The sequence below is a fragment of the Eleutherodactylus coqui genome, chromosome 5, assembly GCF_035609145.1.
Source record: "Eleutherodactylus coqui strain aEleCoq1 chromosome 5, aEleCoq1.hap1, whole genome shotgun sequence".
Classification (NCBI taxonomy): domain Eukaryota; kingdom Metazoa; phylum Chordata; class Amphibia; order Anura; family Eleutherodactylidae; genus Eleutherodactylus; species Eleutherodactylus coqui.
In genome coordinates, this window is record NC_089841.1 from 271,266,794 (window position 1) to 271,555,151 (window position 288,358).

At 46.5% G+C, this 288,358-nt stretch overlaps 4 protein-coding genes across 6 annotated transcripts; 3 read left to right on the forward strand and 1 right to left on the reverse strand.

Annotated features, from left to right (window-relative positions):
* Positions 1-3,069: 3,069 nt before the first annotated feature.
* HSD11B1L (hydroxysteroid 11-beta dehydrogenase 1 like) lies at positions 3,070-117,656 on the reverse strand. Its single transcript, XM_066604680.1, has 7 exons — positions 117,530-117,656; positions 91,816-91,946; positions 82,196-82,307; positions 41,853-41,944; positions 40,932-41,025; positions 8,870-9,035; positions 3,070-3,293 (listed from the first exon to the last, which is right to left on the reverse strand). The coding sequence occupies exons 2-7, from the start codon at positions 91,885-91,887 to the stop codon at positions 3,089-3,091; spliced, it is 741 nt and encodes a 246-aa protein (XP_066460777.1). The 5' UTR covers positions 91,888-91,946; positions 117,530-117,656; the 3' UTR covers positions 3,070-3,088.
* A 24-nt stretch (positions 117,657-117,680) lies between these two features.
* MICOS13 (mitochondrial contact site and cristae organizing system subunit 13) lies at positions 117,681-122,795 on the forward strand. Its single transcript, XM_066604681.1, has 4 exons — positions 117,681-117,797; positions 118,060-118,216; positions 120,189-120,240; positions 122,662-122,795. Exons 1-4 carry the CDS (start codon positions 117,769-117,771, stop codon positions 122,757-122,759), a joined length of 336 nt encoding a protein of 111 aa, XP_066460778.1. The 5' UTR covers positions 117,681-117,768; the 3' UTR covers positions 122,760-122,795.
* Positions 122,796-130,019: 7,224 nt separating this feature from the next.
* LOC136627134 (survival motor neuron protein-like) lies at positions 130,020-197,742 on the forward strand. Of its 3 annotated transcripts, none has more exons than XM_066602070.1 (9): positions 130,020-130,203; positions 139,181-139,252; positions 142,159-142,392; positions 154,059-154,253; positions 158,214-158,402; positions 162,014-162,082; positions 162,170-162,319; positions 190,428-190,526; positions 197,582-197,742. In XM_066602070.1, the coding sequence occupies exons 1-8, from the start codon at positions 130,156-130,158 to the stop codon at positions 190,491-190,493; spliced, it is 1,023 nt and encodes a 340-aa protein (XP_066458167.1). In that variant the 5' UTR covers positions 130,020-130,155; the 3' UTR covers positions 190,494-190,526; positions 197,582-197,742. The 3 variants fall into 3 exon arrangements, with proteins under 3 accessions (XP_066458167.1, XP_066458168.1, XP_066458169.1); XM_066602071.1 differs by having other exon boundaries at positions 190,428-190,502; XM_066602072.1 differs by lacking the exon at positions 139,181-139,252.
* A 53,286-nt stretch (positions 197,743-251,028) lies between these two features.
* Positions 251,029-261,826, forward strand: LOC136627135 (cocaine- and amphetamine-regulated transcript protein-like). The gene is made up of 3 exons (XM_066602073.1): positions 251,029-251,160; positions 259,601-259,684; positions 261,719-261,826. The coding sequence occupies exons 1-3, from the start codon at positions 251,029-251,031 to the stop codon at positions 261,824-261,826; spliced, it is 324 nt and encodes a 107-aa protein (XP_066458170.1).
* Positions 261,827-288,358: the final 26,532 nt, after the last annotated feature.

Genomic DNA, 288,358 nt, shown 5'->3' on the forward strand with positions numbered 1-288,358 from the left:
ATCACTCAAACCCAGTACTGCAGCTACGGTTACAGCAAGGTCTTTAGCAATTTGAGTTGACTAATTAGAATTTCAAGTTAAAAATAAGACTTCCATTAGGATCCTTGGTAAGTAGTAAGAAACAGGCTGTTTACTTACATTACACTTCTGCTGATGTTGTCCTCCCATGTGCCCAGACCTCAGCTCGAAGTCTGCCAGTGTCAGGGCGTTGTGTGCAGTGGCCCCCAGAGCCAAAGAATGGTCTGACCTAGCATAGAGGAACCGGGAGTTGGGAGACATGAATAACTGAAAGGGTCTGATTTGGGGTCTGGTCTGAAATCTGAACATTGGGGTCTGATATGAAGTCTGTATTATTGGATCTGAGTATTACTATTGCCATTAATTTCACACGGGTGAGTGCAATATTGAGTCGTGAAACTTGGCATAATATCGGGCGCTTGCCAACGTGCAATGTTCCTGCAGGAGCACGGTGTTTTTGTGCTAAAAACGCCTTGCATCAATTCAGGCAAGTAGCGATCCTCCACCATGGCTAAAAGGAGGATAACGGAGTATTTCCTATTGTTTTCAATGGTAAACCTCACATTGCATTGCACTCATGTGTACCTCGCACGCTGTGTGATGCTGTGCCAGTCCCATTGAAAACAATTGGCGATAGAACATGTTGCGATTTTTTCCCGCACCATGATATGGGAAAAAAATTTCTCTTGTGTATGACCCAATTCAAAAGCCTGAGGTTCATATTTGTGCGAGATTTGTGTATCTCGCAACGTACAAATCTGGTACGCGTTTTTTGCCTGTGCAAAAGTGCCTTCGCCTCTGGTCTAGAGTCCGTATTGTGGAATTTGATCGGGGCTCTGAATTTTGCCGTCAATTAAAGGGGTTGTCCCGCGAAAGCAAGTGGGGGTATACACTTCTGTATGGCCATATTAATGCACTTTGTAATGTACATTGTGCATTAATTATGAGCCATACAGAAGTTATTCACTTACCTGTTCCGTTGCTAGCGTCCCCGTCTCCATGGTGCCGTCTAATTTTCAGCGTCTAATCACCCGATTAGACGCGCTTGCGCAGTCCGGTCTTCTTCTTTTCTGAATGGGGCCGCTCGTGCCTGAGAACGGCTCCTCGTAGCTCCGCCCCGTCACGTGCCGATTCCAGCCAATCAGGAGGCTGGAATCGGCAATGGACCGCACAGAAGCTCTGCGGTCCACCGAGGGTGAAGATCCCGGCGGCCATCTTCACCAGGTAAGTAAGAAGTCACCGGAGCGCGGGGATTCAGGTAAGCACTGTCCGTTTTCTTTTTAAGTCCCTGCATCGGGTTTGTCTCGCGCCGAATGGGGGGGGCTATTGAAAAAAAAAAAAACCCCGTTTCGGCGCGGGACAACCCCTTTAATTTTGTGATCTTGTCTGGATAAAAGGAGTCCTTCGAATCCGAAAAGTTTCTAGAAAACAATGTTCTAATGTTGGCAATTATGCGGGCCGGGAGTCCTGATCAGTGGCTGGGGGTGATTAGATGTGCATCTGCTTATTTCCTCACGTCTTTAAATACCCCTCTCCGTATGCGTAACAGTCAGAGGGCAAATATTGCTCTCTGATTGGTAAGAATGATAATATCATGAACCCCCCCCCCCCCCACCTGTAACCTCTCCTGAGTTCACTGGAGCCGGTATAGGGGGAAACATGACCGGCTGAGATATTCCTCTGATGTCACTTGCAACTTTCCCCTCCTTTACAGATACAGATCCAAAAAGCTAAACTTTTCATCTTTTTCCTTGACTTCCAATGAGTGCTGCGTCCTGAATGTTGGGACTAGAAGTATGATTACTGGTATCATTTGAGAGCTAAGATTCTGCGATTTAATTTGAAACCTTAATAGATACCTTAAGAAATCTAAGCTCTAACTCTTAATTTTCTCGTTGCAGCAAGCATTTAAAGTTATGATATAATGCATATGTCCTTGGCAGTGAAAGGGTTAATCATTAATACTGCAATATTAAAGGGGTTGTCCCGCGAAACAAAGTGGGGTTATACACTTCTGTATGGCCATATTAATGCACTTTGTAATATACATTGTGCATTAATTATGAGCCATACAGAAGTTATTCACTTACCTGCTCCGTTGCTGGCGTCCTCGTCTCCATGGTGCCGTCTAATTTTCAGCGTCTAATCGCCCGATTAGACGCGCTTGCGCAGTCCGGTCTTCTTCTTTTCTGAATGGGGCCGCTCGTGCCGGAGAGCGGCTCCTCGTAGCTCCGCCCCGTCACGTGCCGATTCCAGCCAATCAGGAGGCTGGAATCGGCAATGGACCGCACAGAAGACCTGCGGTCCACCGAGGGTGAAGATCCCGGCGGCCATCTTCACAAGGTAAGTCAGAAGTCGCCGGAGCGCGGGGATTCGGGTAAGTACTGGACGGTTTGTTTTTTTTATGCCTGCATCGGGTTTGTCTCGCGCCGAACGGGGGGGCTATTGAAAAAAAAAAAACCCGTTTCGGCGCGGGACAACCCCTTTAAGTTATGTATTTAATGACAAATGTGCCAAAGTCAATATTGTTTTTCCTACTTGCTCATCTGCTTTCTTTACTGCTAATTGAGACAGTTTTGCAGAAGAGTCTACGAGGCATCTTCAGAGACGAGGTCCCCCCCCCCCCCGCACACGCCTGCTGGTGATTGTACATGCATGAAGATACATTTGCTTTTCTTTACAGGCAAAAAGCATAATGGATTTTCATCATGTCAAATGCAGGAGTGAAGACATCTGTACAAAGTCACATCAGACACAGAAGTTGTATTATGCCGTAGGCGGAAAGCAGCAGTTGCCATGGTAACATCGGTTCCTCAATTGGAGCAGGGATGGGAGTGTTGGGTCATTTTAGTACAAGCGCTGGCAACTCTCAGTACAACTCATGAGAAGGAAGCGTTTTGAAATGACTGTCATTATTTCAGCAGGACTCCAATTATTCCAAACCCTACTAATCTATCAAAGCTGCACATATCTTGCAAATGTCTGTGTAATGCACTGCAGAAAAATGCACATACAGTAACTAAATAGACAACAGTTACAGATCTGTTTGTGGTTTATTGACGTGTTGCTATCAAGGTGATACCACTGTCTCTTCTGCTTTATACTGGTAAGACTTCTGTATCAACCAGGCTCTGCTTTGTGGAAACCAATCTCTGATGAAGCAGAGTGGCCTTACGTACCAGGGATAGTACATCTCTTCTACACGGCTCGCTCCTGCTGCCACCACGGCCAGGCCGGCATCATGGGCAGGATAGGCGTGCATGGCAATCTTATCTCTGTTAAAGTAACAAAACAAGAATAAGTAAGGAAATACAAAGAATCTGTCAATGAAGCCTCCAACAATCATGGTCATTTGCGTATTTCACCATTACAACCCAGCCAAAGTAGTGGTTCAAGATCCAAGGTAGTGGTTTAAGAAGGGTCATAAGACCGTTTTTTTAATGTTTAGTAGGCCCAGTGGAGCCATTGGTTGCTAATCTTTAGTATGGCAACGTCTTCAGACACTGTAGGGCGCAATGAACTAAAGAATGGATCCAAAAGGGGGGCAGGAAAGACAATATAAAGCTGCTGGAGACCTTCATGGCACTTTGGTAGTAAAAGTGTAGCACAGAGTGAAGTTTTCTGGGCACTGTATAGTGACATATGTGTGACACTACATCGGCATTCTATGACATTACTTGTTTGGATGCTATGTGGTACTACATCAGCACTGTCTGGCATTATTTTGGCATAATATGTACTATTTTCTTGTTACCATGTGGCAGTTGCTGGTCCTCCCGGGGCGGCGGTGTTCAGGGTCCCGCAGTTGGGGCGCGTCCCCCCAGCTTGATGTCCAGCTGCCGGGGGCGTGGGCGGCGTGGTGCTGGTGGCGCGCGCACCTGTGAGTACAGCTGCCATGCACGAGCTCCCTTTTATTATGTTCTGTTGGGAGTTGGCTGTCTCCCTCTCTCCGCCCCTGGGCATAGGCTTTTGTTTAAAGGTCGGGCAGAGACTTGCAATCACTGCCAGTTATTGGTTTCCCTCAGTGTGCTAGCTAGTCTGCCTCTGTTGGTCTCCTGCCTCTATCATCTTGTCTGACATACTTTGCTATTATCCGCCAGGTTTTTCCATCTGCCTCAGTTCTGCTTAGTATTGTTCGTGTTGGTTATTTACATCTGCCTTTTCTCTCTGTATTCTACCCTTTCCATCCAGGTACGCCAGCGTCTTTTTTTCGTTCTCTAGGGAGAGTAAGGATCGCCGCCCAGTTGCCTGCCTGGGGTTAGCCAGGAGTGGAGGCAAGCAGGCAGGAACAGGGGTTGTGGGTGAGATCCAGGGCACCCGGGCTGGCGTATCAAGGGTAGTATACTGTAACATTTCCACTGTAGAGCTCAGTTTATCAGGGCATTGTGCAGAGTAGTCTGCCACTATATGGTATTATTAGACACCACCATAATTTACCTAGCAGTAACTAAATGCATTAGAGCATTGGCAAACAGAGGATTCGCTTGTAGTGGTGACTGCAGCTGTGCATTTTATAAGCAAACAGGAAGGGCAAGTGTGGGACCTCGTTTGTGTTATGGCCTACATCTGGCCATAGATATTTTGGGGAAATAGTTATTATAAGACGCTGTCTTATTTTCGGGGAAACAGGGTAGATGCAGTTTTGAACAACTACTGAATGAGGGATGGCCTGGTGAGCGCTCATTACACAGACGCAGCCGTACACATTTTAATCCATGTTGGCTGTTACAGTTGTTGAAACTTGCCATGCATGTTCGCCAACACTAGTTGACGGATGAAAGATGTTTCTGGGAATGTTCTTTCATCGATCGTCCGTGCACAAACGATTTTTCTTTGAATGAATAATAATCTTTGGTCTAGTGGGCAAAAAATGTCAAACATTCCTGACTTGTTTTCAGATGATGATGATATGTCATTGGTTAGTTAAAACGATCGTAAATCGCTAAACTGATTATTGTTTTGGTTGAAATTGTCCATTTTCAGGAACTTTAGTCTAAAAGGTACCTTCACATGGGGCAATTATCACCCGAATTATAACTGAAAACAGTGAATTACATAATGATGTAAAGGGGCAATAAACAATCAAAGTAAATAATTAAGACTACTAAAACAGGAAGGCAATGAAGAATCACTAATAAGCCATAAGTAAAAATATAAATTATGTAAAAAACAAATAAAAACAGCAAAAGTGGAGACAAAGAGACTTATTGTAAAATGAGTAAGGGCTCATGTCCACGGGCAAAATAAGAATTAAAATCCGCAGCGGATTTTAACTCTTCTCCTGCCCACGGATCCGCACCCCATAGGGATGCATTGACCACCCGCGGGGTAGATAAATACCCGCGGATGTTCAATAAAAGGGATTTTAAAAAAATGGAGCATGAAAAAATCTGGACCATGCTCCATTTTCATGCGGGTCTCCCGCGGGGACGGCTCCCGCGGGCTTCTATTGAAGCCTATGGAAGCCGTCCGGATCCGCGGGAGACAAAATTCGGAATTAACTCACACGCTCCGTTTCTTCTCTTCGCCTCGGCGCCATCTTCTCTCCGTCGCGGCCGGATCTTTTTTCTTCGGGACGGTGCATGCGCGGGGCCCGTCACCGACGTCATCATGCGCATCCGCCGAGCCGAAGAAAGTAGATCCGGCCGCGACGCAGAGAAGATGACGCCGCGGCAAAGAGAAGAAACGGAGCGGATGGGAGGTGAGTTTATTCTCATTTATTCTTATTTTCAGCCCTCATGTCCGCGGGGCAGGAGGGACCCGCTGCAGATTCTACATGGAGAATCCGGAGCGGGCCTGATTTTCCCTGTGGACATGAGGCCTAAAACTAACCTTAAACTGCTCATCAACTATATAAATAGTAAAAAGATTAAAACTGAAAGTGTTGGTTCTTTAAAAAGTAATGAGGGAAGGTCTGTAGAAGATGAGGAGGAGAAAATAAATCTATTCTTTTTCTCTAGTACTGAATATTCACAGAACAAAATTAAATGTCAGGTGAAATGCAGAGTGATAAAGTAAACTTCCATTTAGGCCTCATGTCCACGGGGTTAAAATCCGCAGCATTTCTCCCGCACGCTGATCCGCGCCCCATAGGGATGCATTGGACACCCACAGGTAGTTAAATACCTGCGAATGTAATTTTTCCCGTCAGGCTCGGATCCGCGTGCGGGAAAAAATCCAGACATGCTCCATTTTAGTGCGGGTCTCCCGCGGGAACGGCTCCCGCAGGCTTCTATTGAAGCCTATGGAAGCCATCCGGATCCGCGGGAGACCCGTACCAGAATTAAACTCACCTGCTCCGGATGATGTGGTTCTTTCCTTCTTCGCGGCCTGATCTTCTTTCTTCGGCCCAGCGGATGTGCCCGGCGCATGCTCGTGGCACGCTGCCGGCGTGCCGAGCACATCCACCGGGCCGAAGAAAGAAGATCCGGCCGCGAAGAAGGGAAGAACTGCATCGTCCAGAGCAGGTGAGTTTATTCTTCTTTTTAGGCCTCATGTCCGCGGGGCAGGAGGGACCCACTATGGATTCTACATGAAGAATCCGTGGCGGGACTGATTGTCCCCGTGGACATGAGGCCTTAATGTTGCTGTCATAACCCAGGAGGAAGTACAATGCTGCATTAAAAAGACCAAAATAAATCATCAGGTTCGCATAGAATTCAAAGGGAACTATGTAATTTGATAGATAGACCATAATTTCTCATATTTAAGGACTATATAGTGACTAAGTCTATTCCACGGATTGGCGCATAACAAATGAGGTGGCAATATTGTAAAAAAGGCTTCACTTCTATTGTGGCTAAAATGTTTAAAGTGTTTCTAAGAGATGCTATCCTGGAGGACCTCAAGGAAAATAGCTGTATAACTCCATATTAGCATGAATTTATTAAGGGATCGGTCCAGTCAAACCAATCTCACCAAGGAGGTAAGTTCTAGACTGGACCGAGAAGAGTCATTTGATGTCATATATTTCAGTTTCTCCAAAATGTTTGACACTTTGTATAAAACAGGGGATTGGACCCGATGACTCTGGAGGTTCCTTCCAACTCTACCATTCTATGATTCTATGGTCATCAATTGAGGTGAGATGGTCGCTCTGATTTAAAAATGTCCGTTTAAGAAGGTACAGATGTTCCTTTATGTCTGTTGGGTTGTAAGAGATCGAGTTATATTTGATGGCCCAGCTGTAGACGATGGACTTTTTGATGTGCGTAGGATGGTAACTGTCCCATCTGAGGTATGTGGGCCGATCAATTGGTTTTCAGTACGGGGATGTCTGTATTGAGTTGTTTCAAATTTTTATGGAGGAGTCCAAAAAGTTGATTTCAGTATACGAGTAGCTTAATGTCAGGTTTATGGTGGGGTGAAATGCATTGAATCTCTCATGGAATTTTATTAGTTCTTGTTCGGTGTTGGTACAGATGATTATGATGTCATCAATATAGGGGAAGTAGGCCCACGGTTTGCTGAGGCAGGAGGCCAGAAAGTCAGTCTCAAGTTTTGCCATTAAAAGGTTGGCATATTGCGGTGCCAATTTACTGCCCATGGCGGTTCCAGTGAGTTGCTGGAACCGCCATGGAGAATTAATTATGTGAATCTTGTCCGTTGTAACACCAATTCAGAGGCAACCCCAGAGCAGAAGTAACACACTGGCCTGCTGACCCACTATCAATTTAGAGACCATAAAACTTTCACATCCCTTGTCACTGGACTAATTATTTACTGTTATCCCTTTCTGGTATTTATCTAAGTGCTATTAATCACAACATCTCTGTGCCCTCATTTCTTGGACTGGAATTCGTTTCAAATGCAAATTATGATTGTTCACAGCAAGAGAAAACAAGTAATGTTGTAGATATGATACCTTTTAATGGCTAACAAAAATATATGATGTTACAGCGAGCTTCCAAACCAACACTGGGTTCTTCTTCAGGCTTAAATGAAATAGATCCAAAGAGGCATGCATATTTATACACACTTATGACACACATACTCATGACAAGGCACAGACATCGATGTGATTGGTTTGCACTTAAAGGAATACAGAAACATAAACATTTTTAACTAGACACTAATAAGGAAGGGAGACTTTAATGGTCCCTGAATTACTGTTGGGCGGTTGCCAGGCCAGGAATACTGCAGCAGAAACACATGCATTTTTAAATAGACACTGCAAATTAAATGCAAATTAAGCACACCATGTTTGTGTCCTGCCATGTAATCATGTGTATATGTTTTTATATAAATAAATCTTAGATCTGTTCCATTAGGCCTGAAGAAGAACCCTGCGTAGGTTTAAAAGCTCGCTATAACATCTTGTATTTTTGTTAGCCATTAAAAGGTCTCATATCTACAGGATGACTTGGTTTCTCTTACTGAGAACAATCACACTTTGCTCTACTGGCGACACCGGACGAAATGTTTAGAATAATTGGCTGAACTGGATCGAAGTGATATGTAATTTTTCAGCCACACAAGCTATATTACTGTGTTAGGGCAAAAACACATAAGTGTGGCCTTCTCCCGTTGTACAGTAGTAATAATCACGGCCGTATAAGGGGACAAGCGAAACCACTGATTTCAATAGGAGTTCAGTGGCTTCGTTTTCACTATCGGAATTTCTTGGCTGTGCTCTATCTTCCCCATACATAGTAAATACATTGCGCAGGGATGATCAGGTAGCACATATCTTCCCATATGTAAAGGTACCTTTAAGAGATACTTGCCTAAAGAGTAAGAGATGAATTCCTATTACAGTAGCAGTACTGTGTATATCATTAAATACTTACAATCATTCAGACCAGAACCTAGATTTAATCATGCAAATTGAACCATGTAGACGCCATCTTACCTTATTTTCTCCATGGCTGACTGAGTATCAATTAGTCCCAAGATACACAGTGTGATGGAGACAGGAATCCTTCTCATGGCTAGCTCATGTCGCAATGAACTAAAGAAACCATCGAGGGCAAACTTTGATGCACCATACGATGTGGTGAATGGGGTTGCAATTTTACCTAGAGAGACACATAAGTTTAAACAATTGGCAAAAATAATTTGATCAATTAGAGCACAAAAAAAAACTGACTAGCAGACTAAGGCTAACGTCACAAGGGCGAGGGTGATATCGGGCCATGAGCCCCGCTCCCATATCGCGCTCCCACCATGTGAATTCCCCAGAGATGTGAGGCCTTCTCAGGGCAAAACAACCTCACATCATTATGGGGAAGAAGCAATCCTCTGCCACAGCCACGGCAGAGGAATGCGGGGTTTCCCTCACTGTTGTCCATGAGGCCGGCGCTGCTGCCACCAGCCCCACTGAAAGCAATGGGTGCTGCAATGCAAGGACATGCAGTAAGATAGAACATGATGCGTTTTGTTTCTCGCACAGCATCGCATCTTCGTTAAGCACGTCTACTAATAATCATATTGCAATATCTTCTCATAGTTTGATCGATTTGAATATATTTTACCTAAAGTTGTGTATTAGGCGTCAACCTCTCTTCATACACTATATGGACAAAAGTATTTGGACACTGCATGTTTTTCAGAAAAAGTGCTTTATTCTTCTATTTAGTAACGTGTTGGCCCTCCTTTGATTGTATTACAGTGGCAACGCGTTGCTCCAGTTCGCCCCACAAGGGCTCAGTCAGATGAATGAATAGTTATTGAGCTGGAATAGGGTTTTCTCCAGCAGGCTTCAGGGTATTCTGCAGCTTCCTAATTGTGTAGCAGTATGCGCACACTGACCAAGTCAAACATGAGGTATCAATCTCATGCTCAAAATGGCTCTTCTGGGAGGAACATCCAGACAGGGCCTTTTATTAAAAAGTATAACACCTGCCCTTTATGGGCGTTTAACAGATTACATCAGTAACATATATATATTCTTATTCGCTGGGTTATATAGAATTCCCCGCCTCCCCCTCTCCCCACCTGTCTCAAGTAGGAGCCTTTGTCTCAATAACATGTGTCCGAATCTGAAACTGAAAGTAGATATCTCTTTGTTGTAGAAGGTCCTGTGTGGGGGATGGGGAGGGACTGGGAAAAACACTCAATATTAAATACAGGTATATATATGTATATAACACTAGGACCTTTAACTCTTAGAGGCTGCTTGTGCAACTTATATATATATTCAACTAACATTATACCACATATCTTTCACCATGTCATTGTCCGGCAAATTCCATGATGAGATTGTGTGGCCATCAACCCCCCCCCCCCCCCACAGAGCTAAGGGTCATTACAATAGCATAATACATTTGGTTTATCCAAATCGATAGACATTTTATACTAACTAATTATCATGTCTACTACATTATTACAAAATGAGCAGCTTTTTGTTTTCCCCATGCCCTTCCCAGCATACCGTTCGGCAAACTCAGGATTTGCATATTTGCTCATTTAAGCGCTGCGGAATAAGTTGGCGCTATACAAGTAAAGATTATTATTATTTTCTGCAAATATGTCTAAATACTTTTGTCCATATAGTGTATATAGGTTTTAAATTTTGTTCTATCTATGTTCTGCCTTTATGTTTCAGTAACTATTAAAAGGAACCTGTCAGCACAATCTCACTCTTCAAATGGACTTTATTGGCCAGCAGGGGATGAAATGTCAATCATTCCTGACTTCTCTTTTCCTAAAGAGCCCATGTACCTCTGCAATTATGTTCCAAAGTGATCCTTTTTATAAATTATCACATTATTAATCCCACATGGTAAATGATGTAAAAAAAAAATCAATGCCAGAATTGTCCTTATTTTGGTCCCCCGTCTGACCGATCTCCGAGAATAAATTAAATAAATAGTAATCAAAAAGTCATATGTTCCCCAACATGGTACCAATAAAGTCTACTGTTCCCCTCACAAAAAACAGCAAGCCCGTACACAGCTGTATTGATAGAAAGAAAAAAAGTTCAAACAAGGCAACAGAAAACATTTTATTTAAAAGGTATTTTAGTAGAACTATATAGAAAAAAAACCGATATGAATTTGGTATCGCCGTTATCGTATTGACCCATTTTGCTCCACTTCACATACATTTTCTGATACGTTAAATGATACCACTGAAAAATACAACCTTTCCCACAAAAAAAACAAGTCTTCATGTAGCTTTGTCACCGGAAAAATAAAAACATTTAAAAAGTTTATTTACCTTAAATTTTAATCTCCTGGTGTCTACAGGCACTACAAAATAGGGTTAATTCATTTCCCTGGATACAAGCAGAAGAGACAATTCATGGGCAATCAAGTAATTAATTAAGAGTTTTTAGCACCAACAAGAAAGTGATAGAGCAATTAGAAAAATCTTTTGGGTGGGATATATAAGTTTTGCCTATGGATGCCAGGAAATGAAAATTTCAGGTAAATAAATGTTAAACTTACCTGAACATCCTATGGCAGCACAGAATGGGGATTAAAGGGGTTGTCCCGCGCCGAAACGGGGTTTTTTTTTTTTCAACAGCCCCCACGTTCGGCGCGAGACAAACCCGATGCAGGGACCTAAAAAAAATCCACACAGCGCTTACCTGAATCCCCGCGCTCCGGTGACTTCTTACTTACCGGTTGAAGATGGCCGCCGGGATCTTCTCCCTCCGTGGACCGCAGCTCTTCTGTGCGGTCCATTGCCAATTCCAGCCTCCTGATTGGCTGGAATCGGCACGTGACGGGGCGGAGCTACACGGAGCCGCTCTCCTGCACGAGCGGCCCCATTCAGAAAAGAAGAAGACCCGGACTGCGCAAGAGCATCTAATCTGGAGATTAGACGCCGAAAATTAGACGGCACCATGGAGACGAGGACGCTAGCAACGGAACAGGTAAGTGAATAACTTTTTATAACTTCTGTATGGCTCATAATTAATGCACAATGTACATTACAAAGTGCATTAATATGGCCATACAGAAGTGTATAGACCCACTTGCTTTCGCGGGACAACCCCTTTAAGCAGCGGTACAAAAATGGAGGAATTGCCATAAAGCAGCTTTTCGTAGCACCAGTCTGTCAAAGGCTGCACACTCTGTCACGTCCAGCCCATAGGGTCTCACAAAAGTAGAAGGAGTTGACTAAAACGCTGCCCTATAGATCTCTTCCAAGGGGACATAACTTGAATCTCCCAAGAGGCTGAGGTAGAGCATGTTGGATGTGCCCTAATGCCTAATGGAGTCTCAGGGCCCTCCTATTGATAACAGAATCTGATGGTATTTTTCAGCTAACTAGAAGATGAAGCTTTGCTGGCCTTCTGGACGCTATTTTTTCCCTGGAACTGAATAAGGAGTTGTTCAGCTAATCGGAATTTTGAAGTTCTCTGTAGATATGTAGGCATTGATCTTTTGACATCTAAGGGGTGAAAGCTCCAAGAACCATCATTTTGCCCAACTGAAGTGAGGCAGAAAGAATACATTTTTTGAGTAAGTGTCATAGCGGAGGTGACCTTAAATAGAAACCCTGGCACAGTCTGAAAAATAAGACAGTCGCCCCAAATTCTTAAATAAAGTTCTCAACAGGAGAGAGCTTGAAGTTCACTTATCCTTCTTGTAGAAGATATGGCTACAAGAAATAAAAGTTTTTCAAGAGAGGAACTTCAATTCAATTTCCTGAATAGGCTCAAAGGGAGGTTCAGAAAGAATTCTGAACACAAGGGAAAGAAAAAGTCCCATGAGGGAACCGATTTATATAAACTGTAAGTCTGATATTTTTACTGCTTTAAGATTCTTTTGACCAGATTATTTGAGGAAAAGATGCCTTCAAGATTAAAATTGATAGCTGAAAGATGTACTTTTAACGTATTTAGCTTTAAGCCTTCTTGTAAGAACTGGAGAAGAAATTGAGACTGGTTTATTCTCTAACTACTGATGGAAAAGCCTCTAAATTCTAGCATAAACAGTCTAAAAGCTGCTAAGGTCCTAACAACGCCCTCAAGAAATCCCCTGTCCAGGAAAGACCTTCGTTCATCTTCCAGGAAGTCAGATGTAACCTGTCGGAATCCAGGTGCCAGCTTCTGCTTTGAGTCAAGAGACCTAGTCTCCTCGGTAAATGGCAATAGTTGTTGGAAAGCTGGAGGGATAGAAGAAATTATGCCTGAGGAGGGCAGAAGGGAAGGATGGCTATAGAGGTTACTTTCTCCTTTCTGACTTTCTATAGCCTAATCTAAATCAGAGGAATTGGAGGAAAGGTATAGATGTAAATCCTGTCCCATACAGCTCAAGAACTGTCAGGAAACTCAGGATGAGCCTGGCGATTAAAAGACGGACGTAAAACTCTGAAACTTGGCATTTCTTTTGGAGGCAAAAGTATCTGAGGAAAGATAAATGTCCATTGAATCAGAGCAAAGACAGACTGGTTTAGGCTCCACTCCCCTGGACGGATTGTACTGCAGCTCAACCAGTCTACTGAGAGACCCCATAATATGGATTGCTGAGATAATGAGAACATTGAGCTCAGACCACTGCATCAATCTCCTGCATTTTGTCATCAATGAAAAATTCCGGGTTCTACCTTGCTTGTTCAGATAAAACACCACTGACAGATTGACTGATTGAAACTTAGGCCGGTCTCACATGACCGGATAGGAATTGCGGTTTGATCTGCGGTAATATGAGGATCAATCAAATGCACTGGATTCCACAATTTCACTCACATTAGCGAGTCAGAATTAGGTAATCCATTCACAGAAAATACAATGCAGCAGGTTCTATTTTACCAGGGATATACGCAACATATAGCTCACTGTTCTCTATGGTCATGGATATACCTGCAGCCCATATGCCATAATATAGCATATGGGCTGCAGGTACCCGCGTCATGGCCAAGCTATGGCGCGGGAAATATAAACAAACCAAAGGTGTATTGCACATGACCACGTGTGTGAGTACACAATTATGTACGTGGCCGTATGCAGTGCCACGGCCGGGCTCACAGCTGGGATCCGCTGCAGGCCTCCACAAGCGGATTCCACATCCGGCCGTGTGAGCCCGGAGTTACTCAGACCGCTACCTGTAATACGTAATTTATAAGAAGCCCCGGGAACGCTCGCCTTCCTGCAGTTCCAGGAGCAGCTTGTTGAGCGCCTTCTGTGTGAGACCACCGCACCTCATCAAGATTATGAGACTGAGGAGATGCAAAGGTTCACAGAGCGCCACTTTTTACACCCCACCCCTGCCACTGAGGGCAAGAAATGCCCCCCAAAAAGTGTCAGGTTTGCAGCAAGCATGGGAGGAAGAGGGATACCTGGTTTTATTGCCCCATGTGCCCACCCCAACCAGCCCCTTGTAATTACCCCTGTTTTCAGACATACCACACCGTTTTAAATCATTACTTTTATCTAAGATTTAGGGAGCGCCAAAAGGAAGAGGGGATTCTTTTTAGGGAGTCAGTTTTTTTCTGCACAAGTGAGCAATGGGGCCTGGAATTTATTCAGTTGTGCTCTGGAAGCCGAAGGGTATTCCCTCCATTACAGCCCTAGCCATGCGATCACGTGTCCAGTAAGCAGATTGTGGGTACAATGGGTATGTTTCTGAACACGGGACAAACAGGTGGGATCCATTTTGGGGTGAAAGCTTTTATCCAACCTGTTTTTTTAAATTGCACAATTTCCAAAAAAATGAAAAACGTTATTTTTTCTTTCTGCTTTGCTTAGATTCATTCATAGAATTATAGAATGGTAGAGTTGGAAGGGACCTCTAGGGTCATCAAGTCCAACCCCCTGCTCAGTGCAGGATTTAAATACGCAGTAGACCCCTAGATGCATTTGTTAAGGGGTCTAGTTTTGAAAATGGGATCATTTATGGGGGTTCCCCATCGTTTTGGCCGCTCAAGGGCTCCACAAGTGGGCAATTGGACCTGAAAACACCTTCAAGCAAAATATCTGTTCTGAAAGCCACCGGTTGCTCCTTTCGATTTGGACCCTGTTGTGCATACGGACATATTAGGGCCACAATGGGTATGTTTCTGAACACAGGACAAACAGGGGGATCCATTTTGGGGTTCAAATCCCCATTTTCATGTGCAGTATAGAAAAAAAAATCTTTAAAATGACATATTTGCAAAAATATCAGTGACCCCCCCCCCCCCCTCAGTGAATACATTAAGGGGTGTAGTTTTTAAAAAGGGGTCATTTGTGGGGGGATTTATCATTCTGACACCTAGGAGCCTTTGCAATCTTGGCTTGGTGCAGGAAAACAAAGTGTTCTTCAAAATTTTAATAAGCAATGTTAAATGGTTAAAAAGAAGCTAAAATTTTCCAGAATAAAGTAGGATGGAAATATATATCTTATCAAAAATTTGTACAGTAGTTTGCACATATTTAACATATTGAAGTTGAAAATGTGGAAAAAAATGACAATTTGTATAAAATTTTTCCTAATCTGGGCGCTTTTAATAAATATACACAAATTCTATCGGTCTACTTTTACCACCTAAATGAAGTACAATATAGGGCAAAAACAATGTCAGAATTGCTTGAATACACAAAACCTTTACGGAGTTATTCTATGTTAAAGTGACAGATGTCAGATTACCAAACTTTGGCCTGGTCATTAAGGCACAAACAGACTTGGTCACTAAGGGGTTAAAATAGACAAATTGCCAGGTCTTGATGGCATAAACCCCTCAGTTCCAAGAAAATTAAGTAATGTGATAGACAGACCATCATTTCTTATATTCATAGACTATATAGTGATGGCGTCTATGCCACTGGATTGACACATAGCAAATGTGGTTCTGATATTCAAAAAGGGGTCAAAAAGCAAATCTTGAAACCATAGGCCAATAAGTGAAACTATGGAACTCTCCACCTGAGGATGTGGTGATAGCAAATTCACTAAAAGAGTTCAAGATGGGCTGGACACCTGTCTTGAGTGTAGGAATATTACATATTATAGTCACTGAACACTTCAGGGGGGTCGGTGATCCGGGAATTATTCTGATTGCCAGACTTGGAGTCAGGCAATTTTTCCTAAAATGAGAAAATTGGAAAATTGGCTTCTAGAGCAATGTTTTTCTTTTTGCCTTCATCTGTATCAACTTTGGGGTGTAATAGGCGGAACTGGAGGGACACAAATCTATGTAAATAAGATTACATGAAAAAAGTTTGGTACCGTGTCAGCCAGTAGAGCGTGTGATTGTTCTCAGCAAGAGAAACCAAGTAATTTTGTAGATATGAGACCTTTTAATGGCTAAGACCCCATTTACACTGAAAGATGATCGCTGAAAAATCGCTTAAATGACAGTTTGAATGACAGTTTTGAGCGATCATCTTTGCATAGTCTATAGTAGCTAATTAGCTACTAAAAAGCTATGCAGGCTGAGTGGGACACCGCCGCTATTGATCGGCGAACAATACAGCTGTTTTGCATAAGCACACAGCTGCATTGTTCTCCGTGCTTACAGCTCGCGCCCCGCTGTGAATTGCCAGTGGGAAATGAGCTGAAAGAATCTTATCAGCGCTGCCGACTGTGATAACAGCCTGCACCATTGAAAAGAGTTCATCGCTCAATTCTAGAAAAGTAGAATTGAGTGAGAAACGAATCGTGCATGAAAACTGCACCATGTCCGTGCATTTAGACCCAACGGTTATCGCTCAAAAGATGGCTTTGAGCGAGAATCATTGAGTCTAAATGGGCCTTAACAATAATGCATGTTATAGTGAGGTTTCACATCTACTCACAAGATTCATCCTTAAACACAATTATACAAACCAGTAGGAGTAGGTTGGGAAGCTCGCTATAACATTATGTATTTTTGTTAGCAATTAGCCCCTTGAGTGGCGGGTTTCCTACCACCCTGTCGTGCCCACCAGGGCACGTTTTTTAAAATGGTCTTGTGGTGGAAGTCCAGTATTTCTATATTTTGGATCGGTGGGCCTTGGCAGTAGACAGTTATCAATTTAACATTCTGTATACATATTCTGCTTTCTGTCTTGCTACAAATATAGTTCATGACAGTTGTGCAATAAGTACTTCCTACATATGAAAGTATCTGTTTTATAACTCTGCTGACATGAAACTTCTGTACTCAAAACGCTGACAAGATAATATATAGGATAAACACGTTACATTTTCCATCTGTTTGCAATTTTGGAGGACAGTTAACTCAGACATGGACAACCGCAGCTACCGCAGAAATTACCCAAGCAATTTTACTGGAAACGTATGCAAATAACATGGGAGGTTTGTGCAATTTATAGTTCATGATGTAACATCCAATCATATCGAAGGAACCCCACGTGGCTCCAAGACAACCCACTCATTTCATCCACCACCTGATGGCCAATCACAGATGACCGGAGGATGGAAGAATTGCAAGATGCTTATCCAATAATTAAACAATACGTTGTATGCATGTAATCTTTGACCTGCCCAGATGGGCGGATTTGTTAAACTCTTAAAATAGGCTACACGCCGAGCATTAAAGTTAGAATTGAGGAAGCTATGCATGCTGAACTTCGTGTCAGTGTGGAAACTTCTTATGCGCATTATCAATTCAGAAATAATATGGAAGGGTGTAAACATTCCAAATTGAGTAAGCCGTGATTCCGCAAAGGAATTCTACGACAGGTGGACCAGGCAGTCATCAGGGTCGGAATACACTGTATGCAACAACAAACAGAAATTAGAATGACTATAAAGGTGACAAACATAATTAGGTTAGGAGAGGTGCGACTTTTACTATCTCAGGTAAACACTGCATAACTTGTATAGAACCCCGCCTTCTTGACGTTAACTCGATTCATCAACAAGAGTGCAAAATCAGGGCTATCTAATTACTGATCAATATGACTAAACCCCTGTCTCATTAGTAAGTGCATGATCATATATATTAGTCTGGAGGGAAAGAGCTACAAGCTGATTATTCCCACTTCCCTTTTCCAGAGGCGGCAAGGTAACAGGACCAGGGGCGTTGTAACACCGGCATGTTGCGTGGACATAAGCAGATGGGCTAAAATACGGGAGCGACAGCACAGGACGGCGTATGGCGAACAATCAACAGAACTTGCCTACAGAGGTCCCTGTTCCCCATGATGGCCCAGCTGGTACCCAGAATCAAAAGCAGCGATGACGGCGACACTGAACAAGAATGGGTGACACCTGGGTTCTCTGTAGCTGCTGCATCATTTGTCCAGTTAGCATGATCTTTGCCATATGCGAGTCCGGACAGAAGTAAGGTGGCCATATAACACTTGCCTCTCTGGAGGTGAGGTAGGGATCCCCCCCCTCCTAGGAGTAGGGACTTACGGGCAGTGGGAAAACCCTGACGCAAGGGTGAGGCGAACTGGACGTGTTCACCATTAGGACTATCTCCAGGAGGGACATTGGTGTGGGTGAGGATTAAGGAGTCCCACGCCGTGCGTACCTGTGCACACTACTAGTATGTACTTCTAGTACAGCACATTAGAGTGAGAGGAGAGGCTCCTGGTGATAGTTTTGACCCACACATGTACGTTGACATCATAGAATAGCCAAGGGGGGTACCTGGCAAGTTTAAAAAAAATTAGAGACCAAGTTAAAACTAGATTCGAGTCCATTTTCCCGATCATTAGGGTAAATAAATGTTGCCCAGATTAATTATGTTTATTATAATTAACAGCGGTTTATAAGCGCCTTATAGGGACTAGTCGACCAATAGGACCTACCTCGACTATGACTTTTCAAAATAGAATGGCACTAGGTACGATTTTAGCCAATAAAAGGGAGTGCCTGTAAGATGATAGGGGAGACTTGTACCTACATTCCAGACAAAACGTGACCCGCAGGTAAAAACGCAGTTGCCATTAAGAAGCTGACCGCACTAACTAAAAAGAGCTAACCTTAGTCTGTTTTCCTCAGTTAGGTACCTAACAGGAGAAGGGAAAAATATATATAAAATAAGTTTTGAAACATTGTGTATTTAGAACACTGTGATAGGTTTTTGCTAAGATTTTGCTTTATTTTATCTGCAGTGCACTCTGCTTATGTCCACGCAACATGCCGGTGTTACAACGCCCCTGGTCCTGTTACCTTGCCGCCTCTGGAAAAGGGAAGTGGGAATAATCAGCTTGTAGCTCTTTCCCTCCAGACTAATATATATGATCATGCACTTACTAATGAGACAGGGGTTTAGTCATATTGATCAGTAATTAGATAGCCCTGATTTTGCACTCTTGTTGATGAATCGAGTTAACGTCAAGAAGGCGGGGTTCTATACAAGTTATGCAGTGTTTACCTGAGATAGTAAAAGTCGCACCTCTCCTAACCTAATTATGTTTGTCACCTTTATAGTAATTCTAATTTCTGTTTGTTGTTGCATACAGTGTATTCCGACCCTGATGACTGCCTGGTCCACCTGTCCCACTACGACGTCCAACAAAAAGCCCACTGTCAGCGCAACCGTCGTCATCATGGATCCAGAATGTGATGATGTCGAACCATCCTATACCCCCATGGCAGTAATAGGCCCAGTCGTCTACAACACAATGCGAGTCTAGGGTCAGCGGTGGGGGATTGGGGTGGGACGGAGCAGGGCGAGTTTAGTGAAACAGATAGTTTCAAGGGGGGTCTGTGGTGGAAGTCCAGTATTTCTATATTACAGACAAACCAACAGACTATTTCTATACAACAACTCAGCAGGATTAGCTCTACCCAACAGACAAGCACACTAACTTTATATAACGGACAGGTAGGACACACAGAAAGATTGCTTGATTAATCAATGATAACTTGACTCTCCAACCCCCGACCCTGAGATTAAGAGTCTCATGCTCTACCGACTGAGCTAGCCGGGCCTGTACTGCTGCCGCCTATACGACAGTATTGACACAAAAGCACGGAGGACAACCACAGCCATGAGGGTGGATCCAGTGACTTGAGGAGCTCCCTCATCTGCTTTTGCGGTGGCAGCAGTACAGGCAATGGTTGACAAATCTTCTAAGTTGGTATTGGACTACCCCCTAGTGGTCCACACCCCAAATGACACCCAGAACATACTCATGCAAGTGCAACCCAAGCACTTATCTCTGGCCTATTAGATCCGGCTACAATGTGCTCTTTCCATGCCTCCCCCAATATTGCTCTGAGCTTCCCAATGTTGTAATACCTTGAATCCGGCTACTCTTCTTTTAATCAGGTATTCCTGGGGGGAGGGGAGGCATAGGTGATTTGAGTATGGCGGATCAGCTATTTTTTAAATAGCATTATTGTAGTGATGTACACACTGTTAATGATGCATATTTTGAGTTTTCTTTTGTAGATGGTATCAGGGTGAGGATTGATGATTCCGAACCAGATATGCAGAGGTCACACAACAAGATGTCCTAAACGCAGAAGCTCTGCCTCCGCATGTCTCAGGGCAAGAAGCGGAACCGGAGGCCCTCACTGAGGCGTGTGGAGTGGTAGAAGGTAAGTCGGCAACTCTTTACACTGACTCCTGGAATGCATTTGGCATAGCTCATGATTATGGCCCAATATGGAAGGCCAGACAGCTTATTATCTCAGTAGGACAGCCAATTAAGAATGGTGCAGCGGTGCAGAGTCTCATGGAAACCCTACTACTACTACCTGGCAATGGAGAATCCACACCGATTTCTACAACGGAGAAGCGAGAGATGACACCCTCGCCGACAACACAGCAAAGGCAGCGGCCCTCAAGCCGTTGAAGAAAGAAGAATAGATACTGACAGCATGAGTCAGTGATAAGACTTTGGACTTTGATAAAACCTTTGGACTTTGATAAGACTTTGGACTTTGATATGTCAAGGACTTTACAGTTACAAGTCAACGAGGAAAGAAAGCAGATGGGCTAAAATACGGGAGCGACAGCACAGGGCGGCGTATGGCGAACAATCAACAGAACTTGCCTACAGAGGTCCCTGTTCCCCATGATGGCCCAGCTGGTACCCAGAATCAAAAGCAGCGATGACGGCGACACTGAACAAGAATGGGTGACACCTGGGTTCTCTGTAGCTGCTGCATCATTTGTCCAGTTAGCATGATCTTTGCCATATGCGAGTCCGGACAGAAGTAAGGTGGCCATATAACACTTGCCTTGACCACTCTACCCATTTCAGAGATTGCCAATTTGACCACATTCAGCTCACACCTGTTGGGGAGTATGAATATGTGCTTGTTGTTGCTCGAGTCTTTTTCAGGTTGGAGGCCCACCCTGATACTAAGGTAAATGAGCAGATAACCACACAGAAATTCATGAATGAGGTAATCTGCAGATAGGGGGGTACCTTCACAGGTGAAATAATGCAACACATCATGTCTGTTTTGGGTATATTTCAGGCTTTTCACACACCCTACCATCCACGGAGTAGTGGGAAAGTAGATACAAAAGGCAATAGAGAAAATGGGTAAATTTTGAATTGAGTGTCTTTCATTAGTTTTTCTTTCTCCCAGGAGGGTACATGCCACAGTAGCTGAATTTGGGGAATGATTTTCTTGTTAATTTTGTCATAGGCCTCTCCAAGGAATTGTTAGTAATGCATTCTGCAGTCTCTGCTTTTCCCCAGATCCTACAGATGAGTGCCACAATCTAAAACCAGGTGACAGGGTCTATGTGGAAAAGTTTAAGAGAGAAACCCTGTTTGAATGTCCCTACCAGATGTTGTTCACCACCCCAACTGCAGTCAAGCTCAAAGGAAAGCCCACTTGGATCCACACTTCGCACTGAAAAAAACTAATGATCCTGCATATCCTTTACATGCTATAGTGTGGTACAATTCCTCTAACACACACCTTTGACTACTGTACACTAGCCCCCTGTTTCAGAACAAATTAATACAATCAAATGTGCAATATAAGACTACACTGAGGGTGAGAATCCAACACCGCATCCTGCTAAAAGAGAAGTTGGCGCTCCAGGTGGTAACTTTGATCCACATGTACACATAGATGTAATAGGAGTGCCAAGGGGGGAGCGAGATTAATTTAATTCTAGAGATCAGGTTAAAGCAGGTTTTGATTCCTCATTTGCTTTTGTCACTGTTAATAATAATGTAGATTGGATGAATTATATCTCTTACAATCAGCAGAGGTTTGTAAACTACACAAGAGATGCTTTACAAGGGTTAGCTAACCAGTTAGGGCCCGCTGCATCCATGGCGTTCTAAAATAGAGTGGCCCTGGATATGATTTTCGCAGAAAGAGGTGGGGTATGTAATTTCCTGTACGTGTATTCTCCCTTTAATGTGACTAATGTTTCCCTTGTTTGAAAAAGATGAAGAGCCAGTTCCGATAATGCCAACCAGGTACGTTACCAGAAGAATGGAGAAATGTACCAGTACTGCGCCTGCCTCAGTCTCATAAGATGGACTGTCAGTGGACTTCCCATTTGCCTAGGGAAAGTGCAGAAGACCTTAGGTTCCGGCGAGGGCACACCCTGTGGGGTGTTAACTCGTACAGATAGAGGGTATGGATACCCGGAAATGGGCCCAGGGAATCCATGGCCTCCCTCTGAGGTGAGGTAGGGATCCCCCCCCTCCTAGGAGTAGGGACTTACGGGCAGTGGGAAAACCCTGACGCAAGGGTGAGGCGAACTGGACGTGTTCACCATTAGGACTATTTCCAGGAGGGACATTGGTGTGGGTGAGGATTAAGGAGTCCCACGCCGTGCGTACCTGTGCACACTACTAGTATGTACTTCTAGTACAGCACATTAGAGTGAGAGGAGAGGCTCCTGGTGATAGTTTTGACCCACACATGTACGTTGACATCATAGAATAGCCAAGGGGGGTACCTGGCAAGTTTTAAAAAAATTAGAGACCAAGTTAAAACTAGATTCGAGTCCATTTTTCCGATCATTAGGGTAAATAAATGTTGCCCAGATTAATTATGTTTATTATAATTAACAGCGGTTTATAAGCGCCTTATAGGGACTAGTCGACCAATAGGACCTACCTCGACTATGACTTTTCAAAATAGAATGGCACTAGGTACGATTTTAGCCAATAAAAGGGAGTGTCTGTAAGATGATAGGGGAGACTTGTACCTACATTCCAGACAAAACGTGACCCGCAGGTAAAAACGCAGTTGCCATTAAGAAGCTGACCGCACTAACTAAAAAGAGCTAACCTTAGTCTGTTTTCCTCAGTAAGGTACCTAACAGGAGAAGGGAAAAATATATATAAAATAAGTTTTGAAACATTGTGTATTTAGAACACTGTGATAGGTTTTTGCTAAGATTTTACTTTATTTTATCTGCAGTGCACTCTGCTTATGTCCACGCAACATGCCGGTGTTACAACGCCCCTGGTCCTGTTACCTTGCCGCCTCTGGAAAAGGGAAGTGGGAATAATCAGCTTGTAGCTCTTTCCTTCCAGACTAATATATATGATCATGCACTTACTAATGAGACAGGGGTTTAGTCATATTGATCAGTAATTAGATAGCCCTGATTTTGCACTCTTGTTGATGAATCGAGTTAACGTCAAGAAGGCGGGGTTCTATACAAGTTATGCAGTGTTTACCTGAGATAGTAAAAGTCGCACCTCTCCTAACCTAATTATGTTTGTCACCTTTATAGTCATTCTAATTTCTGTTTGTTGTTGCATACAGTGTATTCGGACCCTGATGACTGCCTGGTCCACCTGTCCCACTACGACGTCCAACAAAAAGCCCACTGTCAGCGCAACCGTCGTCATCATGGATCCAGAATGTGATGATGTCGAACCATCCTATACCCCCATGGCAGTAATAGGCCCAGTCGTCTACAACACAATGCGAGTCTAGGGTCAGCGGTGGGGGATTGGGGTGGGACGGAGCAGGGCGAGTTTAGTGAAACAGATAGTTTCAAGGGGGGTCTGTGGTGGAAGTCCAGTATTTCTATATTTTGGATCGGTGGGCCTTGGCAGTAGACCGTTATCAATTTAACATTCTGTATACATATTCTGCTTTCTGTCTTGCTACAAATATAGTTCATGACAGTTGTGCAATAAGTACTTCCTACATATGAAAGTATCTGTTTTATAACTCTGCTGACATGAAACTTCTGTACTCAAAACGCTGACAAGATAATATATAGGATAAACACGTTACATTTTCCATCTGTTTGCAATTTTGGAGGACAGTTAACTCAGACATGGACAACCGCAGCTACCGCAGAAATTACCCAAGCAATTTTACTGGAAACGTATGCAAATAACATGGGAGGTTTGTGCAATTTATAGTTCATGATGTAACATCCAATCATATCGAAGGAACCCCACGTGGCTCCAAGACAACCCACTCATTTCATCCACCACCTGATGGCCAATCACAGATGACCGGAGGATGGAAGAATTGCAAGATGCTTATCCAATAATTAAACAATACGTTGTATGCATGTAATCTTTGACCTGCCCAGATGGGCGGATTTGTTAAACTCTTAAAATAGGCTACACGCCGAGCATTAAAGTTAGAATTGAGGAAGCTATGCATGCTGAACTTCGTGTCAGTGTGGAAACTTCTTATGCGCATTATCAATTCAGAAATAATATGGAAGGGTGTAAACATTCCAAATTGAGTAAGCCGTGATTCCGCAAAGGAATTCTACGACAGTCTAATCATTGAATTTCAACTAATTTTGCAGTTGCGTCTCAAGAGCCATAACTTTTTCATTTTTCCATTGACATGGCCATATAAGGGCTTGCTTTTTGCGGGACAAGTTGTGATTTTTTTAAACAGGGGGGAGGAAAAAAAGAAATGGGGAAAAAAGAAAAAAAGGGGCCATGTCATTAAGGGGTTAAATAATGTATTAACTTCCTTCTCTGGGTCATTACGACGCATGGATACCACATGTGTGATTGTATTTTTGATTTTTTACAAAGTAAAGGGAGACAAGTGTTTTTATTATTTTTTTAATAATTTTTTACCTTTTTTTTTTGTCCCTTTAGGGGACTTCCACAGGGACCCATCAGGACCCCTGATCACATTCCGGGGGTCCGATGGTGACAGCCCTTTACATGCTGCAGTGACAGCCCTTTACATGCTGCAGTCACATAGACTGCAGCATGTAAAGGGTTTACACAGCAGAGATCGGAGGTTTTCTCTGATCTCTGCTGTAAGAGCTGGTACCTATCTGTCCTCTGACAGCCAAGCACCAGCTCTGCCTGCCACAGAGACCATCGGCTTGCTTCTGACAAGTCGATGGTCTCTATGGCAACCTGTAAACAAAGCAGGAGATTGCCGACATATCGGCAATATCTTCTGCTGGTTTTTCAAAGCCCTTCCTTTGTTCTCTGTGGGTCTGTGCAGTCAGAGCACACTGTCACAGCTTGTGGCATTGTGCTCTGCAGCTCCCATAGTGATACATAGCCCGGAAATCTTCCGGGCTATGTCACTATGAGCAGTGGAGCTCGTCCCGGAAAATTTCCGGGCGTGCCACTCAAGGGGTTAAATCTACATATCTATCTACATAGTATCATATCTACAGGATTACTTGGTTTCTCTTGCTGAGAACAATCGCAATAAGATTACAGGCACGGGTAACACGTTTCACCACTGGGACTGGCGACACACATTTTTATATATGCAGAGAAAAATCCAGCTCCTCCAATGCTTGGAAAAAATTCTATAAATCCAAAAGCCTTTATTTGAAGATTATTAAAAATATTTTGATATGAGACCACAACATGTCATGGTGTTGTCATTCCCTTTGACGCGTTTCCAATGCCATCTGGCACCCTTTGTCATGGCCTGATTTCATACTATTTTTCTGAAGCATTGGAGGAGCTGGATTTTTCTCTGCATGCATCCACATAGCTTTTGGCTAAGTGTGAGCTGGATTTGTTTTATCCTATATAATATGCTTTTATACACAGTGGGCCGACGCTACCCGAGGCGGGTTAGAGGGCACAGATACCGCCAATACATTCTAAGTGAAGTGTGCGAGATTCTGAAGTGGAAGGATCTATTTAATTTAGGGATTTAAATCTAGATTCTGCATCAACCTTCATTTCAGGCTTTTTCCAATCTGCCTCAAACCAATTCTTTAGGAGGAGATAGCTGGGATAAACCTTGCCCTCTGTGGCTGGAAAATAATATAATGCTTCCTTTTTAGACTTGCCCTTAATGTCCTTATGCGATTCATCCATTTAACTGCTTTCATAACCTTGCGCGCATTGTCTCTACTAGAGATGAGCGAACACCAAAATGTTCGGGTGTTCGTTATTCGTAACGAACTTCCCGTGATGCTCGAGGGTTCGTTTCGAACAACGAACCCCATTGAAGTCAATGGGCGACCAGAACATTTTTGTATATCGCCGATGCTCGCTAAGGTTTTCATGTGTGAAAATCTGGGCAATTCAGGAAAGTGATGGGAATGACACAGTGACGGATAGGGCAGGCGAGGGGCTACATGTTGGGCTGCATCTCAAGTTCACAGGTCCCACTATTAAGCCACAATAGCGGCAAGAGTGGGCCCCCCCCCCCCAACAACTTTTACTTCTGAAAAGCCCTCATTAGCATGGCATACCTTTGCTAAGCACCACACTACCTCCAACAAAGCACAATCACTGCCTGCATGACACTCCACTGACACTTCTCCTGGGTTACATGCTGACCAACCGCCCCCCCTCCCCCCCACAGCGCACACCAAAGTGTCCCTGCGCAGCCTTCAGCTGCCCTCATGCCACACCACCCTCATGTCTATTTAGAAGTGCGTCTGCCACGACGAGGGACCGCAGGCACACACTGCACAGGGTTGGCACGGCTAGGTAGCGACCCTCTTTAATAGGGGCGGGGCGATAGCCCACAATGCTGTACAGAAGCAATGAGAAATATAATCCTGTGCCACCGCCATCAGGAGCTGCACACGTGGGCATAGCAATGGGGAACCTATGTGCCACACACTATTCATTCTGTCAAGGTGTCTCTGCATGCCCCAGTCAGACCGGGCTTTTTAAGTCATAGACACAGGCAGGTACAACTCCCTATTGTGAAGTCCCTGTCGACCCACAGCATGGGTGGCTCCCTGGAACCCACCGGCGGTACATAGAAATATCCCATTGCATTGCCCAACACAGCTGAGGTAGTAATGTCGTGCTTAATGCAGGTGGGCTTCGGCCCACACTGCATGCCCCAGTCTGACTGGGGTTCTTTATAAGTGTACAGATGTAGTAAAAACTCCGTGTGCACCTACAGCATGGGTGGGTGCCAGGAAGCCACCGGCGGTACATAGAAATATCCCATTGCATTGCCCAACACAGCTGAGGTAGTAATGTTGTGCTTAACCCTTTTCAATCCAATTTGTATATGGTTTTCCTAGGGGGCTTACTCTTTTTCTGCCGTTATACAACGGCGCTATATGCTGGCTAAAGCCAGTACTGCATGAGCTGACACGTAGGATAGGCTCCGACAGCAGAGAGGCTGGCAATATACAGTAAGAGAACCCCGACGGACGTCTACCAACAACGGAGCTGTACAGCCTTAAACCCTAATGTCTTCACAGGTCACACAGTGGACTGGAAAGGGTTAATGCAGGTGGGTTTCGGCCCACACTGCATGCCCCAGTCAGACTGGGTTTCTTTATAAGTGGAAACAGATGCATTTATAATTCCCTGTGGACCCACTGCCTGGGTGGGTGCCAGGAAGCCACCGGCGGTACATAGAAATATCCCATTGCATTGCCCAACACAGCTGAGGTAGTAATGTTGTGCGTAATACAGGTGGGCTTCGGCCCACACTGCATGCCCCAGTCAGACTGGGGTTCTTTAGAAGTGTACAGATGTATTAAAAACTCCGTGTGCACCTACAGCATGGGTGGCTCCCTGGAACCCACCGGCGGTACACAAAAATATCCCATTGCATTGCCCAACACAGCTGAGGTAGTAATGTCGTGCTTAATGCAGGTGGGCTTCGGCCCACACTGCATGCCCCAGTCAGACTGGGGTTCTTTACAAGTGGACACATGTAGGTTAAACTCCCTGTGGACCCACTGCCTGGGTGGGTGCCAGGAAGCCACCGGCGGTACATAGAAATATCCCATTGCATTGCCCAACACAGCTGAGGTTACGTCAGCTGTAATGCAGGTGGGCTAAAAATTAATTTGATTACACTGTAGGCGAGGGCCCACAAAAATTGCTGTATCAACAGTACTAATGTACATCCCAAAAATTGGCCATGGCCAGCCAAGAGGGCAGGTGAAACACATTAATCGCTTTGGTTAATGTGGCTTAAGTGGTAACTAACTAGGCCTGGAGGCAGCCCAGTGTAACGAAAAATTGGTTCAAGTTAAAGTTCCAATGCTTTTAAGCGCATTGAAACTTTTAAAAATTGTTCTGAAAAATTATTTGACTGAGCCTTGTGGCCCTAAGAAAAATTGCCCGTTCAGCGTGATTACGTGAGGTTTCAGGAGGAGGAGCAGGAGGAGGAGGAGGAGGAATATTAGACACAGATTGATGAAGCAGAAATGTCCCCGTTTTGGATGGTGAGAGAGAACGTAGCTTCCATCCGCGGGTGCAGCCTACGTATTGCTTACGTATCGCTGCTGTCCGCTGGTGGAGAACAGAAGTCTGGGGAAATCCAGGCTTTGTTCATCTTGATGAGTGTTAGCCTGTCGGCACTGTCGGTTGACAAGCGGCTACGCTTATCTGTGATGATTCCCCCAGCCGCACTAAACACCCTCTCCGACAAGACGCTAGCCGCAGGACAAGCAAGCACCTCCAGGGCATACAGCGCGAGTTCAGGCCACATGTCCAGCTTCGACACCCAGTAGTTGTAGGGGGCAGAGGCGTCACCAAGGATGGTCGTGCGATCCGCTACGTACTCCCTCACCATCCTTTTACAGTGCTCCCGCCGACTCAGCCGTGACTGGGGAGCGGTGACACAGTCTTGGTGGGGAGCCATAAAGCTGGCCAGGCCCTTAAAGACTGTTGCACTGCCTGGGCTGTACATGCTGCTCGATCTACGCACATCCCCTGCTACCTTGCCCTCGGTACTGCGCCTTCTGCCACTAGCGCTGTCGGCTGGGAATTTTACCATCAGCTTGTCCGCAAGGGTCCTGTGGTATAGCAACACTCTCGAACCCCTTTCCTCTTCGGCAATCAGAGTGGGCAGGTTCTCCTTATACCGTGGATCGAGCAGTGTGTACACCCAGTAATCCGTCGTGGCCAGAATGCGTGCAACGCGAGGGTCACGAGAAAGGCATCCTAACATGAAGTCAGCCATGTGTGCCAGGGTACCAGTACGCAACACATGGCTGTCCTCACTAGGAAGATCACTTTCAGGATCCTCCTCCTCCTCCTCCTCCTCCTCCTCCTCCTCAGGCCATACACGCTGAAAGGATGACAGGCAATCAGCCGGTGTACCGTCAGCAGCGGCCCAAGCTGTCTCTTCCCCCTCCTCCTCATCCTCCTCATGCTCCTCCTCCTCCTCCTGTACGCGCTGAGAAATAGACAGGAGGGTGCCCTGACTATCCAGCGGCATACTGTCTTCCCCCGCCCCCGTTTCCGAGCGCAAAGCAGCTGCCTTTATGGTTTGCAGGGAATTTCTCAAGATGCATAGCAGAGGAATGGTGACGCTAATGATTGTAGCATCGCCGCTCACCACCTGGGTAGACTCCTCAAAATTACCAAGGACATGGCAGATGTCTGCCAACCAGGCCCACTCTTCTGAAAGGAATTGAGGAGGCTGACTCCCACTGCGCCGCCCATGTTGGAGTTGGTATTCGACTATAGCTCTCCGTTGTTCATAGAGCCTGGCCAACATGTGGAGCGTAGAGTTCCACCGTGTGGGCACGTCGCACAGCAGTCGGTGCACTGGCAGCTTAAAGTGATGTTGCAGGGTGCGCAGGGTGGCAGCGTCCGTGTGGGACTTGCGGAAATGTGCGCAGAGCCGGCGCGCCTTTACGAGCAGGTCTGACAAGCGTGGGTAGCTTTTCAGAAAGCGCTGAACCACCAAATTAAAGACGTGGGCCAGGCATGGCACGTGCGTGAGGCTGCCGAGCTGCAGAGCCGCCACCAGGTTACGGCCGTTGTCACACACGACCATGCCCGGTTGGAGGCTCAGCGGCGCAAGCCAGCGGTCGGTCTGCTGTGTCAGACCCTGCAGCAGTTCGTGGGCCGTGTGCCTCTTATCGCCTAAGCTGAGTAGTTTCAGCACGGCCTGCTGACGCTTGCCCACCGCTGTGCTGCCACACCGCGCGACACCGACTGCTGGCGACATGCTGCTGCTAACACATCTTGATTGCGAGACAGAGGAGGAGGAGGAGGAGGAGGAGGGTGCTTTAGTGGAGGAAGCATACACCTCCGCAGATACCAGCACCGAGCTGGGGCCCGCAATTCTGGGGGTGGGTAGGACGTGAGCGGTCCCAGGCTCTGACTCTGTCCCAGCCTCCACTAAATTCACCCAATGTGCCGTCAGGGAGATGTAGTGGCCCTGCCCGCCTGTGCTTGTCCACGTGTCCGTAGTTAAGTGGACCGTGGCAGTAACCGCGTTGGTGAGGGCGCGTACAATGTTGCGGGAGACGTGGTCGTGCAGGGCTGGGACGGCACATCGGGAAAAGTAGTGGCGACTGGGAACTGAGTAGCGCGGGGCCGCCGCCTCCATGATACTTTTGAAGGACTCCGTTTCCACAACCCTATACGGCAGCATCTCAAGGCTGATGAATTTTGCGATGCGGACGGTTAACGTTTGAGCGTGCGGGTGCGTGGCGGCGTACTTGCGCTTGCGCTCGAACACTTGCGCAAGCGACGGCTGGACGGTGCGCTGAACTACACTGCTGGATGGGGCCGAGGACAGCGGAGATGAGGGTGTGGGTGCAGGCCATGAGGCGGTAGTGCCTGTGTCCTGAGAGGGGGGTTGCATCTCAGTGGCAGGTTGGGGCACAGGGGGAGAGGCAGGGGTGCAAACCGGAGGCGCTGAACGGCCTTCGTCCCACCTTGTGGGGTGCTTGGCCATCATATGTCTGCGCATGCTGGTGGTGGTGAGGCTGTTGGTGTTGGCTCCCCGGCTGAGCTTTGCGCAACAAAGGTTGCACACCACTGTTCGTCGGTCGTCAGGCGTCTCTGTGAAAAACTGCCAGACCTTAGAGCACCTCGGCCTCTGCAGGGTGGTATGGCGCGAGGGGGCGCTTTGGGAAACACTTGGTGGATTATTCGGTCTGGCCCTGCCTCTACCCCTGGCCACCGCACTGCCTCTTGCAACCTGCCCTGCTGATGCCCTTGACTCCCCCTCTGAAGACCTGTCCTCCTGAGTAAGCGTTGCACACCAGGTGGGGTCAGTCACCTCATCGTCCTGCTGCTCTTCCTCCGAATCCTCTGTGCGCTGCTCCCTCGGACTTACTGCCCTTACTACTACCTCACTGCAAGACAACTGTGTATGATCGTCATCGTCCTCCTCACCCACAGAAAGTTGTTGAGACAGTTGGCGGAAGTCCCCAGCCTCATCCCCCGGACCCCGGGAACTTTCGAATGGTTGGGCATCAGTGACTATAAACTCCTCTGGTGGGAGAGGAACCGCTGCTGCCCAATCTGAGCAGGGGCCCGAGAACAGTTCCTGGGAGTGTTCCCGCTCCTGAGCAGGTGTCATTGTAGTGGAGTGAGGAGGCTGGGAGGAAGGAGGAGCAGCAGACAGAGGATTCGGATTTGCAGCAGTGGACGGCGCAGAACTGCGTGTTGACGATAGGTTGCTCGAAGCACTTTCTGCCATCCAGGACAGGACCTGCTCACACTGCTCATTTTCTAATAACCGTCTCCCGCGTGGACCCATTAATTGGGCGATGAATGTGGGGACGCCAGAAACGTGCCTCTCTCCTAATCGCGCAGCAGTCGGCTGCGACACACCGGGATCAGGAGCTCGGCCTGTGCCCACACCCTGACTTGGCCCTCCGCGTCCTCGGCCGCGTCCACGTCCTCTAGGCCTACCCCTACCCCTCAGCATGCTGTATTACCAGTGATTTGATTTCACAGGCAGGAAATAAATTGGCGCAAGACTGCAGGCCAAATATAATTTTTGCCCTTTTTGGAAAACGAAAGGCCCCACTGCCTCTAGTGAATGAATAATCTAAGTTTAATAACTGTGCTGTGTCCCTGCTTATGTGTCACAGAACGTGAGGGTAGCAGAGTTATTATAACTCTGGCAGAGCAGGAATTTTTTTTCCCAATTAAGGAAAGCAAATGGCGAAGCCAGCAGTAAAGCGTAGCTGGGTGCGTATGATTTAGCAATGTTTTTCACGCAGCTCACACGTGTCCACAGCCCTTAGGACGGACAGAGACTGGACAAATAGATTTGTTTTCAGTTTTTTCCCACCAAAAGGCAGCACTGCGTATATTCAATGAACATGAGAAGTTTAATAACTGTGCTGTGTCCCTGCTTATGTGTCACAGAACGTGAGGGTAGCAGAGTTATTATAACTCTGGCAGAGCAGGTATTTTTTTTCCCAATTAAGGAAAGCAAATGGCGAAGCCAGCAGTAAAGCGTAGCTGGGTGCGTATGATTTAGCACTGTTCTTCACGCAGCTCACACGTCTCCACCGCCCGTAAGGACGGACAGAGGCTGGACAAATAGATTTGTTTTCAGTTTTTTCCCACCAACAGGCAGCACTGCGTATATTCAATGAACCTGAGAAGTTTAATAACTGTGCTGTGTCCCTGCTTATGTGTCACAGAACGTGAGGGTAGCAGAGTTATTATAACTCTGGCAGAGCAGGTATTTTTTTTCCCAATTAAGGAAAGCAAATGGCGAAGCCAGCAGTAAAGCGTAGCAGGGTGCGTATGATTTAGCACTGTTCTTCACGCAGCTCACACGTCTCCACCGCCCGTAAGGACGGACAGAGGCTGGACAAATAGATTTGTTTTCAGTTTTTTCCCACCAAAAGGCAGCACTGCGTATATTCTATGAACATGAGAAGTTTAATAACTGTGCTGTGTCCCTGCTTATGTGTCACAGAACGTGAGGGTAGCAGAGTTATTATAACTCTGGCAGAGCAGGTATTTTTTTTCCCAATTAAGGAAAGCAAATGGCGAAGCCAGCAGTAAAGCGTAGCTGGGTGCGTATGATTTAGCAATGTTCTTCACGCAGCTCACACGTCTCCACCGCCCGTAAGGACGGACAGAGGCTGGACAAATAGATTTGTTTTCAGTTTTTTCCCACCAAAAGGCAGCACTGCGTATATTCTATGAATAATAACTGTGTTGTGGCCCTGCCTATACAATTCTTTCCCTGCAGTATCAATGGAGGGTGGAATGCTCTGCAGAGGCGATTTTGAGAAGCCCAAAAAAAATGCAGCACAGCCAACAGCAGCCTGGACAGTACTGCACACGGATAAATATGGCCCTAGAAAGGACCGTTGAGGTTCTTGAAGGCTACACTCACTCCTAACACTCTCCCTGCCTATGCAGCACTTCTGTCCCTAATGCCAGGTGCAACGGTCTGCAGAGGCGATTTTGAGAAAAAAAAAAATCCCACTGCTAACAGCAGCCAACACACAGCTATCAGTGGCCCTAATAAGGACCTTTGGGGGGTCTTGAAGCCTACACTAACTACCAATTCTTTCCCTACAGCAGCTCCGGTATAAACAGCACTGTCCCTCATCTAACTCACACCGCATCTGAGGCGAGCCGCGGGAGGGGCCGACTTTTATATTAGGCGAACACCTGATCTCGCCAGCCACTCACAGCAGGGGGGTGGTATAGGGCTTAAACGTTGCAGGGGGAAGTTGTAATGCCTTCCCTGTCTTTCAATTGGCCAGAAAAGCGCGCTAACGTCTCAGGGAAGGAAGTGAAAGTAACCAGAACACCGCATGGTGTTCGTTACGAATAACGAACATCCCGAACACCCTAATATTCGCACGAATATCAAGCTCGGACGAACGCGTTCGCTCATCTCTAGTCTCTACGCATTAAGTAATAATCCTCGGAGGTGCCTAAATCTAAATTTTCTGACTCAGAACTTGAATCAGAGTAATCCTAATCAGAGGCGTTACAGGAGAAGCCTTTAGTTTTCTTTTGCTTGATTGTTTTGCTGACATAAACATATCCAAGCATTGTGCCTAGAACCAAGAGAAAAGCTGCTTGGCCTCTGACTCGAAATCTTCCTCAGCAATAGCAGAAGAGCAAACGGTAGAGCTATTATAGGGATTATCGTCAGGCAATAGTTGTTGGCAAGAAGAACACGATCCATGCCTTGACTTTCTAGACTTTTTAAATATAGATTCAGAATGCTGAGAAATCTAAAATAGAACAACGTCTCCATTAATAAAGTATTTAATACATTAAACCTAGTATATTTAAAGTATTAGACTAGCTGATATACCCAGCTTCGCCCGAGTTAATTTGGTACAGGTTTTTCCCCTTTGTTTGCACAGAAAACTTTATGAAGTGGCAGTTACTTCAGAGGAACCAAGGAATAAAATATGTTCACCATTTTGCACGGTTCTTCGTGTTACCCAGGAAACACCATGTGGAGGTGACCATACTTTTTTTCGCCTCTAATTGAATAATCAAGTTGCGCCCCTTTACTTTTTCAATTTAGGAACTATAGAATGTTTGTGGCAAATTTCAAGTTTGTACGACACTGGGAGGTTAGAGAATTAGTGGCAGGTCAGTGCTTCTTCACATGGCCGTATGCGCAACTACGCTCACCACTATGAAGCGTGGTTGTGCATGAACAGGCTTTTTTTTCTCTGAGTATTCAAACTCCACTCTATAGCGTGTGACTTTGAATAAAACAGCAGTAAGATAAGTCCTGCCCTATCTTTCCCGCTTGTAGAATTAACTACTGTACGTGTGTAAGGCTAACTACCTGGGGCAGCTGCTCTCTTGCTATTTCGGGCAGACGCTGGTGTAGTTCTGCTCCTTCTGTATGACTAGTAGTTTACCTACCATCAGCACTGCAAGAGTTAATGCTCCCGAGTGCTGTGTACTTTCCATCAGCACTGCAGGAATTAATCCTCTCTAGTGCTCTAAGCCCAGCTGCAGGGTAATTGGCTATTACCCTCCTATTTAGCTACGCTGGTGATCCTCCTCCTTGCCCAAGTATTGGTGTGTGTTTGTCTGTCAGGCGTCCTGCTCCTGACTTCAGCGTCCGCCTTGATTCCTGATCTCTCACCTGGTTTCCATTTGCACTCTGCCTGTCCGGACACCAGACCAGATACTGTTCAGAGCTCAGACTGTTCACAGTAGGTCAGCTGCCATCCACACCGGGACTACTACAGGAGGTAGTGGCCTGCTCGGTTTCCTGCGGTGAAGTCCAGATCCCTGTGTTAAAGGGTGAATACTGGGGAACCGTCAGGACAACGCCCTTAGGTTTAGTCCAAAGCCAAAACAGTTGGTTGGCATACTGGGTCGACACTCGTTGTTCATCACAACGTGCGAGAAAGATAGGGCAAGTTCTATCTTTTCTCACTCGTACTATTAATGTGTGAGAATACCGCTAATGAAAACCAAATCATTGAAATCACGCCCATGTGAAGGTGAGTTAGATTTTCATCAGTATATACACAAAGAGTTGGGAGATAGATAACCAAGTTGCGATCCCTTTACTTTTCCCAATTTACATACCAAATTTCCAAGATTCGCATTTTGATCGTGAATTATCGTGGTTGGACAATGAATTTCTCAAAAATGCCTGCTTAGTATGCCTCCACGATCTGAAGGTAGCATGTGTGCAAAAAATAATTTTACTAAGCTTTATGGTTTTAGAGAAAACAACTATCTCATGTATTACGATTTTTCACAGATTTTCATGCTTAGAATAGAATAATCAAGTTGCGACCCTTTTACTTTTTCTATTAAGGACCTAAAGAAAGGTCGCGCCAAATTTCAAGTTTCTACAACTCCGGGAAGTTAGGGAATTAGTGGCGAGTCAGTTTGTCAGTCAATCAGTGAGTGAGGGCTTTCGCATTAATATATAGAGATATATGTGCCTAAATGATAAAACAAAAACATATTTCCAGGAAGCAAGTATTGACAAATGTCATCCAACAAGACACTGCACATCAGAAGGAAAAGCAAGCTCGTACGACATTAACAACAGAGGCAAAGAGACCATGCAGAGGTACTTACATTGTGTGACAGTAAGCCTGGCTACCTGGCGGAGACACTGCTTATTCAAGGCTTTATATAGAAAAAGGTGCACTGGGACTCATCTGTGCGCTGACACTTCCAGAATTAAAAGTTAGGCCTAAAACACATGGTGCCCGGCACACATGCAGAACATGCCTTGCTACATCTGGTGGAAGTGGGGCAGATATTTTCTTACATTCTGTAGATAGTAGTTGGAGTATTTTCCACCACTGAGTATGAAAAAGTACAAGCAGTGCCGAGTACCACAAGTCTCAAAAGTGGTATGTGGGGCCGATATTAAAGGGGTTGTCCTGCGCCGAAACGGGTTTTTTTTTTTCAATAGCCCCCCCGTTCGGCGCGAGACAAACCCGATGCAGGGGTTAAAAAAGAAAACCGGACAGTGCTTACCTGAATCCCCGCGCTCTGGTGACTTCTTACTTACCTGGTGAAGATGGCCGCCAGGATCTTCACCCTTGGTGGACCGCAGGGCTTCTGTGCGGTCCATTGCCGATTCCAGCCTCATGATTGGCTGGAATCGGCACGTGACGGGGCGGAGCTACGAGGAGCCGCTCTCCTGCACGAGCGGCCCCATTGAGAAAAGAAGAAGACCGGACTGCGCAAGCGCGTCTAATCCGGCGATTAGACGCCGAAAATTAGACGGCACCATGGAGACGAGGACGCCAGCAACGGAACAGGTAAGTGAATAACTTCTGTATGGCTCATAATTAATGCACAATGTACATTACAAAGTGCATTAATATGGCCATACAGAAGTGTATACCCCCACTTTGTTTCGCGGGACAACCCCTTTAAGGCTCACTCTCTGTAACAACAGGACAACTCATAAAATCAGCTATTATTTTTAACCCCAACACAGGATGCTTCATGTTGGGGGAGAGCTGCTATTTGGGATAGTTGGAGGAAAAAAAAAACATCTTTTTTAACCGCATGCAATAGAAAAAAAAATCTCCTGGGTGCCACGCTTCTATGGACTTATATTAGGTCCTAATTACGCTTAATTAATTGCTTGATTGCTAGTTAATTCACTCTTCTGATTGTATCCAGGGAAATGAATTTAACTCCATTCTTCATGCTGTCGTAGGATGTTCAGGATGTTATGAGTTTTTGAAAGTGGGTTTAGGGATGGCATACTAGAAATGCAAAATGCGGCCTGGACACAGAAGTATCAATGACTCTTAGCCATGAAAGGGTTAATATTATGGCAAATTTGTGTAATCACCACTTAAAAAGAATCTTTTTTATGAAGTCGATCAAAAGGTCTCAACAAGTCGTACACTATCCAGTGATTGAAACAAATTCCCAAGGGCACAGCTGGGGTTCAGTCGGGGAATACGCCCCTCAGAACTGAGGGGAGGAGGGTGATACTGCAGTCGGTCAGCACTTGTACAGTAAATCAGTCACCTGTATCTGTGCTCTGTGGCTGCAGCATCAGCTGATATCTTAAACTAGGAACTGCACTGATAATTGCAGCTTCTTATCAGTGCAGCTCTGTTTGCAGAAGAGGGGTAAAGGACCTGTGATGACATCACATGACTGCAGTCCACAGGTCCTTCACTCAGCAGTTCATCACAGTCTGCAGATTAGACTTTTAGCACACACGCTGTAATCTATCTACCATGTGCATATATACTGCATGAACGTCTCCTGGAGTGCAGCCCGTACTCTATTACAGTATTGAGGGTCTATACTGATGCCGCTGCTTTTTTTATTGCTCATTTATTAGGATTAGGAGGGCTGGATTGCAACACTGTTTGTCTAAGCGCCTTTTCATATCTGCACCAGGACTCTGGCTGTTTTTTGTTGTTCTTTTCTGTCCTCTGAGTCAAACAATGAAAATATCGGAACTGCCGTATCCAGCACTATGCCAGAGTCGAACTCTGTCAAACAGACCCCATTAACTATAATGGTTTTTTTTGGCTTCTGACAATCTGACCAGCACTTTATCACACAAAATCACGAAGCATGTGCAGCTTCTGAGGAGCGGGCCCACAGCCAAGGAGATAGCTGGGTAGATTGAGAACTTGTCACAGGGCTCTACCGTCTTCTCCCCTGGGGGTAGCACGCGACCCGACCAAGTTACTGCTGGGGAAGTTTCACAGGGTAACCCAGGCTGTGGTTTACCTTAAGTCCTTTGTCACTCGTGACGCCACCGTTCCGTCCTCTGCGGTGAATCCAGAAGTTGGCACATAAACAGCCCACACAAGGATAACATTATGAGCAAAACCATGAATGGTAGGTAAAGCTCTTTTACTCCAATAAAAGGTTACAGTCCAAACTTTACACACACCAGCAGGACACCAGTGTAGACACAATAGTGGTGTGACAGGGAGGATACACAGGTGGACAGACGAGTCCACAGTCCTCGTTATCTGTGGGGTTCTGTTCCTGGCCACTCACTCTCTCTCTCCAGCTCCCTAACGGTCAACACTGACATTCTGAGAGTAGCACTAAGCTCTGCATGGCGGTTCCTCTCACTCACTCTCTCTCTGTCCTCCATATTAACAGCAAGGAGGCCTGGGTGAACAGGGCTCAGGGCATGCATCAGGCCATCGCTCAGCCGCTTCCATCCTGGGGAATCCTCGTAGGATGAGGTGCAGCTTCTCCTACTCACTAGAAGTCTCTCGCTTCCCCAGACTCCAAACTTTCTTCAGCAAGAGGTTTCCAGACGCAAACTCATTAACTCTCTCTTAAACTCCCTTAGTCTCTCTTGCAAACACATACATTAAAAACATGATCACATGGCATACAACAAGATACATTTTCCAGACAGAGACAGCTCATTTGCAGACATTAAGCCATTCAGTGCTGCAAACTTCAATACACATTTTGCTGATTCATTCTTCATTCAAAGACAACATATAGCAGACATTATGGAAGGGCTCTGTTGTTATGGGCCACTACACATGCTGCACAATTTTGTCCGGTATTCTCTGCCGCATCTGCATCCCCAAACGGAACCTCCATCATAAATATGAATGGTTGTCTGCAGCCAATGATTACAGGAGGCGTCACCACCCTGTTAGTCTTGTCTCCACCTGGAGTTCCTGGTGGCATCAAGATACAATAATACCGTCGCACTGTGGTCCCAGCGTTTGTTGTGACAGCTGACTTCCCCGGAAGTCAGGTAACCACTGCGTATTTCCGCCTTTCTGTGTTTTTTTTGTATGGGGAATTTGCAGCACATTTACATGCGCAAGAACGTGCATTCATTTCTTGCGCAAATATGCAGTGGATACATAGGTTTTGTGCAAATTTACGCAGCACCATTGTCTTCAATTGGCTAAGACACACAAAGATAGAACATGCTGCAGTTTTCTTTTGGATTACTATTTTTCCACAACAATAATTTTTTTCATTTGCATCGCTGCATTCCAAAACCCGTAACATTTTTGTTTTTCCACCAGTGTGAGATCTTGTTTTTTGCAAGATGAGTTTGCGACGTCTTCTTGCGTTTTTTTGGGAGATGGATAAATGAACAATAGCAAATGTAGCATTGTTTTTGTTTTATTTTGTTCCTATGTCGCTGACCATGCATATTACACATATTAGTACAAGTCATAACGAATACAGTGATACCAAATATCTTATTTTTTCATAATAAAGGGGGGGGGGGAGTTGTAGGGAAAAACATATTTTGTTTTATTTTATCTGCCTATCACAATTTTTTCAGGACCCTCAAGGGTACTTGAAGGTGCTTGCTAGTATACTACACTGCACAACTTATGTAGTATATTTTGAGAGCTCTCCTATCCAATCTTGCCGGAGGTAGGGTATGATATGCTGGCTTGCATAGCAGATCCAAAGTCATTGATCAGGCCTCTTGCTTCGATAGAAACCCATTGGCATCTCACAATTGCATTATGTGGTGTCGACAGGTAACGGGGAGCCCTCACCCCCTCTTAGCCATTTACATGGTATGATGACTGTAGTGTCCCAGCGGGCACTACTACACACACAGCACACAGTCCTGTCTTAGTTGTCTGTATGCCATTCTTCGATACAGAAGGTGCTGTTTGTGCGAGAGACCCTGTTGTCTCCCCTTCTGCTCTACCTATGAGCTCGTCCCTGGTGTCAGCTGGCTCCTGATTGGCTGACAGCCAGGTTTAATCTGACTGGTGCAGAGCTCAAGGGCAAGGAATCAGCTCTATTAGTCCCTATGCAGGAAGAGGAGTTGAGAAAGTGCAGGAAGGAAAGAGAGAGGTGATAAATAGAAGAAGACAGAGCAGTTAGTTGTTGTCAGAGTCAGGAAGGAGGAGGACATCAGACAGTGAGAGTGAGGAGAGCAGCATGTTTTGCCCCAAGGTCGAACGTGGTTAACACCCGTCCCCTTGGCATCCCACTGCAGAAGAAGAGAAGCATCTCTCCGAGATCCACTTCTACAGAAATAGTGAGTCATAACTTTCCGGTGAAGTCAAACCGTGATCAGGCTGCTAGCAACTTATCCTTCTGCTTCAGTTATTCTTCAGTTATCTAAATCACTTCTTCAGTCAAATCTACTAGAGGGGAAATTGTCTAAGTTATCTATCTACAGTAAATATTATAGAGAGAGCATTGAAGTTCAAGTGTCATCATTACATGTACTTTGCCTACTTGCTGCACCTGTATTCTTGTTCAACTGCATTTTCACCGAGTACTGTAATCCACCATGTTCATTGCAAATTACCCAAATAAGTAAATCTGCTCACTCTTGGATTACTAATTTACTGGACTCGTCTCCGTTATTCCTGCGACATATCACCCCGAGAGTCCGATTAGAGTGTGGCGTCAGTGTGAGAAGGACTAGGCCTCCAGCCATACGCACAGTAAGTGTATTGGGGTGTTACAATCACCATTGATCATGGGTTAAATGGTCAGGATTGGAGCATGTCCAATTTTAGTGGAGGTTGCTTTGTAACTTATCTGTCGAATCACAAAAGATCTATCTATCTATTACCTGTGAGAGAAGACAGCACAATAATAGAACCTCTTGACTTTGCAAGGTGGGAAAGAGCCTTAGTCGCAAGATGGATGTAGCTAAGAAAGTTCACCTGGAAGATATTGAAATAGTTTCTGAGTAAAGACATTAATAATAGGAATAAATGATGCTGTTAATAAAAAAGCAAGTTATTGTAGCAATCAGCTGATTGTCTGTTATTGCTGGCGAAAGATGCATTTGGATGCCCATTTCCCGTAAGAGTTTGCCATAAGGAAAAAAAAGCTAATGTGGATAGGGGCCTTTTGTGCTTAAAGGGGTTGTCCCGCGGCAGCAAGTGGGTCTATACACTTCTGTATGGCCATATTAATGCACTTTGTAATATACATTGTGCATTAATTATGAGCCATACAGAAGTTATCAAAAGTTTTATACTTACCTGCTCCGTTGCTGGCGTCCTCGTCTCCATGGTGCCGACTCATTTTCGGCCTCCGATGGCCAAATTAGCCGCGCTTGCGCAGTCCGGGTCTTCTGCTGTCTTCAATGGGGCCGCTCGTGCAGAATGCCGGCTCCGTGTAGCTCCGCCCCGTCACGTGCCGATTCCAGCCAATCAGGAGGCTGGAATCGGCAATGGACCGCACAGAAGAGCTGCGGTCCACGGAGGGAGCAGACCCCGGCGGCCATCTTCAGCAGGTGAGTATGAAGACGCCGGACCGCCGGGATTCAGGTAAGCCCTCTCCGGTTTGTTTTTTTAACCCCTGCATCGGGGTTGTCTCGCGCCGAACGGGGGGGGGGGTTAAAAAAAAACAAAAAAACGTTTCGGCGCGGGACAACCCCTTTAAGACATACTGTATGTCGCAAATGTATATTTTAGCTAAGAATTGTGCTTCTTACATAGATGGATTAAACAAAGAATATGTTTTCAGATATGTAAAGACAAACCTCCATTAGCCATCTTGTATGATTTACATCTCCATTCCACATCTGAAACGGTGTAGAGCCAATGTGGTTCAACACTAGGTAATCCAAACCTCCTGCAGGGTTACACAAAATAAGTAGTTAGTATTTGCCAGGCTGTTAATTCTTTTTGCTAAAAAAGAAAAAAATCTAAGTATTGAAATACAGTGGGTTAAACGAATCACATTGGGTCAGGTTTACTAATCCTGTATAATAGACAGTGCAAATTCAGATGAGGCAAAATTTACTAGGCATGCAGGCACTTTTGTCTAACTATAGACCATCGATTGGTTGGATTATGTTGGGACTCGTACTCCCCTGCATGACCTTGTTCTTGGTTCCTGCTCTTGATCCAGTTTCCTGTTTGGCTCCACCCTGTTCTCCAAGATGGGACGTCCTATAAGAAGCCTGGCCCTTCCACTTCCTTCTTGCGTGATTATTGTGCTGCAGGCCTATAGTCAAGCTCCCCCACCTGCCTGCTCCTTTGTACTGCGACCGATACTATCTGTGTACTGAACTTTTGCTTCCCCTGAGCACACTCTGCCTGCATTGATTACAAAACTATTTTCAGTGTTTGCTTACAGTGGATGGACACACAGGTACACGGCTTGTTACAAGACTGATAACTGGAATCAGTCGGACACCTATGTATTCATCACATGACCAAAATACATTTTTATCCACATTATTATTGGAAAGGATATCGGAAAGCTACAATGTCTCATTCTACAAACAGTAACTTTTATTTGCTAAAACCAAGATGCTGCTTTAAACCTATCAAGCTCTTATGGGTCGTTTCATATAAACAGTATACGCATAACTGATACTATTCATATGAGATAGGATGTACAATAGTTATTGCTGTATTTGGCAATTCATAGTGATTAAGTGGGGGAGGGTGGTGGGGTGAGTTATAAATCTTCCTCCCAGTGCAAAGAGCATTTGAAACATCATAGGGGACATGTCGAATGTTTTGAGCACTGGGAGTCCAAGTTCTGAGACCCCCAACGATCACTAGAATGTTGGTCCTGCCAATAGCTAAAGATGAGGTCAGGGAGTCGGATGGGGTATTTGTTATACTCCCTGTGAACTTCAGAAGGGGACATTGCTGGATCCAGGGAGCAGGAGAGTTTAAAAAAATACTCCATGTCACGACCCCTAACTTAATTTATAGAGATGTGGGGGATGTCAGAGTTTCCCATTAAATCATAAATACTGAGGCTAAAATGTGAGGTTTTATTGAATCATTTTAAACCTAAACAATTGACTAATACTGTGTTAGGTTATGCATCTGGGACCTGTGGTTCTACAGGTTTCCATGAGCACAGCTTCACAAGTGAGGGTTAATTGAGCTGGCTGGGTGTGGTATTCTCCACCAGCCAATCCCCTCTGGTCTGCTGCATATAATTACCAGCATCTCTTGGTAGTAGATGCTGGTCATTTTAGTGCTTTACTCTGTGAATACCTCTCAGAGCTAATGATATGCATACTGGTCTGAAGTGTCTCTCTCCTTCCCTGAGGGCGGTCTGGACACCTGCTGTCCCTCCTTGCGTTCTGGGGTGCATGCATCGAGTAGTGTATGTGGTACGGTGACCGCACAGTTGCATGGACCTGCAGGTTTCCCTCTATCCCTTTGCAGGTGTGGCCTCCAGACGCCTGATGTCTTATGTGTGTGTCAGGTGGATTATGTCTGACACTGTTCCCTGTATGTCAGCGCGGTGGCTGACTCTCTATCCCCTTAGTGTAAAGACACTGGGACTAGCTATAGTTTGCTATCTGTATGCATGTGAGTTCTTGGTGGGGCTCCTGTTCTATGTGATGTGCATTACCATGTGTGTAGGTGTGAACAGTGACTTGTCTTGTACGCCTGTGCAAGTGGCCAGACATGTGCTGCATGTGCAGTCCTGTTCTATGTGGTTTGCATAACCTTGCGTGTTGGTATGAACAGCGACGTGTTCAGCATGTTTGTGCAGGTGGCCAGACATGAGGTGTGAATTGTCCTGTACTGTGTTCAGTGTGTGTGAACAGTTATGTGTCCTGTGTTTGGTACATATCTCCAGGTTCATAATCCGGGATAGCTAGGTCCCAGATAAAGACAGTGGGGCTTTTCTTCTTGGGACAATCACCCTGCTTTTAGGCAGGGGTTTTGCACCTTCCATGATTAGTAAGGGACATGTGTCCTTCCATCTTTACCTGGAGGGGTGTAATTGGTCTATGCAACATGATGAGAGTTGTTGTGGTTTGATTAGGACACTATATTGCGTCCGCGCTTATGGATGTAACATAATGGCCAGCCTTACTGTTGGCCAGGTACTGTTACATTGTGCATCATGGACCTGTGGTTCTACAGGTTTTCATGAGCACAGCTTCACAAGTGAGGGTTAATTGAGCTGGCTGGGTGTGGTTTTCTCCATCAGCCAATCCCTTCTGGTTTGCTGCACATAAATACCAGCATCTCTTAGTAGTAGATGTTGATCATTTTAGTGCTTTACTCTGTGTAAATCCCACTCAGAGCTGGTTTTCTGCATGCTTGTCTGAAGTGTCTCTCTCTCCTTCCCTGAGGATGATCTGGACACCTGTTGTCCCTTCTATTCCTTGTGTTCTGGGGTGCGTGCATTGTGTAGTGTGTGTGGTACGGTGACCGCACAGATGCATACACCCACAGGTTTCTCCCTATCCCTGGGCAGGTACGGCCTCCGGACGTCTAATGTCTTATGTGTGTGTCAGATGGGTGATGCCTGACACTGTTCCCTGTATCTCAGCGCGATGGCTGACTCTCTATCCCCTTGGGTAGATAACTGTACTACCACACATTAGCTAATGCCACTTTATAGCCACAAAAATAAAACAACTACTAATGCAGACTTGTTCATTGTTTATTGGTTATTCCGTGTTTGAAGATTGGAAAATGTTCTACAGTTATTACAATGGTATATGAGAAACATGAACAGAAAATGGAAATTGTAAATGATAGGCCGTCTACAGACGGCTGGGTCGGATCCCGCTGGGAGAATTCTCGCTGCGGGACCCGACCTGTGCATCTGCAGAGACCAGCGCCGCTCTCACCTTCTCCCGCGGCTCCGGCTCTGTAATGTGCCGGCTGCTGCCCAGCTGGCACATGCGCAGAGCGGAGCCGGGGCGCTAGGAGTGACATTTCTGTGCGGGCCTCTGCGAAACCCGCACAGAAATAGAACATGCCACGATTTGTTTTCCGTGTGTGATTTCATGTGGACAAATCATGGCCATCTGCATAGGATTGCGTTTTCTAATGCAATCCTATGGCAGTGGCCACGGGTGGAAATTCTGCGGGAAATTCCGCTGTGGAATTTCTGCCCGTGTGCAGGGGGCCATACTGAAAAATCAGTAAGAACTGTGTAATGACGTTTACTGTCATAATACCAACAATGATATATAGAATATACTTGTGTACCTAATTCATTAAGTGATCAATAAAACAAAGTTAAAAAAAAACACTGCAGTTATAATACTGTAATTACTATAACACTTTCATGCTGGGGGTTTCTGAACATGTTTTACTTTTGGTAGCACAGATAGTTTACACACTTCTGATATGCACAGCTAAAACCTGGGTTATAGAATGAAAACACTGGCATATTGTCAACTTGATGCGTACTGTACGAGGGGCCGCTGATAAGTCTTTGGCTTTACCCAGAAAGAAACGAGATAGGAAGATGAAAAGTTACATTTATTCCGCATCCTCCCCACTGATGCCAACACACTTCTTACATCGGTATTCTAAGTTCTGTAAGCCTTGCAAAAAGAAGTATTTCGGTTGTGCTTCAAACCAGTCATCCGTAGCAGCCATGGCATCAGAAATGGGGTGACATGTGGTCCCCTTGAGGTGTTTCTTCAGGTTTGGAAACAGATGATAGTCGGAGAGAGCTAGATCTGGTGAATAAGGTGGGTGGTCAACCAGCTGGAAGCCTAGCTCCACCAGTTTTGCCGTGGTCGCTTGTGCAGTGTGAGCGGAGGCGTTGTCTTGCAGGAACAAGATTCCTTTGGACAGCTTGCCGCGCCTTTTGGCCTTCAGAGCTGCCTTCAATTGGTCCAAAAGTTCAATATAATACCTTGTATTGATGGTGGAACCATTGTGAAGGTCATCCACTAACAGCACGGCCTCCTTATCCCAGAACACAGACGCCATCACCTTAGTGGCTGAACTTCTTTGGGCGAGGAGAACTACTGTGCCTCCACTCTTTTGGCTGCTCCTTGGTTTCAGAGTCATACACATAAATCCAGGTCTCATCCATAGTGACCAGTCGATCCAGAAAGTTCTTATCAGTCCGGAAACGCTGACAAATGGACTGGGAAGTTTTCACTCCCATGCTTTTCTGATCTGTTGTCAAACATTTGGGGACCCACTGTGCAGATAGCTTCTTCATGGATAATGACACAAACACGTTCACCAGAAATCCCCTTGATGTCTGCTATTCCTGTAGCTGGCCGATTCTCCAGTATGAGGTTGCGCGCAGCATCGACGATCTCCGGAACAACAACCTCTCTCGGTCGTCCAGGACGTTCCTCATCGTTGGTGCTGAAGTGGCCACCCAGTTCTTAGCTGTAGAGTATGAATGGCATTGACCCCCCAGTGTCTGCCACATATCACCAGGAATATCCTTCGCCGACTTTCCTTGCAGAAACAAGAATTTTATCACTCCTCTGCTCTCATTGGCTGTGAATATCGCCTTGGACTCATTTTGGTTTCCCGCATGCCGAGATCACTGTTGCCATAAGCTACAAACACAACATTTTGAAAACATGTATTAGACACCTAAAGCTTTCACCATAGAAACAAAAAAAGTACACAAAGACTTATCAGCACCCCCTCGTATCATAGCTTCATATGATTTTGCACTAGTCTATTAAATAAACACTAAAATTCATGTTTGTGAACCAAACTTTAACCCCAGCACAGCCTTAAATGCATACTGGCTCACAAAAAACACCAACATTTACAAGACATGAAATCTGGTTTTAAAATGAATAAATCATCAGATAATTAATGGCCTATTGTGTAAATCAAGTTTTTCTGTTAAACATGTTTTTTTTTATTTCTAACTAGCGTACCCGTCGCGCGTTGCTGCGAAGACAGACAGACATACATACATACATTCGTTTTTATATATCTAGATGACGGCAGCAGCGACCACTGAGGTTTTGTAGGCCGCTGCTTCCCCCTTGCAGGCTGAATAAAATAGCCGTTGTGTGAAACATCCAATTTATCCGGCTTCTGTGGCTTCTTGGGAAGATAGTCTAGTACATGTTTGCCCACTTCCAACTCCAATGGAGACTGACTGTAAATGGCTGGCGTGCTCTAGTATTTATGGTTCCAAGCTGTACGTGTCATTGCATACAGTCTATCTATCTATCTATCTATCTATCTATCTATCTATCTATCTATCTGGGTTATTGCATACAGTCTATCTATCTATCTATCTATCAGGGTTATTGCATACAGTCTATCTATCTATCTGGGTTATTGCATACAGTCTATCTATCTATCTATCTATCTATCTATCTGGGTTATTGCATACAGTCTATCTATCTATCTATCTATCTATTTATCTATCTATCTATGACATCAGGAAATGAGAGAATTAGATTCCGTACGTAAAATTTGAACGCTAATTCTTTGGCGCTTTGAATTGAATAATCGAGTTGGGACCCATTAACTTTTCCTATTTATGACATAATCAATGCTCGTGCAAATTTCAAGTTTCTATGACATTGGGAAGTGAGAGAATTAAATTCAGTACGTAAAATTTGGACGCTAATTCTTTTGCGCTTAGAATTGAATAATCGAGTTGGGATGAGACATAAGGCCTTGCCCATAAGCATTCCCCAACCTCCAAGAACTGAACCTACCTACCTGAATGAGATTTTGTAGGCCGCTGCTTCCCCCTTGCGGGCTGAATAAAATAGCCGTTGGGTGGAACATACAATTTATCCGGCTGCTGTGGCTTCTTAGGAAGATATCCTAGTACTTGTTTACCCACTTCCAACTCCAATGGTAATTGGCTGGCGTGCTCTAGTGGTTCCAAGCTGTACGTGTCATAATACAGCCTTAATGACATCACAATGCAGCTTTATAGAACATGTTGGGGCATGTTCAAGGGCGTCCGATGTTGATGACATCAGTGATGACATCACAATAGCAGGTGGCTTACTTATTCGATCTACGTGGGGGGGCGTAACTTTCGACGACGCTCGCGCGCCATTTATCGTAGGATATTTGTACTATGCCTATAATCTTCCGAAGAGTGTACTTAACAACTTCCCAAAGTTTCATGGCGATCGGATGAATGGTGTAGTAGCGCATAAAGGACAAACACACACGCAGACACGCACGCACGCACGCAGACAGACATACATTCAATTTTATATATATAGATGATTTTTTTTTAAATTCCATGTCACTGTGTATATTTCAAAAAACAAAAACCCAACACTATTTGGCAGTTTTTTTGTACTCTGGTCACTAATTGTAATGATAGGCTGAGACTGCTTGTTCTATACTACTGCCTCATAGACCATAGAAATAATATCCTGGAAGGGACTCATTCACTTCTATGGGATAGTGTTTCACTCATGTTCTTCCCAGGGCGGGGGAAGAGCTGAGTTGTGACAAGCTCCTATTTTATCTGTACAGACTAGAGATGAGCGAACGTACTCGTTTCGAGTACTTACGCACCCGAGTACCGCCATTTTCGAGTACTTCAGTACTCGGGTGCAAAGATTCGGGGGGCGCCGGGGGGCGGGGAGAGGTGTGGCGGTGCGGGGGGTAGCAGCGGGGGAACAGGGGGGAGCCCTCTCTCTCTCCCTCTCCCCCCCACTCCCCACTGCTACCCCCCGTGCCGCCACGGCGCCCCCCGAATTTTTTTCGGAAATCGCGGTATTCGGGGCAAAAAAGGGGCGTGGCCGAGCACGTTCGCTCATCTCTAGTACAGACCTGTTTTCTTTCATTGTAATCAAGCTTGTGATTAATGAAATGAGTCCTGAAAGTGATCTCTACTGAACAGAAAGTGTAAGACTATTATAAGGCTTACTGACCACAGTGAAAACTGCAAGATTTCATGATGTTTTTAATACATACATCGCAATATGGAAAATTAATTTTAAAAAATTTAAAAATTAGAACAAAATGTTTAACATAAAAACCTCATTGCAGACCATGTGAAAGAAGGCTTTTTATTTCAGGTGCTTAATTGAATTCTACATTGCTATTATTTTGTTATGTTATCCGTTATTTAATTGCATCAACTGTTTCTGCAATAATCACCTGAATGGAAAGTGCCTCGCTGCATTCACATATTACATTCAAATCATGCTTTTTACGGCAATTACCATGAATTATCTCGCAGTATAAACATGTGAAGTTTTTTGTAAGTCACAGGAAAACCAGGGCATTTTGCAAAAATTTTCACTATAATCGTGGCAAGAAAACACAATTTCAGCTAAAGATGTCAATGGACCTTGACAGTTATGGCTAATGCGATTGGTGTCAAGTGTGGGGTTAAGTTCTGTCCTGGTTACAAAGATAAAGTAATGGAGACTACCATGGAGGAGAACAAAGAGAAAGGTCTCAGGTGTATATAAATATATAGAGTATATGGAATGGCGACACATTATCTACTTTGAATGCCTCAGATTGATTGCTGAATACAAGGCGATGTGATAAATCAAAGCAAAAAACAGTGTTCTTAAATCTGCCTGCATAGATGCCCTCTACCCCAATAATGACCAAGTTGGAAAGGAAATCAGTTGCTAACTCGGTGTGAACCCAGCCTACGATGGTACCTCTTCCCAGGCAAAAACTTCAGGGAAGTTGTTGTGTTGTCAGAGGTAAGGGACAAGAGGTAGTTGTCACCAGAATTCAGCTGAGAAGAAACTCTGTTTTGGGTGCCATGAAGAGGTGGCAACAAATAAGTGTATGTACATCAGATTGTCTTGAGATTAATCAGTGTCCGTTCAGTAGAGGCCACCAATCACACTGCATTAGATAGGAGCACGTGCGTAATGTGGTGTGCAGCGTTATTCAATGGAGGTGATGAAGGGATGATCAGGCCACGTGCCCCTCCATTAGCAGACATGCCACAGATGGGAGCTCCATGCTTGCAGTGAGTCAGCCGCTGCTTAAAGGGGTTGTCCCGCGCCGAAACGGGTTTTTTTTTTTTTCAATAGCCCCCCCCGTTCGGCGCGAGACAAACCCGATGCAGGGGTTTAAAAAAAAAACAACGGATAGTACTTACCCGAATCCCCGCGCTCCTGTGACTTCTTACTTACCTTACGAAGATGGCCGCCGGGATCTTCACCCACGGTGGACCGCAGGTCTTCTCCCATGGTGCACCGTGGGCTCTGTGCGTTCCATTGCCGATTCCAGCCTCCTGATTGGCTGGAATCGGCACACGTGACGGGGCGGAGCTACGAGGAGCAGCTCTCCAGCACGAGCGGCCCCATTCACCAGGGAGAAGACCGGACTGCGCAAGCGCGTCTAATCGGGCGATTAGACGCTGAAATTAGACGGCACCATGGAGACGAGGACGCTAGCAACGGAACAGGTAAGTGAATAACTTCTGTATGGCTCATCATTAATGCACAATGTACATTACAAAGTGCATTAATATGGCCATACAGAAGTGTATACCCCCACTTGCTTTCGCGGGACAACCCCTTTAAAGACGGAGTGGAGCTCTACAAATTAGAACGTCTTGGCTGTGCTAGTAAAACCTATTTACTCTAATTATCAATATATTTTGTTTACATTATTAGAAAGTGGCCAACCCTTTTAAAAGACATTTGCTTCAGGCAGTGGAAGTGCATAGGAATTGCTTATAAAGGTAGCCGGCATACACAATAGCTAGGAGTGGATGAAAATGGACTATTTCAACTAAAACAATCTTTGTTGGGTGGAATTTAATGATACAGACTGTCATCGGCTGAAAATTAGTTGGCCACACTTGAATTTATCGCTGGATGGTCCGTCAAAAGATCTTTTGTTTTCACAAACAATCTTTCATCCATAAATGATCTTCACTTTAAAGAACGTTCCCAGAAAGATTGTTTGTCCATTGCCTGATATCATTGCACATGTATGACCAGTGTGAAGAACTTGGACTAAAATATCTATGGCTGAGTCTGAGAAACCAAATGGTTGTTAGTCAAAACGGTTGACCAACCATCAACCTACTTCGATCCAATGCGTATAGCCAGTTTAATGTCGGCCTGGATATTTGCAACATAGAGCCGATTGTGCTCTATGATCGCGGTTATATGCAACTACATTGTGTACGGGCTGCGGGTACCCGCGTCATCGCGGCGCGGGAAATATAAACAAAGAACGATGTACTGCACATGACTGCCTGTGTGAGTACGCAGTTATGCGCAGTACATTATGCAGCCGTACGCAGGGTCATGGCCGGGCTCACAGATGAGATCCACTGCGGACCTCCACAAGCAGATTCTACATACAGCCGTGTGAGCCCGGCGTTATTCAGACCGCTACCTGTAATACGTAATTTACAAGAAGCCCCCGGGAACGCTCGCCTTCCTGCAGTTCCAGGAGCAGCTTGTTGAGCGCCTTCTGTGTGAGACCGCTGCACCGTGGCAAGCTTACGAAGCTGCAAAGAGCGCCACTTTTTACACCCCAACCCTGCCGCTGAGGTCAAGAAGTATTCCCCCAAAAAGCGTGGGAGGAGGAGGGATACCCAGTTTTATTGCCCATGTGCCCATCCCAACCAGGCCTCTGTAATTACCCCTGTCTTCAGACATACCACACAGTTTACATTATTACCTTTATCTAAGATTTGGGGAGCGCCAAAAAGGGCGCGGAGGGAGGGATTATTTTTAGGGAGTCAATTTTTTTTCCGCACAAGTGAGTAATAGGATCTGGAATTTATTCAGTTGTGGCCTGAAATCCAACGGGTGTTCCTCCATTATAGGCCTAGCAATGTGTCCAGTAAATAGATTAGGTCCACAATGGGTATGTGTCTGAACAAGGAACAAACAGGGGGATCCATTTTGGGGTGAAAGCCTTCATTTATTTGTGTGCTCTACAAAAGAAACTGTTTTTAAATTGACAAAATTGCCAAAAAATGAAAATCATAATTTTTTCCTTCTGCTTTGCTTAGATTCATTCAAAAATGGTGGGATCAAAATATGAAGTACACCACTAGCTAAATTCGTTAGGGGGTCTAGTTTTCACAATGGGCCATTTGTGGGGGTTCTCTATCATTTTGGCCGCTCAAGGGCTCTACAAGTGGGCAATGGGGCCTAAAATGTCTTCATACTTTTCGGTTTGGGTCCCAGTTGTGCATACAGACATAATATTAGGGCCAAAACGGGTATGTTTCTGAACATGGGACAAGCAGCGGTATCCATTTTGGGGTGTAAATCTTCATTTTCATGTGCACTGTAGAAAAAAACTGCCTTTAGAATGACGTATTTGCAAAAATCTGAAATTTTATTTTTTCTCCTCTAAATTGCATTAATTCATAAAACAAAACTGTGGGGTAAAAAGCCTCCTGACCCCCCTCAGTGTAGTTTTTGAAATGGGGTCATTTGTGGGGTTACCTATCATTTTGACACCTAGGAGACTTTGCAATCTTGGCTTGGTGCAGGAAAACAAAGTGTTTCTCAAAATGTTGAAAATCAATGTTAAATTAGTACGTCTCCTAAATCATTTTAACAAATTAAAATTTTTCCAATGTGCGTCCAAAATAAAGTAAACTGATGGAGATATAAATCTTATCAAAAATTTGTACAATATGCTTGTATATATTTGAGATATTGCTATTGAAAATGTGGAAAAATGATACTTTTCTCAAAATATTCCCAATTTTGGCACTTTTAATAAATATACACAAATTCTATTGGTCTATTTTACCACCTAAATGAAGTACAATATGTGGTGAAAAAACATTGTCAGAATCACTTGGATATGCAAAAGCTTTACGGAGTTATTCTATGTTAAAGTGACACATGGCAGATTCCCAAAATTTGGCTCCGTCACTAAGGCGCAAACAGGCTTAGTCACTAAAGGGTTAAAAGTCTATTTCAAATCCCAACCTCACAGAAGAATTTGGGAGTACAAGTAGAGATGAGCGAGCACACTTGTTCGAGCTTGATGCTCGTTCAAGCATTAGGGTGCTCGAGATGCTCGTTACTCAAGATGAACACCACGCGGTACTCAAGTCAATTGCATTTCCTTCCCTGCATGTTTAGCGCGATTTTCTAGCCAATAGACATGCAGGGAAAGCATTACTACTTCCTGCTGTGATGTGCCAGCCCCCCCCCCCCCCCCCCCCCCCACACACACACACACAGTAGTGAGTGGCTGGCGAGATCAGGTGACCGCCGAGTACTTAAGTGGTCCCGCCCGCGGCTCGCTTCAGACACACGCTGGCAGAGGTTAGGGACAGTGCTGATGCTTATACAGGGATAGTGTTAGCGTAGGATCCTGTCTTCAAGAACCCCAACGGTCCTTCTTAGGGCTACATCTGACCGTGTGCATTACTGTTGTGGCTGGCTGGGAGCAGTAGTGCACCAATTTTTTTTAAGCATCTAGGCCTTTGCAGGCCATTACACCTATACTGTTTTGTGTGTGCGGTGCCGTAGGCAGAGTTCAGGGAAAGAGCTGCTTATATAGGGATAGTGTTAGAGTAGGATCCTGTCTTCAAGAACCCCAACGGTCCTTCTTAGGGCTACCCCTCATTGTGTGCATTACAGTTGTGGCTGGCTGGGAGCAGTAGTGCTCCAGTTTTTTTTTTTTTTTAAATCTATCCCTCTGCAGAGCATAACAGCTATAGCAGCTCACTCTCATCGCTAAATAGTACGCAAATATTTCCTGGCCCACTGCAGAACAGCATTTCATAGATACCATTCTATGTGTTGGGTGAAGTAGCCGCAGTTATCAGCACAATCCACTGGCTGTATAGCTTTCTGCCCCTTGGGCAGACCGTCGCACAATACCCTTTCCTTGGGTGCGGTGAAGTTGCCGCAGTTATTAGCACTGTTCACTGGCTGTATAGCTTTCTGTCCCTGGGCAGAGTGTTGCACAATACTCTTTCCTTGGGTGTGGTGAAGTTGCCACTGTTATCAGCGCTATCCATTGGCTGCATAGCTTTCTGCCCCTGGGCAGAGCGTCGCACAATACCCTTTCGTTGGGTACGGTCAAGTTGCCCCTGTTATCAGCACTATCCACTGGCTGTATAGCTTTCTGTCCCTGGGCAGAGCGTTGCACAATACCCTCTCCTTGGGTGCGGTGAAGTTGCCCCTGTTATCAGTGCTATACACTGGCTGCATAGCTTTCTGCTCCGGGGCAGAGCGTCGCACAATACCCTTTTCTTAGGTGCGGTGAAGTTAACATAGTAACATAGTAACATAGTATGTAAGGCTGAATTAAGACAATGTCCATCTAGTCCAGCCTGTCTATCCTACTGAGTTGATCCAGAGGAAGGCAAAAAAACCCCCAAGGCCAGAAGCCAATTAGCCCTTTTGGGGAAAAAATTCCTTCCCGACTCCCTAATGGCAATCAGATTGTTCCCTGGATCAACCCCTAATAGTTCCTACCTGCCTATATACCCAGATTGACACTTAACCTGAGATTTATATCCTGTAATATCCTTCCTCTCCAGAAAGACATCAAGTCCCCTTTTAAACTCCTCTATGGATCCTGCCATCACCACTTCCTCCGGCAGAGAGTTCCACAGTCTAACTGCTCTTACAGTAAAGAATCCCCTTCTATGTTGGTGATGAAACCTACTTTCCTCTAATCGTAGCGGATGTCCTCTTGTTACCGTCATGGTCCTGGGTGTAAACAGATCTTGGGAGAGATCCTTGTATTGTCCCCTCATATACTTATACATGGTTATTTGGTCGCCCCTTAACCTTCTTTTTTCTAGAGTAAATAGTTCCAATTTGGATAGCCTCTCAGGGTATTCCAGTCCCGTCATTCCATGTATTAGTTTAGTTGCCCTTCTTTGAGTCTCCTCAAGCACTGTGACATCTTTCCTGAGCACCAGTGACCAGAACTGTACGCAGTATTCCATGTGAGGCCTGACAAGTGCCTTATATAATGGAAGGATAATGTTCTCGTCCTTCGCCCCTATACCTCTTTTAATGCACCCCAAGACTTTATTTGCCTTTGCAGCAGCTGACTGACATTGGTTACTCCAGTTTAGTCTATTATCCACTAATACCCCCAGATCCTTTTCCATATCACTTTTCCCCAGCGGTACCACATTAAGTGAATATTGGTGACATCCGTTTCTCCTGCCCATGTGCATAGTCTTGCATTTTTCCACATTGAACTTCATTTGCCATTTTTCTGCCCAAGCCACCAGCTTATCCAGGTCCGTTTGTAGCCGCACGTTGTCCTCCGTTGCATTAATTATATTGTATAATTTAGTGTCATCTGCAAATATTGATATTTTACTGTGCAGCCCCTCTATCAGGTCATTGATAAATATGTTGAACAGAGTGGGGCCTAGTACTGGACCCTGTGGCACCCCACTAGCGACTGTGGTCCAATCAGAGTACGAACCATTTATTACCACCCTCTGCTTTCTATCATTGAGCCAATTTTTTACCCACTTACACACGTTTTCACCCAGTCCGAGCTGCCTCATTTTGTATATTAGCCTATTATGTGGCACGGTGTCAAAGGCTTTAGAGAAGTCCAGATATACGAGATCAATAGATTCTCCCTGGTCCAGCTTAGAGCTTACTTCATCGTAGAAACTGATCAGATTTGTCTGACATGAGCGACCCTTCATTAATCCATGCTGGTGAGAAGTTATTCCCTTATTCTCCTTGAGGTACTCATCGATGGCGTCTCTCAGAATCCCCTCGAAAATGTTTCCCGTTACTGAAGTGAGACTTACTGGCCTGTAGTTACCAGGCTCACTTTTGCTCCCTTTTTTGTAAATTGGAACCACGTTGGCAATGCGCCAATCCAATGGTACAACAAGTTGCCCCTGTTATCAGTGCTATCCACTGGCCTGTATAGCTTTCTGCCCCTGGGCAGAGCGTTGCACAATACCCTTTGCTTGGGTGCGGTGAAGTTGCCACAGTTATTAGCACTGTTCACTGGCTGTATAGCTTTCTGCCCCTGGGCAGAGCGTTGCATAATACCCTTTCCTTGGGTGCGGTGAAGTTGCCACAGTTATCAGCACTCTCCACTGGCTGTATAGCTTTCTGCCCCTGGGCAAAGCGTAGCACAATACCCTTTCCTTGGGTGCGGTGAAGTTGCCACTGTTATCAGCGCTATCCGCTGGCTGCATAGCTTTCTGCCCCTGGGCAGAGCATTGCACAATACCCTTTCCTTGGGTGCGGTAAAGTTGCCCCTGTTATCATCGCTATCCACTGGCTGTTTAGCTTTCTGCCTCTGGGCAGAGCATCGCACAATACCCTTTCCTTGGGTGTGCTGAAGTTGCCACAGTTACCAGCAGTATCCACTGGCTTTCTATTTTTTCCCCACTCCATACAGCCTCTCTATTATATACAAGTCTCTGTGAGCGTTAAATGACCCCTCCGTATCAGCGCAAGACAGCGGTTTAATTTTTTTCGTGTCACAGCATAGAGCCTCCGGTATCTACACGTCTCTGTGTGTGGTGAATTAGCCACAGTTCTCAGTGCTATACGGTGGGGTAATTTATTTTGGCCCTGCTCTATCCTTAATCCGACATGATAAGGAGTAGGGGTAAGGGTTGAGGATGTGGATACAGCCGCGGGTGGCCAAGTGAGGGTGTGGGCGCAGGCCGAGGTCCTGGGTGGGGTGCATCACAGCCGGCTGCTGAGGGATTAGGAGAGCGCCAAGTCCCTACACTCCCCAGCTTTCCTATCACGATTTGCGGGTCCGCGTGGTAGACCTTTATGACAAGAACAGCAGTGCAAGCAGGTCCTGTCGTGGATGGCAAATAATGCGTCCAGCAATGTATCAAACCCCCAGTCTTCTACGCAGTCCACTACTCCTGTCCTAGGGAATGCACCTCGGAATCCTCTGGCTGCTCCTCCTTCCTCCCAGCCTCCTCACTCCATGAAAATGACATACTCTGAGCAGGCAGACTCACAGAAACTGTTCTCAGGTCCCTGCCCAGAGTGGGAAAAAATGGTTCCTCTCTCACCTGAGGAGTTTGTCGATGCCTAACCTTTGGAAAGTTCCCGGAGTCCGGGTGATGAGGCTGGGGACTTCCGGCAACTGTCTCAAGAGCTTTTTGTGGATGAGGATGATGAGACACAGTTGTCTGTCAGTGAAGTAGTAGTAAGGGCAGTAAGTCCAAGGGAGGAGCGCACAGAGGATTCGGAGGAAGAGCAGCTGGACGATGAGGTGACTGACCCCACCTGGTTTGCTAAGCCTACTGAGGACAGGGCTTCAGAGGGGGAGACAAGTGCAGCAGCAGGACCGGTTGGAAGAGGCAGTGGAGTGGCCAGGGGCAGAGGCAGGGCCAGAGCGAAGAATCCCCCAACTGTTTCCCAAAGCACCCCCTCGGAGCAAGCCTCTGTGCAGAGGGCTAGGTGTTCAAAGGTGTGGATGTTTTTTAGTGAGAGCGCGGACGACCGATGAACTGTGGTGTGCAACCTGTGTCACACCAAGATCAGTCGGGGAGCCAACACTACCAGCCTGACCACCACCAGCATGCGCAGACATATGATGGCCCAGCACCCCACGAAGGACATTCACTCTCCACTGGCTGTATAGCTTTCTGCCCCTGGGCAAAGCGTAGCACAATACCCTTTCCTTGGGTGCGGTGAAGTTGCCACTGTTATCAGCGCTATCCGCTGGCTGCATAGCTTTCTGCCCCTGGGCAGAGCATCGCACAATACCCTTTCCTTGGGTGCGGTAAAGTTGCCCCTGTTATCAGCGCTATCCACTGGCTGTTTAGCTTTCTGCCTCTGGGCAGAGCATCGCACAATACCCTTTCCTTGGGTGTGGTGAAGTTGCCACAGTTACCAGCACTATCCACTGGCTTTCTATTTTTTTCCCACTCCATACAGCCTCTCTATTATATACAAGTCTAGTATATAACCGCCTCCGGGTCACACCACTGCCTCTTTCCCTGTGCCACAACCTGTCACACAGATCCAATCCCCCCCAGGACGCACGAGCACCTTCCGGCCTGCACCCACACCCTCACCTCCACGGTCCTCCACTCCATCCAGCAATGTCTCTCAGCGCAGCATTCAGTTGCCGCTAACACTAGTGTTGGAGCGAAAGCGGAAATACGCCGCCATCCACCCGCATGCACAAGCTTTAAACGTGCACATTGCCCAATTAGCCTGGAGATGCTGCCGTACAGGCTTGTGGAAACAGAGGCTTTCAAAAACATGATGGCGGCGGTCCTGCGCAACTTGGTCCCCAGTTGCCACTATTTTTCCCGTGTGCCATCCCCCGCCCTACATCAGCACGTCTCCCGCAACATAAATCGTGCCCTCACCAACACTGTTACTGGGAAGGTCCACTTAACCACGGACATGTGGACAAGTACTGGCGGGCAGGGCCACTATATCTCCCTGACGGCACATTGGGTAAACTTGGTGGAGGCTGGGACCAAGTCAGAGCCTGGGACCGCTCACGTCCTACCCACACCCAGAATAGCGGGTCCTACCTTGGTGCTGGTATCTGCGGCGTTTTATGCCACCTCCTCCAAACCATCCCCCTCCTCCGCCACCTCTACCTCGCAATCAAGACGTGTCAGCAGCAGTACGTCGCCAGAAGTCGGTGTCGCGCAGCGCGGCAGCACAGCGGTGGGCAAGCGTCAGCAGGCCGTGCTGAAACTAATCAGCTTAGGTGACAAGAGGCACACGGCCCACGAACTGCTGCAGGGTCTGACAGAGCAGACGACCTCTGGCTTTCGCCGCTGAGCCTCCAACCGGGCATGGTCGTGTGTGATAACGACCGTAACCTGGTGGCAGCTCTGCAGCTCAGCAGCCTCACACGCGTGCCATGCCTGGCCAACGTCTTCAATCTGGTGGTTCAGCGGTTTCTGAAAAACTACCCCCACTTGTCTGACCTGCTTGGCAAGGTGCACCACGTCTGCGCACATTTCCACAAGTCCACCACAGATGCTGCCACGCTGAGGACCCTGCAATGTCGGTTTCAGCTGCGAGAGCACCGACTGTTGTTGGACGTGTCCACACGCTGAAATTCTACACTGCACATGTTGGCCAGGCTGTACGAGTGGCATAGAGCAATAGTGGAATACCAGCTGCAACATGGGCGGCGGAGTGGTAGTCAGCCTCCACAATTCTTTACTGAGGAGCGGGCATGGATGGCAGACATCTGCCAGGTCTTCGGAAACTTTGAGGAGTCTACCCAAATGGTGAGCAGCGATGCGGCCATCATTAGCGTTACCATCCCGCTGCTTTGCTTGCTGAGAAGTTCGCTGCTAAGCATAAAGACCGACGCTTTGGGATTGGAACAGGAGACAGGGGATGACAGTATGTCGGTGGTTGGCCAGACTACCCTCATGTCTATATAATGCATTTTGGAGCAGGAGGGGGGGAGGGGGAAGAGACAGCTGGCCACACTGCAGAGGGTACCATGCTGCTTGCCTCTCATCTGTTCAGCGTGTATGAGCTGAAAGTCATCCTCCTCGTGAGGCACAGCGATGTGTTGCGTACTGGGACCCTGGCACACATGGCTGACTTCATGTTAGGCTGCCTTTCCCATGACCCTCACGTTACACGCACTTTCCACTCTCATTCCTGAAGAGGAAAGGGGTACGAGAGTGATGCAATACCACAGGGCCCTGGTGGAAAAAGTGATACTAAAGTTCCCATCTGACAGTGCTAGTGGCAGAAGAAGCAGTTCTGAGGGCCAGGTAGCAGGGGAGGCGCCGGGATCAGGCAGCATGTCCAGCGCAGGCAGGGGAACACTCTCCTAGGCCTTTGCCAGTTTTATGGCTCCCCAGCAAGACTGTGTCACCACTCCCCAGTCAAGGCTGAGTCGGAGGGAGCACTGTAAAAAGATAGTGAGGGAGTACGTAGCCGGTAGTACTACCGTCCTCCATGATGCCTCTGCTCCATACAATTATTGGGTGTCTAAGCTGGACACGTGGCACGAACGTGCGCTGTATGCTTTTGGTTTTCACCTGCCCTCGCGGTTGAGCAATTTTTCAGGGGTACACTTGTACTCTTGGTACACCAATTTTTCTGGCACTTGCCTATACTGTTATCTAACTAATTTTTCCAGCCTTCGCCTACACTCTTGGTAACCACATTTTTTCAGGTGTTCGCCTATACTCTTGGTACAGAAATGTTACTGGGGTTCGCCTATACTCTTGCTACAGAAATGTTACAGGGGTCCGCCTATACTCTTGCTACAGAAATCTTACTGGGGTCCGCCTATACTCTTGCTACAGAAATCTTACTGGGGTCTGCCTATACTTTTGCTACAAAAATGTTACTGGGGTCCGCCTATACTCTTACTACAGAAATGTTACTGGGGTCCGTCTATACTCTTACTACAGAAATGTTACTGGGGTCCTCCTATACTCTTACTACAGAAATGTTACCGGGGTCCGCCTATTCTTTTGCTACAGAAATGTTACTGGGGTCCGTCTATACTCTTACTACAGAAATGTTACTGGGGTCCTCCTATACTCTTGCTACCGAAATGTTACTGGAGTCCGCCTATACTCTTGCTACAGAAATGTTACTGGGTCCGCCTATACACTTGCTACTGAAAGGTTTGAAGGGTTCGCCCATACTCTTGCTACAGAAATGTTACTGGGGTCCGCCTATACTCTTGCTACAGAAATGTTACAGGGGTCCGCAACTACTCTTGCTACAAAAATGTTACTGGGGTCCGCCTATACTCTTGCTACAGAAATCTTACTGGGGTCCGCCTATACTCCTACTATAGAAATGTTACTGGGGTCCTCCTATACTCTTGCTACCGAAATGTTACTGGAGTCCGCCTATACTCTTGCTACAGAAATGTTACTGGGGTCCGCCTATACTCTTGCTACAGAAATGTTACTGGGGTCCGCCTATACTCTTGCTACAGAAATGTTACTAGGGTCCGCATATACTCTTGCTACAAAAATGTTACTGGGGTCTGCCTATACTCTTGCTACAAAAATGTTACTGGGGTCCGCTTATGCTCTTGCTACAGAAGCGAGTGAGCGGTTGCGCAGAGGCGGCAGCGTGTGAGCGGTTGCGCAGAGGCAGCAGCGTGTGAGCGGTTGCGCAGAGGCGGCAGCGTGTGAGTGGTTGCGCAGAGGCAGCAGCGAGTGAGACGTTGCGCAGAGGCGGCAGCGAGTGAGCGGTTGCGCAGAGGCGGCAGTGAGTGAGCGGTTGCGCAGAGGCGGCCGCATGTGAGCGGTTGCGCAGAGGTGGCAGCATGTGAGCAGAGTGTGAGCAAGTCTATCTTCACTACTTCCACAAGTAAATTGTAGATCCCCATTAGGATGAGCTCCGTGCCTGGCAATGTCGTCCAGTGTGCTACTTGTGCAATGTATATGAACCTTGATCAGCCGATCGAGGGTGCATACTGTTGCGCAAGATGCGTGCACGTCCAACATTTAGAAGCCCCAATCCTGGATCTAAATGAGCGACTGGCAACACTTAGAGCCATTGACATCATGGAAAGGAGTTTGGTGCTCACTAAGCAGGCATTCGCTGGGGTAGAGGCAGGGGCGGACGGCAGTACGGAAGAGCAGGGGAAGCAGGCAGCCAGCTGGGTGACAGATAGAAGGAGGCGTAGAGGGAAGAGAACCAGGGAGGCTAGTCCTGAACTGGCACAACCCAACACGTCTGCAACGTTGGCAGATGAGGGGGGTGCCATTACAGAGCCAGCACTGCTGCAGCACGACATGCCCTGTGAACGCCAGGGAGATGACTGCTCCAGTGAGACGGGGACAGGAAGCGCAGGGCAGGCTAGACAGTTCCTAGTGGTGGGGGACTCAATTATAAGGGGGACAGATAGGGCAATCTGTCATAAAGACCGGGATCGTCGAACGGTGTGTTGTCTTCCTGGCGCTCGAGTTTGACACATCGTGGATCGGATTGACAGATTACTGGGAGGGGCTGGAGAGCATTCAGTGGTCATGGTGCATGTTGGCACCAATAAACAAATTAGAGGTCAATGGAGGGCCCTCAAAAATGATTTTAGGGACTTAGGGGCCAAGCTTAGGGCAAGGACCTCCAGGGTAGTTTTCTCGGAAATACTACCTGCACCTAAAGCCCCACCTAAAGCCCCACAAGAGAAGATGGCTAGAAGGCTGGAGGAGTGTTTAAACTAGGGACTGGGGGGAGGGCAAAAAGAGAAAGAGTGGGGTAGTTAGTGTAGCTAACAACCCGGGTCTAAGCAAGGGGAGTGGGGGTCGAGCAGGGGGTGGGGTTAGTACAGTTAGAACTGTTAGATCAGCCAATAGTACGAATAGCAACAAAACAAAGTTAAAGAACAAAAAAAAAATGGTATAAATTGTATGACCACAAATGCAAGAAGTCTGATCGGTAAAGTGGGTGACCTTGAAGGGAGAATGGACAATGAAAACTAGGATATAGTCGGAATAACGGAAACATGGCTTCATGAAAAGTGCGATTGGGCAGCGAATTTACAGGGTTACAATCTCTTCAGAAAAGACCGTGGGAACCAGAAAGGGGGAGGGGTATGTCTGTACGTTAAATCGTACTTAAAGCCGAGACTACGGGAAGATATAGGGGTAGGAGATGAACATGTGGAATCTCTGTGGGTAGAAATACAGGGAGAGAAAAAATAACAAAATCCTGATAGGGGTCTGCTATAGACCACCAAAAGCAACAGAAGAAACTGAAACCTTACTATTAAGGCAGATAGAAGAGGTGTCAAACCGCAGCGAAGTAATTATCATGGGGGACTTTAATTATCCAGATATAATATGGGAAAATGAAACCTGCAAATCTCACAGGGGTGATAAATTCTTGAGAATAATTAAGACAACTACCTTACCCAATTTGTGCAGGAACCAATGAGCGGGAGGGCCATTCTGTACTTGGTACTAACTAACAAACCGGACCTAATAACTGGGGGTACAGGTTGAGGGGCACTTGGGGAACAGTGACCACAATATAATCAACTTCCAGCTGTCATTCAATAAGAAGCCTTATCAGGGAGCGACAAACAAACTAAACTTTAGTAAAGCAAAATTTGATCAGCTTAGAACTACTATCAGTAACATTAATTGGGACAACATCCTCAAAAATATCAGTACGGAGGAAAAATGGGAAAAGTTCAAAAGGATCCTAATCCCCTCATGTGAGCAGTTCATTCCCTTTAAAAATAAAAGAACTTCAAGTAAAAGGAAACCATTGTGGCTCGACAAGACGGTACGAGGGGCAATAAACGAAAAAAAGAAAGTGTTCAAACTACTAAAGCAAGAAGACAGCAAAGAAGCGCTAAAATCGTACAGTGAAAAAAACTACATATGCAAAGATAAGATCAAAATTGCTAAGGAGGAGGCAGAAAGACTGATCGCCAAAGAGAGCAAAAACAACCCGAAACTATTTTTCAGCTATATTAACAGCAAAAGGATTTGCACTGTCCCTTTAACAAATAATGCAGGAGAAATCATTGAAGATGATGGAGGGAAGGGAAATCTTTTGAATCGATTCTTTTCAAGCGTATTCACAGACGAAAAGGAAATGCCACACGAGATGCAGGGGAATAAAATGAACCCCTCACAAAATATCTCATACCTAACGCAGGAAGAAGTGCGGAACCGGTTAAAGAAGATTAAAATCCATAAATCGCCAGGCCCAGATGGAATACACCCAAGGATACTAAGGGAACTAAGTGATGAGTTAGCTAGGCCGCTATATCTAATATTTCTAGACACTACCAAGACCGGGGTTGTACCATTGGAATGGCGCATTGCCAACGTGGTTCCAATTTACAAAAAGGGGACCAAAAGCGAGCCTGGAAACTACTGACCGGTAAGTCTCACTTCAGTAACGGGAAAAATATTTGAGGGGTTTCTAAGAGACGCCATCGAAGAGCAACTCAAGGAGAACAAGGGAATAACTCCTCACCAGCATGGATTCATGAAGGGTCGCTCATGTCAGACAAATCTGATCAGCTTCTATGATGAAGTAAGTACTAGGCTGGACCTGGGAGAGTCTATTGATCTCGTATATCTGGACTTCTCTAAAGCATTTGACACCGTGCCGCATAATAGGCTAATATACAAAATGAGACAGCTCGGACTGGGCGAAAACGTGTGTAAGTGGGTAAAGAATTGGCTCAATGATAGAAAGCAGAGGGTGGTAATAAATGGTTCGTACTCTGATAGCGGGGTGCCACAAGGTTCAGTATTGGGTCCCATTCTGTTCAATATATTTATCAACGACCTGATAGGGGGGCTGCACAGTAAAATATCAATATTTGCAGATGACACAAAATTATACAATATAATTAATGCAATGGAGGACAATGTGCAGCTACAAACGGACCGAGATAAGCTGGGGGCTTGGGCAGAAAAATGACAAATGAAGTTCAATGTGGATAAATGTAAGGTTATGCACATAGGCAGGAGAAACTGATGTCATCAATATACACTAAATGGGGTGCTGATAGGGAAAAGTGATATGGAAAAAGACCTGCGGGTACTAGTGGATTGTAGACTAAACTGGAGTAACCAATGCCAGTCAGCTGCTGCAAAAGCTAATAAAGTCTTGGGATGCATTAAAAGAGGTATAGGGGCGAGGGACGAGAACATTATCCTTCCACTTTATCAGGCACTTCTCAGGTCCCATATGGAATACTGCGCACAGTTCTGGTCACCGGTGCTCAGGAACTGAGCTGTACAGTACTGGAGGGGGTTCAAAGACAGGCAACTAAACTAATACATGGAATGACGGGTCTATAATACCCAGAGAGGCATCAAAACTGGGATTATTTACTCTAGAAAAAAGAAGGTTAAGGGACAACCAAATAACTATGTATAAATACATGCGGGGACAATACAAGGATCTCTCCCATGATCTGTTTATACCCAGGACTGCGATGGTAACAAGAGGGCATCCGCTACATTTAGAGGAAAGCAGGTTTCATCACCAACACAGAAAGGGGTTCTTTACTGTAAGAGCAGTTAGACTGTGGAACTCTCTGCCTGAGGACGTGGTGATGGCAAAATCCATAGAGGAGTTTAAAATGGGACTCGATGTCTTTCTGCAGCGGAAGGATATTACAGGATATAAATCTCAGGTTAATTGTTAATCCGGGTATACAAGCAGGTAGGAACTATTAGGGGTTGATCCAGGGATTAGTCTGATTGCCATTAGGGAGTCAGGAAGGAATTTTTTCCCCAAAAGAGCTAATTGGCTTCTGCTCTTGGGGTTTTTGCCTTCCTCTGGATCAACAACACAGGAGGATAAATAGGCTGGACTAGATGGACATTGTCTTCATTCAGCCTTACAAACTATGTTACTATACACTTGCTACTGAAAGGTTTGAGTGGTTCGCCTATACTCTTGCTACAGAAATGTTACAGGGGTCTGCCTATGCTGTGGGTGCACAAAGACTTTCCATTGCGGTGTTTTACCTGTCTGGCACAAATACACTGACTGACTTGGGTAGAAATGTGGGCCGAGGCCAAGGTCCTTGGCGGGGTGAGACTCTGCCATGTTTGGGCACTCTGATTTCTTCCTGTGTAATACCATGTTTGTGCACCCGCAGCATAGGCGAGCCCAAAGAACTCAAAAACTTCCCATTGCGGTGTTCAGCTATCTGACACCTACACAGAATGAATTGCGTGGGGACACATGGATTTCCCATTGCTATGTAACTCTCGGCACCTTGGGTCGCACAAGGTGGAGGCTGGGACCAAGCCTGACCCTGGGCCCGCTCACGTGCTTATCACAGAGTATTGCTGCATTGTGGAGATGTGTAGAAGTGCTGGCACCTGAGTCCCCTTTATGCCCACGTTTGCGGCTCCTGACAATTTTGTGACGAAGGTGGCACAGGATTGGAATGATGATCATACATCAATTTATCATCAATCCTCAACAGCATTGTGGGCTATCGCCCACACTTTCAAAGAGGGCCGCTGCCTGGCCCTGCCAACCCTCTGCAGTGTGTGCCTCTGGTTCCTCCTCATCCAGTATGCACTTATAAATAGACATGAGGGTGGTGTGGCTATGAAGCGAGTGTGTGGCATGAGGCGAGCTGAACACTGCGCAGGGAAAATTTTGTGTGCGCTGTGGACGCAGGGCCGTGCGGGGGGTTGGACAGCAATGCCAGCATGTAACCCAGGAGAAGAGGCAGCGGTGTCACCCGCAGGCAGTGATTGTCCTTGGTTGCAGGTAGTGTGGTGCTTAGCTAAGATGTGCCAGCGCGTGTGCCTTGCTAATGAGGGTTTCTCCCAGGTAAATTGTTAGGGGGGTGACTGCCAGGCCTGGGAGCCTCAGATGCAGCCATGCATGCTGTCCCTGCCGTTCCCTATCTGTTTCTGTGGTGTTTTCATGACTTTCTGATGTTTTCAGGCGTTTCACAAGTCATCACCTATGCGGAGCATCAGTCCCATACAAAAATGCTCGAGTCCCCTATTGACTTCAATGGGGTTCGTTAATCGAAAGTTTCGACTCGAGCAACGAGCACCCCAGCATTTTGATGCTCGGTCATCTCTAAGTACACGTTTATACCAATCCTTGACACTGTCAAGAATAGAATAAACCTCGGAGGGGACTTCTTGCATCAGTGGAGAATATGAGAAATCTATAGCAGAGATAACATGCTGGTATGGTGACCCCCTAACACCAATTTAGAGATCATAAAACTTTGACATCCCTTATCAGTGTGTACACACACTTACACATATGCATGGAAACCAAGCACACCGTGTTCTGCAAACCCAAGAGGAGAGGCACCATCCAGTTTGCTATCAAAAGCCTGCATCTCTGATGGTATGGGGTTGCATTAGTGCCTATGACATTGGGACAACATTCCTGTCCCAAAACTCCAGCAATTAGTCTCCTCACTTCCCAGATGTAAATAGAATGTTGTAAAATGAAGACGGAATACTACACAATGGTAGACATGGCCCTCTATCAATTTTTATGAGATGTGTTGCTGCTATCAATTTCTAAATGAGTTCATTTTTTTAATGAATGTCTCATTTTCACCTTCTGATATGTATTCTATGTTCTATTGTGAAAAAAATATGGTTAGATAAGATTGTCTCTAAAATCCCCCAATTGTACACCATTGAGGTAGCAGACAAATTTGAACTGTTTGACATATGAGAAAAGCATCCAGAGGAACTATGACACGATAGTGGATATTGAAACAGCCAGTGAGCATCTCACTTATAAGAAGCAGGAAATACGACGTCATTGGTTGTCTGAGCAAACCCTCAAAATAGCTAATAAAGGAAGAGCAGCAAAGGCGGCCGGCAACAAAGATGAAGTTCGGCAACTAAATGCTAATTTTCAGTGAGTGGCAAGGAAAGATGAGGAAATGTACTGGAATGAGCGTTGCAAATAACTCGAAGCAAATGACATAAAAGGCATATCTGAGGCCTATTCTCAGAGGTCAAGATGGCCCGAAAACCTTTCATGGCACGCAATGGCACAATCAAAGGCAAAAATGGGAAGGAATCGAATGACGAACAGAGTATCAAGGATAGGTGGGGGGAATACATAGAGGAACTATATGCATGCAACCACATGCCTGGACCATTGGACTTGGAGACTCCATTATGGAGTCAGAAGTGGTTATGGCAATGAAACAACTAGCCAAAAATAAAGCACCAGGCATAGATAATATACCGGCAGAGTTAATGCTGCCAGTACCAGTGAAAGCCATCACAGCGCTGTGCCAGGCAGTATGGGCATCCACACAATGGCCACAGGACTGGAAAAGATCTGTCTTTATCCCTCTAACAAAGAAAGGAGACCCCAGGAATTGCTTTAACTACAAAACAATAGCCCACGTTCCGCATGCAAGCAAGATCCTTCTCAAGATTATACAGGAAAGACTGAGATCAGTAGTTAAAGCGGCGCCCCGTGATGCGCAGGCAGGACTCCAGTGAGGACGCGGCACCCGTGACCATACTGCAAACCTGCGATGGACCATGGAAAAAGCTTCAGAATATCAAAAGAATATCTCTATATGCGCTTCATCGACTACTTCAAGACCTTTGACTGCGTGCACCATGACAAGTTATGGCGCCCCCTACAAAAGCTGGGTGCAGTCAAGCTGATAAAATCACTTTATACCAATCAAGGAGCCACTGTAAAAACACAGTATGGGGACACAGATTGGTTTGGGATCGGAAAAGGCGTCCGACCTGGGCTGCATCCTCTCACCGTTCTTGTTTAACCCATAAGCAGAAGTGATCGTGCCGAAAATGGACCTAGATGAATTGGAAACTGTGTGAAAATAGGTGGCAAAAACATCATCATTCTCCATTACGCGAATAACATAACTCTGCTTGCAGAAACAGAAGCCGGTCTAAAGCGGCTGATGTGTAAGATTAAAACTGAAAGTAAAAACACGGGCCTCTAATTTCTAAACATGCACAAAATCTGGAAAAGTAGGAATATCGGCGTCGCAACTAAATGCAGGATAGTGCACACCATAGTGTTCCCCATAGCCATGTATGGATGTGAAAGCTGGACTGCAAAAAAAGCTGATAGGAGGATTGATCTGTTGAAGCTGTGGTGTTGGTGAAAGCGGCTGGGTATACCCTGGACGACGAGAGTAACAAACAGAGAAGTCGTGAATCGTGTAAGACCCGATATATCACTGGAGGAGAAGATAACCGGGCTCAGGCTCGCGGAGGACAAGATAACCGGACTCAGGCTCGTGGAGGACAAGATAACCAGGCTCAGGCTCGCGGAGGACAATATAACCGGGCTCAGGCTCACGGAGGACAAGATAACTGGGCTCAGGCTTACGAAGGACAAGGTGACCGGGCTCAGGCTCATGAAGGACAAGGTGACCGGGGTTTAGGCGCACAGAGGACAACGTAACCAGGTTCAGGTTCACGGAGGACAAGATGGCTAAGCTCAGGCTCCCAGAGGACAAGATGACTGGGCTCAGGCTCACAGAGGACAAGATGATCAGACTCAAACTCATGAATTTTGGCTATATAATGCAAGCAGAGTCGCTCGAAAAATCTATAATGCTTGGACAGATCAGCGTCAAAAGAAGACCTGGCTGCCAAAGAACATGATGGCTGATACTGTCGGATTTGATACTGCCATGGATATCACACAACTGAAAGAAACCGTGCAAAACCAAAAAGCATGGAGGGAGATCACCTTTAGCGTTGCCGAGGGTCGTGAGCGACTAAATGGCTAACAACAACATTTACCATCATCATTGCCTCTTTCAGATAATTTCATCAAGTCCTGTTAAATGCGGTCCTGGAAAACATCCAGAACAGATGGTCTAGAATGAGTGGGATAAAAATCACTATTTCTTATATAAAAACAAATTGATTCCAATTAAGAATGAAGTATTATCACCTTGCAGTGATCGCAAATTTACCACGGCACATATATCCGGAAAATGAAAAATTGTTATTGTACATCAACAAATTCTCAAACATGTCACCCTTAGTATTTTGGCGATTTCCTCTAACTGCTCGGTACTGCCCCCCTTGCTTGTTCTCTGCATCTGGCATACTCCTGGTCCACACTCTTCCTTCCTGCTTGGTGGTCACTCTGTGGATGTAGCCACCTTGCAGCCAAATCCAAGGGAGCAGGCCAGAAGCCCCAAAGACTCTACTAAGCAGAGAGACTAGTCAGACCACTATGACCTATTTAGACGGACTTATACCGCTGCAGCTTATGGTTGTCGAAAATAGTACTGTAAACAAGTAGAGTCTGAAATGGGACAAGTAATCTTTAAAAAATGTAAGAAAACTAAGAATACAGTATAAATACAGCACAATAAAACAAAAAGGGTAACACTTTAACAACGCTCACACACGGGCGCACTGGCATTGTTGTGTGCTTGCAATTTTCCTGCATGCGACACACAATGCCAATAGCTCATTGACCTCTATTGGACCACTCACACAATCATGCCCTATGTTGGTGAGTATTACAAGTGCATGGAGATTGGCGGCACGCAGCAAGTATGCATGTCATTATGTACTCGCTGCGTCCGTTAATAGATTAATAAGGATTTTTTTCCTTAATTTTGCAGAATATATCCATAATTATTATTAAATAAGTCTTAAAATTAAATTTAAAAAGAAACAGAAAACATAAAAACCAGCTGTATACGTCATAAGAAAAAAAAGAAGACACGCACGGCGAATAAGTCGTAAGAGATGTCTGGTCATTAGCGGCAGCACGGAAACATTCTGGTCATTAAAGGGTTAATGATGTTTCTTTCTATATGCTAATGTGACACAATTTTCTATAAACACAGATCTTTGAAGATGTTCATAGAATGATTTCTTATTCTAACAAAGCAACAGCTGCGAAACTGGGCCAAAAACAGATGTGGCTGGTGCAGCAGAATATTAGAGCCCGCTACATCGTAGGGAAGGCTGAAAGGCCGCCTGCAGCCGTCTGCAGAGAGCAGCGCGTCACTCACCTGCTCCCACGGCCCCGGCTCTTTCATGTGCCGGCTACCGGGCAGCCGGCGCATGCGCAGAGCGGAGCCGGCGGCCGGGGAGTGACGTTTCTGTGCGGGGCTCTGTGAGCCCTGTACAGAAATAGAGCATGCCGCGATTTGTTTGCCGCGCGAGATTTCCAAATCGCGGCCGTCTGCATAGGATTGCGTTTGTTAACGCAATCCTATGGCAGCTTCCAAGGGCAGAAATTCCGACCGTCTGCAGGCGGCCAAAGGGTTACACAACAATGGGGGTGTGACGGTAAGTGGCACCAATGTAAGGGTGACTACCCACTAGCCTTTGCGAATTTGCTGCTTTTTCTTTTCCAGGTGTCTATGGGACCTTCTAATGTTAAAAACGCATGGCAGCAAACTCGCAATTTACAGCGAAATCACGATTTTGCGCAATGCGATTTTAACATTAACAAGTCCCATAGACCCCTGGAGAAAAAAAAATGCTGCGAATTTCGCAGTAAAAAAGCACTGTAATGGGTAGTCACCCTAAGGGGGTGGTGCGAACACATGGGCAACTATTTATGCCGCCAAGCAAATACTTTTATCACTCATGCTAAAGCACTGCCCATCGCGAGACTTACTGGTGGCCACATTGGATATAAGAGCTTTTAGAGCTGTGCCATCAAGAAGTGCAGTGGACGCAGCTAGAGGTGCCAGCAGTGTGTGTGTATGCTGCTTGGCACAGCAGAGAGCCCCAGGACAAAAACAGGACCGCATGGGAAGTGGCGGATGCTGTCGCCTATCGGAGTCCCTGTGATGAAGACGGGGGGCGCCTACTGGTGAGACTGTGTAGTAGGGCACTGTGAGAGAGAAAGGTGTTGGCCCTTGTAGGGGATGAGAGACTTGTTTCGGCTGCCACAGAGAGACAGAGACCAGTGGGCACCACTGACCGGCACCAGGAGGATGGCAGCCGTTGTTCTCTGGCCCCAAATTGGGGGGACAGCTGGGTGGAACCACAACTAAGAGCACCGAACACGGTGGAGATGTCCTAATGTGATGTTTGTAAGCAATGTTTGTGTAGTCATAATGAAACGGGAACCGGGTTCTAGATATAGGTGAGCGTTGGATGCAACAGGACAGCCAGGCACATGACCACGGCATTACACGCTTGTGATGATTACGGCAAACATTGTAACGCTCTGTATAATGTGCAGATGTTTGCACCTACAGTGCTGTAGGAAGAAGGAGTGATGCGGACCTGAGAAGAATGCAAGAATGCTGACGCCGATGAGTAATAATGAGATTCGAAGAGCCTTGCCATCCTGATAGAACACCTATGTAGCCCATGATAATTTCCAAAAAATAGCTGCATGCCTCCACTTCATCCGTTTTTTCATCCAAGAATAGGACATGCATCGTACACTGTCCGTGCAGATTGCACAGCACACGGATTGGTGTCCATTAGAGATGAGCGAGCACCAAAATGCTCAGGTGCTCGGTACTCGAGTCGAACTTTTCGTAATGCTCGAGAGTTCGTTTCGAGTAATGAACCCCATTAAAGTCAATGGGCGACTCGAGCATTTTTGTACGGGACCGATGCTTTGCATAGGGGTTGATTTATGAAACACCTGAAAACATCAGAAAGTGATGGAAACAACACAGAAACGGATAGGGAACAACAGGGGCAGTATGCATGGCTGCATCTGAGGCTCCCAGGTCCCACTCTTAAGCCAAAATGGGGGCAAGAACCTGGCGGTCACCCCCCTAACAATTTACTTGGGACAGACCATAAGCAGCAAGGCACACGCGCTGGCACATCTTAGCTAAGCACCACACTACCTGCAACCAAGGACAATCACCGCCTGCGGGTGACACCGCTGCCTCTTCTCCTGGGTTACATGCTGGCATTGCTGTCCAACCCCCCACACGAGCCTGTGTCCACAACGCACACGAAATGTTCCCTGCGCAGCGTTCAGCTGCCCTCATGCCACACTCTCGCTTCATAGCCACACCACCCTCATGTCAATTTACAAGTGCGTCTGCGATGAGGAGGAGCGGAAGACACACACTGCAGAGGGTTGGCAGGACCAGGCAGCGACCCTCTTTGAAAGTGTGGGCGATAGCCCACAATGCTGATGACGATTGATGATAAATTGAGGTAGATCATCATTCCAATCCCGTGCAACCTCCGTCACAAAATTGTCAGGAGCCGCAAACGTGGGCATAAAGGGGACTCAGGTGCCAGCACTTCTACACATCTCCACAATGCAGCAGCGCATACTAACACCAAAGATTGGTTTGAAGCCGGAGGTGTTGCAAAAGTAGCCACCACAGGTATACAGTGACCCTGTGAAAGCCTCATGAAATCAGTTACGTTTCCTGTGAACGCTCCAATCCAGTATCTCGGATAACTGTGGTAATTTGTAGCACGAGCGATAATACAGGCTGAGCAACGCAGATCCCCAGACCCCAAGCAGGAGGAGGAGGTGGCATAATAAGCCCGAGAAACCATGACTGAGGTAGGACCCGCAATCCTCTGTGTGGGAAGCACGTGAGCGGGCCCAGGGTCAGACTCGGTCCCAGCCTCCACCTTGTGTGACCCAAGGTGCCGTGAGTTACATAGCAATGGGAAGTCCATGTGTCCCCACACAATTCATTCTGTGTATGTGTCAGGAAGCTGAACACCGCTATGGGAAACCTTTGCGCACACACAGTATAGGCGGACCCCTGAAACTTTTCTGTTGCAAGAGTATAGGTGAACCCAAGTCAGCCCTACCCAAGTCAGTCAGTGTATTTGTGCCAGATAGGTAAAACACCGCAATGGGAAATCTTTGTGCACCCACAGCATAGGTGAGCCCATGAAACTCAAAAACGGTATTACACATAAAGAAATCACAGTGCCCAAACAGGGCAGAGTTTCACCCCTCCAAGGACGTCGGCCTCGGGCCACATTTGTGCCCAATTATTTGTATGTGCCAGATAGCTGAACAACGCAATAGGGAAGCCTTTGTGCACCCACAGTATAGGCGAGCCCCTGGAACCCAAGGACAGTATTAAACAGGAAGAAAAGAGAATGCCCAAACATGGCAGAGTTTCACCTCGCTCAGGACCTCAGCCCACACCTCTGCCCTAGTAAGTCAGTGTATTTGTGCCAGACAGGTAAAACAACGCAATGAGAAGCCTTTATGCACCCACAGCATAGGCGAGCCCATGAAACTGAAAGACGATATTACACATAAAGAAATCAGAGTGCCCAAACATGGCAGAGTTTCAACCCGCCCAGGACCTCAGCCTCGACTCACACTCTCAGTAATTGTGGGCATAAAGCGGACTCGGACGCTAGTACAGCTATGAATGTCTGATTAAATCAGTTACAGTTGCTTTCATCACTCCAAAGACTGGATGAACCACAAAGAAGTTCCACAGGCCAAACCTGGCGTAGTTGCACCCCGCCCCCCCCCCCCCCCCGGACTTCGTCCTATGCCCACACCCTCAGTAATCGTGGGCGTAAAGCAAACTCGGATGCTAGTACAGCTGTGAATGTCTCATTTAATCAGTTACGGTTGCTTTAATCGCTCCAAAGACTTCCACCAAGAAGTTCCACAGGCCAAACCTTGCACAGTTGATTCTTCCCCCCAGGACCTCGGCCTCTGCCCAGTCCACACCCTCAGTAATCGTGGGCCTAAAGCGGACTCGGATACTAGTGCAGCTGTGAATGTCACATAAATTCAGTAACGCACCTTTTGTGTGGCCCAAACCACTGTTTCAGATAACTGTGGTAACACGAGAGCAAGTACATGTTGCCAAGCGCTGATCCCAAGACCCCAAGCAGGAGGAGGAGGTGGCATAATAAGGTAGAGAAACCATGACCGAGGTAGGACCCGCAATACTCTATGTGGGAAGTACGTGAGCGGTCCCAGCCTCCACCTTGTGTGACCCAAGGTGCTGTGAGTTACATAGCTATGGGAAATCCATGTATCCCCCCCCACACACTTCATTCTGTGTATGTGTCAGGAAGCTGAACACCGCTATGGGAAACCTTGGCGCACACACAGTATAGGCGGACCCCTGAAACTTTTCTGTTGCAAGAGTATAGGTGAACCCCTCAAACCTTTTAGTAGCAAGTGTATAGGCGGACCCCAGTAAGATTTCTGTAGCAAGTGTATAAGTGGACCCCTGTAACATTTCTGTAGAAAGAGTATAGGCGAACCCCTCAAACCTTTTAGTAGCAAGTGTATAGGTGGACCCCAGTAACATTTATGTAGCAAGAGTATATGCAGACCCCTGTAACATTTTGGTAGCAAGAGTATAGGCGGACGCCTGCAACATTTCTGTAGCAAGTGTATAGGCGGACCCCAGTAACATTTCTGTAGCAAGTGTATAGGCGGACCCCTGTGACATTTCTGTAGCAAGAGTATAGGGGGACCCCAGTAAAATTTCTGTAGCAAGAGTATAGGTGGACCCTAGTAACATTTTTGTAGCAAGAGTATATGCAGACCCCAGTAACATTTCTGTAGCAAGAGTATAGGTGAACCCCTCAAACCTTTCATTAGCAAGTGTATGGGTGGTCCCCAGTAACATTTATGTAGCAAGAGTATATGCGGACCCCTGTAACATTTCTGTAGCAAGAGTATAGGCGAACCCCTCAAACCTTTCAGTAGCAAGTGTATAGGCGGACCCCAGTAACATTTATGTAGCAAGAGTATATGCAAACCCCTGTAACATTTCTGTAGCAAGAGTATAGGCGAACCCCTGAAACATTGGTGTACCAAGAATATAGGCGAACACCTGAAAAAATTTGGTTACCAAGAGTGTAGGCAAAGGATGGAAAAGTTAGATAACAGTATAGGCAAGGGCCTGAAAAATTGGTGTACCAAGAGTACAAGTGTACCCCTGAAAAATTGCTCAACCGCGAGGGCAGGAGAAACCCATAAACATTTTTTAAAGATACAGCTCGCTATTGCTTAATCTGTAACAGAGCCTGGAGGCAGCCCTGCGAAAAAATTGGTTGCAGTTAAAGAATAAAAACATTTGAAATTTTTTAAAATTGTAAAAAACTTTTAAATAGAGCCTTTCGGGCCACAGAAAAATTGGCAGTTCAGCGTGATGACATGCTGTTTTAGGAGGAGGAGGAGGGGGAAGAGGAGTAATACTATCCGAGAGGGATAGACAAAGCTATTTCGCCCTTTTTTGTGGTGATAGAGGATGCATTTTTCTCCTGTTGCAGCAAAAAGAATCATTAGGTTCCACTGCTTTCCGCCGGTGGAGAAGAGAAGTCTGGGGAAATCCAGCCTTTGTTCATCTTTATGAGTGTAAGCATATCAGCGCTGGCAGTTGACAGACGGGTACGCTTATCCGTGATGATTCCCTCAGCTGCACTAAACACCCTCTCTGACAAGACGCTAGCAGCAGGGCAGGCCAGCACCTCCAGGGCGTACAGCGCAAGTTCATGCCACGTGTCCAGCTTTGACACCCAATAATTGTATGGAGCAGAGGCATCATGGAGGACAGTAGTATGACCAGCTACGTACTCCCTCACCATCTTTTTACAGTGCTTCCTCCGACTTAGCCTTGACTGGGGAGTGGTGACACAGTCTTGCTGGGGAGCTATAAAACTGGCAAAAACCTTGGAGAGTGTTCCCCTGCCTGCGCTGGACATGCTGCCTGTTTCCCGTGCCTCCCCTGCTACTTGGATAGGAACTGCGTCTTCTGTCACTAGCACTGTCAGATGGGAACTTTAGCATCACTTTTTCCACCAGGGCCCTGTGATATTGCATCACTCTCGTACCCCTTTCCTCTTCGGGAATGAGGCTTGAAAGCTTCTCCTTATACCGTGGGTCGAGAGGAGTGTACACCCAGTAATCCGTAGTGGCCAGAATACGTCTAACATGCGGGTCACGGGAAAGGCAGCCTAACATGAAGTCAGCCATGTGTGCCAGGGTCCCAGTATGCAACACATCGCTGTCCTCACTAGGAAGATGACTTTCAGGATCCTCCTCCTCTTCAGCCCATACACGCTGAACAGATGAAAGGCAAGAAGCATGGGTATCCTTTGCAGTGTGGCCAGCAGTCTCTTCCCCATCCTCCTCCTCCCCCTCCTCCTCCAAAACACGCTGAGATATAGACATGAGGGTGGTCTGGCTATCAAGCGACATACTGTCATCCCCCGTCTCCTGTTCGTTGGGAGTTCCTGGGAGTCTGCCTGCTCAGAATATGTCATTTTCATAGAGTGAGGAGGCTGGGAGGAAGGAGGAACAGCCAGAGGATTAAGAGGTGCAGTCCCTAGGCCGGGAGTAGTGGACTGCGTAGAAGACTTGGTGGTTGATACATTGCTGGACGCGTTTTCTGCCATCCACGATAGGACCTATTCGCACTGCTCTGTTTGTAATAAGGTCTACCACGCGGACCCACAAATTGTGATATGAAGCTGGGGACCCCAGAAACTTGCCTCTCTCCTAATCCCTCAGCAGCCGGCTGTGATTCACCTGGACCAGGAACTCGGCCTGTGCCCACACCCTCACGTGGCCCCCCACGTCCACGTCCTTGACCCTTACCCCTACTCCTCATCATGGCAGATTAAGGATAGAGCAGGGCCCAAATAAATTACCCCACTGTACAGCGCTGACAACTGTGGCTAATTCACCGCACACAGAGACTTGTAGATAGCGGAGGCTCTATGCTGTGAATTGAAAAAATTAACCCGCTGTCTTGTGTTGATACCTAGGGGTAATTTACCGCTCACAGAGACTTGTAGATAAGAGAGGCTGTATGGAGTGGGAGAAGACTCTAAAGCCAGTGGATAGTGCTGGTAACTGCGGCTATCTCAACCCCACTAAGGAAAGGGTATTGTGAGACGCTCTGCACAGGGGCAGAGCTGAAATAGTTTGCAGTGGCCCAGGAAATATTACAGTACTGTTTTGTGGTGAGACCACGGTCTAATTCACTGCAGACTGAGAACGGTATAACTGAAAGGCTCTGCACAGGGCTAGATGAGTAATAAAAAAATTGGTGCACTACTGCTACCAGCCAGCCACAACTATAATGCACACGGTGAGAAGTAGCCCTAAAAAGGACTGTTGGGGTTCTTGTAGAGAGGATTATGACTATAAAACTTTCCCTATATAAGCAGCTCTGTCCCTAAACTCTGCCTAATGCACTGCACACACAGAACACTATAGCTGAAATGGCCTGCACAGCCCTAGATACTTAAAAAAAAAATTGGTGCACTACTGCTCCCAGACAGCCACAACAGTAATGCACACTATGAGGAGTAGCCCTTAGAAGGACCATTGGGGTTCTTGAAGACAGGATCCTACTCTAACACTTTCCCTATATCAGCAGCAGCACTTTCCCTAACCACTATCAGCATGCGTCTGAGGCGAGCCGCGGGCGGGACCAGTTTAAGTACTCAGCAGTCACCTGATCTCGCCAGCCACTCACTGCTGTTGGCGGGCAGAGGGCTGGCACGTCACAGCAGGAAGTGGTAATGCCTTGACCGCATGTTTATTGGCTAGAAAATGGCGCTAAACATGCGGGAAAGGAAATGCAATTGACTCGAGTACCGCGTGGTGTTCGTCTCGAGTAATGAGCATCTCGAGCACCCTAATGCTCGAACGAGCATCAAGCTCAGACGAGTGTGCTCGCTCATCTCTAGTGTCCATGAACCATCCAACGATTGTTGCACTGAAGTCTCTTGGCCACAACATGTATAAGACTGTTGAATAAGACCTTAAAAGGTGTAATCAAATCCAATGTGCTTTAAAATTGTTACACAGTGAAGCATGAAGTGGCCCAAGGGGGAAAAAGAAAAAAAGAATGTGTCAATGGGATTTAGTTATTGGAGCAGATACAAAGGGAATTGAGGAGAAACTGATCAAATTTGCTGATGACACAAAGCTAGGAGGGATAACTAACACTAGGGAAGACACAGAGTATTCAAAAAGATCTAGAAAAGCTTGAACAGTGGGCGGCCACTAACAGAATGGGATTTAACAAGGAAAAATGCGAAGTCCTCCATCTGTGCAAGAACAATGAAGAAAGCACATACAGAATGGGAGGAATTGGGCTAAGCAGCAGCACAGGTGAAAAAGACTTGGGTATAGTAAGGCTGGTCTCACACGACCAGATAGGAAGTTTCTGTGAGCATTTGATCCACGGTAATACGCAGATCAATCAAACGCAGCGTGTTGTATTTTACCGTGGATATCTGCAACATGGAGCCCATTGTTTTCTATGGTTGCGGATATACCCAAAGCCCATACGCAATTATATTGCATATGAGATGTGATATTCATGTCATCGTTAAGGAAATGTGTTAAGGTGCAAGGAAATACAAACAAACAACAACAAAGTAAAAGGTGTACTGCGCATGACTGCCTACATGAGTACGCGGTCATGCGCAATAGATTACATTGGCTGTACGCAGGGTCACCGCCGGGCTCACAGCTGGAAGTAGTAGCAGAAAAGGCAAACACAATTCTGGGATGTATTAAGAGAAGCATAGAGTCTGGATCACGTGAGGTCATTATCCCCTCTACTCTTCCTTAGTCAGACCCCATCTGGCATACTGGGTCCAGTTCTGGGCACCCCACTTTATGCAAGACATAGACAAACTGGAGCAAGTTCAGAAAAGAATTACCAAGATGGTGAGGGGTCTGCAAATCATGTCCTATGAGGAACGGGTAAAGGATCTGGGAATGTTTAGCTTGCAGAAGAGAAGGCTGAGAGGAGTCTTAATAGCGGTCTACAAATATCTGAAGGGCTGTCACTGTGCAGAGGGATCAGCCCTATTCTCATCTGTACAAGGAAAGACTAGAAGCAATGGGATGAAACTGCAAGGGAGGAGACACAGATTAGATATTAGACAGGGAGGGGGATCAATGAATGGAACAGGTTGCCACAGGAGGTGGTGAGTTCTCCTTCAATGGAAGTCTTCAGAGTCTGGAAAGACATCTGTCTGGGATGATTTAGTGAATCCTGCACTGAGCAGGGGTTGGACCAGATGACTCTGGAGGTCCCTTCCAACTCTACCACTCTATGATTTACCCTGTCATGTAAATTTTAGAGGTGAAGTTCACATTGAACGTGATATTTTGTCATCTCAAGTACTAATGCCGCCAACATCAGTCCAGCCTTCATCTAATGGTGAACCGTTGTCCAGTTTTGAAACAAACTGTTGCTGTCCTGCAAACATGTCACCACAGAGGGTTCACCTCAACCGTCAGCTGAAGTTTGCAAATCTCGTGCAGCTGATATGTGAAAGCAACAAGCCAACGTGTCTCCTCAGCGAGTAGCTGAAGTTCGTAAATCACATGCAGCTTATAAGCAAAAGCAATGAGCCAACATGTCTCCCTACTGGCTGCTGAAGTTCATAAATCATGTGCAGCACACGGAAATATTTTGACCAACTCCAATCCCTTTCACTATATTATATGAGTAAGTGGTGCATTGCGCCACCAGAAACACTGGTACTAGTATGTCTCTATTAGGTGCTTTTATACCATGTTTTTACAAATAAGGTGTGGCTTTTGTGGAGGTTTTTAATGCCGTGTTTTGAGTTAAAGGGGTTGTCCCGCGGCAGCAAGTGGGGTTATACACTTCTGTATGGCCATATTAATGCACTTTGTAATATACATCGTGCATTAATTATGAGCCATACAGAAGTTATTCACTTACCTGCTCCGTTGCTGGCGTCCTCGTCTCCATGGTTGCCGTCTAATTTTCACCGTCTAATGGCCAAATTAGCCGCGCTTGCGCAGTCCGGGTCTTCTTCTTTCCTCAATGGGGCTCCGTGTAGCTCCGTGTAGCTCCGCCCCGTCACGTGCCGATTCCAGCCAATCAGGAGGCTGGAATCGGCAATGGACCGCACAGAAGCCCTGCGGTCCACCGAGGGAGAAGATGCCGGCGGCCATCTTCAGCAGGTAAGTAAGAAGTCACCGGAGCGCGGGGATTCAGGTAAGCACTGTCCGGTGTTCTTTTTTAACCCCTGCATCGGGATTGTCTCGCGCCGAACAGGGAGGGGGGGTTGAAAAAAAAAAAAAAACCCGTTTCGGCGCGGGACAACCCCTTTAAAGCTAGTGGTGGATTAAAAAGAAATGGGAAATATAAAGAAGGTACTTCTACTTCCTCTTGCTGCTGGATCTACTTCTGACTTTGGCTCAAAAAGTGAGAACTAAAAACGGCAGTGGTGTTTTTTTTCTTAAAAAAACTACTACGTATGAAACCTATCTTATGGGGATTGAAATCCCATGCAACTTTCTACCCAACATTCTATTTAAAGGAAACCTGTCACTGGGTTCGTGCTGCCAGAACCCCAAGCAGCCTGAACCCAGGAAAGAAATGCACAGTGTTCCCAAGGAAGTGTTATTCTTGAATGTTGCAGTGTTTCAGAATAAACACACCTTGAAATTTGCCTGTTTGACTTGAGCTCTCCAGGCAAAGAGACGGGCCGCGCTGGACTGTCCCCACCCACAGCATAAAGGAGGACAGCTCTCTTCCTGCTTGTGTAAAGAGAGAAATCTGTCAGTCAGCATACAGCCGGCAGGGAAAACCTTGTACAATCTACCTCTTCCACTGGAGAGCTCCGTTCCCGTGTCAAACAGGCAAACTTCAGGGGACTTCAGAATACAACTTACATGGGGGCACTGTGCATATTTGTTGCCGTTTTTTTGCTACCTGTTATTTTGGCAGCATGAACCTTGTGACCACTGGCGTAACTTAAGGGGATGCGGTTGCCACCAGGCCCAGGAGCCTTAGGGGGCCCATAAGGGCTCCTACCCACTTGCGTTTATTTAACGCTGCGATATTGCTGCGTTTTTTTTAACGCGAGTGTCAATGGGACTTTCTAATGTTAAAAACGCATCGCACAAAAATGGCAAACCACCAACTTGCGATGCATTTTTAATATTTAAAAGTCCCATTGACAATCGCGTAAAAAAAACGCAAGTGTGTAGGAGCCCTAAGGCGTCTCCTAAGCCGTCTCTTCTCCATATAGGGAGCCAGTACTATGAGTAGAGCATTATAGTTGGGGGCCCTGTTACAGGTTTTGCATTGGGGCCCAAGAACTTCAAGTTAAGCCTCTGTGTTAAGGGCTTAAAGGGGTTGTCCCGCGGCAGCAAGTGGGGTTATACACTTCTGTATGGCCATATTAATGCACTTTGTAATGTACATTGTGCATTAATTATGAGCCATACAGAAGTTATAAGAAGTTTTTCACTTACCTGCTCCGTTGCTAGCGTCCTCGTTCCCATGGAGCCAACTAATTTTCGCCGTCTAATGGCCAAATTAGCCGCGCTTGCGCAGTCCGGGTCTTCTTCTGTTCTGAATGGGGCTCCGTGTAGCTCCGCCCCGTCACGTGCCGATTCCAGCCAATCAGGAGGCTGGAATCGGCAATGGACCGCACAGAAGCCCTGCAGTCCACGGAGGGAGAAGATGCCGGCGGCCATCTTCAGCCGGTAAGTAAGAAGTCACCGGAGCGCGGGGATTAAGGTAAGCGCTGTGCGGATTTTTCTTTAGGTCCCTGCATCGGGGTTGTCTCGCGCCGAACGGGGGGGGGGGGGGGGGTTGAAAAAAAAAAAAACCTGTTTCGGCGCGGGACAACCCCTTTAAGAGAAGTTGGGGGGACCCAAGATAAACTTTCGCACCTGGGCCCATGAGCCTTTAGCTACGCCCCTGCTTGTGACAGTTTCCTTTTAAAGTTACAAACACTAGACATTATTAGTATGATAACATCCAGTGCAACATGGAACAAATCGAACTTCTGTCATGACTGCCTTTACATTTTGCTTGCCCTCCTTTGTCTTACCCATCTCAGCAATAGCTTTTTCTACAACTGGCTCACGAGCCGCTGATGATCCCATGTCAGCAACAAGCAGGGACACGCTCTTTGCCCCCAGCTCCAGGCACTTACTTCTCACCTGTAATCAAGCAGAGGTTAACATCAGATAAGTTCATGCTGGAAGCCGCTGTGAACATCGGAGGCGACCGTCGTTTCTATTTTATTTTGCTAATGAAAGATGGAAGTCAAACTTCAGGGGCGATTTATCATGTTACAAGTGGGATGAATAAACTGCACAAGACTAGCCTGCGCACAACATTGTGACTCTTTAACCCTACAGGGTATAACTGTATGTCCTGGCAGGGAGGTACTCAACGTAACAGGACGTACAGTAACGCACTGGAAAAAGCGCAAGATCAGAAGAGGTTCCGCGCTATCCGGCAGCGGGAGCCGGCTGTCACCGATAGCTGGCCTCCCGCTGCCACAGCCGGGGTGCATCGGGACAGCAACCCCTGCTGCTAACCTCTTCCCTGCCACAATCTATGTAGATCACGGCATGCATAGGGTTCACAGAGGGAGTGCACGTCCTGCATTGCCAGTGCCAATGATCACTAATACAAGTGGTAAGGTATTGCAAGACAGAAGCGATCATAGGTGCTATTGTACAAGTCCTCTACAGGGGACATAAAAAGTGTAAAAAAAATGATAAAAATAATGCAAAAAAAAATATTAGCATAACATTTTTTTTTTCATTATAATCCCACATATTTGGTATTGTCGTATATGTAACAACGCATACAATAAATGGAACATGCTTTTTATCCTGCACGGCAGAAAGCGTAAAAAAAAACCTGAAAAACTGAGGCAAAATGCTCATTTTTTTTCATTTTGCCTCCCAGAAAACACAATAAGGCCTTAGTCAGACGGGCGTTTTTTCGCGAGATTTGCGCATGCGCATGCGTCCGGTGATTTTTTAAAACCATTGCTTTGCAATGGTATCGGACACATGAGCGCTTTTTATGCGCTCGTCCGATAAATTATAGAACAGAAATCGCAGATCGCACCTATCTGCGATCTGCGATTCCTGTTCTCTTCTCTATATGCGCTCAATGGGGCCGGCGGCAGCAGCGCCGACCCCATTGAGAACATACAGAAGACAAATCATTCTTCTCTGCCACAGCTGTAACAGCTGTGGCAGAGAAGAACGATGTTTGCCCATTGAATTCAATGGAGCCGGCAATACAGCCGGCTCCATTGAAAGCAATGGGCTGCCGGCGATCGCGGGATGAATTGTCGGGAAGGGCTTAAATATATAAGCCCTTCCCTGCAATTCATCCAGAAATGTGTAAAAAAAAAAATATATATATATATACTCACCTTGTCCCGGCAGACGGAGTGGGTGTGAAGGGGGTGTGAGTCAGACCTGCCCCTGATTGGCTCAGCGCTGAGCCAATCAGAGGCAGGTCTCACTCACACCCATTCATTCATGAGTGGATGTGAGTGAGACCTGCCTCTGATTGGCTCAGCGCTGAGCCAATCAGGGGCAGGTCTGACTCACACCCCCTTCACACCCACTGCAGGCCGGCCGCGCTGAACTCCGTCTGCCGGGACAAGGTGAGTATATATATATATTTTTTTTTTTTTTTTACACATTTCTGGATGAATTGCAGGGAAGGGCTTATATATTTAAGCCCTTCCCAACAATTCATCCCGCGCTCGCCCACAGCGATTGCTTTCAATGGAGCCGGCTGTATTGCCGGCTCCATTGAATTCAATGCGCTGGACAGCTCCGGCCCGTTTCTAATGAAACGCGGCTAGGAGCAGATTTTTCAGGCGATTTTTGGGCCCCGGTCACGCGATTTGCGGATGCGCATCCGTCATGCAATCCACAAATCGCGCGAAAAAACGCCTGTGTGACTAAGGCCCAAGGGCGCATTCAGACAACCGTATGTCAACTGGGTTTTCACACCCAGCCGATATACGGTTTCCCTCTCTGCAGGGAGAGGAGGCTGGAAGAGCTGGGAGCAGTGCACTGAGCTAGCGCCTCCTCTCCACCCTCTCTCTGCCCCTCGCCACTATTTGCAATTGGAGGGGCGGAGCTAAGTTCCACAGCATAGCTCTACCCCCGCCCGGCCCCTCCGATTGCAAATAGTGCCGAGGGGCGGAGAGGGGGTGGAGAGGAGGCGGGAGCTCAGTGCATTGCTCCCGACTCTTCCAGCCTCCTCCCCCTGCAGAGAGGGACACCGTATATCGGCTGGGCGTGAAAACCCAGCCGATATACGGTCATCTGAATGCGCCCCAAAAGTGTATGTACCCCAAAATGGTACTAATAAAATGACATCTTGTCTCGCAAAAAAAAAGGCCTTACAGAGCTCCGTCCATGGAAAAATAAAAAAGTTATAGGACTTTGAATGTAGCAACTTAGAAAAAAACAATAATTTCCAAAAAAGGGTTTTCATTGCGGAAAAGTGGAAAAAACAAAAAATAATAATAATTCTGGTATCGTTGTAATCGCACCGTCCCGCAGAAAAAATGTAGTGGGTCATTTATTCTGCATGAGTAACGCTGTAAAAAAAATAAAATAAATCTATAGCAGAATTGATGCGTTTTCTCTCCCTACTATCATAAAAAATAATAAAAGTTTTACAATATAGTCTATGTACCCAAAAGTGGCACCGATAAAAACTACAGTTCGCCACGCAAAAAACAAGCCCTTATACGGCCGCAGCGACGGAAAAATAAAAAAGTTATGGCTTTTGAAAAATGGAGATAAAAATCCGCCAAAAATCGTTGCGTCCTTAGGGCTTATTCTGACATGTGTATATCGGCTGGGTTTTCACGCCCGGCCGATATACGCTGTCCCTCTCTGCAGGGGGAGGAGGCGGGCTGGGAGCAATGTACTGAGCCCCCGCCCCCTCTCCGCTTCTCGACACTGTTTGCAATGGGAGGGGTGGGACGGGGGTGAAATTAAGTTCTGCCCCCGTCCCGCCCCCTCCCATTGCAAAGAGTGTCGAGGGACGGAGAGGGGGCAGGAGCTCAGTACATTGCTCCCGGCCCGCCTCCTCCCCCTGCAGAGAGGGACAGCGTATATCAGCCGGGCGTGAAAACCTGGCCGATATACACACTTCGGAATAAGCCCTTAAAGGGGTTGTCCCGCGCCGAAACGGGTTTTTTTTTTTTCAACCCCCCGCCCGTTCGGCACGAGACAACCCCAATGCAGGGACTTAAAAAAAAAGCGCACAGCGCTTACCTGAATCCCCGCGCTCCGGTTACTTCTTACTTACCGGTTGAAGATGGCCGCCGGTATCTTCTCCCTCGGTGGACCGCAGGGCTTCTGTGCGGTCCATTGCCGATTCCAGCCTCCTGATTGGCTGGAATCGGCACGTGATGGGGCGGAGCTACACGGAGCCCCATTGAGAAAAGAAGAAGACCCGGACTGCGCAAGCGCGGCTAATTTGGCCATTAGACGGCGAAAATTAGTCGGCTCCATGGAAACGAGGACGCTAGCAACGGAGCAGGTAAGTGAAAAACTTCTTATAACTTCTGTATGGCTCATAATTAATGCACAATGTACATTACAAAGTGCATTAATATGGCCATACAGAAGTGTATAGACCCACTTGCTGCCGCGGGACAACCCCTTTAACCAGAATCTGGCATGCTTTAGACAAGACATCTACTCCAGCATTGTTTTATTAGGCCATCGGACGACCGCAGATGCACCCAATATATGAAGAGGCGCATCTTACTCCAGCGGGGGTCATATCAGACCGGAATAAGAAACGCTTGTGTTAATAAATCTCCCCCTTAGGGCTCATTCACCCCGTATAACCATAATTTCACCAGGTAATGTGCGCAGCTAATATGTGGTAATATGTGGTACATTTATTTCCATTGATCCACTCCCACCAGCGTGTTTAATTGCGTATAATCTGCACGTAAAAAAAGAACGCAGCATGTTCTAATTTACCGTGTATTATGCGCAAACAGCCCTATTGTTGTCCATGGGTTGCGTATTGAACGTTGAGCATACACAATACATTGCGTATGTGTGGCGTTTATTACGTAACGACGCTAAGAGACGGAGCGGGGAATCTACAAAAACAACCCCCGCCATAGTCGGCCTCCACAGCAGTAATCTGCGTAATACACGGCGGTGGGGATGAGCGCTGAGCGTTAACCTCACCTATGCATTGAAATACTTCCTTCCCAATTAATGTGTTGGTAACGACGGAGCAGTCCAAGTCTGTGCTGTGTTATCGGGATGAAGGATGGTTGCTATGGGCAGCAAGGATGCTTTAATACATGAATGCCAGGAAAATAAAATCTTGAGGGAAAACACTGTTTTGCCTAAATATATGTGTTTGTATTAGACACGGGGCGTATAAAGCCAAACACAGCGGGCGCGGAATCCTCCAAGGGCCATGCGTCATTAAATTCCCGTAAGATAATAACATTGACATCAATGACTTCCTGTTTGTAATCACTTTTAAACTTCTTTGTTGTTAATAGGCAAATAATGCTCGATTGGTTGTGGGTGCTACAAACGGTATGAACCCGCCTCGTTGGCTATTTTGGGCACTAAGACTTCTGGTTCTATAGGTACTATTATGAGGTGGCACTATGCAGGCTAACCTGCATTGCAAGTACTATTATGAGGGTATTGTTTTGAGGGTACGACCAAGAGCAGTTCAAAAGGGGTGGTCATACTATTTAAGGGTAAAGGGGGGGGGGGGGGGTAGATCATATACAGAACACTTGTCCTTGCACATTACTCACCCTACAAATACCTGGCTCTCTATCCTATAACATGATTGGTGATTGGAGGAAGGGTGCCATTTTTGGGCTCAAATAGGCATCAGAAGTATTGAACACGTTACCTTATACCGGTTGCTTAAAAATATAATATTCTCATAGTTTATTCCCTCTCATAGCAGTTAATAATTAAAGTTATATAGTGATGCAAGACACAAGCATTCGCATTACGTAACAAATGAGCTGCTAGGTCAAGTAGGTTGGTTGCCATTGGGTCATGTAGATTGGTTGCCTTTGGGTCAGGTACATTGGTTGCCTTTGGGTTAAGTAAATTGGTTGCCTTTGGGTCAGGTACATTGGATGCCTTTGAGTAACGTAGATTGGTTGCCTTTGGGTCAGGTACATTGGTTGCCTTTGGGTTAAGTAGATTGTTTGCCCTTGGGTCATGTAGATTGGTTGCCTTTGGGTCAAGTAGGTTGGTTGCTTTGGGGTCAAATAGGTTGGTTGCCTTTGGGTCAGGTACATTGGTTGCCTTTGGGTCATGTAGATTGGTTGCCTTTGGGTCACGTGGATTGGTTGCCTTTGGATTAAGTAGATTGTTTGCCTTTGGGTCATGTAGATTGGTTGCCTTTGGGTCAAGTAGGTTGGTTGCCTTTGGGTCAAGTAGGTTGGTTGCCTTTGGGTCAAGTAGGTTGGTTGCCTTTGGGTCAAGTAGGTTGGTTGTCTTTGGCTCACGTAGAGTGGTTGTCTTTGGGTCAAGTAGGTTGGATGTCTTTGGGTCAAGTAGGTTGGTTGCCTTTGGCTCACGTAGAGTGGATGCCTTTGGGTCAAGTAGGTTGGTTGTGTCATCATATCTTTTTTTACATAGACAGGTGACCAGATAAACAGGATGCACTGGATCAAGAAGGTACGCTGCACTAACATTTCATTCATGGACATTGCCAGATGACATTACATAACAATAGGCATGGGGTCAGAAAAAATGTATTAAAAAGCGATCAAAAAGTCGATTGTAAGCAACAATTAAAAAAGCAAAAACATATTTGGTATCGCTGGGTCCATCAAAGTCTAATCTATCAAAATAACACATCATTTATCCTGCAAGCTGAACGTCATAAGAAAAAAACAACACAATGTCAGAATTGCGCTCTTTTAGTCAATCCATCTCCAAGAAAAAGATCAAAAAGTCATATATACTCCAAAACGGTATCAATAGAAACTACAGGACGTCTTGCAAATGAGCCCTCAAACAACTAAGTTCAGGGGGGAAAAAAAAGTTATGGTGATCAGAAGTATTTTTCCAAAGATATTTAATTTTTTTTAAAGTAGTACAGCCAAAAAAAAGAAGGAAAAAAAAATGTTATATCATTGCAATCGTATCGACCCACAGAATAAAGTTATCAGGTCATTTCTGCTGCAGTGTGTATGCCGTAGAAAGAAGACCCCCCAAAGATGATGGAATTGCGTTCTTTCTTCCATTTTACTCTACTTTTTTAAAGTTTCCGGTACATTATATGGTTTATTAAATAGTACCAATAAAAAGTACAACTTGAAAAAAAAACATGCACTTAGATACCGAGTTAATGGATAAATAAAAAAAGTTATGGTTTTTTGAAGGTGCGGAGGGAAAATGCAAAAAGGGCCGCATCCTTAAACTATAAGCCAAAGAAGCATTTATTTACTTGAGTTCTCTGTCCCAACTCTTCAAAGCGAAATGACAAATTTAGATATTTATAGGACACTTAAAATATACTATAAGTGGTTTACAAAAAGGTTAATAAACATAATTTAAAAAGGGAATGTCCCATGCAAGAACGCCTTAAGTATTTATAGTGCCATCTGCTGGCCAGTGACTGCGACATCGCAGCGAAGTGACAGCTGGTATCGGCATGCAACTGAGGGGCATTCAAAAAGAATATCCATTGATAAAAGAAGGGTCCTTGTCCATAAGAGCTTACAATCTAGATGGAATGGTACGTTGTAACACAAGACTGGTAGAAATAACAAGATGAACATAAAAGTTTTATGAAATCCAACAAAAAAAATCTCCTTTTTTCCCAGATATCAGAGCCAGTGCTTGAGAACCAATCAGAGCAATCAAGTCTTCATATAAAATGGGTTTCTATTATTAAAGGGGTTTTCCTGTTAAGGACATTTCATATGCAAATGGTGAAATCTGCACCATTTATGTATTGAAGTGTGGCAAAAACACATTCTGTTTCTGCAAATAAGCTGGGTTCCTGACCTCTCGCTAGCCAAGCCAGAATCTTGCTGCACACTGATAAGGGGCAAACACCCCGAAACAGCTGTCTGTGGATGGAGTCTGGCTTTGCTTTCAAATCCTGGGAATTGTTACAAGGCTTGTATAAAGAGTCTAACACTGACTTGCAGGAATGCTGCCTTCCAATAGGTGGCGCCATGGAGGTATTGTTCCATCTCCCTTATGTGAAAATAAGATAGCATGGCAGTCAGCTGATCGCTGCAGGTTTCTGGCAATCAGCCGACATCACCATCACCAATTTCTGTGGCAAATCTGTCCCATGTGAACCCAGCCTAGCATGCAGATTTTGATGTGGAATTGAAAATGGACATTCTGGGTCAGAATCTGCATAAATGTATTTTGGTGTGGACTTTGACAGCGGAATATTCCACAGCGTCCTATGTTATATTCCATCCTGCACTCTAGCAGGGCATATGAGTAGGAGATATTGAAAAAAACCCGGGAACTGTGGCACGGTCCACCCCAAAAATGTCATGACAGCATTCTGAAAAACTGAAAACCAGCGCTGTGAGGCGAAAAGACGTTCTCCAAAGCAACTGCGAAAATGAACAGAGAACGTGACAAAGAACAACATGAAGAATGGCAGCAGAAGCCCCCATGGAAAACTGATGAGTGACGGACTTAATCTCCCAGAATACAGCAAGACAAGAGGCACGAAAGAATAAATCATGTTGAAATGTGCATTAACCACGTATTTGTTGGATCTGTTAATACAACAAGCTCCATCCGTATTAGATATCAAAAAAGAACAAGTCATGCTCGCTAGTCCAGCAGATACAACGTGGATTTAAAGGGAATCGGTCCTACTGAACATGCAGTCCAACATCCAGGCAGCATTTTAGAGAGCAGGAGGAACTGAGTAAATAAAATACAGTGATGTGAAAATAGGTCCAGCGTGCCTTGGACTTTATGGACCGGCATTCCTGCTTGTGACGGGTTTAGTAGTCCAGTGGGTGGTGCTAATCTGTGATTGATTGCTATGTCTGTATGCAGATTTATACAAAGTGTGATTGTTCTCAGTAAGAGACCTTTTAATGGTTGACAAAAATACATGATGTTACAGCAAGCTTTCCAACCTCTCAGGGGTCTTCTTCAGGCTTAAAGGGGTTGTCCCGCGCCGAAACGGGTTTTTTTTTTTTTCAACCCCCCCCGTTCGGCGCGAGACAACCCCGATGCAGGGACGTAAAAAAAAAACCGCTCAGCGCTTACCTTAATCCCCGCGCTCCGGTGACTTCTATACTTACCGGTGAAGATGGCCACCGGGATCCTCTTCCTCCGTGGACCGCAGCTCTTCTGTGCGGTCCATTGCCGATTCCAGCCTCCTGATTGGCTGGAATCGGCACGTGACGGGGCGGAGCTACACGGAGCCGGCATTCTGCACGAGCGGCCCCATTGAAGACAGGAGAAGACCCGGACTGCGCAAGCGCGGCTAATTTGGCCATCGGAGGCCGAAAATTAGTCGGCACCATGGAGACGAGGACGCCAGCAACGGAGCAGGTAAGTATAAAACTTTTGATAACTTCTGTATGGCTCATAATTAATGCACAATGTACATTACAAAGTGCATTAATATGGCCATACAGAAGTGTATAGACCCACTTGCTGCCGCGGGACAACCCCTTTAATGGAACAAATCTACAGACGTATTTATATTAAAACATATACACATGATCACTTGGGAGGGAACAGACATGGTAAAAGACCGACTAACGTGGCGGAGCTTTTTTCTAGTCACGGACACAACATACATCATATGAAAGTTATTATACTTAAAGGCAATTTTAGGTCCCAACGTCACAGAAGAATTTGGGAATATAAGTTTTTTTAACCATCTTTAATCAGAAACGATATGATTATCAGTGGGAGGTTTCTACATGAATGGAGATTATAAGATTTGAGAAACCCACAGCGGAGCTGACAGGTTGGCCTGGTGGTGACCCCCTAACAGCAATGTAGAGACTATAAATTTTCACATTCCTTGTCACTGGACTAATTATTTACTGTTTTGCTAATCCCTTCCTGATAGTTATCTAAGTGCTATTAATCACGCCCTCCCAAATGATCATGTGTATATGTTTTAATATAAATACATCTGTAGATTTGTCCCAATATGCCTGAAGAAGAACCCTGAGTAGGTTGGAAAGCTCGCTGTAACAACATGTATTTTTGTTGGCCATTCAAAGGTCTCCTATCTACAAGATCACTTGGTTTCTCTTTCTGAGAACAATCACAATTTGCTCTACAGGCGACACCGGACCGAACTCTTCCAGATTTATACCGTTACAAGACTAGATTTACTGGGAGAGATTTGTAGTCTTAGGCCGTTCTAAACACAAGCGTTTGTAAAATGCAGCATTTTTTAATGCAGCGTTTTACAGCATTGACACACATTTTAAGTGTTGCGCTAAAACGCTCAGTGGAGAAGCCCCATTGAAATGAATGGAGGCTTAGTGCAGTGTGTTTAGCGGGCATTAAAAACGCTGGTGTGAGAGACGCCTAAGGTAATTCACAGCAAAAAAACTGAAGAAACCCTCCGCAGCAGGTGTAACGTTAGCTCTCATCCCATATAGTTAGCAGTTTCTATATTATTCTAAGCATCTCTGCTGCTTACCCCGCTAAGAACATTCTCCCTCCTCGCAGTCAGCACAAGATGTGCTCCGGCCTTGGCGTAGTGATATGCCATCTCTGCCCCAATACCAGTGCTGGCACCAGTAACGAGAACCCGGGCATTCGCAAGGCTTGCTGTGAAAAAGAAGGAGGCAGAAATATACGGAAATGAAACATTTTGCTTTAATAAATGTTTTAAATTATATCCTTAGAAAAGGGAAAATGCAATCTGATTGATGACAGATAAAGATGACTATCACAACGGTAAAGTTTGGGCTCACTGACAAACATCAATACGTGGGTACTATGGCCCCCTGCACACGGGCGGAATTTCTGTTGCGGGAGTTCTCGTAGAAGTTCCGCCCGTGCCCACCTGCATACGATATGTCCACGTGAAAACACATGCAAAAAACAAATCGCGGCATGTTCTATTTCTATGTGGGTCTCACACAGAAATCTCAGTTGTGACGGGCCGGCTCCGCTCTGCGCATGTGACGGCTGGCCGGCAGCTGGCGCATAGCAAAAACGGGAGACAGCGGAGAGCGGGTGAACCGCAGGTTTCTGCAGGGGCACAGGTTCGCATCCCGCAGAGAGATCCGACCCGGCCGTCTGCAGGTGGCCTATGGCTGATATTATATATGCACTATGCTGTTTACTGTGACTGCCACTAACTTTTCGCTACTGCAAGTGGTATTATTATATATGCATTAGAGCTTATGTCCCATCTACAGTAATACTAATATATATGCACTACAGTTAGCACAATGGTATATGCACTATGGATCATACAGTAGGTGTGGTCTAAATGATTCGGAGGTGTGACTTACAGGTCTGAAAAATTGCCAGGATGCAAAAGCTTCCTCCTTACTTAGATTCAGCTTCTGAATTTGTGCTTGGTATGAGCTTGTCTTCACTCATTTTATAGTCTGGCACTTTATTACTACTACTACTTTGGGTGGTTTCTAGAGATGAGCGAACGTGCTCGGCCACGCCCCTTTTTCGCCCGAATACCGCGATTTTCGAGTACTTCACTACTCGGGTGAAAAGTACTCGGGTGCGCCGGGGGGCGGGGAGAGGCGTGGCGGCGTGGGGGGTAGCAGTGGGGAACAGGGGGGAGCCCTCTCTCTCTCCCTCTCCCCCCCACTCCCCGCTGCAACCCCCCGCGCCGCCACGGCGACCCCCGAATTTTTTCACCCGAGTACGGAAGTACTCGAAAATCGCGGTATTCGGGCGAAAAAGGGGCGTGGCAGAGCACGTTCGCTCATCTCTAGTTTCACATCTGCGCTGGGGATTCTGCTTTTCTGCTTCTTTCGGGGAGCAGAAAAGGTGGATCCCTGAGGCCGAATGGTTCCGTCTCTGGATGGAACTGAACAATGCCGGGCGAACCCTATTGCCAGCTGCCTGGCTTTTGAATAGAAGAAAAAACACTGCATGCAGCACTTTTTCTTCCAGTGTTTTCCCGCGCAAATGTGAGACCGGCCGTAGACTCCTTTTCCTGTTGGGATTTTTACAAAGAAACTAATTGGCACAGAGTGGCAACAATCAGAGCATTTACGATTGGTTGATTCTTCAAAAATGTGGTTGTTTGAGCAATAATACAATCCCAGTGTTTACTCACCTGGAAAGAAGATAATGTTGGCTGATGCAAGGGACAGGATTTACCACCACAAAAATGTATGAATAACTGGTCAATATATTCTTTACACTTCATGATGCATTTGGAAAAGTGTCATGGCAGACATCCTTTTGCTTGCTAGGTTATTGCACAATATAAACATAATGTATGCATCGCCTATGGAAAAGTAAAGAATCATCCATTCATTTCATTTACCTGGATCAAAAGTGTCCCTATACAGAAATCCCATTACAGCCACAAATACGACCAGTCCTTTTATTTTTAAGCCCATATTGGAAGTTGCGATTGTTTGATAGACCTTCTGCGGTGAACGAAGTGCTTTCTGTGTGCACGCTTCTCCTTATATCGCTCAGATGCGGGATAGTACTTAAAGGATCACATGCTAGAAATTACCATTCCATAAACTGCAGTTCAATGGTTTAACTCTGACCTGCCAGTGTTCCAGTACAAAGTTCACGTCAGACTACATAGCTTGTAAGTATCCTGCCCACAAGTTCATTTGGCATGTAAGTAGCCTGAATAGAGTAGACTTTATATAACTATTACTAACACATGAAATAGCATTATAGCGGAAGTTGAATAGAAGAATCACCTTGTGTGCGGTTAGCTTTCACAAACTAAAACCTTACAAAAATTAAATAAGACAACATTAATTCCTTAAAGAACCATATTAGTCAGTTAATTTTCAGCATTTTTTATGTTTGTCCTCACATTCTGCACCCCACTGAAGCTTCTTCACAAGCAGTCCTCCAGAGCCAAGTAGTCAACGGGATGCAAATGTAGTCTAGTTATCATGCTTATCTCCAGTCATTGAAATTTGCCCCACTGCTTCGTCACCAGCAGGGCCTCTGCAAATCCCGCACATGCCTATTGGAGTGAGAAAGCCTGTACTACTGGCAATCGGATCAACAGGTGAGATGGAACACCGATGTAGGGGTTGCATGGGTCGTAATTGCAACCCATCATCCAAGCCAGGAGGCTCTCCGGGCTGTGCTTGCTGACTTTTGTTGCGTGCCATTTCTGACATCCACTGCTTCTTCTCCCAGCACTCTTCTTCTGCCCCAGCTCTGTCTCCTGTTAGAATTCCTGCATTTCTCCACGTGTCTGCTGCACTACAGACATGGAGGAGCAGTGAAGCTTAGATGCTTGAATGCTAATGTGACAGGACAGCATTGATAATACCTTTCTGTCACTGCTAGACAAACAGAAGGACTTAAGAGTTTTTTAAACTTTCTTTTGATTTTTGTCCCATTATGGGACTTGAATATCACCATCTTTCATCATTTTTATAATGCACTGCTATACTTTAACCTCATAAGACACTGTAGCTGGCAGACCCAAGGCCATATTTGTTAGGTCCGCCGTTCAGACTTGCTCTTCTCTCCCTGTTTTTGGATGGCGTCACCCTGTTTTTCCTGCAACCTGAACTTCTATATACTCTCTTCCAGCATGTCAAGGGTTACCTTCCCTAGGTATTCTAGCTCAGCTGTAGGGTATGGATAATCGTTGCCCTATTTAGCTGAGCTGGGAAACCTTCCCTTTGCCTCAGTATTGTTGTTGTGAGTTTCTCTCTGACACCCAGCTCAGGTTCTGCTTCTGCATGTATCCTGTATGGTCCAGTGTTCTTCTGTTTGTTGCACTTTCACCTCTGCAGGTAGCTGTTTGTCTGATTCTCAGTCCCATTCTAAGTTGCTTGTTCCTAGTTCTCTGTTTCTGCTTTGTCAGGGTCTGCTAGGCCGTAGAGGAAGACATCAGGGTCATTCTAATCAGGACGCCAGCCCCGCTTCTAGGCAGGGCTGTAAATTCTCTTCTATACTAGCGGAGGGTTAGGTACCCCATCCATCGTCTCCTCCTTGGGCTGTGTCACATTCACCTGGTATCTTTGTTTCTAATCTTCAAGGGTCAGTTGTCAACCTCGCTGGATTGGTACTCCACCTACCTGGTAGGTTGACCCAGTGGTTTCATATCTGTAGCTCTAACAGTACACTGAAACCATGGATCCCGCTGTCCCTAACCACAGAGGACTTACTGAATTGTTCCAGGAAATGGCATAACAATGGGAACATCAAAAGCAAGGTCTGGCAAATCTACACAATTTAAGTACTCGCCTAAGCAGCATTTCTTTTACCACAATGGTACCACAGTCCTCCGCAGCATGGGCAACTGCACCACCGTACCCACCGATGTCCTCCGCGTCTGGATCCAGATCTCGTCTCACTGTGCTGCCACACTATGAGGTTGATCCCAGACAATGTAATGGTTTCATCAATCAATGTACCCTTCACTTTGAACTCCTGTCACACCTGTTTCCCACAGATCGCCAAAATAGCATTTATCATGTCTCATCTCTCTGGACAGGCTTTGGCTTGGATTAATCCCCTCTGGGAGAGGAATGATCCATTGGTTAACAACCTCGGGGAATTTGTGGAGACCTTTCGGAGGGTCTTTGACAAGCCTGGGCGTACTTCTTCAGCCGCTTCCACTCTATTACACCTTCATCAGAATCCTCTCACTGGGGGTCAATATGTCATTCAATTCCAAACCTGGCTTCGGAACTGGGGCGGAACAATTAACCTGTAGTAGCGACATTCTGAGAGGGTTTCGCAGGTCGCGTCAAGGACGAGTAAGCTGGTTGCAAAATTCTGACCTCTCTGGACGCCTTGATCTCTCTGGCCACAAAAATTGACCTTTGTTTCCAGAAGAGGTCTAAGGAGACTACCCAAGAGAGGAGGTCGCTATGTCTGGGTCATAGATTCGAAAGAGCGCTTTCTGCTCCACCTACCAGCACCTTGGCTAACAATCCTGAGCCCATGCAGGTGGATCAGCTCAGATTAACTGAAGAGGAATGCATATTCAGATGCTCAAAAAGCTATGCATGTTCTGCGGAGCTCCGGGTCATCTTGTCCACACTGGTCCCCTCTCACCGGGAAACTCCTCAGCTTAGGGTCAGTAGGGGAGGCTACTCTAGGTTAGGAGCGCTCCTCTCTAACGTTGAAACTGCTAGTAACGTTGGTTTCCACCAGAGCCCAAATCATGGTGGCAGCCTTTCTGGGTTCTGGCTCAGTAGGAAACTTTGTACAGCATGCCATGGTGGACCGCTACAAAATTCCTGTCCAGTGCCTCGAGAAACTTCTAGTTGTGACTATGGTAAATGGAAGTACCCTTTCTGAGACCATCCAATTTGTTCCAGCGCCATTGGAGCTCAAAGTAGGCATTCTTCATTCTGACAGGATTTCCTTGCTGGTTATTCCTGGTGCAACCAGTTCTCTACTACAGGGTTTGCCATGGCTCCAGCTACACAACACTACCCTGGACTGAAACACTGGTGAGGTGTTAAGTTGGGGTACATCCTGCCATACCAAGTGCCTGCTTCCCATTCACCCAGCTCACTGTTCTACTGCACCCCAGAACCTGCAGGATCTGCCAGAGGCCTACCACAGTTTTGTTGGCATTTTTGACAAGAAAGAGGCAGAGTATTTGCCCACGCATCGCTTCTATGGCTGCCCAATTGAGCTAATGCCAAGTTCTGTACCTCCTCGAGACAGAGTATACCCTTCTGTCTCTTCCCGAGACTCAGGCCACAAACGAATATGTTCAAGACAACCTAGCCAAAGGATTCATTCGTAAATCCTCCTTCCATGCCAAGGCCGCATTCTTCTTTGTCAAAAAGAAGGACGGGTTGCTTCATCCCAGTATCGACTATTGGGGTTTGAATGCAATAATGGTCAAGAACAAATATCCTTTACCCTTGATCCCAGAGCTGTTTGACCATCTGTGTGGCACACAGATCTTCACCAAACTTGATCTGCGCAAAGCCTATAATCTAATCTGCATCTGAGAGGGAGACCGCTTTCAATACTCGGGTGGGCACTATGAGTACTTGGCAATGCCTTTTGGGCTAGTTAGTGCACCAGCCGTCTTTCAGTAGGTCATGAACAACATTTTTAGGAACCTTCTTTACACATGCGTCCTCATGTACTTGGATGACATCCTGATCTTTTCACTAGATATTCACTGTCACCGAAGACAGGTTCGTACTGTCCTCAAGCGGTTCACCTTGAAGTTGCCCATCTCTGCTCTCACTCGGAAGGGAGCTAATGCCAAGCAATGGTCGCCTGATGCTGAATCCGCTTTTCAAGCCCTGAAATTAGCTTTTTTGTCTGCATTCCTGTTGCACTGACTGGTCACGAAACAGTTCTTTCTGGAGGTCGGTGCTTCATCCTCGGGAGCTGGCGCAGTCCTAAGGTGCATCAGTTAGAAGGGTGCTGTGTGGATTTTTCTCCAAATCTTTCTCCGCTGCGGAATGAAAGTACTCTATTGGAGATCGTGAGCTACTTGCCCTTAAAGATGTCCCTAGAATTTTGGCAGTTTCTGCTGGAGGGAGCCTCTCAACCCATTGTGATTTACAACAACCATAAAAACTTGACTTATCTACAGACCACACAGCAGCTCAACCCCCGTCAAGCCTGGTGGTCTTTTTTTTTTTTTTGCTCAATTTGACTTTGTCTTGCATTTTCGTCTGGCTAACCAGAATTTTAAAGCAGACACGCTTTCTAGAGCATTCGATTCTAATACCCTGCACCTCAACAACCTCATCTTTGCTATAGCCTCCATCCCCATCCTCACTGCCAGCCTTAACGCTCTCTTCTTACATCCACCCCAATACACTCTATCCACATTAGCTCATTCCTCCTCTCCTTGCCGATACACAGCTCCCACGCACTCTACACCTTTCTCGAACGTCTCCATCCCCCTCACATCGCCAAGAAACACCATTGCCACCCTCAGAAATACCCCAAACACCTGCTCACCCTCATTACCCTATTACTTCTGGCTGCGGGGGACATTCCCCCCAACCCTGGCCTACCCCATACTGCTCCCTACCAAAATATTTCCCCTATCATATCAAACCACCCCCCTAGCCCAACCATTATCCCACCCCCGCCTCAATCAAATGTGCCCTATGGAACCCTTAGTCCGCGTGCAATAAACTCCCTACTATCCACAACCTCTTCACCACTGAACGCCTGAACCTGCTCACCCTCACTGAAATGTGGATACAGCAGTCCGATTCTACTTTCCTCGCTGCATTGTCCTATGATGGCCTGCGACTCTTCCACCCACTGTTCCTGCACGTCGCTGTTATCTACCAGCCCCCTGGGTCCCACCCACCTATTCCACGCTCATTTCGCCACTTGGCTGCCTCACTTCCTATCCTGTGAAATCCCAACCCTTATCCTCGGTGACTTTAACATCCTCACTTGACAAAGACTACAGTAGGTAGTCGAAACGTCGCTATTCCTGTAAGATAGTGAAAGAATAAAGATACATCCTCTGGATGTTTTTTATTTTGGAACCATAATCCTGCTGTCCTGCATATCTATTTATTTCTTTTTCAACATCCCCACTAATGACCCAGTCTCCCAGCTTTTAATGCTCATCCCCTCCCTCGGCCTATCACAACTCTCAGACTCCCCCACTCACAGAGACGGCAACACTCTCAACCTTATTTTCCTCAGCCTCTGCTCTGCCTCTTACCTCACAAACTCCCTCCTCCCACTCACGGATCACAACCTCCTCTCCTTCTCCATCAGGCACCCTAGCATCTTCCCAGACCCTCCCACCTATCGCACCTCTGGGAACCTCCAGACTGTCCGCACCAAACAGTTCACTAAGACCTTACAGTCCTTTCTGTCCACCATCCCTCTCATGCCCCAATCTGGCTGCTGAATGCTGCTCCACCACCCTCAGACGAGCCCTGGAAGAAGGGGCGCCCCTAGTGACCCGAGCCATCCACCGCAGACCATGCGCTTCATCTAGCGGTGCTCTAGGTGTGCTGAACGGCTGTGGAGAGAGTCAAAACAGTCCACAGACTTCCTCCACTTCAAATTTATGCTCAAAACTTACAACCTCGTCCTCCACCATGCTAAACAAACTGACTTCCCCTCCGTCGTCTCCTAAATATCCCACAACCCCAAATGACTTTTTGATACATTCTACTCCCTCCTCAGCCCCAAGGAACAGGCGCCCATGGCTAGCCACCCATTTCAAAGAAAAAAAAATAGAAAACATCCAAAAACTGCACGGCTAGCTCTAATCCCAGTCTCTCCAGGACTGCCTCCATTACTCACTCACTATCTATACTAGAATCAACAACAGAGGAAGCTCTTCCCTTACACCTCCCCCGATCCCTTTTCCCAGCGGTTATTACCCACCTCACCAGCATCTTCAACTTCACTTTGATCTCTGGCATTTTCCCCTACCTCATTTAAACATTCCATCATTTTCCCTCTGCTAAAAAAAATGCCCCTTGACGCATCCGACACTGCCAATTACCGATCTCAAACCTCCCATTCATCTCAAAACTACTAGAATGCCTGGTTTATTCCCACCTTGCATGCTTTCTATCTGACAACTCACTTCTCGTCCTTCTCCAGTCCGGCCCACACACTCGATCGCCACCGCCCTCACAAAAGTGTCAAACAATATAATGAAGGCGAAGTCGAGGGGCGACTACTCCCTACTAATTCTCCTAGACTTCTCCGGTCTGTTTGACACTGTTGACCATTACCTCCTCCTCGCTATGCTCTGCTCTATCGGCCTAAAGGACACTGCTCTCTCCTGGTTCTCCTTTTACCTCTCTGACCACTCTTTCAGCATCTCCACTTCCTCTTGCTGTCGGGGTACCCGAGGGCTCGGTCCTTGGTCTCTTCCTCTTATCCATGTACACAGCCCCAATCGAACAAACCATCCACAAATTTGGCTACCAATACCACTTCTATGCTGATGACACCCAGTTATACACCTCTTCGAGCGATATCTGTGAACCATTCCTCCAAAATATCACTGACTACCTGTCTGTTGTCTCTAATATTATGTTCTCCCTTTTTCTCAAACTTAACCTCTCTAAAACGAACCTTCTTGTCTTTCCGCCTTCCAACCGACCTCCCCTCAACATCTCCATTCCAGTGTCTGGCATCATAATAATCCTTAAACTGCATGCCTGCTGTCTTGGGGTCTCTCAGGACTCCGACACCTCCTTCACCCCCCACATCCAATCCCTCGCCCAAACATGCGACCTGCACCTCAGGAATATTGCTAAAATCCGGCCGTTTCTCACCATTGACATGCTAAAGACACTCGTTGTTGCCCTCATCCATTTCTGACTCAATTACTGTAACTCTCTGCTCATTAGCCTTCCCCGCACAGACTCTCCCCTGTCCAATCCATATTAAATGTGGCTAGACTAATTTTCCTATCCGGCCACTTCTCAGACACCTCTGCACTATGCCGGTCGCTGCACTGGCTACTCATCTACTACAGAACTAAATTCAAACTCATCACCCTCACCCACAAAGCTCTCCATGGCACCGCACCACCGTACATCGCCTTCCTCCTGTCTGTACACCACCCAGCCAGCAAACACCGATCAGCCAACACGTTGAGATTAAATGCCTCTAATTCGATACTCATATGCTCACCTCTCTAGAGCAGCATTGGTCCTCTGGAACGCACTACCTCAAAACATCCGGACAATCCCAGACGCACAGAACTTTAAATGCGCCTTAAAAAATGCACGTCTTCAGGGAGGCATACCAAATCTCCTGATCTAATCCCCACCCCAATATTCTCCTGCCCCTCCCTATGGCTCCCCACACCTTCCACTTTGCCTATCGTATACATCTTCTGCCCCTGTTCCTCCTTATCACCCCTCCTGTTCAGTTTCCTAATAATTAAATACAATATGTAATTTGCGTACTGTTTTATGCTCCCCTGTGCCTTATCTCCTGCCCCTGCACCTCCTGGGCTTTCTACAAATAAGTGTATACCACGTGTAACTGTCTTGTTCGTGTTCCCTCCTACTTTGAAAGTGCTGAGGAATAAGTTGGCGCTATACAAATAAATATTATTATTAATGATTCTTCAGAGGGTCCATAATTTATCGTTGACCCTGTCAGGATGGTAATCATGGATTCAGTCTTGGTTAAGGATATCCCGCCAGGTAAGACTTTTCTACCTGAAGCCAAGAGAAAGTTTGTCCGGTCCTGGGGTCATTATTCCAAGGTAACGGAGCACTTCGGTTAACACAAGACTATCAAGTTAATCTGCCACCTTTACTGGTGGGCGTCCATAGTGAAGGACATCTACGACTTTGTCTCTGTATATACCTCCTGAGCCCAGAATAAGTCCCTGAAACTGAACTGGGCTGCTGTGTCTGTTACCCATTCGCAAGACTCCATGGCAGCATATTGTCATGGATTTCACCACCGATTTACCCCTTTCTGGAAGATACATGGTTATGTGTGGTATTTGACCAATTTTCCAAGATGGCTCATTATGTGCCTTTGCCTGGATTACCTTCCACCAGCCAACTTGCGGGGAAATTCGTCGACCATATTTTTCGCTTTCATGGATTTCCCAGGTGCATAGTGTCTGATAGCAGGGTACAATTCACGTTCAAGTTTTGGAGATCCCTGTGTAAGCTCATGGGTATACCTTTGGACTTGTCCTTGGCTTACCACCCACAGTCCAGGTGGAGTGCACCAATAAAATTCTTACCAGTTATCTCCGCCACTTTACTAACCCCCATCAGGACGATTGGGTCATGCTGCTGTCCTAGGCAGAATTCTCACATAACCAACATGCCAGTGGCTCCCCGAAGAATGCTCTCTTTGCCATTCTTTTTTGGTCAGCAACCCAGAATTCCCATGCCTGTTTCCACTACTTCTGCAGCAGCTTCTTCAGCAGAGAATTTTTCTAGGATCTGGTGTGAGACCAAGATCGCTCTGGGGAAAACAGTTGCCTCTATGAAAAGGTTTGCCGTTCGCCGGTGCCAACCTTCTCCGTAGTTTTTTTCCACGGGACAAAGTATGGTTCTCCTCCAAACATATCAGGTTGAGAGTGCCGTCTTATAAACTCGCCCCATGATTTTTGTGTCCATTCGAGGTTTCATAAAAAGTGAATTTCGTATGTTACAAGCTATGGCTCCCGCCCTCCCTGTGTATCTCCAACTTCTTTCATATCTCACTACTTAAATCGCACGTGCTTAATAGGTTTTCCAAAGAACCCTGTCAGGTAGCTCTTCAGGTATCTTTGTCTCCGATCTTCAAGGGTCAGCAGTCAAGCTCCCTGGATTGGCCCTCCGCCTACCCGGTAGGTTGACTCAGTGGTTCCACATCCCTAGCCCTAACAATATTCAACCCTCCAGGTGCCATGGCAACTCATTAGGATTCCATGATTACATCACAGGGGTCCGATTGGTGACATAAAGAAGCCCCTCCCTCTGTCAGTCCTTTATATGCTGCGATCACATTGAATGTGGCATGTAAGGGTTAAGTAGCAGGTATCGGAGGTTTCTCTCATCCCTGCTGTTTAAGTGCCATGCTGTTATGCAACAGATGAGCACCCCTACCAGGCTTTTGCTGCAGCTCCATAAAAAGGCAATTGCATCAAAATAAAGCCCTTTAAAGACCATTGTCAAAAAGTGTATGGGAGGTCGTTAGAAGGGTTAACAACATGAACAAGAAACTGAAACAAAGATACAGTAATTTACCTAATAAAAACTAAGAATGTATTTGCAGAACATTTCTGTGCATGCTATGGGTTTTCATTTTAGGGTTTTGGCATTGTGACAGACTCCAGGGGCGGACCCATACACTTAAATGTGTGAAGCACAGACCACTTTGATCTCCGTTTTACAAGCTTTCCATTTGTTTCCAGTATTTTAGGGTAGAAAGGCGTAGTCGACCATGCTGTTCTATTTTCCAAAAAAAACAAAAACAAACAGAAATCTTGTGAAACAGAGACCAAATTGGTTTCTGCTTCATATATTAAAGTCTATGGTTCCAACCTAGGATTGTGTCTCAGTGCTGTTTTCAGCATTTAACCCCTTCATGACACGGCCTATTTTGGCGTTGAGGACCAAGCGATTTTTTGGTATTTTTTCATCTCCATTTTTCAAAAGCCATAACTTTTTTATTTTTCCGTGGATGCGGCCGTATAAGGGCTTGTTTTTTGCGTGGCGAACTGTAGTTTTTATCGATGCCAATTTTGGGTACATAGACTATATTGTAAATTTTTTTTTTTTTTTTTAATGATAGCAGAGAGAGAAAACGCATCAATTCTGCCATAGATTTTTTTATTTTTTTTTTTACACCGTTAATCATGCAGCATAAATGAGACTTTCCATTTTTTCTGCAGACCGGTACGGTTACAACGATACCAAAATTCTAACATTTTTTTTAGGTTTTCCCACTTTTCTGCAATAAAAACCCTTTTTTTTGGAAATCTTTTTTCTATTCTAAATTGCTGCATTCAAAGTCACGTAACTTTTTTATTTTTTGATGTACGGAGCTCTATGAGGGCTTATTTTTTGCGAGACGAGCTGTAGATTTTATTGGTACCATTTTGGCGTACATACGACTTTTTTGATCACTTTTATTGCGTTTTTAGTGAGGCAAAATGCTAAAAATGAGCATTTTGCCTCAGTTTTTTAGGTTTTTTTTTAGCGTTTTTTTCGGTGCACAGTCAAAAGCATGTGCAACTTATTGTACGCATCGTTACGGACGCGACAATACCAAATATGTGGGGTTTTATTTTTTTTTTACCTTTTTTTATGCTAATCTGAGAAAAAGCATAAAAAATGGTTTTTTTACTTTTTTTTTTTACATTTTTTTTAATTCATTTTTTAAATCTTTCTTTTTTTTACACTGTTTGAGTCCCTCTGAGGGACTTTAATCACTGCCCTGATGATCGCTGTCATAAGGCATGGCAGAGCTACTGCTCTCCCATGCCTTATCGCTCATACAGCGATCTCAGGCATAGGCAATACAGGACGCCAGTGTCTGGCGTCCTGTTGCCATGGTGACAGGCCGGGCTCTCGCGATGACATCGCGAGTTCCGGCCGGAGACACAGAGGGAGCCGCGCTCCCGCTGTGAACTCTTCCCCTGCCGCGATCTCCGATGTCCCCCCGCTGCTGCAGCGAGACGCCGGCTGTGACTGACAGCCGGCTCCCGCTGCGGGATAGCGCTGGATCACATATGATCCAGCGCTATCTCCAGGACGTAAGTTTACGCCCTGTTGCGGGAAGTACCCCGCTCCCAGGACGTAAACTTACGCCCTGCAGCGGGAATGGGTTAAGGGCGCCTGTCCATGGCCGAGGCGAAATATCGCTAGCGAAATTCCGCCGCGGTAGAGCAGGAGGAAAAACTGACAGGACTCCATGGTGAGCCTATCTAATAGATAGGCTCACCGCAGAAAATCGCAGCGTGCCGCGATTTCAATCCCGCGAACGGAGAATCGCTGTGATTCTCCGCTCGTGGACGTCGGGCTGCGCTTTCCATAGTTAGCCTATGGAAAGCATGTCATGCGAGGTCCGCGGGCGATTTATCGCCGCAGATCTCACAAAGACAACTCACCGGTGGACAGCCAGCCTAAGGGCGCCCACCCACTGGCGTTTGCGATTTTCGTGCGTGAAAAACGCAGCGTTTTCGCGGCGTTTTTCCCGCGTTTTCGCGGCTTTTCCATTAATTTCCATTGACTTTCATGGGTGCATTAGGAGAAAAATAAGGACACATATGCAACTGACAGTTCCTATGTTAAAAAACGCAACGCAACGCAAAAAAAAACGCCAGTGGACAGGAGTACATTCAATTTTAATTGCTCTTGAGAAAAAACGCAAAACGCAAAGAAAAAAAAATCGCCAGTGGGTGGGCGCCCTAAGGGTGCGTTCACACGAGTGCATAAACGGCGCGTTTTTGCGCCCAATCATATAAACGTGACCATCTGAGGCGTTGGTTTCCAATGTATTCATTCACACGGGCGATTTTACGGCGCGTAAAAACGGCAACCCGAAAAAAACCCGGAACATACGCGACCGAAATACGCGCCAATGCATATTCGATGGCCAAAAAGATAGTTTGCAAAGTAGGAACAAACGATAATACGCTTTCTAGCTCTGGTCATGATCGCCGAAAAACGTTCTTTCCGGCGATTAAACGCTGCGCACGTGCGAACGTAAATACGCCTGCGCTCGTGTGACCGCGCCCTTAGACAGAGATTATAGTGTGTGTGGAAACGCTGTGTGAATGCTCTCTAACTGCAGCTCTTACTGACTTTCAAATAATTTCCTAGTGTTATGCTTGGGTCAAAGAGCCATGCACAAACTTAGCTCAGTTGTTTTGCCTGATTGTAGCTGGTTATTAAAATAATGAATTAGAAATTTGGTTCTAATGGATCACCCCAAATATCTAAATTTTTAAACCCTTTACAATCCAGTGTCGGACCTCGTCTGACGTCGAGATTTCCCTGTATATCCCCCATGTCAGGCGAGGTCCAACACATGTTTCTAACACTATGCAAAAGAGAGGTCCGTCATTGGAGCTATATACTACAGTATGCAGGAGAAAAGGTCGATGTCAGACCAATATATATATATATATATATATATATATATATATATATATATATATATATATTCACACACATACATATGTACCGTGTTTCCCCGAAAGTAAGACAGTGTCTTACTTTCTTTTTATCCCCAAAAGCCCCACTATGTCTTACTTTCGGGGTATGTCTTATATACGCGGCGACGTATGGAGAGGGGGACGGTGCGGACGTGGGCAGGAGGCGGCGCGCAGCTAGATGAGAGGGAGGCAGCAATAAAAAAAAAAAGGATGCGCGCGGCCGACCGACTGTGAGGAGCCGTTAGCCGTCCGCCAGAGTTAACCCCTTCGTTTCTAAAGAAAGCTGGCAGGCGACGCGGCAAACTATACAGAGTGAAGCGGCCGCCTCACGGAGGGCTGCCGCCACCTGCGGTCACTCACCTGCCGGCGCCGCTCCGCACACACCGCCCGCCCGACACACTCTTTTCTTCAGTTTAAACCTGAGGACTAGACGTGGAGGCAACGTCCCCCCACGTGACCCGCGCAGATCACGCCCACAGTGATTGACGGGCGCGCCGGCCGGTGGGGAGGGCTGATGTGGGGGCAGTCAGTCTGGTCCTCAAGCCCTGTGTTTCCCCGAAAGTAAGACATATGTCTTACTTTCGGGGTACGGCTTACATTGGCCGACCCCCCTGAAACCCCCGATACGTCTTACAATCGGGGGTGTCTTACTATCGGGGAAACACGGTAATATGCATATTAACTCGTTTAATTTTCAAAAAATTCCTAATAAAATCTTCATGACAGTTCATTTTTATGTGTTTTTGTTGAGTTCCATGGAATCCACAAAGCGCTTTCCCACCCAAAATAAATAAGAGCTGGGGAGTGTGTGGGTGGCAGGGTAATTGGATTGGAAAGGGTTAAAGTTTACCATTCATGTCAGATGACTTTACTGAATAAGCTGCCATGTGTGTACAGGGGGAATACATTATATGACTTGTATTCTGCATTTCTCACCAGTTTTTCCCCTTTGGATGCAGTATCTATAATACTCAGTTCTCTCTGATCTGGTGGAAGAAATCTGCTATTATGCTAATTTTTATCAGCTATGCACAGAGAACTACAAACTGTTCCCAGCCTGTGACATACACATACAGAATTTACATCAGGGATGACTAGACAAATACTGAGCAGTGGAAGTGCGATTTCAGTAGCTATAATGCAGTAAACAATCCCTTACTATCAGCTGCAGGCACTGTCTGCATGTGTCTCTGCTTCCCTTCTTCTCCTTCCCCTCCTTTCTCCTTTCCATAGACTTCTATAGACCACACAAATCATCTTTTACTCGAGACAAGCATCACTTGTCACCAGGCAGTAGACGGAGCTTTAGAGGGATATTTGGCACAAAAAAGTCATTTTAGGTAAAGTTATTTACACGTGTTAGTTATCAGTGAGTTATTTGAAAAATTACTGCGCATTTAGGTTTAATAGTTTTTTCTTTGAATATGCACAGGGAATATCAAATAAGCTGCATGGCAGGGGCAACATATGTACTTTCAGTGACTTCTCTGAGTATGTTGATCAGATCACAAATAGATTCCTACTGGAAAAAAATGTATACATTTAAAGGGGTTGTCCTGCGCCGAAACGGTTTTTGGTTTTTTTTCAAACCCCCCCCCCCGTTCGGCGCGAGACAACCCCGATGCAGGGGTTAAAAAAGAACACTGGACAGCGCTTACCTGAATCCCCGCGCTCCGGTGACTTCTTACTTACCGGTTGAAGATGGCCGCCGGGATCTTCTTCCTCGGTGGACAGCAGGGCTTCTGTGCGGTCCATTGCCGATTCCAGCCTCCTGATTGGCTGGAATCGGCACGTGACGGGGCGGAGCTACACGGAGCCCCATTGAGAAAAGAAGACCCGGACTGCGCAAGCGCGTCTAATTTGGCCATTAGATGCAGAAAATTAGACGGCCTCCATGGAAACGAGGACGCTAGCAACGGAACAGGTAAGTGAAAAACTTCTTATAACTTCTGTATGGCTCATAATTAATGCACAATGTACATTACAAAGTACATTAATATGGCCATACAGAAGTGTATAGACCCACCTGCTGCCGCGGGACAACCCCTTTAACTCTCCTTGTGAACCATAAACGTCCTTGCAGGGAGGCACTTTGGTAGTCAAAACGTATGAGACATGTCCTTGCTACTAACGGCTTTATCTCAGACTGTTTGTAGCTAGAGAATCGATTTTAGGCAAGAATCTTGCCATTAAAACAAAACTGGAATCATGTCCGTAGCCACAATACAGCCTGAGGACTCGTTCAGACGAGCGCTGTGGGCACTCATTAGAGGTGTGTACAGAGAGCGCTTCTATAGGAACCAATGGGTTCCTATAGAAGTGTTCACATGAATGATTGTTATACACACTGAATTAGCGCATCTAACAAAGATAGGACATGCAAGTGCAAACTTGCATGTCAGCTCTAAGGTATGCGCAAAGATAGGACCTGTCCAGCAGTATAGCCGCGAGCTTTGTGCGTTGCTACACTGAGGGCGGACAGCGCTCGTGTGAAAGAGCCCTGAGATATAGGAAGCTGAACTAGGAGATGAAAGGACAGCTCTCATTCCCAACTGTGTTTCTACAGGCAATATCTTAGGCTGCATTCCCACGAACATATATCGGCTTGGTTTTCACGCCGAGCCGATATACGTTGCCCTTGTGTGCAGGGGGGGGAGGATGGAAGAGCCAGGAGCAGGAACTGAGCTCCCGCCCCCTCTCCACTATTTGCAATGGGGAGAGGCGGGTCAGGGGCGGGGCTAATTATCAGAACTTAGCCCCGCCCCGGCTCTCCCTATTGCAAATAGTGCAGAGGGGCGGAGAGGAGGCAGAGAGGGGGCGAAAGCTCAGTTCCTGCTCCTGGCTCTTCCATCCTCCCCCCCCCCCTCCCTGCACACGAGGACAACGTATATCGGCTCGGCGTGAAAACCGAGCCGATATGCATTCATCTGAATGCAGCCCCCGGCTGTGTTACTTTTAGGGCATCATTCATGGTCTTGTTTCAAAGCCAAGTGTCTTATCTTTACAACAATACCATAACTTGTTACCTGCTGCATAGCCTGAGATAGACCAAAGTGAAGTGGTGACCCACCTGTAATATAAACAGATTGATAAAGTGTCCCCCCAGCTGTCAAGTATCAATCAGCTGCCATTCAGGACACTAGTAAAGTTGAGCTGACATCCTTGCCCCTTGAATTTCCCTTTACTAGGTGTGAGATAGACAGATCGATCGATCGATAGATAGATATGAGGCTGTCAGACATACTGTGTGTGTCTCAGCATCTATTGTTATGTTAGCCCATTCAGTATGGCGTGCTACCTTAGTCTCACGTGGTTTTGCAACACTGCTGTGTAGTTTGTAAGTGGGGGAGTTAAATGCTTTTCAGCATCTAGGAAAGCTGAGTTCTGAAAGGGAGCTTTGAAGCAGGCTTCTGAAGGACTGTCACATCCCCCCAAGGTCTGTGATATACCAGAGCCCCTGCTAAACCAGAGCTAGGAAATGTGTACAATAGGCGATAAGGACAGGAATAGGCCCTTCACAAGCCAGTAAATTCTCCTCCCCATTTTTCGAGCTGGTTACAGTCGGACCTGATAACTTTTTGGAGCCAAGATCCTAACAAAGGAACTTCGCTCCAAACAAAGGGAAAAATGTAATTTGGGAATTATGACTGATCTGTACGGCAAGGATATTTTGCGAAATGTCACATCACCACAAATAAGATGCAGGATCCGTTATCCTTGTGGGATGCTCAGAAACCCAAGAACCAAAGATCTGGGAAGATATCAGCCTGAACACCTTCGTGTGTGGGCTCAAAACGCATGTAAAATCATGAGCGGAAACTTTGCCGTCATATTTTAATTGTGGGTCCCACCGACACGGAGTTATGAAAGAAATGGATTTTAGGGCCCATGCACCCCAGTGTAAGCCAAATCCCCATGAAGGAGGGAAGGCGCTGAATGGGAGTTGCCTCGCTGAGGGTTTAAAAATTGCACATGGACATGCTCAGGGTCAGCCCCCACGGGAGCATCATGTATGCGGACTGTCCTGTAATTTTCGTGTGACTCCACATGAAGAAAGGTAACACTTTTACTTTGATCCTTTTATTTTAATAACGTACTGTGAATATCCTATGCGTGCCTCTTGCCTATTACCTTGTAACATCATTTTTGTATTTTTCTGTTAAGCACTTAAAGGGGTTGTCCCGCGCCGAAACGGGTTTTTTTTTTTCAAACCCCCCCCCCCCGTTCGGCGCGAGACAACTCCGATGCAGGGACCTAAAGAAAAATCCGCACAGCGCTTACCTGAATCCCCGCGCTCCGGTGACTTCTTACTTACCGGCTGAAGATGGCCGCCGGGATCTTCTCCCTCGGTGGACCGCAGGGCTTCTGTGCGGTCCATTGCCGATTCCAGCCTCCTGATTGGCTGGAATCGGCACGTGACGGGGCGGAGCTACACGGAGCCGGCATCCTGCACGAGCGGCCCCATTAAGAAAAGAAGAAGACCCGGACTGCGCAAGCGCGTCTAATTTGGCCATTAGACGCCGAAAATTAGGCGGGCTCCATGGAAACGAGGACGCCAGCAACGGAGCAGGTAAGTGAAAAACTTCTGATAACTTCTGTATGGCTCATAATTAATGCACAATGTACATTACAAAGTGCATTATTATGGCCATACAGAAGTGTATAGACCCACTTGCTGCCGCGGGACAACCCCTTTAAGCACTGGCTGTCTCCCCTCACACCTATCATACCCGGCTGCCCCCCTCATAACTAGCGGCCTCCTGTCACACTTATCATACCCGGCAGCCCCCCCTCACACCCGGCGGTCCACTCATAACTGGCGGCCTCCCCTCACACCTATCATACCCGGCAGCCCCCCTATCATACCCAGCAGCCCCCCCTCACACCCGGCGGCCCCCCCTCATAACTGGCTGCCTCCCCTCATACCTATCATACCCCGCTGCCCCCCTCATAACTAGCGGCCTCCTGTCACACTTATCATACCCGGCAGCCCCCCTATCATACCCGGCAGCCCCCCTCATAACTGGCGGCCTCCTGTCACACTTATCATACCCGGCAGCCCCCCTATCATACCCGGCAGCCCCCCTATCATACCCGGCAGCCCCCCTCATACCCGGCGGTCCCCCTCACACCTATTATACCCGGCAGCCCTCCTATCATGCTACTTTTTAGAATTAACTTTCAATTAATTAGTGAACCTCATCCGTGTTGACACAGAACCATATCTGTAAAGACATACCTGTGGGTAATTTGCATTCAGGTCCAACGCTTGTGAACGTTGGTGGTGGCAGCATGTATTTGTATGGGCACTGCAGAACGATCAGGTCGTGATTTGAGCTTTCCCAGGAAAACTGGGTACAAATCAGCCTGTATTCTACGACTAGAGATGAGTGAGAACGCTCGTTTAAGGCTGCTACTTGATCGAGTAGCAGTCTTATCGAGTAACTGTGTACTCGCCCGAGCAGCATGCGGGGGGGGGGGGGGGGGGGGGAAGAGATCTCTCTCTCTCCCCCCGAATGCTGCTTGGGCGAGTACACAGTTACTCGATAAGACTGCTACTCGATCAAGTAGCAGCCTTAAACGAGCGTGCTCGCTCATCTCTACTAACGACTTCAAGCTTGCAATCTCAGCGATATCGAGCATGGGGCTAGGCAGATTGCTGTAGAATTGTGGCTGAAGGTGATGGAGGAGTATGGGAGGCCGTGGTCTTTCATCCCCGTGAACCAGATGAGAGTTGCCATGAGGGGGAACACTAAGAGGAAGAGCAGGAGTTGACCCAGGAGTCGGAGCAAACAAACCCAGAGATGCCTTCTAGATGGGCTTGGTTCTTTGAGAGCCAGCGGAACCCCACTGATCATCTCAGCTTCCAAGGTCGGGGGAAGAGGGTCGCATATCTTGGTTTACATGGGGCAATAATCCACCATGCTGGATCAGGAGTTCACCTCATGTACAACCCCACAGCTATGTTTTCTGGGCACACATCTTCTCATGACTGAATTTTTGAGAGTGACAGTTGAGATTCTCTTGCTGTGTGCCAGTTTATGATTAAGTTTTGCAACATTTAAAGGGGTTGTCTCGCGAAAGCAAGTGGGTCTATACACTTCTGTATGGCCATATTAATGCACTTTGTAATATACATCGTGCATTAAATATGAGCCATACAGAAGTTATTCACTTACCTGCTCCGTTGCTGGCGTCCCCGTCTCCATGGCTCCGTCTAATTTTGGTGTCTTCTTGCTTTTTTAGACGCGCTTGCGCAGATGGGTCTTCTCCCTTCGGCTTGGCTCGCCAGCAGCGGCGTTTTGGCTCCGCCCCTTTGTACGCATCATCGCGTAGCTCCGCCCCGTCACATGTGCCGATTCCAGCCAATCAGGAGGCTGGAATCGGCACCTGTGAGGGGGCGGAGCTACGCGATGACGCGTACATGTGGTCCGAGTTGTCGGCACTCCGTCAAGACAGCTGCAATCAGCAAGTGGTCTGCTTTCAGAAAATATATAGAATTTAGGGGTGCAATTACTTTTCACAAATGTGTAATTTCTGTATTTCATAGGCTGGTACTTCATTAAAATTTCAAGCTTCTAACCAGATTTTGGGCTGCTCCGGTTCTGGTGATTTTGTGCAGTTATAAACATGTAGACATAGGCCTCAGGCCTTATTCAGACGACCGTATATCGGCAGTTTTTTTTTTACGCCCGGCCGATATATACGGTGTCCCTCTTTGCAGGGGGAGGAGGCTGGAACAGCCGGGAGCAGTGGACTGAGCTCCCGCCCTCTGCCACTATTTGCAATAGGAGTGGGCAGAGCTAAATTCTGGAACTTATCTCCGCCCCCATCCATCCCCTCCCATTGCAAACAGTGGCAAGGGGCAGAGAGGGGGTGGGAGCTTAATGCACTGCTCCCGGCTCTTCCAGCCTCCTTCCTCTACAGAGAGGGACACCGTATATCGTCTGGGCGTGAAAACCCGGCTGATATACGGTCGTCTGAAGCCGCCCTAAGAGGCATATGTGAACTCATTTTACTGCTTGGGTTATACTTTTGCCACTAATATTAAGCTTTTTTTTTTTACACTTTTTGGAAAATTGCATGAAAGTGCCCACATGTATAAAGTGCTGAGTGGCATTTTGACAATGGGCCTGTGTTCTACTTTCAGAAGATACATGGGTGTGCATGCTTAGTAAGAGGTTTATTTTATAATTGAGATTTAATTTGAATATATCAAGTGTAAAAATTGTCCTGACTACTGGAGATGCAAAATGTCCAAAACCCCCTGGCAGCAAAAGTATTAAAGAGAATCTGTCAGATCGAATTTACTGTTCAAACCGCTCATTATAGAGCAGCAGGAGCTGAGAAGACGGATATGTAGTTTATGGGGATAGATTCAGTCCATTTCACTCATTTAAACCTCTGTACATCCTGAGCCGCACTGTCCGTTTGGCGGTCCTAACAGTGATTGACATCTGCGTCTGTATGTACAGCCATTCACAGATAGCTGTCAATCACTGTTGGCTCCGCCCATTCAGCGCAGAATGTGCAGAGATATAAATGAATAAAATACAAATTACTTGGAATCTTTCCCCATAAAACTATATATCAGTACAGTACTCAAGAAGGACAAATCAGAGCTGGAGCTAGTACAAAGGCGGGCAACTAAAGAAATAAACGGAATGGGCGGACTACAATACCCAGAGAGGCTATCAAAATTGGGGGCACTCTAATAACTATGTATACTATATCAGGGGTCAGTACAGAGATCTCTACCATCATCTATTATACCCAGGACTGTAACCAGGGGGCGCTCTAATAACTATGTATATCAGGGGTCAGTACAGAGATCTCTCCCATCATCTATTATACTCAGGACTGTAACCACGGGGCGCTCTAATAACTATGTATAATATATCAGGGTCAGTACAGAGATCTCTCCCATCATCTATTATACCCAGGACTGTAACAAGGGGGCGCTCTAATAACTATGTATAATATATCAGGGATCAGTACAGAGATCTCTCCCATCATCTATTATACCCAGGACTGTAACAAGGGGGCGCTCTAATAACTATGTATAGATATATCAGGGGTCAGTACAGAGATCTCTCCCATCATCTATTATATCCAGGACTGTAACAAGGGGGCGCTCTAATAACTATGTATAGATATATCAGGGGTCAGTACAGAGATCTCTCCCATCATCTATTATACCCAGGACTATAACAAGGGGGTGCTCTAATAACTATGTATAATACATCAGGGGTCAGTACAGAGATCTCTGCCATCATCTATTATACCAGGACTGTAACAAGGGGGCGCTCTAATAACTATGTATAGATATATCAGGGGTCAGTACAGAGATCTCTGCCATCATCTATTATACCCAGGACTGTAACAAGGGGACGCTCTAATAACTATGTATAATATATCAGGGGTCAGTACAGAGATCTCTGCCATCATCTATTATACCAGGACTGTAACAAGGGGGCGCTCTAATAACTATGTATAGATATATCAGGGGTCAGTACAGAGATCTCTGCCATCATCTATTTATACCCATGACTGTAACAAGGGGGCGCTCTAATAACTATGTATAATATATCAGGGGTCAGTACAGAGATCTCTCCCATCATCTATTATACCCAGGACTGTAACAAGGGGACGCTCTAATAACTACCCTGTTTCCCTGAAAATAAGACATACCCTTAAAATAAGACATAGCATGATTTTCCAGAATTTTTGAGGATACAAAATGATTTTTCAGGCTTTTTGAGGATGCTTGAAATATAAGCCCTACTCCAAAATTAAGCACTGCTAACAGTTAATTAAAAAGTGAATTTAGATAGTGTCCAGGCAGCTATACATGTAAAAAAGTTAAATCTTTTGTGAACAAAAATTAATATAAGACACTGTCTTATTTTTGGGGGAAACACGGTATGTATAAATATATCAGGGGTCAGTACAGAGATCTCTCCCCTCATCTATTATACCTAGGACTGTAACAAGGGGGCGCTGTAATAACTATGTATAATATATCAGGGGTCAGTACAGAGATCTCTCCCATCATCTATTATACCCAGGACTGTAACAAGGGGGCGCTTTAATAACTACATATAGATATATCAGGGGTCAGTACAGAGATCTCCCATCATCTATTATACCCAGGACTGTAACAAGTGGGCGCTGTAATAACTATGTATAATATATCAGGGGACAATACAGAGATCTCTCCCCTCATCTGTTATACCCAGGACTGTAACAAGGGGCGCTCTAATAACTATGTATAATATATCAGGGGTCAGTACAGAGATCTCTCCCATCATCTATTATACCAAGGACTGTAACAAGGGGGCGCTCTAATAACTATGTATAGATATATCAGGGGTCAGTACAGAGATCTCTCCCATCATCTATTATACCCAGGACTGTAACAAGGGGGCGCTGTAATAACTATGTATAATATATCAGGGGTCAGTACAGAGATCTCTCCCCTCATCTATTATACCCAGGACTGTAACAAGGGGGCGCTCTAATAACTATGTATAATATATCAGGGGTCAGTACAGAGATCTCTCCCATCATCTATTATACCGAGGACTGTAACAAGGGGGCGCTCTAATAACTATGTATAGATATATCAGGGGTCAGTACAGAGATCTCTCTCATCATCTATTATACCCAGGACTGTAACAAGGGGGCACTCTAATAACTATATATAGATATATCAGGGGTCAGTACAGAGATCTCTCCCATCATCTATTATACCCAGGACTGTAACAAGGGGGCGCTCTAATAACTATGTATAGATATATCAGGGGTCAGTACAGAGATCTCTCCCATCATCTATTATACCCAGGACTGTAACAAGGGGGCGCTCTAATAACTATGTATAATATATCAGGGGATATATTATACATAATAATGAGGGAGCCCCCTCATAACTGACGGCCTCCCCTCATATCTATCATACCCGGCAGCCCGCCCCTCACACCCGGCAGCCCCCCTCATAACTGGCGGCCTCCCCTCACACCTATCATACCCGGCAGCCACCCCCTCACACCCGGCAGCCCCCTCATAACTGGCTGCCTGCCCTCACACTTATCATACCCGGCAGCCCCCTCATAACTGGCGGCCTCCCCTCACATCCGGCAGCCCCCTCATAACTGGCGGCCTCCCCTCACACTTATCATACCCGGCAGCCCCCTCATAACTGGCGGCCTCCCCTCACACCTGGCAGCCCCCTCATAACTGGCGGCCTCCCCTCACACCTGGCAGCCCCCTCATAACTGGCGGCCTCCCCTCACACCTATCATCCCCGGCGCCCCCACCCCCTCATAACTGACGGCCTCCCCTCACACCTATCATCCCCGGCGCCCCCACCCCCTCATAACTGACGGCCTCCCCTCACACCTATCATCCCCGGCGCCCCCACCCCCTCATAACTGACGGCCTCCCCTCACACCTATCATCCCCGGCGCCCCCTCATAACTGGCGGCCTCCCCTCACACCTGGCAGCCCCCTCATAACTGGCGGCCTCCCCTCACACCTATCATCCCCGGCGCCCCCACCCCCTCATAACTGACGGCCTCCCCTCACACCTATCACACCCGGCGCCCCCACCCCCTCATAACTGACGGCCTCCCCTCACACCTATCATCCCCGGAGCCCCCACCCCCTCATAACTGACGGCCTCCCCTCACACCTATCACACCCGGCGGTCCCCTCATAACTGGCGGCCTCCCCTCACACCTATCATCCCCGGCGCCCCCTCATAACTGGCGGCCTCCCCTCACACCTGGCAGCCCCCTCATAACTGGCGGCCTCCCCTCACACCTATCATCCCCGGCGCCCCCACCCCCTCATAACTGACGGCCTCCCCTCACACCTATCACACCCGGCGCCCCCACCCCCTCATAACTGACGGCCTCCCCTCACACCTATCATCCCCGGCGCCCCCACCCCCTCATAACTGGCGGCCTCCCCTCACACCTATCATCCCCGGCGCCCCCACCCCCTCATAACTGACGGCCTCCCCTCACACCTATCACACCCGGCGGTCCCCTCATAACTGGCGGCCTCCCCTCACACCTATCACACCCGGCGGTCCCCTCATAACTGGCGGCCTCCCCTCACACCTATCACACCCGGCGGCCCCCCCCCCCCTCACACCCGGCGGTCCCCTCATAACTGGCACCCTCCCCTCACACCTATCACACCCGGCAGCCCCCTCATAACTGGCGGCCTCCCCTCACACCTATCATACCCGGCGCCCCCACCCCCTCATAACTGGCGGCCTCCCCCTCATAACTGGCGGCCTCCCCTCACACCTATCATCCCCGGCGCCCCCACCCCCTCATAACTGACGGCCTCCCCTCACACCTATCACACCCGGCGGTCCCCTCATAACTGGCGGCCTCCCCTCACACCTATCATCCCCGGCGGTCCCCTCATAACTGGCGGCCTCCCCTCACACCCGGCGGTCCCCTCATAACTGGCGGCCTCCCCTCACACCTATCACACCCGGCGGCCCCCCCCCTCACACCCGGCAGCCCCCTCATAACTGGCGGCCTCCCCTCACACCTATCACACCCGGCAGCCCCCCTCGACCGGTTTCACCGGCTATTACCGCAGGCGGCGGTGAGAATCTCACTCAGCTCGGTTATTGTGTAGCAAAGAACCTAGACAGAGGCCGAACAGCCGCTACTGGCCGCCAGTCACACGGCGCGTCCATAACAACCGTCAGACACCGCGCGCCGTCCAGTCACACGGCGAGGGGGAGAAGACTACAAGTACCGGCGTGCACGGCGGCCACCCTTCCCCACGTGACCGGAAGGCGGAGGCACCGGCTGTCCTTGTACAAGAGTCATGGCTCCTGCCGTGTTGAGGCTCCTGAGGTGAGCAGCGCCGCTCCTTCCATTATAGCCGGCCAACTGCTGCTGGGAAGTGCGGCGCCATTACTGGCTGTTTGCAATGTGCCTGCAGTTCTGTAGTGACTTCATCTGACCAGTCTGGCGCTCGCAGGGTTAATAGTTATGGCCTCCTCAGTGTGTTGTGAAGTGACGCTGTGATGTCATCTGACCAGTCTGGCGCTCACAGGGTTAACAGTAATGGCCTCCTCAGTGTGTTGTGAGGTGACGCTGTGACTTCTTCTTGCAGGGTCTCTACAAAGCTGCTGGTGGCCGGCGGGGCGCTCTACATGGCGTACGACTACGGGCTGCTGGGAAGTGGCGCCCAAGGCCAGGAAGTTCTGAAGAAGAGCTCTGCGGCGCTGCCTCCCGTGGTGCAGGAGTGGGCGGAGTACTGCGGTGTACAGGTAGTGGCTCCTCCCACCAGGTGTTCTCCAGGGCCCGGTCACACGGCGGCGCACTGTTTGCTCTGGAGGCGGCCTCCACCGCTGCGTATTTTACACGTAATACCCCAGAAGCGTCGTATCGCGCAGAAGAGCCCATTGACATAAACGGCGCGTATAAATATGGAATGTGATGGAGGCGTGATATCGCTGGGACGCACGGCGGGCATGTATTCACACGTGCGTCCCGTGACGCGTTTCCTAAAGCTCTGCTCTAGTTGTCGGACCCCCACAGCTGGCAGCGCCCCCCACACTCCGCAGCTCACTGGACGGACGTCCTGCAATCGGCGAACGGCCATCTTACACGCGCTAATAAATTGTGTCATCGCCGCGCCGACCGAACGGCGAGTTCACTGGAATTTCCGTATGCGGATTTGTTTTCTGGATTCCTCATGCGATAAACAAATCGCAGCCGGCCCCAAACTGTCCAATCATTGGCGCTGCGGACGCCGTGGGAAAGCAGGAGTCTGAAAAAAAAATGTACCGCGCATGTGCGCCGGCTGGAGAACAGAAAGAAGAAGGCTGTGTAGAGGTGGGCCTCAGCTGCGGGCAGGGTGGGATTCAAGGCTGACTTCATATCAGACTGGGAATCCCGGCCACATATCGCCCTCCCCAATATGTGACTTCCCCACCGACCCGCCTCACATCACTGCAGGAAAGTAGCTTCCCCACCGCAACTGACAACCGCAGCGGCGGATTGCGGCGCGTCTCCCATTGTTTTCCAAGGGCAGAGCTTCCGTGCACCTAGAGAACTGAGCGATGCGAGGGCGCCCCCACATGGGACGTGCTGCGTTTGGTTTCGCTCAAGATCAAAGCCACCGCCCACGTGTATGACCCCACGTGTATGACCCCACGTGTATGACCCCACGTGTATGACCCCATTCAAAAGAAGGGCTCATATTCGTGCATCTCACAGCACACAAATCTTGCGCAAGAATCTCGCCGGTGTGAAGCCGGCCGAAGTCTGCGGCCACACAGGGTGGATTTGCCATGAATGATCCGTGCGGACCCTCCACAGAGGAGACCTGCAGCATTTACACCAGCAGACGAGAATCTGGTTCACACGCTGCACAAAACCCGCGTGGGGCCCGGCCTGCGCTGCGGCGTCAACGCCTTCCAATGAGGGGGGAATTCAGCACCAAAATCTGCAGTGTAGTGGAGCAGTGTGTCCCGTGTGAACAGGAAGCGGTCGCCTGGAAGCTGCGAGGGGCGGTCAGCAATGCCACACAGCAGTCTGAAAAGAGTTAGATTGTCAAATCAGATGTGGACTTCACCAGTGGCCGGTGCGGGGGATATAACCAATCCACCTCCCTAAATACAACAGAACCTATTTCATGGCGCTGCTCCGAGGTGACGGGGCCCCTTTAACCCTTTCCAATCCACTGTCTGACGTCTGAGGACATTGTGATTGAAGGCTGTACAGCTCTGACGTCGGAAGACATCTGTCAGGGTATTCTTACTGTAGATTACTGGCCGCTCTGTTGTTGGGAGGCCTCTCCAGCATGTCCAATACTGCAGTACTGGCTCTAGCCAGCAGATGGCGCCATTGTAAAATGGCAGAAAGAGAAAGCCCCCTAGGAAACCCTGAATCCAAAATTGGATTGCAAAGGGTTAAGCAACCCGGAGTCTTTTGTTTTTGCAGAGCTAGCTGATCGCTGGGACTCACATTTGTGTTTTACTGTACTGTCTGCACGCAAAAACACACCGCCACGCTCGTTGGCAGGGCTCGTTGGTGTAGTGAGTTCAGTGTGGCCTCTTTCCCTGCGCAAATGACAGGAAAATGGAGCATTCCGTGTTTTTTTTGTGTGAACGTAATGCACACAGAATCTGCTTATGTGACGAGCCCGTTGGCATCAGTGGCTTCTGTCCGCAGCGTATTGCGCGCCCAAACATGTCCGTGTGAATAGGGCCTTAACGCATATATTTGCCTTTACAGATTCCATCTGCACCAAAGTTGGACTTCTCTGTCAGCGAGTCCTGGAATTGGGGTGAGTAATCCTCCATGGGTAGAGCTTGCTCCGTTCCCACTGCAGAGCAGTCGGGACAGATGCATCATGGGAAGGCTGGTTCTTCCGTAGATTTGTAACGTGTGCCGTCATTGTATTTCTTGTTCCTCAGTGGCCATGTGACGGATCGGGTGGTTCCCGTAGGGCTGCTGTTAGTTACGTTTGATAAGCCTCCATCCGGTCTTTTTAGAAAAACATTTTGTTTACTAGGACAAATCAAAAAATGGCCTTTTTCTTGGGCTCTCGAACCAACGGAATCCAACAGATTGATTTTCTTTTTTTGTACAATGTGAGTCTGCGTTAATCAAACTTTCAAACTCTGCATTAGTGCTGCAGCAGCGGTTCTGTCCTGGTGTCCGTCTTCTATACAAACTGCACAGGGACAGAACCTGGATGGCATCGGGGGGGGGGGGGGGGGGGGGGGCGGGGGGGGGGCTGAATGAGTGAGACGGACTTCTCAAGTTGCTTCCATCCCCATCAGTCTTTTAACCCCTTTAGGTCATAAGCTTACATCCTGGGCATATGGTACTTAACACAACAGGACCTAAACTTGCATCTATGGATGGGGCAGACTCGGTAGTTAACAGTTTACATGCTGCATACAATGTAGATCACGGCATGCAGAGGGAGCACACTCCCTGTCACATCTTCGGACTTCTGCTATGTAACTGCGGAGGGCTGATAGTTTGCCATGGCATCCAAGTCTGCCAATTAAAACTTATTTTGTTCATTTTGCCTCCCAAAAAAAGCAATAAAAGTGATTTTAAAAAGCTGTATGTCACCTTATATGGTATCAATAAAAATTACGGCTCATCATGCAAAAATTTTTTATTGTGCAAAAATCTAAAATGTGTGTGTTTATTTATATATATATACACACACACACACACACATTATTTATATATATATATATATATATATATATATATACACACACACATACATACATACATACATACACACATATATATATATATATATATTATAGTGTGTGTGTGTGTGTGTGTGTGTGTGTGTGTGTGTGTGTATATATATATATATATATATATATATATATATATATATATATATATATACATACACGCGCACACATACACGCGCACACATACGGAAAATGTGTATCGTGACACATGTGATAACATGGTCACTGACCTACTGACTGCAATCATTGCCAGCCACCACCAACTGCCCCTGCATTCATACCAATTCTGCCATCACATGGCTAAACGTCCATTGACCATTGTCTATGTGTATAGCATGCCTCACTCACCATACCGTGCCCATCTCCAGCCCGCCATACCGTGCCCATCTCCAGCCCGCCATACCGTGCACATCTCCAGCCCCTTTGCCTTCAGTATCCCCCTATTACATGTAGTATGTAAGCTCGTTGGAGCAGGACCCGCACCCCTATTGTTTCCATCAAGTGATTACTATGTAACCGTGGTTCTGTAATGTTTGTATTTTTGTCTCTCTGTATTCCCCCTGTCTATGTAAGCGCTGCGGAATATGTTGGCGCTATACAAATAAAGGTTATCATGTAATTTATGATGTATGATTAATGCTGTAAAAAAAGACCCCAAAACAATAACACAATCGATGTTTTGTTTATTTTTTTTTCTCTGCCCTCCAAAAAAAATAAGTTTTTTACAATACATTATATGTTCCCAAAAATGGTGCTAATACAAACTATAGTTGGCCATTCCAAAAAACAAGCCCTCATACGGCCATGTCAATTGGCTTCTGAAAAGTGTAGATGAAAATCCCCCAAACATCTTCCTTATGGTCAGAATAGGCCGTATCCTTAAGGGGTTAAACTTGACAGAAAAGTGTCATCCTTGGTATAACGGGCAGAGCCAATGTTGGAGTGTTAGAATTGTGTGTGAAAGGGGCTTTAGTTGTCCTGTTGGGTGTTTTTGGTTTTTCTTCTTTGCTTTTCTCCTAGTAATATAAAAAGGGAAGAGACCCACAAGACGGACTGTTGGTAGATTGATGCAAGAGAAATTCCCTTACAACGAAGTTTAAAAACTGTGTAGGGCGAGCTGCAAGAACATGTCTGTTTAGGGCGTGCGCCCATCAGTGTCAAGAGCTCTCTAGCATTTGCATCACATTTCACAGCCCCGCGGACCTCCTCTACCGTGTAGCGGAGCTCCATCATCTCAAGAGATTCAGGTTGCTGATCCTGCACAGCGTCTTGGCTTCCATTATGAGGGGCACCCACAAAACGGACATGAATAGTCTTTTAGCATTACATAGCGTATATATATATTTATTGGTGTTGGAGAATACATTGAGCCTTGCACACATCTGATAGTCTTACGTTCTCATCTCGGTGTCTCGTTGTTGATGGATCACTTTTATTAAAAAAAAATGTTTTCCATTTTGCCTTTTTCTTTCCCCCTCCAGGCGTCCAGCAGTCTGTGTCGGCTCTCTCCGTAGCCCCAACCAAAGCCTGTGATTACACGGCGCAGGGCTGGAAGTATGTCAAAGATTTGGTGAAGTGAATGCAGTCTATAGAAATAAAAAATCTTTATTTATCAGTCTGTATTTCCTCCAACATTTCATGCGCTGTTCTTCACATCGATTCCTCTCCTTTCTATCACTGATATTCTGGTTTCCTTCACATTATCTATATATTTTTTCGTCATCACTGGTCTGCTTTCTGTGATTTTTTTTATGCACTGCCCACCTCTGGCCGAGAGTCAACAGACATGCTCGGCACATCATGGATGTGTTATATGGAGTAACGGGAAAGCTGTGTACCGCTGTAGCCTCTTAACACCTTGAGCTTCCTTCCCATAACTCCTACACGGTTGTCTCTAATTAACCCCTTGACGACCAGCCCATAGTGTTTTTACGTCCTCCCGAAGTGGGCTTTATTCTCTGAGGACGTAAAAACATGTGTCCTGCAGAGAATAAAGCCCCTCAGGCTGTGGACGTGACAGCTCCATGCTGTCAGTGTCCGCAGGTAGCTGACAGCATGGAGCTGTCATCCCGGGCTGTTCGGACCCGCCCCCCCGGCATTGCGATCGGCGCTATGCAATGGATAGCGCCGCTCGCAAAAAAGTAAATAAAACTGCAATAAAAGTTAAAGATTCAGCTGCTCTGATGGATCGGATCCATCGGAGCAGCTGAAATTACTCACCGAGGTCCGCGGCACGGCTCCTCGCTGTCACGATGCTTCGGGCCCCGTAGCCGTCCTTCTGCGCATGCGCGCCAGGCGGCATTACGTCAGCCGCATGCGCAGAAAGCCCGGCGACGCGGGAAATTTAAAATCTCCCAGCTCCTGTAGGTAGCCGGGAGGCAGGAGATGTCAGATGGATAACGGCGATCGCGGAAAAGTGAAAAAAGAAAAGTTTCACCTCCCCTCATGGATCGGATCCATGAGGGGAGGTGAAAATACTCACCTCAGGTCCGCCGATGTCCTCCGGCCGGTGTCGGGACCCCCCGCTGGCCTCTGCGATGTGGCGCGCATGCGCAGAAGCCGGCGAGCCCGGCAAATTCAAAATCTCCCTGCACCCGGCTGTCACAGATAGCCGAGTGCAGGGAGATATGACTGGGGACCGCTGTATGCGGTTTCCAGTCATATGATCACCGTTATCCATCAGATAACAGTGATCATATAAAGTTAAAAAGTAAAAAAAAAAATTTAGAAGTTTTTAAAAAAAGTTTAAAAAGTTAAAGTTTCATCTCCCCTTACGGATCGTATCCGTAAGGGGGGATGAAATTACGTACCCAAGGTCCCGGATTTGTTCCCTGGTGGAATGTTGATCCGTGGACCTTACCCCAGCTTCGGCGTATGCGCCCGTCAGCATGATGGCGGACGCATGCACAAAACTGAAATATTGCCCAAGAAATGTAAAATCTCCCTGCTGCTGGCTACAAAAGGTAGCCAAGAGATGTCACGGGGAGCCGCGGTATGCGGTTACTGGTCACGTGATCGCCGTTACCCAATGCATAAGGGCGATCACGTAAAAGTTCTCTAAAAAGTGGCAGTTTCATTTCCCCTCACCGATGCGATCGGTGGGGGGAGATGAAACATCTTCTCGGAGGCTTCCGCATTTGAATCCAGATGCGATTATCCTCCATGGACCCTTCCGGCTGCTGCGCATGCGCCCGCCGGCAAAATGCCGGACACATTCGCAGGAGCCGGGGAGCCCAGGAAATTTTAAATCTCCTTGCTCCCAGCGACCAACGGTCGCTGAGTGCTTGGAGCAGTGACCGGTGGCCTCGCTGAGCGGTCCCCGGTCACGTGATAAAGTAGCGATCTAACATTAGGCCGGTCACACATGACCGGAGAGGAATTACGGGTTCTGCATGCGCTTGATCAGCGGTAATCCACGGATTAATCGCATGCATTGGATTACACAATTCCCCCAATTAGCGGGTCGGAATTACGTAATCCATTCGCAGAAACAGAACACAGCATGCTATATTTTACCACAAATATCTGCGACCTAGAGCCCTTTGTGCTCTATGACCGCGGATATACTCGCACCCCATATGCAAACACATTGTGTACGGGCTCCGGGTACCCGGATCATCTCTAAGCGACGGCACGGGAAATGCAAACAAAAAACCGCCTGTGTGAGTAGGCTGTAAGTAGATTAGGGCCACAATGGGTATGTTTCTGAACAGGGGACAAATGGGGGATCCATTTTGGGGTGAAGGTCTTCATTCCTATGTACACTGTACAAAAAAACAAACCTGTTTTTAAATTGACAAAATTGCCAAACAAATGAAAATCGTAATTTTTTCCTTTTGCTTTGCTTAGATTCATTCAAATACTTTGGGGTCAAAATATGCAGTACACCCCTAGATGAATTTGTTAAGGGGTCTAGTTTTCAAAATGGGGTCATTTGTGGGGGTTCTCTATCATTTTGGCCGCTCAATGGCTCTACAAGTGGGCAATGGGGACTGGAATTTATTCAGTTGTACCCTGAAATCCAACGAGTGCTCCTTCCATTATAGGCCTAGCTATGTGTCCTTTAAGTAGATTAGGGCCACAATGGGTATGTTTCTGAACACGGGACAAACAGGGGTATCCATTTTGGGGTGAAAGTCTTCATTCCTATGTACACTGTACAACAAAAACAGTTTTTAAATTGACACACTTGCCAAAAAAATGAAAATCATAATTTTTTCCTTCTGCTTGGCTTAGATTCATTCAAAAACTGTGAAGTCACCCCTAGAATTTACCCCTAGATAAATTCGTTAGGGGGTCTACTTTTCAAAATGGGGTCACTTGTGGGGGTTCTCCATCGTTTTGGTCACTCAATGGCTCTACAAGTGGGCAATAGGGCCTAAATCTCCTTCAAGCAAAATTTCTGTTCCGAAAGCCACCGGTTGCTCCTTTCATTTTGGGCCCCATTGTGCATATAGACGTAATACTAAAGCCACAACGGGTATGTTTCTGAGCACAGGACAAACAGGGGTATCCATTTTGGGGTGCAAATCCTAATTTTCATGTGTACTACAGAAAAAGGTCTTGTCTTTAAAATGACATATTTGCAAAAATATGAAATTTTAGTTTTTGTCTTCTAAATTGCATTGACTCCTGAAAAACAAACTGTGGGGTTAAAATACTCCTGACACCCCTCAGTGAATACGTTAAGGGGTGTAGTTTTTAAAATGGGATCACTTGTGGGGGTATCTATCATTTTGACTCCTATGAGCCTTTCCAATCTTGGATTGGTATAGGAAAACAAAGTGTTCCTCAAAATGCTAAAAAGTAATGTTAAATTTGTACGTCTCCTAAATGGTTAAAAAAAACCAAAAGTTTTTCCAATGTGCGCCCAAAATAAAGTAAACGGATGGAAATATAAATCTTAGCAAAAATTTCTATATTATCTTTGCACATATTTGAGATATTGCAGTTGGAAATGTGAAAAAATGACGATTTTATTCAAAATTTTCCCAATTTTGGCGCTTTTAATAAATAAACACAAATTCTATCGGTCTTTTTTTTCCACCTAAATGAAGTACAACATGTGGCGAAAAAACAATGTCAGAATCGCTGGATATGCAAAACCTTTCTGGTGTTTTTCCATGCTAAAGTGACACGTGTCAGATTTGCAAAATTTGGCCTGGTCATTAAGGCGCAAGCAGGCTTGGTCACTAAGGGGTTAAACTGGTTTACCTAAATCCCAACCCAGAGCTCACTAGTTCTAGAAGTCATATGTAGTAATCCTAGAGCAATATATTGGGAGTGCTGCCTGCTGTAACACTGATATGATTGGTGCTCCGCTTATACATGTAACGGTCACATCCTGCTTCACAATACTCTTCAAACGCAGGTAAAAGTGGGCGTTCTAACCGAATGAGCAGCAGCGGGTGTCCTTGGCTGAATCAACCAGTCTGATATGTTCGCTACTTGTCCTTTATCTTAGTTTGCACTAAGTATTAAATCTATGGCTCTAGTAAGGAATCCAAAGTCCCCAAAAGACCTTATGGAGAAATGAAGTCTTGTCGCTGGCATCCTGCAAAAGGTGAATGTAAAAACCAATTTCCTAGTAAGTGCATGATGTCACCACAACTATGGGTGGCCGACGAGGGCAACAAAAACTTTCCAATGTGTTTCTGAAGTAGGGGTAGAGCTTGTTCTCACCTACCCTCCTAGACCCAAACCACAAGTATACTGTCTGTCTTCTGCAGCCTCTTTGACCTCACCGGCTACCTGTAGTTAAATACTGTAGACATGCTTTTTATTTTCCCTTTTTGCAGGACTCCACCGGCCATGGCTGTGTTCCTCCATATGGTCTTTATGGGGCTGTGTATTCATTACTGGAGCTGTAGATTTAAAGGGGTTTTCCAGGGCGAGTACTATTAATGACCTATCCTTAGGAGCTGTCTGGCATGGAGATCACCAAGCTGAAGAAGCAGTGCAAAACTAAAAAAACATGGAGGGAGCTCGCCTTTAGGGTCGCCGAGGGTTGTGACCGAATAATTGACAAACAACAACTTGCAATCTATGAGGAAAATCTGGGGGTGCAAGAGCTTGCCATCTAGGAGGAGTGGGGGTGGTACAAGAGCTTACAGTCCAGCAGAAGAAGCTTACAATCTAGAAAGAGCTAGCCATGCACAGGAGCTTACGATCTATACAATATACCCAAAAGGTAAGAGAGCAGTAACTCTGCAGGAAGAGGCCAGCGTGACCCACCCCGCGGCAACGCTGCAGAATAACACATACACCGGGTCACTGTGCACACCTGGGCCAAGTACGGACAGCATGGGCCTGGGCACAGGTTCTGCTGAAAGATGGATCACTGTGCCATCTCTCTCTTCTCATAGATTGTAAGCTCCTGAGCCATTCCTCTCTCCTCATAGATTGTAAGATCCTGTGCCACTCCTATCTCCTCATAGATTGTAAGCTCCTGTGCCACTCCTATCTCCTCATAGATTGTAAGCTCCTGTGCCACTCCTATCTCCTCATAGATTGCAAGCTCCTGTGCCACTATTTCCTCATACATTGTACTCTCTGATCACTCCCTCTACTCCTTGATTGTAAGCTTCTGTGCCACTCGCTCTGCTCGTAGACTGGAACTCTTGTGCCACTGCTATCTCCTCTTAAATTGCAAGTTCTTGGTCATACACCATTTCTAGAGTGTAAGCTCTTGTGCAATCCCCTCTACTCCTAGGTTGCAAGCTCTTGGTCGCATCACCCTCTTCCTAGATTGTAAGCTCTTTTGCTACCTCTGCTTCCCCCTCCCTGCGTTGGTACACCACTGTGATATCCGCATCAGCCAGGTGTCATTAATGCACATGTCTGCAGACTGAATGCTTTCATGGAAGTACAGATGGTTCCTATTTCAACACTTTTACGCTGGAGCAATGTGTCCATCACCGCTGGATCCACTCGGAGCGAGGACTAGGCCAGTAAGCTGCACTTTGATTCTGGCACATATGCAAGGCACCACTGAAATACTCAACTTCAGTGCACATGTCTGATTGGGGCTGGGGCAGAGGGCCGCACTGTGTAAGCGTGGGATTTCACCCCAGCTTGGGGGGCATGTACAGTTACTGGATTCTGCTACTTGGGCTCAGGGGGCCTGTCTCTATGACTCAAAGCGGGTCAATTGACATGCTGCGCGAGAATATAAATGTAACTTATGCATCTCATACCATACTTATTGAAAAAAATAACCAAATCTGGGATTGACAAGGCAACCGTTAGGGGGATTCACAACTGGCTGAGTGATCGTACTCAGAGTGGTCATAAATGGCTGCACATCCAAATGGAAGAATGTATCAAGTGGGGACCACAAGGCTCTGTCCTGGGCCCAGTGGTGGTCAACATTGTTATAAATGATCTGGGGGAGGGAATTGATGCAAAACTGATCACATTTGCAGAGGACACAAAGCTAGGAGGGATAGCTGACACTAGGGAAGAGAGAGAGTGTTCAGAAAGATCTAGAAAAGCTTGAACAGTGGGCAGCGACTAACAGAATGGGATTTAAGAAGGAGGAATGCAAAGTCCTACATCTGGGCAAGAAAAATGAAGAAAGCACATACAGAATGGGAGGAATTGGGCTAAGCAGCAGCACATGTGAAAAAGACTTGGGTAGAGTAAGGCTGGTCTCACATGACCGGATAGGAATTGCGGATTCTGCGAGCATTTGATCCACGGTAATACGCGGATCAATCAAACGCAGCATGTTCTATTTTACCGTGGATATCTGCAACATAGAGCCCATTGTTGAAAACAAGACTTGGGTATACTAATGGATCATAAACTGAACATGAGTCAGCAATGTGATGCAGCAGCCAAAAAGGCAAACACAATTCTGGGATGTATTAAGAGAAGAATAGAGTCTGGATCACGTGAGGTCATTATCCCCCTATACTCTTCCTCAGTCAGACCTCATCTGGAATACTGGGTCCAGTTCTGGGCACCCCACTTTAAAAAAGACATAGACAAACTGGAGCAAGTTCAGAGAAGAGTTACCAAGATGGTGAGCGGTCTGCAAATCATGTCCTATGAGGAATTGTTAAAGGATCTGGGAATGTTTAGCTTGTAGAAGAGAAGGCAGAGAGGAGACTTAATAGCTAGAGATGAGCGAGCACGCTCGGATAAGGCAGTTACGTGAGTGAGCATTACTCTTCTCGAGTAACTGCATTCTTGTCCGAGCAGGCTCGGGGGGGGGGGGGGGGGTTGGGGGAGAGAGAGAGATCTCTGGCTCATCTCTATTAATAGCGGTCTGCAAATATCTGAAGGGCTGTCACAGTGCAGAGGGATCAGCCCTATTCTCATCTGCACAAGGAAAGACTAGAAGCAATGGGATGAAAGTGAAAGGGAGGAGACACAGATTAGATATTGGACAGTGAGGGGGATCAATGAGGGGAACAGGTTGCCATGGGAGGTGGGGAGTTCTCCTTCAATGGAAGTGTTCAAAACAGAGGCTGGACAGACATCTGGGACGATTTAGTGATCCTGCACTGAGCAGGGGGTTGAATCCGATGACCCTGGAGGTCCCTTCCAACTCTACCAGTCTAGGATTCTATGAACTTTCTGCTGAAAGGAAGAATCTGCTGGTTTTTGCAGATGTGCCCAGGTTGTGTTACATCTGGCAGGTAGTGCTACGGTGGCAGCTTATTATTATTGATGGCAATATCCCTTTAAAGTGTATACATTGTAACAGGAATAATAATTTGTTACGTTGTAGCATTGCCTAATTAGCACTAGGTGGCACTGTCACGTCTGTCAACTCGTCCGTCCTTTTGTCTAGCTCCCTGCTAGTAAATGCATTGCGTTCTGGGAGATGATGCTTGATGGTGATGCGGCGTATCTTCGTCTGCGGGTAGAGGACTACATTTCCCAGAAATCCCTATATATGGTAGATTGGCTGCAGCGCAAGGATGGGATGCCGGTGGCTGGGATGAGTCTAAAGCGTTGACCGGAGGATGGCAGCGTGTGACAGGGAGATAGTGTTTCACAAGGACAGCTCCCAGGTGACGACTAGCCCAGGGTACATGTTGTGTCGGTGGTATGCGCATGGATGTGCAGGTGTGTGGTTGTGTGATGCAGGGATGCAATCATCAGCTGGCATATACGTGTCTCATCAGCACAGTGGGCATGCCTGCTTCGGAGTGTGGGACGTGGTACATGGTGATGCATGCGGCATATGTAGAGATGCATCATTTACATGCAGCACTTTATGATCTGCTCCATTCCCTATGTACTGTGCCTAATGCTGCCTCACTGCTAGCTCCATAGGAACACATACTACAAACCGGCTAGTGTTGGGGGGTAAGGGAAACGTATTTTATCTGCCTAGCAACAACATGGAGGAGCAAGAGAGGAAAGTAAGATGTTGGTTCCCAAATTCATTGTAGAAGCACTGCAAATTTGGCAGAGAAGAACATTAGGGGTTAAATGACTCCTTGCTTCTCTGCTTGAAAAGTATTGATTTGGGTTCTGCTCCAGGGGGTCTGATATCATGTTAGCCATTTGTATATAAATATGATACAATGTAACCGAACATTCCAATCTGAGACTGAGCTGCAGCCATATCCATTGTGAACATTACTGTAATCAGACATCATTACGCCTCGCAGTCCAAATCTACAGTGCTGTTACAACGAAGTTTCTTTCGCCGTTGTTGTCATATCACCGTTGTTTGGGTGAACACAACTTGTTTCGTTGCACTCCGCCCATCCCTTCATCGGTGTGCAGGTATATCCCGTCTAGGCCTTATCGTATATGTTTACTATGAACTGTATAGAAGAGTATCACTTAAGGCCGGCTTTACCTGGGCACATTTGTGTGCAATACGAAGAGGATAGAACCCATTGATTTCAATGGGTTCATTCATATTTCCATATTTTGCATGCGCATTTCAGTCGATCTATTTTTCTGCATATTTGCGAAAAAGGTCCCCATAGAAGTCAATGGGGGTGAGGCACAAATGCGCGTGCAATATGGAAGGAGATGCGTGAAACGCTGTGTAATTGCACTAGAAAAAGAACACATCTGGATCTCATTAGCCATTTCAATTGGTGCGCAAATGAACCTGCCTAGCAGGCGCAAAAGGTTCAGTAAAATACCCCGATGTGCACACAAAAAGCATAGTACATTCCACAAATACGCAGCGCTCAGGCGCGAGCAAATACACTTACGCCTGTGTGAAGCCGGCCTGGTAAAATTCAAAAGTTCTTCCTGGTGTGTTCTCTTGCCCTTCGTGTATTTGGACGACACAGATCGCACACAAACCATGTACTCTACCGGCGTTACATTGCTTTATGTGCAAGGGTGTGTTCAGGTTTTTGGTACAGTTTTTGAAGTCAAAACCAGGAGTGGATCCAAAAGACTGTTCGTATCCGTCCTTCATTGTTTCTCTTCATTTATGATCCTCACTTGGATTCTGGTGGATCGAGTACAGGTGATCCCTTGTCCCCTTTCTCGTTATTGAAGAGGCTTGGATCCCCCTTGTGCCAAGATCCAATCCTACATTTACTAAAAGAGACACATCCGAGAACGGATCTCGAGAACCTGATGTAAAAAGAGCTTTACACATATATTACTTTATGAGTTTTACCAGGAGCTAAAAAGTGGAAATTTACTGGGCTCCTCTGATTGTCCGTTAGTGGATTGTGGCCATAAGTGCTGTCAGCCGGCTCTCAATTAACCCGCAATAGCTTGTACATCTGTATTCAATGCCGTATGTACAATAAAGGTGGCTCTTGGAGAGATGGAGGCAATATTGGATCCAACCCTTTGCTATAGAATGGTGATAGCAGGTCAGAACTTCCCCTCCAGAGTTAGTAACTATGGGGTGGGAATTTGGCCGAAGGATCGTGGAAAGGAGATAGCGGGTAAACAAGTAGCAGGCGCTTGTGTCCTGGCTGGCAAACCTTGGCACTAGAACGAGGGGCCCATTTTGCTCGTGGGCTCCCTTTGCTCCATCTACGTCTATATTGTAACGGGTCTCGCATTCCTTTTGTATGTCAGTTTTGATCTAGTTTTCTGGCTGGTTTACTAAAATCTCAAAAACTTTCTGAAGAAGAACTGATGACACAACTTTTCTGGATTGATGATGGACCACAGGAAATGCTACTTTAGATGTCTCTGATGATTCCAACGTCCAACCCGTTTATTCAGTGATTGTGCAGTTCATTTCCTATTGTGAAGACGTTGAGGGGCAGTAAGAAGTGTCTCTGATTGTTTAATGATTTGTAGCGGCAAGCATTGTGGCTAGACATTAGATGGAGGTAGCAGCGTCTCTTTCATATGAGAGATCTCATCATAGAGATGGACACCATCATCACAGGTTTATGTTCATATAGATCTATCAGATGAAGGCCTTTCTTGGGGAAAACTATAGTAATTGTCCAAAAAAGCTACTAATTTTAGGAATTTTCAATGGACATTCTGTGAACTAAATGATTTGCTTTAGGCCTCTTTCACACAAGCATTAAAATTTTCGGGCGCCCGCATCATGGCCGAAAATCGTATGAACGAGGGAAAAGTCACGACCAGGTTGTGGCTAAATTTCTCGCTCATTCACACGGCCAGTTGCGGCATATATACGCCGCCGCCCGGAATTCCTTCCACTGGCATGAGTACTTAAACTGTCTCAATAGAGCCAGCTGACATAGTTTAGCAGCGCTAGCCACTGCTAAACTCCCTCCGCCTACTTATGTCGGCAGCTCCCATAGAAGCCAGTTGATCGCGGCAGAAAGATAGGGCATACTTGGCCGCCAATGTCCTATCTTTGCTGGCAGAGCGTTTTTACGCAGCTAGTAATCAGCCATGTGAATGAATACATTGGAATCCAATGCTTCACATGGTCGCCATTTTTTTTATTGAGGCTAAATTAGCTGACAAAAAAACGTTTGTGTGAATAAAGCAGAAGCAAAGAGGAAGTAGGTGAGAGCTACTGGGAAATCCGAGTCTACTGGTACTACCAATGGATGACAGCCTGTGGATTCCTGAAGCCAACATAGGTTTGATTTCCTTCCACCTTCTCTCTTCTAGTAAATGACATACTAGCTATATATTAGGGAACTGATGACCAGGTAAAATAACCTAGTGTTCAAGGGGTTCTCCCACTTCTAACTATTGATGACCTATCCTCAGGATAGGAAACCAGGTGCCGCTCATCACCTGCCCAATACCATCCTTACAGTGAAGCCTGGTGGTGGAGCATCATGCTGGGGGAGGGGAGACCGGTCAGGGATGATGGAAACCAGGCACCTCTCGTCACCTGCCCAATACCATCCCTGCAGTGAAGCCTGGTGGTGCCATCATGCTGGGGGAGACCGGTCAGGGCTGATGGAAAGCTGAATGGAGCGAAGTACAGAGATAATGACAACCTGATCCAGAGCGCAAGGGACCCCAGACCGGGCCGATGGGTCACCCTCCTACATGACAATGACCCTAAGACCCCAGCCAAGACAACACAGGAGATGGGACAACTCTGTGCTGGTGGCTTTACACAGGTGTATTTCTGTGCTCAATACTCAAAGAATAGATCTTCTATTGATTTTAATGGGTTCGCACACAACTTTGTATTTTGCGTGCGCATTTCATCCGTGAAAAAAAAAACAAAAACGCAGCATGGTCTACTTTGCAGAGCAAAAAGGTCCCATGAAAGTCTATGGGTGGTATGCACCACTGGGAAGAGAACACATCTGGACCTCATTAGACAAATTAGCCATTTAAATCGGGTGTAGTAGTGTTCTTCACCCAAAAAACCATGCCTTGCATGTGGAAAAAGTACAATAAAATATTCAGACACTTGCCAAAAACCTTGCTCACAGCGCAAATACATTGTGCCGAGGAGTGCGCATTTGCACATACACCCATGTGAAGTAGCCCTGAATGTTCTTGAGTGGCCCATCCAGATCCCTGAACCCAAAAGAACATCTCTGGAGACCTAAAAATGGCTGTCCACAGACGGCCCCATTTAACCTGGCAGAGGACAGAAAATCCTCAAATCCAGGGGTGAAAACCTCGTGGCATCATCCCCAAGAAGACTGGAGGCTGGAATCACTGCCACAGGGGCTTCAACTAAGTGCAGAGTACAGGGTGAGAATACGTATGGCAATGCAAAGTAGTAGTTTTTCCTTTTTGTCCCATTCTGTTGTCACTTTGTCATTATGGGGTACTGAGTGCATGACGGGGGGGACTTGAGAAAGTTTTGTTTAATTTTCACAAGGCCACAAGATGACAAAATGTAAAAAGAGTGACAGGGTCTGAGGACTTTCCAGACCCCCTGTGCATGTAAACACTCAATTTCTTGTGTGTAACAAACTAAATCAACCTTCCATTCAGGACATTAGAAGCTTCAAGAATACAAAAGATGTAAAAGTGTAATGATGTTGCTCACTTGCTTAGATGCCGGAGACCTTGGTCAGCTGACCAGACTGGGGCGCAGAGTCTATAGGATCCCCAGGTTTCCCCCTTTAACTCCCATACAGGGGTCTGGATTTCGCTGCCATGTTGCACCCCCAGAATATTCATGACAGGGGGAGGAGGAGGGGGGGAGTAGCAGGTGAAACGTAGTCAGGTAGAGGATGGAGCAGCATAGTCACTATGTGTAACACTACAACTAACAGTCCAGGAAAAAGCTTCAGAGGTAGTACTACAAGTTCCAGGCAAGATAAAGGGGTTAAACAGGTGCGTACTCAGGGGTAGCCTTGAGTTCAGGTTAGGGTAGGACTACGGGTCCGAAGTAAACTAACACAAAGGGCAAGGCATGAGGCAGGATCAAAGCGAAGGTGTAGAGACCCCAGAGAGCAGGCGGGGAGCTCCCTCATAAACCAGACTCAACACGTAAAACCTGAATACAGAGGAGCAACAGAAGGCTCACAGTTTGCTCTGAATGGCTGGACTGATATGTATATAGATAGGTCAAGTGTGGTCATGTGTTACGCCAGCGGTGAGGGCTGGCAGCTAGACGGCACTGGAGAATATGAAAGTGGGTACATTACACATAGCAACAAACACAATGTTACCTATCATGATGAGACATTCATATGTAATGGGGTGAAGGCAGCTGCAGCCATTTCACAAGGCGCCTATCTAATGGGTTGCACTTTTTTTTTAATCATATCATTTTATTGAAGTTAAAGGGAACTGGTCATCTGGCTGAAGCCCCATAAACTAACCTATGATGCCATCGGGGCAGGAGCCAGGCGAGGTATATTTCATATATCCCACTTTCTGGTTCCTGCAGTCCTCACACCTGGGCTGCTGCAGATCTGACTCTTCTCAGGGTCCCGTCTGTGCGCTCGTCTATACAAGTCTACAAAAACATATTTAGACAAACAGAAAAAGGTTCTTTTTTTCCCACCTTCTCAACCAACCAAATCCCATCAGTTTTTCTATGGTACCTCAATGCAACCCGCACTCGATGTGAACTATCCATTATATATATATAAATATCAGACCATCTTCTCAAGATTTCCTCAAGCTGCCTCTTTTTTTATATATTCCCCTTTTCCAAAGATATAACTTCTTATCTTTGCGACAAAATCTCCTTCTAATGTCAAACTGGGACATGAACACTCAGTAGAGTCTTACCGCCATGCGAACTGCGAGCTGGACACGAAACTCAGTGGCAGGGAAACTCAGAAACAGCGGACATAACGCACGGACAGACACAACACACTGACTGACAAACGCACAAAGCACTCACCTGCACACCTAGCCAGATGGGATAACTATAGAATGTATGAGGTATTGGCTCATATTTTGGCCAAGATACTTCAGCCCGCGAGCCCACTTCACGGGTCCTCATCTCGCGGGTCCCTACACTAACGAGACAACTAACCCCACGAAAACCTGCCTGCAATGTGGGGCGATCATCCTGGTAGGGTCGACCCCGCGATGGAACCTCTAGATGATACAGGACCCACAGCAAGACGAAGTTCACACCACACGCACCGACAACCGCAGAAATGCAGAAGCACAACACTGCTCACACCAGAACAGACTGGAGAAAGCCCAGCAGCCTCCAGCGAAGGAGCTGGTATATATGAGCAACAGACCTTGGGGATTGGCTGACTGGGGAAATCCACACCTGTGGGGCTATGCTGCTGAAAACCTATGTAGTTCCACAGATCCGAGCAGCAACCCTAAGGGCTCAGTCACACGGGTGCCGATCCGCCCGTGTTTCTGCACGATAAGACAGCCGCACCGCTTGCGGACGACTCTCTGCATGACCGTCTCCATTGCCGGCCATATGATCTCTCTTCCGGCCGGTGCGGAGAGTCGTCCGCACCTGCAGTGCAGCAGTCTTATCATGCAGAAACGGGCAGATCGGTGCCCGTGTGACTGAGCCCTCACAGTACCCCTCCCTTAAAGAGGGGCCTTTGGGGATACAAGTACCCAACACTCCTACTGTCGGGGGACGGGCTGCATCCAACGGCAGTAATCAGCTTCTGCACCTAAGACAGCGCTCTCTGAATTCCCAGAAGAATGCGCCCATCAAAGCCATCAACAATACCCAATATACAAGTTCTGGGATTAAGGTAGATTTATTTAATTATCTCCAGTTTCCCATTCCAAAATTCACACAATTTTACACAATCCCAGACCAGATGCATTAAATCTGCATCATCGATTTAACGTTCCGGATAATCTGAGTTTAATCTAATAGCCATGCTATACAACTTTAATGGAGTCCGATAAACTGTAAGCACCAAATACTCTGGTGATACTCGTTGACTTTCACAAAGAGATATCACTGGAGTCCTCCACAACTGCGGCCCGTGGACCCTCACTAATACAACCGAAATGTTTATTCTAGAGATGAGCGAACGTGCTCGGCCACGCCCCTTTTTCGCCCGAATACCGCGATTTCCGAGTACTTCCGTACTCGGGCGAAAAAATACGGGGGGCGCCGTGGCGGCACAGGGGGTAGCAGTGGGGAGTGGGGGGGAGAGGGAGAGAGAGAGGGCTCCCCCCTGTTCCCCGCTGCTACCCCCCGCACCGCCACGCCTCTCCCCGCCCCCCGGCGCCCCCCGAATCTTTTCACCCGAGTACTGAAGTACTCGAAAATGGCGGTACTCGGGTGCGTAAGTACTCGAAACGAGTACGTTCACTCATCTCTAGTTTATTCCCATTTTTCTTTTACCTTCCTGTAAATAGTAAGAAAGCATCTGTCTATAGAAATAAAATATTAACCCCTCGTAGCTCCAGAGCACCCAAGAAAATTCAGCAAACGGTGTTGGACCGGCAGCACAGATACTGATCGTCCAGAGCGGCCAACGTGTCAAAACTGAAGCAACTGGAGAAATAACCACAAGGAAGATCATAAAACTCTCTAAGTTGTTCAAAACTAAAAGAGACCCCCATAATGTATCTGTTCCAAGAAAATGACCCCTCTCTTCTCCCATGGTGTTCCTCTAGAGGGGTGTCTGTAGTAAATCCATCTCGCTGCAAAATCTGCTTACATTTATTCCCTGATTTAATTATTCCGATAACAGTCGGATCTCGTTCCCGGCTGCACTTTGGTTCCCGTCAGAAAAATGTTCCATGTTTGACATAAAACTAAGCAAGCTTTTTACTTTTTAGAGGCAGGTTTGATAAGATACATAGCGCATGTCCCTCTAGCTTTAGAGTCCAGAGAATAACTCGGGCCTCTCTCACACTAGCGCTTTTTAATCATGGTATAACGCTCTTATTGATTTCAACGGGGCCTCTCAGACATGCGCTTGTTTTCGAACGCCACGATTTTTCCACGTTTAGCGCACCTTTTCACCCGTCACAATGATGGGCTGCACTAAGACCTGCTGTCAGCTGCAGGAACCTGCGGCCTCAAAGCGAAAGTAAAATTGCAGCAAAATGCCCCAATCAAAATCGCAGCGTTTTGGCGACCACGTGTGCGAGCGGCCTCAGGCTTGTGTTTTGTCTGTGTAGCCGGAAGTGTATGGAATATATTTTGGCATCCGTCCGGCCAGGCCCACATCATATAGTGATGCCGAGGTATAAATGTCAGTTCAGACATACTGTGATCATTAGGACTCCTGCAGCCGTATTCCAGAAACGTGTGGGCCCAACTATATCTCTGTATACCCGTACCTTCATATGGAAGCATGAGGAGTCTGCGAGAAATAATTCTGACATTTTCTGTTGCGAGTCGTATTTCTGCACATAATACGCAATAAATAAAACCCATCCGACCCTGTCCCGCGACAATGGACATTTTCTTACCTGTCCGGATCCTGTGTGGATCTTCTCCGTCCTGGACTGATCTTCCTTCTGCCCGGCGCATGCGCAATACTTTTTTTTTTTTTTTTTTTACATCTCCTGCTTTCCCGCAGATCCGCCGATTGTCCGCAGTGTCAGCTGCGGGTGTGCCGCGGATCGGATGGCTTCTATTGACTTCACTGTAAGCCATCCGTGCGGGATCCACAAAAAAATGGAGCATGCTGTGATTTGTTTTCAGGAGCGAAAGGTCTGCATGCTTGTATGTGCGGACACCCGTGTATTCCTATGGGCGGCCTCATTTACGGATCTTCCGCAAATCAGATCCGCCCGTGGACATTGGGCCTTTAGAATCGTTTCTCCCCTAGAAGCATTGCTGGTTAATGTGGCGCCTTACCATATCACGGTGCGGTAATACATCTCCTTGTGCCGGCTGCTGGCCGGTAAGATATGAGGAGTAGCAGATGAGAATAAATGGGAGCCGGTAAGATGTACTAAAGCAATGTCCTTCTACTGAAGTGAAGAGCGATTCATCTCCCGATGGCTGTCCTGGGGAGACAGGAGGCTTATGTCATGATGACTTCTGGTGGAGTCGGCCCTGTATGTGATTGGCGCTGGTGATGGATACGTGTTTTCATGTGTGTTACAAGGATGGATATGACTTGATGACTGTTTGCCGTATTTGCCCAGATGGTCGAGGGAGAAATATGTGTGCTAACGAAGAGAAGATGAGAAACGTATGTGTCTTGAAATATCTTCTCTCGGGTCTTTCAGAGTGAAGATATTGATGAGTGGGACGATGCTGCTCTTATTAAATCCTATGAAAAGGCTGTCCAGTCTTTCCAGGTACCGAACACCTAGCTGCATTTACCTAACCTTTTCTTTCTACTAGGTATACACATAATTAGCGCCGAGTCTCCGGAGACGTGACTGTCAGACATCGCACTGTGCCGAGGCTCATGCATGCTGTGTTTGCACCCGAAAATTAGAATTAGTCTTCTGTACGGGCATAAAGAATGGCAGTTTTCACCTGGCACGTCTTGCATTCCCAATCAATCAGCTCGATGTCACTCAGAGCCTTGGGCTAAACCCAAAAGGGGCATTGCCAGGGAGACAGCGTGTAGGAGGGGAATATTGGCCTTCACATTGGTTTCAATTAACTCAAGAAATTGAGTTCTGGTGAGACTTCTTGGTTTGACTGGCAGGAGATGTATGCCCAGTTGTATAGTGCTGCTTTTATCTACCCTTGTTAAGGGTGCGTTCACGTGGGCAAGGGCATTATCAGTCCGAGAAACTCGGCCCGATATTGCCCTCTTATGTTCCAATTCTGGGTGCCAGTGGGATGCATTTTTGCATTGCATCTCTGTACTTGTGATTTTCAAGGACTTCCAATAGTTTCAATGGTACAAATTACACTTCCATGCAAATTGCATGGTATGAGAGCGCGACGCAAGTTTTAAAAAAGATCCCATAGGAAATAAGGAATGATTTTTTGTGAGGAATTGCCCGAAAATAGGACATTCCGCAATTTTTCAGAAAAATCACTCATATGAATAAAAACATTGTGTTCTTTACAGTTCTGTCATATTGCTATCGGACAGAACTCATGTGTGATACTCGCCCACATGAATACACCTGAAGCCATCTTTCACACGGGTGTTGCGAGCCTCAGCTACCTGCATCGTGGCTGAACGACAGGATGCTATGACCAAGTCGCAGCTAAATCTCGCGTTTTCGCACCCATTCAGAATTGCATCGGCCAGAGAGAGAAACTCTCTCCCTCCCTCCCTCTCCCTTTGCCGGCTGATTGTTGCAATAGTGGGTCCCATAGAAGCCTATGGGAGCTGCCGAAAAAGGGAAGAGGAAGGAAGTGGGAAGTAGTTTAGCAGCGCAAGCTGTTGGTAAAGAACCGCCCCTTGCCGGCAACTCCGATAGGCTTCTATGGGAGCTGCCAGCCGATCGCGGCCAAAAGATAGAGCAAGACCTATCTTTACCGGCCGCATGTAAAAGCAACCGGCTGTAATCCACAGGACATGTGCTATCTTTTCCGGCTGGCCAATTCTGCACGCCCATCTGAACGAATGCGTTGGAATCCAATGCTTCAGATGGTCGCAATTTTCAGCTGATGTTTTATCGCGGCTAATTGTGAATAAGGCCGAAGTAAGACACAGAAGAGCCCAATAGATAACGCCTACAGGGTTTGGGGAGTTGACAAGTTGAATTCTTCACTAGGGCCAACATGTACAAGTATTTGCTCATTGTAGAAGTAAAGGCACTATAATACTGAAGTTTGTCAGCTTGTTGGCTTTTTAACCAACCACAGGGATTCCCTTTATTGTTACAGCGCTCCACGCTACTAAACTCCTCCCTCCTCCCTTTTTCTGCATGCGGGGAGAGAGTTTAGCAGCGGGTGGCAGCTGTCATTGTTTAGCAGTGCTTGGCCCTCCTTCTGCCGATCGGCTCCATAGACTCCCATAGAAGGATATGGAGCCGCTAGCATCGTGCCATTAAAAGATAAGACCTGTCCTATCTTTTGATGGAGAGAAATCTCCGAATTAAAAAAATCGTGCCTATTGTGCCAAACAATGCGTCAAAAAATCGTTCATCTGAAAGAACCCATAAAAAAACCAAAGGTTCTTTAAGACAGAATTTTTTGATTTGCCTACTCTGTGTCAAAATGACGCCCGTGTGAAAGAGGCCTAAGAAAGCCTAAAAGTCCCTTTGACATGTAAGAAAACACTAGTGTTAGGGCAGCTTCAATCAAGTGCAAGTGCAAAAACGCATGTGATAGCGCCTCTTTTTGCGCGGTAAAGGTCGCACTATGACGCGCACGTATCTGAGCACTTAACTGTACTTTCTGCGCTGGCGGGGACCGTTCATATCGGCACGGGACTTACCTGCGCCATGATTTAAAAAGCTGTTCAGCCTAATTAGTCCCTGGTGTTTTCAATTCCCTTGCAAAATGTTATAGTTCATTTCACAATTCGCGGTGATCGGTGCACATTTGCGCCCCCCCCCCCCCCCCATAGACTCCAAAAGTGAGGATAAACCCAATGGTCTTTCTCTTGAAAACAATGGGTTCTGTTCTCTGCGCATACATGCTGGTCTGAAGCCGCCCTTGTACGTGGCACGCGGTAGGTGCGGGCCATATTACAGGTTTTGCATCGTGGTCCAGGAGCTTCACATTACAGCTCGGTTTTTCAAATAAAAGCAGATAATATCTCACTGTCAATCACTTGCCTTTTTTGGCTATATGTGCTAGATTGCTGCCAGGGTAGGCTTGCAGCGCGAGCGCATGTTACTACAGGACAGCGGAGGTGACGTGTCGCAGCACCACTTGCTGCCCAGCGCACATTTGTGCTGCTTCCATTCTATATGAAAGGCAGACCAGGAGCCAACCCAATGGTACCAGCTCAGCAGTACGGGAATGTTGTTCCTGAGTCCTGCTAAACAGTGCAGCTTCTACTTCCATGAGCTAGTACGGAGGGGGGACGGGGAGCGCCCCCAAGAATATGGCCTGGGGCAATAAAGACAGTTGATCTGCACATACATGGCCAGCGCTGCTAGAAGAAATTGTCTGAATCCAAGGGCAACTCTTCACAAACCAGCAATTACAATGTAAAGTCGGTGCACAAATATCTACAGAAATATGCAATTTTTAAAAAGACTATATATGGTAAATTTACAGTTTTTGCACATTGTTGCAATAATGTAGGAATACTCCTTTAACTGCTTCATTCCCTACCCACCAGGATATGCTTAGGTGCAGTGATAAGAACCGAAGACAAGAAGGAGCCACTGCACCGAGTGATACTCAAAAAGATTGTCAACGAGAAGCAACCAGAGAGTCAGAGTGGGAGAGAGATGGTCACCGGGATCACCCAAAAGATGAGGGGGAAAAGTGGAGCAAGAAGAAAAAGGCACAGCCCCCTCCACCTCTTGCCCACCCTACCACGCAGCCTACTTCTCGCTCTCTTGCAGCCAAAGTGAGTACCACAACTAAAAATCTGCATGTTTATGTAATGCCAAATAAGTAGTCAACATTGATGTACGCAGAATAGCCTCTTTATTAGAGACTCCGTCCCTTTCACGATAGGAGCTTACCTGTATGGAAGGCATCCTCATGCAATGTTGTCAAGAGTATAATGAGAGTGGTGTGATCGAGGAAAAACATCCAGTGAATGGGGATCCTGTGGGCATAAACAACTTGTTGATGGAAGGGGTCAGAGGAGGGTATCAAGAATCCTTCTGACGAACCACCAGTCAAGCAGATAGCAGCCATATACAACATGGTGCATGTTGCCTGCGGACGGACACCACAGCGAATTGCTGAGATTCTGAAGGGGCGTTAATATGGGTGTCTCTGATAAAGTGGCTGCTCACGATATTCCTTGATGCTTTTTGTGTAGGTTGGTTTTCTTGCACAAATACAGTCTTATGCAATAATGTTGGGGTCTCTTCGCATATTACATGTTCTGTTTTTTTTCATGAATGAAAACCTCTCATCACAATTTATTTTGGCATGTGGAAAAATGTGAGCATCTTTCTAGGAGATTGAGTCATTTTTTTGTTTAACCCTTTAAGGCCCAAGCGTGGTAAATATATATACGGCGCCTGGTCCTGGGCTTTAATCCCGGCTGATAACAAAAGTACGGTAACAAGCCGGAGCAGGTCGAGTTGTCAGCTCTCAGACACAGCCGAGCGTTTTTTAACTGCTTCTGCCTTCTCCTTTCCAGGCTACATAGCGCTCAATGAGCACTATGTACTAAGGAGAGAAAGCGGAAGTATTACTCACACTATGTGACCCGGTGATCACGTGACCACTTGGTGCCCCCTGTTGAAGCAGAGCTACAGGGTCCTCATCAGCTCTGTTAGTGACTGATGTCACTACAGGGGGATGTTTTCCTTGTGACTGGATACTCCAGCTAAAGGGGGGAAAAAAAAGACAATGTGAATGACCCCCAGAGGTCTTATGTGATGTCATGGGTAGGGTTGCCACCCGGTCAGTAAACCACCGGCCTGGCCAGTATTTTTTCTGTCAGGCCGGTGCCAGTCATTTTTTTTAAACCGGCCCTATTACAGACCGGTATTTTCAGAGCCTGCACTGCCCCCTAGCACCAGTTAACCCTTCTCCGGCAGTCCTGAAATCAAGGGAAACATAGACCTGAGAGCCCGCAGCTTCCAAGACCTCCGATGATATTACGTTATGTGATACCCTGTGTGGGAGGAGCACCCTCTCCGCCCCTTGCCACTATTTGCATTAGGAGGGGGCGAGATGGGGGCGGAGCTAAGTCCAGGCGCTCAGCTCTGCCCCCGCCCCTCCTAATGCAAATAGTGGTGAGGGGCGGGGAAGGGGCGGAGCTCAGTTCCTGCTCCTGGCTCTTCCATCCTCACCCCCCCCTGCAGACAAGGACACCGTATATCGGTCTAAATAAGCCCTAAGGATGTGGCCTTTTTTTGTTTCATTTTCGTCTTTTTCCCCTCACAAAAAAATGCTATCAAATAACGTGTTACTTTGATAGATCTAACTTTTGGACATGGCAATACTAAATAGACTTGTAGTTATTTTTTATTTTAATTATAGAAAAAAAAAATTTTTTTAACCTCCTTTACTTTTTCCCAATAATAAAAAATTTTTAAAATTTATTTTTACATTTTTTTAGTCTCTATAGGGGACTTGAACTTGCAATTATTTGATCACTCATATAGTGTAATGTAATATCGAAGTATTACACTACACCACATTTGGACAGGCAGTCTATGAAGGTGTGCAATAGGCACGTCTTCATAGACATTTATTCCTGGAATCCCTGGGGGTCATCTGGGGCCCCTAAACAACGACTGGGGCATTCAAAGGATCAAGAGCCACAATCAGCGTTAGCATTGATCACAACTGTTGCTTGCAGGTGTTGGCTATCACAGACAGCTGGTACCAGTCTTGTATGAAGCAGGAATGGTTCGCAATCCCGTTCCATATAAACCGCGCACATCAGGGCGTAAGTCTGCACCCTGTGGTGTTTAGGGGTTAACGATTGTGGTTCGGCTGTCTTTAGCTCCAAAAGCCATTGCCTTCTCCTAGCATTCAGAAGTGTTTATTTCCAGGTTGCCGTGGATACGACCTGTAGGCTTTCCAGCGCTGTAGGTCAGGCATTGCTGACCAATAGCAGGGCAGGACTTAGCGCAGGCACACAGGAAGTAGTGGGGAATTGTGCAAAATGTAGTTTCAAGCTGCATGTCCGCGGGAAGGTGGTGGCCATCTTGGAAAATAGCGATGTGGGGAAACCTGAGAAACAGAGGACAGGATGAGAAGGTAATGGCCACATGATTTGTACCCATAGCCAGTTGTGCATAAACATGGCGCAAATACCTTCCATATCTGAAAGTCAAAAAAATTAGCTTCAGAACCAGAATCCCCCATTAACCCTTTCCAATCCAATTTGTATCCTGGTTTTCCTAGGGGGCTTACTCTGTTTCTGCCGTTATACAACAGCGCTATCTGCTGGCTAAAGCCAGTACTGCATGAGGTGACACGTTGGATAGGCTCCGACTGCAGAGAGGCTGGCAATATACAGTAAGAGAACCGCGACGGACGTCTTTCAATATCGGAGCTATACAGCTTTAAATCATAATGTCTTCAGACGTCAGACAGGGGATTGGAAAGGGTTAACCCCTTAAGGTCACGGCCTATTTTGGCTTAAGGACGCAACGAATTTTGGCGGATTTTCATCTCCATTTTTCAAAAGCCATAACTTTTTTATTTTTCCGTCGACGCAACCGTAAAAGGGCTTGTTTTTTGAGCAGTGAACTGTAGTTTTTATCGGCGCCTCTTTTGGGTACGTAGACTATATTGTAAAACTTTTATTATTTTTTTAATGATAACAGGGAGAGAAAACGCATCAATTCTGCTATAGATTTTTTTTTTTTTTACAGCGTTAATCATGCAGCATAAATGACACAATACATTTTTTCTGCGGGTCGGTACGATTACAACAATACCAAAATTCTTACGTTTTGTGTTTTTTTAGGTTTTTCCACTTTTCTGCAGTAAAACCCCTTTTTTTGGAAAAAATTTTTTTCTAAATCGCTGCATTCAAAGTCCTATAACTTCTTTATTTTTCCATGGGCGGAGCTCTGTGAGGGCTTATTTCTCATGAGACGAGCTGCAGTTTTTATTGGTACCATATTTGGGTACATACGGCTTTTTTGATCGCTTTTATTGCGTTTTTAGGGAGGCAAAACGCTAAAAATTAGCATTTTGCCAGTTTTTTAGCGTTTTTTAACGCATTTTTCTTTGCAGAGTCAAAAGCATGTGCAACATATTGTACGCATCGCTACGGACACGACAATACCAAATATGTGGGATTTTAATTTTTTTTTACCTTTTTTAATGCTAATATGACAAAAAGCACAAAAAAAGGCGCTCCCTCTGTGGACCCTTCCCATGCCGCGATCTACATAGATAGCGGCAGGGAAGGGGTTAACAGCGGGGGTCGCATCTCGGATGCACCCCCGTTGTTGCTGCGGGAGGCCGACTGACAGCCGGCCCCTGCTGCGGGATAGCGCGAGATCTAACTTACGCCCTGGAGCGGAGAGGGGTTAAAGGAATGTTTGAAGAGACTTAGGCCGGCTTTACACGGCTGAGAAAATCGCGTGAGATTTTTGCGTTGCGAGACGCACAAATCTCGTACAAATATGAACTCCATTTTTTTGAATGGGGTCATACAAGTTAGCGATTTTTTTTCCTGCATGGCACCGCAATGCAATATGGGAAACAAATCGCGGTATGTTCTACCTGTCTGCGTGATCTTGCATTGCAGCCCCATTGTTTTCAGTGGGGCCGGTGGCAGCAGCGCCGGCCTCATTAAAAGCAATGCGAGACACTCCGCGATTCTCTGATGCGGCTGTGACAGCTGGAGGATCCCTGCATCCCGAAGTGATTCCAGGCTGTTGTCCCATGAAAAGACCGTGCATCCCCGGGGAATTCACCTAGATGGGGAATTCATCCTGACACCTCAAGAACATCGCAAGAATCCGCTCTTTTCTCACTGTGGACACGTTAAAAACGCTTACTGCTGCCCTCATCCACTCTTGGCTCGATTATTGCAACTCGTTGCTGATCGGCCCCCCGCACCAGACTCTACCCTCTCCAATCCTTCCCGAATGCGGCAGCCAGGCTCATCTTCCTGTCCAGCCGCTACTCGGATGCCTCTGCCCTGTGCCAGTCACCACCCTCATCCATAAAGCTCTCCACAGCACCGCGCCACCCTACATTGTATCTCTCATCCACAGCACCGCACCGCCTTACATTGTATCCCTCATCCACAGCACCGCCACCCTACATTGTATCCCTCATCCACAGCACCGCACCGCCTTACATTGTATCCCTCATCCACAGCACCGTGCTGCCCTACATTGTATCCCTCATCCACAGCGCCGCCCCGCCCTACATTGTATCTCTCATCCACAGCACCGCGCCGCCCTACATTGTATCCCTCATCCACAGCACCGTGCCGCCTTACATTGTATCCCTCATCCACAGCACCGTGCTGCCCTACATTGTATCCCTCATCCACAGCGCCGCCCCGCCCTACATTGTATCCCTCATCCACAGCACCGTGCCGCCTTACATTGTATCCCTCATCCACAGCACCGTGCTGCCCTACATTGTATCCCTCATCCACAGCGCCGCCCCGCCCTACATTGTATCCCTCATCCACAGCACCGCACCGCCCTACATTGTATCCCTCATCCACAGCGCCGCCCCGCCCTACATTGTATCTCTCATCCACAGCACTGCACCGCCTTACATTGTATCCCTCATCCACAGCACCGTGCCGCCCTACATTGTATCCCTCATCCACAGCACCGTGCTGCCCTACATTGTATCCCTCATCCACAGCGCCGCCCCGCCCTACATTGTATCCCTCATCCACAGCACCGTGCTGCCTTACATTGTATCCCTCATCCACAGCACCGTGCCGCCCTACATTGTATCCCTCATCCACAGCACCGTGCCGCCCTACATTGTATCTCTCATCCACAGCACTGCACCGCCTTACATTGTATCCCTCATCCACAGCACCGTGCCGCCCTACATTGTATCCCTCATCCACAGCACCACACTGCCCTACATTGTATCCCTCATCCACAGCACCGCGCCGCCCTACATTGTATCCCTCATCCACAGCACCGTGCCGCCCTACATTGTATCCCTCATCCACAGCACCGCACCGCCTTACATTGTATCCCTCATCCACAGCACCGCCCTACATTGCATCCCGCATCCACAGCACCGCGCCGCCATACATTGTATCCCTCACTCATAAAGCTCTCCAGAGCGCCGCTCCACCCTACATTGTATCCCTCATCCACAGCACCGTGCTGCCCTACATTGTATCCCTCACTCATAAAGCTCTCCACAGCGCCGCTCCACCCTACATTGTATCCCTCATTCACAGCACTGTGCTGCCCTACATTGTATCCCTCATCCACAGCACCGTGCCGCCCTACATTGTATCCCTCATTCACAGCACTGTGCTGCCCTACATTGTATCCCTCATCCACAGCGCCGCTCCACCCTACATTGTATCCCTCATTCACAGCACTGTGCTGCCCTACATTGTATCCCTCATCCACAGCACCGTGCCGCCCTACATTGTATCCCTCATCTCAATCCACCACCCAGCCCGGGCTCTCCGCTTTGCTAACGAAATCAGACTAAGTGCCCCTTTAACCCGAACCTCTCATTCCCGCCTCCAAGACTTCCCCAGAGCAGCACCAGTCCTCTGGAACGCGCTGCCCCAAACTATCCGGGCAATCCCCGAAACAAAACTTCAGGCGTGCTCTAAAAACTCTTCAGGGAGGCATACCATATCCCCTAAACCAAACCCCTCTGAACCCCTGATAACATGCTGCCTGTCCTGCCGACTGCAATCCTTGCTAGCCACCATCAACCACCCCCTGCAGTCACACCGATTCAGCCACTATACAGCCTGATCATTGTATATGTGTATAGCATCCCTCACTCTCCACCCCGTCATACCGTGCACATCTCCACCTCGCCGTAACGGGCACATCTCCACCTCGCCATACCGTGCACATCTCCAGCCCCTTTACCTTCTGTATCCCCCCTAATATCTCCATCAGCTGATTACTACATGTAACCTGGGTTTTGTTTCCTTTCCCCCTGTCTTGTAAGCGCTGCGGAATATGTCGGCGCTATATGAATAAAATTATTATTATTATGGTGGGGAGCGTAATATGGGGGCAGCATTGAAGGCCCCATATTGCGCTCGCCCATGTGAAGTTAGCCTTAGGCCTCAGTCACACGGACGTTTTTAGGTCTGATTTGCAGACGCGCTTGCAATCTGCAGATTTATAGACCCAATGCAAAGCAATGGGATCGGTCACATGTCCGTTTTTGATGAGGATGTGCCGATAATTTTAGGACACACCGATTCGCAGAACGCATGTAACTGCGTTCTGCGCAAATCGGTGCTTATATATATGCGCTCAATGGGGTCGGCGCCGACCCCATGGAGAACATACACTAAGATTGTTCTTCTCTGCCACAGCTGTGCCACAACTGTGGCAGAGAACAACAATGTTCTCTCATTGAAGTCAATGGAGCCGGCAATACAGCCGGCTCCATTGAAAGCAATAGGCTGCCAGCAAGCGCTGGATGAATCTTCGGGGAAGGGCTTAAAATATAAGCCCTTCCCTGAAAACCATCCTGAAAATGTGTAAAAAAAAAAAAAAAGTATGCTCACCTTTTTCCTGCAGCTGGAGTTCAGCCGCGTCCGGCTGGCAGTTCTCCTGAACTGCTCTCTGTAGTATTCAGCAGGTGGGGATTTAAAATCCCCGCCTGCTGAATGGGCTGCCTCTGATTGGTCGCAGCCCTCACCAATCAGAGGCAGCTCTCACTCACCCATTCATGAATGGGTGAGTGAGTGCTGCCTCTGATTGGCTGAGTGCAGGGACCAATCAGAGGCAGCTCTCAGCTATTGAATGACAGCTGAGAGCTGCCTCTGATTCGTCCCTACGCTCAGCCAATCAGAGGCAGCACTCACTCATTTCATGAATGGGTGAGTGAAAGCTGCCTCTGATTGGTGAGGGCTGTGACCAATCAGAGGCAGCCTATTCTGCAGGCGGGGATTTTAAATCCCCACCTGCTGAATACTACAGAGAGCAGTTCAGGAGAACTACCGGCCGGACGCGGCTGAACTTCGGCTGCAGGAAAAAGGTGAGTATACTTTTTTTTTTTTTTTTTTACACATTTTAGGATGGTTTTCAGTGAAGGGCTTATATTTTAAGCCCTTCCCCAAAAATTCATCCAGCGCTTGCCGGCAGCCTTTTGCTTTCAATGGAGCTAGCTGTATTGCCGGCTCCATTGAATTCAATGTGCGAACATCGTTCTCCTCTGCCACAGTTGTGCCACAGCTGTGGCAGAGGATAGCGGGCAGCGCTGGGCCGTTTTGCTGAAAACGCTGCTAGGTGCAGATTTTTTAGCGACTCGTCGGCCCCGGTCACGCGATTTGCGGATGTGCATCCGTTATGTGATCTGCAAATCGAGGGAAAAATTGCCTGTGTGACTCAGGCCTTAGGAGAAGCATTTACAGACAAAAATATGTTGCCCACTGGTAAAGTGTTCCTAACTTTTCAGATAACGTTTCAGAATAAACTGCCATGTGTGTATAAGGAAGGACACTATCTGGTCACTATATGACTTGTAGCCTGTATTTCTGCCTATTTTCTGCCTCTGGGTGTAGATCCGTTTCTTCACCCACTCAAGACTGGTGGGAGGAGCCTAGTTGCTGTGGTTTTTTTTTTCTGTGTTCTATAGACTGTACACAAAGAACTATAGATTCTGGTCTCCAAATGTCTATAATACACACACAGACAAAAAATAATCATGTAGGACAGTGTACAGCAATAATGAGCAGTGGAAATGTGATTTCTCTGAAACACAGTAAACAGTGACTTCGGGCCTTTTTTTAACAATGATATCTAGCATTCCAATGGGTTCAAAATTCTTTCCCACCATAGCCAATCTTGTCATGGGATGGTGGGAGGAGCTTTTCACGTTATAATCCTTTTGTGGCCACATTGTGTTGTATGCTTGTTACATTGATGACATCATTGTTGTGTGGCATAATGACTCTGCAGTGGACCGGATTACGGAATTTGTCAAATACATCAATGATAATGCACTAAATCTGAGATTTACCACTACATGACACCCCAAAGAAGTACCATTCTTACATTTGATGTTGAGTGGTAATGGGGACACATATAAGGTAAGTACTTTCCTCTTCAGGAAGCCCACAGCAGGCAACACCATTCTTCAAGCTTCAAGCTGTCACCCTAAACACACTATTAAAGCCATTCCAGTAGGGGGGATAGTCCGAGCCAAAAGAGCTCGCTCAGATATAGAGACTTGCAAAGAGGCAGAAAATCTGATTTGTCAGAGATTAACAAAAGCCATTTTAGAGAGAGCTGAACATAAAGTGGACAAACTGGAGCGTGAGGATCGACTGCAGGATACAATCTACAATACCCATACAAGGAAGGAGAAGTTCATTTTTCGACATCATTCAGTAATAATTTTTATACCATCAAAAATGTATTCCTTAAAGGGGTTGTCCCGCGCCGAAATGGGTTTTTTTTTTTTTCAATAGCCCCCCCGTTCGGCGCGAGACAAACCCGATGCAGGGGTTTAAAAAAAAAACGGATAGTGCTTACCTGAATCCCCACGCTCCGGTGACTTCTTACTTACCTTGTGAAGATGGCCGCCGGGATCTTCACCCTCGGTGGACCGCAGGTCTTCTGTGCGGTCCATTGCCGATTCCAGCCTCCTGATTGGCTGGAATCGGCACGTGACGGGGCGGAGCTACGAGGAGCTGCTCTCCGGCACGAGCGGCCCCATTCAGAAGAAAGAAGACCGGACTGCGCAAGCGGGTCTAATCTGGCGATTAGACGCTGAAAATTAGACGGCACCATGGAGACGAGGACGCCAGCAACGGAACAGGTAAGTGAATAACTTCTGTATGGCTCATAATTAATGCACAATGTACATTACAAAGTGCATTAATATGGCCATACAGAAGTGTATAACCCCACTTTGTTTCGCGGGACAACCCCTTTAAATATTTGCCCATACCGCAACAAGACGAGACTGTAAAGAGGATTCTAGAAGGCGGAGTCCTCTGTGCTCCTAGGAAAAACAGGAATTTGGGAGACATATTATCACAAAGCTCCTTTTAAAAAAAAAAAAACAATCAACATTGGCCGGACCACGACAGGTGTGGAACTGCAAAGAAAACCGATAAAGCAGCGATGGAATGGATAGTTTCAGGATCAAAAGTGTCATTAACTCTCAAACGAATCATGTGCTCTACGCCATTCTCTGCACGGACTGCAGGCTCATGTATGGGGGATCTACGACACGTAAATTAAAAACTGCATTATGGAACATCTGAGAAACATAAAAAACGCAAATATGACCCGTTCTGGTGCTGCAGACATTGTATTAGGATACAAAAGTAGAAAATATTAGAAACACAAGAGTCAGCAAGGGCTGGTACTAAAACCAGAAGCATCATGGATTGTCAGATGAGAAGCGAATACCCAATGGTCTTATCTAACGGATTTACTATATATACTGAAGGCCATGGAATTTAAATGCATCGTTTATTACAAATCTCCAATCCACCTTCACTGTAGTTAATTATCTATATCATAATTCTGATTAGATGTCCATCCAACCATTGGATCTGCCTGTACATCATTTTGGTGGGGTCAATATTTTTGATAGATAAACCTGATACATTCAGCATATATTTTATATTTTTTCAATGTTTTTATTTTCCATAGTACGTGCGCTTGGATGAGCTTAGGATAAGACCGCACCAAGATACTAGCATGATACAACATGGCAGCGCTCTCCGGACCCAGTCTCTGCATGGAAATATAATGATCCCCCTCCTCCTCTCGCACTACATGGGATTAAAGGGGGGATTAGAGGGTGTTCACAGTCGGGATATCCAGCTTTCCTGGAACCCCGAATGTCAAATGTAACCCTACAGAAATAGGTGTAATTACTATTTATAAGACTTAGCTTTTTGGAGGAATGAATATTGTAATGCATATGTATGTAAAGATGGATCCCATACCATGAAAACAGGCTAATGTCTTATCTAGAGCACCCAGCTTTCCTACAGTTCACAAGGTCCAGACTATCTGGTTATGCAGTGATAATCAGGATTGCCCTTTGGGAGACCCAGCTTTTCTAGAGTCCTGAATAGCATCATTATTTTTGGAGCATTGCTGATCATCTACTGCATAACCCAACCAAACTACCAGCCAACATTCAATCTTTCACATCTGGCTTGTAACGGGTTAACACATTTGGCCGTCAAACCAAAATATTGTGATCTGAACATTAACGTTTTGGGATCGTCCCGTCAGCATAGGCTCCACCCAGGGGTGGGTTATAGAAACTGTGACCATCAGATGATTTAAGTAACTTAATTGAAACCAATTGTTTTTAAATGTCTCTGTGATGAAGACCCACGTTGGGTTGAAACGCGTCCTTTGCGCTGATGTTTTTTGGCACTAAGCACAACATAAAGCAGGTTCTTTTGTCCAGGGCAGTCGACTTTAACTTTAATTCTTTCTTAACCAAATAATAGTCTTCTGGTTTAGCCAGAATTTTCTCGCCTTTCAATGTTGCTTTTCTTGTAGGTTTGGCTTGTTGATATCGATGGCCTGGCCAAGGCTAAATAACAGTACAAGAGGGGAAAGAAAGTGAAAGGGAGAGGGCGTCCTCAGGATGGGGGGCTCTTCTCTCAGGCGGCCGCGACCCAGAGGGGAGGGGAAGCTAAGGCTATGTTTTTGTTATTATTATCATAGGGAGGTTGATGGGCTAACTCGCATTGCAGGAGGGCGTAATCTATGACTTCCGGCCTTCTTAGCAGGAATCTGAATGACTTATCATTCGGTGTAAATGATTGTCCCAACTGAACAACGAATGAGAATTTTTTTTGCCTCCCATGCTTCATTCAATTTCTGCATGCATAAAACTGAACAAGGGGTCGGCCGTGTAAACAGGCAGTCGGTCACTTATGAGAGACTGCCTGCTAATTGTCAATGGAGGTGGATGGGCTGAAACAATCCCGACCCGCTTCACCTCCAATCACTTGCAATGGTTGTTCCTGTATAAAAGCACAAAATAATCCAATGTAAAATGGCCCGTACTGCCACCTACAGGCAGTGTCTGTGAGTCACCTGAGCTTGTGCCATCCATATGGCATAATTATACGTCTTTTCTCACAGACCTCTTCCCACCCAAGACGTACATATGGGGGGCTAAAATCAATGAGCGCTGCTCCTGCTATTACCAGCGCCGGTCACTACACAGTGGTCAGCGCTGTCTGCGGCGCCCGATCAGCTAATTGACCAGGGTCCTCAGAGGCGGACCCCAACCAATCCACTATTAATGACCTATTCTGAGGAAATGGCCCAGAAAACCATTTTTGAGTTGTTGCAGAGATTGTGTAACATCTCAGAATCAGCAGAACGTGTAATGGGAGAAGCGAAGCTCCAATATGACTTTTTATTGTGTTTCTTACTTCCATCTCTGCCTGGATCTCAGTGGAAGGTGGGAGACCCTTGCAGCGCCGTCTGGTCAGAAGATGGATGTGTCTATCCTGCAACAGTAAAATCCATTGATAGAGAAACAGGGACGTGCGTGGTCCAGTATGATGGCTACGGGAATACGGAGAGGCATCAGCTGGATGAAATCGTGTCGGTGGGGAGCAGTGGGGACAGCACCCCCCCTGCCAAACAGGTGACTAAATCCTTCTTGTTAGACTAGTCCCGGTTATCAAGTAATCGTCTCTCACCTGACTGATCGTACCTTCTGTCTCTTCATTTCCCTTTTCTGAACACATTTTACTTTAACCCTTTGACGAATCCTACTTTACTCATGTCATCCAATGGCATCTTACCGATTCAGAATCACTGTGATGCTGCAATACTGATGAAAATTACTTTGAAATACTTTGTATTTTTATGTCTTTGTATGCCAGGAGTTCACATCAATATCAACCTGTCCTCATTGCCACATTCATCACACCATCCGTTATTTCCACCATTGCCACTATGATAACCCATTCAGTTGTACAGTCTCTGACTCCTATCCTTCTAAAAGTTTCTCTCCTCCCTTTGGGATATTGTATTGACGACACATAGACCAGTGTCGATTATATAGCTTTTAAAGAGACACTATCACTTGATTTGAGTCCTATGAGCTAAGCTTATGGGCTCAAAGTAGCTGACCAGCTGAGTCCAGGGATGTTTTATACTTACCTTCCCGCCATTCCCTAGGTGTCAGTGCATTAAGCGGCATACAAAGTAGTCCTCTAACTCTAAACTTAGAATGGGAGGACTACTTCGCGCGCCACTCCTTCCACTGCAGGGCCGGTTTCAGCACTGACACTGGGGGAATAGGAGGGAAGGCAAGTATAAAACTTATATCCCCAGACTTGGCAGATCATCTAGTTTGAGCCCACATGTTTAGTTTTTAGGGCTCAAAGTAGCCGACAGATTCCCTTTACGATTGAGCTTCATTTATCAGTGTGCAACTTTCTTCTTGTGCCCTACATTAAGTCATCCTCAGGTGTAGTATTTTATACTCAACCTATGAAAGACCTCAAGATAAGACTTTTGAATACACTTAAGATAGCAGCTTAGACTTTGAGCACTTCTGTTGGCGCGCAGGATCTACCCATTTACATAGTAACATAGTATGTTAGGCTGAAAGAAGACACTGTCCATCCAGTTCAGCTTGTTTCCACCCCATTGTTGATCCATAGGAAGGCAAAAAAAGAACAAATGAGGCAGAAGCCAATTTAGCTGATTTTGGGGGTAAAACAATTCCTTCCCAACTCCATAATGGCAGTCTGACTAATCCCTGGATCAATATTTGATAGTTACTACCTGACTCCAAGACATTTGGTCAGTTGTATTTAGTACACCCTGTATTCACACTAGTGGCATTGTTCCACTTTCTACTTCTATTTTCCTTTGACATTTTAAGCCTCTTCCTTCTCCTTCTGCCAGTTTTTGTTTTCACATTCACACTAGTATCCACTGCTTCGTGTACCAGGCTGATGACTCCTTGTAGCAATGTCCAAAAGTGACAAAACTATGGCATTTTCTTTATTTGATGCTTTTAAAGCCACACTGTTGACATTATCTTCTACTACCTTCCAATTTATATGACCCGACCAATTATGACTAAGGGCTCCTTTTACATGGCCCAATACATCTTTCAGATTCCAGCATCCAGTGGGAATCTGGACAATTATCATTCAATGTAAATGCTGTCCCGACTGAAGGACGAATGAGAATTCATTCACTTTTCGTTCTTCGTTCAGTTTCTCCAGGCATAAAACTAAACTGTGATCATCATGTGTGAACAGGCACTTATGAACGACTGCCTGTTTATTTTTTAATAGAGGCGGGTAGGCCTAAATGATCCCTGACCTTCTCCATCTCTGTTCACTAGTGATGATCGTTCTTGTGTACAGGAACGATTATCGTTGGGACAACCAGTTGGGCATCTGCACCCAACAAGTCGTATTGTGTAAAAGGTTCCCTTAGACTCTGTTCACACATCCGTTTAAAACTTCAATTTGTCTAGTCCATCAGAGGAACAGAAAAACAAAACCAGTAGAGTGCCAGATCAAGTGTGTAAATTATACAGTCAGGTTTGTCTTAAGGGATTGTTTGTTGATTGTTTGTCCCCATTTTTTCCTCTCCTTTCCCTTTCTTGATATCCCAATTTTATTCTATTGTTAATAAACTTGCGTGTGTGACAGAGTCTGTTGAAATGTGGCCAGTGTTGGTTATTTGTTCCCCTATTTCTCTGGATCATTGGACCCCAATGCAAAGCCTGTATCAGAGCCCCCAACTACAATGCTATATTCATAGTACTGAGCTCCCTATATCGAGAAGAGAGGCCTTATGGGCCCTCTAAGACTCCTGGGCTCGGGGGCAACCCCATCCCCTGCATCCCCTATAGCTACGCCCCTGGTCTACTTGATAAATGTAGTTAAAATAGACGATCTAGCGCTACATGTCAGTACTGATGTTCTACATTCAAATAACAATAGCATACTTTAATAGAAAGGCATGAATGTGCTACATGATGGTATGGCGCATGGGGGCCTCGGAACATGGATTTCAGTTTTGAGAAGTAGCGCCTGCAAGAGATAGAAAGTAAGACCCAATCGCAAAGTTGAAGAATAGCATTTGAGAAGCAGAAATCTGCTTTCCGCATCTCTCTGAAGTAAGGAAAGTGTACTGGAAACGGCCTCCTTCTGTTATAATAGGGGCAGATCATCCAGGAAGTCATTTATCATCATCTGTAAGACATTCATTAGCCAATCTATGCTGAGAGTCCCGGGAATGAATACACGTCCAGTGAGGCAATCACGCCAAATTCCAACTGAAATATTTGCGCTGAAATCTGCAGTGTTTTCTGATTGGGTCGTGCTCCTGCTAGTAATCTGCACGGCATCTGTGTTAAATCAGCACTTCGCCGTTCACTTAGACGGTCTGGTAATGATAGTGTCAGCCCTGGACTGTACTGTTGAATGGCTCCATGCATGTCTCGTTGTGGAAGGCCACTTCCAGTACACTTTCCTTACTTCAGTCATTGCAGCATTATCATAGGACTTAGAGAAACGCAGAAAGTGGATTTCTGCGTCTCACATGCTACGCTTTAACCTTTTCCAATCCAATATCGGGCCTGCCCCGACATCATCATTTTCCTCCACAGCTCCGATGTCGGGACAGGCCCGACACTGCAGTGCAGGGGTGCATCTGCACCCGATCATCACATATCGGGTGCAGATGCACTTTTGCACTGGTCCTCATCGAGGACCCCCAAGGAGAAGGCAGAAAGGGTTTTTAACCCTTTCAGCCTTCTCCTTTACAAATTAGCGCTATGTAATGCATGCAGATTCCGGCCGGCGATCATGTGACCGCTGGGTGTCATCTGACCCTAGCTGTCACATGATCGCCGATCCGGGAGGCAAGAAGGGATTCCACCCACAGTGTAGTGACCACCTGCACCCTCCTGAACTCTGTCAGATCAGGAGGGTGAAGGGATAAATTTATTTTTTCCCATCCATTCTCCCCAGTTCCAATTTATAAAATAAATGGATTGGAAAGGGTTAAATCTGCAGTTGGGTTTACACTCTTTCTCTTACAGGGGCCACAAGACAAAGTTGAAATCCATGTTCTGGGGCCCCAGGGGCTTGTGTACTATACCATACCTTCCTATTCAAGTACGCTACTGTTATTTTAATATAGAGCACCAGTATTGACAAATATGGCTGGTTCCCGCTCTTTGACCACACTCTCGTATTTACTATGTTGACTCTGGATAACAATGCTTTGAAGCATAAAGATGTGTTAAGAAATTAATTAGCATAGAATTTTGGACCTGAAAGGTGGAGATTCACTTGAAGCAAAAGAAGGTGACAAAAAAGTAATGAAATCATTTGGGGTAATCGGTCACTGTCTATCTGTTCATTGACACCAAAACAATCCAAACCCCCTGCCTGGTGACTGCATGACCTGATATGGTGCCTACAGATCTGTCTGTATGATGCTAAGAGGGTCAGGACTAATACATGGGGAGACTATAGTTGTCACTGGTAGAGCAGGCACAAGGGCTGACTAATCGCTGCACTCCGGAGGCAGGCTGCCTTTCACATTTAACAGCTTTGATTGGCAGGACGAGGAAGACACAGATTGGCTGTACACACGGAGGAGTTCTACCTCTTCACCTGACCTATCCCGCAACTGGAGGAAACAAGGGAAGAAATCTGATTGGATGTACACTTTTCCACCTCCACCACCGCCTCCGCCTCCACCTCCACCACCACCACCTCCACCTTCATTACCTCCTCCTCCACCACCTAAGGTGAGTATTATATGCCTAGTTACTGCTTTAACTGGACACAAAGTAAACATTTACAGTCTATATATGTTACTGAGAATAGAGGCAGAATGATCCCCGGCCCACTCCAACCAACATTCACTGAGCATTGATCGCTGGGACGCTTCTGCACCCAACAGCCGTCCCATGTAAGCGTTTCTTCGTTTGAACTATTGCACAAATCTCTTTCTTCTGACCTTCTCAGTAACCAGACAAGCCTGAAATTTGAGATCTTCCTAGTTCACTATCATTGATGGTTGTGCTGTACATTATTAAATCTTCTTCAAGCAGGGGAAGTAATTTAGTCTATAGTACCTCATTATTGCCAACAGTCCTGGTGTAATAATTACGGTAAATTAGGTAATGGCCTTCTTGAGGCTGGCACCATTCTACACTTCACCATTATCAGAAATAATCCCTCCCCTATAAGGAGTTGTCAGAAACAAATAAAACTTTCTCTGTGTGATTGTAACGTTGATATAAGTAAGTGATTACAATATCAGAGCAAAGGACCATTTATTGGTGAAAACTGAACCCTTTAAGGGAGGCTCTAGTACCCTGTTCTACCACCTCTAGCTTGGATGTGATACAGGTGCATGGAGGCTCTAGTACCCTTTTCTACCACCTCTAGCTTGGATGTGATACAGGTGCATGGAGGCTCTAGTACCCTTTGTACCTCTAGCTTAGATACAAGATGTGATTCAGGCAGGCATGAAGGCTCTAGTACCCTGTTGTACCACCGCTAGCTTGGATACAAGATGTGATACGGGCGGGCATGTAAGCTCTAGTACCCTGTTGTACTACCTCCAGCTTGAATGTGATTCCTGCAGGCATGAAAGCCCTAGTACCCTGTTGGGGTGCCTCTAGCTTGGATACAAGATGCGATACTGATGGGCATGAAAGCCCTAGTACCCTGTTGGGGTGCCTCTAGCTTGGATACAAGATGCGATACTGATGGGCATGAAAGCCCTAGTACCCTGTTGGGGTGCCTCTAGCTTGGATACAAGATGCGATACTGATGGGCATGGAGGCTCTAGTACCCTGTTGTACCACCTGTAGCTTGGATACAAGATGTGATACAGACAGGCATGAAGGCATTCAGATTCTCTATGGTATCCTGTGGCATATCGTTCCATATTTGCTATAACTGAGTCTCTACTCTAACCTATGCAAACTCGTAGGCTGTCAAAGTTGGTATCTAAGATGGTCCCATACATGTTCTGTGTGATACTGGTGATAAATCTGGTGACTGGACAGCCATGGAAGTGTGACAATGTTGTGGGGGCTTCCTGTGACCCCCTTGTGTGTGCAGCCAAGCATTATCCTTATGGAAAGTGCTTCTTGGAAGCTGCCATGAGAGGAACACATGTGGCTGCAGGATGTCCTGAACATATCGCTGAGCTGTCATTTTCCCTCGTACCCCTACTAGGGGGGACCGACTGTCATATGCGATGGCCCCCAGACCATCACACCAGCAGGGGGCAGTGTGCCTCTCCACAGCAAAGCCAGGATTGAGGTGCTTACCGCCAGGCTTGCAGACATGAACACGGTGCCCAAACCCAACCTAGATTCAGGACAACCTAGTTCCACTTCTTAGCATTCCAGTTTCACTGTTCATGACACCATTGCGAATGGAGGCAATGGTGCGTGTTAAAGGCCGTACACGTAATGTGTGACATGAGACAAAATATCTTTCAGCCAAGCACCTGGAAATAGTTTTGACAGACACAGGGATATAACGAACGTGCCATTTGTCTCTGGATGGCAGAAAATGAAATAGTTTGCTATTGCTTGTTAGACAATCCTTCTTGTTAGATAATCAGACGCTCCTCTCTACTGGTGGTCTGTAGGGGGCGTTCTGAGCCCAGTCACCTTGTGTGCCTTCACACATCCACTGGTCCCAACACCTCCTAACAATCTGGTCAGACGCTCCTCTCTACTGGTGGTCTGTAGAAGCATCCTGAGCCCGGTCACCTTGTGTGCCCCCATCCACTGGTCCCAACACCTCCTAACAATCTGGTCAGACACTCCTCTCTACTGGTGGTCTGTAGAGGGTCCTGAGCCCGGTCACCTTGTGTGCCCCCATCCACTGGTCCCAACACCTCCTAACAGTCTGGTCAGACGCTCCTCTCTACTGGTGGTCTGTAGGGGGCATCCTGAGCCCAGTCACCTTGTGTGCCCCCATTCACTGGTCCCAACACCTCCTAACAGTCTGGTCAGACGCTCCTCTCTACTAGTGGTCTGTAGGGGGCGTTCTGAGCCCAGTCACCTTGTGTGCCTTCACACATCCACTGGTCCCAACACCTCCTAACAATCTGGTCAGACACTCCTCTCTACTGGTGGTCTGTAGAAGCATCCTGAGCCCAGTCACCTTGTGTGCCCCCATCCACTGGTCCCAACACCTCCTAACAATCTGGTCAGACGCTCCTCTCTACTGGTGGTCTGTAGAGGGTGTCCTGAGCACGGTCACTTTGTGTGCCTCACACATCCACTGGTCCCAACACCTCCTAACAGTATGGTCAGTCGCTCCTCTCTACTGGTGGTCTGTAGGGGGCATCCTGAGCCCAGTCACCTTGTGTGCCCCCATTCACTGGTCCCAACACCTCCTAACAGTCTGGTCAGACGCTCCTCTCTACTAGTGGTCTGTAGGGGGCATCCTGAGTCCGGTCACCTTGTGTGCCCCCATCCACTGGTCCCAACACCTCCTAACAGTCTGGTCAGACGCTCCTCTCTACTAGTGGTCTGTAGGGGGCATCCTGAGTCCGGTCACCTTGTGTGCCCCCATCCACTGGTCCCAACACCTCCTAACAGTCTGGTCAGAATCGCCCGGGGAGGGACAATTCATCAATACGACCATCCAGCTTCTCCCAATAATGCGCCCCTCTCAGACTCTGCTAACAGGGTGAAATCCCTTCTCTGCGTCGTAGAGGCGTCTCGTGGTCAATCAACTCTACACAAGCGGAAGAAGAGGTCACACACAAGGAGCCTCCGAGAACATTTTATAGGCCAAGGGGGGAACCACTTTTAGGGCCTCTGGTGACAAGACCGTTCATCTAATCACCACAACTCTCATCATTTACATATCTGCCTGAGATGGAACTGCATGCCGGATTTTACAGCAAAATGACAACTTCTTTTAGGGGTGGATTGTTTTTAGCAATGAGTGTATTTACAATATGCAGCAAATGATGTGTAACAAGGTGGCTTGGTGGTTAGCACTATTGCCCTTTAGCACTGGGGTCCTAGGTACAAATCTAACCAAGGCCAATACCTGTATACGGTTTATCTGCAATCCCTATGCCAAACAAAAACATACCCATGAAATCGGTCGTAGTGAGTTTGTTTTTGAGTGACAAAGACTGATGAGAGTTTCGACAATCTGTACAGTTCTGCAAGATACGTTGGCGCTTTATAAGCAACAGGAAATAGTCACACGTGAGTGGCTATTTAAAATCAAAAAGAAGGGGTAAAAGGGATAGATTTTTAACCTGCGCCTGTTTCTTGTCCAGTGTTAGCATTCATCATGTATTTGATGGTGTCTGAAAGTGCAGGAAAATATCTCATTTTTTTACAATCTTTCTTTTTTGTTATTGCAGGGCTGCTTTTGGCCCCCCCCACCGCCTCCCGTGAGAGCTCATCTTCCTGCCTGGCACAACTGGCCCCCTGTATGTTACTGTCACCTCATACCCTATAATTTTTCCATGTTCTTTCACAGCCATTTGTAATATGACTTGTTTTTCTCTTTTCCCCAGTCAGCACCGCTTCCCCCACCGCCACCGCCACCTCCTTTCTTCAGCACGGAGTGGGAGGATTACGATGAGGAGGAACAAGAGGATGAAGACGTATTAGCTTGTATGCTCATGGCTTGGTACATGACTGGGTATCATACTGGCTTTTACAAGGTAGTAGCTTCAGGCTTTCTTACATTGGAGCATAGCTATTAACTTGTAATATTTTATTTTAACTTTAAAGGTTTTTTTCCAGTTTAAACTGTATCAGGCTTAAAGGGGTTGTCCCGCGGCAGCAAGTGGGTCTATACACTTCTGTATGGCCATATTAATGCACTTTGTAATATACATTGTGCATTAATTATGAGCCATACAGAAGTTATAAAAAGTGTTTTACTTACCTGCTCCGTTGCTGGCGTCCTCGTCTCCATGGTGCCGACTAATTTTCGCCCTCCGATGGCCAAATTAGCCGCGCTTGCGCAGTCCGGGTCTTCTGCTTTCTTCTATGGAGCCTTTCGTGCAGGATGCCGGCTCCGTGTAGCTCCGCCCCGTCACGTGCCGATTCCAGCCAATCAGGAGGCTGGAATCGGCAATGGACCGCACAGAAGAGCTGCGGTCCACGGAGACAGAGGATCCTGGCGGCCATCTTCAGCGGTAAGTATTGAAGTCACCGGAGCGCGGGGATTAAGGTAAGCGCTCCGGTAAGCTTTCTTTACCTCCCTGCATCGGGGTTGTCTCTCGCGCCGACCGGGGGGGGGGTTGAAAAAAAAAAAAACCCGTTTCGGCGCGGGACAACCCCTTTAATACAGACACTGGATACAATTCTATCCGTCTTTCAGCCTGAATATAAACAAGAGTGATCTCATTCATTGACAGGAAACAAACATCCTGAAAATGGTGACAAATTGAAACAAAGTTTATTAGTTGTAGAACTTTTTCATTTCTAAGCATTAACTATATAAAGCTGGGAAACCCCTATAAGGGTGGTTCCACATCTGCATTGGGGATTCTGCTTTTCTGCTCTGTTTGGGAAGCAGGAAATGGGAATCCCTGTGGTCGAATAGTTCCACCTGAACTGTACAGCGCCGGCCAGACCCCATAATGACTATAACAGGGTCCATCCGCATTCCGCCCGGCTGGCTGGCTTTTGGTCGGAAGAAAAAGCAATGCATGCAGAACCTTTTTTTCTGATATTTTGGGATGGCTGTGTGACGAAACCTCTACTTTTTTCCACCAGTTTCCCCATATATGTTTCATACTAAAAAGAGCTTTCCTGAGCTTAAATCAAATATAGAAAACTAGCTGATATACCCGGCTTCGCCCGAGTTAAGTTGGTACTGGTGTTTATCTGGTGTTCACACGGAAAATCTTATGAAGTCGTGCTTACTTTAGAGATACTGAGGAAAAAAATATGTTCACCATTTTGCATAGTTCTCTGCGTTACCCAGGAAACACCATGGGGAGGCAACCATGCGACGTTTCCTTTATATAAAATGACATCAGGAAGTGAGAGAATTAGATTACGTACATAAAATTTGGACACTAATTCTTTTGCACTTAGAAATGAATAATCGAGTTGGGACCCATTAGCTTTTTATATTTATGACATAATCAATGCTCGTGCCAAATTTCCCGTTTCTATGACAACGGAAAGTGAGAAAATTACATTCCACACGTAAAATTTGGATGCTAATTCTTTTGCACTTAGAAATGAATAATCGAGTTGGGACCCATTAGCGTTTCCTATTTACAACATAATCAATGCTCGTGCCAAATTTCCCATTTCTATGACACCGGAAAGTGAAAAAAATTACATTCCGCACGTAAAATTTCGACGCCAATTCTTTTGTGCTAGAATTGAACAATCGAGTTGGGACCCATTAGCTTTTCCTATTTATGACATAATCAATCCTCGTGCCAAATTTCCTGTTTCTATGACACCGGAAAGTGAGAAAATTACATTCCGCACGTAAAATTTGGATGCTAATTCTTTTGCGCATAGAATTGAATAATCAAGTTGGGACCCATTAGCTTTTCCTATTTATGACATAATCAATGCTCGTGCCAAATTTCCTGTTTCTATGACACCGGAAAGTGAGAAAATTACATTCCGTACGTAAAATTTGGATGCTAATTCTTTTGCGCATAGAATTGAATAATCAAGTTGGGACCCATTAGCTTTTCCTATTTATGACATAATCAATGCTCGTGCCAAATTTCCCGTTTCTATGACACCGGAAAGTGAAAAAATTACATTCCGCACATAAAATTTCGACGCCAATTCTTTTGCGCTAGAATTGAATAATGGAGTTGGGACCCATTAGCTTTTCCTATTTATGACATAATCAATGCTCGTGCCAAATTTCCCGTTTCTATGACACCGGAAAGTGAAAAAATTACATTCCGTACGTAAAATTTTGACGCCAATTCTTTTGCGCATAGAATTGAATAATCGAGTTGGGACCTATGAACTTTTCCTATTTATGACATAATCAATGCTCGTGCCAAATTTCACATTTCTATGACACCGGAAAGTGAAAAAATTACATTCCGCACGTAAAATTTGGACGCTAATTCTTTTGCGCATAAAATTGAATAATGGAGTTGGGACCCATTAGCTTTTCCTATTTATGACATAATCAATGCTTGTGCCAAATTTCCTGTTTCCATGACACCGGAAAGTGAAAAAATTACCTTCCGCACGTAAAATTTCGACGCCAATTCTTTTGCGCATAGAATTGAATAATCGAGTTGAGACCCATTAGCTTTTCCTATTTATGACATAATCAATGCTTGTGCCAAATTTCCTGTTTCTATGACACCGGAAAGGGAAGAAATTACATTCCGTACGTAAAATTTGGACGCTAATTCTTTTGCGCATAGAATTGAATAATTGAGTTGGGACCCATTAGCTTTTCCTATTTATGACATAATCAATGCTCGTGCCAAATTTCATGTTTCTATGACACCCGAAAGTGAAAAAATTACATTCCACACGTAAAATTTCGACGCAAATTCTTTTGCGCTAGAACTTAATAATCGAGTTGGGACCCATTAGCTTTTCTTATTTATGACATAATCAATGCTCGTGCCAAATTTCCCGTTTTTATGACACCGGAAAGTGAAAAAATGACATTCCGTACGTAAAATTTGGACGCTAATTCTTTTGCGCATAGAATTGAATAATCGAGTTGGGACCCATTAGCTTTTCTTATTTATGACATAATCAATGCTCGTGCCAAATTTCCTGTTTCTATGACACCGGAAAGTGAGAAAATTAGATTCCGTACGTAAAATTTGGACGCTAATTCTTTTGCGCATAGAATTGAATAATCGAGTTGGGACCCATTAGCTTTTCCTATTTATGACATAATCAATGCCCGTGCCAAATTTTAAGTTTCTAAGGCATTGGGAAGTGACAGATTTAGATTATGTACGTAAAATTTAGACGCCAATTCTTTTGCACTAGAATTGAATAATCGAGTTGGGACCCAATTTCTTTTCCTATTTTGGAGATAATCTATGCTCGTGCCAAAATTCATGTTTCTACGACATCGGGAAGTTGGAGAACTTTTGGCGAGTCAGTCAGTCAGTCAGTCAGTGAGTCAGTCAGTCAGTGAGTCAGTCAGTCAGTCAGTCAGTGAGTCAGTGAGGACTTTCAGCTTTATATATATATATACTAGCTGATATACCCGGCTTCGCCCGAGTTAATTTGGTTCTGGTGTTTATCTGGTGTTCACACGGAAAATCTTATGAAGTCGTGGTTACTTTAGAGATACTGAGGAAAAACATATGTTCACCATTTTGCATAGTTCTCTGCGTTACCCAGGAAATACCACGGGGAGGTAACCATGAGACGTTTCCTTCATATAAAATGACATCAGGAAGTGATAGAATTACATTCCACACGTAAAATTTTGACGCCAATTCTTTTGCGCTAGAATTGAATAATCGAGTTGGGACCCATTAGCTTTTCCTATTTATGACATAATCAATGCTTGTGCCAAATTTCCCGTTTCTATGACACCGGAAAGTGAAAAAATTACATTCCGTACGTAAAATTTGGACGCTAATTCTTTGGCGCTTAGAATTGAATAATTGAGTTGGGACCCATTAGCTTTTCCTATTTATGACATAATCAATGGTCGTGCCAAATTTCATGTTTCCATGACACCGGAAAGTGAAAAAATTACATTCCGCACGTAAAATTTCGACGCCAATTCTTTCGCGCTAGAATTTAATAATCAAGTTGGGACCCATTAGCTTTTCCTATGTATGATATAATCAATGGTCGTGCCAAATTTCCTGTTTCTATGACACCGGAAAGTGAAAAAATTACATTACATATGTAAAATTTCGACGCCAATTCTTTTGCGCTAGAATAGAATAATCGAGTTGGGACCCATTAGCTTTTCCTATTTATGACATAATCAATGCTTGTGCCAAATTTCATGTTTCTATGACACCGGAAAGTGAAAAAATTACATTCCGCATGTAAAATTTGGACGCTAATTCTTTTGCGCATAAAATTGAATAATGGAGTTGAGACCCATTAGCTTTTCCTATTTATGACATAATCAATGGTCGTGCCAAATTTCATGTTTCCATGACACCGGAAAGTGAAAAAATTACCTTCCGCACGTAAAATTTTGACGCCAATTCTTTTGCGCTAGAATTGAATTATCGAGTTGGGACCCATTAGCTTTTCCTATTTATGACATAATCAATGCTCGTGCCAAATTTCCCGTTTCTATGACACCGGAAAGGGAAGAAATTACATTCCGTACGTAAAATTTTGACGCCAATTCTTTTGCGCATAGAATTGAATAATCGAGTTGGGACCCATTAGCTTTTCCTATTTATGACATAATCAATGCTCGTGCCAAATTTCCTGTTTCTCTGACACCGGAAAGTGAAAAAATTACATTCCGCACGTAAAATTTGGACGCTAATTCTTTTGCGCATAGACTTGAATAATCGAGTTGGGACCCATTAGCTTTTCCTATTTATGTCATAATCAATGCCCGTGCCAAATTTTAAGTTTCTAAGGCATTGGGAAGTGACAGATTTAGATTATGTACGTAAAATTTCGACGCCAATTCTTTTGCGTTAGAATTGAATAATCGAGTTGGGACCCAATTACTTTTCCTATTTTGGAGATAATCTATGCTCGTGCCAAAATTCATGTTTCTACGATATCGGGAAGTTGGAGAACTTTTGGCGAGTCAGTCAGTGAGTCAGTCAGTGAGTCAGTCAGTGAGTCAGTCAGTGAGTCAGTCAGTCAGTGAGTCAGTCAGTGAGTCAGTCAGTGAGTCAGTCAGTCAGTCAGTCAGTCAGTCAGTCAGTCAGTGAGGGCTTTCAGCTTTATATATATAGACTAGCTGATATACCCGTCTTCGCCCGAGTTAAGTTGGTACTGGTGTTTATCTGGTGTTCACACGGAAAATCTTATGAAGTCGTGGTTACTTTAGAGATACTGAGGAAAAAAATATGTTCACCATTTTGCATAGTTCTCTGCGTTACCCAGGAAATAACACGGGGAGGTAACCATGCGACGTTTCCTTTATATAAAATGACATCAGGAAGTGAGAGATTTAGATTACATACGTAAAATTTGGACACTAATTCTTTTGCGCTTAGAATTGAATAATCGAGTTGGGACCCATTAGCTTTTCCTATTTATGACATAATCAATGCTCGTGCCAAATTTCCTGTTTCCATGACACCGGAAAGTGAAAAATATACCTTCCGCACGTAAAATTTCGACGCCAATTCTTTTGCGCATAGAATTGAATAATCGAGTTGGGACCCATTAGCTTTTCCTATTTATGACATAATCAATGCTCGTGCCAAATTTCTTGTTTCTATGACACCGGAAAGTGAAAAAATTACATTCCGTACGTAAAATTTCGACGCCAATTCTTTTGCGCTAGAATTGAATAATCGAGTTGGAACCCATTAGCTTTTCCTATTTATGACATAATCAATGGTCGTGCCAAATTTCCTGTTTCTATGACACCGGAAAGGGAAGAAATTACATTCCGCACGTAAAATTTCGACGCCAATTCTTTTGCGCTAGAATTGAATAATGGAGTTGGGACCCATTAGCTTTTCCCATTTATGACATAATCAATGCTCATGCCAAATTTCCTGTTTCTATGACACCGGAAAGGGAAGAAATTACGTTCCGTACGTAAAATTTGGACGCTAATTCTTTTGCGCATAGAATTGAATAATTGAGTTGGGACCCATTAGCTTTTCCTATTTATGACATAATCAATGCTCGTGCCAAATTTCATGTTTCTATGACACCGGAAAGTGAAAAAATTACATTCCGCACGTAAAATTTTGACGCCAATTCTTTTGCGCATAGAATTGAATAATCGAGTTGGGACCCATTAGCTTTTCCTATTTATGACATAATCAATGCTCGTGCCAAATTTTACATTTCTATGACACCAGAAAGTGAAAATATTACATTCCACACGTAAAATTTCGACGCCAATTCTTTTGCGCTAGAATTTAATAATCGAGTTGGGACCCATTAGCTTTTCCTATTTATGACATAATCAACGCTTGTGCCAAATTTCCCGTTTTTATGACACCGGAAAGTGAAAAAATTACATTCCGTACGTAAAATTTGGACGCTAATTCTTTTGCGCACAGAATTGAATAATCGAGTTGGGACCCATTAGCTTTTCTTATTTATGACATAATCAATGCTCGTGCCAAATTTCCTGTTTCTATGACACCGGAAAGTGAAAAAATTACATTCCGTACGTAAAATTTGGACGCTAATTCTTTTGCGCATAGAATTGAATAATCGAGTTGGGACCCATTAACTTTTCATATTTATGACACAATCAATGCTTGTGCCAAATTTCATGTTTCTATGACATTGGGAAGTGAGAGATTTAGATTATGTACGTAAAATTTGGACGCTAATTCTTTTGCGCATAGAATTGAATAATGGAGTTGGGACCCATTAGCGTTTACTATTTATGACATAATCAATGCTCGTGCCAAATTTCCCGTTTCTATGACACCGGAAAGTGAAAAAATTACATTCCGCACGTAAAATTTGGACGCTAATTCTTTGGCGCTTAGAATTGAATAATTGAGTTGGGACCCATTAGCTTTTCCTATTTATGACATAATCAATGCTCGTGCCAAATTTCCTGTTTCAATGACACCGGAAAGTGAAAAAATTACATTCCGCACGTAAAATTTCGACGCCAATTCTTTCGCGCTAGAATTTAATAATCAAGTTGGGACCCATTAGCTTTTCCTATGTATGACATAATCAATGCTCGTGCCAAATTTCCCGTTTCTATGACACCGGAAAGTGAAAAAATTACATTCCGCACATAAAATTTCGACGCCAATTCTTTTGCGCTAGAATTGAATAATGGAGTTGGGACCCATTAGCTTTTCCTATTTATGACATAATCAATGCTCGTGCCAAATTTCCCGTTTCTATGACACCGGAAAGTGAAAAAATTACATTCCGTACGTAAAATTTTGACGCCAATTCTTTTGCGCATAGAATTGAATAATCGAGTTGGGACCTATGAACTTTTCCTATTTATGACATAATCAATGCTCGTGCCAAATTTCACATTTCTATGACACCGGAAAGTGAAAAAATTACATTCCGCACGTAAAATTTGGACGCTAATTCTTTTGCGCATAAAATTGAATAATGGAGTTGGGACCCATTAGCTTTTCCTATTTATGACATAATCAATGCTTGTGCCAAATTTCCTGTTTCCATGACACCGGAAAGTGAAAAAATTACCTTCCGCACGTAAAATTTCGACGCCAATTCTTTTGCGCATAGAATTGAATAATCGAGTTGAGACCCATTAGCTTTTCCTATTTATGACATAATCAATGCTTGTGCCAAATTTCCTGTTTCTATGACACCGGAAAGGGAAGAAATTACATTCCGTACGTAAAATTTGGACGCTAATTCTTTTGCGCATAGAATTGAATAATTGAGTTGGGACCCATTAGCTTTTCCTATTTATGACATAATCAATGCTCGTGCCAAATTTCATGTTTCTATGACACCCGAAAGTGAAAAAATTACATTCCACACGTAAAATTTCGACGCAAATTCTTTTGCGCTAGAACTTAATAATCGAGTTGGGACCCATTAGCTTTTCCTATTTATGACATAATCAATGCTCGTGCCAAATTTCCCGTTTTTATGACACCGGAAAGTGAAAAAATGACATCCGTACATAAAATTTGGACGCTAATTCTTTTGCGCATAGAATTGAATAATCGAGTTGGGACCCATTAGCTTTTCTTATTTATGACATAATCAATGCTCGTGCCAAATTTCCTGTTTCTATGACACCGGAAAGTGAGAAAATTAGATTCCGTACGTAAAATTTGGACGCTAATTCTTTTGCGCATAGAATTGAATAATCGAGTTGGGACCCATTAGCTTTTCCTATTTATGACATAATCAATGCCCGTGCCAAATTTTAAGTTTCTAAGGCATTGGGAAGTGACAGATTTAGATTATGTACGTAAAATTTAGACGCCAATTCTTTTGCACTAGAATTGAATAATCGAGTTGGGACCCAATTTCTTTTCCTATTTTGGAGATAATCTATGCTCGTGCCAAAATTCATGTTTCTACGACATCGGGAAGTTGGAGAACTTTTGGCGAGTCAGTCAGTCAGTCAGTGAGTCAGTCAGTCAGTGAGTCAGTCAGTCAGTCAGTCAGTGAGTCAGTGAGGACTTTCAGCTTTATATATATATATACTAGCTGATATACCCGGCTTCGCCCGAGTTAATTTGGTTCTGGTGTTTATCTGGTGTTCACACGGAAAATCTTATGAAGTCGTGGTTACTTTAGAGATACTGAGGAAAAACATATGTTCACCATTTTGCATAGTTCTCTGCGTTACCCAGGAAACACCACGTGGAGGCAACCATGAGACGTTTCCTTCATATAAAATGACATCAGGAAGTGATAGAATTACATTCCACACGTAAAATTTTGACGCCAATTCTTTTGCGCTAGAATTGAATAATCGAGTTGGGACCCATTAGCTTTTCCTATTTATGACATAATCAATGCTTGTGCCAAATTTCCCGTTTCTATGACACCGGAAAGTGAAAAAATTACATTCCGTACGTAAAATTTGGACGCTAATTCTTTGGCGCTTAGAATTGAATAATTGAGTTGGGACCCATTAGCTTTTCCTATTTATGACATAATCAATGGTCGTGCCAAATTTCATGTTTCCATGACACCGGAAAGTGAAAAAATTACATTCCGCACGTAAAATTTCGACGCCAATTCTTTCGCGCTAGAATTTAATAATCAAGTTGGGACCCATTAGCTTTTCCTATGTATGATATAATCAATGGTCGTGCCAAATTTCCTGTTTCTATGACACCGGAAAGTGAAAAAATTACATTACATATGTAAAATTTCGACGCCAATTCTTTTGCGCTAGAATAGAATAATCGAGTTGGGACCCATTAGCTTTTCCTATTTATGACATAATCAATGCTTGTGCCAAATTTCATGTTTCTATGACACCGGAAAGTGAAAAAATTACATTCCGCACGTAAAATTTTGACGCCAATTCTTTTGCGCTAGAATTGAATTATCGAGTTGGGACCCATTAGCTTTTCCTATTTATGACATAATCAATGCTCGTGCCAAATTTCATGTTTCTATGACACCGGAAAGGGAAGAAATTACATTCCGTACGTAAAATTTTGACGCCAATTCTTTTGCGCATAGAATTGAATAATCGAGTTGGGACCCATTAGCTTTTCCTATTTATGACATAATCAATGCTCGTGCCAAATTTCCTGTTTCTCTGACACCGGAAAGTGAAAAAATTACATTCCGCACGTAAAATTTGGACGCTAATTCTTTTGCGCATAGACTTGAATAATCGAGTTGGGACCCATTAGCTTTTCCTATTTATGTCATAATCAATGCCCGTGCCAAATTTTAAGTTTCTAAGGCATTGGGAAGTGACAGATTTAGATTATGTACGTAAAATTTCGACGCCAATTCTTTTGCGTTAGAATTGAATAATCGAGTTGGGACCCAATTACTTTTCCTATTTTGGAGATAATCTATGCTCGTGCCAAAATTCATGTTTCTACGATATCGGGAAGTTGGAGAACTTTTGGCGAGTCAGTCAGTGAGTCAGTCAGTGAGTCAGTCAGTGAGTCAGTCAGTCAGTGAGTCAGTCAGTGAGTCAGTCAGTGAGTCAGTCAGTGAGTCAGTCAGTCAGTCAGTCAGTCAGTCAGTCAGTCAGTGAGGGCTTTCAGCTTTATATATATAGACTAGCTGATATACCCGTCTTCGCCCGAGTTAAGTTGGTACTGGTGTTTATCTGGTGTTCACACGGAAAATCTTATGAAGTCGTGGTTACTTTAGAGATACTGAGGAAAAAAATATGTTCACCATTTTGCATAGTTCTCTGCGTTACCCAGGAAATAACACGGGGAGGTAACCATGCGACGTTTCCTTTATATAAAATGACAGCAGGAAGTGAGAGATTTAGATTACATACGTAAAATTTGGACACTAATTCTTTTGCGCTTAGAATTGAATAATCGAGTTGGGACCCATTAGCTTTTCCTATTTATGACATAATCAATGCTCGTGCCAAATTTCCTGTTTCCATGACACCGGAAAGTGAAAAATATACCTTCCGCACGTAAAATTTCGACGCCAATTCTTTTGCGCATAGAATTGAATAATCGAGTTGGGACCCATTAGCTTTTCCTATTTATGACATAATCAATGCTCGTGCCAAATTTCTTGTTTCTATGACACCGGAAAGTGAAAAAATTACATTCCGTACGTAAAATTTCGACGCCAATTCTTTTGCGCTAGAATTGAATAATCGAGTTGGAACCCATTAGCTTTTCCTATTTATGACATAATCAATGGTCGTGCCAAATTTCCTGTTTCTATGACACCGGAAAGGGAAGAAATTACATTCCGCACGTAAAATTTCGACGCCAATTCTTTTGCGCTAGAATTGAATAATCGAGTTGGGACCCATTAGCTTTTCCCATTTATGACATAATCAATGCTCATGCCAAATTTCCTGTTTCTATGACACCGGAAAGGGAAGAAATTACATTCCGTACGTAAAATTTGGACGCTAATTCTTTTGCGCATAGAATTGAATAATTGAGTTGGGACCCATTAGCTTTTCCTATTTATGACATAATCAATGCTCGTGCCAAATTTCATGTTTCTATGACACCGGAAAGTGAAAAAATTACATTCCGCACGTAAAATTTTGACGCCAATTCTTTTGCGCATAGAATTGAATAATCGAGTTGGGACCCATTAGCTTTTCCTATTTATGACATAATCAATGCTCGTGCCAAATTTTACATTTCTATGACACCAGAAAGTGAAAATATTACATTCCACACGTAAAATTTCGACGCCAATTCTTTTGCGCTAGAATTTAATAATCGAGTTGGGACCCATTAGCTTTTCCTATTTATGACATAATCAACGCTTGTGCCAAATTTCCCGTTTTTATGACACCGGAAAGTGAAAAAATTACATTCCGTACGTAAAATTTGGACGCTAATTCTTTTGCGCATAGAATTGAATAATCGAGTTGGGACCCATTAACTTTTCATATTTATGACACAATCAATGCTTGTGCCAAATTTCATGTTTCTATGACATTGGGAAGTGAGAGATTTAGATTATGTACGTAAAATTTGGACGCTAATTCTTTTGCGCATAGAATTGAATAATGGAGTTGGGACCCATTAGCGTTTACTATTTATGACATAATCAATGCTCGTGCCAAATTTCCCGTTTCTATGACACCGGAAAGTGAAAAAATTACATTCCGCACGTAAAATTTGGACGCTAATTCTTTGGCGCTTAGAATTGAATAATTGAGTTGGGACCCATTAGCTTTTCCTATTTATGACATAATCAATGCTCGTGCCAAATTTCCTGTTTCAATGACACCGGAAAGTGAAAAAATTACATTACATATGTAAAATTTTGACGCCAATTCTTTTGCGCTAGAATAGAATAATCGAGTTGGGACCCATTAGCTTTTCCTATTTATGACATAATCAATGCTTGTGCCAAATTTCATGTTTCTATGACACTAGAAAGTGAAGAAATTACATTCCGCACGTAGAATTTCGACGCCAATTCTTTTGCGCTAGAATTGAATAATGGAGTTGGGACCCATTAGCTTTTCCTATTTATGACATAATCAATGCTCGTGCCAAATTTCCCGTTTCTATGACACCGGAAAGTGAAAAAATTACATTCCGTACGTAAAATTTTGACGCCAATTCTTTTGCGCATAGAATTGAATAATCGAGTTGGGACCTATGAACTTTTCCTATTTATGACATAATCAATGCTCGTGCCAAATTTCACATTTCTATGACACCGGAAAGTGAAAAAATTACATTCCGCACGTAAAATTTGGACGCTAATTCTTTTGCGCATAAAATTGAATAATGGAGTTGGGACCCATTAGCTTTTCCTATTTATGACATAATCAATGCTTGTGCCAAATTTCCTGTTTCCATGACACCGGAAAGTGAAAAAATTACCTTCCGCACGTAAAATTTCGACGCCAATTCTTTTGCGCATAGAATTGAATAATCGAGTTGAGACCCATTAGCTTTTCCTATTTATGACATAATCAATGCTTGTGCCAAATTTCCTGTTTCTATGACACCGGAAAGGGAAGAAATTACATTCCGTACGTAAAATTTGGACGCTAATTCTTTTGCGCATAGAATTGAATAATTGAGTTGGGACCCATTAGCTTTTCCTATTTATGACATAATCAATGCTCGTGCCAAATTTCATGTTTCTATGACACCCGAAAGTGAAAAAATTACATTCCACACGTAAAATTTCGACGCAAATTCTTTTGCGCTAGAACTTAATAATCGAGTTGGGACCCATTAGCTTTTCTTATTTATGACATAATCAATGCTCGTGCCAAATTTCCCGTTTTTATGACACCGGAAAGTGAAAAAATGACATTCCGTACGTAAAATTTGGACGCTAATTCTTTTGCGCATAGAATTGAATAATCGAGTTGGGACCCATTAGCTTTTCTTATTTATGACATAATCAATGCTCGTGCCAAATTTCCTGTTTCTATGACACCGGAAAGTGAGAAAATTAGATTCCGTACGTAAAATTTGGACGCTAATTCTTTTGCGCATAGAATTGAATAATCGAGTTGGGACCCATTAGCTTTTCCTATTTATGACATAATCAATGCCCGTGCCAAATTTTAAGTTTCTAAGGCATTGGGAAGTGACAGATTTAGATTATGTACGTAAAATTTAGACGCCAATTCTTTTGCACTAGAATTGAATAATCGAGTTGGGACCCAATTTCTTTTCCTATTTTGGAGATAATCTATGCTCGTGCCAAAATTCATGTTTCTACGACATCGGGAAGTTGGAGAACTTTTGGCGAGTCAGTCAGTCAGTCAGTGAGTCAGTCAGTCAGTGAGTCAGTCAGTCAGTCAGTCAGTGAGTCAGTGAGGACTTTCAGCTTTATATATATATATACTAGCTGATATACCCGGCTTCGCCCGAGTTAATTTGGTTCTGGTGTTTATCTGGTGTTCACACGGAAAAGCTTATGAAGTCGTGGTTACTTTAGAGATACTGAGGAAAAACATATGTTCACCATTTTGCATAGTTCTCTGCGTTACCCAGGAAATACCACGGGGAGGTAACCATGAGACGTTTCCTTCATATAAAATGACATCAGGAAGTGATAGAATTACATTCCACACGTAAAATTTTGACGCCAATTCTTTTGCGCTAGAATTGAATAATCGAGTTGGGACCCATTAGCTTTTCCTATTTATGACATAATCAATGCTTGTGCCAAATTTCCCGTTTCTATGACACCGGAAAGTGAAAAAATTACATTCCGTACGTAAAATTTGGACGCTAATTCTTTGGCGCTTAGAATTGAATAATTGAGTTGGGACCCATTAGCTTTTCCTATTTATGACATAATCAATGGTCGTGCCAAATTTCATGTTTCCATGACACCGGAAAGTGAAAAAATTACATTCCGCACGTAAAATTTCGACGCCAATTCTTTCGCGCTAGAATTTAATAATCAAGTTGGGACCCATTAGCTTTTCCTATGTATGATATAATCAATGGTCGTGCCAAATTTCCTGTTTCTATGACACCGGAAAGTGAAAAAATTACATTACATATGTAAAATTTCGACGCCAATTCTTTTGCGCTAGAATAGAATAATCGAGTTGGGACCCATTAGCTTTTCCTATTTATGACATAATCAATGCTTGTGCCAAATTTCATGTTTCTATGACACCGGAAAGTGAAAAAATTACATTCCGCATGTAAAATTTGGACGCTAATTCTTTTGCGCATAAAATTGAATAATGGAGTTGAGACCCATTAGCTTTTCCTATTTATGACATAATCAATGGTCGTGCCAAATTTCATGTTTCCATGACACCGGAAAGTGAAAAAATTACCTTCCGCACGTAAAATTTTGACGCCAATTCTTTTGCGCTAGAATTGAATTATCGAGTTGGGACCCATTAGCTTTTCCTATTTATGACATAATCAATGCTCGTGCCAAATTTCCCGTTTCTATGACACCGGAAAGGGAAGAAATTACATTCCGTACGTAAAATTTTGACGCCAATTCTTTTGCGCATAGAATTGAATAATCGAGTTGGGACCCATTAGCTTTTCCTATTTATGACATAATCAATGCTCGTGCCAAATTTCCTGTTTCTCTGACACCGGAAAGTGAAAAAATTACATTCCGCACGTAAAATTTGGACGCTAATTCTTTTGCGCATAGACTTGAATAATCGAGTTGGGACCCATTAGCTTTTCCTATTTATGTCATAATCAATGCCCGTGCCAAATTTTAAGTTTCTAAGGCATTGGGAAGTGACAGATTTAGATTATGTACGTAAAATTTCGACGCCAATTCTTTTGCGTTAGAATTGAATAATCGAGTTGGGACCCAATTACTTTTCCTATTTTGGAGATAATCTATGCTCGTGCCAAAATTCATGTTTCTACGATATCGGGAAGTTGGAGAACTTTTGGCGAGTCAGTCAGTGAGTCAGTCAGTGAGTCAGTCAGTGAGTCAGTCAGTGAGTCAGTCAGTCAGTGAGTCAGTCAGTGAGTCAGTCAGTCAGTCAGTCAGTCAGTCAGTCAGTCAGTCAGTCAGTCAGTCAGTCAGTCAGTGAGGGCTTTCAGCTTTATATATATAGACTAGCTGATATACCCGTCTTCGCCCGAGTTAAGTTGGTACTGGTGTTTATCTGGTGTTCACACGGAAAATCTTATGAAGTCGTGGTTACTTTAGAGATACTGAGGAAAAAAATATGTTCACCATTTTGCATAGTTCTCTGCGTTACCCAGGAAATACCACGGGGAGGTAACCATGCGACGTTTCCTTTATATAAAATGACATCAGGAAGTGAGAGATTTAGATTACATACGTAAAATTTGGACACTAATTCTTTTGCGCTTAGAATTGAATAATCGAGTTGGGACCCATTAGCTTTTCCTATTTATGACATAATCAATGCTCGTGCCAAATTTCCTGTTTCCATGACACCGGAAAGTGAAAAATATACCTTCCGCACGTAAAATTTCGACGCCAATTCTTTTGCGCATAGAATTGAATAATCGAGTTGGGACCCATTAGCTTTTCCTATTTATGACATAATCAATGCTCGTGCCAAATTTCTTGTTTCTATGACACCGGAAAGTGAAAAAATTACATTCCGTACGTAAAATTTCGACGCCAATTCTTTTGCGCTAGAATTGAATAATCGAGTTGGAACCCATTAGCTTTTCCTATTTATGACATAATCAATGGTCGTGCCAAATTTCCTGTTTCTATGACACCGGAAAGGGAAGAAATTACATTCCGCACGTAAAATTTCGACGCCAATTCTTTTGCGCTAGAATTGAATAATCGAGTTGGGACCCATTAGCTTTTCCCATTTATGACATAATCAATGCTCATGCCAAATTTCCTGTTTCTATGACACCGGAAAGGGAAGAAATTACGTTCCGTACGTAAAATTTGGACGCTAATTCTTTTGCGCATAGAATTGAATAATTGAGTTGGGACCCATTAGCTTTTCCTATTTATGACATAATCAATGCTCGTGCCAAATTTCATGTTTCTATGACACCGGAAAGTGAAAAAATTACATTCCGCACGTAAAATTTTGACGCCAATTCTTTTGCGCATAGAATTGAATAATCGAGTTGGGACCCATTAGCTTTTCCTATTTATGACATAATCAATGCTCGTGCCAAATTTTACATTTCTATGACACCAGAAAGTGAAAATATTACATTCCACACGTAAAATTTCGACGCCAATTCTTTTGCGCTAGAATTTAATAATCGAGTTGGGACCCATTAGCTTTTCCTATTTATGACATAATCAACGCTTGTGCCAAATTTCCCGTTTTTATGACACCGGAAAGTGAAAAAATTACATTCCGTACGTAAAATTTGGACGCTAATTCTTTTGCGCACAGAATTGAATAATCGAGTTGGGACCCATTAGCTTTTCTTATTTATGACATAATCAATGCTCGTGCCAAATTTCCTGTTTCTATGACACCGGAAAGTGAAAAAATTACATTCCGTACGCAAAATTTGGACGCTAATTCTTTTGCGCATAGAATTGAATAATCGAGTTGGGACCCATTAACTTTTCATATTTATGACACAATCAATGCTTGTGCCAAATTTCATGTTTCTATGACATTGGGAAGTGAGAGATTTAGATTATGTACGTAAAATTTGGACGCTAATTCTTTTGCGCATAGAATTGAATAATGGAGTTGGGACCCATTAGCGTTTACTATTTATGACATAATCAATGCTCGTGCCAAATTTCCCGTTTCTATGACACCGGAAAGTGAAAAAATTACATTCCGCACGTAAAATTTGGACGCTAATTCTTTGGCGCTTAGAATTGAATAATTGAGTTGGGACCCATTAGCTTTTCCTATTTATGACATAATCAATGCTCGTGCCAAATTTCCTGTTTCAATGACACCGGAAAGTGAAAAAATTACATTCCGCACGTAAAATTTCGACGCCAATTCTTTCGCGCTAGAATTTAATAATCAAGTTGGGACCCATTAGCTTTTCCTATGTATGACATAATCAATGCTCGTGCCAAATTTCCCGTTTCTATGACACCGGAAAGTGAAAAAATTACATTCCGCACATAAAATTTCGACGCCAATTCTTTTGCGCTAGAATTGAATAATGGAGTTGGGACCCATTAGCTTTTCCTATTTATGACATAATCAATGCTCGTGCCAAATTTCCCGTTTCTATGACACCGGAAAGTGAAAAAATTACATTCCGTACGTAAAATTTTGACGCCAATTCTTTTGCGCATAGAATTGAATAATCGAGTTGGGACCTATGAACTTTTCCTATTTATGACATAATCAATGCTCGTGCCAAATTTCACATTTCTATGACACCGGAAAGTGAAAAAATTACATTCCGCACGTAAAATTTGGACGCTAATTCTTTTGCGCATAAAATTGAATAATGGAGTTGGGACCCATTAGCTTTTCCTATTTATGACATAATCAATGCTTGTGCCAAATTTCCTGTTTCCATGACACCGGAAAGTGAAAAAATTACCTTCCGCACGTAAAATTTCGACGCCAATTCTTTTGCGCATAGAATTGAATAATCGAGTTGAGACCCATTAGCTTTTCCTATTTATGACATAATCAATGCTTGTGCCAAATTTCCTGTTTCTATGACACCGGAAAGGGAAGAAATTACATTCCGTACGTAAAATTTGGACGCTAATTCTTTTGCGCATAGAATTGAATAATCGAGTTGGGACCCATTAGCTTTTCCTATTTATGACATAATCAATGCTCGTGCCAAATTTCATGTTTCTATGACACCCGAAAGTGAAAAAATTACATTCCACACGTAAAATTTCGACGCAAATTCTTTTGCGCTAGAACTTAATAATCGAGTTGGGACCCATTAGCTTTTCCTATTTATGACATAATCAATGCTCGTGCCAAATTTCCCGTTTTTATGACACCGGAAAGTGAAAAAATGACATTCCGTACATAAAATTTGGACGCTAATTCTTTTGCGCATAGAATTGAATAATCGAGTTGGGACCCATTAGCTTTTCTTATTTATGACATAATCAATGCTCGTGCCAAATTTCCTGTTTCTATGACACCGGAAAGTGAGAAAATTAGATTCCGTACGTAAAATTTGGACGCTAATTCTTTTGCGCATAGAATTGAATAATCGAGTTGGGACCCATTAGCTTTTCCTATTTATGACATAATCAATGCCCGTGCCAAATTTTAAGTTTCTAAGGCATTGGGAAGTGACAGATTTAGATTATGTACGTAAAATTTAGACGCCAATTCTTTTGCACTAGAATTGAATAATCGAGTTGGGACCCAATTTCTTTTCCTATTTTGGAGATAATCTATGCTCGTGCCAAAATTCATGTTTCTACGACATCGGGAAGTTGGAGAACTTTTGGCGAGTCAGTCAGTCAGTCAGTGAGTCAGTCAGTCAGTGAGTCAGTCAGTCAGTCAGTCAGTGAGTCAGTGAGGACTTTCAGCTTTATATATATATATACTAGCTGATATACCCGGCTTCGCCCGAGTTAATTTGGTACTGGTGTTTATCTGGTGTTCACACGGAAAATCTTATGAAGTCGTGGTTACTTTAGAGATACTGAGGAAAAACATATGTTCACCATTTTGCATAGTTCTCTGCGTTACCCAGGAAACACCACGTGGAGGCAACCATGAGACGTTTCCTTCATATAAAATGACATCAGGAAGTGATAGAATTACATTCCACACGTAAAATTTTGACGCCAATTCTTTTGCGCTAGAATTGAATAATCGAGTTGGGACCCATTAGCTTTTCCTATTTATGACATAATCAATGCTTGTGCCAAATTTCCCGTTTCTATGACACCGGAAAGTGAAAAAATTACATTCCGTACGTAAAATTTGGACGCTAATTCTTTGGCGCTTAGAATTGAATAATTGAGTTGGGACCCATTAGCTTTTCCTATTTATGACATAATCAATGGTCGTGCCAAATTTCATGTTTCCATGACACCGGAAAGTGAAAAAATTACATTCCGCACGTAAAATTTCGACGCCAATTCTTTCGCGCTAGAATTTAATAATCAAGTTGGGACCCATTAGCTTTTCCTATGTATGATATAATCAATGGTCGTGCCAAATTTCCTGTTTCTATGACACCGGAAAGTGAAAAAATTACATTACATATGTAAAATTTCGACGCCAATTCTTTTGCGCTAGAATAGAATAATCGAGTTGGGACCCATTAGCTTTTCCTATTTATGACATAATCAATGCTTGTGCCAAATTTCATGTTTCTATGACACCGGAAAGTGAAAAAATTACATTCCGCATGTAAAATTTGGACGCTAATTCTTTTGCGCATAAAATTGAATAATGGAGTTGAGACCCATTAGCTTTTCCTATTTATGACATAATCAATGGTCGTGCCAAATTTCATGTTTCCATGACACCGGAAAGTGAAAAAATTACCTTCCGCACGTAAAATTTTGACGCCAATTCTTTTGCGCTAGAATTGAATTATCGAGTTGGGACCCATTAGCTTTTCCTATTTATGACATAATCAATGCTCGTGCCAAATTTCCCGTTTCTATGACACCGGAAAGGGAAGAAATTACATTCCGTACGTAAAATTTTGACGCCAATTCTTTTGCGCATAGAATTGAATAATCGAGTTGGGACCCATTAGCTTTTCCTATTTATGACATAATCAATGCTCGTGCCAAATTTCCTGTTTCTCTGACACCGGAAAGTGAAAAAATTACATTCCGCACGTAAAATTTGGACGCTAATTCTTTTGCGCATAGACTTGAATAATCGAGTTGGGACCCATTAGCTTTTCCTATTTATGTCATAATCAATGCCCGTGCCAAATTTTAAGTTTCTAAGGCATTGGGAAGTGACAGATTTAGATTATGTACGTAAAATTTCGACGCCAATTCTTTTGCGTTAGAATTGAATAATCGAGTTGGGACCCAATTACTTTTCCTATTTTGGAGATAATCTATGCTCGTGCCAAAATTCATGTTTCTACGATATCGGGAAGTTGGAGAACTTTTGGCGAGTCAGTCAGTGAGTCAGTCAGTGAGTCAGTCAGTGAGTCAGTCAGTGAGTCAGTCAGTCAGTGAGTCAGTCAGTGAGTCAGTCAGTGAGTCAGTCAGTGAGTCAGTCAGTCAGTCAGTCAGTCAGTCAGTCAGTGAGGGCTTTCAGCTTTATATATATAGACTAGCTGATATACCCGTCTTCGCCCGAGTTAAGTTGGTACTGGTGTTTATCTGGTGTTCACACGGAAAATCTTATGAAGTCGTGGTTACTTTAGAGATACTGAGGAAAAAAATATGTTCACCATTTTGCATAGTTCTCTGCGTTACCCAGGAAACACCACGTGGAGGTAACCATGCGACGTTTCCTTTATATAAAATGACATCAGGAAGTGAGAGAATTAGATTACATACGTAAAATTTGGACACTAATTCTTTTGCGCTTAGAATTGAATAATGGAGTTGGGACCCATTAGCTTTTCCTATTTATGACATAATCAATGCTCGTGCCAAATTTCCTGTTTCCATGACACCGGAAAGTGAAAAATATACCTTCCGCACGTAAAATTTCGACGCCAATTCTTTTGCGCATAGAATTGAATAATCGAGTTGGGACCCATTAGCTTTTCCTATTTATGACATAATCAATGCTCGTGCCAAATTTCTTGTTTCTATGACACCGGAAAGTGAAAAAATTACATTCCGTACGTAAAATTTCGACGCCAATTCTTTTGCGCTAGAATTGAATAATCGAGTTGGAACCCATTAGCTTTTCCTATTTATGACATAATCAATGGTCGTGCCAAATTTCCTGTTTCTATGACACCGGAAAGGGAAGAAATTACATTCCGCACGTAAAATTTCGACGCCAATTCTTTTGCGCTAGAATTGAATAATCGAGTTGGGACCCATTAGCTTTTCCCATTTATGACATAATCAATGCTCATGCCAAATTTCCTGTTTCTATGACACCGGAAAGGGAAGAAATTACATTCCGTACGTAAAATTTGGACGCTAATTCTTTTGCGCATAGAATTGAATAATTGAGTTGGGACCCATTAGCTTTTCCTATTTATGACATAATCAATGCTCGTGCCAAATTTCATGTTTCTATGACACCGGAAAGTGAAAAAATTACATTCCGCACGTAAAATTTTGACGCCAATTCTTTTGCGCATAGAATTGAATAATCGAGTTGGGACCCATTAGCTTTTCCTATTTATGACATAATCAATGCTCGTGCCAAATTTTACATTTCTATGACACCAGAAAGTGAAAATATTACATTCCACACGTAAAATTTCGACGCCAATTCTTTTGCGCTAGAATTTAATAATCGAGTTGGGACCCATTAGCTTTTCCTATTTATGACATAATCAACGCTTGTGCCAAATTTCCCGTTTTTATGACACCGGAAAGTGAAAAAATTACATTCCGTACGTAAAATTTGGACGCTAATTCTTTTGCGCATAGAATTGAATAATCGAGTTGGGACCCATTAACTTTTCATATTTATGACACAATCAATGCTTGTGCCAAATTTCATGTTTCTATGACATTGGGAAGTGAGAGATTTAGATTATGTACGTAAAATTTGGACGCTAATTCTTTTGCGCATAGAATTGAATAATGGAGTTAGGACCCATTAGCGTTTACTATTTATGACATAATCAATGCTCGTGCCAAATTTCCCGTTTCTATGACACCGGAAAGTGAAAAAATTACATTCCGCACGTAAAATTTGGACGCTAATTCTTTGGCGCTTAGAATTGAATAATTGAGTTGGGACCCATTAGCTTTTCCTATTTATGACATAATCAATGCTCGTGCCAAATTTCCTGTTTCAATGACACCGGAAAGTGAAAAAATTACATTCCGCACGTAAAATTTCGACGCCAATTCTTTCGCGCTAGAATTTAATAATCAAGTTGGGACCCATTAGCTTTTCCTATGTATGACATAATCAATGGTCGTGCCAAATTTCCTGTTTCTATGACACCGGAAAGTGAAAAAATTACATTCCGCACGTAAAATTTGGACGCTAATTCTTTTGCGCATAAAATTGAATAATGGAGTTGAGACCCATTAGCTTTTCCTATTTATGACATAATCAATGCTCGTGCCAAATTTCATGTTTCCATGACACCGGAAAGTGAAAAAATTACCTTCCGCACGTAAAATTTTGACGCCAATTCTTTTGCGCTAGAATTGAATAATGGAGTTGGGACCCATTAGCTTTTCCTATTTATGACATAATCAATGCTTGTGCCAAATTTCATGTTTCTATGACACTAGAAAGTGAAGAAATTACATTCCGCACGTAGAATTTCGACGCCAATTCTTTTGCGCTAGAATTGAATAATCGAGTTGGGACCCATTAGCTTTTCTTATTTATGACATAATCAATGCTCGTGCCAAATTTCATGTTTCTATGACACCAGAAAGTCAGAAAATTAGATTCCGTACGTAAAATTTGGACGCTAATTCTTTTGCGCATAGGATTGAATAATGGAGTTGGGACCCATTAGCTCTTACTATTTATGACATAATCAATGCTTGTGCCAAATTTCCCGTTTCTATGACACCGGAAAGTGAAAAAATTACATTCCGTACGTAAAATTTGGACGCCAATTCTTTTGCGCATAGAATTGAATAATCAAGTTGGGACCCATTAGCTTTTCCTATTTATGACATAATCAATGCTCGTGCCAAATTTCATGTTTCTATGACACCGGAAAGGGAAGAAATTACATTCCGTACGTAAAATTTGGACGCTAATTCTTTTGCGCATAGAATTGAATAATTGAGTTGGGACCCATTAGCTTTTCCTATTTATGACATAATCAATGCTCGTGCCAAATTTCCCGTTTTTATGACATTGGGAAGTGAGAAAATTAGATTCCGTACGTAAAATTTGGACGCTAATTCTTTTGCGCATAGAATTGAATAATCGAGTTGGGACCCATTAGCTTTTCCTATTTATGTCATAATCAATGCTCGTGCCAAATTTTACGTTTCTATGACATTGGGAAGTGACAGATTTAGATTATGTACGCAAAATTTCGACACCAATTCTTTTGCGCTAGAATTGAATAATCGAGTTGGGACCCAATTTCTTTTCCTATTTTGGAGATAATCTATGCTTGAGCCAAATTTCATGTTTCTACGACATCAGGAAGTTGGAGAACTTTTGGCCAGTCAGTGAGTCAGTCAGTGAGTCAGTCAGTGAGTCAGTCAGTGAGTCAGTCAGTGAGTCAGTCAGTCAATCAGTCAGTGAGTCAGTCAGTGAGTCAGTCAGTGAGTCAGTCAGTGAGTCAGTCAGTGAGTCAGTCAGTGAGTCAGTGAGTCAGTGAGTCAGTCAGTGAGTCAGTGAGTCAGTCAGTCAGTCAGTGAGTCAGTGAGTCAGTCAGTGAGTCAGTCAGTCAGTCAGTCAGTCAGTGAGTCAGTCAGTCAGTCAGTGAGTCAGTCAGTGAGTCAGTGAGTCAGTGAGTCAGTCAGTCAGTCAGTCAGTGAGTCAGTCAGTCAGTCAGTCAGTGAGTCAGTGAGTCAGTCAGTCAGTCAGTGAGTCAGTCAGTCAGTCAGTCAGTCAGTCAGTCAGTGAGTCAGTGAGTCAGTCAGTCAGTCAGTCAGTGAGTCAGTGAGTCAGTCAGTCAGTCAGTGAGTGAGTCAGTCAGTGAGTCAGTCAGTGAGTCAGTCAGTCAGTCAGTGAGTGAGTCAGTCAGTGAGTCAGTCAGTGAGTCAGTGAGGGCTTTCAGCTTTATATATATAGATGTGCCTCAAAAATAGTGCCATTGAAAAAAACAAGTTCACCAGCAAAAAATCTTTTAGAAAGCCTGGGGTGCTCCTACCATGAGGCGAATTGAGACTGCTACCTCGGGGGCGGTAGTTTACTAGAACTCAGAGGGCTGGTAGGTTGCCACCCGGTGATTATTTTCCTACATGCCATCAATGGGCGGTATAAAGTAATTGTCTGCTGTGAATTGGCCAGGCAGCAATCCAACAGGCATTTTACTCTCCCAGCTTGCATTTAGGACCCAGTAGCTGCTGCTAAGTCTTTGACCGCTGAACTCTCTCCCAGGTGTCTGCATGCACTGTCCTGTATGCAGCACAGACTCTAGGGGTAGATGTCAGCTGTCACAGACACACCAGCGGACCAAAGCTGCAGGCTGGGTGAATGGAATGCCTGTTGGGTTGCTGCCGGGTCGGAGCCCAATAGGGGGGAAGATATTATTACCGGGACCTCTACTGGAGACCCGATTACTACCCGGGCCACTATGGGGGGGAAAGGGTCAGTATTAATATTGATGCCACTATGGTGGACACTACTATTACTGGGGTCCTTTTGGGTGTCACTATTATTACTGAGACCACTATGGGCTACATTATTACTACTGGAGCCACTATTACTACAGGGACCACTGTGGTGGTCCCCATTACTACTGGGTTCCCTAACTGGGTCACTATAACTATTAGAACCATTAAGGGGGTCACTGTTAGTACTGGAGCCACTAAGGGGGCACTATAACCACTGGGGCCATTAAGGGAGATACTATTACTATTGGGGCCACTACTGGGGACACTATTACTTCAGACAAGTCTCAATGGTTCAAATATGTATTGGGTACCTTGTATAGTGGTGCTTCAAGGCCTGTAAATGAGTGGTGTTTCATTGGGGTGGCACCATTTCATACATTGCCTCAGGCAGCATAAAGGCCTGGGCCATTCCTGTATACATCTGTGTCAACAGAACAAGAAAAACCGTTCTGGCTCTCAGAATGTGGCAACATAAAGGCAATTTCTTCTCTATGAAAAGTGAAAAAGTTGTAAATAAGTAATATAGTAGCAAAACCTTTCCTAGGTATTGCTGTAATTGTAACAACCCGTCGAATAGGCCAGCTCAGCTCTACAGATTTATGCATGCTCATGTGCCTAAGACCTCCTTCACACAGGCGACACGATATCACTGTAAGAAAATCGCAGCGATATCGCATCGGTGGTCCGTGTGATATCTCTGCATTTTCTTGCAGCAATATCGGGATTTTGTGGTGCTAAAAGACGCAAGTTGTGCTACAAAGTCACCCGATTTTCTCATAGTGATATTGTGTCACCGGTGTGATGGAGGCCTGAAGTCGTTGTAGAGTTGCAAATAAACTTTTTAAAACTACAGTCAAATGGGAGAAAACGATAAAGCAAACGGGTGCTTACCTTCCTCAGCGCCAGCAATCCAGTGCTTCCCATGGTCTTTGTCAAGTGACCGCTGGCAGCCAATAAGAGGCCACAGTATTACCATGTGGACTTCCTGGCATCATTGCACCAGGATGTGAGTGCGGAGAATGGGCCGTGACGCTGTGACCTCATGGGTCTCATGTATGAAAATTAGTACAGACAGAAATGGGTTCCTATGGGAGCGCTCACATGAGAGAATATAGTACCTCAAAACGGTGCACACCTAACATAGATTCCGACAGCTTAAAGGGGTTGTCCTGCGGCAGCAAGTGGGTCTATACACTTCTGTATGGCCATAATAATGCACTTTGTAATGTACATTGTGCATTAATTATGAGCCATACAGAAGTTATCAAAAGTTTTATACTTACCTGCTCCGTTGCTAGCGTCCTCGTCTCCATGGTGCCGACTAATTTTCGGCCTCTAATGGCCAAATTAGCCGCGCTTGCGCAGTCCGGGTCTTCTGCTGTCTTCAATGGGGCCGCTCGTGCAGAATGCCGGCTCCGTGTAGCTCCGCCCCGTCACGTGCCGATTCCAGCCAATCAGGAGGCTGGAATCGGCAATGGACCGCACAGAAGCCCTGCGGTCCACGGAGGGAGAGGATCCCGGCGGCCATCTTCAGCAGGTGAGTATGAAGACGCTGGACCGCCGGGATTCGGGTAAGTACTACCCGGTTTGTTTTTTTAACCCCTGCATCGGGGTTGTCTCGCGCCGAACGGGGGGGGGGGTTAAAAAAAAAAAAAAACGTTTCGGCGCGGGACAACCCCTTTAAGGAGGGCATTTAAAAGGTGCTGCCCAGAAGCAGATTTTAAATGTCTCACTGTAAACTCCTGTTAGTCCCCGTAGGAATAAGGGGACTCCCCGAGGTTCCGTTAATCCCCACGGGGACTAACCGGAATTTACAATGGGACTCTTAGTGGGAAGAGAGAGGGGGGCAGGGTTACAGGGCTTTCCCCTGAGGGCTTCCCATGATGGCGTGGCTAGAGGAATCTGCCCCTAGCACTGCACCTCTAGCAACACCCACTCTCTCTGCGCTATGGGGATATCCCTCAGGGGCTCCCCATAGCAGGGAGAGAGAGTGGAGCACTGGGGGATTAACCCGTAGCCCCGCTCCATCTCTCTCTGCTATGGGGAAATCCTGAAGCCCTGTGGGGCTTCTTCTCTCTCTCCTCCTGAGCAGCTGCACTTCTCCAAACTCAGCTGCTCCAGTGAGTGGGTGAATTTCATGAGCATTAAGCTCGGGTCTTCTGTGCATTAAAAAATTACCCATTCATGCAATTTCGGCAAATGCAAGCGGTGCTTAATTTGCATGCCTATTGGTGCGCAAAAAACGCGTGTCTGACCGAGGCCTCAGAATGTGCTGTTTTGTAAATATGAACTGTTAATGTGGATATTAAGGGCTCATGCCCACCGCCGTGACGGGCTCCACAAGTGGAATACCGCAGCGCAGTGCATCACGGCACCCACCCCCAAAGACCCAATACTCACCTCCGGATCCGCATGACGTGCAGTGTCATATGACGCGGCCGGAAGCCGTCGTGCGTATACCTGCGGCAAATAGGACATGCCGCGGGTTATTTCACGCTGCGGAATTCCTCAGCGTGAACACTGAGCTACTGGGTTCTATAGAACCTAATAGCTGCAGTGAAACGCCGCAAATCATGTCATGGTTAACCGCTTCATGACTGAGGCCTTTCAAGCCTAAGGGCTAATGCCCACATACGGATTTCCGTCACGTTTGACGCGACGTCAAACGTGACGGAAATCCGTCTGTGGGCATTAGCCCTTAGGCGTGAAAAGCCTCAGTCATGAAGCGGTTAACCATGACATGATAGCAACATGTCGGTCGTGCATCCTTTTCCTTTCCCTCTTACTTTAGGATTAAATGGTAACTTCTGGCCATTGGATGGGGTCACAGTGCGAACAGCAGCATGCTATGACCATGTCACCCCAGTCACCTTAACCATTTAAGGACCAGGCTGTTTCGGTCTTAAAGGACCAGACACTTTTTAGGGATTTTACCCATGTGCTGGTTTTATGGCCCTATTTATTTCTTTCTTTTTCCTGCATTTTCCCTTCCGTGACGTATAGGGTATCTTATTAATATCCTTTTTCACTGAATATTTTTTAGGTTATATTAGGAACTAAAAAAAAAGATTTTTTTTAATTTATATTTTTTTGTTTTAAAATTAGTAGATTTACGCTAAAATAAAGTACAGGAATGGGCTGAGCATTTTATTTCAGACATTTTGATGTATAATTTGTAAATAAGGTGGCGCTATACAAGTAAAGATTTTTATTATTATTAGTCTTAGATTAAAGGGCAAGTATGGGGACTGTACTGGTTGGTGTTGGTGGTGGGTCGTTTTCCTTACATATATATAACTTTATTTAGTCATTTTTTTACTTATATTTTTGTAACTATTTTTTTAACACCCATGTCCCCCATGATGCCATATAAGACCTCTTGGGGTCATTCACATTAGGTTTTTTTCACACTTTTCCCCTGTAGCTGAGGCATCCATAGGAGCAGCATTCATAGTAGCTTTAGTTACAGGGGAAACATCCCCCTAGTGTGTCAATAGCCACTGGCAGTGGGCCACCTAGTGGTCACATGATCGCCAAGTGGAATAGTGGAAGTTACACTTTTGCATTCCCCATTCACTACATAGCGCTCATTGTCGTCAATGGGTTAATGTGAATGCGAAGTCACGGAGCTCTACCGTAAGTGTTGGTTATGCAGCCCTTGTCGTGACCAAAAGTTACAATATAGTCCAAGACTTTTTCATACTTATTACGCTGTATTAACTTCCTATAAATATTCATTTGTTGCTGTAGGGGCTAAAACAGGGGCGCGCTGAAGCTCTGAGACCCAACCTTAAGAAGGGATCTAGAAGAAAATAACATGGTCAGGTGAGCAGAGACGTCTTGGATGAGGTAAATGTATGAGCTTTGATTTTTATAAATATGCTTAAAGGGGTTCTGACATCAAAAAAAATAATTTGTACTCACCTTGCCTGGCCTGGCCCGATCGCCAGGCATGTTCCCTCCAGCCGGCATCTTCTTCTGTGCCTTTAAAGCAGAGCAGGAGCGGTCAAAAAGACCACTTCCTGCTCTGGTCCGTCCGTCAGGCACTTCCGAGGTGAACGGACGGACCGCACAGTGCTTGCTGTGGGCAGCCCGTCCGTCCTGCTGAACTCCGGAGTGCTGCGCATGCGCAGTGGAGACGCAGCCCGCCCTGACTCCTGTCAGAGGGCACCTCTCCACTGCGCATGCGCGCGATCCCGGAGCGGCGCGGCTCGTGCAGACAGAAGAGGAGGAACAGCGCCTGCTGGGAGATGACCCCCCGATGTCAACAACAACAGAAGAACAGGTAAGTGTTATCTTTTTATGCTTTAGCAGCCATTAAACCATGGGTTCCCTGGGTCCATTAGGCAGACCAGGGAACAATGGCTGCTAAAGCATAAAAACATTATTTGTGTCAGAACCCCTTTAATATCAAGCACTGACTGCGGCCGGCGGCCCCTTTCTTCATGTGTCACAGAGAAATGGGAATAATGATGGGAACTGCAGGACCCGATCCCTGGGATGCCAAGGGCTATACAAATACAGAAGGGCACATTTACATTGAGAACACAACGGAAAACTGTTGTACATGCTTTGCACCACATCTTTTATGGGTTTTAGACACTTTTTTTTGCCAAGTCTGACAAAAGGGGCATGGCTTATAGGAAGAAACAGAAATAGGCTTGGCCTAAAGGCAACTTTTTTGGGCCAAATTGTGCCAAAATTTGATGCAAAATGTGATGTAAACCTAAGCCAACTGAGAAATGCTCTAAGGCTTTACACGGCACAACTATCGTCTTACAGCCTTCAAGCGAGGTAACATTTGTGTGCTTTTACACTAAACATTTGTTATTTAGTAGTTGCTCCATTTCAGAGGAAAGAAGAGAGAGGAGGAATATCTGCAGGCAAAGTCGTTCTCACGTAGTTCAAATATGGCAACTTTAGTTCAACCGGTGATTATTTTTAGGAGAGCAACTAGAGAGCGAATCATCAATCAGTTGGCTGGCGTGTTTACACGGAGCGACTGGTACTCGCAGCTGTTCTCTTGGGCGATTATTCCGATGATATTAGCCCCATAAAGACTCCATAAAGGCGCGTTACACAGAACAATTATGGGTTACAAATAAATAAATCACTGGATTGTTCCAATTTGAATGATCAATAAACAAATGATAAACGGTAATTTGTTTGCTTATTGTTCATCGATCATTTCATGCAAGTATGGAAATCATCGTTGGTTCGTTCGGACTATAAACCAATCATTCAGGAGTTCACATTCACTGGTACATTTATCTGCATAAAGAGGCTGCATGAGCTATCGGGCGAGCTCTGCCATCCTTTGCTCATGTGAATGATGTCCTTCCATGTAAAAGCGCCCTAATGGCTTCATTGTCACTAGTTTTGTCTTTAACCCTTTAGTGACCAAGCCTGTTTGCGCCTTAATGACCAGGCCAAATTTTGGAAATCTGACATTTGTCACTTTAACGTGGAATAACTCCGCAAAAGTTTTGCATAGCCAAGTGATTCTGACATTGTTTTTTCACCACATGTTGTACTTCATTTAGCTGGTAAAAATAGACTGATAGAATTTGTGAAGATTTAATAAAACCTGCAAATCTCACAGGGGTGATAAGTTCTTGAGAATAATTAAAGATAATTACCTGAACCAACTGGTGCAGGAACCAACGAGAGGGAGGGCCATTCTGGACTTAGTACTAACTAACAAACCGGACCGAATAAAGGGGGTACAGGTTGAGGGGCACTTGGGGAACAGTGACCACAATATAATCAACTTCCAGCTGTCATTCAATAAGAAGCCTTATCAGGGAGCGACAAAGAAACTAAACTTTAGGAAAGCAAAATTTGATGAGCTTAGAACTACTATCGGTAACATTAATTGGGACAACGTCCTCAAAAATGCCAGTACGGAGGACAAATGGGAGAAGTTCAAAAGGATCCTAATCGCCTCATGTGAGCAGTTCATTCCCTTTAAAAATAAAAGAATCTCAACTAAAAGGAAACCAATGTGGCTCGACAAGACGGTAAGAGGGGCAATAAACGAAAAGAAGAAAGCGTTCAAACTACTAAAGCAAGAAGGCAGCGAAGAAGCGCTAAAATCATACAGGGAAAAAAACTAAATATGCAAAGATACGATCAAAATTGCCAAGGAGGAGGCGGAAAGAGTGATCGCCAAAGAGAGCAAAAACAACCCAAAACTATTTTTCAACTATATTAACAGCAAAAGGATTTGCAGGGAGAGCACTGGCCCTTTAACAAATAATGCAGGAGAAATCATTAATGATGACGGAGGGAAAGCAAATCTATTAAATAGTTTCTTTTCAAGCGTATTCACAAACGAAAAGGAAATGCCACACGAGATACAGGGGAATAAAATAAACCCCTCGCAAAATATCTCATACCTAATGCAGGAGAAAGTGCGGAACAGGTTAAAGAAGATTAAAATAGATAAATCGCCGGGCCCAGATGGAATACACCCAAGGATACTAAGGGAACTAAGTGATGTGATAGCTAGGCCGCTATACCTAATATTTCTAGACACTATCAAGACCGGTGTTGTACCATTGGATTGGCGCATTGCCAACGTGGTTCCAATTTATAAAAAGGGGACCAAAAGTGAGCCTGGTAATTACAGGCCGGTAAGTCTCACCTCAGTAACGGGAAAATTTTTCGAGGGGATTCTGAGAGACGCCATCGATGAGCACCTCAAGGAGAACAAGGGAATAACTCCTCACCAGCATGGATTCATGAAGGGTCGCTCATGTCAGACAAATCTGATCAGTTTCTACGATGAAGTAAGCTCTAAGCTGGACCTGGGAGAGTCTATTGATCTTGTATATCTGGACTTCTCTAAAGCTTTTGACACCGTGCCGCATAATAGGCTAATATACAAAATGAGGCAGCTCGGACTGGGCGAAAACGTGTGTAACTGGGTAAAGAATTGGCTTAATGATAGAAAGCAGAGGCTGGTAATAAATGGCTCATACTCCGATTGGACCACAGTCACTAGTGGGGGGCCACAGGGTTTAGTATTAGGCCCCATTCTGTTCAACATATTTATCAATGACCTGATAGAGGGGCTGCACAGCAAAATATCAATATTTGCAGATGACACAAAATTATACAATATAATTAATGCAACGGAGGACAATGTGCGGCTACAAACGGACCGAGATAAGCCGGGGGCTTGTGCAGAAAAATGGCAAATGAAGTTCAATGTTGATAAATGTAAGACTATGCACATGGGCAGGAGAAACGGATGTCACCAATATTCACTTAATGGGGTACCGCTAGGGAAAAGTGATATGGAAAAAGACCTGGGGGTATTAGTGGACTATAGACTAAACTGGAGTAACCAATGCCAGTCAGCTGCTGCAAAGGCAAATAAAGTTTTGGGATGCATTAAAAGAGGTATAGGGGCGAAGGACGAGAACATTATCCTTCCATTATATCAGGCACTTGTCAGGCCTCACATGGAATACTGCGCACAGTTCTGGTCACCGGGGCTCAGGAAAGATGTCACAGTGCTTGAGGGGATTCAAAGAAGGGCAACTAAACTAATACATGGAATGACGGGACTGGAATACCCAGAGAGGCTATCCAAATTGGGACTATTTACTCTAGAAAAAAGAAGGTTAAGAGGTGATCAAATAACCATGTATAAGTACATGAGGGGACAATACAAGGATCTCTCCCAGGATCTGTGTATACCCAGGACTGCAACGGTAACAAGAGGACATCCGCTACGATTAGAGGAAAGCAGGTTTCATCACCAACACAGAAGGGGATTCTTTACTGTAAGAGCAGTTAGACTGTGGAATTCTCTGCCGGAGGACGTGGTGATGGCAAAATCCATAGAGGAGTTTAAAAGGGGACTTGATGTCTTTCTGGAGAGGAAGCATATTATAAGCTATAAATCTAAGGTTATTTGTTAATCCGGGTATACAGGCAGGTAGGAACTATTAGGGGTTGATCCAGGGAACAGTCTGATTGCCATTAGGGAGTCGGGAAGGAATTTTTCCCCAAAAGGGCCAATTGGCTTCTGCTCTTGGGGTTTTTTGCCTTCCTCTGGATCAACAAAACAGGAGGCTAGACAGGCTGGACTAGATGGACATTGTCTACATTCAGCCTTACGAACTATGTTACTATGTAAAATGCCAAAATTGAGAAAATTTGTGAAAATTTTTTATTTTTTCACATTTTCAACTGTATTATTTCAAATATGTGCAAACATACTGTACAAATTTTTGATGAGATATATATTCCATCTGTTTACTTTATTCTGGATGCACATTGGAAAAACTGCAGTTTTTTTTTAACTGTTTAGGAGACGTACAAATTTAACTTTGATTATTAACATTTCGAGGAACACTTTGTTTTCCTGCACCATCCAAGATTGCAAAGGTGTCAGAATGATGAATACCACCACAAATGACCCATTTTAAAAAATGCACATTTTAATGTATTCACTGAGTGGTGTAATGAGTATTTTGACCCCACAGTTTCTTTTCAGGAATCAATGCAATTTAGAGGAGAAAAAACAAAATTTTATATTTTTGCAAATATGTCATTTTAAACACAGTTTTTTTTTCCTAAAGTGCACATGAAAATGGGGATTTGCCCCCCAAAATGGATACCCCCCGTTTTTCAGAGACATACCCGTTGAGGCCCTAATCTTCTGTCCGTATGCACAACGGGGCCCAAACTGAAAGGAGCAGCCGTTGGCTTTCAGAACAGACATTTTGCTTGAAGGTGTTTTAGGCCCCATTGGCCACTTGTAAAACCCTTGAGCGGCCAAAACGATAGAGAACCCCACAGATGACCCCATTTTGAAAACTAGACCCCTTAACAAATTTATCCAGGGGTGTACTGCATATTTTGATCGCACAGTTTTTGAATGAATCTAAGCAAAGCAGAAGGAAAAAATTCACATTTTCATATTTTTGGCAATTGTGTCATTTAAAAAAAAATTTTTTTTGTACTTCACACATATGAATGAAGACTTTCACCCCAAAATGGATACCCTGTTTCTCCCGTATTCAGAAACATACCCATTATGGCCCTAATATTATGTCCGTATGCACGATGGGGCCCAAACGGAAAGGAGCATTGAAGTTCAAGTGTTTTTTAACTTTTACGTGATCGCCATTATCCATTGACATTTCGCAATATCGCAGTGTTTTTTTGCGCTGTGAGGCTAGTTTTTTCACTTGATCTCACAGTCCAAGAAAAAAACACGCTAGTGGGTAGTCACCCTAAGGCTGCTCTCACACGGGCATCTGTAAAAGCGCTGCGTTTAACCCCTTGAGTGGCGGGTTTCCTACCACCCTGTCGTGCCCACCAGGGCAGGTTTTTTAAAATGGTCTAATCATTGAATTTCAACTAATTTTGCATTTGGGTCTCAAGAGCCATAACTTTTTCATTTTTCCATTGACACGGCCATAGGAGGGCTTGTTTTTTGCGGGACAAGTTGTGATTTTTTTTAAACAGGGGGGAGGAAAAAAAAGAAATGGGGAAAAAAGAAAAAAAGGGGCCATGTCATTAAGGGGTTAAATAATGTATTAACTTCCTTCTCTGGGTCATTACGACGCACACAGATACCACATGTGTGATTGTATTTTTGATTTTTTACAAAGTAAAGGGAGACAAGTGTTTTTATTATTTTTTTTTTTTTTTATTTTATTTTATTATTTTTTTTTGTCCCTTTAGGGGACTTCCACAGGGACTCATCAGGACCCCTGATCACATTCCAGGGGTCCGATGGTGACAGCTCTTTACATGCTGCAGTGACAGCCCTTTACATGCTGCAGTCACATAGACTGCAGCATGTAAAGGGTTAACACAGCAGAGATCGGAGGTTTTCTCTGATCTCTGCTGTAAGAGCTAGTACCTAGCTGTCCTCTGACAGCTAACAACCAGCTCTCCCTGCCACAGAGACCATCGGCTTGCTTCTGACAAGCCGATGGTCTCTATGGCAACCTGTAAACAAAGCAGGAGATTGCCGACATATCGGCAATATCTTCTGCTGGTTTTTCAAAGCCCTTGCTTTGTTCTCTGTGGGTCTGTGCAGGCAGAGCACACTGTCACAGCTTGTGGCATTGTGCTCTGCAGCTCCCATAGTGATACATAGCCCGGAAATCTTCCGGGCTATGTTGCTATGAGCAGTGGAGCTCCTCCCGGAAAATTTCCGGGCGTGCCACTCAAGGGGTTAAAAGCATTTTCGAACAATGTTTTCAAACTTGTTCGACAACATTTTTAAACACACCGTATTATTGCAATAGGTAGGAGGTGCGCTACAAAAAAAATATTAAAAAACGCTGAAATGCACTAAAAAAGAGCAGACAGTGTCTGAAAATCACTGCGTTAGAAACGCTTAAACGCTCATCTGAGAAGCCCTCTGAAATCGATGGAAGCGTTTTACTGTGTTTAATACGGCGTTTGAAATGCCTGTGTGAGGGCCGCCTGATGCTCGCCTTCCAGTGTGCGCTGCTTCCCCCCGCCTCTGCCCCGGTCTCTTTAGATGGGGCTACAGCAGCCATGTGGATTGTTCACCCAAGTGACCACTGCTGCCAACTGTAGGCTGGCAGGGACATTGTTAGTGACATCCCGTAAACATAAGACACCCATGTGACAGGTTTACAGGATGTCACCAGACCTGCTGGCCAACGACACCTGTCAGACACTGTGGTGCCGGAGAACCGAGAACTCAGAAAACCCCTTCAATATCCTTTGGAAATGAAACTGTTTCACTTCAGAAGCGAACGTGATCTGTATGAGCTCCATGATGAGATTGTTCCCGGCGTCCAGAAGGAAATATTGTCATTTGTGAAAACGTTGCATTTTTTTTGTTTACAATTAAGTAGCCAAATGCTTTAGTTTATTTAATCATCTATACTTTTTGTTTCCAGGACAAAAGGATTATCTCTCCCATGGAGAAGGCAGGATGCGTCACTAGGCCCTCTGCGCCCCTACGGACAGCCTCCTCCACTGCCCTTTACCCGCTCCTAGAAAGGCTGACAGAGAAAACGGATACAAAAAATATGAAGTGCTATAATAAAATAAACATTATTTCCAGTTGTCTGATTTCTCTTTCTGGTATATAAACTATCATGAAAGGATTAAAGGGATTGTCCAGCAAGAAAATTAAGACAGTTTGGAAAACCTGCCGTACATGAAGGAGATTACACAGGGTCACAATACTGATGAACGCCCGCTCACTCACCGATCATCCATGAGGGCCAATGCAACAAGAAATCAGACAGCTCAGCACTCAAAAAGACAGTCCCTCTCCTAGAAGGAGTGTAGATAGATAGATAGATAGATAGATAGATAGATATGAGATAGATAGATAGATAGATAGATAGATATGAGATAGATGGATGGATGGATAGATAGATATGAGATAGATAGATAGATAGATATGAGATAGATAGATAGATATGAGATGGATGGATGGATGGATAGATAGATATGAGATAGATAGATAGATATGAGATAGATGGATGGATGGATAGATAGATATGAGATAGATAGATAGATAGATAGATAGATAGATAGATAGATAGATAGATAGAGTACCCACTCATTGTCAGTAACATCCCTCCCCTAGAAGTTGTCGTAATGGAATGAAACATGGGATTGTAACGCTGATATAAGTAGGTGATTGCAATATTAGAGCAATAGGAGAATTTATCGTGAAAAACTGACCCCTTGTAGAGAGGTTCTAGAACCCTGTTGTACCTCCTCTAGCTTGGATAGATGATGTGATACGAGTGGGCATTAGACCTCTACTACCTTTTTGCACCGCCTCTAGCGTGGAAACAAGATGTAATATGAGTGGGCACGGAGGTTCTAGTACCCTGTTGTACCGCCTCTAGCTTGGATACAAGATGTGATACGGGGGACATGGAAGCTCTAGTACCTTGTTGTACCGCCTCTAGCGTGGAAACAAGATGTAATATGAGTGGGCACGGAGGTTCTAGTACCCTGTTGTACCGCCTCTAGCTTGGATACAAGATGTGATACGGGGGACATGGAAGCTCTAGTACCTTGTTGTACCGCCTCTAGCGTGGAAACAAGATGTAATATGAGTGGGCATGGAGGCTCTAGTACCCTGTTGTACCGCCTCTAGCTTGGATACAAGATGTGATACGGGTGGGCATGGAGGCTCTAGTACCCTGCTGTACCGCCTCTAGTGTGGATGCAAGATGTGATACGGGCAGGCATGGAGGCTATAGTACCCTGTTGTACCGCCTCTAGCTTGGATACAAGATGTGATACGGGGGGCATGGAAGCTCTAGTACCTTGTTGTACTGCCTCTAGCTTGGATACAAGATGTGATACAGGCAGGCATGGAGGTTCTAGTACCCTGTTGTACCACCTTTAGCTTCGATACAAGATGTGATACAGGTGGGCATGGAGGCTCTAGTACCCTGTTGTACTGCCTCTAGCTTGGATACAAGATGTGATACAGAGGGCATGGAAGCTCTAGTACCCTGTTTTACCACCTCTAGCTTGGATACAAGATGTGATGCAGGCATGGAGGCTCTAGTAATCTGTTGTACCGCTTCTGACTTGGATACAAGATGTGATACCAGCAGGCATGGAGGTTCTAGTACCCTGTTGTACCACCTCTAGCTTGGATACAAGATGTGATATGGGTGGGCGTGGATTCTCTAGTACCCTGTTGTACCGCCTCTAGTGTGGATGCAAGATGCGATACGGGCAGACATGGAGGCTCTAGTACCCTGCTGTACCGCCTCTAGCTTGGATACAAGATGTGATACAGAGGGCATAGAAGCTTTAGTACCCTGTTGTACCGCCTCTAGCTTGGATACAAGATGTGATACAGGGGCATGGAGGCTCTAGTACCCTGCTGTACCGCCTCTAGCTTGGATACAAAATGTGATACCAGCAGGCATGGATGCTCTAGTCCCCTGTTGTACCACCTCTAGCTTGTATACAAAATGTGATACAGACAGGCATGGAGTCTCTAGTACCCTGCTGTACCGCCTCTAGCTTGGATACAAGATGTGATACAGAGGGCATGGAAGCTTTAGTACCCTGTTGTACCGCCTCTAGCTTGGATACAAGATGTGATACAGGGGCATGGAGGCTCTAGTACCCTGCTGTACCGCCTCTAGCTTGGATACAAAATGTGATACCAGCAGGCATGGATGCTCTAGTCCCCTGTTGTACCACCTCTAGCTTGTATACAAAATGTGATACAGACAGGCATGGAGTCTCTAGTACCCTGTTGGGCCGCCTCTAACGTGGATACGAGATGTGATATGACGGGCATGGAGGCTCTAGTACCCTGTTGTACCACCTCTATCTTGGATACAAGATGTGATACAGGTGGGCATGGAGGCTCTAGCACCCTGCTGTACTGCCTCTAGCTTGGATAGATGATGTGATACGAGTGGGCATGGAGGCTCTAGTACCCTGCTGTACTGCCTCTAGCTTGGATACAAGATGTGATACGGGTGGGCATGGAGGCTCTAGTACCCTGTTGTAGCGCCACTAGTGTGGATGCAAGATGTGATACGGGCAGGCATGGAGGCTATAGTACCCTGTTGTACCGCCTCCAGCTTGGATACAAGATGTGATACAGGGGGCATGGAAGCTCTAGTACCCTGTTGTACCGCCTCTAGCTTGGATACAATATGTGATACAGGCAGGCATGGAGGCTCTAGTACCCTGTTGTACTGCCTCTAGCTTGGATACAAGATGTGATACAGAGGGCATGGAAGCTCTAGTACCCTGTTGTACCACCTCTAGCTTGGATACAAGATGTGATACAGGTGGGCATGGAGGCTCTAGTACCCTGCTGTACTGCCTCTAGCTTGGATAGATGATGTGATACGAGTGGGCATTAGACCTCTACTACCTTTTTGTACCGCCTCTAGCGTGGAAACAAGATGTAATATGAGTGGGCATGGAGGCTCTAGTACCCTGTTGTACCGCCTCTAGTGTGGATGCAAGATGTGATACGGGCAGGCATGGAGGCTATAGTACCCTGTTGTACCGCCTCTAGCTTGGATACAAGATGTGATACGGGGGGCATGGAAGATCTAGTACCCTGTTGTACCGCCTCTAGCTTGGATACAAGATGTGATACAGGCAGGCATGGAGGCTCTAGTACCCTGTTGTACCGCCTTTAGCTTGGATACAGGATGTGATACAGGTGGGCATGGAGGCTCTAGTACCCTGTTGTACTGCCTCTAGCTTGGATACAAGATGTGATACAGAGGGCATGGAAGCTCTAGTACCCTGTTGTACCACCTCTAGCTTGGATACAAGATGTGATACAGGTGGGCATGGAGGCTCTAGTACCCTGCTGTACTGCCTCTAGCTTGGATACAAAATGTGATGCAGGCATGGAGGCTCTAGTACCCTGTTGTATGACCTCTAGCTTGGATACAAGATGTGATATGGGCGGGCGTGGATTCTCTAGTACCCTGTTGTACCGCCTCTAGTGTGGATGCAAGATGCGATTCGGGCAGACATGGAGGCTCTAGTACCCTGCTGTACCGCCTCTAGCTTGGATACAAGATGTGATACAGAGGGCATGGAAGCTTTAGTACCCTGTTGTACCGCCTCTAGCTTGGATACAAGATGTGATACAGGGGCATGGAGGCTCTAGTCCCCTGTTGTACCACCTCTAGCTTGTATACAAAATGTAATACCAGCAGCCATGGAGGTTCTAGTACCCTGTTGTACCGCCTCTAGCTTGTATACAAAATGTGATACAGACAGGCATGGAGTCTCTAGTACCCTGTTGTACCGCCTTTAACGTGGATACGAGATGTGATATGACGGGCATGGAGGCTCTAGTACCCTGTTGTACCACCTCTAGCTTGCATACATGATGTAATACTGGTGAGCGTGGATGCTCTAGTACTCTGTTGTACCGCCTCTAGCTTGGATACAAGATGTGATATGGGTGGGCATTGAGGCTCTAGGACCCTGTTGCACCACCTCTAGCTTGGATACAAGATGTGATACAGAGGACATAGAGGCTCTAGTACCCTGTTGTCCCGCATCTAGCTTGGATACAAGATGTAATACGGGTGGGCATGGAGGCTCTAGGATCCTGTTGTGCTGCCTCTAGCTTGGATACAAGATGTGATACAGAGAGCATAGAGGCTCTAGAAACCTGTTGTACCGTCGCTAGCTTGGATACAAGATGTGATACAGGCAGGCATTGGGGCTCTAGTATCCTGTTGTACCGCATCTAGCTTAGATACAAGACGTGATACCAGCAGGCATAGAGAATCTAGTACCGTTGTACTGCTTCTAACTTGGATACAAGATGTGATACAGGCAGGCATGGAGGCTCTAGTACCCTGTTGGGCCACCTCTAGCTTGGATAAATGATATGATACGAATGGGCATTAGGGCTCCAATACCTTTTTGTACCGCCTCTAGCGTGGATGCTCTAGTACCCTGTTGTACCGCCTCTAGCTTGTATATAAGATGTGATACGGGGGACATAGAGCCAGTAGTACTCTGTTGTACCGCCTGTAGCTTGTATACAATATGAACATTTTGAACATCAAAAAAGTGATATATATATATATATATATATATATATATATATATATATAGTGAAGTTCGAAGCAACCTAGATAACATCACTATATGATTAGTATAGGTACTCTGACACAAACAGAGTTGTCTATATTAACGTTGATATCCCAGCGGCGATATCTTGTTGAATATCATCAGAGCTGTTATCAAGAGAATAGAGTGATTATCTGTACCTAACAATTTCTGTAACTAATAATATCTTAGACAGAATATTGGTCCGTAGTTGTGACATCATATTTCGGACACTTTTAATATCATTATAAAGAAGGTACCTATATAAATACAAACATCCTCCATATATATTTTCTGTACCATCCAGCTCTGTGAGATAGACCCTCAGACCTTTCAAAATGATGCAGACATTACTTATTAGATACCGTATTTTTCGCTTTATAAGATGCACTTTTCTTCCCCCCAAAGTGGGGGAGAAAAGTCAGTGCGTCTCATAGAGCGAACGTGCCGCTTGTTCGCTCGATCGCGAGTTTATCGCGCGATCGCGAAAAGACGCGATATCGCAAAAAGACGCGAACATTCGGCCAAAGAAACTCAGAATCAGTTCTCTCTCCTTTGCACTGCTGCCCGCTGATTGGTGGTGAGCGTCGGCGGGAACAACTGTTGCTCCCCTTCCTCCACCAATCAGCTTGACCCTTTCCTCCTATGAGGAAGTGCTTACAGTTCTTTCATTATTGCATGACAAAGCTCCCTTAGTCTCCTGCTGCATCCATCCAATTTTAGAAAGATGTCAAAGCAGAAACGACTAGCATATAAAATCCCTTTTAAACTGGAGGTAGTGAAATACGCCAAAGAACATGGGAACAGAGCAGCTGAGAGACATTTTGGGCCGCCTCCAACAGAAAAAATGATACGTGAATGGAGGAAACAGGAGGAGGAGCTGCAAAAAGCAGATAAAAGTAAGCACACTTTTCGTGGGCGAACTGAAAAATGGCCACAGATAGATGTGGGAATGAAAGAGTGGATCATACGTCACAGGAATAAGGGATTTTCAGTCGCTACAAAAATGATCATTTTTGAAGCCGAGCGTCTTGCTGCAGAGAAAGGCATTGAGGACTTCACTGGATCCGCATTGTGGTGCTACAGGTTCATGAGGAGATGTGGCCTTGCTATGCGCACCCAAACTAGGATTGCGCAAAAAATGCCTAAAGAATATGAAGCCAAGGTTGTGTCTTTTCATAAATTTGTAATTGATGCAAGAAAGAAAAATGGCTTTGAAATCGGCCAGATTGGGAATATGGATGAAGTCCCGTTAACTTTTAATGTTCCATCAAACAGGACTGTTGATTTGAAAGGTGCAAAATCCATAACTGTGAAAACCTGAGGACATGAGAAAACGCACTACACGGTTGTGTTGTCCTGCTGTGCAGATGGCACCCAACTTCCACCAATGCTAATCTTCAAAAGAAAAAGCATGCCAAAAGAGGCGATCCCGCGAGGAGTTATTGTCCATGTTCATGAGAAAGGATGGATGGATGAAGGTGGAATGAAAATATGGATCGAAAAAGTGTGGTCCAGGCGCCCTGGAGGGCTTCTGAAGAAACCTGCCCTGCTAGTACTTGACCGGTTTAGGGCACATATTAGTGAAAACAAATAAAATATTTAATGAAGCAAAGACCCATCTAGCTGTAATTCCTGGGGGGCTCACCAGCCAGTTGCAGCCTCTGGATGTTTCTATTAACAAGCCATTTAAAGTTTTCATGCGAGAGGAGTGGAACAAGTGGATGGCTGCTGGGAATCATGACCTGACACCCACTGGACGCATGAAAAGGCCCGCTATCACTCAGGTTTGTGAGTGGGTGAAAACATCGTACCAGGCTGTGAAGAACCAAACGGTTGAAGGATCCTTCAAAAAATGTGGCATCAGTAATGCCTTGGACGGTTCTGAGGATGGAATCCTTTATGAAGATGCTGACACCAGTGATAGGGAGTCACTGAGCTGGATAAGTTCGGACAGCAGTGAGGAGTTTTTGGGGTTTCCTGATGACTAGAGGTGTATTGTTCTAAAATAAAAATCTCTGCTTATCTGTTAATTACAGTAATAATAGTTCTTAATGCGGCTGTTGACTGACTGCTGTTCATGTTTACATATTATTCTGTTATTTTATTAAATATTTAAAGGGGTTGTCCGGCACCGAAACAGGTTTTTTTTTTTTCAATAGCCCCCCCGTTCGGCGCGAGACAAACCCGATGCAGGAATAAAAAAAAAAACGGCCAGTACTTACCCGAATCCCCGCGCTCCGGCGACTTCTTACTTACCTAAGTAAGATGGCCGCCGGGATCTTCACCCACAGTGCACCATGCGGTGCACCGTGCGGTCCATTGCCGATTCCAGCCTCCTGATTGGCTGGAATCGGCACACGTGACGGGGCGGAGCTACGAGGAGCCGCTCTCCGGCACGAGCGGCCCCATTCAGAAAGGAAGAAGACCGGACTGCGCAAGCGCGTCTAATCGGGTGATTAGACGCTGAAAGTTAGACGGCACCATGGAGACAAGGACGCTAGCAACGGAACAGGTAAGTGAATAACTTCTGTATGGCTCATAATTAATGCACAATGTACATTACAAAGTGCATTAATATGGCCATACAGAAGTGTATAACCCCACTTGCTTTCGCGGGACAACCCCTTTAAGCCGACTTCTTGGTTCAAAATATTTTTTTCCTACTTTCCTCTCTTTAAAACCTAGGTGCGTTTTATCATCAGGTGCGTCTTATAAAGCGAAAAATACGCTAATTACAGACCAGTATTTATGAACTGGTATTGTTATATCTGCATTTATTAATTTATCTGCTTATCGGCCCATACTTAGGGCCTTTATTTGAGATTATCATAGATAGAACCTGGTGTCCACATTACACCAGGTACTATATTTATTTGTTATTTGTTGTTTGTCCATTTTGTGTTGGTTTGTCTATTTATTTAGTGGGTCCCATGAGGAGAATTTTAACACATTATAATAATAATAATGTTAATAATTAGAGATGAGCGAGCGTACTTGTCCGAGCTTGATGCTCGTTCGAGTATTAGGGTGTTTGAGATACTCGTTACTCGAGACGAGCACCACGCGATGTTCGAGTCAAGTACATTTCCTTCCCTGAAAGTTTTGCACCATTTTCTGGCCAATAGACATGCAGGGAAGGCATTACATCTTCCTCCTGTGACGTTCCAGCCCTATCCCACCCCCGTGCAGTGAGTGGCTGGCGAGATCAAGTGACCGCCGAGTATTTAAAGCTTTCTCGCCCGCTGCTCGCCTCAGACACATGCTGGCAGAGATTAGGGAGGGTGCTGCTGCTATAGTTAGAGTGTTGGCATCTTCAAGAACCCCAACGGTCCTTCTTAGGGCCACATCTGACCGTGTGCATTACTGTTGTGGCTGCTGGGAGCAGTTTTGCAAATTTTTTATTTTTTTTATATCGGGCGTGCAGGCTATAGCGTTCTCAGGCTGCAGTCTGTACTACGTAGTATAGGGGCAGTATTGGTCAGGCAGGGACAGTGGTAGTGTGGAATCCTGTCTAGAAGAACCCCAACGGTCCTTCTTAGGGCCACATCTTACCGTGTGCATTATTGTAGTGGCTGCTAGGAGCAGTTTTGCACCAATTTTTTTTTTCATCTTGGGCTTTGCAGACTATTGCGTTCTCAGTCTGCAGCCAATTATATAGAGTACAGGGAAAGTATTGGTGAGGCAGGGACAGTTCTACTGTAGAATCCTGTCTAGAAGAACCCCAACGGTCCTTCTTAGGGCCACATCTTATCGTGTGCATTACTGTTGTGGCTGCTAGGAGCAGTTTTGCACCAATTTTTTTTTTCATCTTGGGCTCTGCAGACTATTATGTTCTCAGTCTGCAGCCAATTATACAGAGCATTGGGGAAGTATTGGTGAGGCAGGGACAGTGCTACTGTGGAATCCTGTCAACAAGTACCCCAAAAAAGCTCCTGTTTAGGGCTATCTGTGACCGTGTGCATTTAACTCCGTGGCTGCTGGCAGTTGTAGTACCTCACTATTGCACAGCTAGGCCTGCTTGCAGGCTTCTGTATTATTTTTTTCCTGGCTGCAGTTTGCGTAACATAAGCGCTGATTCCCTTCAACTGCACGCCAATAATTCAAAACTTTTTTACACTGCTGTGTGTCTGCCGTCAACTGCACGCACAGCGGACGGCGACAGCCCCCGATAGAGGGAAACTCAGATAGAAGCTGTATAGCCTGCATTGCATTTCCCAAAAATTAAAAAAATAAATAAACTTCTTACGGCTAGCTGTGACTCCCTGCATTTCACTGCGTGCCTGCTTGCAGGCTTCTGTATAATTGTTTTTCCTGACTGCAGTTTGCGTTACATAAGCGCTGTCTCCCCCCAACTGCACACCAATAATTTAAAAATTTTTTACACCGCTCTGTGTCTGCTCTATTCGTAATCCACCATGCTGAGGGGTAGGGGTAGGGCTAGAGGACGTGGATGCGGGCGAGGACACGGATTTCCAAGTGAGGGTGTGGACATAGGCTGAGCTCCTGGTCCAGGTGAATTGCAGCCGGCTGCTGTGGGATTAGGAGAGAGGAAAGTTTCTGGGGTCCCCAGCTTCATATCACAATTTTTGGGTGCACGTCGTAGACCTTTATTACAAAATGAGCAGTGTGAGCAGGTCCTGTCGTGGATAGCAGAAAGTGCATCCAGCAATGTATCGACCACCCAGTCTTCTAAGCAGTCCACTACTCCCAGCCTAGGGACTGCAACTCTGAATCCTCTGGCTGCTGCTCCTCCTTCCTCCCAGCCTCCTCACTCCATGAAAATGACACATTCTGATGAGCAGGCAGACTCCCAGGAACTGTTCTCGGGCCCCTGCCGTGATTGGGAAAAAATGGTTCCTCTCCCACCTGAGGAGTTTGTCGTGACCGATGCCCAACCTTTGGAAAGTTCCCAGGGTCCAGGTGATGAGGCTGGGGACTTCTGGCAACTGTCTCAAGAGTTTTCAATGGATGAGGAGGTCGATGATGATGAGACACGGTTGTCTATCTGTGAGGTAGTAGTAAGGGCAGTCAGTCTGAGGGAGGAGCGCACAGAGGATTCGGAGGAAGAGCCGCTGGATGATGAGGTGACTGACCCCACCTGGTTTGATAAGCCAACTGAGGACAGGTCTTCAGAGGGGGAGGCAACAGCAGCACAAGGACAGGTTGGAAGAGGTAGTGGGGTGGCCAGGGGTAGAGGCAGGGCCAGAGCGAATAATCCCCCAACGGTTTCCCAAAGCACCCCATCGCGCCAAGCCACCGTGCAGAGGCCAAGGTGCTCAAAGGTGTGGCAGTTTTCCACTGAGAGCGCGGACGACCGACGAACAGTGGTGTGCAACCTTTGTCGCGCCAAGATCAGCCGGGGAGCCACCACTGCCAGCCTCACCACAACCAGCATGCGCAGACATATGATGGCCAAGGTGGGACGAAGGCTGTTCACCGCCTCCGGGTTGCACCACTGCCTCTCCCCCTGTGCCCCTTCCTGCCACTGAGATCCAACCCCCCTCTCAGGACACAGGCACGAGCATCTCCTGGCCTGCACCCACACCCTCACCTCCGCTGTCCTCGGCCCCATCCAGCAATGTCTCTCAGCGCAGCGTCCAGCTGTCGCTAGCACAAGCACGCCGCCACGCACCCGCACGCTCAAGCTGTAAACGTGCACATTGCCAAATTGATCAGCCTGGAGATGCTGCAGTACAGGTTTGTGGAAACAGAGGCTTTCAAAAACATGATGGCGGCGGCGGCCCCACGCTACTCGGTCCCCAGTCGCCACTATTTTTCATGGTGTGCCGTCCCAGCCCTGCACGACCACGTCTCCCTCAACATTGTACGCACCCTCACCAACGCGGTTACTGGGAAGGTCCTCTTAACAACAGACACGTGGACAAGCACAGGTGGGCAGGGCCACTATATCTCCCTGACGGCACATTCGGTGAATTTAGTGGAGGCTGGGACCGTGTCAGAGCCTGGGACCGCTCACGTCCTACCCACCCCCAGAATAGCGGGCCCCAGCTCGGTGCAGGTATCTGCGGTGGTGTACGCCACCTCCACTAAACCTTCCCCCCCCTCCTCCTCCTACGCAACCTCTACCTCGCAATTAAGATGTGTCAGCAGCACGTCGCCAGCAGTCGGTGTCGCGCGGTGCGGCAGCACAGCGGTGGGCAAGCGTCAGCAGGCCGTGCTGAAACCAATCAGTTTAGGAGAGAAGAGGCACACGGCCCACGAACTGATACATGGTCTGACAGAGCAGGCTGACCGCTGGCTTTCGTCGCTGAGCCTCCAACCGGGCATGGTCGTGTGTGACAACGGCCGTAACCTGGTGGCGGCTCTGCAGCTCGGCAGCCTCACGCACGTGCCATGCCTGGCCCACGTCTTTAATTTGGTGGTTCAGCGGTTTCTGAAAAACTACCCACACTTGTCAGACCTCCTCAGCAAGGTGTGCCGGGTCAGCGCACATTTCCGCAAGTCCAACACAGACGCTGCCACCCTGCGGACCCTGCAACATCGGTTTAATCTGCCAGTGCACCGACTACTGTGTGACGTGCCCACACAGTGGAACTCTATGCTGCACATGTTGGCCAGGCTGTATGAGCAGTGTAGAGCTATAGTGGAATACCAACTCCAACATGGGCGGCGTAGGGCATGGGCGTGGGCATGGATGGCAGACATCTGCCAGGTCCCTGGAAACTTTGAGGAGTCTACCCAGATGGTGAGCGGCGATGCTGCAATCATTAGCGTCACCATTTCTCTGCTATGCCCGTTGACAGTTCCCTGCAAAGCATAAAGGCTGACGCTTTGTGGTCTGAACAGGAGACGGGGGAAGACAGTATGTCGCTGGATAGTCAGGGCACCCTCATGTCTATATCTCAGCGCATTTTGGAGGACGAGGAGGACGAGGGGGAGGGGCCAGAGGAGGAGGGGGAAGAGACAGCTGGGCCCACTGCAGAGGGTACCCATCCTGCTTGCCTCTCATCTGTTCAGCGTGTATGGCCTGTGGAGGAGGAGGATCCAGAAAGGGATCGGGGAGCGCCGCTGCTGACAGGTGAGTTGCGGCGGGGAGCAGGGGAGAGCGGGCGGGAGAGAAGGAGAGAGAGATCTCCCCTCCGTTCCTCCCCGCTCTCCCCTGCAGCTCCCCGCTCCGCAGCGCTCCCCGAATCTTTCAGGACGAGCGGGGAGGTACTCGGATAAAGCACATTACTCGGACGAGTAGTGCTTTACCGAGTACGTTCGCTCATCTCTAGTTGCGTACAGGTACCCTGGCACACATGGCTGACTTTATGTTAGCATGCGTTTTTCGTGACCCTCAAGTTAGACACATTCTGGCCACTACGGATTACTGGGTGTACACACTGCTCGACCCACGGTATAAGGAGAACCTTTTGACTCTCATTCCCGAAGAGGAAAGGGGTTCGAGAGTGATGCAATACCACAGGGCCCTGGTGGACAAACTGATGGTAAACTTCCCATCCGACAGTGCTAGTAGCAGGGGAGGTGCGGAGATCAGGCAGCATGTTCAGCGCAGCAGGGGAACACTCTCCAAGGCCTTTGCCAGCTTTATGGCTCCTCAGCAAGGCTGTGTCACCACTCCCCAGTCAAGGCTGAGTCGGAGGGAGTATGTAGCCAATCGTACCACCGTCCTCTGTGACGCCTCTGCTCCGTACAACTACTGGGTGCAAAGCTGGACACGTGGCACGAACTCGCGCTGTATGCCCTGGAGGTGCTTGCTTGCCTTGCAGCTAGCGTCTTGTCAGAGAGGGTGTTTAGTGCAGCTGGGGGAATCATCACGGATAAGCGTACCCGCCTGTCAACCGACAGTGCCGACATGCTTACACTCATAAAGATGAACAAAGCCTGGATTTCCCCAGACTTCTCTTCTCCACCTGCGGAGAGCAGCGTTACCTAAAGATTCTTTTCGCTGCAACCGCGGATGCAAGCATTGTTCTCTATCACCGAAAAAAAAAAGGGACATTTACCTTTGTCAATCTGTGTATGATATTAGTCCTCCTCCTCCTGCTCCTTCTCCTGAAACATCCTGTCATCACGCTGAAGTGGCAATTTTTCTGCGGCCCAAAAGGCTCATATAACTTTTGTCAAACAATATTTCTACGTTTATAACTAAAGCATTGAAACTTCAACATGAACCAATTTTTTTTAACATAGCTGCCTCCAGGCTCTGTTACAAATTAAGCCACAGTAAGCTAAGATATTAATGGGTTTCACCTGCCCTCTGGGTTGAGCAATTTTTCTGGGGTACATTTGTACTGTTGGTACAGCAATTTTTTGGGCCCTAGCCTACACTGTAATCCAAGTAATTTTTCTGGCCTTCACCTACTTTCATGGTACATCAATGTGTCAGGGGTTGGCCTACACTTTTGCTACAGAAATGTCACCCAGGTCTGCCTGCCTATACTTCTGCCACAGTAATGCTACAGGGGTCTGCCTATACTTCTGCGACAGAAAAAGTTACTTCGGTCTGCCTATACTTCTGCTCCTAAAAAATGTTACTAGGCTCATGCTACATGAAATGAAATGTTACTGGGGTATGTCTATACAGCTACTAATGAAATGTTACTGGGTTCTGCCTACACTGCTGCTACTGAAATGTTAATGGGGTCTGTCTATACTGCTGCAAATGAAGTGTTACTGGGGTCTGTCTATACTGTTACTACTGAAATGTTACTGGGCTCTGTTTATTCTGTTACTACTGAAATGTTACTGGGCTCTGCCTACACTGCTGCTACTGAAATGCTACTGGGGTCTGTCTTTACTGCTGCAACTGAAATGTTACTGGGGTCTGTCTATACTGTTACTACTGAAATGTTACTGGGCTCTGTCTATACTGTAACTACTGAAATATTACTGGGCTCTGCCTACACTGCTGCTACTGAAATGTTACTGGGGTCTGTCTCTACTGCTGCAACTGAAATGTTTTTGGGGTCTGTCTATACTGTTACTACTGAAATGTTACTGGGCTCTGTCTATACTGTTACTACTGAAATGTTTATGGGCTCTGCCTTCACTGCTGCTATAGAAATGTTACTGGGATCTGTCTATACTGCTGCAAATGAAATGTTACTGGGGTCTGTCTATACTGTTACTACTGAAATGTTACTGGGCTCTGTCTATACTGTTACTACTGAAATATTACTGGGCTCTGCCTACACTGCTGCTACTGAAATGTTACTGGGGTCTGTCTATACTGCTGCAACTGAAATGTTTTTGGAGTCTGTCTATACTGTTACTGCTGAAATGATACTGGGCTCTTTCCATACTATTACTACTGAAATGTTACTGGGCTCTGCCTACACTGCTGCTACAGAAATGTTACCGGGGTCCGTCTATACTGCTTCAAATGAAATGTTACTGGGGTCTGTCTATACTTTTACTACTGAAATGTTACTGGGTTCTGCCTTCACTGCTGCTACTGAAATGTTACTGGGGTCTGTCTATACTGCTGCATCTGAAATGTTTTGGGGGTCTGTCCATACTGTTACTACTGAAATGTTACTGGGCTCTGTTTATACTGTTACTACTGAAATGTTACTGGGCTCTGCCTACACTGCTGCTACTGAAATGTTACTGGGGTCTGTCTATACTGCTGCAACTGAAATGTTTTTGGGGTCTGTCTATACTGTTACTACTGAAATGTTTATGGGCTCTGCCTACACTGCTGCTACTGAAATGTTACTGGGGTCTGTCTATATTGCTGCAAATGAAATGTTACTGGGGTCTGTCTATACTGTTACTAATGAAATGTTACTGGGTTCTGCCTACACTGCTGCAACTGAAATGTTACTGGGGTCTGTCTATACTGTTACTACAGAAATGTTACTGGGCTCTGACTACACTGCTGCTACTGAAATGTTACTGGGGTCTGTCTATAATGCTGCAAATGAAATGTTACTGCGGGCTGTCTATACTGTTTCTTCTGAAATGTTACTGGACTCTGCCTTCACTGCTGCTACTGAAATGTTCCTGGGGTCTGTCTATACTGCTGCAAATGAAACATTACTGGGGTCTGTCTATACTGCAACTACTGAAATTTTACTGGATTCTGCCTACAATGCTGCTACAGAAATAGTACTGGGGTCTGTCTATACTGCTGCAAATGAAATGTTACTGGGGTCTGTTTATACTGTTACTACTGCAATGTTACTGGGTTCTGCCTACACTGCTGCTACTGAAATGTTACTGGGGTCTGACTATACCGCTGCAACTTAAATGTTTTTGGGGTCTGTCTATACTGTTACTACTGAAATGTTACTGGGCTCTGCCTACACTGCTGCTACTGAATTGTTACTGGGGTCTGTCTATACTGCTGCAAATGAAATATTACTGGGGTCTGTTTATACTGTTACTACTGAAATGTTACTGGGTTCTGCCTACACTGCTGCTACTGAAATGTTACTGGGGTCTGACTATACCGCTGCAACTTAAATGTTTTTGGAGTCTGTCTATACTGTTACTAGTGAAATGCTACTGGGCTCTGCCTACACTGCTGCTACCGAAATGTTACTGGGGTCAGTCTACAATGCTACAAATGAAATGTTACTGGGGTCTGTCTATACGGTTTCTACTGAAATGTTACTAATACTGGGCTCTGCCTATACTGCCGCAATTGAAATGTTACTGGGGTCTGTCTATACTGTTACTACTGAAATGTTACCGGGCTCTGCCTACACTGCTGCTACTGAAATGTTACTGGGGTCTGTCTATAATGCTGCAAATGAAATGTTACTGGGGTCTGTCTATACTGCTACTACTGAAAAGTTACTGGATTCTGCCTACACTGCTGCTACTGAAATGTTACTGGGGTCTGTCTATACTGCTGCAACTGAAATGCTTTTGGGGTCTGTCTATACTGTTACTACTGAAATGCTACTGGGGTCTGTCTATACTGTTAGTACAGAAATTTTACTGGGCTCTGCCTACACTGCTGCTACTAAAATGTTACTGGGGTCTGTCTATAATGCTGCAAATAAAATGTTACTGGGGTCTGTCTATACTGTTGCTACTGAAATGTTACTGGGCTCTGCCTACACTGCTGCAACTGAAATGTTACTGGGGTCTGTCTATAATGCTGCAAATGAAATGTTACTGGGGTCTGTCTATACTGTTACTACTGAAATGTTACTGGGCTCTGCCTACACTGCGGCTACTGAAATGTTACTGGGGTCTGTCTTTAATGCTGCAAATGAAATGCTACTGGGGTCTGTCTTTGCTGTTACTACTGAAATTTTACTAATACTGGGGTCTGCCTATACTGCTGCAACTGATATGTTACTGGGGTCTGTCTATACTGTTACTACTGAAATGTTACTTGGCTCTGCCTACACTGCTGCTCCTGAAATGTTACTGGGGTCTGTCTATACTGCTGTAACTGAAATGTTTTGGGGGTCTGTCTATACTGTTACTACTAAAATGGTACTGGGGTCTGTCTATACTTTTACTACAGAAATGTTACTGGGCTCTGCCTACACTGCTGCTACTGAAATGTTACTGGGGTCTGTCTATAATGCTGCAAATGAAATGTTACTGCGGTCTGTCTATACTGTTTCTTCTGAAATGTTACTGGACTCTGCCTACACTGCTGCTACTGAAATGTTCCTGGGGTCTGTCTATACTGCTGCAAATGAAATATTACTGGGGTCTGTCTATACTGCTACTACTGAAATGTTACTGGATTCTGCCTACAATGCTGCTACAGAAATGTTACTGGGGTCTGTCCATACTGCTGCAAATGAAATGTTACTGGGGTCTGTTTATACTGTTACTACTGCAATGTTACTGGGTTCTGCCTACACTGCTGCTACTGAAATGTTACTGGGGTCTGACTATACCGCTGCAACTTAAATGTTTTTGGGGTCTGTCTATACTGTTACTACTGAAATGTTACTGGGCTCTGCCTACACTGCTGCTACCGAAATGTTACTTGGGTCTGTCTATAATGCTACAAATGAAATGTTACTGGGGTCTGTCTATACTGTTTCTATTGAAATGTTACTAATACTGGGCTCTGCCTATACTGCTGCAACGGAAGTGTTACTGGGGTCTGTCTATACTGTTACTACTGAAATGTTACTGGGCTCTGCCTACACTGCTGCTACTGAAATGTTACTGGGGTCTGTCTATAATGCTGCAAATGAAATGTTACTGGGGTCTGTCTATACTGCTACTACTGAAAAGTTACTGGATTCTGCCTACACTGCTGCTACTGAAATGCTACTGGGGTCTGTCTATACTGCTGCAACTGAAATGTTTTTGGGGTCTGTCTATACTGTTACTACTGAAATGCTACTGGGGTCTGTCTATATTGTTACTACAGAAATTTTACTGGGCTCTGCCTACACTGCTGCTACTAAAATGTTACTGGGGTCTGTGTATAATGCTGCAAATTAAATGTTACTGGGGTCTGTCTATACTGTTACTACTGAAATGTTACCGGGCTCTGCCTACACTGCTGCAACTGAAATGTTACTGGGGTCAGTCTATAATGCTGCAAATGAAATGTTACTGGGGTCTGTCTATACTGTTACTACTGAAATGTTACTGGGCTCTGCCTACACTGTGGCTACTGAAATGTTACTGGGGTCTGTCTTTAATGCTGCAAATGAAATGTTACTGGGGTCTGTCTATACTGTTACTACTGAAATTTTACTATTACTGGGCTCTGCCTATACTGCTGCAACTGCAATGTTACTGGGGTCTGTCTATACTGTTACTACTGAAATGTTACTGGGCTCTGCCTACACTGCTGCTACTGAAATGTTACTGGGGTCTGTCTATACTGCTGCAACTGAAATGTTTTTGGGGTCTGTCTATACTGTTACTACTGAAATGTTACTGGGATCTGTCTATACTGTTACTACAGAAATGTTTCTGGGCTGTGCCTACACTGCTGCTACTGAAATGTTACTGGGGTCTGTTTATAATGCTACAAATGAAATGTTACTGGGGTCTGTCTATACTGTTACTGCTGAAATGCTAGTAATAGTGGGCTCTGCCTATACTGCTGCAACTGCAATGTTACTGGGGTCTGTCTATACTGTTACTACTGAAATGTTACTGGGCTCTGCCTACACTGCTGCTACTGAAATGTTACTGGGGTCTGATAATAATGCTGCAAATGAAATGTTACTGGGGTCTGTCTATGCCGTTACTACTGAAAAGTTACTGGATTCTGCCTATACTGCTGCTACTGAAATGTTACTGGGGTCTGTCTATACTGCTGCAGTGAAATGTTTTTGGGGTCTGTCTATACTGTTACTACTGAAATGCTACTGGGGTCTGTCTATACTGTTACTACAGAAATTTTACTGGGCTCTGCCTACACTGCTGCAACTGAAATGTTACTGGGGTCTGTCTATAATGCTGCAAATGAAATGTTACTGGGGTCTGTCTATACTGTTACTACTGAAATGTTACTGGGCTCTGCCTACACTGCGGCTACTGAAATGTTACTGGGGTCTGTCTTTAATGCTGCAAATGAAATGCTACTGGGGTCTGTCTATGCTGTTACTACTGAAATTTTACTAATACTGGGGTCTGTCTATACTGCTGCAACTGATATGTTACTGGGGTCTGTCTATACTGTTACTACTGAAATGTTACTTGGCTCTGCCTACACTGCTGCTCCTGAAATGTTACTGGGGTCTGTCTATACTGCTGTAACTGAAATGTTTTTGGGGTCTGTCTATACTGTTACTACTGAAATGTTACTGGGATCTGTCTATACTGTTACTACAGAAATGTTACTGGGCTGTGTCTACACTGCTGCTACTGAAATGTTACTGGGGTCTGTCCATAATGCTGCAAATGAAATGTTACTGGGGTCTGTCAATACTGCTGCAACTGAAATGTTTTGGGGGTCTGTCTATACTGTTACTACTAAAATGTTACTGGGGTCTGTCTATACTTTTACTACAGAAATGTTACTGGGCTCTGCCTACACTGTTGCTACTGAAATGTTACTTGGGTCTGTCTATAATGCTACAAATGAAATGTTACTGGGGTCTGTCTATACTGTTTCTACTGAAATGTTACTAATACTGGGCTCTGCCTATACTGCTGCAACTGAAGTGTTACTGGGGTCTGTCTATACTGTTACTACTGAAATGTTACTGGGCTCTGCCTACACTGCTGCTACTGAAATGTTACTGGGGTCTGTCTATAATGCTGCAAATGAAATGTTACTGGGGTCTGTCTATACTGCTACTACTGAAAAGTTACTGGATTCTGCCTACACTGCTGCTACTGAAATGTTACTGGGGTCTGTCTATACTGCTGCAGTGAAATGTTTTTGGGGTCTGTCTATACTGTTACTACTGAAATGCTACTGGGGTCTGTCTATACTGTTACTACAGAAATTTTACTGGGCTCTGCCTACACTGCTGCTACTAAAATGTTACTGGGGTCTGTGTATAATGCTGCAAATTAAATGTTACTGGGGTCTGTCTATACTGTTACTACTGAAATGTTACTGGGCTCTGCCTACACTGCTGCAACTGAAATGTTACTGGGGTCTGTCTATAATGCTGCAAATGAAATGTTACTGAGGTCTGTCTATACTGTTACTACTGAAATGTTACTGGGCTCTGCCTTCACTGTGGCTACTGAAATGTTACTGGGGTCTGTCTTTAATGCTGCAAATGAAATGTTACTGGGGTCTGTCTATACTGTTACTACTGAAATTTTACTAATACTGGGCTCTGCCTATACTGCTGCAACTGCAATGTTACTGGGGTCTGTCTATACTGTTACTACTGAAATGCTACTGGGCTCTGCCTACACTGCTGCTACTGAAATGTTACTGGGGTCTGTCTATACTGCTGCAACTGAAATGTTTTTGGGGTCTGTCTATACTGTTACTACTGAAATGTTACTGGGATCTGTCTATACTGTTACTACAGAAATATTTCTGGGCTGTGCCTACACTGCTGCTACTGAAATGTTACTAGGGTCTGTTTCTAATGCTGCAAATGAAATGTTACTGGGGTCTGTCTATACTGTTACTGCTGAAATGCTAGTAATAGTGGGCTCTGCCTATACTGCTGCAACTGCAATGTTACTGGGGTCTGTCTATACTGTTACTACTGAAATGTTACTGGGCTCTGCCTACACTGCTGCTACTGAAATGTTACTGGGGTCTGATAATAATGCTGCAAATGAAATGTTACTGGGGTCTGTGTATGCCGTTACTACTGAAATGTTACTGGGCTCTGCCTACACTGCTGCTACTGAAATGTTACTGGGCTCTGCCTACACTGCTGCCACTGAAATTTTACTGGGGTCTGCCTATATTGCTGCAAATGAAATGTTACTGGGGTCTGTCTATGCTGTTACTACTGCAATGTTACTAATATTGGGCTCTGCCTATACTGCTGCAACTGAAATGTTACTGGAGTCTGTCTATACTGTTACTACTGAAATGTTACTGGGTTCTGTCTATAATGCTGCAAATGAAATGTTACTGGGGTCTGTCTATACTGTTACTGCTGAAATGTTACTAATAGTGGGCTCTGCCTATACTGCTGCAACTGCAATGTTACTGGGGTCTGTCTATACTGTAACTATAGAAATGTTACTGGGGTCTACCTAGACTTCTGCAACATAACTGTTAGTGGGGTCAGCTTATACCTTTGCTACGGGAATACTGCAGGGGTCTGTGCATAGTATGGCTGCACTAAGTTTTCACATCGCGGTGTTCTACGTATCTGGCCCCCCCAAAAAAAACAGTCTGACTGGGGCATGCAGTGTGGGCCGAAGCCCACCTGTATTTTATCGGACGTTAGCTCAGCTGTCCTGGGCACTGCAATGGGATTTATTAATATACCATCAGTGGCTTCTTGGAACCCACCCATGCTTTGGGTCCACTCCACACAGACTTCCCATAGGGGAGTTGTACCTGCCTGTGACTATTAATTAAAAAAACCCAGTCTGACTGGGGCATGCAGTGTGGGCCAAAGCCCACCTGTATTTTATCTGACGTTAGCTCTGCTATCCGGGGCACTGCAATAGGATTTATTTATGCACCGTCGGTGGGTTCCAGGGAGCCACCCATGCTGTTGGTCCACTCCACACGGACTTCCAATAGGGGAGTTGTACCTGCCTGTGTCTATTAATTAAAAAAACCCAGTCTGACTGGGGCATGCAGTGTGGGCCGAAGCCCATCTGTATTTTATCTGACGTTAGCTCAGCTGTCTGGGGCACTGCAATGGGATTTATTAATGTATCGTCGGTGGGTTCCAGGGAGCCACACATGCTGTGGGTCCTCTCCACACAGACTTCCCGTAGGGGAGTTGTACCTGCCTGTGACTATTAATTTAAAAAACCCAGTCTGACTGGGGCATGCAGTGTGGGCCGAAGCCCATCTGTATTTTATCTGACGTTAGCTCTGCAATCCGGGGCACTGCAAACGGATTTATTTATGTACTGCCAGTGGGTTTCAGGGAGCCACCCATGCTGCAGGTGCACACAGAATTCCCATAGCGGATTTGTACCTGCCTGTGACTATTAATTTAAAAAGCCCAGTCTGACGAGGGAATGCAGTGTTGGTCAAAGCCCACCTGTTCTTTATCTGACGTTACCTCAGCTATCCGGGGGACTGCAATGGGATTTATTAATGTACCGTCGGTGGCTTCCTGGGACCCACTCATGCTGTGGGTCCACTTCACATAGACTTCCCATTGGGGAGTTGTACCTGCCTGTGACTATTAATTTAAAAAAACAGTCTGACTGGGGCATGCAGTGGGGGCCGAAGCCCACCTGTATTTTATCTGACGTTAGCTCTGCTAACCGGGGCACTGCAATGGGATTTATTTATGTACTGCCGGTGGGTTCCAGGGAGCCACCCATGCTGTGGGTGCACACAGAATTCCCATAGCGGAGTTGTACTTGCCTGTGACTAATAATTTAAAAAACCCAGTCTGACTAGGGCATGCAGTGTTGGCTGAAGCCCACCTGTACTTTATCTGACGTTACCTCAGGTATCCGAGGGACTGCAATGGGATTTATTTATGTACCGTCGGTGGGTTCCAGGGAGCCACCCATGCTGTGTGTGCACACAGAATTCCCTCAGCGGAGTTGTACCTGCCTGTGACTATTAATTAAAAAAAACAGTCTGACTGGGGCATGCAGTGTGGCCCGAAGCCCACCTTTAATTTATCTGACGTCAGCTAAGCTGGCCAGGGCACTGCAATGGGATTTATTTATGTACCGTCGGTGGCTTCCTGGGATCCACCCATGCTGTGGGTCAACACAGACTTCCCTGAGCGGAGTTGTACCTGCCTGTGACTATTAATTTAAAAAACCCAGTCTGACTAGGGAATGCAGTGTTGGCCAAAGCCCACCTGTACTTTATCTGACGTTAGCTCAGCTATCCAGGGGACTGCAATGGGATTTATTAATGTACCGTCGGTGGCTTCCTGCGACCCACCCATGCTGTGGGTCCACTTCACATAGACTTCCCATTGGAGAGTTGTACCTGCCTGTGACTATTAATTAAAAAAAAACAGTCTTACTGGGGCATGCAGTGTGGGCCGAAGCCCACCTGTATTTTATCTGATGTTAGCTCTGCTATCGGGGCACTGCAATGGGATTTATTTATGTACTGCCGGTGGGTTCCAGGGAGCCACCCATGCTGTGGGTGCACACAGAATTCCCATAGCGGAGTTGTACCTGCCTGTGACTATTAATTTAAAAAACCCAGTCTGACTTGGGCATGCAGTGTTTGCCGAAGCCCACCTGTATTTTATCTGACGTTGGCTCTGCTGTCCGTGGCAATGCAATGGGATTTATTTATGTACCAGCCGGTGACTTCCTGGGACCCACCCATGCTGTGGGTCCACACAGACTTCCCTGAGCGGAGTTGTACCTGCCTGTAACTATTAATTTAAAAAACCCAGTCTGACTGGGGCATGCAGTGTGGCCCGAAGCCCACCTTTAATTTATCTGACGTCAGCTAAGCTGGCCAGGGCACTGCAATGGGATTTATTTATGTACCGCCGGTGGGTTCCAGAGAGCCACCCATGCTGTGGGTGCACACAGAATTCCCATAGCGGAGTTGTACCTGCCTGTGACTATTAATTTAAAAAAAACAACAGTCTGACTAGGGCATGTAGTGTTGGCCGAAGCTCTCCTGTACTTTATCTGACGTTACCTCAGCTATCCGGGGGACTGCAATGGGATTTATTTATGTACCGTCGGTGGGTTCCAGGGAGCCACCCATGCTGTGGGTGCACACAGAATTCCCATAGCGGAGTTGTACTTGCCTGTGACTAATAATTTAAAAAACCCAGTCTGACTAGGGCATGCAGTGTTGGCTGAAGCCCACCTGTACTTTATCTGACGTTACCTCAGGTATCCGAGGGACTGCAATGGGATTTATTTATGTACCGTCGGTGGGTTCCAGGGAGCCACCCATGCTGTGTGTGCACACAGAATTCCCTCAGCGGAGTTGTACCTGCCTGTGACTATTAATTAAAAAAAACAGTCTGACTGGGGCATGCAGTGTGGCCCGAAGCCCACCTTTAATTTATCTGACGTCAGCTAAGCTGGCCAGGGCACTGCAATGGGATTTATTTATGTACCGTCGGTGGCTTCCTGGGATCCACCCATGCTGTGGGTCAACACAGACTTCCCTGAGCGGAGTTGTACCTGCCTGTGACTATTAATTTAAAAAACCCAGTCTGACTAGGGAATGCAGTGTTGGCCAAAGCCCACCTGTACTTTATCTGACGTTAGCTCAGCTATCCAGGGGACTGCAATGGGATTTATTAATGTACCGTCGGTGGCTTCCTGCGACCCACCCATGCTGTGGGTCCACTTCACATAGACTTCCCATTGGAGAGTTGTACCTGCCTGTGACTATTAATTAAAAAAAAACAGTCTTACTGGGGCATGCAGTGTGGGCCGAAGCCCACCTGTATTTTATCTGATGTTAGCTCTGCTATCGGGGCACTGCAATGGGATTTATTTATGTACTGCCGGTGGGTTCCAGGGAGCCACCCATGCTGTGGGTGCACACAGAATTCCCATAGCGGAGTTGTACCTGCCTGTGACTATTAATTTAAAAAACCCAGTCTGACTTGGGCATGCAGTGTTTGCCGAAGCCCACCTGTATTTTATCTGACGTTGGCTCTGCTGTCCGTGGCAATGCAATGGGATTTATTTATGTACCAGCCGGTGACTTCCTGGGACCCACCCATGCTGTGGGTCCACACAGACTTCCCTGAGCGGAGTTGTACCTGCCTGTAACTATTAATTTAAAAAACCCAGTCTGACTGGGGCATGCAGTGTGGCCCGAAGCCCACCTTTAATTTATCTGACGTCAGCTAAGCTGGCCAGGGCACTGCAATGGGATTTATTTATGTACCGCCGGTGGGTTCCAGAGAGCCACCCATGCTGTGGGTGCACACAGAATTCCCATAGCGGAGTTGTACCTGCCTGTGACTATTAATTTAAAAAAAACAACAGTCTGACTAGGGCATGTAGTGTTGGCCGAAGCTCTCCTGTACTTTATCTGACGTTACCTCAGCTATCCGGGGGACTGCAATGGGATTTATTTATGTACCGTCGGTGGCTTCCTGGGACCCACCCATGCTGTGGGTCCACACAGACTTCCCTGAGCAGAGTTGTACCTGCCTGTGACTATTAATTAAAAAAAACCAGTCTGACTCGGGCATGCAGTGTGGGCCGAAGCCCACCTGTACTTTATCTGACGTTACCTCAGCTATCCGGGGGACTGCAATGGGATTTATTCATGTACTGCCGGTGGGTTCCAGGGAGCCACCCATGCTGTGGGTGCACACAGAATTCCCATAGCAGAGTTGTACCTGCCTGTGACTATTAATTTAAAAAACCCAGTCTGACTAGGGCATGCAGTGTTGGCTGAAGCCCACCTGTACTTTATCTGACATTACCTCAGCTATCCGGGGGACTGCAATGGGATTTATTCATGTACTGCCGGTGGGTTCCAGGGAGCCACCCATGCTGTGGGTGCACACAGAATTCCCATAGCAGAGTTGTACCTGCCTGTGACTATTAATTTAAAAAACTCAGTCTGACTAGGGCATACAGTGTTGGCCAAAGCCCACCTGTACTTTATCTGAGGTTACCTCAGCTATTCGGAGGACTGCAATGGGATTTATTTATGTACCGTTGGTGGCTTCCTGAGACCCACCCATGCTGTGGGTCCACACAGACTTCCCAGAGCGGAGTTGTACCTGCCTGTGACTATTAATTAAAAAAAACCAGTCTGACTCGGGCATGCAGTGTGGGCCGAAGCCCACCTGTACTTTATCTGACATTACCTCAGCTATCCGGGGGACTGCAATGGGATTTATTTATGTACCGTCGGTGGCTTCCTGGGACCCACCCATGCTGTGGGTCCACACAGACTTCCCTGAGCAGAGTTGTACCTGCCTGTGACTATTAATTAAAAAAAAACAGTCTGACTCGGGCATGCAGTGTGGGCCGAAGCCCACCTGTACTTTATCTGACGTTACCTCAGCTATCCGGGGGACTGCAATGGGATTTATTCATGTACTGCCGGTGGGTTCCAGGGAGCCACCCATGCTGTGGGTGCACACAGAATTCCCATAGCAGAGTTGTACCTGCCTGTGACTATTAATTTAAAAAACCCAGTCTGACTAGGGCATGCAGTGTTGGCTGAAGCCCACCTGTACTTTATCTGACGTTACCTCAGCTATCCGGGGGACTGCAATGGGATTTATTCATGTACTGCCGGTGGGTTCCAGGGAGCCACCCATGCTGTGGGTGCACACAGAATTCCCATAGCAGAGTTGTACCTGCCTGTGACTATTAATTTAAAAAACTCAGTCTGACTAGGGCATGCAGTGTTGGCCAAAGCCCACCTGTACTTTATCTGAGGTTACCTCAGCTATTCGGAGGACTGCAATGGGATTAATTTATGTACCGTTGGTGGCTTCCTGAGACCCACCCATGCTGTGGGTCCACACAGACTTCCCAGAGCGGAGTTGTACCTGCCTTTGACTATGAAAAAAGGCCAGACTGACTGGGGCATGGAGTGTGGGCCGAAGCCAACCTGTACTTTATCTCACGTTAGCTGAGCTATCCGGGGCACTGCATTGGGACAAACTAGAGGAGCAATACAGCGCTAATGAGACGTTCACAGCTACGCTAGCATAGGAGTCCGCTGTAGGCCCGCGATTGCTGAGGGTTTGTGCAGAGGCCTATGTCCTGGGTGCAGTGAAAGTCCGCTTCCTGCCTACAATTGCTGAAGCTGTGGGCCAAGGCCTATGTCGTCGGCATCGTGCACGTCTGCCATGTTTGGCCGCTCAGATTTATTTATTGTTCATGTCTTGGGTTTCCTAGGACCCACCTATGCTGTTGGTGCACACTTAGTTCCCATCGCGGTGTTTGACCTGTCTGGCACAAAGACACTGACTGACTTGGGTAGGGGGCAGAGTGCAGATGGCTTTCCCCTTGCGGTGTCGATTGAGCTATGCGACACCTAGACAGAATGAATACTGTGTGGGCACATGGATTCCCCATAGCTATGTAACTCATGCCCACGTTTGCAGCTCCTGACGGAGGTGGCACAGGATTGGAATGAAGATCGAACGTCAATTTCTCATTGCTTCTGTACAGCATTGTGGGCTATCGCCCCGCCCCTTTTAAAGAGGGTCGCTACCTGGCCCTGCCAACCCTCTGCACTGTGTGCCTCCGGTTCCTCCTCATGGCAGACGCGCTTATAAATAGACATGAGGGTGGTGTGGCTATGCGGCCAGCATGTGGCATGAGGGCAGCTGAAGGCTGTGCAGGGACACTTTTGTGTGCGCTGCGGACGCAGGGTCGTGCGGGGGGGGGGGGGGGTTGGGCAGCATGTAACCCAGAAGAAGCAGCGGTGTGTCCCGCAGGCAGTGCTTGTGCTTGGTTGGAGGTAGTGCGGTGCTTAGCTAAGGTGTGCCTTGCTAATGAGGGTTTGTCCGAAGTAAAAATTGTTAGGGGAGGGGCTCACTCTTGCCGCTATTGTGGCTTAATAGTGGGACCTGGGAACCTGAGATGCAGCCCTGCGTGTTGCCCCTCGCCTGCCCTATCCGTATCTGTGTCGTTTCCATCACTTTCATAGGTTTTGAAGATTTGCATAAATGAAAACCTTAGCGAGCATCGGCGATATACAAAAATGCTCGAGTTGCCCATTGACTTCAATGGGGTTCGTCACTCGAAACGAACCCTCGAGCATCACGGGAAGTTCGAATCGAGCAACGAGCACCCGAGCATTTTGGTACTCGCTCATCTCTAATAATAATCTTTATTTGTATGGCACCAACTTATTCAGCAGCGCTTTCAGGCATGGATAAATGCAAAACAATACAACAATTAAATGTGAGGTACATTGGGTTTGACACAAATGGTTTAGGGGTGATACAGAAGGGTGCAAGGGCTGGGGGGGAGGAGCAAGGCATGGAGAGTACAGGCAATAGGAAATTTCATGTGCAGATCAACTATTAGAAAGCAAATGGGGTGGGGCACCATAGGGAGGGGCAGGGGCTAGGTCAGGAGATTTGGTAAGCTTCCCTGAAGAGGTGCGTTTTTAAGGCACGTCTCAAATTTCGTGCATCGGGAATTGTCCGGATGCCTTGGGGTAGAGCGTTCCAGAGGATGGGTGCTGCTCTGGTGAAGTCCTGTAGGCGAGCATGTGAGGTTCGTATTACAGGGGTGTTTAGTCTGAGTGTGTTAGCCGATCGGAGTGAGCGGGCTGGGTGGTGTACTGACAGTAGGGAGGCGATGTATGGTGGCGCAGCGCCATGCAGAGCTTTGTAAGTGAGGTAGAGGAGTTTAAATTTAGTTCTGCAATGAATGGGCAGCCAATGCAGCGACTGGCATAATGCAGAGGCATCTGAGTAACGGCTGGATAGAAAAATGAGCCTAGCTGCTGCATTTAATATGGATTGGAGTGGAGCGAGTCTGATGCGGGGGAGGCCAATGAGTAGCGAGTTGCAATAGTCAAGCCGGGAGTGGATGAGGGCGACCACGAGTGTCTTTAGCCTGTCCGTGGTTAGGAACGGGCGTATTTTAGCAATATTTCTGAGGTGCAGGTGGCATGTTTGGGCCAGAGATTGGATATGGGGGGTAAAGGAGAGGTCAGAGTCCAGTGTGACTCCAAGGCATCGGGCAGGCTGTCTGGGGGTTATGATGGTGCCAGACACTGGAATGGAGATGTTGAGGGGAGGTCGGTTAGAAGGTGGAAAGATAAGGAGGTCAGTTGTAGAGACGTTTAGTTTGAGAAAAAGGGAGGACATAGTGTTAGAGACAGTGGACAGACAGTCGGTGATATTTTGGAGGAATGGTCCAGAGATCTCACGAGAGGAGATGTATAGTTGGGTGTCGTCAGCGTAGAGATTGTATTGGAGGCCAAATTTGTGGATGGTTTGTCCAATTGGGGCAGTATAGATAGAGAAGAGAAGGGGACCAAGGACCGAGCCCTGGGGTACCCCAAGAGTGAAAGGAAGTGGAGCAGAGATAGAACCAGCAAAGGAAACACTGAAAGAGCGGTCAGAGAGGTAGGAAGAGAACCAGGAGAGAACAGTGTCCTTTAGACCAATAGATCAGAGCATAGTGAGAAGGAGGGTATGGTCAACAGTGTCAAATGCAGCAGACAGGTCAAGGAGGATTAGTAGGGAGTAGTCACCTCTCGACTTTGCAGTCATCAGGCCATTTGTTACTTTTGTAAGGGCAGTTTCGGTACAGTGTAGAGAACGGAAACCAGACTGGAGGGGGTCGAGGAGTGAGTTGTCAGAGAGAAAGCGTGTAAGGCGGGAGTAGACCAGGTGTTCTAGTCATTTGAAGATCAAGAAGAGGTTATAATTAATTAATAAAAGTTATATTTTAATTACAGGTCCTTAACAGTGACTAATGTGATACGGAGGGCATTGAGGCTCTAGTACCCTATATAATATGTGTGTGTATATATGTATGTTACTGTGTGTGTATATATATATATATATATATATATATATATATATATATATATATATATATATATATAGTAAGACACTGAAGGGGTTAATTGTGGACGGCCGGTATGTTTCACTGCGGGTCAGATGGGTATGAAGGAAGTTTGTGTCTCACTATCTGAGACATGAAGAAAAAACAGGAAACGTGATGTCATCTCTAGCGTATAGTTGCTGGAGATGCTTTTTGTAAAACATGTTTTGGGCTTGTTTTTTTTGGAATGGATGGCAGGCTTGGTAGTGGGGCTGTCCATTCCACCCCTTCCACTCCAGGTCTTATTAGGGGGAGGCAAGCTCCCCAGGTGTAGAGGCTGGGTAATTAACTCAGTCCATAAAGTCTGCAGCTTTTGCAGACAGAGGTAAGGCCGGGTGCAGCTAGATGCTGCAGGCTGCTTGCCTCATGGGATGCTCTATCCCTGACCCACAGGAAAAACTGGACTGTATGCGTTATGTTCGTGCGGCTGCAGCTAGCCGTGATGTATAGGTAGAAAACAGCTCTGTTTAGTTAGTGCTGGAGAAGCAGGATTATTATTTATGCCGAAGCTAAAGCTGTATTTTGTTTGTTTTGTGCTTTTCAATAAACACAGGCCCAGTCTGTATGGACTATAACTGCCTGTCTTGGTCTCTGACTGACGTTCACACTGCAACCCCACGCTCTACTTGAGCTAACCCTCCCACAATATATATATATATATGTATGTGTGTGTGTATATATCTATATATCTATATATATGCATGTATATACATTATACACACACATACTCAGCCCCTTGCGCTGGGCTGCAGTGTTGCTGCAGGCTGCCATGTCCTCCATCACACCGACAGAGCAGTACTTCCTGGAATTGGGGCTTGAATACTCCGCTTCCAGCAAGCTAATGCTCTGATTGGTTAATCCAGCGCCATATCAGCAATTGAAAGCCAGCACTGGATTAACCACTCACAGCCATTCAATTATGTCATTCAATGAATGGCTGTGATTGGTTAATCCAGTGCCAGCTCTCAATGGCTGACGTGGTGCTTGATTAACCAGAGCATTAGCTTGCTTTCAGGAAGAACTGCTCTGTCGGTGTTCAGGAGGACGTGGAAGCATGCAGCAGTGTCACAGCCCAGCACGAGGACCAGAGAACCGGCGGTAGGTATTATTAGCCCCCACCCCCTCTCCCCAAAAATAAGACACTGTGCCTCTTTTGAGGCAAAAATTAATATAAGACATGGTCCTATTTTTGGAGAAACATGGTATCTATCTATCTATCTATCTATGGCTGTTGTAAGTTATACATCTCCCTGTATATACTGTATATAATTCACATTTTACACATAATTAAAAAACGCATCAAAACCGCGTGCAGTTTTTTTTTGTTCTTTTTTTAAGCTTTAATTTTTTATAAAAAATTTATGAGATCACAATAATGCAGAAAACAGCTTTTGTAATAAATTTCAGTTCCGTTAGTACAAAACAAATGCAAATGCTTCTTGCAGTCATACAGATTAGGGGAAAAGAGAGAAAACGACATAGCAGAAGAGCAAGTTATAGTAAAATCGTCTCTTAAGTCCCGGAACAATCTGGAATTGGACTGCTATGTGAAACAATCTGAGTACTGGCGGCCTGGCCAGGGCCTAACTTGAATTAAACAAAAGGAATGAAGGTTTGGGGAATAGGAGGGAAAGGGGGAATTGGGGGGGGAGTTCCTTGAGACAAGATTTCTCCCATTAGGGTGGACGCTACCAAAAGTTAGCTTTGGGCTGTAGAGTGAAGTTGTAATAGGTGCTTTACTTACTATTATCATAGGGAGACTAGGGATCTGCTACCTTGTGGGGGGATAGTGTATTCTAGCCATGGGGTCCATATTTTCAGGAATTTCCCATGTCTATTGGCTAGAATAGAAGTCAGTTTTTCATTAATCAGATACCAATCCATCCTGCGCTTGACCTCAGTAAAATCCAAGGATGCTTTTCACCACGAGCGAGTGATAACTTGTTTTGTGTCTAGGAAAAAGAAGGAAATTAGTTTTCTAGAATCGTTGGGGATATTATTAATGCGCTTGTTAGCCTCCCAAGGGTTTTTGCGTAGATTATGGCCTGTGATTGAGTATATTAGGGAATACACTCAGATCCATAGCCTCTTAACTCAGAGACAGGACCACCAAATGTGGAGCATATCTCCCGGCGCTGAGCATCGGCGGAAACAATTGGGAGGGTATCCATGTACTGCGTGGGATATTCAGTCGAGGGTTAAGTACCAGTAAGATTTTAAACGAAGTAGATTCCCATATTTGAAAAATTTACAAGGGCAGTAGGGTCCCAGTTAGACCTATGGAAAGTTTACCACTAGGACCTTCCAAACTAATGAAGTTAAAAAATACCTTTTATTAAATTACTTAAAAGAAAAGAAGAACAAAACACACACAAACAATCAAAAGAGGAGTTATGATGTAAATAGACACCTAAAACTGATGACCAAAGGAAAGTTCGAAACGTAAATTTACGCTCGACTTGTAAAACAAAAGCAGTTGCCACTCATATAGTATGAACAATGAAAACCTAGAGTCATACGATGAGACTCTGTTGGTGTAAATCATTGGTCATAGTCCAAGTGAAGGTGATTCGGTCTAATAAGAAGACGAATCCCGTGCTTGGTCAGGTATAACAACGTGCGTCAAATGATGGAAATGACTGGCACGTGAAAAATTAGCTCATCAAGAGCGCGTCACCCAACGCGTTTCCCCCACCTAGTGGGTTCTTCAGGGGTTACAGTACGCTAATCCCAACTGATGTGTTGGGTCGTAGCTAAAGTCTACTTATGGAGACCACATAGATGTCCCGAATAGCAAAAGCGCGCTAGTGGTCGCCAGAATATGGTCTGTTTGCGTCCATTTACGGATGCAAAGCACCGAGGAAATAAAGGTGCGTTGTAGGTAAGAGCAGACCAAAAAATAAATGACCTTACGTGATGAAAAAATAGTCACCACTATGGTCACAAAAAGAGCATAACTATCCTCTTAGTACAAGAAAAGGGCAGGGAGATATATCCCAAGCCCTAAAGCCGTTAGATAGAGTCACGATCTACAGTCCCTATGGTCCTAGAGATAGAGCATAACTACCTAGCAGATATAAGCTAACTTTGGTTGCTAGATACGTAGATAAGTGCAACCAAAGTAAGTAGTTACGGGGAACTCGCCCCTAGGTCAGGACCCAAAACTGAAATCAAATAAAAGAAAGAAACGGCGGCATGTCAGTCCTTGTGGTGGAGTGACAGCATTCCCAGCAGAAAGATTCCCATATTTGAGTCCAGTTCTCTTCAGAAAGAGTTTCGCCTAGATCCCTTTCCCAGTGTGTGATATAAGGTAACTGTGTGCGGTAGGAGGAATGCACCAGTCCAGAGTAGTTTTGTGAAATGAGGCGTCTCTCGTGTGGGTATTTATAACATCATTTTTCGAATGGTGTTAAAGTCAATGGAGAGCGTGTATTCTTAAGGAGAGAGGATGTAAAATGTTTTAGTTGTAGGTATCTATACGCTTTCAAAGGCGGTAAGTTATATTTTTCTTGTAGGGTAGGGAATGGGGTGGTTCCGTTTATGAAAAGCAAGTGGTACACTTCAGGGAGGCCTACTCTTGTCCAACTTGTAAATGATTGTGGAGATTCAATCCCTGGTGGGAACATAGGGTTCCGCAGGAGTGGCATAAGAGGCAGGTGAGGGGATGTTAAATTCCCTCAGTATTTTATTGAGTCTCAGGAGCGAAGTAAGTGACTCATAATGGGATTGTTGATTGGAGGTATATGTTTAGGTGGTATCCATAATATCGAGTCGATAGTTAAGGGGTGAGTTTCAATTGCCTCTAGGGGAACCCTGAGAGGTGTATTAGAGTTGGAGTGTAGGAGAGCCAGCTGGGCCGCCTGGTAGTACTTTGAATAATTAGGTACTTCTAACCCTCAGTGTCAAAACAGGGTAGACCGCGAGACCCTTGGAACAGAGTTGCTCCAGACAAATCGAAGGGACACCTGCTGAAGATTTTTCAGCATAGGTCCTGGTACTGGAAACGGGAGAGCTCTAAAGTTGTATAATAGCTTTGGAAGAAGAGTCATGTTTAAGTCATCGACTCTCCCAAACCAGCAAATGTGGTACCTGCTCCAATTCTCCAGAAGTAACCATGTTTTGCGGAGGAGGGTGATGTAGTTTTGGATATATAATGAGGCATATGTGTTTGTCCGGTGGACACCCAGGTAACTCAGCGAGCCAGTCGCCCATTGGAAGAAAAAGTTTGTCTGCAGCAAAGCAACCGACTCTGGGGTTAGGTTAAATGCTTTGAATTTTGTGTGATTGATTGTCAAACCAGAGAGAGACCCGAATCTGGAAACAATGGAAGAAATCAGACAGACACAGACTGTCAGTGTAGAAAGTCTTCTTCCACTCTCCTTTATTAGTAAGCGTATAGCATCTTTTATAGCATTATGAGTTAACTTCCCTTTATGGGTATGCCAGAAATTGTGTAAGCAACACGTGAAAGCATTTGATTGGGTGGACCATTTAAGGTCTTCTTACATCTGGTCCTGCGTGTGCTTCTGTTGTCATGGACACCAACATCACATGGTTTCAGGTGGAATGCGGCGACAACTTGGGTGTTTGATGGAGGGGGCAGGGGCATTGTGAGCAGCGTGTCATCAAATGACACCTGAGGGTTATGTGCGGGTAATAAATGTGCCCTGAGGTTATGTGTGTGCATTTCTATCAAGCTGCATATTCTGATAACGGTTGGCAGAACAGAATGTGGCCCGCACATTCTGTTCTGCTTTCTCAGACAGTGAAATAGACATTTCACCTTATATATATATTCTCCATTACAGACCCCCCCTTGAAACTGTCTGTTTCACTAACTGTTCCTTCACTCTCCCACAGTCCTCACCAGTGGACCCTCCTCGGCAACCCAAATCTAGGTAGGCCCTTAGAGCCAACTACGGCAAGCTCTCCGAACCAACCACGGGTTACTCACAGCCCTTGTGACTGGACCACAGGTAACCCGTTGGTCCCCCGTAGCCACTGACAATAGAAATATTAAGGAGGGTGATCTGACCCTAAGGCTGAAGTGTGTTGTAAATTGGCGTCAGAGGCTTCAAGGGGGTGTGAGGCTTGTTCACATTCTTGAGGACATGTTCAGCAGGCTCTTGGTGGGAGCAGCACTGGCAGCAGCAGTTTCACAGGTCCTATGGACACAGGGGATTATACAGCAAGCTACAACGACAAGGATAATTAATACACACAGGACTGAGATCCCCATTTGGGTTAGGATCTTCTGCCACCTGGTCATCCATGAGAAATACTGATCCCAAGGGTCAGTTATTCTTGAGTTTATTTTGAGATCTTCTGACAAGTCAGACAGCTTTTTAATGGCAATGGTTACTTTACCCGTAGGTCCCATATTGTCTGGAATGTAGGTGCAGCAGGTCTCACCATTCATCTTACACACACCACCTTTTTCTGCCAAGATCCTGTCTAGAGCCATCCGGTTTTGGAACGTCATGGAGCCAGTGGGTCCTAGTTAGTCAGCAAATCCCTGTAAGAGTGTAATTTACAAATCTCTGTTGGTTATAATAGATATAGTTTATCCAATCTACGTTTTTATTAACAGTGACAACGGTAAATAACGACTCCCATCCTACTTTAACCTGATCCTTGGCTTTGTATTTATCTGGTACCCCCCTAGGCACCCCTATGGCATCTATGTACATGTGGAGGTCAAAGCTACCTCCTAGGGTCTCGATTTCTCTTTTTGTTCAGTGTGGAGGTTTGTTCTCTGAGGCATCTATATTGTTAGGTAGTCTGTGTAGGAGCATTAAGGCCTTTTCAGGGGCACATTCTCCAGTCCAGTTCCCTTGAAGTCTGGTGTGTATCTTCCTATCACCACACACCCAATAGACATCTCCTAGGGACTGGACTTGTCCCCTTGCTGGGGTTCCATCCTCCCAGGAGGCGCAGTACCCATCCGTGAAATTCCCTAGGAATCTACCATTGCTATAATTGACAAAGCAGGTGTAGTTTCCTGGGTATATCACAATCCCCTCCCCTGGGCGCGGTATTTTAGTAATAATAGGGTACTCTTTTTTTTTTTCCTCCTTTCACAGCCTGTCCTATTGGTGGTGGTGTTGGTATAGAGGCTGAGAAAACAGTTCTCATGGTCCTCTGGGAGCTCAAGAGGGACCATTTCCAGATGGGCCCTAGCACTGCAACAGACACAACAACCAGTCCGGTTGTGTGTGCCCGCATTGTACTTGATCTATTCTAACTACAGGTTGCGGTCAGAATAGCCAGTCTCCATGGCCATTGTGTCCTTAGGAGGCGGAGCCTTCTTGCAATGGGAGGCCTGGGTCCAGGAGTTTCTCACGTCCAGTTTCACTGACATGGCTGTGGTCAGTAGCACCTGGTAAGGACCGTTGTATTTGGGCTTAAAGGAGTGGTTCTAACAATTTTCTTCACATAGACCCAATCTCCGGGGAGCAGGTCATGGGTCCCCGTGTCAGTCTCTGGATCTGGAAGGGAAGGAAACACTCGAGAATATACATTAGTTAGGTGTTTTGTGAGAGCAATAACACAGTTTGTCAAGCTACCATGCTGCATCTGGAGTTATCACAGTAAATGCAATCCTAAGCCTTGGGGGCTGACCCAAAAAGTACCTCATATGGGCTGAGGCCTATTCTGTCAGGTATGTACCTTCCAGAGAAGAGTACCAGGGGGAGGCACTTGGTCCATGGTCTATTGGGCTCTGCCATGGCCTTCTGGATTGTGGTTTCTATCGTACCATTTAAACTTTCTGCTTTACCACTGCTTTGTGGATGGTATGGAGCATAAAAGGCCAGTTTCATTATTTTCCACTTCTCCCGTGGAGGGAGTACCTCGGTCACTCTCAGTTGTTTTTGGTACTTTGTACCTGCATACGACCTCAGAGGTTAGTTATTGTTGGGGGCATTTGTGGGTGAATATGCCAGACTGGCTACGCTAAGAACGGGTCTAGGCAGACCAGACGGACCTTGTACCTGCCCACCCTTGGCAGTTGGAAGTAGTCTACTTGAAGATGCTGGAACGAGTAGTCAGGACGAGGAATGCACTACATGGGAGCCTATACAGACTTACCCACGTTGTTCTGTGCACAAATCAGGCAGCCCTGTGTGTTGGGCTGCCATGACACTAAATCCTGGTGCAGACCAGTGACTAGCAACCACATCTGTCATAGCTGTTTTTGAAAGGTGTGTGTTTCCGTGGGGCCGGAACCATGGCCATGACGGGATAGGGGCCTGTGGGAGACCAGGCTTGTTGGATACCATCCATTTATCTCCAGGTGTCTCTCTGCCCTCAAAAGACATCAACAACAACAAGCACATATTCATACTTCCCAACAGGTGGGAGCTGAATGTAGTCAATTTACAATCTCTGAAATGGGTAGAATGGTCTAGGCAAGTGTTTTATGGCACCTCTACTTCTGCCCTGGGTTGCCTATGGCACAGATCATACAAGACTGGACAAATGATGCAGCAGCTACAGAGAACACAGGAGTCACCCGTCCTCGTTCAAGTGCCGACATCATTGCTGCTTTTGATAGGTGCATCTTTCCGTGCATCAGCTGGGCCATCCTGGGGTACAGGAATTGTGGTAGGCAAGTTCTTTTGACTGTTCGCCATATGCCGTCCTGTTCTGTTGCTCCCATTTTTTAACCCTTTTTAATTTTCTTCCTTGTAACTGTAAAGTCCTTGGCAAATTGTCCAAATTTTTATCAATGTCCATGTTTTTGTCTCTGACTTGTGTTGTCAGTATCTTCTTTTCTTCTTTCTTCCACGACTTGAGGGCCACTGCCTTTGCTGTGCTTTCTACGAGGGCATTGCCTCTTGCTTCTCCAGTTTAGGAATTGGTGTGAGCTGTCCACTTTGTCAGGTAGAAGTAGGTGGTAGTCTCAATGAGACTCTGCACCGCTGCACCATTCTTAATTGGCTGTCCTGCTGAGGTAAGAAACTGTCTGGCCTTCCATATTGGGTTGTAATCATGAGCTATGATAAATGCATACTGGGAATCAGTGTAAATGTTTGCCGTCTTACCTTCCGCCACTCTACACGCCTCAGTGAGGGCCTTCAGTTCCGCTTCATGTGCTGAGACATGCGAAGACAGAGCTTCTGCTTTTAGGACATATTGTTGTGTGACCACTGCATATCCGGTGTAGAGTTGTCAATCCTCAGCCTGGTACCATCTAAAAAAACTGTTTTTAAAACCTGAATTTTCTTGTTGCATCACTGCTAGACAATCATGTGGATAATAAGAAAATAAAAAAAAATTGCTGATCTGTAATACTTAGATCACCCATGCCTCCCCCTCCCCCCTTTGAACCAGGATACTCGATTGGAAGAAGAGTAGCTGGATTCAAAGTAGTACAACGTTGGAAAGAGATGCTATGAGGCATGAAGAGGGCACATGAAGGGGGGTGATTTAAAACTTTTATTACTTTTTTTTTTACAATTAAAAAAACTTTATTGATCTTTTTTTAACCTTACATTTAAGTCCCACTGGGGGACTACAACATGCAATGCTTTAATCGCTGCTGCAGTATGACGTAATGCTACAGCATTACATCATACTGCAATTTGACAGGCAGCATATCAAGCCACCCCACGGGGATGGCTTGATAGGCAGTCTGCTAAGGCAGCCATGGGGAAAGACCCCCGGCTGCCATGACACCTGCACTGCTCCCCTGATCTCACCGCTCGGGGCGGTACGGGCATTTAAAGGGTTAATAGCCGCGATTGGCCAAATTGCTTTTATGACTGCATGTTACAGCATTTGACAGTGCTTTTAAATGCACCCCATCGTGATGAGGTGCGTTGAAAAACACAAAAATGCAAAAATAGACAGCTCTCTAGAATAGAAGTGTTAGGAACACTGCGCTCGAGCTCAGGTCTGAGTAACCCCATCAAAATCAATGGGAGTGTTGTACCGCGGTTAGAATAGCAGTGTTAGGAACACTGCGCTCGAGCTCAGGTCTGAGTAACCCCATCAAAATCAATGGGAGTGTTGTACCGCGGTTAGTACGGCGCTCGGGGCGCCACGCTAATAGCGGTAAAAAATGGTGGGGGGGGGGTGTGCGAGTAGCTTCCAGGATTACCAACAAATTTACATGCAGTGCAGGAAATGCGTCCCGTTTAAAAAGATTACGCCAATGGGCAGATCATGTATGGAATTTCATTTTCCAGCGGTTTGCAGAACGATTTTGGTATAGGTACGAGGGAATGAAGGGGGGGGGGCTGAACTTTTTCCCCCGGGCCCCTGAGCCTTTAGGCATGCAGGGGCCCGGAGGAGCACGAGGAGTAAAATCTCCTCCAGCCGCCCTGTTGTGAGCCATCGATACTAGCTCCCATGCAACAGCATGGCAGCAAGTACATGCGGGGACGTGTGCTGGGCATCGTTTGCCCGACAGCCATCCTGTGTAAATGGGGCTTTAGTGTACCAAACAGCCCATTATGCCCCAGCATTACAAAGACGGACTGCATCTGCAAAAATGATAAACAAGGGATTTGCAAGACAATGAGGATCCTTGATGCGGGTCTCAAGCTAGCATATTTGAGCTAAAATATTGACTAATGCCTCATGTTTATGAGTAGGTACTGGTGATATTAAGTAGCTTTGGTTTCCATAGTGCTAGCATTGACGCACCATCAGTGACCCTCCTTTCCTCATAGATACACCAGATTATGTAAACATGAACCCCTTTCATTTTCAATTTTGTACTTGCTGTATAACAAACAACATGAATGATAAATCAGGAAAAGGCAATAATGAGTTTATACTTAGGGATAAGTTTGGAAGATATTACCCTAGGGAGTCATCTATTAGTAAACACTACATATATGCAGGTGTGAACTCTTCAATATGTATACATAGATAAGTAGTCTTACGTGAGGGAAGTGTTGTCAGGCATTATTCACTTCGTTTAGTTATAACAGATCCAAAAGAAACTCCATGTTAGAAGATCTGGATAACAATTTTGTCATTTATGTCCACCCATAATGATTAGCAACGGTGGACAATCCCGTTTTGTTAGAAAAGCCTCAATGAGAAGCTAATGACAGGTTGTCCAACTTCCGGACTCGCAGCGATCAACTGTAATTTGTAGGAGAACCCAGCAGGAAGGTTTTTTCAGACTGTTTCTGCTTTTGTCCCCACACTCCATCTCGGTGTCACATGGCAAAAACGCATTGAGACGGAAACCTGGGTGGAACCATGGCCCTTAGATCCCATCACTATAGAGTCCTTAAATATAACAAACAAGGGTCTGTGTATCACATTATTTCCCTTAAAACCTGGGGGTGTGTGCCATCAGGACCTGTCAATTTGTCTATTTTAATGTTTTTAAGACGGCTCTGCACTTCTTCCTGGGTTAAACGGGTAACATTTAGTGGAGAGTTTACTTTATCACTTCGCATCTCTTCTGACATTTCATTTTCCTTAAGGAATAGGGTTCAGGACAGCGCTCCACAATACATGGAACAGAAAACCCTTTGTACAAGGTTGTAATGATAAAAAATGACAGAACATAAATGTGGAGGACTTACCCAGTGTCTAGTGGGGTGCACCAAATTGGGAGCCTCCACTAGCACCTCCAAATCCCAGTGGGCTTGTAGGAAAGATAGGGAGGCTCCACTTGTGGTCTTCTGTATCCTGCACCAGCAGGAGAGCTGCAAATGGGTACATGCCCACTATACTGTAATAGGCACAGTCCCAAAAGTTTTAATGTAGAAAAAGTAAAAAATCTCCACGCTTCTTCAGAAAGAAAACCTCTAGGCAGCCTCCATCAAATGTAGATATAATCTTTTTTAATCGTAATGCAATGTGTTTCAATGCTCAGCTGCGTCTTCGCCAATCATACAAAATATACAAACATATCACAAACATTTATACAGTCCATTAACTCACATTTCTCTTAATCGCCAGCCTCCTAGCAGGTACGACGGCATCACCTTCTGGGTTAGATAGGCCATGGAGGGGAAGGGACGGCACATGAAACGCGCCTTGGAACGCAGACGGCACAAACACATGACTCGGCATGCGTTCCATATCGGTGCGCTGAGGTCACCATCCCGTCCTATTGTACACAGTATAACTTTTCTTCATACCCTACTGGGTCATAAGGAATCCCACAAAGGGGGGTATTTTACTCATAAACAAACTGCTTGGATATTTATTTCATTTTCTTTTGTGAATACACTGGAGAAAAGGGAATAAAAGCAATAAAAAAGGATTTGGGGGGGTATGTCAAAAGCAAAAGAAAAGTCCAAGATGTTTACAAAATGAAAATGGTGCATTGGTTCAGAATGATGTTGAGAAGGCCGAACTTTTAAATTCCTATTTGGTATCTGTTTTCTCTCAGAAAGTAGGTGGAACATCAACTGATCTTCCCTGTGCTATTGGGGTAATAGAAGAATGCAGGCTAACTATAAGCCGAGAGATGGTGAGGGAACACTAAGCTAACTTACATGAATTCAAGTCTCAAGGTCCAGATGAATTACATCCTAGGATACTAAAGGAAGCAGCGGAGGTAATTGCTGAACCAGTCGCCATAATCTTTGAAAATTCCAGGAGAACAGGAGAAGTTCCATGAGGTTGGAAAAAGGCAAATGTTGTCCCTATCTTAAAAAAAGGAAAGTGAGCCTGACTTTTAGATCGGGAAAGATCTTTGAACAAATTATTAAACAGCATGTATGCAAGTACTTGGATAAAAATGGAGTAATTAAAGGGGTTGTCCCGCGCCGAAACGGGGTTTTTTTTTTTCAACCCCCCCCCCCCCCCCCCCCGTTCGGCGCGAGACAACCCCGATGCAGGGGTTAAAAAAGAACACCGGAGAGCGCTTACCTGAATCCCCGCGCTCCAGTGACTTCTTACTTACCTGATGAAGATGGCCGCGGGGATCTTCTCACTCGGTGGACTGCAGGGCTTCTGTGCGGTCCATTGCCGATTCCAGCCTCCTGATTGGCTGGAATCGGCACGTGACGGGGCGGAGCTACACGGAGGCGGCATCCAGCACGAGCAGCCCCATTGAAAAAAGAAGAAGACCGGGACTGCGCAAGCGCGGCTAATTTGGCCATTAGACGGCGAAAATTAGTCGGCTCCATGGAAACAAGGACGCTAGCAACAGAGCAGGTAAGTGAAAAACTTTTTATAACTTCTGTATGGCTCATAATTAATGCACAATGTACATTACAAAGTGCATTAATATGGCCATACAGAAGTGTATAGACCCACTTGCTGCCGCGGGACAACCCCTTTAACCAGAGCCAGCAGGGGTTTCTAACAAACAAGGCATGCCAGATGAATCTAATTTCTTTCTATGACAGAATGACCAACTGGGTTGATCAGCGAAATGCGGTGGATATAGTATATCTTGACTTTAGTAAAGCATTTGATGAAATATCTCATATTGGGCTAAGCAGCAGCACATGGGAAAAAGACTTGGGTATACTAAGAGTTCATAGACTGAACATGAGTCAATAATGTGATGCAGCAACCAAATAGGCAAACACAATTCTGGGATGTATTAAGAGAAGCATAGAGTCTACATCACGTGAGGTAATTATCCCTCTCTTCAATAGTAAGACCTCATCTGGAATACTGTCGTTATTGCCTATTTTTGTCATGGATTTCTTTGTAACCGGGCTCAGGTTCCTGAAAGCTGGCTTTGCATATTACACTGCATCCTTGTGGATCTGATGTGTGTGCTGTTGGTATAACCTGTTTTTTGCTTGGATACTCATCTTGAATACTATGTCTAGTTCTGGGCACCCCACTTTGAAAAAGACAGACAAACTGGAGCAAGTTCAGAGAAGAGTTACCAAGATGGTGAGCGGTCTGCAAAGTATGTCCTATGAGGAATGGTTAAAGGATCTGAGAATGTTTAGCTTGCAAAAAGGGAGGCTGAGAGGAGACTCTCATTAGGAGAGCTTTAAACTAGAACAATATCGGCAGGCAAGTGAAAGGTCAGGTAAAAATATACAGCTAATAGAGATGAGCGAGCACCAAAATGCTCGGGTGCTCGTTACTCGAGTCGAACTTTCAGTGATGCTCGAGAGTTCGTTTCGAGTAACGAACCCCATTCAAGTCAATGGGTGACTCGAGCATTTTTGTATATCGCCGATGCTCGCTAAGGTTTTCATTTGTGAAAATCTGCAAAACACAAGAAAGTGATGGAAACGACACAGAAACGAATAGGGCAGGCGAGGAGCTACATTTTGGGCTGCATCTCAAGCTCCCAGGTCCCACTATTAAGCCACAATAGCGGCAAGAGTGAGACACCCCCCCCCCCCCCACTGTCAGCGTAAAGATCGTTCTCCTCTGCCACAGCTGTAACAGCTGTGGCAGAGAAGAACGATGTTAGCCCATTGAATTCAATGGAGCCGGCAATACAGCCGGCTCTATTGAAAGCAATGGGTTGCCGGCGTACGCGGGATGAATTGTCGGGAAGGGCTTAAATATATAAGCCCTTCCCTACAATTCATCCAGAAATGTGTAAAAATAAAAAATATATATATACTTACCTGGTCCCGGCAGAACGATGTTAGCCCATTGAATTCAATGGAGCCGGCAATACAGCCGACTCCATTGAAAGCAATGGGCTGCCGGCGATCGCGGGATGAATTGTCGGGAAGGGGTTAAATATATAAGCCCTTCCCTGCAATTCATCCAGAAATGTGTAAAAATAAAAAATATATATATACTTACCTGGTCCCGGCAGACGGAGTTCAGCGCGGCAGGCTGCAGTTCTCCTGAACTGCTCTGAACAGCTGTGAGTAGTATTCAGCAGCCAGGGATTTAAAATCCCCGCCTGCTGAATGGGATGCCTCTGATTGGTCACAGCCTGACCAATCAGAGGCATCCCTCACTCACACCCATTCATGAATTCATGAATGGGTGAGTGAGGGCTGCCTCTGATTGGCTCAGCGCAGGGACAGCTGAGAGCTGCCAATCAGAGGCAGCCCTCACTCACCCATTCATGAATTCATGAATGGGTGTGAGTGAGGGATGCCTCTGATTGGTCAGGCTGTGACCAATCAGAGGCATCTCATTCAGCAGGCGGGGATTTTAAATCCCCGGCTGCTGAATACTACTCACAGCTGTTTAGAGCAGTTCAGGAGAACTGCAGCCTGCCGCGCTGAACTCCGTCTGCCGGGACCAGGTAAGTATATATATATTTTTTATTTTTACACATTTCTGGATGAATTGCAGGGAAGGGCTTAAATATTTAACCCCTTCCCGACAATTCATCCCGCGATCGCCGGCAGCCCATTGCTTTCAACGGAGTCGGCTGTTTTGCCGGCTCCATTGAATTCAATGGGCTAACATCGTTCTGCCGGGACCAGGTGAGTATATATATATTTTTTATTTTTACACATTTCTAGATGAATTGCAGGGAAGGGCTTATATATTTAAGCTCTTCCCGACAATTCATCCCGCGTACGCCGGCAGCCCATTGCTTTCAATAGAGCCGGCTGTATTGCCGGCTCCATTGAATTCAATGGTCAGTGCTCGTTTAATCGAGACGAGTACCGCGTGGTGCTCGTCTCGAGTAACGAGCATCTCGAGCACCCTAATACTCGAACGAGCATCAAGCTCGGACGAGTATGCTCGCTCATCTCTAACAGCTAATTAATGTTACATCCGTTTGGCGCACTTAAGCGGCATGCCTCCGTGTGGACACGAGATTGTGTCCTTTTAAAACTGCAACTGCAAATACAGTAAAAGCAAGGACTGATTGCACCTCTTCAGCTAAGATGGAAGGACCCCTGCCCCTTACTAACCAGGGAGGTTGGGAACCTCTGCCTAAAACCAAGGTAATCGTCCTGATAAGGTCGGCCCCACTTTCTTCATCTACGACATGGCTATCCCTGATCAGGAACTGGAAAGATGTACAAAACACACATAGGACACAACACTATTCGCCCACACACTGTACACAGAACAGAACTGTACATAAAGCACATGTCTTACCACCTGGACAGACATAACACATGTCACTGTTCACACCAACATACCAGGTTGTGCATACAACATATAACAGGAACCGCACCCAAAGCTAACATGCATACAAATAGTAAACCATAGTCAGTCCAAGTGTCCTCACACCAGGGAAATAGAAAGTCAGCCCCTGTGCTGACATAGGGAATAGTGTCAGGCATCACCCATCTAACACACGCAAAGGACATCAGATGTCTGAAGGCCACACTTGCCCAGGGATAGGGAGAAACCTGTGGGCCACCTGCATCTGTGTGGTCACCGTACCACACACTACACAATGCATGCACCCCAGAACACAAGGAGGGGAGGAACAGCAGGTGTCCAGACTATCCTCAGGGGAGGAGAGGGACACTACAGACAAGCATGCAACCACCAGCTCTGAGAAGAATTAACAGTGAAGAACTAAAATGACCAGCAATCTCTCCCCAGAGTTTGCTTGTATTTATCTGCAGCAGACAAGGGGACTGGCTGGGGGAGAATACCACACACAGCCAGCTCAATTAACCCATACCTATGAAGGTGTACACAAAGAAACCTGTAGAACCACAGGTCCCAAATGCACAACCTTAATAATTAATACATTTTAGAACATTGCTATTAAAAGTGGAAAGAAAGAACAAAGACAAAAAATTGAGAAGGAAAGTAGAGGAGCAAGAGACACCTATCACAAACTAACATGTTTTTACACAAATTCACAGAGCATGGGAAACAAACAGGGAGAATTAGAACTCCTAACATAGGAAGAGAAATATGATGTCATAGGAATCACGGAAACTTGGTGGAATGATACACATGATTGGAATACAAGGCTTGACGGATACACTTATTTATGAAATAAGCCTAAAAGAAGGGGAGGAGGTGCTGTGCTGTATGTTAGTAAAACATTAATCTCCACAGAAATTCAAGCTTCAGAGCTGGGAGTTCTGTAGAAACTGTTTGGGTAGGAATACAAGGAGAGAACAACAGAAAGGAAACCATTGTAGGCATTTACTATAGGCCGCCTTGACAAGCAGAAGATATTGATGAACTCTTTCTACATCAGATGGCCAAGCTCTCAAAAAACCATGACATAGTGATCATGGGAGATTTTACCGATCCAGACATTTGTTGGGAATCTCTCTCAGGTAAAAGTAAGGGATCCAACAGATTCTTATCTGCTCTTGCTGACAACTTTATCTTCCAGAAGGTAGAACAGGAAACAAGGGGATCTGCTATCTTGGACCTAATTCTTACCAACAGGGTAGGAATGGTTGAAGACTAGAGATGAGCGAGTATACTCGCTAAGGCACTACTCGCTCGAGTAATGTGCCTTAGCCGAGTATCTCCCCGCTCTTCTCTAAAGATTCGGGGGCCGCCGCAGCTGACAGGTGAGTTGCGGCGGGGAGCGGGGCAGAGCGGGCGGGAGAGAGGGAGAGAGAGATCTCCCCTCCGTTCCTCCCTGCTCTCCCCCGCAGCTCCCCGCCCCGCGGCGGCACCCGAATCTTTCGAGACGAGCGGGGAGATACTCGGCTAAGGCACATTACTCGAGCGAGTAGTGCCTTAGCGAGTATACTCGCTCATCCCTATTGAAGGCGTAAGGGTGGCTGGGACCTTAGGAGGCAGTGATCATGATATCCTTGGATGTTGGATAACAAGGGGAGGAAGACCTGAGAAAACTCAAACCTCAAGGTTGGATTTCAGAAAGGCAGATTTTAATGAACTCAAAAAGAGGGTAGGAATAATCTAATGGCTGAATGTTTCTAAGGACAGAAATGCCCAAGAAGGTAGGGAAATATTGTGAAATGAGATTCTCAAAGCACAATCATTAACGATCCCTAAAAGAAGGAAAAATGGGAAGCATTTAAAGAGACCAGGATGGATGAACACAGAACTTGCTTGCATGTTAAAAAGGAAGAAAAATATGTTTATCAAATGGAAAGAAGCTAAAGAAGAATATAATGTGGTCTGCAGAAACTGTAGGGCAAGTGTCAGAAAAGCTAAAGCTAATAATGAATTGAGGCTTGCAACAGTGGCCAAAAGCAATAAAAAAGGATTTGGGGGGATATGCCAAAAGCAAAAGAAAAGTCAAAGATGCTATAGGATGCTTACAAGATGAAAATGGTGAATTGGTTAAGAATGATGGTGAGAGGGCCGAACTTTTAAATTCCTATTTTGTATCTGTTTTCTCTCAGAAAGTAGATGCAACATCAACTGATCTTCTTTGTGCTATTGGGGGAATAAAAGAATGCAGGCTCTCTGTAAGCAGAGGGATGGTGACATCCTAGGATACTAAAGGAAGCAGCAGAGGTAATTGCTGAACCACTCAACATAATCTTTGAAAATTCCTGGAGAACAGGAGGAATCCCAGAAGATTGGAAAAGGGCAAACGTAGTCCCTATCTTCAAAAAAGGGAAGAAGGTGGATCCAGGAAGCTACAGGCCTGTGAGCCTGACTTCTATACCGGGAAAGACCTTTGAACAAATTATTAAACAGCATGTATGAAAGTACTTGGATGAAAATGAAGTAATTAACCAGATCCAGAATGGGTTTGTAACAAACAAGTCATGCCAGACAAGTCTAATTTCTTTCTATGACAGAATGACCGACTGGGTTGATCAGGGAAATGCGGTGAATATAGTATATCTTGACTTTAGTAAAGCATTCGACAAAGTATCTCATACCATACTTATTGAAAAAAATGACTAAATATGGGATTGATAAGGCAACTTTTAGGTGGATTTACAACTGCCTGAGTGATCTACTCCAAGAGTGGTCATAAATGGCTACACATCCAAGTGGAAGAATGTATCAAGTGGGGTACCACAAGGCTCTGTCCTGGGCCCAGTGTTGGCCAACAGTTTTAGAAATTATCTTGGGGAGGGAATTGATGGGAAACTGATCAAATTTGTAGACGACACAAAGCTAGGAGGGATAGCCAACAGTAGGGAAGAGAGAGAGAGAGTGTGTTCAAGAAGATATAGAAAAGCTTGAACAGTGGGCTGTGATTAACAGAATGGTATTTAACAAGGAGAAATGCAAAGTCTTACATCTGGCTAGTGGACATGAGGCCTTATAGAAAGTAAATAAAAAGGAATTTTCGGCTGTTTAAAAAAATAGCAGTGTCAGCTTTTGTCCATTAAAACTCAAAAATGTAATGTATAAACTGAAAAAATGTTAAATAGTTTACCTTACTTTCAATTTAAATGCAAGACAGACAAAATAAAAAACTTTTGAACCATAAATAATCACCTAACCAAGCAGATTTAGAGGTTCACAACCACCACATTTGAAACATTTTATGTTTGCGTAGCGAAGATCGGGTCAATCTAGTAGTATTAAATAGCATGACTATTGATTCTGAGAACTGCTTGACATCTGTGTTGCATTGAGTCTACCAACTTCTTGCACCTCTGAGCAGGTATTCCAGTCCAGGAAGATTTGACTACATTCCACAATCTCTGCATTTTTTGGTTTTGCCTCCTAATCTGCATTTTTTATGTCACCCCACAAGTTTTCTATGGGATTGAGGTTTGGGGATTGAGCTGGCCACTCCCTTACCTCAATCCTGTTTGTCTGTAACCAAGATGTTGTCCACTTACTGGTGTGTTTTAGGTTATTGTCATGTTGAAACACCCACTTCAGGGGCATTTCTTCTTCGGCATTGGGCAACATGATCTCCTCAAGTATTTTGATATATTCAAACTGATCCCTGATCTTTCATATGCGATAAATGAGAAGAAAAGAAAAAGAGCAAAAGAAAGAAATTACACAGACAGAAGACAGAAATAGAGAGACGAGAATCCACATATTCTGTAGGGGTATACTAAGTTGGCCGTTGTGTTTGTATGCCTCCCTCTCTCCTCTTCTCTCCACCCTCCTTCTCACCTGCATTACATGTGAGAACAGGTGTGCTATCCTCGTCAGACCCCTCCCCTCTCTTCCCCGTCCCTCACAGCTGGCCTCAATTCTAGGCCACACTCCTCTCAACTCCGTTGTTTCTCCATATATTCAAATCTTAAGCCCCCCCCTCCCTTTCTAAGGCATCAGGGATAGATGTCAGTCGGTCCTAGTCCGATGCATTATGTGCTAAGAAGCCTATTCAGGCCTGGTATATCTAGAAAATCTGCCCATGGCTTCCAGGTTTTCAGGAACAATTCCATACTGTCTTCCCTCATGGCTGACAATTTTTCATATATCATCATTCTCGACACTCTTGCAGTGACTGGGTCTAGAGAAAGAATGGAAGACATCCATTGAGATGCAATATAAATTCTAGTAGCCATGCATATATGCTGTGAAAACTTATGTTGTTGGTTATTAAAGCCCAAGGGCTTGTCAGCCAGGAGGCAAGCAGAAGGAGAAAAGGGAAATGTTTTACCCAGAACTCTAGAGATAAGTCTAGTCACGCGTCTCCAGAGTGATTCAACCAGCTAGCAAGTCCACCATGTATGTGCTATCGAACCCAAGCTTTCACAGCCCCTATAACAGTTCAGAGATGTGGATGGAGAGAATTTATGGATCGTTAAAGGTACTAGATACGACCTATGCAGAATTTTTAGTGAGGATTTGGCAAGTGCTACTTGATGCCTACTTTTGAGATGAAGGTGCAGCAGTGCTGCCATCGAGGTAAGGAGAGGGAGATACTAAGGTCAGTATCCCAGTGTTGCATAAAAGGAAGTTTGGCTCTCGTTGAGGGCTTGTTCATGCTAGCGTATAGTGAAGATATCATGCCCGACTGGAGTGGGGAACAAATACAGGATCTCTCGAATGCTGTGCAGGTGGCCGTGGTATTGATGGAGCCTAGCAAAGAGTGGAGAAAGCTATAGATTTGCCTCGCTTCAAACGTTAGATGGTCTGGGACTGAGTATTTGTCAATCAATTGTTGCGTAAAGTGATATAGAAGAGTAATGTGTCTAGTTCGCCACCACTGAAAACCCTCATCCTGTAAACTCAGAAAAAACGCCTGGTTAGGGATAACAGGTAGTAGCAGCGAAATAGGCGACATCATGGAGTATTTAAATCTGTTTTTTCTCCATATCAAAAACAGGTGGTAAGTAAGTGGGGATGAGTGACGAGTATTTGTAAATTTGAAATTTCTGTCCCAAAAAACTGCCCCAAGTTCTATTGGGCCCAAAAGAGAGACCTCTAAGTCAACCCACAAAGGTCTTGTTCTGTCCTCCCTATGAGTGGAGCATAAGTAGACAGGCAGATAACCTGACGATGGAGCAATGACCGCTTTCAACTTTATTGCAAGGTAGAGGTAAAACTGTAGAACAAAGGAAATAATGCACTTAGCAATGTGCACTACCATAGCAGGACATAGAATACATTACATACATGTGAGAAGACAGGAAGCATGTAATACAGCCATGAGAGATGATAAGAGTGCATGCACATACACTAGGACACATGCTATGCTATCTGAAGAACACACATAAGACTAGAAACTATAGAAGTGGTATAATCATGGAACTGCAAACATATATACACAGGATGTTAAGAGTATGACTTCAGGTAGAAGTTATCACATACCGACGATGCCGCTGTGAACCTGGATAATCAAGGTTTGCAGAGGGTCTCTAGAGCAGTCCAGACATTGAGGGAATGTGCCAGAAAATGGCTACTGTGGGCTGAGCTGATGATGTCACTGTGGGCTGAGCTGATGATGTCACTGAGGTCATGGGTAAAGATACAGAATCCCTCAGAGGACAAAATAGACTGAGGCTCAGTATATAAATGTCCACTAGATGGAGCCCTAACAGAAAGTCTATCTAGTAATGCCAGAAATAAAGCAATACCATATACCTCATGCAGTAGAGACAATCTTACTGAAGAGAGACTGCCAAAGGCATGACAGGTCTTCTTGCATCTGCGAATATAGGGGGAATTTGCGACAGTTGGGCTGCCACATAATATTTTTTCAGGTTAGGGACCGACAGGCCCCAACTCTTTTAGGGTTGTGCATCACTTTTAGTTTAATTCTGGGTCTTTTATTTCCCCAGGTAAATTGATAAATATGTTTCTGCATCTCTTGCATATCTTTTGAGGGGACATCTATAGGGAGACATCTAAATAGATATAGAAGATGGGGCAGGATTGTCACCTTAACTGAATTGATACGCCTTATCCACGAGAGGGTAGGCTGACTCCATTTCTTCATCTCTGTCTTTAGAGAAGCAAATAGAGGGGGGTAGTTCCATTTGTATAGTGCATCAAGAGTGGAGGTAAGCTTGATACCCGAGTAGGTAATATATTGTGGGCAGGCCTTAAACCAAAGTTTATCTCTATAAGTTTCTGTGCATGTGGGGCGATATTGTAGAATAAGGCTTCTGTTTTGTCTATGTTTACTACTAAACTTGAGACTTCCGCAAATGAAACCAGGGTTACTATTAGATTTGGTAGAGAAGTGAGGGGTCTAGATAATGTGAGGAGAATATCATCCGCAAAGAGACTTGCTTTATGTTCCTGTTCCCCTACTTCAACACCTGATATATTCGGGTTTTTTCTAATAATCTGAGCAAGAGGTTCCATTGCCAGTGCAAAAAGGGCTGGGCACAGGGGGCATCCCTGCCGTGTTCCTCTTTGAACAGATATTTTGTTAACTGATGAGGAGGGGAGTTTTAGTTCTGTGGAGGGAGTTGAGTAAAGAGAACGTAGCGCTGTGACGAAGCTCCCTTGGATACCTGCCTTCTCTAAAACTGCAAAAAGGTAGTCCCAAGAAAGACTGTCAAAGGCCTTTTCAATGTCAAGGGCCAGTATTAATAGTGGGGATCTGTGTATTTTTAACACGTGTAAAAGGTTAAAGGGGTTGTCCCGCGCCGAAACGGGTTTTTTTTTTTTTCAACCCCCCCCCCCCGTTCGGCGCGAGACAACCCCGATGCAGGGAGGTAAAGAAAGCTCACCGGAGCGCTTACCTGAATCCCCGCGCTCCGGTGACTTCTCTACTCACCGCTGAAGATGGCCTCTTCCTCCGTGGACCGCAGCTCTTCTGTGCGGTCCATTGCCGATTCCAGCCTCCTGATTGGCTGGAATCGGCACGTGACGGGGCGGAGCTACACGGAGCTACACGGAGCCCCATAGAAGACTGCAGAAGACCCGGACTGCGCAAGCGCGGCTAATTTGGCCATCGGAGGGCGAAAATTAGTCGGCACCATGGAGACGAGGACGCCAGCAACGGAACAGGTAAGTATAAAACTTTTTATAACTTCTGCATGGCTCATAATTAATGCACAATGTACATTACAAAGTGCATTATTATGGCCATGCAGAAGTGTACAGACCCACTTGCTGCCTCGGGACATCTCCTTTAAGGACTTTTCTAATATTGTCTGGGGCTTGTCAAGAGGGGATAAAACCAACCTGATCTTTGTGGATCAGTAAAGGAAGGAAGGCGTTTAAACAACTGGCTAAAATACTGGTCAGGATTTTGTAGTCTAGGTTTAGAAGCGAGATTGGCCTGTAGTTTTTGGGTGAGGTGTGATCCTTGTTTAACTTGGGAATAACCGTTATATGGGCCGTCAGGAGCTCCTCAGGGATCGTCTTCCCTGATAGAATATTGTTATAGAAGCGTGTTAAAGGATGAGAAAGGGCTGCGATGAATTTTTTATAATATAAGGCCGTCAGTCCGTCGGGACCTGAAGCTTTACCCCGTTTTAGACGCTTAATAGTCTCTTCCCTCTCTTCCGCTGTGATATGTTGGCCAAGGAGGCCTCTATTGGTGCTCTATGAGCTATGGGGGAGTAATGTCTTTCAGAAATTCCTGGGGGGCAGAGGAGGACTGTTGAGGTTTATATTTATATAGATTATTATAAAAGTCATAAAAGGTATGGGCTATTTTATCTGGGTTCGAGGTGCAAGCCCCATTTTCTGCTCTGATAGAATATACAGAATTAATTCTTTCTTTTGCTCTAAGTCGAGCGGCCAGTAACTTATCGGGTTTATTTGCTAGTTTGAAGTAGGCGGTCTGGGTCCACTGAAGGGCGCTCTCTGCCTGAGTTGTGTATAGAAGATTAATCTGTAATTTTTTTACTAAGAGCTATATTAGGGCGTTGTTGGTTGGCTATTTCTAGCAAAGCAAGTTGCCTCTCCAAAGCCAGTAAAGCCTGAGTTTTTCCCCTCTTTTTAATAGAGGCTATCCGGGAAATTCTGGCTTTGTGTGCAAGCAGACCCACACGGGTTGTGTGTCTTCGTTGTCGTTTGTTGCCAGAAATGTTGCTAATTGTTCCGAGATCTGGGCACAGGTTATGGGGTCCATCAGTAGGGACTCGTTAAGTCTCCATCTCCTGGATATAGGCTGAGGGACATGGCCTACAAAATGTGTTAAGACAATATCATGGTCCGACCAAACACAGGGTATGTGTCTCATCTGTGCAAGGGTAGGGATTAGATGAGTAGAAACCAGTGCCCAGTCGATATGCGAATAGGATTTATGAGGGGCTGAGAAGGAGGTATACCCTCTGCTTGCGCCATGGACCTCCCTCCAACTATCTGCTAGCTCCAGTTCTTTCAGTGGGATGTACGATCCAGCGAAGGAGAAAGGACTGTATTATATCTCCCATCCAATAGATGGAGGTTCTAGGCATTTTTTTAAGTTTATTGGAGATCGGGGCGAATAATTTGTAGGGGTTATTAACAGGCGCATAAGAGTTCAGCACAACCACCTTTTGATTGTGTAAAGTGCCTTGTAGAATAATGAATTTACCCAAAGGATCAATTTCGGCATTATCAATCGTTAGAGGAAGTGAATTATGTAGGAGGATGGAGACTCCTTGGTGTTTTTTTGGCTGCGACAGATGAGTAGACCCGCGAGTATTGGGGATGAAAATATCTAGGAGCAGAGGAGGAGGAGAAATGAATCTCCTGAAGACAGATAACATCGGGCTTAGTTTTGAGGTATTGAAGGACTGCTATGTTTTTTAACACTACTGTATATCCTATAAATATGCCATAAATTTCTACTGATGACTTCTGCATTACCCAAGAAATTAAAGTGGACCTTTCACGATACCAGGACCAGTTCGTACTCAATGAACCTGCAACCCAAGGTTGCCACATATTAATCCAGAATACTTATGTTACTGCTTGGGGGAGGGGTTGTACTGCAATACTACAACTGAGGCAACCCCTTTAATGCATTGTTGTTGTGTTTAACTTATATTTAAATGGTAAGTTTGAGTATAATTGAGAAAAACTGTACACCCCAGAAAGTCAAACCACCTTCTGCAAGAGCGAAGACTCCAAAATACATAGTAATGACTGGAAAGTCCTATTTTTATCAGTGTCCCTTTCAGAATCAAGAATCATACTGTATATTTGATGTGTATAGTTGATATGTATACATTGCAACTGCAACTGTATTTGTATGCAATAAAGAACTTGTATTTATAAAGCCATAGAAGGGTTAATACATCTTGCATTAGGAAATAGATCACAATTATTCCATGCTTACAAAACCTGCCACCTCTTATTCCGGTGAGACTCCCTGGGGTATAACTGTAATGCTTTATATTAAACAACTTGTAATATATTTCATAAGTTTTCTCCTTTAAAGTCAATGGGTTAATAGGAAGACATGAGATTCCGGAAAAGAGGTGATGTGTCTGCAAACAATAAACATTCCGAAATCCGGTGGAGGAGGAATTAGACCGATAGTTTAATAATCAATGTGCAAAGACGACTTATAAAAGTGAGAATCAGCACCACGGACAGCTCAGGAAGGAGGGAGTCCTGGACCTGCACCATGTTGAGCTGCCGGCTACCACTCCTCTATGTCTCCTTGTCCCTGTTAATGCTGCTTGTATGCAGCGAGGAGACAGTCGGGATCAGATCTGTAGAAGTTTCTGACAACAATAGCCAGGAAGAAAAGGAGCTGGTAAGATATCCACTTCCATCTGGCAAGATGCTAGGGCTTGTAAGGAGTTTAGTCCTACCCGTCTACGTGTCCAGCTTTGGGGAGCTTTTGTGTTTGCCTAAGTGAACTGCAATATTTATAAGTTATGTTTTTGTCTCTGGCATGCCACCATTGAAGAGAACAGTTTGTCAGGATCTCTTGATGGTTATCACGGCGGTCCTACCTTTATCACCCTAATAAGTGAAATTTTACCCTAATTGTTTCTCTTCTGAAAGGAGTAGTTTAGTTATTTTAGGGAATGATTTCCAATTCAATAATTAAGCTCACCAAAGCATTAATCCCACCTGTCTAATTATTCATGAGGCTCATAATATGGTTTGTATATCATCTCTTTCAATGTTATTTCTGATTCACAATTGTAATTATTTAGTTGCTGTTATACCATATGATGCTGTGTAAGTAGTTACTGATGACACTGTTGACCACAAACTCCTCCTCAGTATGCTACGCTCCATTGGCCTAAAGGACACTGCGCTCTCCTGGTTCTCCTCCTACCTATCTGACCGCTCTTTCAGTGTCTCCTTTGCTGGCTCTACCTCCCCTCCTCTTCCCCTTGCTGTTGGGGTCCCCCAGGGCTCTGTCCTTGGCCCCCTTCTTTTCTCTATCTACACAGCCCCTATTGGACAAATCATCAGATTTGGCCTCCAATACCACCTGTATGCTGATGACACCCAGCTATACACCTCTTCCCGTGACATCTCTGCACCTTTACTCCAAAACATCACTACCTGTCTGTCTGCTGTCTCTAACACCATGTCCTCTCTCTACCTAAAACTAAACCTCTCTAAAACTGACTTACCGGTATTTCCACCCTCCACTAACCGATCTCATCCTGACATCTCCATCTCAGTGTGTGGCGCCACCATAACTCCTAGACAACATGCCCGCTGCCTTGGGGTCATATTTGATTCTGATCTCTCTTTTACCCCCTACATCCAATCTCTGGCCCGAACATGTCAGCTGCACCTCAAGAACATCGCAAGAATCCGCTCTTTTCTCACTGTGGACACGCTAAAAACGCTCACTGTTGCCCTCATCCACTCCCGGCTCGATTATTGCAACTCGTTGCTGACCGGCCTCCCCTGCACCAGACTCTACCCTCTCCAATCCATCCTGAATGCGGCAGCCAGGCTCATCTTCCTGTCCAGACGCTACTCGGACGCCTCTGCCCTGTGCCGGTCACTGCACTGGCTGCCCGTTAAATACAGAATTCAATTTAAACTCGCTACCTTCATCCACAAAGCCCTCCACAGTGCAGCGCCCCCCTATATTGTATCCCTCATCCACAGTGCAGCGCCCCCCTATATTGTATCCCTCATCCACAGTGCAGCGCCCCCCTATATCGCCTCCCTCATCTCAATACATCAACCAGCCCGGGCTCTCCACTCTGCTAATGAAACCAGACTGAGCGCCCCTTTAATTCGAACTTCTCATTCCCGCCTCCAAGACTTCTCCAGAGCAGCACCGGTCCTCTGGAACGCACTACCAAAGGCTACCTGAGCAATCCAGGACTCGCAGAACTTCAGGCGTGCTCTAAAAATGCACTTCTTCAGGGAGGTATACCGAATTCCCTAAACAAACCCCTCTGTACTCCGCCTGATAACATGCTCCCTGACCTACTGACTGCAATCCCTGCTAGCCATCATAAACCGCTCCTGCAGTCATACTGTTTCTGCCGTCACACGGCTAAATGTCTGACCATTGTCTGTGTATAGAATCCCTCACTGTCCATCTCACCATACCGCGCACATCTCCACCCCGCCATACTGTGCACATCTCCACCCCGCCATACTGTGCACATCTCCACCCCGCCATACCGTGCACATCTCCAGCCCGCCATACCGTGCACATCTCCAGCCCCTTTACCTTCTGTATCACCCCATTACTTGTAGTATGTAAGCTCGTTGGAGCAGGACCCTCACCCCTATTGTTTCCATCAATTGATTACTATGTAACCGTGGTTCTGTAATGTTTGTACTTTTGTCTTTCTGTATTCCCCCCTGTCTATGTAAGCGCTGCGGAATATGTTGGCGCTATACAAATAACGATTATTATTATTATTATTATTATTATTATTATAAAAGCCTCATTGCACTCAAAACCTGAAACTTCAAGCGTAACTGTACTTAACTTTACATAGTAACATAGTATGCCAGGCTGAAGGGAGACAATGTCCATCCAGTTCAGCCTGTTTCCACTCTGCTTGTTAATCCAGAGGAAGGCAAAACCCCCAAGAGGCAGAAACCAGTTAGCTCTTTTGGGGGAAAAAATGTATTCTAGACTCCATAATGGCAGTCAGAATAATCCCTGGAACAAGGTTTAATAGTTCCTACCTGACTGCAAGACCCGGATCAACAACCCTGCTGGTTATTTAATGTCTATATTCTGTAATATCATAGCATTCTAGAAGGACATCTAGTCAAGACGTAGCGGATGCCCTCTTGTTACCGCCGTAGTCCTGGGTATAAACATCATGGGAGAGATCCTTGTATTGTCCCCTCATGTATTTATACATAGTTATTTGGTCGCCCCTAAGCCGTCATTTTTTCAGGGTAAATAATCCCAATTTTGATAGTTTCTCTGAATATTCGAGTCCCTTCATTCCATGTATTAGTTTAGTTTTCCTTCTTTGAACCCCCTCAAGAACTGTAACATCTTTCTTGAGCACCGGTGCCCAGAACTGTGCGCAGTATTCCATGTGAGGCCTGACAAGTGCCTTATATAGTGGGAGGATAATGTTCTTGCCCCTCGCCCCTATACCTCTTTTAATGCACCCCAAGACTTTATTTGCTTTTGCAGCAGCTGACTGGCACTGGTTACTCCAGTTTAGTCTACAATCCACTAGTACCCCCAGGTCTGTTTCCATATCACTTTTCCCTAGCAGTACCCCATTTAGTGTATATTGGTGACATCCGTTCCTCTTGCCCATATGCATAACTTAGATTTATCAACATTGAACTTCATTTGCCATTTTTCTACCCAAGCCCCCAGCTTATCTCGGTCCATTTGCAGCCGTATTTTGTCCTCCGTTGTATTAATAGCCTTGTATAATTTTGTATAATTTGCAAATATTGATATTTTGCTGTGCAGCCCCTCTATCAGGTCGTTGATAAATATATTGAACAGAATGGGGCCCAATACTGAACCTTGTGGCCCCCCACTAGTGACTGTGGCCCAATCAGAGTATGAGCCATTTATTACCAGCTTCTGCTTTCTATTTCTGAGCCAGTTCTTTACCCAGACACACACATTTTCACCCAATCCAAGCTGCCTCATTTCATATATCAGCCTATTATGCGGCACGGTGTCAAATGCTTTAGAGAAGTCCAGATATACGAGATCAATAGACTTTCCCAGGTCCAGCCTAGAGCTTACTTCATTGTAGAAGCTGATCAGATTGGTCTGACATGATCGACCCCTCATGAACCCATGCTGATGAGGGTTTATACTGTTGTTTTCCTTGAGGTATTCTAGGATGACATCTCTCAGAAACCCCTAGAATATTTTTCCAATTATTAACGTGTGACTTACTGACCTGTAGTTACCAGTCTCTCTTCTTGACCCCTTTCTGTATATTGGAACCACACTGGCAATGCGCCAATCCAGCGGTACCACCCCAGTCTCAATAGAGTTCCTAAATATAAGAAATAGCGGTCTAGCTATCACGTTACTTAGCTCACTTAGAACCCTTGGGTGTATTCCATCTCGACCCGGCGATTTGTTGATTTCAATTTTTTTAACTGGCTCTGCTCTCCCTCATGAATTAGGCAGGTGATATTTTGGGGGAAGTGGGGGGGTGGTTCATTTTATTCCACTGCATCTCATGTGACATTTCTTTTTCCTTCGTGAATACACTTAAAAACTATTTAATAGATTTGCCTTCCCCCATCGTCTTCTTTGGTTTCTCCATCATTATTTGTTAGCGGGCCAGCGCTCTCGGTGCAAATTCTTTTACTGTTTATATAATTGAAAAATAGTTTAGGGTTATTTTTGCACTCTTTGATAATCAGTCTTTCTGCCTCCTCCTTGGCAGTTTTTATATTTTCTGTACATAATTTGTTCTTTTTCCTGTATGATTTTAGCGCTTCTTCGCTGCCTTCTTGTTTTAATAATTTAAACGCTTTCTTTTTTTCACTTATTGACCCCCTTACAGTTTTGTCGAGCCACATTGGTTTCCTTCTACTTTAGTTCTTTTACCTTTAAAGGGTATGAACTGCTCCCATGAGGTGATTAGGATGTTTTTAAACTCCTCCCATTTGTCCTCTGTACTGATATTTTTGAGGATGTTGTCCCAATTAATGTTACAGATAGTAATTCTAAGCTGATCAAATTTTGCTTTACTAAAGTTTAGGTTTTTTTTGTTGCTCCCTGATAAGGTTTCTTATTGAATGACAGCTGGAAGTTGATTATATTGTGGTCACTGTTTTCCAAGTGTCCCTGCACCTGCACCCCCATGATACTGTCCGGTTTATTAGTAAATTATAAGTCCAAAACAGCCCTCCCTCTAGTTGGCACCCGTACAAGTTATCTTTAATTGTTTTCAAAAACTTATCACCCCTGTGAGATTTGCAGGTTTTGTTTTCCCATATTATATTTGGATAATTAAAGTCCCCCATAGTAATTGCTCCATTGTAGTTTGACACCTCTTCTATTTGCTTTATTAATAAGTTTTCAGTTTCTTCTTTTATTTTTGGGATTATCAGGATTTTGTTATTTTTCACTCCCTGTATTTCTACCCACAGAGATTCCACGTGTTCATCTCCTACACCTATATCTTCTCATAGCTTTTGTATTAAGTAGGATTTAATGTACATACCTACCCCTCCCCCTTTCTGTTTCTCATAGTCTCTTCTGAAGAGATTGTAACCCTGTAAATTCATCACCCAATCACATTTATCATCAAGTCATGTTTCAGTCATTTCTACTATGTCGTCATTTTCTTCAGGCATTCTTGCTTCAAGCTCACCCCCTTAATTATCAGACTTCTTGCACTCGTTGCCATAAAATTTATACTGCTGCTGCTACTCTTTGTATTTATGATGCTACTTATGGTCCTATTAGCTGTTCTATCAGTTCTACCTGTACTAACCTCTCCCCCCCCCCCCCCGCTCGACCCCCATTCCCAATACTAGGTCCCAGGTCACTGTGTGCACTGTCTTCCCCCCTATTACTCTTTTTTGCCCTCCTCCCCCCATTCCCTAGTTTTTAACACTCCTACAACCTTCTAGCCATTTTCTCCCCCAGCACAGCTGCACTCTCCCCATTGAGATGCAGCCCGTCTCTACTGTAGAGCCTGTAGCCGAAAGCAAAGTCAGACCAGTTCTCCAGGAACCCGAAACCCTCCTTCTTACACCAACCCTGGAGCCACTTGTTTACCTCCCTAAGCTCCCGCTGCCTTTCTGGTGTGCCTCGTGGTACAGGCAGTATTTCCGAGAAAACTACTTTGGAGGACCTTGCCCTGAGCTTAGATCCTAGGTCCCTGAAATCATTTTTGAGGGTCCTCTATTGACTACTAACTTTGTTGTTGGTGGCAATATGCGCCCGAAAGACAACACACTGTTGGATGATCCAGGTCTTTGTGGCAGATTGCCCTGTCTGTCCCGCTTATAATTGAGTCCCCCACCACTAGGACCTGTCTAGCCTGCCCTGCGCTCCACTTCCTTTTTACTGGAGCAGTCATCTCCCTGGGGTTCAGAGGGCATGTTGTGCTGCAGCAGTGCTGGCTCTGTAATGGCATTCCCCTCATCTGCCAACTTTGCAAACTTTTTGGGTGTGCCAGTTCAGGACTAGCCTCCCTGCTTCTCTTCCCTTTACCTCTTTGTACTGTCATCCAGCTTGCTGCCTGCTTGTCCTGTTCTTCCGAACTACCATCCGCCCCGACTTCTGCCCCGGCGAGTGATCAGAGAGCAGAAAACTCCTTTCCATGTTGTCAATGGATCTCAGTGTTGCCAGTCGCTCATTTAAATCCAGGATTTGGGCTTTCAGATATGCGACGAGCACGCATCTTGCGCAACAGTATGCACCCTCAATCAGCTGATCAAGAACCGCATGCATTGCACAAGTAGAACAAATCTACTCACCCGCTCACTAGCTATCACTGCCTGCTCACTCTCAGTCACAACTGATTCATTGCTTACACACTCACTTACTTATTTCATGGGACAAACCCTTTATCTTCTGTCTACAGGATAGGCCAGGGTTCCCCAACTCCAGTCCTCAGGGACCACCAACAGGTCATTTTTTTCAGGATGTCGTCAGTATTGCACAGGTGATGTAATTATTGTCGGTGCCTCAGACATTGCCACAGGTGTTCTTACCATAGGATATCCTGAAAACATGACCTGTTGGTGGTCCCTGAGGACTGGAGTTGGGGACCCCTGGGATAGGCTATACCTACCTGGTCATTGAGGTCTGATCACTAGGAACACCACCAAACACAAGAGCAGGGGTCCTGAAGGTCCCTGAATGAATGGAGCAGTTGTTACACATGTGCACCACTGCTTCATTCATTGCTAGAGATAGGCAAGTTCAACATGAACACTGCTGCTCCATTCATTTCAATGGGGCACCATGAATAGACCTTTGCTTCAACTCAGCTATCTTCGGTGGCCTCAATAAAATGAATGGAGCAGCAATGTACATTGCTTGCGCTGCTAAACTCCCTGCCACCCTCCTACTTTTGCCGGCAGCTCCAATAGGCTTTTATGGGTACTTCTATTGCCGCAATCAGCATCACTAAACTCTCTCCTGCAGCCGACGTAATTTTGTGCTGCGTCGTATATACACCGCATCCAGCTGTGTCTATGGGTAAGAAAACATTAGATTTAGCCATGACTTGGTCGTGGCTTTCTCTCGTTCATGCGATTTTCGACCGCGATGCAGGCCGCTAAAAGTCACAACGCCCGTGTAAGAGAGGCCTTAGAAAAAGAAAAGATCTACTTCTCTCCAGAAATATTGCCAGTCTTTCCAAGTGCCACATCTGATTTTGCAGTTCAGATCCACTGAAATTAATAGGAGAGAGCTGCACTACCATACTGACTGTGTCGTGGATTTATTTTGGGGTCCACGGCATAATCAATAGGAATGTTTGCACCCTTCCAGATTTATGTTCAGAGATTGTGCGCACAATGGAAGAGATCACACAGAGACAGACTGTCAGTGTAGAAAGTCTTCCTGACTCGGTTTCTTAGTAGGCGTATAGCATTCTTAATAGCATTAAGAGTTAATTGCCCTTTATGGGCAGCAGAAAGCAATACATGGTTGGAAATAACGTGGTTCCAGATGAAGAGTCAGCGCCACCTTTCTGAGTTCGATTGAGGAGGCATGGGCAGGAATGAGCAATTTGTAGTCAAATGACGCCTGAGGGTTATGTGCGGGTAAGAAATGTGCCCTTAGGTTATGAGCGTGTGTTTCTATCAAGCTGTATATTCTGATAACGGTTAGCAGTACAGGCACATTCCATTCTATTCTACTGGCTCAGATAGTGAGATCGAGGCAGGCCCTTTGAGCCAACCAAGGCAAGCTCTCCGGGTCTACCATGGGGTTTTTCATTGCCCTTGCGACTGGACCACAGCTAGCCTGAGTCCCCCGTAGCCACTGACTCGTTCCAAGGAGGGTGATCTGGCCCTAAGGCTGGAGTGTGTTGTAGACAGGGGTTAGAGGCTTGCACACTCTACCCCTGGGGGGGTTTGTGGAGGATATATATATATATCCTCCCTCCACAACTGAGCCACTGCAGAACCAATGGCCGGCATCAAGCTCCTTTATATCAGTTGATCAGCAGGAGTCCTGGGCAGTGCACGCTCACCAATATGCTGTTGATGACTAAGGGCTTATTCACAGAAGCGTATATCAGTCCCGTGATACATGACTATCTGATGCATTGAATTCCAATGCCTCAGTTCAGATAGGCGATTTTTGGGTGTGTAAAAACGGTCAGCCGGAAAAGATAGCTCATGCGGTGCTCATTTCGGTCAGCTGTCTTTACGCCGGATGGAAAAGTTACTTCTGGAACTATTCTGGCCGGTCCCATATACTCTTATGGGAGCCTATGAGAGCTGCCAGGAAAGGGAGGTAGGAGGGAGTTTAGCAGCGGCTCTGCTAAACTCCTCCCCCCCACCCCTTGCCGGCTGTCAGTAAAAGGAGGGGGTGGGGTGGGAGCAGGAAAGTGGAACCGCGGCGCAGATGTGAAACCACCCTCATTGAAATTACTTTGAATCATAATCGATGGATCTCCCTGTAGTCGCGCCCTCACTGTTCAGCAACTAATAGGGTATCCCTTACTAGGGTATTACTAAGGTATCACTTTCTGGGGTATCACTTACTAAGTCTGGAAAACCCCTTTTGACAAATCACTGTAACTCTGCATATAGTCAACATAAAATATACTTCCTTTTTTCAGATAGAAGCTTTACAGGAAGTTCTAGAGAAACTCAAAAGCAAAAGGATCCTTCCTCTGGACAAGAAACTCGGATGGGTGCCCTCGGTAAGTGGTTATTGTTACAGATTTAATTGGGTAGAATGATCTGGCATTTGAATCTCCAACAACGTACTGATAAATAAGATGGGGGAATTTATTAGGAGGGTTCTTTTTAAAGTCAGTTTAGCTGGAGGCTATGCTGCTGTTATTTGGGACAAATGTATCACAGTGTCTCATTCAGGTATGCCTAATTGTATATACAATGCACCAGAGGAGCACACATGTGAAACAGACAAGATGGCATTTCAAGCTTCTCTTGAGGTAGATCCTAATTTATCCCATTTTGGGTGAAATAATTCCTTCTTGGCTCCATAATGGCAGTTGGAATAATCCCTGGATCATCACTCTTCAGTGAAGGTTCCTTCCTGACTCCAAGCCTGGAAAATCCCCAGATGAACAACCCCTCTGGTCACCTAATGTCTATATCCTGTAATGTCATAGCGCTCTAGTAAGACATGTAGTCCCCTCTTAAACTCCTCTATGGATTCTGCCATCACCACGTCCTCAGGCAGAGCGTTCCACAGTCTCACTGCTCTTACAGTAAAGAACCCTCTGTTGCGTTGGGAATGAAACCTGCTTTCTTCTAGATGTAGCGGATGCCCTCTTGTTACCGTCACAGTCCAGGGTATAAACAGATCATGGGAGAGATCCATGTATTGTCCCCTCATGTATTTATACATAGTTATTTGGTCGCCCCTTAGCAGTCTTTTTTCGGGGTGAATAATCCCAGTTTTGATGCCTCTCTGGATATTCCAGTCCTCCCATCCTGTTTATTGATTTTGTTTGCCTTCTTTGAACCCCCTCAAGCACTGCAACATCTTTCCTGAGCACCGGTGACCAGAACTGTATACAGTATTCCATGTGGGGCCTGACAAGTGCCTTGGATAGTGGAAGAATAATGAGTAATAATAGTAAGCTTGGTACTATCGGGGGCTGATCACCAGCTTGCTTCCCCCCACCAGCATCCAATCATAATTCAACAAGCATTTCATAATGAATTCCAGTAAAGTTATGGTATATGCTCATTAATAAGCATTTTAGAGAATTTCTTATCAGCGATAAAATAATTAAAGTGAGAAAATAAAGCCTTGATAGAGTACGTCTGGTACATAAGCCAGGAACAATGCCAAAACATCTGGAGGCATAGGTACTAACACAAGGACCTTGGTTAAAAAGAACAATTCATTATAAGTTGTATCTTTTCTTACACTGCTGACCGTCGCTTTGTGAACCGTAAATACTGGCTGAAGGATTGATGGGCTTAAAGCATTATCCTAGGTTACTTTCACAAAATGTTGCTAGCTCTCATGGGTCAGATTAATAAGGGCCCCTTTGGTGGTTTTTTATCCATTCATTCAAGCAGCTCTCCTCTGGTATATATAAGTGAGTAAGTATTACCTTACTACTTGCTATCAGAAACTCCTGCCCTCTTGTTCCTTAATCATGTGATCTCAATTCTGTCCACCTCAGATCTACTTGGGGGTTATGTTGTCTGAATCTAGTCAATTTTCTCAGACTGTGTGATGCTATTAGATGAAACCTACCACAGAAACTGTCTAGAGGTGGACACAGACACTCCTATCACAGTAACTGGTGATGATCATGAAGCTCCTGTCACACAGTTATAATAGAGGAGATCACAACTCTTCCTCCTGACTGTATACTTATGGTCTGTAGCTTATTTAATATGAAGTGAATATAGTGAATATAGAAAGCAATGATGGACTACCCCCCCCCCCCCAGCAGGCAGCAATGGTATAGACACTGGTTAATGTTTTGCTGATGCATCATGGGATTGTCATGAAAGTAAAAAATCTTACTGTCAAAATGATGCATGATAAGTATCAGATAGGAGGCTGCATGGCATGGAAGTGACTGGAATACACAGAAGAGACTTCCAGAGTGTGACAGGCAGGGAGGTGAGGGGGTCAGGGATGATAAATGTGTTTTCACTGGAATGGCCCTTTAAATGAACTTTAGAACTTTTTTATGTTGACATTAACATTTTTTAATTCTTATTTTTGGTTTTTTTTTTTCTAGTGTGATGCTGGTGAACAATGTGCAGTAAGGAAAGGACCACGAATTGGGAAGATATGTAATTGTCCAAGGGGGACAACTTGTAATTTCTATATCCTCAAATGTTTGTAATCAGTCAAAGCACCAAATATGAAGACACTAGATGAAAGTAGAAGAAGCGAGTTGAGATGTTCTGATTTGTACCATGTTGTTCCATTTCCATAGATCCCTTTCATATTAGCTAGAGTTAATTAAGACAATGGCCACCTCTTCACCTGGCCCCGAAGGATACGTAGTAAGACTCGTTCTTACATTCCAAACCCCCTCCTCCTCCCTGTATATGTCATTGTATCGTCAGACTTCCTTGTGATCTTGCCGCACTGAGGCTTGTATGTCATGGTTTTGCTCTAAAACATTTTTAAAATAAATGTAAGTCCTGTATAGCATTGGATGAGTTGATCTTCAGCATCGTGCTCGCATTGTGCTGTGAACCACCCACACACTCAAAGTATTGGAAGACGGGTAAATAATACACAGCAACATTACATGTCCACAAAAGACGACTTGTAGTGAGAACTGAAGGAACCAAGAAATATGAAGATCCATTACCTCCGGAACATATGTTCTTGTTATTGCCCATAAACCAGGTGTAAAGGTGAGCTCTGTCATGTACCGGAGGAGGAGAGAGAGGAGGCGAGACCTATCGATCCTGCATCTGTCCCCGATTACTCACGGATCGAATATTCCGAGCTACCAACCATCACGGTAGCGCCTCGATCAATCACTCTAGCGAGATTCCAAGCTTGGAGTCGTTATAATACAGGCTGATTTGTATCCTTGCCCCACCCTGGTCCCCTCCATAAATGTCATACATGTTATGTCCTATGTAGATGCACTGTGCAAAGCTTGTCCTGTCATATCCAGTGTGTGTGTCTTGCACAGCTGCGGCGCTTGAGAGGTTAATGTTAATAAAACCACTGCCTGCATGTAAACCTATCAGTTTGTCTTGTCATGTGGTACAAGTGAGTTGATAACTGTGAGTGCTTGAGAGCGGGGAGTCGAGTCCATCTTCAGGAGTTCCAAGAGTGTGCTAACATAGAGCCACATGGTAGCACCTTTAGCTTCCATGTAGGTGAAGATTGAGGAGGAGGAAGAGCGACATCCCGTAGCATTTGTAGTGCGGATGTGAGAGGAGTGAGTCCCAAAGAGTCTGATTGGTGGAGTTCCTGGAAACAAAAGGATAGTCCATATGCCGCAGCATATCTCCGTGGTCTGGCCCTGGGTCTCTCTGAGACTCTTAGTTTTAACATTTTCCCAGAACACACCTCCTTACTCCTTTTCAGAGAGGAGGGGGTTGGATTCAGATGAGCTCTGAAAAATCATAATTCCCCATTTCCGTCATATCTCCGCATGAGGTCCTCCGGTCGGGAAGATATGCCTGCCATATTTCTTGTCATGATTTTATCTATTCATTGATATCAAGCATGATGCTTAAATCATAACCAGCTCTGGGTATACATAGTTTGATTGGGTTCCGGGGCCCGTCTGAAATGTGTGTGGGTGCATTATATTCAGCTGGGCCCCCTGTTTCTGAAAATCTATTTCATATCGGGCCAGGACCCTCATACAAATTATTCCTATTAAAAGATCTTCCCTAAGCTGATTTTTTTTTCTTTTTTCGAAGGGGGTGGGGGGCGTGTCTGCCATAAGACTTCATTAATAAGTGCAGGTCATACAACTCTGTATCCTCATGCTAATACCACCCAAACTAATACAGGTGGGAGAAGGACAAGAGGGGGTCATTTACATCCCAGCACGGCTCTTGTCCGGGGCCGGTGGGACAATGGCCGTTTCTAAATGTGAATATCAACAGGCAGGGGGGGGGGAGCTGATAAACCTCTAACTGCATCCCAACTAGAGATGAGCGAACCTACTTGTTTAGGGCGATTTTGCCTCGAGCACCGCTTTTTCCGAGTAACTGACTAGTCGGATAAAACGATTCGGGGGGCGCCGGGGATGAGCGTGGGGTTGCAGAGGAGAGTGGGGGGGGGGGGGGAGAGAGCTCTCCCCTGTTCCCCACTGCTACCCCCCGCTCCACCACGCCGCCCCCCGAATCTTTTCGTCCGAGTAGTCAGTTACTCGGAAAAAGCGGTGCTCGAGGCAAAATCGCCCTAAACGAGTAGGTTCGCTCATCTCTAGTCCCAACTATTTAGGGCCGGCAGGGGATAGATAATAAGATTGGTCTAAGGCCGGACACTCAAAACAAAATGGCTGATGGCCTGAACGTCTCTATATTGATAATCCTATTAAAATAATTGTTATTTTCAATCGTTGTGGAATCTTTTAATCCCTTAACGGCACCGCCTATTTTGGCCCAAAGCATGCAATGATTTTGGGGGGATTTTCATTTACACTTTTTAAAAGCTGAAAGCTTGTTATTGAGGGCTTGTTTTTGTGTGGTAAACTGTAGTTTTTATTGGTACCCTTTTTGGGTGCGTATAATGTATTGTAAAACTTTTTTTTCTTTTGTAGGGCAGGGAGACAAAATCACAAATTCTACCAATGTTTTTTTTGTTTGTTTTACAGTGTTAGTCATGCAGCATAAGCTTTCACTAAGCATTGTAAATCACAGCATACAGGGGCTCAAAATGGCAGAAATATCAGCTGCAATGTCTGTTTCTTACTTTGTATACTGATGTTTAAAGCACTCACAGAACACGACCATATACTTACTGACTAGGGAGGGCAGATAGCTGCATCCCCTCACCATGCAGGTAGCTGTCTACCAAATGAGGGAGCTAATTACACCTGTGAGGGACACCGATGAGACAGCCACTCACACTGCCTCTTAGTATAGAGTATTCAATGATGGCCCCGTTGTGCTGCAATCCCACAATGCCCTGCGCCCTCCCCTCTGTGTGCCCGCGCCCGATGCCAGCAGGACACACTGAACTAAAAAGTAGTGTCTCCTACCCCCATCCACCTCTATTAAACTGAACAGCCAACATTGCTATGAACGGGCAGCGCTAGCAGCGCTGCTGAAAACGTGCCACAACTTAGGTACCACGTTACCGACCATAGCCAAACCGCACCCGAACCACACCCAAAACTGCAACCAAAAACCACACCCGAAACCACACCAAAAAACACCCAGAAACTACACCCGAACCAGACCCGATATAGTGACCCCAAATAATTGCCCCAGCAGTAATACTGACCCCCCACAATTGCCCCAGCAGTAATAGGGGCCCCTCAATAGCTGCCCCAGTAGTAATAGTGACACCACTCACATCCCCCCAACCAAACCCCCGCCCCCCCCCCCACTTACCCTTCAGCTGAGGACAGTTGGCCAGTGGACGCTGCTGTCAGGATTGGCTTGGGCGTGGACTTCTGAGTGAACTGTGCATGCATGAAGAATCAGACGCATGCTCCTGGGAGCCGACAAGCGCTATTGCGCGGGAGAATTTGTTGTATCCAGGGATGACGGAATAGTAAGCATGGGGGGAGGACACCTGTATAGGCAAGTATGTATTTTCTGTATGGCTCATTTACAATGCACACAGTATATTTATTACAAAGTGCTTTATAATGGCCATACAGAAGTGCTTACAAGCACTTGTCACGGATGGACAACCCCTTTAAGAGCAGCAGGAGGCCAGCTATCAGACACAGTCGGCTCCTGCTGCAGGATGGTGCGGGCTCATGTCCTGTTTCGTTAAGTGCCCCCCAGCCAGGATGTAAACTTCTGTCCTGTGGGGTTAAGGGGTTATGTATGTTTGAAGGAATACTGCAGGCAAATATAGTGTGGTATGCCAAGTGCAGGGCATGAGGTGGCATAATGTAAGAGAGTCCCTGCATTGTACCCCTCAGGCCAGGCACTTGGCAGAACACAGTGTAGCACAATATATAGTAGCCGTTTCCTATAATGCAGCAGGAAATATAAACATTTGCATATTAAATGGGGATTCAAGGGGCCACATTTGTAAGACATGACACTTCAGTCTTCGGCTGCACCAAGTCTTGTGTTCTTCTTTTAAAGACATAAAGGGAGGAACTTATTGATGTATTTACACCAAGCAAGTGATGAAAGTGGAAGAGAACAAAAGCTGTTGTGCACTGTGTTGGCCACCAGGGGGCGCAGAGACTGCAGCATGTCTCCACCAGCTTGTTTTGTTCAGAAATACTAACTGTGAAGTTACATATTGTTGTATAAAAAGGGCAAAAGCAATGCAGAGGTGATAGAAGACTTATGGGGGGTCCAGATGGGACAGATTTGCTGCGGAATTTACAGTAGCAGCAAAGTGGATGAGATTTTTAAAATTTTCTCCACAACCTACGGAAATAATCTGCATAAAACCAGTGTGTCATTCAAGTCCGCGACATGTCAATTTTATCGCCGCTGTGGGATTCCCCTCTTCTCAACAAGGGGGTGACTTCTGTACAGGAATATACGATACAATCCACTTCAAAATCAGCACCAAATGGTGCGGGTCTGGAGGCAGACTGTCCGCTGCTGATGTGCAGTAGAGTTTCGGCTGCGGACCATCCACTGCAAATCATCCCCCGTGTGGACTTGGAACTGCAAGCTTTCGGAACACAGAGGCCCCTCATCAGGAAGCTCAAGAAATGAAGAACTGAGAAGATGCAACACATTACATCAAGACATCGTACATAAGGGGATACACTATTAGTATAAGCAGAGCAATAGAACTTAGGTTTATGCATGAATGGAAGGGCAAAAGGTGATGACTAGAGATGAGCGAGCGTACTCGGAAAAGCACTACTCGCTCGAGTAATTGGCTTTATCCGAGTATCGCTGTGCTCGTCCCTGAAGATTTGGGTGCCGCTGCGGCTGACAGGTGAGTCGCAGCGGGGAGCGGGCGGGAGAGAGGGAGAGAAAGATCTCCCCTCCGTTCCTCCCCGCTCTCCCCTGCAGCTCCCCGCTCCGTGCCGGCACCCGAATCTTCAGGGACGAGCACAGCGATACTCGGATAAAGCAAATTACTCGAGCGAGTAGTGCTTTTCCGAGTACGCTCGCTCATCCCTAGTGATAACTAAGGCCTCGGTCAGATGAGCGTGCTTTTTTGCGCTCTTACGTGCGCAAAAAATTACGCTCCACAGATGTGCAAAATGCACGTGATTGTGCGCAAAATAGTGTGTTCAGGCCTTCAATGGACAAAGTTTCATATGCCTGTTCACTGGAGCAGCTGTGCTTGCAGAAGCTCAACTGCTCCACGAAGGTCCCCTCATCACTGAACACTGTCACAGTGTTCAGTGATGATGGGACTCCCCGCAGGGACGAAAGAATAAATGACAGCTGAGCGCTGCCTCTGATTGGTCAAGCCCCCCCCCCCCCCCCCCCGAAAATCATCGCTGCAGGGGTTGCCTTCATCCCATTGGGGATGATTCCCCTCATCCCCTGTCACCTCTATGACATCACATGATGTCTTTACGCACAGCACGGACCTCATAGGCGTGCATTATAGGCACGCATGTCCTCTCTTTTGCAGGTGCAAGTATTTTGCGCGTCTAAAAAACGGACATGTGAGCACTTCATAGGAAACTAATGGTTCTAATAGACGTGATTTTTTTCCCCACACATAGGCGCGCAAAAAAACACGCTCGTCTGACCGAGGCCTAAGGCTCCTTTAAGACAAGCCGAATTTCATGGGAACAAGTGAGTGACATCATTGCTACCTCGTTTGCTCTCATGCAGCCTGTTTAGACACGTAGATACATTGCTGGCTTGTTCAAATGGGAATCGCTCACTCTTTCACATTCACTGTATAAGTGACTGAGAATAACTGAATGAGAAATGTTTAAACTGAATGACAAGTGAATGAGCCAACAATGGTCTTCATGCCTGCATAAAATGAATGACAAACGAAAAGTAAAGGATTATTGTTTGTCGCTCAGTTGTTGGCTGCGTATAGACCGAGCCATTCCAATAGGTAATGGTTTTGTTCCTGGGTTATAAATGTAATTTCCTAATTGGTTCTTTCATGAAATAATGGAAAAAGTCTATTAAACTGCAAAAACTTTGTTTTTGCGGTCTGCAAATTGAAAGGCTAAAAATGGCATATTTTCATTAAGGAAATTAACAAACTTTTGGGTTTCAGTAATAGAAGGATAACAAAACAACATTGTCTATCGAACCGACCATAGATTGTAACTAGAGAGGAGCGAGTATACTCGCTAAGGCTAACTACTCGAGCGAGTAGTGCCTTATTCGAGTACCTACCCGCTCGTCTCTAAAGATTCCGGTGCTGGCGGGGGGAGGGGAGCGGCGGGGGAGAGCGGGGAGGAACGGAGGGGAGATCTCTCTCTCCCTCTCTCCCCCCTGCTCACCGCCGCAACTCACCTGTCACCGCGTCGGCAGCCGAATCTTTAGAGACGAGGGGGCAGGTACTCGAATAAGGCACTACTCGCTCAAGTAGTTTGCCTTATCGAGTATGCTCGCTCATCTCTAATTGTAACCAAAATGCTACAAAAGGATAATTATTAGAGATGAGCGAACGTGCTCGGCCCCGCCCCTTTTTCGCCCGAATACCGCGATTTTCGAGTACTTCCGTACTCGGGCGAAAAAATTCGGGGGTCGCCGTGGCGGCGCGGGGGGTTGCAGCGGGGAGTGGGGGGGAGAGGGAGAGAGAGAGGGCTCCCCCCTGTTCCCCGCTGCTACCCCCCACGCCGCCACGCCTCTCCCCGCCCCCCGGCGCACCCGAGTACTTTTCACCCGAGTAGTGAAGTACTCGAAAATCGCGGTATTCGGGCGAAAAAGGGGCGGGGCCGAGCACGTTCGCTCATCTCTAATAATTATTGTTCACTTTCGCTCATTGAACGATTTTTTGAAAGATTACTGTTCCAGCTAAAAGCACCTAAAGGGCCTTTTTACACAGAGCAGCATGCATGGCTGGGGGCCTCGCACTCTCTGCGCTCGCGTTATTGCCTAACGGAGAGGGGCGGAGCCCAGCGATTGCACCAGGATCCCACTGAATTGCTGTGGAGGAGTTATGACAGGCACAAGGCTCGACGCGCTGGATAATGTTGTTGACCTATCGTCTGTTGGCCCTGCCCCCGAGCACGCCTCTAGAGCGGGTGTAAGTGTGCACAGCGGGTATAAGCGTGCACAATCAGGCTCCACCCACCTTTACTCCCAGTCAGTTTACTATACACCAAGTATCGTGAAACAAAGAATGCTTGCCCGCAGGTAGACAGCGCTGCCGTGGAACTTCCTCTGAGGTTTTTAACACGGCGGATGCAAATTTTGGTAATAAAACATATTATTAATTTGCGTGATAGCTCAATTACTGTTGATAAGTGGGAAAAAAAGTTTAGTTACTTTTTAAACAAAAAAGTTGTTCCCACTAGAGCCTCAACACTCTGCTCCTACATTAGTTGTCTGACTACGGTGCAAGTACATTTCTCTGCTGCCCCCTCATGATACCCTCACCTGAGGGGGGTAGCCTGCAGCCAGCATCAAGGCATTCTCTGTGTGGGTAGAACGTTTTAGCTCCACCTCCCAATGAGTCCCGCGCCACCACTGCCTGGGCTTCATCCCTGTGTCCTATGTTGTTCCACCCTCACTTCAAGTGGCCTGCTCGGAGCACAAATTTCTGCAAGCTGCCGGCCGCCGCCATTTTCCGCTAGTCACGGACACAACATAGAAGACATGAAAGTTATTATACTTGAAGGCAATTTCAAATCACAAAGCTACAGAAGAATTCGGGAATATAAATTTATAACAACTTTTGAGATTTTCAACAGAGGGCTAAATTCTTCAAGTGGATTCATACCTGACTGGAAAGTATGAAACATCTATAGCACAGATAACATGGCCTGGTGACCCCCTAACACTAATTCAGGTACCATAAAACCTTCACATCTTTATCAGTGAACTATTTAAGTATTTATTTATTTCTCTACTCATCCTGTTGTGGTATTATTTTAAGTGCAAATGAATCACATCCATGTCTGTGCCTTGTGTATATATATGACTCTTCGGATCTATCATTATGCTGAGGAAGAACCCTGAAAGGTTTAAAAGCTCGCTATAACATCATGTATTTTTGTTAGCCATTAAAAGGTATCATATCTGCAAGATTACTTGGTTTCTCTTGCTGAGAACAACTTATTTCCATCTAACTTTCAGTAGTCTAGGGCAGGTTCTTTTCCTCAATCAAACTCCCTTTGCACTCACATTGGTGCCATGCCACTCTTGTATTGCCTGCTGTAGGAGTCGGGTGTACATGAGCTCTGCCACAGTTCACTTCCGATAGAGATTCTTTCACTGTGCAAGTGTAGAATTTTGGTTTGTACCATCAGTGCCTGGGCAGAGTGGGCACACACAGTGATCGCTATCAGGGTGCGTTCACGCACAGCAGATTTAACACTTTTCATTGAAGGGGTCAATTCTACTGCGGACTTGCATCAAAGTTATTTTGATGTCTAATTTTAGGCAGATTTTGCTGTGGATTTTCTGCTGTAGAATTAGTGGACTGTGCAGCGTCCGCACGAGATGCGCCAAAGTAGGGGAGACCATGGAGATTGCAAGATGGATGTAATGGATGGCACTGCAATCTCTCCCAATAATGGGGGCAAAAGGTGCCCTACTCGGTCGCTGCACAGTGGCACAAAAGAAATATATACTGTATTTCCTTTTATAATGAACTGTGGTTTGCCATGTGATACCAACACTTCATCTGGGACAATAAGGGTCAATGGTGGAAATAATTTGACATGCATCCAGGTAGCTTTTGATTAATAAACTGGAAGTGCACAGTTTTACTGAAGCTTGAACTTGATACAATATAACAATGGCGGTCTTGCAGAAGTTAGGCAGAGCAATGGATTATGTAGTAAAATAACATATTGAAATATAGCTGAATTTTGAATGAACACAGTTTCCTCTTCAACGTTCTCTAACCGGATCTAGAGGTTACACAGTAGAAATTCTCACAGTCCTAGTTATCTGTTGGGCTTACTGGAAGTTGGCGATGCAGTTATTTTAATTGAGATTAAGATGGACCTCTGCACTGACCCTGGCTTTGACTTCACTGGGTTAAGTGTAACTCACTTTTTTAGCGAAACGGGTCCCAGCCTCTCTCCTCCTCACTGCTGGCTGACTAGGGAGCCGATAAATCCTAGCTTCCCTGCTGAAAATAGCGTGTTGTAGCTGCTTGCTGCGCTGACCTCCTCCTACACAACTTCCTCTGACGACTCTCTCTGCAGATTACTTACTGCAGACTCCTCCTTCACTTCCTGTCTTATTTGCGCACTTTTTCTATTCCTCCCTCTCAGCATACTGGCTCACTAGCCAGTTTTCCCGCTCTGGACTTTCACCATCCCCCGGTCTCAACTAATCAGTGGGGGCATAACATATAGCCAATCAGCAGCCAGCTATTGCCAAGCTTTAAACTTCAAGCTTAGGAAGAAGGGGGAAACAAGGTTTCTCTGATGTAAGGCACTTTCTATGTCTCCTGGAAGCACATAGCAAAGTGTGACAAGACTAATGAATATGTTGCTATTCTGGAGGACCCTCTGGGCAACTACAGACTGCTTTGCCGATTAGTGTCCAACAGTCACCTAAACAGCCTACTAGTGCCAATCAGTAGGTAGTTGGGCTAATGGGATGGTCTAACATAGACAGGTGCACATACAAAATTATTCAGTGCTAAACGAACATTCGGTGTGATACATCCGTCTGAATAACATGCTAAACTTTCATTGGCAAGTAAGGGATATGGAATAACACCTCTGCAGCGCCACCTATTGGATGGCAGCATCCCTTCAAATCAATGCTTGACTCTTTATACAGGTCTGTAGATCAATTATTGGGAATTAAGGATCAAGCATATTCATATTGAAGGAATGCTGCAATCCAATAGGTATTGTTACATCTCCCTTATTTGCATATTACCCAGAGGAGCATGCATGGCCTTATAAGTCTCCTCACCCACCCTCTTGGTGCTCTCCCTAAGGAGTGATATTACCCCTCCCGAACTTTCATTTGGCACCTTACATTATTTGCTTAGCCCATTGAGGTCTACTGACTGTTTGGTTATGCAAATAGCATCGCTCCACAAACTTGCTCCAGTTTGTCGATGTCTTGTATAAAGTGGGGTGCCCAGAACTGGACCCAGTATTCCAGATGAGGTCTGACTAAGGAAGAGTAGAGGGCGATAATGACCTCACGTGATCTCTATGCTTCTCTTAATACATCCCAGAATTGTGTTTGTACATATCAAAACCAAGGATTTGTTAGGCTGCTTTCACACCTGCGTTAGGGTCAGTTCATGGCTTCCATCTCTCTGATCACTTTTTGGAGGAAAGAAACTGAAAACAAGGTAAAGAAGTTAGTTGTTTTTTCCACATTGTGGCCATAAAACTAGCTAGTGACAGGGGGGCTGCTAATTGACCCCCTGCCAATGAGGATCCTCGCCTCTGTGCTTTCCCATAGACCAGCTGTCTCCGGGGCACATTAATGGGAGAATGTTTTAATAAAGGATATTTGATTGTGTGTAGGTCCTAGCTCCATACGAAATGTATTTTCAGAATCGGGGGGCCCAGCTGAATAAAACACACCTACACACGTTTCAGTAGGGCCCCGGAAAACCCTCAAACTGTGTATTCCTGTACCTGGTTTTAATTTCCGGGATGTGTTTGACATCGATGAATAAAATCATGACCAGAAATATGAGGGGCAGATATTCCCGATCGGAGAACCTCATGTGGAGAGATGACTGAAATGGGGAATTATGATCTTTCAGAGCTCATACGAATCCAACCCACCTCTTTCCAAATGACCTCAGAGGGGCGTGGAGAAGGTGTTCTCTGAGGAGCCCTTTATGACTCGGGGCTCAACGAGCTTTTATTGTCAGACCTTCGGAGTTATGACCAGCATAAGGACTTTCCCTTTGTTTCCAGGAACTCCGCCAATCAGAACCCTGGGCCGTGTATCCCAAATCCGCTACTTTTCTTTTCCTCCTGTTATTTTAAAGTACGGTTTTGTTGTATATACTTGTACTCCTTTATACCCCCATGTAACAACATTTTTGTATATCTTTTGTATATATATATATATATATATATATGCACTACTAGTCTTTTTCTAGAATAAATCTACAATTTATTGGTCAGCCTTTACTGTTTTTAAACGAGCCATAACTCTGAGGATCACCTTTTCAGCGCTGTGCTAAACGCTGTACAACGCTCCCATTCATGTCAATGAGGCTGTTCGCACAAGTGTCTTCTAGCTGCGCTTTGACAGCGATGCATGTTCTACCTTTTGCCGTTTTCAGGCCTGCGTCGCCCATTGAAATGAATGGGCAGCATTAGCAGCGTTGCTGAAAACGCGGCACAGCTTGTTGCCGTGTTTTAGGCAGTGCTAAATGCAGCGCTAGCTGCACTAGCAAAAAAAAAGTTATATTCACTGATGCTGTCGCTGTTTTCCTGGAGCTCCGGGCACCTGTCAGCGCATCTTATGCTAGTGATGTGGTTTGAAGACCCCGCCTCCAGCAAGAGATTGTTCTAATTGGCTACTCCAGGGCCAATTACAGCCAATGCTGGGTGCACCAATCACAGCCATTTAATGAATGAATGGCTTGTCACTCAGCCAATCAGAACAATCTCTTGCTGGAGGCGTGGTCTTGAAATCTTGTTTACAGCAAGAGATGCTCTGCGGGCACAGACAAGTGCCTGGAAGCCTGCAGGGACGGCGGACGGCGCCCACTAGGTGAGAATTTTATTTTTCTCAGCTGTTCTGAAGATGCAGCCAAAACGCTGGCATAACGCACACCGGCGCAGCACAAACCGCAGTGAATGCAACAGTGAAAAATGCTGCAATTACTGCAAATGCCTGAGGGAGGTGTTAGACCGCTGCACACGAGCAGATCTGCATTGTTGATTCGGGAGGGGGCACCCGCCTCTGTATTCCGCAGCAAATCCCGCCCGTATAACGCTATGCAAAACACTTTTTTCCTGCACGAGTGGAAATTGATTGCGATTTTCTGCTTGTGGAGAAGAATCTGCAGCATGCTCCATTGTGTGGATTCCGCACGGACGTCTCGCTGTTGTGCAGAACTGCAGCTATCGCCCGCAGTGACGTCCCGCTGGTGAGCAGAGCTGCAGCTTTCGCCCACAGTGATGTCCCGCTGGTGTGTAGCGCTGCAGCTGTCACCCGCATTGATGTCCTGCTGGTGTGCAGCATTAGACAGCGCTGCAGCTATCACCTGCAGTGACGTCCCGCTGGTGTGCAGCGCTGCAGCTGTCGCCCGCAGTGGCATCCGGCTGGTGTGCAGCATTGCAGCTGTCACCCACAGTGACGCCCCGCTGGTGTGCAGAGCTGCAGCTGTCGCCTGCAGTGATGTCTCGCTGGTGAGCAGCACTGCAGCTTTTGCTCACAGTGATGTCCCGCTGGTGTGTAGCGTTGCAGCTGTCACCCGCAGTCATGTCCCGCTGGTGTGTAGTGCTGCAGCTGTCACCCGCAGTGATGTCCCGCTGGTGTGCAGCGCTGCAGCTATCACCCGCAGTGATGTCCCGCTGGTGTGCAGCATTATGCAGCGCTACCGCTGTCGCCCGCAGAGACATCCCGCTGGTGTGCAGCGGTGCAGCTGTCGCCCGCAGTGATGGCCCGCTGGTGTGCAGCATTATGCAGCACTGCCGCTGTCACCCGCAGAGACATCCCGCTTGTGTGCAGCATTAGGCAGCGCTGCAGCTCTTGCCCGCAGTGACGTCCCGCTGGAGTGCAGCGCTGCAGCTGCCGCCCGCAGTGACGTCCCGCTGGTGTGCAGCATTATGCAGCACTGCAGCTGTTGCCCGCAGCGACGTCCCGCTGGTGTGCAGCGCTGCAGCTGTCGCCCGCAGTGACGTCCCGCTGGAGTGCAGCATTGCAGCTGTCGACCGCAGTGACGTCCCACTGATGTGCAGCGCTGAAGCTGTCTCCCGCAGTGACGTACCGCTGCTGTGCAACGTTGCAGCTGTGGCCCGCAGTGACGTCCCGCTGGTGTGCAGCGCTGCAGTTATCGCCCGCAGTGACCTGCCACTGGTGTGCAGCGCCGCAGCTGTTGCTCGCAGTGACACCCCGCTGGCGTGCAGCGCTGCAGCTGTCGCCCGCAGTTACATCCCGCCGGTGTGCAGCGCTGCAGCTGTCGCCCGCAGTGATGTCCCGCTGGTGTGCAGCGCCGCAGCTGTCGCCCGCAGTGACGGCTCGCTGATGTGCAGCGCTGCAGCTGTCGCCCGCAGTGACGTCCCGCTGGTGTGCAACGCCGCAGCTGTCGCCCGCAGTGACGTCCCGCTAGTGTGCAGCGCTGCAGCTGTTGCCCGCAGTGACTTCCGCTGGTGTTCAGCGTCGCAGCTGCTGCCCGCAGTAACGTCCCGCTGGTGTGCAGCATTAGGCAGCGCTACCGCTGTCGCCCACACAGACATCCCGCTGGTGTGCAGCGCTGCAGCTGTCGCCCACATTGATGTCCCGCTGGTGTGCAGCGCCGCAGCTGTCGCCCGCAGTGACGGCTCGCTGATGTGCAGCGCTGCAGCTGTCGCCCGCAGTGACGTCCCGCTGGTGTGCAACGCCGCAGCTGCCGCCTGCAGTAAAGTCCTGCTGGTGTGCAGCTCTGCAGCTGTCGCCCGCAGTGACGTCCCGCTGGTGTGCAGCGCTGCAGCTGTTGCCCGCAGTGACTTCCGCTGGTGTTCAGCGTCGCAGCTGCTGCCCGCAGTAACGTCCCGCTGGTGTGCAGCATTAGGCAGCGCTACAGCTGTCGCCCACAGAGACATCCCGCTGGTGTGCAGCGCTGCAGCTGTCGCCCACATTGATGTCCCGCTGGTGTGCAGCGCTGCAGTTGGTGCCCGCAGTGACGGCCCGCTGGTGTGCAGCATTATGCAGCGCTGCCGCTGTCACCCGCAGAGATATCCCGCTGGTGTGCAGAGCTGCAGCTATCGCCCGCAGTGAAGTCCCGATTGTGTGCAGCGCTGCAGCTGTCGCCCGCAGTGACGTCCCGCTGGTGTGCAGCATTATGCAGCGCTGCAGCTGTCGCCCGCAGTGACGTCCCACTGGTGCGCAGCGCTGCAGCTGTCGCCCGCAGTGACGTCCCGCTGGTGTGCAGCGCTGCAGTTATCGCCCGCAGTGACGTCCCACTGGTGTGCAGCGCTGCAGCTGTCACTCGCAGTGACACCCCGCTGGCGTGCAGCGCCGCAGCTGTCGCCCGCAGTAACGTCCCGCTAGAGTGCAGCGCTGCAGCTGTCGCCCGCAGTGATGTCCCGCTAGAGTGCAGCGCTGCAGCTGTCGCCCGCAGTGACGTCCCGCTGGTGTGCAACGCCGCAGCTGTCGCCCGCAGTGACGCCTCGCTGGTGTGCAGCGCTACAGCGGTCGCCCGCAGTGACCTCCGCTGGTGTGCAGCGCCGCAGCTGTGGCCCGCAGTAACGTTCCGCTGGTGTGCAGCGCCGCAGCTGTGGCCCGCAGTAACGTTCCGCTGGTGTGCAGCGCCGCAGCTGTGGCCCGCAGTAACGTTCCGCTGGTGTGCAGCGCCGCAGCTGTGGCCCGCAGTAATGTTCCGCTGGTGTGCAGCGCTGCAGCTGTCGCCCGCAGTGACGCCTCGCTGGTGTGCAGCGCTGCAGCTATCACCCGCAGTGATGCCCCGCTGGTGTGCAGCATTAGGCAGCGCTGTCGCCCGCAGAGACATCCCGCTGGTGTGCAGCGCTGCAGCTGTCGCCCGCAGTAACGTCCCGCTGGAGTGCAGCATTATGCAGCGCTGCAGCTGTCGCCCGAAGTGACGCCCCACTGGTGTGCAGCGCTGGTGATGTCGCCTTCAGTGACTTCCCGATGGCGTGCAGCATTATGCAGCGCTGCAGCTGGCGCCCGCAGTGACATCCTGTTGGTGTGCAGCGCTGCATCCTTCGCCCGCAGTGACGTCCAGCTAGAGTGCAGCGCTGCAGCTGTCGCCCGCAGTGACGTCCCACTGGTGTGCAGCGCCGCAGCTGTCACTCGCAGTGACACCCCGCTGGCGTGCAGCGCCGCAGCTGTCGCCCGCAGTAACGTCCTGCTGGTGTGCAGCGCTGCAGCTGACGCCCGCAGCGACGTCCCGCTAGAGTGCAGCGCTGCAGCTGTCGCCCGCAGTGATGTCCCGCTAGAGTGCAGCGCTGCAGCTGTCGCCCGCAGTGACGTCCCGCTGGTGTGCAACGCCGCAGTTGTCGCCTGCAATAACGTCCCGCTGGCGTGCAGCGCTACAGCGGTCACCCGCAGTGACCTCTGCTGGTGTGCAGCGCCGCAGCTGTGGCCCGCAGTAACGTTCCGCTGGTGTGCAGCGCTGCAGCTGTGGCCCGCAGTGACATCCCGCTGGTGTGCAGCGCTGCAGCTGTCGCCCGCAGTGATGCCTCGCTGGTGTGCAGCGCTACAGTGGTCGCCCGCAGTGACCTCCGCTGGTGTGCAGCGCCGCAGCTGTGGCCCGCAGTAACGTTCCGCTGGTGTGCAGCGCCGCAGCTGTGGCCCGCAGTAACGTTCCGCTGGTGTGCAGCGCCGCAGCTGTGGCCCGCAGTAATGTTCCGCTGGTGTGCAGCGCTGCAGCTGTCGCCCGCAGTGACGCCTCGCTGGTGTGCAGCGCTGCAGCTATCACCCGCAGTGATGCCCCACTGGTGTGCAGCATTAGGCAGCGCTGTCGCCCGCAGAGACATCCCGCTGGTGTGCAGCGCTGCAGCTGTCGCCCGCAGTAACGTCCCGCTGGAGTGCAGCATTATGCAGCGCTGCAGCTGGCGCCCGCAGTGACATCCCGTTGGTGTGCAGCGCTGCATCCTTTGCCCGCAGTGACGTCCAGCTAGAGTGCAGCGCTGCAGCTGCCGCCCGCAGTGACGTCCCACTGGTGCGCAGCGCTGCAGCTGTCGCCCGCAGCGATGCCCCGCTGGTGTGCAGCGCTGCAGCTGTCGCCCGCAGTGACCTCCGCTGGTGTGCAGCGCCGCAGCTGTGGCCCGCAGTAACGTTCCGCTGGTGTGCAGCGCTACAGCGGTCGCCCGCAGTGACCTCCGCTGGTGTGCAGTGCCGCAGCTGTGGCCCGCAGTAACATTCCGCTGGTGTGCAGCACCGCAGCTGTGGCCCGCAGTAACGTTCCGCTGGTGTGCAGCGCTGCAGCTGTGGCCCGCAGTGACATCCCGCTGGTGTGCAGCGCTGCAGCTGTCGCCCGCAGTGACGCCTCGCTGGTGTGCAGCGCTACAGCGGTCGCCCGCAGTGACCTCCGCTGGTGTGCAGCGCCGCAGCTGTGGCCCGCAGTAACGTTCCGCTGGTGTGCAGCGCTGCAGCTGTCGCCCGCAGTGACGCCTCGCTTGTGTGCAGCGCTGCAGCTATCACCCGCAGTGATGCCCCGCTGGTGTGCAGCATTAGGCAGCGCTGCCGCTGTCGCCCGCAGAGACATCCCGCTGGTGTGCAGCGCTGCAGCTGTCGCCTTCAGTGACTTCCCGCTGGCGTGCAGCATTATGCAGCGCTGCAGCTGGCGCCCGCAGTGACATCCCGTTGGTGTGCAGTGCTGCATCCTTCGCCCGCAGTGATGTCCAGCTAGAGTGCAGCGCTGCAGCTGCCGCCCGCAGTGACGTCCCACTGGTGCGCAGCGCTGCAGCTGTCGCCCGCAGTGACGTCCTGCTGGAGTGCGGCGCTGCAGCTGTCTGCCGCAGTGACGTCCCGCTGGTGTGCAGCGCTGCTGTTATCGCCCGCAGTTACGTCCCACTGGTGTGCAGCGCCGCAGCTGTAGCTCGCAGTGACACCCCGCTGGCGTGCAGCGCCGCAGCTGTCGCCCGCAGTAACGCCCCGCTGGTGTGCAGCGCTGCAGCTAACGCCCGCAGCTACGTCCCGCTAGAGTGCAGCGCTGCAGCTGTCGCCCAGTGACGTCCCGCTAGAGTGCGGCGCTGCAGCTGTTGCCCGCAGTGACGTCCCGCTGGCGTGCAGCGTCGCAGCTGTCGCCCGCAGTAACGCCCCGCTGGTGTGCAGCGCTGCAGCTAACGCCCGCAGCGACGTCCCGCTAGAGTGCAGCGCTGCAGCTGTCGCCCAGTGACGTCCCGCTAGAGTGCGGCACTGCAGCTGTTGCCCGCAGTGACGTCCCGCTAGAGTGCAGCGCTGCAGCTGTCGCCCGCAGTGAAGTCCCACTAGAGTGCAGCGCTGCAGCTGTCGCCCGCAGTGACGTCCCGTTGGTGTGCAACGCCGCAGCTGTCGCCTGCAGTAACGTCCCGCTAGAGTGCAGCGCTGCAGCTGTCGCCCGCAATAACTTCGCGCTGGTGTGCAGCGCTGCAGCTGTCGCCCGCAGTGACCTCCGCTGGTGTGCAACGCTGCAGCAGTGGCCCGCAGTGACGTCCCGCTTGTGTGCAGCGCTGCAGCTGTCGCCCGCAGTGACGTCCCGCTGGTGTGCAACGCCGCAGCTGTTGCCTGCAGTAACGTCCTGCTGGTGTGCAGCGCTGCAGCTGTTGCCCGCAGTGACGTCCCGCTGGTCTGCAGCGCTGCAGCTGCCGCCCGCAGTGACGTCCCACTGGTGCGCAGCGCTGCGGCTGTCGCCCGCAGTGACGTCCCGCTGGTGTGCAGCGCTGCAGTTATTGCCCGCAGTGACGTCCCACTGGTGTGCAGCGCCGCAGCTGTCACTCCCAGTGACACCCCGCTGGCGTGCAGCGCCGCAGCTGTCGCCCGCAGTAACGTCCCGCTGGTGTGCAGCGCTGCAGCTGTCGCCCGCAGTGACGTCCCGCTGGTGTGCAACGCCGCAGCTGTCGCCCGCAATAACGTCCCGCTGGCGTGCAGCGCTACAGCCGTCGCCCGCAGTGACCTCCGCTAGTGTGCAGCGCCGCAGCTGTGGCCCGCAGTAACGTTCCGCTGGTGTGCAGCGCCGCAGCTGTGGCCCGCAGTAACATTCCGCTGGTGTGCAACGCTGCAGCTGTCGCCCGCAGTGACGTCCCGTTGGTGTGCAGCATTAGGCAGCGCTGCAGCTCTTGCCCGCAGTGACGTCCCGCTGGAGTGCAGCATTATGCAGCGCTGCAGCTGTCGCCCGCAGTGACGCCCCACTGGTGTGCAGCGCTGGCGATGTCGCCTTCAGTGACTTCCCGCTGGCGTGCAGCATTATGCAGCGCTGCAGCTGCCGCCCGCAGTGACATCCCGTTGGTGTGCAGCGCTGCATCCTTCGACCGCAGTGACGTCCAGCTAGAGTGCAGCGCAGCAGCTGCCGCCCGCAGTGACGTCCCACTGGTGCGCAGCGCTGCAGCTGTCGCCCGCAGCGCCGCCCCGCTGGTGTGCAGCGCTGCAGCTGTCGCCCGCAGTGACGTCCTGCTGGAGTGCGGCGCTGCAGCTGTCTGCCGCAGTGACGTCCCGCTGGTGTGCAGCGCTGCTGTTATCGCCCGCTGGTGTGCAGCATTAGGCAGTGCTACCACTGTCGCCCACAGAGACATCCCGCTGGTGTGCAGCGCTGCAGCTGTCGCCCACATTGATGTCCCGCTGGTGTGCAGCGCTGCAGTTGGTGCCCGCAGTGACGGCCCGCTGGTGTGCAGCATTATGCAGCGCTGCCGCTGTCACCCGCAGAGATATCCCGCTGGTGTGCAGAGCTGCAGCTATCGCCCGCAGTGAAGTCCCGCTTGTGTGCAGCGCTGCAGCTGTCGCCCGCAGTGACGTCCCGCTGGGTGCAACATTAGGCAGCGCTGCAGCTCTTGCCCGCAGTGACGTCCCGCTGGAGTGCAGCGCTGCAGCTGCCGCCCGCAGTGATGCCTCGCTGGAGTGCAGCATTATGCAGCGCTGCAGCTATCGCCCGCAGTGCTGTCCAGCTAGAGTGCAGCGCTGCAGCTGCCGCCCGCAGTGACGTCCCACTGGTGCGCAGCGCTGCAGCTGTCGCCCGCAGTGACGTCCCGCTGGTGTGCAGCGCTGCAGTTATCACCCGCAGTGACGTCCCACTGGTGCGCAGTGCCGCAGATGTCACTCGCTGTGACACCCCGCTGGCGTGCAGCGCCGCAGCTGTCGCCCGCAGTAACGTCCCGCTGGTGTGCAGCGCTGCAGCGGACGCCCACAGCGACGTCCCGCTAGAGTGCAGCGCTGCAGCTGTCGCCCGCAGTGATGTCCCGCTAGAATGCAGTGCTGCAGCTGTCGCCCGTAGTGACGTCCCGCTGTTGTGCAACGCCGCAGCTGTCACCCGCAATGACGTCCCGCTGGCGTGCAGCGCTACAGCGGTCGCCCGCAGTGACCTCCGCTGGTGTGCAGCGCCGCAGCTGTGGCCCGCAGTAACGTTCCGCTGGTGTGCAGCGCTACAGCGGTCGCCCGCAGTGACGCCTCGCTGGTGTGCAGCGCTACAGCGGTCGCCCGCAGTGACCTCCGCTGGTGTGCAGCGCCGCAGCTGTGGCCCTCAGTAACGTTCCGCTGGTGTGCAGCGCCGCAGCTGTGGCCCGCAGTAACGTTCCGCTGGTGTGCAGCGCTGCAGCTGTCGCCCGCAGTGATGCCTCGCTGGTGTGCAGAGCTGCAGCTATCACCCGCAGTGATGCCCCGCTGGTGTGCAGCATTAGGCAGCGCTGTCGCCCGCAGAGACATCCCGCTGGTGTGCAGCGCTGCAGCTGTCGCCCGAAGTGACGCCCCACTGGTGTGCAGCGCTGGTGATGTCGCCTTCAGTGACTTCCCGCTGGCGTGCAGCATTATGCAGCGCTGCAGCTGGCGCCCGCAGTGACATCCCGTTGGTGTGCAGCGCTGCATCCTTCGCCCACAGTGACGTCCAGCTAGAGTGCAGCGCTGCAGCTGTCGCCCGCAGTGACCTCCGCTCGTGTGCAGCGCCGCAGCTGTGGCCCGCAGTAACGTTCCGCTGGTGTGCAGCGCCGCAGCTGTGGCCCGCAGTAACGTTCCGCTGGTGTGCAGCGCTACAGCGGTCGCCCGCAGTGACCTCCGCTGGTGTGCAGCGCCGCAGCTGTGGCCCGCAGTAACGTTCCGCTGGTGTGCAGCGCCGCAGCTGTGGCCCGCAGCGACGTTCCGCTGGTGTGCAGCGCTACAGCGGTCGCCCGCAGTGACCTCCGCTGGTGTGCAGCGCCGCAGCTATCACCCGCAGTGATGCCCCGCTGGTGTGTAGCATTAGGCAGCGCTGCCGCTGTCGCCCGCAGAGACATCCCGCTGGTGTGCAGCGCTGCAGCTGTCGCCCGCAGTGACGTCCCGCTGGTGTGCAGCATTAGGCAGCGCTGCAGCTCTTGCCCGCAGTGACGTTCCGCTGGAGTGCAGCATTATGCAGCGCTGCAGCTGTCGCCCGCAGTGACGCCCCACTGGTGTGCAGCGCCGGCGATGTCGCCTTCAGTGACTTCCCGCTGGCGTGCAGCATTATGCAGCGCTGCAGCTGGCGCCCGCAGTGACATCCCGTTGGTGTGCAGCGCTGCATCCTTCGCCCGCAGTGACGTCCAGCTAGAGTGCAGCGCTGCAGCTGCCGCCCGCAGTGACGTCCCACTGGTGCGCAGCGCTGCAGCTGTCGCCCGCAGTGCCGTCCCGCTGGTGTGCAGAGCTGCAGCTGTCGCCCGCAGTGCCGTCCCGCTGGTGTGCAGCGCTGCAGCTGTCGCCCGCAGTGCCGTCCCGCTGGTGTGCAGAGCTGCAGCTGTCGCCCGCAGTGCCGTCCCGCTGGTGTGCAGCGCTGCAGCTGTCGCCCGCAGTGCCTTCCCGCTGGTGTGCAGCGCTGCAGCTGTCGCCCGCAGTGCCGTCCCGCTGGTGTGCATCGCTGCAGCTGTCGCCCGCAGTGCCGTCCCGCTGGTGTGCAGAGCTGCAGCTGTCGCCCGCAGTGCCGTCCCGCTGGTGTGCAGCGCTGCAGCTGTCGCCCGCAGTGCCGTCCCGCTGGTGTGCAGCGCTGCAGCTGTCGCCCGCAGTGCCGTCCCGCTGGTGTGCAGAGCTGCAGCTGTCGCCCGCAGTGCCGTCCCGCTGGTGTGCATCGCTGCAGCTGTCGCCCGCAGTGCCGTCCCGCTGGTGTGCAGAGCTGCAGCTGTCGCCCGCAGTGCCGTCCCGCTGGTGTGCAGCGCTGCAGCTGTCGCCCGCAGTGCCGTCCCGCTGGTGTGCAGCGCTGCAGCTGTCGCCCGCAGTGCCGTCCCGCTGGTGTGCAGCGTTGCAGCTGTCGCCCGCAGTGCCGTCCCGCTGGTGTGCAGCGTTGCAGCTGTCGCCCGCAGTGCCGTCCCGCTGGTGTGCAGCGTTGCACAGCAGCCGCTTTATTTTTACTCCGACTATAAAACAGCACAAAGTGAAGGATATGTGCCCGGACGAGGGGGCATGCTGACGGGCGGCGGCCGGTTGGGCAGCGATGCCAGTTGTGTATGACGTTACTACCATGGGGGGGGCGCAGTGCCAACAAATCAGAGGCCGGATGACATCCCTGCACAGCAGGGCTGCCGTGAGAGCTGTCACGTGATTGGCTGGCGGTTCTAACACATGGAGTAGAAGCCGCAGACAGGGGGAACCACTAAACCGCTAGTCGTGTGAACGCCCTGAAGGGGCGTGTGTGCCGCTACAGTGGGCAGGGCCAAGCTTGGGGGGCGTGTATGTTCTTCTAAGGAGGGCTGTCCGAGTGCGTGTCCGTACGAGGGGGGGGCAAGCGAGGGGGCAAGCGGGGGGGCGTGTTTGTCCGTACGGTGGGGCGGGGCTCGCGGGGCGTGTGTGTCTTCGTATGAAGGCGGGGCCCGGGTCGAGGCGTGTTTGTCCGTACGGTGGGGCGGGGCTCGCGGGGCGTGTGTGTCCTCGTATGAAGGCGGGGCCCGGGTCGGGGCGTGTCTGTCCGTACGGTGGGGCGGGGCTCGCGGGGCGTGTGTGTCCCGTATGAAGGCGGGGCCCGGGTCGGGGCGTGTCTGTCCGTACGGTGGGGCGGGGCTCGCGGGGCGTGTGTGTCCTCGTATGAAGGCGGGGCCCAGGTCGGGGCGTGTCTGTCCGTACGGTGGGGCGGGGCTCGCGGGGCGTGTGTGTCCTCGTATGAAGGCGGGGCCCGGGTCGGGGCGTGTCTGTCCGTACGGTGGGGCGGGGCTCGCGGGGCGTGTGTGTCCTCGTATGAAGGCGGGGCCCGGGTCGGGGCGTGTCTGTCCGTACGGTGGGGCCGGTCTCCGCTGACTTCATCCTTCGTCCAGGTCTGCGTGTTGATGTCACATGCAAGATGGCGGCTGCTCGGGCGGGTTCCGGGCATCCGTGCTGCTCCTGCCTGGTGCTGTGTGGGGAGCTGTGCCGGGGGCCCGGCCTGGTGAAGCAGGCGGTGAGCGGCCTGAGGAGAGGTGAGCTCCCGGGGTGGGAGATGTCAGCAGTTCCTGCAGACTTGTGTGCTGTCCGCTGCCATGTCCTGCTGGGGGCTCTCGGATGCCTGGCGGGGTGCAGGGGGGTGAGCTGGTGTGATTGGAGGGGTGCAGGGTGGGTGACTGGAGAGGTACTGGAGGGGGGTGCAGCAGGGTGACTGGAGGGGGGTAAGGAGGAGTGATGAGCTGGGGTATTGGGGTGTGCAGCAGAGTGACTGGAGATGGGGGTGCAGGGGGGCTGACTGGAGGGGTGCAGCAGGGTCACTGGAGGGTGAGGTAGTGTGCAGGGGGGTGAGCTGGGGTGACTGGAGAGGGGGTGACCAGGAGTGCAAGGGGGGGGGGTCACTGGAGGGGGGTGAGGTGGAGTGAGGGGTGCAGGGGGGTGACGAGGGGTTCAGGGGGGGTCACTGGAGGGGGTGAGGTAGAGTGACGAGTGCAGGTGGGGGGGGTGACGTGTGATGAGGGGTGCAGGGGGGTGAGCTAGGGTGACTGGAGAGGGGGTGATGCCCGCTGTGGCATCAGCTGTTCTGCTCTTCTGGCTGACACCCCCCTCTCCCCTCTTTCACCTAATAGAAGTGCAGTAATCCCCGTTGCGCACGTCTTGCGCCTCCGATCCGAACACTTGTGGCTGCGGCCTCTTCGGGCACACGCGTGTTGGGGTCTGGCTAGTGTGCGTGTTCTTCACATGTGTATTTGGCAGTCCTATAAGCCCGCTGACTTGCGTCGGGCCGCTGTGGTTTTGTTCGCACGCATCGGGGTGCAGAGGTAAGCGGCGGCGCTGATATCTGTGGGGGATGGTCAGTTCTACGAGGCGCCCGTAATGTGTGACCTACTGCTGACCGTGTGCGGCGCTGGTAACGGCAATGCTTCTCCAGAGCTGCGCTCAAAAGCAAGTCTTTCTATAGTTAATCAGAAAGTGCGTGGGGCCGGCTGATGGCCTGTTCTTGAAAGGGTTAATGCCCATCTTATGAGCTGGTAGCGTGTTACTGGGATGAGCGATTATTGTCTGACCCCAATCAGCACTGAGTTCTCCCGCACATCCTCATCCACCGTGTCCGTCCGTGAGTTACATACTCCGCCCCTGATCACATGACCGTGACATCCTCACAGACCCTTCATGCTTGTGAGTCACACATGACGAGGGCGCCGGGACACGCAGTCGCTGCTGGGGACTAGACTGAGCATGAGGGGACTCGCAAGGACATTGTGGTGGCAGCGGGCTGTACCGCCCTCTTGGGGCCACCGAGGGGCTCCTGAATGACTAATGAGACTACAAAGTAGTCAGAATCTGGGGCCCCAGGGCGCCGCTCACATCGGGGAGTCAGTGGAAGCCCGGCTGGGTGCGGCCGCCAACCGTAATGCGCGTGACCGCCGTTCTGGTGCGCCGGCCACCTTTTATCTTTCCATTGCCTAGTGATGTGGCGCCCGCAGGCGGTGTGAGGCGTACGGGCTGCGGGTATATCCACCATGCTGGAGAGCAGTGGGCTCGTTGGTATCTGCGGTGACATAAAACCGGCCGCGGTCTATTCTCCACAAGCTTATTACGCCATTCCTGCCCTCTGTGAGCGGAGGTCAGCGCATGCAATCCGGTGGTGAGAGGCCGGCCTAAGGCTGCATTTACGTGGGTGACAGCGAGCTGCGGCCTTTGTCCTCGTCCGTGACTCGCGGCGCCCCGGTCTGTGTGTGGCGTGACTTGCGGCGCCCCGGTCTGTGTGTGGCGTGACTTGCGGCGCCCCGGTCTGTGTTCACATCTTGCAGATCTTGGGGCAGGGGGGTCTGGTAACAGAGACCTGATACCTTGTAGCAGCCTCTTGTGGGGGGATCTGGGTAATGTAGCGCTGCACACTAGTAATGGATTAGCCGTGGCTTCCACCATCTGTCTGACATGTTGGCACCTCTCCTTGGCAGCGCCGCTGGTGAAGCCTTGTATTTTGGCGTTTCTTCTCCCTCTCTGCTTTGTATTCAGCAGTCTTGTGTCTCGGCGTTGGCAGTAGTTATGCCCGCTGTGATGGGTGGGCGCTCCTGCCGCCTCCTCCCAGATGTTCCTGTATTGTGTAGTCTGGCAGCTGTCTGCGGGGGGCGCTGCCAGTTAAGGAAGTTTTCGTTTATTTAAAGCGCGTTTCAGGTCTTGGACAACCATGGCCGCCCGCTCCTCTGTGCATAGTAGACGACGTTGTTAGCATAGCACTCGGCTGTCTGCCCACTGGGATGACTGGGGCCGCCGTGTGTGACCCGCTGCTACATTACTGGGGGTCCTGCGGATGGGGGAAGGGCCTCATCCCGTAATCGGAATGCCCCTTTAACAGGAAAGTGTCATCAGAAAATGACAAATTGTTTCACCCTTTAAAGGGCTATTCCATATTCACAGGATAGGGGATAACTTGGTGGGGGTCGCAGTTCTGAGATCCGCTGTTCCCCCTTGTTTCGTCACTGGGGGGCGCTGCTCCAACTGACTGAGCGGTTGTTGCGCCATTCATTTCAGTGGGGCTAATGGAAATACCAGTGCGCTTGGCTATCTGCATGAGCGCCGGTGTGAGTGCGCGGTCCGTACGCCGGGCCCGGAGCTGGAAATCCGATGCAACCGGGGTCGGCGTACAGCCGTGTGGTGCGGCCCTGCCATACGAGGGCGCTGTGGTGTATTCTTGGGACAATACACTTGTTTTGTCTCGCTACCTTTCTAAAAAAAAAAACCACTAGCATTTTCTTTCCTTTTTGTGAGGTTTTCTGTCGATTCAGTCTTCGCTTTTGATTGTGAGGCAAGATAACTCACACACACACCCCTGTAAGGGTTAAATGACCTATGTGGGTTATAAACGCGGCAATAACCAAATTTGTGTTGTGATTTTTAGTTATCGTTGTCCCACTGGGTTGCCAGGTTTTTTACGCTTTCGCTTCTTTTTGTCCCACTGGGGGACTTGAATTCCATGAGGAATGATAGTTCCTATAATATTATGCAATACTTCAGTATTGCAGTGTATTACATTGGGCTATGAGACTCTACCTCTGGCTCGGCCTGTAGATGGCAGACTGAGGCCACTTTCAAGTCTGTGGGTGCCAAAGCAACCCATTGGCACCCTATGCTTTGATAGCAGGGGGAGTCCCAAGGGTGACAGAGGAGCCTCCCTTTATAGGGGTTGTACCTCAATTACAAGTTACTCGCCATTTACAGGATATGTTATAACTTGCTGATCGCTGGGGGTCTTGCCACTGAAACCCCGCTGATCAGAACAGGATCACTGGAATGGCTGAGCAGCACCCGCTCGGGTATCTCCTCTGTCCCACTGGGGAGGTGTTGCCACCAGCGGGGTTTGGGGAAGGGGGGGGGGGCGTGTCGCCACCGGCGTGGTCGTAGTGGGGGGGCTGTGTTTATGCTGTTTGAAGAGTTCCCTTACACAATCTGCCGACTCTTCTCTGATTATCCCAGAAGGCGGTTCCTCCTCCAGTTTGGCGTGTGACGGTGTTCGGTAGGCATGATGTGACCGGCGGTATTCAGAGAAGCTCTTGTGTAGCTGTCAGGCGGGTGTTCTCTGCTGACACTGCTCTTCTGTCTCCTCTGGGTCATGCCTCGTTATGATGGAGCGTTGTCATGGTAATCCCATCATAGGCTGATCGGTCGCTGACAAAAGGCAGAGTTTGGTTTGGGGGCATTTTGATGCTTCTCCAAAGTGGAACATTGCTGTAGTTGGAGGATCTGCGGATTGTGCCGCCTCCATTGCGTTACAGCTGGCCGGTGCCCGTTTTAGTAGGAAAGGCCTCTTGAATTCCTGGCCCCGTCCCATCCGCTTTGCTGGCTGAATGGTGGTAGTGAATGCGGTCCCTCCGCCTGCACCGTCATGTGTAGTGCAGGTACAGCGCCGTACTTCATACACTAGGAGCAATGATTAGGTCGGCGTCAGAACCTGCATCCAGGGGCTCCGTCACAGATCCGGAAGAAAAAGCTGGCAGAACCACCTAGTCAGCGGGGTCCGTCCAGAGATGGAACCATTCAGCCGTGGAGATTCCCCTTTCCTGCTCCACGACCCGAGCAGGAAAGTGTAATCCCTACCGCAGATCTGAAATCACACCTAAACTATCTCCCCATCAACTTCTAATACAGCCGCGTGGGCATGGGTGAAGAGATGCTGCCCTGTGTAGCATATGGCTTCCACTTGCACCCCGCCTGCTCACTGCCAAGACCCCATGTGTTTCAGTATCACTCCTGATGCCCAGACCCTCCTGACCGTACATTGGGACTGCAGTGCAGGGAGGAGAAGCTGTGTGCAGCATAGAACAGCCTCTCTTGCAGCGCCCGCCGCCAGGTTCCAGTAGCTTATCTGATGGGGGGTTAGACAGTGTGTCATGAGCTCTCCGTACAGTGCTGTGTTGACTGCCCCTTTACTGAAGACTGACTTGTCTCAGCAGCTAACGTGGCTTCTTCCACTAGACGTTGACTAATAAGAGCGTCTG

Excerpts from the sequence above, each read along its gene's own strand:
- HSD11B1L (XM_066604680.1), bottom strand. The coding sequence starts at position 91,887 with ATGGCATATCACTACGCCAAGGCCGGAGCACATCTTGTGCTGACTGCG. Across the intron at positions 82,308-91,815 it reads GGGAGAATGTTCTTAGCGGG|GTGAGAAGTAAGTGCCTGGA; the intron begins GTAAGCAGCAGA and ends GCTTGATTACAG. Across the intron at positions 41,945-82,195 it reads AAAAGCTATTGCTGAGATGG|GAGGTTTGGATTACCTAGTG; the intron begins GTAAGACAAAGG and ends GTAACCCTGCAG.
- LOC136627135 (XM_066602073.1), top strand. The coding sequence starts at position 251,029 with ATGTTGAGCTGCCGGCTACCACTCCTCTATGTCTCCTTGTCCCTGTTA. Across the intron at positions 251,161-259,600 it reads GCCAGGAAGAAAAGGAGCTG|ATAGAAGCTTTACAGGAAGT; the intron begins GTAAGATATCCA and ends TCCTTTTTTCAG. Across the intron at positions 259,685-261,718 it reads AACTCGGATGGGTGCCCTCG|TGTGATGCTGGTGAACAATG; the intron begins GTAAGTGGTTAT and ends TTTTTTTTCTAG.
- LOC136627134 (XM_066602070.1), top strand. The coding sequence starts at position 130,156 with ATGGCAGCGTGTGACAGGGAGATAGTGTTTCACAAGGACAGCTCCCAG. Across the intron at positions 158,403-162,013 it reads CTCCTCCTCCACCACCTAAG|GGCTGCTTTTGGCCCCCCCC; the intron begins GTGAGTATTATA and ends TTGTTATTGCAG. Across the intron at positions 162,320-190,427 it reads ATCATACTGGCTTTTACAAG|GGGCTAAAACAGGGGCGCGC; the intron begins GTAGTAGCTTCA and ends TTGTTGCTGTAG.
- MICOS13 (XM_066604681.1), top strand. The coding sequence starts at position 117,769 with ATGGCTCCTGCCGTGTTGAGGCTCCTGAG. Across the intron at positions 117,798-118,059 it reads GCCGTGTTGAGGCTCCTGAG|GGTCTCTACAAAGCTGCTGG; the intron begins GTGAGCAGCGCC and ends TTCTTCTTGCAG. Across the intron at positions 118,217-120,188 it reads CGGAGTACTGCGGTGTACAG|ATTCCATCTGCACCAAAGTT; the intron begins GTAGTGGCTCCT and ends TTGCCTTTACAG.